Source organism: Nycticebus coucang, chromosome 2, assembly GCF_027406575.1.
Source record: "Nycticebus coucang isolate mNycCou1 chromosome 2, mNycCou1.pri, whole genome shotgun sequence".
Classification (NCBI taxonomy): Eukaryota; Metazoa; Chordata; class Mammalia; order Primates; family Lorisidae; genus Nycticebus; species Nycticebus coucang.
Genome location: NC_069781.1, coordinates 73,594,418 through 73,846,841, shown reverse-complemented (window position 1 = coordinate 73,846,841; position 252,424 = coordinate 73,594,418). Strand labels below are relative to the sequence as shown.

Sequence of the window (252,424 nt, the reverse complement as noted above, 5' to 3'; positions counted from 1 at the left end):
TTAATTTCATTTAGTTCTGCTCTGATTTTGGTTATTTCTTTTCTTCTGCTGGGTTTGGGGTTGGATTGTTCTTCCTTCTCCAGTTGCTTGAGATGTCCCATTAAGTTATTAACTTCCTCTCTTTCCATTTTCTTGAGGAAGGCTTGCAGTGCTATAAATTTCCCTCTTAGGACTGCCTTTGCAGTATCCCAGAGATTCTGGTAATTCATGTCTTGATTGTTTTTTTGTTCCAAAAATTTGGTGATTTCCTTTTTAATCTCATCTATAATCCGTCTATCCTTCAACATAAGGTTATTTAGCTTCCATGTTTTTGTATGGGTATGCAGGTTCCTGTTGTTAGTGAGTTCAACTTTTATTCCAGGATGGTCTGAGAGGATGCAAAAAATAATTTCTATTTTTTAAAATTTGCTGAGGTTAGATTTGTGGCCTAGGATGTGGTTGATTTTGGAGTATGTTCCGTGGGCTGATGAGAAGAATGTGTATTCAGTTTTGTTGGGATGAAATGTTCTGTAGATGTCTTTTAAGTCCAAATGTTGAATGGTTGAGTTTAAACCTCAAATTTCATTGCTTAGCTTCTTTTTGCAGGATCTATCCAGCACTGCTAAAGGGGTGTTAAAATCTCCAACTATTATGGAACTGGAGGAAATCAAGTTGTTCAGGTCTGTTGGAGTTTCTCTTATAAATTGAGGTGCATTCTGGTTGAGTGCATAAATATTAATAATTGAACTCTCATCATATTGATTATTACCTTGAACAAATATGAAGTGTCCATCCTTATCCTTTCTTATTTCGGTTGGTTTAAAGCCTATTGGATCTGTAAATAGGATTGCAATGCCTGCTTTTTTCTGCTTTCCATTTGCCTGGAGTATAGATGACCATCCCTTCACCTGGAGTCTATATTTGTCTTTTAATGTAAGATGCAATTTTTGTATGCAGCAGATATGTGGCTTGAGTTTTTGTATCCAGTCAGCCAACCTGTGCCCCTTTAGAGGAAAATTTAAATCATTCATAAGCCTTTCGAGAGTCCAGTGGACATTTTTAATCCTTTTGCGACTGTGGAAGTTGGAATTTGATCAAAATTTTCTGGGTGTATTTACTTTTGTGGTGGAGGATTATGCTGGTCTTTTGGAGGATAGGTCTGAGAATATCCTGGAGAGCTGGTTTAGTTATGGCAAATTTCTTCAACTTGTGAATATCATTGAAGTATTTAATTTCTCCGTCATAAATGGAACTCAATTTAGCTGGGTATAAGATCCTGGGTTGAAAATTATTTTGAGATTAAAAGTCGATGACTATCCTCTTTTAGCTTGAAAGGTTTCAGCAGAGAGATCTGCAGTTATTCTAATATTCTTGCCCTTGTAGGTGATGGTTTTCTTTTGTCTGGTGGTTTTCAGAATTTTCTCCTTCATATTAACTTTGATGAAATTGATTATGATGTGTCTGGGGGATGTCTTATTTGGGTTGAATCATGCTGGAGTTCTGAAACTGTCTGCTATCTGAATTTCAGAATCTCTTGGCATGTCTGGAAAGTTCTCCTTCATAATCTAATGAGGAAGAGACTCTGTGACTTGTGAAGCCACTCTGTAGCTTTCTGGGATCCCTATAAGACGTATATTGGTTTTCTTTGAATTATCCCAGTGTTCTCTTAGAGAGTGATCTGTTTTTGTCCTCCATTTCTCTTCCTCTTTGAGAGTTTGGGAGCATTAGAAATCTTTGTCTTCAATGTCAGAAATCCTTTCTTCTGCTTGTTCCATTCTGTTACTGAGGGATGGTTCTGTGTTTCTCAGATCTTTGAGGGCTGCGACTTCTTGTCTCAATGTGTGAAAAGGTTTGGTCATTTGGTGTTTGAATTCATTGAATTCTTGAGATATCTTGGGTTACTGCTTGAAATTCTAATTTGATCTTATTTGCTATCCAGATTCTGAATTCAATTTCTGACATCTCAGCTATTGTTTGAGCATGGGATCTTGTGCTGTGTCTGCCCCATTGATCCTTGGGGGAGTTGATCTACTCTGATTATTCATATGCCAGAGTTTTTCTGTTGATTTTGCCTCATGATTGTTTTTTCTGTTGCCTCTGGCTGTTCTCAGAGTTGGGGACGTTTCTCTCCAAGATTAGACCCCAGTGGGATCACTCTATTTTTGCTGGATCTTTGTAGGGAGTGACCCTGTGTAGTTCCTCTGGGGCTGCCCCAGATGAGGAGTTCAGGTTGTGGAAGCAGCTCTGGAGTGTCACGCACCTGGATCCCCAACAGGGTGGGAGGTGGTGCGCATGGTTCTGGGAGTGCCTGGCACCTAATGACTTTGGCACAGCGAGCCAGGAGAAGGGCTCTGCGCAGAGGCAGGGAGGGCTCTGGAGCGCACATGGCTCCCAGAGTGCCTGGCCAGATGAACGAGCTGATGTGGAGGTAGGGAGGGTACAGGAGGGAGGAGGCAGGGTTGCATGGCTCCTGCAGTTCCTGGTCAGGGCACGCAGAGGCCCAGTGGGCGTGGGTCACAGGTCAAGGATCACAGCACAGCTCTTATGGAGGTCTGGGTGGTGCCATGCCCAGGAGTTTGAGGTTGCTATGAGCTGTGACCCTACGGCACTCTACCCAGGGCAACAGCCCCAGGCTCCAGTGTGCCTCTGAGGGTTAAGGCTGTAAGGCAGCTCAGTCCCCGCCTTTAGGCTGCTCAGTCACTAGGTTACTAGCTCCCACCCTATCCTTGCTCTGCGACCCTGAAGGTGGAGCTTGCCGGGGAAGTTCTCTCACAGTGGCTCCCTGCAGGCCCACAGCCGTACACTATTAGCTCCATCTGGCTCAGCGTCTCAGTCTGGGCCCCTAGACAATGCCCAAAGTTCTCCGCACTCCTGCTCAAGCTCTCCCAAGGCAGTTCAACCGAGTGCCAAGTCCAAAAACACCAAAACAGTTCACAGGTAAGGCCTTTCCAGTTTGCAGTCTCAGTGCTGCTTGTACTTACAGCTGCCAGCGGGATTAGTTCGATCGAACACGTGCAACCACTTCCCAGTTTTCCACTGTTTTTGTCCTCCTCTTGGGGTACATAAGTCCCTTGCTGACTCCCTGTATCCTCAAAGGGATGATTATAGGGAGATCCCACCAGCCAGAGATTCCTGGAGTCTTATCTCCGCAGACTCACCGTGCCCAGTTGTAGGGAAGCTGTTACTTGGCCGCCATTTTGCTCCACCTTCTCAGTATTAAGTATTAATATTAAATATTTCAAACATGTGGAGACATCTATGTGGGTGTGGGCCTAATTTCAAGGGTCATGTCAATAGTAAGAGTCATACTCTGAAAGTTGTTTGAATGTACTACTTGTATTGATGCTTTAAAATTTCATTTAGTACAATTCATCCCTTGTACTTGGAAGATGAAATGAAAGCAAGAATGTTTTTGGTTAATTTTTAAATTGCCAACACTTCTACAGATGGTTTTGCTTTTTGCTTGCTGCTTTTACTTACTTTGTGGCTCCTCTTTCAAGAACTCCTAATTTTTGTCTTTTAGACCTGGACCTACATAGTCTGGGGTACTGGGCACTCTTGTGTTGAGGCAGGCAAGATGTTAAACATGAAAATTGTGAAGGAAGAGAGTGGAAGGCTTTGTAAGAGTAGATTCTAGGGAAGCATTTTCTGAGTTGTGCGGCCCTCTTGACACACTGGCCTTGGACCTCAAAGACTGCTAAATGAACAATGCTCCACACTAACTATATACCATAGCTATAGATCTCCATCACAACAGAAGTATTTAAGTTATTGATGTCTATGCAAAATACGAATGCTCATGAGTGTCTTTTTATGCCTGTTGGCATAAAAAGTACTGGCCAAAGTACTGGTATTTTTCAAAAGCTCCCCCAAGTGATTTTGATATACAACCACAGATTAGGAGCATTTAATGTATAATAATGGTTCTCAAACTCAGTTGCACATTGGAATCACTTAGGGAATTTAAAAATGTCCTGATTCCCAGATATCCTGACACCCAAACTGTACCCCAGACTAATTAAGAATGAGAATCTGCAGGGGTAAGGCACAGGCCTTAGTTTTTTTAACCCAATATACTAATTAGAACCATTGGTAATCGTATTTTATTTGAGTAATTAATAAAATAATTAGGGAAATTTCTGTAATCCCAGATAATACTGCAGTGTTTCAGATAGAACCATCTGTCAAGAAGATTTTAAAAATATTTGAGCTTTGGGTAGTTTGCTGTGTTAGAGAAGTATGTTTATATCTTTGGTGGTGACAGACCCCTTTTTTAAAAGAAATTTTAAATGAAGAATTCATTCAGTAATGCAGAGATAATAATTATACAAGTTTTATAATGGTGTTTAGAAGTTTCGTTTTATGGGAAGATATGTCCATTTCTGGAAATCCTGAACTGTTTCCATAATCTGCAGTTTCTCAGAACTTAGATTGAAACCCTGTGATTCAATGTACAGAGAATATAAGAACCTATTTTGAGGAATTCAATTAGACTTATGTTGAGTTTAAATTTGAAATCTTCATTTACATGATATGGCTGGTGGCCAAAATGTTAATTTAGTCTTTCATGATTCATTAAAAAAGCTTTCATTGTTGCCTTATTATGTGTTAGTCATAATTCTAGGAAACAAAAATAATAGTGTGAAGATCTACCCAAAACTAACCAAGTCAATACATTTTTTATCCCCAAGTTGAAATATATGCTAATTTTGCACATAGTCAGAAAATTACACTAAAGCAAAATGTAGAAACTAAGTTATCTGTAATTTCATCGCCTGGAAACAACCATTATTAACATCATAGGAATATACTTCTTCACTTTCTCCACACCCATGTACATGTTTTCTTTCCTTTGCTTTTTCTTACTTCTTTTTTTTTTTTTTAAGTGAGATTATATCAAGTATATTGCTCTGTAATCTGCTGCTTTTACTTAATCATATGTCATGGACTTCAAACTTCAGATTTGGCTGACCCCAGTGCATTTCCATATGGTAGTTTGCTGGGGGCGGTGGTGTCTTTAGCCTCCCTATGATCTCTATCAGGCCTTCCAAAGGCACTCAATAAACATTTAGTTCAAGTAAAAAGAGTTTGCTCTCTAGACATTGTTGTTTCAATATAAATTTCATGGTGGGACCTGGTACCACCCTTCTAACCAGATTGTTCCTTACAAACCGCCTCTACAGATCTGTCCTTGCCAGTTCCAAAAGATAAACCTGACTAAACTGTGTGGAATTGGGTGAACAACTAAATGTTTTAATATTTCTCACATCTTGGTTATCAAGTTTCTTTGTTGTCATTTTCCTACACATTTTAATAATCAAAAGTGATGTCTCCCCACCCAATTCACTTAAATGGACCAGCTCCACTGACCATTTGTTATCAAAGCTCACAAGAAAATTGTGGTAAATTATTTTTAAGCTTTATTAAGACATAATTTACATACAGTGTTCACACCTCCTTGTTCTTCCTTGGCCTCTTTGTCTCATCAACATCTTTCAGACAGGACTAATATTACAGATAATGATGTGAACACAAAAAGCTGCTTTTTAGGCTGGGTGAGGTGGCTCATGCCTATAATACTAGCACTCTGGCAGGCTGAGGTGCGTGGATCACCTGAGCTCATGAGTTGGAGACCAGCCTGACTCAGAGTGAGACCTCATCTCTAAAAATAGCCAGGCATTTTGGTGGGTGCCTGTAGCCCCAGCTACTTGGGAGGCTGAGGCAAGAGAATCGCTTAAGCTCAAGAGTTGGAGGTTGCTGTGAGCTGTGACACCACAGCATTCTACCAAGAGTGACATAGTGAGATTCTGTCTCAAAAAAAAAAAAATGTTGCTTTTTAAATGTTACAGTGTAAACGGAATACATCCTGAAAAAGATTGCGTGTATGTGTGTGCATATGTGTGTATGTGTGTGTGTGCAGGTGTATGTTTTAAATGATGGAAAACAGACAGCAGTTTACCCTTATCTTTAGTAATTACCCAAATGCAACAAGGAGAATGAGAAACAAAATGTAAATGCCATTTTTGATAAATCTAGGAGGTATCTATGGTTATGAACCACAAAATACAAGGAGGAACTAGCAAGAAAAGAATCCTCATGTCTGCAGAGCCCAGAGTAAGTCAGCAGAGGATAGTTCTCCAAAGTAGGAGGCACACTTTGATTTGAGAAACAAAACCCTGCTTGATAAAAATATGATGGGCAAGCTGGTGGGCAAACGTTCCTGAAATCTCACTGCTTTCTGTAGTTCCATCTCAATTATTTTTAAGTCACTCACTTTAATACCCTACCTCCAAGAAACCTTCAAACAACCACCTATTGAGACAAACCTTTAATTCTGTTCTGGTTGCCCTCACCCACTGCATATATTTCTTTTCTTGTTCACCTAGTTTACATTCCATGACTGATTATTGTATCAGTTATTTGCATGTATTCTTGACTTCCTTGCCCTTTTTTTACTTCCTCTTACTCACTTGGGAAAATTCCAACCCTGTTTTTACTTGAGCAGCTGAATGTGGGTGGAGAAAATCCCACAACCATGCTGCTGAGTCTCACTTCAAAATTTGACATCTTGTGGGTTCTTAATGCTGCCTGATAATCAAACCACACATCCTTGTTTCTTTTACCCTCCTCCTCCTCTAGATGACTTCTTTGTGTCTTTTCCTTTACCTTCATATCCTAGCATCACTACCGATAGTTACATCACCATACTCTGTTGGTTTTTTCCTATATTACTGGTCCCTCCTTATCAGTCTCATTTGCTGGTTCCCTTTAATGTCTTCAAACTGTGAACTTGGGAGTATGACAGGTTTCGATCCTTGAATCTCTTCATTTTTCTATCTATATTTACATTTGTTCTCTTGATGATTTCACCCAATACCATGTTTTTAAATATTATTCATATGCTGATGACTGCCAAATTTATATTTAGAGCTCAGAGACCTCTCCTGAATTTCAGTGTCATATATTTATTTGCTAATCTGATTTCTTTACTTGCATAACTATCAAGCTTTTCATAATTACTTTGTCCAAAACTTAACTTTTAAACTTGCTTCTTGACCAGTCTTCTTCATCTCAGTTATATACAACTCCATCTTTATAGTAGCTGGGGCCAAAATCTCAGGGTAATCTTTGACTATTTACTTTCACTCACATCCTAGATCCAGCTCATTAGTAGATGTTGTTGACTATCTTTTGAATGTATTCTGAATCCTATCACTTCTTGCAATTTCCGAGGCCTTCATCCAGGTCCAATCCAACCATTTCTGAACTCGCTATTGCAATAGGCTCCTTACTGGCCTTCCTGCTTCTGCTCTTGTTGCCTATAGTCTGTCGTCAACATGGAAAACAGAGTGATTTGATTAAAATGAAGGCAACATACCAACTATGAAAATACTTCTTTGAGACAACCAGGGATATTTCAATATAAAATAGATAATAAATAATACAAAGAATTATTGTTAATTGGGGAATGTGATAATGCATGGTAGTTATGTTTTCAAAAAGTACTTATTAGAAATTCATATAGGGGTACATATCAAATATTTATAGGAAAAAATTACATGCTATCTTCCAAAAATGTGGGGAGAAGAAGCAAGATTGGAAAATATTGATAGTCAGAAAGTGAGTGATGTGCTTAGGAGAGTTTAACACTTTTATCAATTCTAGAAGAGATTAGTAGTGTCCCCTTATCTGAGTTTTTGCTTTCTGCAGTTTCAGTTGCTTTGGTTCAAATATATTAAATGGAAAATTCTAGAAATAAACAATTTATAAGTTTTAAGTTGTGTACTGTTCTCCGTAGTGTGATGAAATATTGGGCCAATCTGCTGTGTACTGCCCAGGACATGAATTATCCCTTTGTCCAATATATCCACACTTTACATTTGTCCTTCCATTAGTTACTTAGTAACTGCTTCAGTTATCAGATGGACTGTTGTAGTATTTTAGTGTTTGTGTTCAAGTAACTCTTATTTTACTTACTAGCGGCCCCAAGCCTCAAGAGTAATGAGTCTATAAGAATTCTCCATACTTCTTTCCATAAAGGTTGTATTAGTGTGCAATCCCAGCACACCAGCAGTGTAGAAGTGTTCCCTTCTCTCCACATCCACACCAGGATCTGCAGATTTGGGACTTTGTGATGTGAGCTCATTTTGCTGGAGTTAGGTGATATCTCAGAGTGGTTTTGATTTGCATTTTTCTGATGATTAGAGATGATGGGCATTTTTTCATGTGTTTTTTGGCCCTTCATCTGTCATTTTCAAAGTTTCTGTTCATGTTTCTTTCCCACTTATAAATGAGGTTGTTTGCTCTTTTCTTGTTGATTAATTTGAGTTCTCTGTAGATTTTAGTTATCTTTGTGAGATTCATAAAATATTATTTTATGAGTATGCAAAATATTATGAATATGCAAATATTTTATCCCATTCCAAAGATTGTTGTTTGCTTTAGTTGTGGTACTCTTAGCTGTGCAGAAGCTTTTTAGCTTGATCACTTCCTATTTATTTATTTTTGGTGTTGTTGCAAATGCTAGGGAGGTTGTCTTTATAAAATCTTTTCTAGGCCAGTATTGTCAAGCATTTCCCTCTTATTCTCTTTTAGAATTTTTATTGTTTCATGTCTTAAATTTAAATCTTTTATCCAGTGAGTGGTATGGGTCCAGTTCTAGTCTTCTTTTTTTTTTTTTTTTTTATTGTTGGAGATTCATTGAGGGTACAATACAGTTCTAGTCTTCTACATCTGGCTAACAAGTTCTCCCAGCACCATTTATTAAATAGGGATTATTTTCCCCAGTGGATGCTTTTGTTTGATTTATCAAAGTTCAAATAGCAATATCTGGCTAGGTTCATCTCTAGATTCTCTATTCTATTCCATAGATCTATATCTCTATTTTTGTGCCAGTACCATGCTGTTTTGATCACTATAGACCTGTAGTATAGCCTGAAGTCTGGTAATATAATACCTCCAAATTTACTTTTATTTCTAAAAAAAAGGTTGACCTTCCATTTGATCCTGCAATTCTATTACTAGGTGTCTACCCAGAAGAACAAAAATAATTTTACCACAAAGACATTCGCATCAGAATGTTTATTGCAGCTCAGTTCACAATGGCCAAGTTGTGTAAAAAACCCAAGTGCCCATCAACCCATGAATGAATTAACAAACTGTGGCATATGTATACCATGGAGTACTATTCAGCCATAAGAAAAGATGGTGATTTTACATCTTTGATGTTTATCTGGATGGAGTTGAAACACATTCTTCTTAGTAAAGTATCTCAAGAATGGGAAAAAATCCAGTGTACTTAATATTAACATGAAACTAATGTATAGACAACTACATACCCACATGAATGATGAAATACAATTATAGTCTAGCTAGGGAGAGGGAAAAGGCCAGAGAGGGGAGGACAAAGGAGGGAGGGCATTGATGGGATCTCAACTAATGTGTACAATGTGAGGATTTTTAGCATGCCCCCTAGGTGAAGGGCTCAACTACAACTTGAACCTTATAATCGAAAATAATATAAGCTAAAAATTTTTACCCTCATATTAATTTTGAAATTTAACAAAAAGAGTAATGAGTCTATAATGTTATAATGGTTATGTTTTATTATTAGTGTTATTATTAGTTTTATTATGTTTTTTGTTTTATATTTTTAATTTCTTTTTTATTTTATTATGTTTATTATAATGTTTTATTATTAGTATAATTAGTCTGTTTTAATCTGTCTAACTTCAATTAAACTTTATCATGGGTATGTTTGTATAGGAGAAAACATAGTGTATTTAGAATTCAGTACTATCTGTAGTTCCAGGCATCCACTTGGGGTCTTGGAATATATCTCCTACAGATAAGGGGACTACAGTACTTTCAAAGTCCTCAAAGAGAAGAAAGTACAATCAAGGAATTTATGTGTAACCAAACTTAAGTTGAAAAGAAACAGAAAAAAAAATATATATATATATTTTTAATGTGAGGGTCTTGCTCTTGCTCAGGCTGATTTTCAACTCCTAATCTCAAACAATCCACCCACCTTGGCCTCCCAGAGTGCTAGGATTACAGGTGTGTGCCACCAAGTTCAGCCTCCTTACTAAGAGGAATGGGGAGAAAGGACTCTCTCTCTCTCTTTTTCTCTCTATAGAGAGAGCACCAGGTGTTGTGGTAGGTGCCTGTTGGCCCACATACTTGGGAGGCTGAGGTAAGAGGATCATTTGAGCCTAAGAGTTTGAGGTTGTTGTGAGCTGTGACTCCACAGCACTCTACTCAGGGTGACAGAGTAAGACTCTGCCAAAAAAAGAAAAAAGAAAAAGGTAAAGAAAAAAGAAACTACTAAAGGAAAAGTTGAGATGAACAGAGAAAATGTACCAAAATTATTAGTGAATGCTAAATGTCTTATTATAGGACTAGGAATAAATGTGGAGATTATAGCTACAGAATGGAATGCACATTTTTTAAAGAAATGATATAAGTTACAAAAACCAGTCCCAACACTTCCCATTTTTTAAGCTCAAATGACATCTGCTTTAAGAGAACATCCTTTGTGGAGAGGCAAATATAGCTTAAAATAACAACTTTAATACTTAGTGTTATGTCTGTTTGGGTTAGTTTCTTGATTTTTGTTTCTTTCTTGTAAAATAGATGATAATACCTAAAATCTTAGTCATTTCAAGAGATTATTTATTATACCAGGTTAATAGTGAATAAAACAGACATGGAGCCCCCTCCTTCTACTTGACGGAAACAAATAAGTGAAATATATTGTATGTGAAATGGTAATAAGTGCTATGAAGAAAACCAAACACCAAACCAAGTGATTGGTATATGGAGTGCTGGAGACAGAGGGCATTGAAATTTCAATTGCTTCACACCTGAAGGAGGTAGTGATGTGAGCCATGGAGATGTGGCAGAGGGGGTTGAGGTGGTCACTGCTCTGATTCCCGATTGCAGCTGTAATTACTGTTTCTCTGTAATTATCCACAGTAGCTTCCCTGAAGCAGCAATGTTGGACTTCTAGAACTTCAGACCAAGGTCTTCTAGTGGAATACCTCCCTGTTTGCATTCTGTAACTTGGACCTAAACAGCCCTGACTTGAGCTCTCAGTTTCTTACAAAGGTCCTGGGTATATCAGTATTTTATTTGTCATGGTCTTAATTACCATCCTTTCTCCCCATTCCTCTCCTGACTGATGTAAGGTGGTGGATGGCTAGGCTGGAGGGCAATCTTAAGTAACACTATCCTGTGCTGCACTCAATTATCACTTGTCACATCTCCTGAGGCACAGTCGTTTTCTCCAGGCTAAACTTCCGCAACTCATATTCTTTCCTTAAGGTGAATTCCTTACATATCCAGACTTATGTCCAGGGAGTTAAGTGGTAACTTGCTTCCTGATAGCTTAGGGTTATATTAGTACAAAGGATTTCACACATTATGCTCTTTTCCTATCTTTGTTCTTATTCATTAATTCATTTATACAATAACTTTTTTTAGCACCTGCTATGTGTCAAACTTTGGTAGATACTGGATCTATAATAAGGAACAAAACAGATATGGTTTTCGCCCTCATACTTTACAAAGGTCTGTTCATGTTCTTTTACAACAGACCTTTCCTATACTTACCCTATGAGACAAGAAATAAGTATGTTGTTTAGGCTGCCTCATATTTGCAAACTCTATAACTTGTAGAACATGTATTTAGACTTTCAACATTTGTGCTTTTAGAATTTGTTTTATTTATGTTAAGTGAACTTAATTTGACTTAAATTTTTTGCATTATTACTTAATGTAACATTAATAAAACTAGGGCTTCCCATATAGTTTAGGCATTATACAGTAACTGTATTCAAACAAGCACAAGCTTAATAGTCAAGAATTATTTTTTATTTATTTATTTATTTATTTTTATTGTTAAATCATAGCTGTGTACATTAGTGCAATCAAGGGGTACGATGTGCGGGTTTCATATACAATCTGAAATATTCTCATCAAACTGTTCAACATAGCCTTCATGGCATTTTCTTAGTTACTGTATGTAGACATTTGTATTCTGCATTTAGTAAGTTTTGCCTGTACCTATTCTAAGATGCACTGTAGATGTGGCCCCACCCATTACCCTCCCTCCACCCTAACCTCCCCCCTCCCTTCCCCTTCCTTGGCCCTTTCCCCATAATCTCATGCTATAGTTGGGTTATAGTCTTCATGTGAAAGCTATAATTTAGCTTCATAGTAGAGCTGAGTACATTGGATACTTTTTCTTCCATTCCTGAGATACTTTGCTAAGAAGAATATGTTGCAGCTCCATCCATGTAAACATGAAAGAGGTAAAGTCTCCATCTTTCTTTAAGGCTGCATAATATTCCATGGTATACATGTACCACAATTTGCTAGTCCATTTGTGGGTCGATGGGCACTTGGGCTTCTTCTATGACTTAGCAATTATGAATAGTCAAGAATTCTTGAGGAGAAAATTAAAGTTTCCTTTAAAGAGCATAAAAATAATTTAAAGTTATCTGTTGCCATCCATTTCTTATTCCCTTCCACACACTATAGTGGCTTCAGATAAAGATTTCTTCTTTTTATTCATCCACCAACTCAGGTACTAATACATCTGTGCCTCACTGAAATTTCATTGCTCATCTCCCACTCCCTCTACCCCTGCCGTATTACCTGTTTATTATGAAAGTTACCTTAAGATCTTTGGCTTATTTATTTTCTTTTACTTCATTTATTACACAGATTTTCTACAACAGTGGTTTTTAAATATTAGCAAGCATCAGAATCATTAGGAAGGCTTTGTAAAATATAAGTAGTTAACCCTTACCTCCAGAGTTTTCTGACACAGAAGATCTGGATTGGGGCTCAAGAATTTACCTTTCTAGTATGTTCACAGGTAATACTGATGATGCTGGTTCATGGAGCACATTTTGAGAGCCACTTCTCTACAGTATAACATCTGGGAGCTATTCCAGCAAACAATTAATCTATCTATGGGTAGATGCCATTGTTATACATTATGCACATAATGTTGTCTGATTCGTAATATAAAGATTATGAATTTAATGAATCATCTTCCGTCACTACATTTAAAATTCTGAATGTAGGGATACATATTTGGATAGACTCTGATGCAAGCAAGAAGAGTAAAGGAAATAATAATATCTGTTTATCTCTTCAGGAAACAGTAGAATATGGTTGTTAGCAAAATTAGTTGTACAGCCAGTCCTCTGGGGTTTGGTCTTGGCCCTGGGAAAGTTATTCTTTTGTGCCTCAGTTTGTTACTTTTAAAATGAAGATAATGCAAGCAACCACCTCATAGTGTTGGAGGGAGACTTAAATGATTTCATACATATAAAGTCCTTGAATAATGCCTGGATGTGTGTGCACTCTGACATTACCTAATGTCGTTATCAGGAACTTGTTGAGTGTTTTATCCCATCATAACCTCAGATCAATCATAAAAGGTAAATACCCATATTATTTTCATTGTGAGGACTAGGAAATAGAAGTTTAGAAAGGTTAAATAATTGATCAAAGTTTCCCAGCTAGTAACAATCTCGGGTCTTTGTATTTCACCAGTATTTGCTCAAAGGAATCATTTTGTTTCTGCAATAAAGATGGTACAGGGAAGCTGTACCATTCAAAAGTATATTGAAATGGAATTAAATAATTACTTATTGACTATTACGATTGGCAAATATTATAATCTAATGCTATTATGTGTACTTTAAATTGTATGAAAGATAAATAATAGAGGCAAGTATAGGTAGAATAGTAGCTGTATAACATACTAATAAGTATCTAAAAATTGCAGAGTATACAGAACATAATAGATGTTTAATAAATATTGCACTATGGGAATGAGTGTGATTTCAAATTGAAACTACCTAAAATTAAAGATCATAATATCCAGAGTTAGGGAGATTATAGAGAAATACTCAACAAATTTTAAATTTATATTTCTTTTGGTCCTGAGAATCTGTGTGTCTATCCTGGGAAATACTTTTGTGCCCATGAACTGTATGTACAATGATGTTCAAATTCAGCACTTTGTAATTGTGAATAGTTAGAACCTAAATGTTCATAAATGGAATTATTTAATAGTTAGTCACCTGTTTTATTGACAATGCATGAGTTAAAAAGAATGAGGGAAAGCGGGCGGCGCCTGTGGCTCAGTCGGTAAGGCGCTGGCCCCATATACCGAGGCTGAACTGCAATCAAAAAAATAGCTGGGCGTTGTGGCGGGCGCCTGTAGTCCCAGCTACTCTGGAGACTGAGGCAAGAGAATCGCTTAAGCCCAGGAGTTGGAGGTTGCTGTGAGCTGTGTGATGCCACAGCACTCTACCGAGGGCCATAAAGTGAGACTCTGGTCTCTACAAAAAAAAATAAATAAATAACAGAATGAGGGAAAGCAATACATATTGAAATGAAAGATCTCCAAGATGCGTTAAGTGAAAAGAATGGTGACAGAAAAATATGTGTAGAATTATCTGTTTTGTTTTCAGAGCTCAAAATTCTAAAAGAAATATGTGATGCATGGGAAAAAGTCAAGTTTGAAAGGTTACACCTTAGACAGTTATCAGTTGTTGCCCCTAGAAAGTGAAAAGGTCTAGGAAAAGGAGGTTAAGAAGAATTTTTGTTTTGCATACTTTATAGTCTATATTGTTTGTATTTTCCACAATTTGTCTGTGTTCCTCATGTTTACTTATGAAACTAAAAAAGGAAAAAGGCAATTTGCTCAATAGATTCGCTTAAAAGCCTCTTACGAATGATAATAGATGCCAAATTTTACGGAAGTAAGTTTTTATTGAATCTTAAAGGATGTCTATTTGAGCAATTATCAATTGTTTTAAAAAAATTTCCAAAGTCATCCTTCTTCCCCCAAATTTATTACTTGTAATGCTGTTGATTCCTAGAATATTTCCTGTGAGTAATAAAAGAGCTGAATTGGCATCTGAGCGGAAAGCACATTATATTAAAATTCTTGTAGCAGTAAAGAACACAGCCAAAGGAGCTTGCTTTAAGACTATTATATCATTTTATGCTTGATGTTGCATAGAGTTGACAATACAAAACCAAACAAACAGAAGCACCATTGCACAAAAGGAGATAGCAGAGAAACAGTGGTTTTCTGTTTTCTCCTCCCAGTGGATGGTTCTATCAGTATTCAGTGGGAGGCAGTATTAGATGTGGATGGGAGAAGAGAAACTTATTCTCAAGGCTTTTGTTTCTTTTTGAGGATTGTAGGGTGACATACTAGTTTCCTAGACTGCAGTAGCAAAGTACCACAAACGGGGTGGCTTAAATCAACAGAAATTTATTCTTTCACAGTGTGGAGGTTAACCTTCCCAAAACAAGATGTAGGCAGCTTGAAGCCTCCATGGGAGATTTCCTCATTGTCTCTCCCAGCTTCTAACAACTCCAGGTATTCCATAGCTGTAGACGCATCACTATAATTTCTACCTCCGTTTCACAGGATCGTTTTCTCCCTGTGTATCTCTGTCTTCTCTTTTCATAAGGACACCAGTCATACTGGATTAGGGACCACCTTAATTGTAATTGGCCTTGCAAAATGACCACTTCCCTAGGTTGTTTTTTGTTCCCTCAGACTTTACTAGTCAAGCCTAAATGACCAGACTTAACTAGCCTCTCCATAGGACTCCCCATCTATCCCTAAGAGCTGATTCTTGAACCAGCCCACCTGAGGAGCCTATGACTTCAAACCCCAAGCAACCTGACTTGTATTCTACAACTGTGACCTTAGTCAATCAGGGAAATGGTTTTTAAATTATTTCTTTGACACATTCAAGAATGCATGCCTCTATAAACTAATACAACCTTTTTGGAAGGAAGTATGGTGAAACCTCAAAGAACTCAAGCTATACCTCCTGTATGATCCTGCGATCCCATTATTGGGCATTTATCCAGAAGGAAAACAAACCTTTTATCATAAGGACACTTGTACTAGACTGTTTATCGCAGCTCAATTTACAATCGACAAAATGTGGAAACAGCCTAAATGCCCCCCAACCCAGGAATGGATTAACAAGCTGTGGTACATTCTATACTATTCAGCCATTAAAAAATTGGAGACTTTACAGCACTTGTATTAACCTGGATGGAAGTGGAACATATTATTCTTAGTAAAGCATCATAAGAATGGAGAAGCATGGATCCTATGTATTCAGTCTTGATTTGACAACAATTAATGACAATTATTGACAATTAATGACATGTCAATTGTTGATTTGACAACAATTAATGACAAAGGGGAGAGCAGAGAGAGAGAGACAAGGAGGGAAAGGGGTGGGGTCTCAGTGTGTGACACATTTGTACCCTCAATGAATCCCCAATAATAAAGTTTTCAGAAAAAACGAAAAACAAAACAAAAAAGAAAAAAAGAAAGAAAGAAAAGAAAAGAATCCATGCCCCAGTGAGAATGCCTTGACATTTTTTGCATTAAATTTTCTTTGTTCCTTGGCAATCTTTGTTGTCTTAATAATTGGCCTTTATGCTGTGACAGGACATAGGCTGAACCCTTTTGCTGATTTGGTCACATAATGACTCATTTTATTAATAATTTGATTACATTTGCGAAGACCCTATTTCCAAATAAGGTCACATTCTCATAGGAAGGACACAATTCATACGTAAGAGGTTGTAATCTGATCAGTTTTAATAATAGTTATTTAACATGTATGACTTTAATGCAGTGGGCTTTGAAGAGGTTGCTGTGAGCTGTGATGCCATGACATTTTACCAAGGGCAACAAAGTGAGCCTCTGTCTCAAAAAAAAAAAAAGGCACTTTATAGTCATTCAATTACAATAATATCAATAATGGTACAGAATTGTAACAGAAAGGATAGCCTGAAAAAAGGGGGGAAAATTTTTCTGTTTCTTTAAAACTTCCCCCATTCCTTTTGAAGAAGTACTAAAACCCACATTCCTGCCTCAGGCCAGTGGTAGGGAGGGGCAGAGGAGTGTCCTTTGTGTCACAGGTGATATCTCAGCAGGACTGTCCAGGCAGCTGAGGTCTCAGAGGTCCTAGGTGGTCCTGGTGGGTAGAGGTCCAGCTGAAGTTTGCAGGATTGTCTTCACCAGAGATAGAAATATCAGATCAGAATCATCAACTATAGTTGATGAACAATAGCCCTGAGACTGAAAATCCTCCCTTTAAAAGTGCTTTATTTCTGGGTGCCTGTGGCTCAAAGGAATAGGGTGCTGGCCCCATATGCCAGAGGTAGCAGGTTCAAACCCAGCCCCAGCGAAAAAGTGAAAAATAAATAAATAAATAAAAGTGCTTTATTTCTGTTTATTATTGGGAAAGTGGTACTTTGACATAGGAGTCTGAAATTTTTGCCATTTTTGCTGGCAAATTACCAAACCTCTCTTTCCTTTCTCCCAACCACTTGTCTTCGTTCTTCTGATGTTGCCTTGGAGAAAAGTGTTGAGAGCCTTCAATAACAGAATGACATAGGTGTCTTTTTTAAGCAAGCAAATTTCAGGTAAACAAATTCAAGTCTAGGCTATTGTGATAGATCTTACTAGTTCCGAAAGACAACTGAGAGGGAAGAAGTGTGGATAAAGTAAGACTACCCTTAGCACCAGCTGCCTCTTCTGGGAGGAACACCTGCTCTCCCTTTGACCACTTTCATGTTATAGTGATAAAGAGGTACAGCCTCAAATCTGAGAAAGAGATGGCTTAGACTAGAGGAAGGAGAAAAAGGGTCTAGTTAAGGACAAATCATGGACATTTGGTTGTAAGTAGCCAGGTAGAAGTAGAAGTTAAAATTGAGAACTGTTGCAGGTAGCATTTTCTGGTCCAGCTATGTATGTCGTAGGTGAAACAAATACACAGTATCTTACACATCAGCATGATACTTTAATATCAAACCAAATTTTTTTTTAGTCAGTAGTATAGTTAAGAGGGAGTTACCACAACAATTAATACACCCACAACTCTGAAAAATTCACAGAAGTATTATGTTACAGAGAAAATAGAGTGAAGCAAGTGAGCAAAGAGAACAGTGGTGAGGGGTGTAATGGTTGTGGGGAAGAGGTGTGAGTGAGGAAAATTTCCCTGTAGGAAATATCCATCATACTCATCTTCTGCTAACCTATGGTTTGCATGTAGTATCTTAGATTATGACTAATGCTTATGTAGTTCTGCTTGGCTTTATGGTTAAAGATAACTTCCAAAATTTGTGGTTAAATTGCATTTTTAGAAAACATACATTTTCCCTGTTGTAATTGGAAGATTTTTTAATCATTTCATCTGATTTCTGTCTTATTCCAGGTTATTTCAATTGTAAGTACTTTGACAGTACTAGGATCTAGCTTAAGTAAAAAAGATAAATTTTTCATAAGGAAGTATTTTCAAGATACCAACTACAGGAAGTTTTGCTGGGTCTCATAAGGAAGAGCTGATAAACTGAAAAGCTATGGAGACCCGTGGCACACTCTTGCTTTTTCTTTCTTCTCTGTTATTCTTTCCTCCTCTTTCTGAGGAAGAATAAAAATGGCAACCTCACAAGGGCAGCCTTAACTTTAGATAACTTAAGAGTAACTTCATTTCAAGTAAACATAAAAGTCTGATCTGCTGTGTTGGAATCTCAATTCCAAATTCCCCAGGATGGAGACAGACTAGTTCAGCTTGGTCTGATCAAGGGGTTGGGGAGCACATAGGTGCTAGAGGCTGGCTGGGTGAAGGGGACAGTTCTCAGAGAAAGAGGGCAGAATCTTTAATATAAATTAGGAATCAGGAATTAATACTCTGTAAACTAACAGTTATGTTGGAGGAATTTCTCTTCCCAAGAGTGAATATTGGTAGGAATCTTTTTACAGAGAAAAATGTTTTTAGTGAATAGGCAACTATATGTCTAATGGTTATAAGTTAAGAATTTTTTTAAGTAGAGCGTAGTTATAATTGACATTTTGCCAGATAACTACAGGCAGTCTTCGAGTTATAAACATCCAACTGACATATGACTCACATTTACAAACAGAGGCTATTATGGGTAATAGGTAAATGTACCTGTTCCAATTTACATACAAATTCAATTTAAGAACAAACCTACAGAACCTATCTCATTTGTAATTCAGGGACTGCCTGTACCTTTACTAAACCTAAAAGAGGTTATTAATTTCTGATTTACAGAGGGGAAACTGTTTTTGTTTAACTTATCTGGTTATCTTGAGGGAATAAGAGACCAGTTCTCTAGGAACTTTTTGTATGTGTGTGTGACTGTAAGGAAGGATGAGAGGATTTGTGTAGAGACAAGAATATGGTGAAGTGCAGAGGAGGTTTTGGAACTATTTCTTTGCTATAGCCAACCAAATTTCGAAAGAAATGGTCCTAAAATATCTGGATGATTTAAAGTAAAAAATATTGTTTGCTTGCCTATTTGGTTAACATCCACCTGCCACTGTCTTGGTTTGCAATCCTAGACCTAGAATAAATAGACTTCTCTCCATAACTATTTGCTTTCTTTCTGCCTTCAGAAAAGTATATCTTCCCTATTTTGGAAGGAAACTAACTCCTAAATCTATCCCCAATCCTTTACTTGGAAAGTCCCTTCCAAGGACTTTCCTGTGTCTTTGCTCTCACATTTATGTTCCCCATTATCTCATTGTTTAATGACACAGTTTTATTTTATTTATTTATATTTTTGTAGAGACAGAGTCTCACTTTACCACCTTCAGTAGAATGCCATGATGTCACAGGACTCACAGCAACCTCTAGCTCTTGGGCTTCCGTGATTCTCCTGCCTCAGCCTCCCGAGCAGCTGGGACTATAGGCGCCTGCCACAACGCCCAGCTATTTTTTGGTTGCAGTTCAGCCGGGGCTGGGTTTGAACCTGCCACCCTCGGTATATGGGGCCGGCGCTCTACTCACTGAGCAACAGGACACAGTTTTATTTTTAAAATCCAAATACAGATCTTTGCATTTATCTCTAGTATAACTTAGCCCTTACTATTCTAGCCCATGCAGTTCTGTGTAATGGAATCAATCGTGACAAATGCTTCAGGATTACTGTATTTCCCAGCTTGGTGGTATTTGGACTTTGGCACTGCCATATCCAAAATGTCATTTAATAACTGTTCTAAGGGTTTAAAACTACTTTTTCTTTAATCTCCAAAATTTTTCTTCAGGGGAGATATTACTATCCTCATTACACTGATGAGGACATGAAGTCTTCAAAAATCTAAATAAACTTCCTTGGTGAAAGCTGTGATTGAAACCTGGATTGGCTGGACTCTCAAGCTTAAGTTCTTAAACCCTTAGCCAGGGATTTTCAACCTTGGATTCATGTCAAAACTATCTAAAAATGTTAGAAAACAAAAAACCCTATCTCACACTTATTGAGTCAGTCTTGTGGTCATGGGTTTGGGGCATGATAATCAAGAACCACTGCTGTTGTGTTGTACTACAGGAGGGACAGAAGCTTGGGACACCCCACACATAGCTCCACAGTTGACCACTAGCTGTTAATTTTTACCTTTGGATCTTGCCATACACTCAGTTTTGAATCTAAACATGTTGCTATCCAGCTTATGTTTCTTATTTCTTCACAGTTCCTGAAAGAATATCATGAAAGACTTTGTCAAGTTCCTTAAAATTCTCTTTTATCATTATTAAATAATAGGAGAAGCTTTCTGAAATGTTTGTCTTGGGGAGCAAATTTCCAGCTATGCTACTACCAGAAACACATAGAGAGTTCAGAAGTGTGAAAGAAGTTCAACATTTCTGGGTGGCATTGGCCTAAAATCATATGTCAGCCAGGAGAGAGGCTGTCACTCTGTGAATGACATTAAGCAAGTTTCTTCATCTTTCCATGTGTGTAGAGAGAGGACTGATAAAGCATATGAATAATATATTTCCATTATCCACCTTGTTTTCCCAACCCAAATCTCTAATATTACCCCCCCCAAATCAATCCTTGCTATTCACTAGTTCCAAATTACTTCTCCCTGCAAACAGGCAGTGGACATGTAACAGATACTAAACTTAGCTAAATAAACACATCATTGCATAAAGCAGAAACATCACTTATAATGAATTGTAACTGCACTGTTTCAGAATTCTAAAACAAGTATTCTCCTCTCTCAAAAGATAATGTTTCCATTTCCACAGTTCTGTTGCTTTTCATTAAACCACAACACTTCTTTAGCACTTTTTTGTGTGGGTTTGGGTTCTAGCTTTTACACTTCTAACAGCTTTTGTTGGCAGGAAAAGAGAACTCTTAAGATGGTTGCTGTTTGTAATTGTAGGTGGATGTTTGTAATGGCAGATTTTACATTTGCCATTGAGTCACAACTCCTATTTCTAGAGTTAAAAAATAAAAAAAAACTCACCAGCATATTTTGTCTATAAGCCATAGGAATTCAATTTCCCTGTAAATCTCTCCCTTTTATAAGAAAACCAAGGCTCTAGTTTATTATTTATTTTAAAGGAGTCAGTGAATTCAAGTTAATTCCCATCCTGCTATATTTGCTCAGAGACTTTTTGCAATGGGTCTTATGTAAGAAGAACTTCAGGAGTTACTTGTTTGGTGAGGTTTATTTGAAGAAACCAGTAAGTACAAGACACACCTGAATATCAACATCAACTGTGTATGAGGAAAGAGGTGCTATGAAAGCATCATTTCATTTAGGTCGACAGAAAGAGGGCCAATAAGTGAAATGGGTCTTACTCCAGGCTACTTCTTTAGCCTAACTTCTCTCGCTCGCTCGCTCACTCTTTTTTTTTTGAGACAGAGTCTCACTGTGTCACTGCCGAGTAGAGTGCTGTAGCGTCACAGCTCACAGCAACCTCCAACTCTTGGGCTCAAGTGATTTTCTTGCCTCAGCCTTCAGAGTAGCTGGGACTACAGGTGCCCGCCACAACACCCAGCTATTTTTAGAGACAAGGTCTCGCTCTGGGTCAAGCTGGTCTCCAACCTGTGAGCTCAGGCCACCCACCTACCTCAGCCTCCCAGAGTGCTGGGATTACAGGTGTGAGCCACCTGTAGCCTAACTTCTTACTACTTGCTCCTCCTTCAAGGTCCTCCAGCCATAGAAACCTCTTTCCTGTTCCTTGTACTTGCTAAACACAACCCCTTTTAGGGTTGTGGATTTTGGAGTCCCTCATCCTGAAACTGTTTTCCCAGTCACAGGGCTGATTCACTGTCATCCTTCAGATCTCTGCTCAAATGTCACTTACTTGAGGTAGTCTTTCCTGGGTACCCTAAAATAGCACACCTCCTCCTCATTCCCTACTCCCTTTCTTTGTACAGTTATCTACATGGCAGCAGAAAATGATGCATTTGCTTAGTGTCAATTACACACCAGCACATTATATATTTAAAACATTTTTTTGTTGCGTCTAGGGCAAGGACTATGTGCATTGTGTTCATCTAGAATCCTTGGGGGACCTGCAGCCTGGCACCTAGTAGGCGCTCAATAAATATCTGAATGAATAATTGAGGCTTTGGGGGATAGTAGATGTTTCTCCTCATTCTCTAGGCCCTGTTGCTCACCCGTAGGCAGCTGGGCGCTTCATCTCACTCTCACCCCTTTTCAGCTGAGGCGCTTGATTGGACTTAGACGCTGGGGCTAGATTTACCACCAAACAGGGAGTGACAGCGTGATGCCTCGGCCTCTGGCGCCACTTCCCCTCGGCCTAACAGCCGGGATTGGGGAAGGATACGCCTGAAGCACCCGGAATGTGGAAGCGAAAGCAGAAAGGAGGCGACAGTGTGCGGAAGGGGAGACTCCGTGCGGAGGCAGCCCGGCCTCCTTCTGTGCCAGGCTGTGCGCAAAGGGCGCGGGCCAGGCTGACTCATTCCCAGCCGCTTCCTCAGCAGGCAGTGGCCACGCAAACGCCCATCTGGGGAGGTCCCCGCCCAGGGTCCAAGCTCAGCCCTTGCGGGGTCCCAGTGCTCAGCTAGTCGCGGCCACCTTAGCTTCCTCGGGCGCTCACGCCCTGGGGCGGCCCAGGGAATCTCCACGCGAGCGACAGACAGACGGCTTCCAGAGAGGCCGCAGCCCTGCGTGGCCCGCTCCTGCCAGCTCCGCGACGAGCGCCGAGCTGCGCACGCGCAGTACGGGGACGCGCGTCCGGCTCTCGCCCCGGCCCCTGCCCGGCTCTGTCCTCTGTCTACAGGCCGCCCGACCGCGGGCCGCCGGGGAGGCTGAGTCGTACACCAACCCAGCGCCCGACCAGCGCTGCCTGCGGCGCTGAGGAGACGGTGTAGCCCGGGAGAGGGTGGAGACTACGGCTGTGACAGGCTTCCCGGCTGCCCGAAGTGGGAGTGGTGTGGGCTGCGGGAAGGAGAGAGGAAGAGGAGCAGAAGGGGGCAGCAGCGGCCGCCGCTAACGGCCTCCCTCGGCGCTGACAGGCTGGGCAGGCACCCGGCTCGCTGGGGAGTTGGAGCCGCCGCCTGGGCCCTTGACCCCGGGCTTGCGGCGCGCGTCGGGTCGGAGGGCTGCCGCTGCCTCGACAGAGGCCTGGTGCCCGCCGCTGAGGGATGTGAGTGGGAGCCCAGCCCGCACGGGAGGGCCCCGGAGGGCCCAGCCTGGCGGACGCTCAGACCCGTGCCAGCTCCGCGGCTTCGCAGACCTCGGCTCGCCGGAGGCTTCTGGTAGGAGCAGTCCCCGCGGGCTTGAGGGCGCGCCGTCGCCGCCGGAGCGGCGCAGCAGGTGGGTTTTGTCGCTGCCGGCCCTTTGGGTGGGGGATAGAAGTTGTCTCTCCACCTTTTCCACCTTCTGATCCCGCCTTTGCTCTGCCAGTGGCAGTAAACTTTTCAGCTAGAAAATTGCCCTTGTTAAGACTATATAACTAGAGCGAGTGTCCTGCTGTTGATATTTGCATCTGTGTGTGCCTTATAATTTCCTCGCCCCCTTATCCCTGTTTAACGTTTTCTAGACTTGTAGACAGCCTAGAAAGGAGCATCTATTTCCCTTGGATTTTTGCGGTAGTAACTGCTGCTGCTTTTTTTAGGTTTCGGAAGCAGGCAAGGGGAACAAGATGTGAATTGTTTGTCTTCTGCGGAGAAAGAGGCCCTTCCTCCTCCTCCTGCGACGGTGGGTATGCGATCCGGCTGCTGCTGTCTTTTATCGCAGCGGTGAAGGCAAGGGTGTCGCGAGCTGAGAGCGTGGGCAGGAAACGTGTGGAGACAGGGGTTCATTGTTGCTTACTCCTCTGAAAATGGCAGTGCTGAACTTTTAATGTTGATCTGAGAGAGTAATTTAGGGGTGTTTATTGTTGCTCTTGGACCTGTTAAGAAAGATTTCTCATAGATTTTACAAATAAAGTGGCTTTGCAGACGAAAGTAAAACGTCCATTACTTTCTCCTCAAGCAACCAAAAATTCTTAATCATTCAAGGAGAAATATTTTCAAGTAATAAGATACCTTTTGAGAGAACATGTTCGCTGTTCTTCCTGGGGTTTCTGCTACCCCATTGGATGCTTCCTGGATGGTATTATCTGCCTAAGCTTGCTGTGTCAGTTGAATTTACGCAGTTTGCTTTCCAGTATTTATTAATGTCATCAGAAATTCCTTTTCTCTGAATGAAAGGGTAGGAGTGACGGAGTATGTCATGGAGGGCGAAAGTAAAGAAGGAAACTAGAAGTGGGAATAAGAAAGATGATGATTGCTTTTGGTTTCATAATAGGTTTGTACAAGCGAGTTGTTGGGTACTGCAAATATGGGATAAATATCCCTTATCCAAAATGGTTGGGACCAGAAGTACTTTGAATTTTGGAATATTTGCATATATGTTGTAAGATGTCTTGGGGATGGGACCCAAGTCTAAACAGGAAATCCATTTATTTATTTCATATACATCTTACACATATAGCCCGAACATAATTTTATACAATATTTTTAATAACCTTGTGGAGGAAACAAAGTTTGTGTAAGTACTTACATATGGAATTTTCCACTTGTGATGTCATGTTGATGCTCAAAAGTTTCAGATTTTGGAGTATTTTGGATTTTAGACTTTCGGATTAAGGATACTCAATCTGTGTTCTGACATAACACTCAACCATTTGGAGATGAATGATCAGCTTTTGGCTCCCCTCCCCCATCCACCTGGCTTTTCCTCACCTCTTTAAGTATGAGAATCACTTGCTTTATGTGCATTTTGTTGGTGTGTAACATATCTACAAACTAGAGATGTCTAGCACTTGCCTTATGGTTCATGTATTTACCTGTACAGGAAAGCAGCAGTACTGGCTGGCTGGTTGAGCACATCATGCTTGTTTTTGCTCTAACTGAACGTGCTATATTTGGAGTTTATTCTCTGTTTGCTCTAACTGAATGTGCTGTATTTAGAGTTTATTCATATGAACAAACTATGTTCAATAGTTTGTTTCTTTGGTGCGTTTAGTGATTTGAGTGTCTCAGGTCTGGGAAGGGAACATGGCATCTTTTCTCTACATCTGGCAATTGCTCAAAAGCAGGATGCTTTGGAGACAGAATCAGAAAGAATGTTGGCTTTGGAATGAGATCTAGGTTTGAACCCTGGCGTTCTTGGCAATTAATAGTTGTGTTATTTAAAATCTCTTTGAGCCTCGCTTTGCTTAAAAGATTGTTGTAAGGATTGAATAAGAGCTCATGCAAAGTAGTAAATTGCTTGGCTCTTATAAAAATGTCTTGGCTACTATTATGAGTGAGCAGGCAAAGGAGACTCATAGAAGGGCAGAATGACTCCACATAAGATGATCTGCCAGTTACCCGTGTTTCTTCCTGTTAAGCATAAGGAGAAAAAGGACTTTTAGGTCTTGAACTGGCTGAAGGGGTCTTAATAGCCTTTCTGTCTCCTTGAACCCCATTGTACTGCTGCTCCCAACTATTGTGTGCTGCCCTCTTGCGGTTAATTGTGCTAAGAACTTTCTTTCGCTCCTCCCCCATTACTTTTTTCATACCTTTTTAAGGTCTCTTCTCATAGTTTCCAGTTTCCTAAACTGTGCACTGAGGTGCCCAAAGCACCTTGGGCTTTAACTATTAGTTTGGGTAGTTACGATTTCAACATTAGATACCTACATCCTTTTCCACAATATTATGTCTTTGTAAAGCTGCACTTTCAGCGGTTGCCCTGCTAAAAAGCAACTACTATGTGAAAATCTATGTGGAACAGGAAATGAGGGTGTGGTAGTGTCCAGTTTGATTCCAAGATTTGATAAGTTGTACAGTGCCCAATGGAAACTATAAATTGTTAAGGACATTGGTACTTACTAAGTTATTTGAATCTGCTTAAGTATTTGTTTTGCTGTGGAGGTGTCATGAAAAAATTACTGAGACTCTAAGGGCTTTTTGTATGGAGACAGTTTGGGAACTTCTGCCTTAGTTTTTGGTTGACTTTTCTGGTAAAATTATTGCTACGAAACTGGTACAACTGATCATGGCTTAGTATGTTCATATATAATAGTATTTCATCTCCTGTTTAGTATCTATATAATTCCTGTCTAGTTCTTTCATTTTAAAATGAATCTTAACCATTCTACTCAGTCCTTGGTTTTTTCAGGGCTGGTCTTCTGCTACTCTCCTTAAACTCAGATTGTTCCAAAGGAAAATCATTCTTTTATACTCTTTAATTTTCTTCTCTCCTGATCATGTAGCCTTTAAATAGGCATCAACTTTAAACTTATTCTTTAATTTACTTCTTATTAACCCATACAACATGTACATATTTCTTTTGTGTCTTCATACCTCTATTTTCCTTCCTTTATCACCTCTCAGAACTCATTTCCTGAGCCTGAATAGTGAAAATCTTATCAACCTCTCAGAATCCAGTGTTTCTTCCTTCTGTTTATCCTCAATAGAAATGTGACGCTTACACTCCTCATTGTAATATTACCTTGACCCCAAATTTTCAGTGGATTATTATTTTCCATCATTAACTTTTCCTAGCTTTCAAGATACTCTTATTATCAATCCATGCCCTATTTATTCAGTCTTTTGTATCAGGCTCCTGAACAAGTATTCTTTGCTATAGTCTTATAAGCTGATCTCTCCACTTTCTAATAACAGGCTATGCTTATTCCATCCTTTAACCAATCCAATTTTCCTGCCATCTGCATATTCCCCAGCTCTTGTTTATTTTGGGCAGGAAAGAGGTTGGTAGATTACTTGTAATTATCCTACAGTTTTAAAAGAGAAAAACATAAATATGAACTCACCTGATGATTTTATTATCTCTTTTAGGTTACATAAAATAAAGTGTTTTTATTTATTTTTGTTTATATTTTTTTGAGTGCGATACTTCTTGAAGCAATCTCCAGGATGAAGTCCAGGCTTCCTCTTGCAGGTGTCTCAGTAGAAGATGGTTTCTCTCCTTTCACTTTTCTCATTTCTTCTGCTGCAAACCATGCAATCCTTTGTTGATTTTTTTTTTCATTTTGCCTTATAAAATGCATCTTCCCATTTAGCCTTTCCTCAGAGTCAGAAGATGAGGGTCTTTCATTCCTTCTTGAATTTGTGTTCTGTGCATTGCTCACAAGCTGAGTGATAAGATTTCTCCTGTAAGAACAGTGTGTATGAACTTTTTCTCTACTGTCCTTCTTATCTAATAAGTAAAGGATGTAGCTATTCACAATTTCAATTCCATCAGCCATGGCAGAAGAGATAATTTTTTCTGCCATTTATAGGACCTCTTTATAAATCTGCCACATCCACATTACTGATTAGCTCTGTTCACTCTTCCTGTAAACATTGTGTATTCTAAAATAATTGTTGATTTTTCAAATTGAACAGACTGTCTCTTCCTATAACCAGTGAACAACTGTGTTTGAGGGCCAAGGAATGTACTTGGCATTGTCACTAACCTCTTGTGGAATGAGAGGCCCATCATTTTTATATAACATTGATAGGCACATAATTCACATTCCTGAAGTTTCTTCTTTTTCAGATCACTTGGAAAATCCTTTTTAGATGCCATAACTGTTCCTGTGTATGTGTTTTCATTTTATGCAATTCCCAAGCAAGTTGAGGGCTTGTGTGGAAACTGTCACTATAGATGTGATAGCTGAACCACTTGTATGTGCTTCTAAAACTTGTGCCAAATGAATCAGTAATTGAGATAAATGGCACATCAGGACAAACAAGAATTTCTTTTGTTGTCTTGGCATTATAGGCAATGTGAGAAAATATATAACCATTTTCTGAATCACATAGGCAAAAACGCAACTAAAAAAAATGTGTTCGCCATCTTCTGACGTTGGAGTGGAACAGGAAAATCATTACATTATGTCAGATGAGACCAGACCCAGGATTGGAAAGGTTTTAACTTTTGCTCATGATTACCATCCCTCTTTTTTACTCTTTGTATTTTTGTAGCTCTTTTGTCTTAGAACATTTTCCCATAGTTTAATTACATGCCTAAGATTAAAAAAAATTTGTACACATTGTAGACCACACGGGTAACATTCAATAAATATACATTGTCTGTGTATTAAAAAGGAATTTTAGTCATGAACAAATATTTATTAATGCCTACATTGTAAAAGTTACTTTGCTGTTTCCAAAACAGATAAAAAATATTTAAAATAGGTGCCTTTCCTTGAGAACTTCTGGTACAATTGGGCAGATTAGATTAATAATGGAAGTTATAGACCACTTAGAATTGAGAAGTGCAGAAGAAGCTCCAGAGAGAAGGTAGACTCAAAATTGGATGGTATTTGATTTTGTAGAGGAGGAACTTGAATAGGAGGTAAACAAAGGCAAAATATGCACGACATGATCAGAGAACAATTTGTAAGACAACTGACTGGAAAAAGGTTTGTGTGACAGAAAAGTAAGAAATCAGGTTAAAAATGTAGATCGGAATTAGATTATGAATGGCTTTAAGTGTTAGGATGAGAAGAATGTACTTTCAAAAAATTATAAATTTTTTTACATTCCTTTTGGAAAGATATATGGAGAACACTTACAGATCTAAAAATAGATCTGCCATTCAATCCTGTAATTCCTCTGCTGGGCATATACCCAGAAGACCAAAAATCACATCATAACAAAGATATTTGTACCAGAATGTTTATTGCAGCCCTATTCATAATTGCTAAGTCATGGAAAAAACATGCCCATCGATCCACGAATGGATTAATAAATTGTGGTATATGTAACCATGGAATACTATGCAGCCTTGAAGAAAGATGGAGACTTTACCTTTTTCATGTTTACATAGATGGAGCTGGAACATATTCTTCTCAGTAAAATATCTTGAGAATGGAAGAAAAAGTATCCAATGTACTCACCCCTACTATGAAACTAATTTAGGACCTTCACATGAAAGCTATAACCCAGTTACAACCTAAGAATACGGGGAAGGGGGAATTGGTGGGTAGAAGGAGGGGCATTGAAAGGATCACACCTGTGGTGCATCTTACAAGGGTATCTGTGAGGCTTGGTAAATGTGGAATGTAAATGTCTTAGCAAAGTAACTAAGAAAATGCCAGGAGGGCTATGTCAACTAATGTGATGAAAATGTGTCAAATGGTCTATGAACCAAGTGTATGGTGCCCCATGATTGTATTGATGTACACAGCTATGATTTAATTAAAAAAAAAAAAAGAAAGTAACCATTAGCAAGATGTAAATGAGAAAACATGTCCAAATGCTACAGCACAAAAGAGATGGATAACAGATTCTTGCTTGTAAATATGCATTCACATAAGTAATATTAATTTCATAAAATTTGTATCCTTGTTTTTCAAAAAGGATAAGTGCATAGTGATTTTCATCTTCATGTTTTGAACATAATATTATTTTCTAAAGGATAATTAATTTTTTACATTTTCAGATTATTAAATACTATTTCAGTTTTTAAAAACCATTAAATCATGGCATTGATTCTAAAAAAAAATTATAAATTTTTAATTATAAGTACATAATAGTCGTATATCTTTATAGGGTACATGTGACATTTTGATAACAGGCATACAGTGTGAATTAATCAAATCAGGGTACATAGGGTATCCATTACTTCAGGCATTTATTATTTCTTTGTGTTAGAACATCCCAATTCCACTTTTCTGGTTATTTTAAAGTATACCCTAACTTACAGTTGATTATAGTCACTTTGTTGTGCTACCAAATATTGTTCCTTCTATATAAATTTATATTTACATAGATTAATCATCCCTGCTCTACCTCCCATCACTGCTACCCTTCCCAGCTTCTGGTAACCATCATTCAACTCCCTGTCTCCACGACAACAATTGTTTAAATATTTAGCTTCCACATATGAGTGAGGACATGTGAGGTTTGTCTTTTTGTGCTTGGCTTATTTAACTTAACATAATGTTCTACAGATCCATCTACGTAGTAGTTACAAATGGCAGGATTTCATTTTTTGGTGGTTATTTAATATTCCATTGTGTATATATACCACAATTTCCTTATTCATTCATTTGTGGATGGATACTTAGGTTGATTCTATATCTTGGCTATTGTGAATAGTGCTGCAGTAAACATGGTAGTGAAGATATCTTTTTGATAATATTTAATTTCCATCCTTTGGATATATATCCAGCAGTGGGATTGCTGAGTCATATGGTAGTTCTATTTTCAGTTTGTTGAGAAACCTCCATACTATTTTCCATAGTGGTTGCACTGATCTATATTCCCATCAACAGTATACAGTGTTTCCCCTTTTCAACATCCTTCCCAGTATTCATTATTGCCTTTTTGATAAAAGCCATTTTAACTGGGGTGAGATGATACCTCATTGTAGTCTTGATCTGCATTTTTTTGATGACTAATGATGTTGAGCATTTTTCATATATCTGTTGGCCATTTATAGTCTTCTTTGGAGAAATGTTCAGATCCTTCATCCATTTTTTAATTGGATTATTTTATTTTTTTCCTATTTAGTTGTTGGAGCTCTTATAACCACTTGATTTGATTTTTGTGTATGACAAGAGATAAGGGTCTAGTTTCATTGTTCTGCATATGGATAGCCAGTTTTCCCAGCACCATTTATTGAAGACACTGTCCTTTCTCCACAGTATGTTCTTGGTGCCTTTGTCGAAGATAAATTCACTTTAGATATGTGGATTTATTTCTGGGTTCTCTACTCTGTTCAGTTGGTCTCTGTGTCTATTTTTATGCCATTACTATGCTCTTTGTCTACTACAACTCTGTCATTTAATTTGAAGTCAGGCGATGTGATTCCTCCAGTTTTATTCTTTTTGCTTAAAATAGCTTTGTCTATTCTGGGTCTTTTATGGTTCCATATAGATTTTAGGATTATTTTTCCTATATCTGGGAAGAATGTCATTGGTATTTTGATGGAGATTGCATTGAATCTGTAGCTTGCTTTGGGTAGTACAGACATTTTAACAATACTGATTCTTTCAGTCTATGATAATGGAATAGCTTTCCTTTTTTGTGTGTCTTCAACGTATTTCGTCAAGTTTTGTAGTTTTCATTTTAGAGATCTTTCAGTTGGTTAAGTTTATTCCTAGGTATTTTATTTATTTGTAGCTATTATAAATGGGATTACTTTCTTGGTTTCTTTTTCAGATTATTTTTTCTTGATCTATAGAAATGCTATTGATTTTAAAGTTGTATACTGCAACTATACTGAATTTATCAGTTCTGATAGTTTAGAATAGAGTCTTTACGTTTCTCTAGATCAGTGGTTCTCAACCTGTGGGTTGCAACCCCTTTGGACCATCGGAAAACACATCCTGCATATCAGATATTTACATTATGATTCATTATAGTAGCAAAATTACAGTTATGAAGTAGCAACGACAATAATTTTATGGGTGGGGGGGTCACCACAACATGGGGAACTGTATTAAAGGGTTGTGGCATTAGGAAGGTTGAGAACCACTGCTTTAGATATAAGATCATTTTGTCTGCAAACAAGGATGATTTGACTTCTTTCTTTCCAATTTGGATGCCTGTGATTTCTGTCTCTTGTCTGATTACTCCAGAACTTCTAGTACAATGTTGAATAACAGGGTGAAAGTGGGCATCCTTGTCTTGTTCCAGATCTCAGTGGAAAGGCTTTCAGCTTTTCCCCATTCTACATGATACTAGCTGCATGTCTGTCATATATGGCTTTTATCATGTGAGGTAAGTTCTTTCTATACCCAGTTTTTTGAGAGTTTTTATCGTGAAGGGATGTTGATTTTATTGAGTGCTTTTTCCAGCATCAATTGAAATGATTATATGCTTTTTGTTCTCCATTCTGTTGATATGATGTATCATATTGATTTATGTATGTTGACTCATCCTTGCATCTCTGGGATTAATCCCATTTGATCATAATGAATATATTTTTTAATGTATTGTTGAATTTGGTTTGCTAGTGTTCTTTTGAGGATTTTTGCCTTTATGTTCATCAGCAATATTGGCCTATGGTTTTCCTTTTTTCTTATGTGTTTGTCTGATTTTGGTATAAGGGTGATATAGGACTCATAGAATGTTTGGGGGAGTATTCCTTCCTCTTTGATTTTTGAAATTGTTTAAATAGGATTGGTGTTAATTTAGAAGAATGTATTTTTGTCCATAGGTAATAGAGAAGCCTTAAACTTCTTGAAATAGAAAAGAGCTAGCTAAAATAATTATTTTAGGAAAATTAAGGTTGCAGCAGTGCTAAGTATAGTACGAATTGGAAAGAGAAGTGATAGAGGTAATAAAATAATGAGGATTTAGACTTAGTGGAAATAAATCATATTGGGGAGATGTCAGAAGACTTTATTTTGAATTGAACAAGAAGGGAGAATGGGAGGAGAAGAATAATTAAAAGTGACTTTGAAGTTTTGATCCTCAGTGATGGAGGAAATCAAAGGTGTTGAGACTCCAAGACATCTCAGAACATCTGGGCCAGTCTATATATTTTGCGTATTAAGAATCTGAGACCCAGAGAAATTTTAAAAAATGGGTTTAAAGTCACTTAGCTAGTTAGTGACAGAGAAAGAATTAGAATTTAATTAATAGTAGTTACTGACAAAAATAGGTATGGTAGTTGTAGGTGTTTGAGGGATATAAATAGTTAAGCCTAAAGTTTGGATATTTTGAGTTTAACGTGACAGTGGGATAGCCAGGTGAAGAAGAAAGCCTACAGTGGGACATCTGACTGGACCTACAATGGGACAAATATAAATTAAGACTGGCACCGTGGTGCTCAGGGAAAAGAGTAGTGGATTTGAGATTGAGCTTTGGTCATTGCCCATAATTAACGGAAGGGTGAAAGAAGAGGAATGAGTGAAGGAGACAATGAAGGAGCAGTTAGCATGAGAGAGGCAAGCGGGTGGATAAGCTAATAGGGTGGTAGTGATCAACATGTTGATCATTGTTATTACTGCCAAGAATTTGGAAGAAGGTCTTAAAAAAAGGTTTTAAAAATGTGTACTAGTATTTTATCTAACATGAAATCTAGAAATGCAGAAGAAAATTGCTTATAGTTCCCCCCCACAGAGGTAACAGCTGTTAATATTTGTTCTCTGTGACTTAAAAGACCTTTAGATTTGACAGTTGGGTGATCAGCAGAGGCTTCTATCCAAAGCTTTCTGTCACTGGGTTTAATGATGAGCATTTTAGGCATAATAATGGCTGGTATTTTTCTACAGTGTACTTGCCTTTATCTGTGTCCTCTCATATCACACTCGATGGATACTATTATTCCTTATGGACATTAGCCTTGTGTTTGTTTTATCTCAATGATAGTAGGTTAGACAAGTAATCTCTGGGGACTGTTGTGCTGGTAAATCTGAATAAAATAGTAAAGTATTTGTTTCTAAAAGATAAATTATTTAGATAACTTATAAAACTCAGAGTAGAATGATTAAGAGTACTCAGGTTAGGATCAGAAAGAATAAACAGATGCATTTGAAGCCTGTTTTGAAGGCTTTACAACATAGCTTTAAGGGGTGAATTTGATTGGAATGATCTATAAGTGGCTATTTGTTTTGCTTGTATGCTTATTTTGATCTTCTCAAGGATATTCTTCTGTTTGCCTTTTTTTGGTATCAGTCCTTGGGAACAGGGTAATCATTTTTGATTACTAAATGATGTTAGTTTAATTCTGATTGTGAAATATACTATTATGTAATAGTTTTATAATATAAAAGGCAATGTGATGTGAGAAAGCACTTTAGTTTGGAAATTGAGATCAGGGATTGACCCTATTGTCAACATGGTGTGTGATTTTGAACAAGCACATAATATTGAGTCTTAATTTTTCCTCATTTGAAAAATGAGGGAATGGATTAAATCTTCAAAAGATTGTTTACTTTGAAAAGTTGAGATGACATGGTAAAATATGTATAAAGTTTAAAAAGGAAAAGGCTTACCAGTGCTTATAACAAAAACCATTGACATTGGAAAGTGAACACCAAAACTGGCATTTGGCCTGAAGGCTAAAGAGGGTTCTTGGCTTCATGCAGGAAAAAATTCAAGTGCAATCCTTAACTTGGAAACAAAAGCAAAATGTGTTAGACAGCAAAGCAGGCTACTCCATAGGCAGAGGAGCACCTGTACATTGCTGGCAAAAAAATATTTATGGCTTTCTTTTGATTATATGCTAAATAAGGAATGGATTTTTTTTTTTTTTGTTTTTTTAGGTTAAGGAATGGATTCTTAATAGGTTTTCTGGGAAAGGGGCAGAAATTTCTAGGAACCTGGGGTTCCTCCTCTTTCCAGACCAAGGTATCCTCTTGGGGTTGTTTTGGGGATTATAAACCCTCATGGTGCTGTGGGAGTTTCTTTTTGCATGCTAATACATTATAAGCAGGGTATAATGAGGAAAAAGGTGAGCAAGGGCCATTTTTTGTCACCGTCTTGGTTCTAACTGGTCTTGACCAGTTTCTTCATTCTGTTTTCTTGTTAGAGACCTTTGTTTGGGTCTAACAACTCTATATTTAATGAGTTGGGCCTATCTCACTAACATACCTCTACACTCTTTCTCCCACTCTGTGTTTCCTGTTCTTCAGGCAACCACTTATTCCCTGTACTGTGCTCTTTTCCCCTTTACAATGAACTGAATTACAATTCCCCTTTACTTAATGAATTCTTCAGTGTCTTAAGTCCTCTCCATCTACTTGTGTAGAGGAACTCATCCCCTTGTTTTTCAAGGACTTTACCAGTATATTTATCCCCTCTTGTTTTCTCTCTAATGCATAATTTCTGTGAGTATGTATTCTGGTTGCTATTGCTATGTTATTAAATCACTCCAAAACTTAGTGATTTAAAATAACTATTTTTACTAGGCTCACAGGTAATTTAGATAGGGTACACCAGGAATGACAGCTTCTGTTCCACAATGGCTCAGACCTCAATTGGGAAGACTGGCCAGCTAGAGGTGACTTGAAGTCAGGAGACTGAAAGCATCTGGAGGTGTCTTCACTCATATGACAGGTGGTTGGTTATGGATTTTGACAGATCTCATCTAGGCTGTTAATTAAGAGTATGAAACCCCCTCATAACATGGAGGTTTCGAGGTGAAACTTTCAACTTTCTTACGCAGTGTGTAAGCATTTAAAAGCCAATGTATCTAGAATAAATCTCTTCTGTGATATAGCCTTGGCAGTTGTACAGTGTAACTTATGCCATGTTCTACTGGTTAAAAAGTATATCAGAAGCCTGTCTAGGTTCAAGGAGGAGGGGAATTAGATTCCATTTATTGATTGGGGGGGGGCATATTGTAGAAGAAAACCAGATGAGATGGGATATGTTGTTATGGCTATCTCTGGACAATCAATTTTCTTATTGTTTGTTCTTTTGGTACATTTCACACCCCTTCCACATCCAGAATACTTGTAAAATGCATTAACTCCCTTCTCAAAGATTCCTAATTCATTTCTCCTCATAGCATTAGCTCAGACTCCAATATAAATCAGGTCTGGATACAGTTGAGTTTCTTTGGGTATGGCTCTTCTTCATTTGAAGGCCTGTAAAGAGACAATTTTTATGTCTCCATATACTTAACATAGAGAAATGAAAAGGCACAGATTAACTGACGTAGACATTTCTGCTCAAAAAGTGGGACAAAGGAGGCACACAACAGTCTGTAGCAGTTTTGACACATGGCTGGGTACATGTTGCTAGTTCTTTGATTAGGGCTTAGTTCTGCTTCCTGGAAGTTGTTTTTAGTGGGCCCTGGCTGCTGCTTTTGGTTTTTGGTTTCATCTTCTGAATCAATCTTTTTTTTTTCCATAAGAAGTGGTTTGTGTTTGTAACAGTAACCTTCTGAGATTCTTCTGCGTCTACTGCTTCAGAGTCCAAAGGCCTCATTTTATGTAGTAGCTAACCCTTTCCTTCCAGGCTAATACAACTTGTTTAAAAACTTTGTGGACTTCCAGTGTATCAGTTTATGATCTACTCTATTGACAAAGCAGTATCTATAAATCACTTTTGAAAGGATCTCTTTCCTACCTTAGGTACCCTATATGACTGCTATGGATCCTTAGATAATCTTTTGTCTGAAAAGATCTGTGAGGTACAGATTTGCATCTTAATAAAGGATTCAGTCTCCCCCTCCCTCCCCAGGTCCTTATTTTAAGAACACTCTGCTGACTGAAAAGACTATTTCTCTTCACATTTCCTTAAAATTCCACCCAAAAAGTAAATAGCTCATTCTTTTGTTTATCTCTCAGAGGCTCTCCTAATTATAAAGGCAGCTAAAAGAAGCCAAATTGCTTTAACATTCTCCTTAGGTAATCCTTTATTTTATTTTCCATGTTACTGTACAGATGATAGTTTGCCAAACTTTTCATTACTATATAATAAGGATCTGTTTATTCAGCTTCCAGTAGCATTTCCTTCACTTTAAGTCCTCTCGAACAACTTCTTTGAGGCCTGTTAGGCTTCTATTAAGTTTCAAGACCATTTAAATTTGTTTATGAAAACCCCAGGTGAGTCCTTATCTATTCCTGGCTATATAGGAAGTCCTTGAATAATGTCATTTGGTAATAATGTTGGTCAGAAAAAACATTGATTTCTTGGCTAGATCCACTGCCTGTGTGGCCTTTGTATATTTTCCACATATCTGCATAATTTTGCTCTGGGTGTTCTAGTTTCTTCTTACATCTCAAAGATAGACACATCGGTATATCTAAGTGGTCCTTGCATGGGGAGTGTGTGAATGAGTGTGCCTTATGATGGGACCATGTCTTGTCAGGGTTGGTGCCCATCTGGTGTCCTGAGCTGCTGGGATTGACTCTGGCCGCTTATAATCTGAACTGGAATCAGGGAAGTCTAACCTGTGGAATACAGGCTGATTTTGTGAGGACTTTTTTGCTTATCTGTAGCATTGGATATCATGAAAAGTGGAAAGTATGCACAGACCTTTTTTTTTGCTAATCAGCTTTTGTTAATGTTTGCCTATTTAATGTGTGATCTAAGACAACTCTACTTCCAATGTGCAGCAGAGAAGAAAAAAGGTTGGACAGTCCCAAATCTTGTTTCTGTTAATTTTTGTTAAACCTATTTATAGCTCACAATTATTGAAGTGTTTAATATTAGAAACATTTGGGATCTGAGGTGGAGGAAAATGGCGGACAAGAAACAATTTTTTGAAACTGGGCACCGTGAGATAGGGGAGAGAAGACTCCAGGCACCTCAGGATTGTGGGTTTTGCCCAGAGACATCCCTTCAGGGGTACAAGGAGGCAGCAGGAGACTTGGGGACCCCAGGAGAAGGACAAAAACAGCAGAGAAGGGGCAAGTGTTTGCATTTGGTCTGAGACCACCTGCTGTGGGCAGCAGCAGCTATAGCAGTGGTGAGAGTGTGCAGACAAGGAAGGCCTTCTCTGTAGGGGGTTTTGGACTTGGTCACTCAGTTAAGTTACCTTGGGATACTGTGGGCAAGTGACCAAGTTATTTTGAACAGTGCCCAGAGGCCAGGACTGAGCCATAGGGGCAGAATGGCGCTTTCATTGTTTGGCTGCGGGCCATGCAGAGTCATTGTGGGAAAGTTGCCTTGCAGGCTTGGCCCTCAGGGTCCTAGAGCAAGGCCGTTCTGGCAGGCTTGACAAGCAGACACTTCCAAAGAGATCCGGCCAGCACACACTTTCCTGGGATAGTCACTGCTTAGCGAAGGGACACAGTTTGGAAAGGTATTATATTAAGCCGGCTGAGGAGAGATCCAGGCTCCCAACCCTGGGGGGTTTGAGGGCAAAGAAGTGAGCAGAAGCTTCCAGTCTCCATCTTATACAGCTGTATTGTGATTAGCATCCCATATCCCAGAGGATCACCTGTTGCCCAAGCAATATTCAGCAAAATATATACACGTAGTTTGTTGTTGTTGTTATTATTAGTTTGTTTGATTTTTGTTTCAAAATATTTTTTCTTTTTCAAAAATTTTCCCCTCAGATTTTCTTCTTTTTTCTTCATATTTTTCATGTAAACATATTTTTTATTATTGCTTTTTTTAATAATAAGGACTTCATTTTTGCTAGTTTTTTCTGCCGCTGGTGTTTGTTTTTTTCTCTCAATTATATCTCTTAAGATTTTTGGTTTGTTTTGGTTTGATTTATAGGATTTTTGTTTTTCTTCTCTATTTGGTAGAGGTAGGGTCCTGTGTCTGCTCAGGCTGGCAAAGAGCTGCAGATGTCAAGGGACCCACACAACCCAGCCTCTCCAGATGTTATGATTTGTGAGTGTGGGTCAAAGTACCCTACTGTACACAACTATTACTCCTGTCTCTCTCTTTTTGTTCCTCTCTTCATTTTGGTAATCTTCCCTTTTACTTATCCCCCTTTCTTTCTTTCTTTCTTTCTCTCTCTCTTTTTTATCTTTTATCCCTTCTTGCTCTTCACTTTTCTCATCCTTTTGACCTTTACCAAAAGGACAATTCAACATCTTAGGTCAGAGGCACAGTAACTTACTGAGCAAGAAGCAGTGAAAGGAAAAAGCAGGACAAAGAAACAGAGAGAAAGAAAATACTCATGAGGAAGAAATGTCAGAAAAATCCTGGCAACATGAAAATCCAGTCCACAGCAACCCCTCCAAAGGATATGAGGTAGCTACTGCAGAAGATTCCACCTATAAAGAAATGTTAAAAATGAAAGAAGGGGTATTTAAAATATGGATGGCAAAAATAATGAAGGAATTGTTGAGAAAATGGAAAATAACCAAAAGGAAATCCAAAAACAGAATAAATTAGAGATGAATGATATGAAGAATATAGAAAGTATATAGTGGAGCTGAAAGAATTGAAGCAATCAGAGAACTTAAAGATGCAGTAGAACATATCAGTAACAGACCAGACCATGCAGAAGAAAGAATCTCAGAGGTAGAGGATAAAGCTCTTGAGCTAACTCAGGCCGTTAAAGAGACAGAAAAAAAGAGAGAGAAAGCAGAATGTTCACTGACAGAATTATGGGACTTCATGAAGCATTCAAACGTACAAGATATAGGTATCCCAGAAGGAGAAGAAGAATGCCCTGGAGGCGTGGAAGCCCTACTAGAGGATATCATAAATGAAAATTTCCCAAATATCACCAAAGATTCTGACACACTCCTTTCAGAGGGATATCAGACCCCAGGTCATCTGAACTCAAATTGAGCTTCTCCAAGACACATTATGATGAACCTGTCCAAAGTCAAGACAAAAGGGAAGATTCTGCAAAGTGCCAGCAGTTAATAGTCAATTGACCTACAGGGGCAAATCCATCAGGGTGACTGTGGACTTCTCAAATGAAACTTTTCAAGCCAGAAGACAATGGTAATCTATCTTTAATCTACTTAAACAAAACAATTTTCTGCCCAGAATTCTATATCCTGCTAAGCTAAGCTTTAAAATTGATGCAGAAATCAAATCTTTTACTGATATGCAAACATTAATGAAGTTTGCCACAACAAGACCAGCTCTACAGGAAATGCTTAGACCTATTCTACACACTGACCATTGTAATGGATCACCAGTAAACTAAACACCTAGAAATTAAAGGACAAAACCTAGCTTCCACAATGATGCAAAAGATAAAACTAAGCAATGGACTTTCACAAAATAAAATGAATAGAACTCCACCACACTTATCAATTCTCTCAATAAATGTTAAAGCCTTGAATTCCTAACTGAAGATACATAGGTTGGATAAAAAAACACAAGCCATCTGTTTGCTTTCGGCAAGAGACACACCTAGCCTTGAAGGACAAATTAAAACTCAGGGTTAAGGAATGGAAGACACTTTTTCAAGCAAATAGAATTCAGAAGAAAAACGGGGTTGCAATCTTACTCTCAGATACAAGTTAATTTAAAGCAACTAAAGTCAAAAAAGACAAACATGGACACTTCATATTGGTAAGGGAATGATACAATACAAAGACATTTCAATTCTAAATATTTATGCACCCAACTTAAATGCTTCCAGATTCTTGAAATAGACCTTAATTAGTCTGAGCAATATGATATCACACAACACCAAAATAACAGGGGACTTTAACACTGCTTTTACAGAGCTGGACAGATCCTCTAAACAGAAGCTAAACAAAGATAGAAGGGACTTAAATGTGACCCTAGAGCAACTCTGCTTGATAGACATGTATAGAGCAGTCCATCCCAAAGCTAAAGATTATACATTCTTCTCATTGGCCCGTGGAACTTTCTTCAAAATATATCATATCCTAGGACATAAGTAAAACCTCAACAAAATCAAAAGAATTGAAATTTTACTTTGTATCTTCTTATACCACAAGGCATTAAAAGGTGGAACTCAACTCCAACAAAAACATTCAACTCCACAGAAAGGCATGGAAATTAAACACCTTATGCTGAATGATAGTTGGGTTTAGGAAGAGATAAAAGAGGAAATCATTAACTTCCTTGAGCAAAACAACAATGAAAACACAAGCTAACAAAGCCTGTGCCATACAGCAAAAGCAGTCCTGAAAGGAAAATTTATGGCTTTAGGTGCCTCCATCTGAGAAACAGAAAGGGTACATCAACAAACTCACAAACCATCTTATGGAATTGGAAAAAGAAGAACACTCTAAGCCTAAAACCATCAGAGGAAAAGAAATATCCAAAGTTAAATCAGAGATTAATGAAATTGAAAACAAAAGAATGATTCAGAAAACTAACAAAACAAGGAATTGGGTTATTGAAAAAATGAAATAGGTAAACCTTTGGTCAGACTAACTACAAATAGAAAAGTAAAATCTCTAGTAACTTCAATCAGAAATGATAAAGGGGAATTAACAGATGCCACAGAGATACAAGAGACTATTTCTGAATATTACAAGAAACTGTATGCCCAGAAATTTGACAATGTGAAGGAATTTCCCTACACTTAGCCAGGAAGAAATAGATCTCCTGAATAGACTAATTTCAAGCACTATAATCAAAGAAACAACAAAAAGTCTCCCAGTAAAAAAATGCCCTGGTCCTTGATGGCTTCACACCAGAATTCTATCAAACCTTCAAAGAAGAACTTATTCCCATACAACAGAAATTATTCTAAAAAATTGAGGGGGAAGGAATCTTCCCCAACATGTTCTACAAAGCAAACATAACCCTGATACCAAAACCAGGAAAAGACCCAACTGAAAAGGAGAACTTTAGACCAATTTCACTAATGAATATAGATGCAAAAATTCTCAAAAAAATCCTAGCCAGTAGATTATAGCTTCTCATCAAAAAAGTCATACATCGTGATCAAGTAGGGTTCATCCCAGGGATGCAAGGCTGGTTTAACATATGTAAGTCCATAAATGTAATTCACCATATCAGTAGAAGCAAAAACAAAGACCGTATGATTCTCTCAATAGATGCAGAAAGAGCATTCAATAAAATCCAGTATCCTTTTCTAATTAGAACACTGAAGAGTATAGGCATAAGTGGCACATTTCTTAAACTGATAGAAGCCAAGTATGACAAACCCACACCTAGTTTTTTACTGAATGGAGTAAAACTGAAAGCTTTTCCACTTAGAACTGGAACCAGACAAGGTTGTCCTCTATTGCCTAGTACATGGTGGGGGGTGGGGGAAGCGGTGAGTGGAGAGAGGAAAGGAGGGAGGGGGGTGGTGGGTCATGGTGTGTGTCACACCTTTTGGGGGCAGGACACAATTATAAGAGGGACTTTAACAAATGCAATCAGTGTAACCTGGTTCTTTGTACCCTCAATGAATCCCCAAAAACTAAAAGAAAAAAACATTTAGGGTTTTTATTTAGAAATTTGGTGACATATGTCTGACCAGAAATATGTCATAGGAACTTAATACCTACTGTATCAATTAGCTTATAGAAAAATTATTTTTGTTTTATATTGTTTCCAATAATCTATTGACAACTTAAGTGAGGATTTATCTGCACTAGAACTGTTCCCTAAGATGTGTTTCTTAATTAGAGTTACCTGTCCTTAAGGGCTTATTGGAACACAAATTTCTAGGCCCCACCCCTTGATTTTTTGTTTCACTAGGTCTTGAGTGGGACCTGAGAATTTGCATCTTTGACAAATTCCCAGGTGATGCTGATCTGGGGTCCACAATGTGGGAATTACTGATTTAAATCAGGGATTGACAAAGCTTTTCTGTTAAAGACCAGATATTTTCAACTTTGGGCAAGATGATCCCTATTGTACCTACTCACCTCTGCTTTTGTAGTACAAAAGCAAATATAGCATATAAGTGAGGACATAACAGTGTCCCAATAAAGTTTTATTTACAAAAAAAAATAACTGGCTGACTTTGACCTATTGACTTATACTCTACTGATTCCCAATTTAAATCATTACTTGACTCCACATTCTCTTCAAGCTACTGCCAGATTTTCACTCCCCGTTAGAGCAAAACTTGTTATAAAGAGTTGTCTGTATTTATTTGAGAGTGTTAAAACTTTAATCTTTTTTTTTTAGCACATAACACATATAAATGTTTTAGAATTCAGAAAGTATGAAATGTTTGCATATATGTCAGTTTGTGCATGTTTCCATAACTAAAATAGAAAAGGAATCATTGATTCAAAAGTAGTATGTGTTACTAATTTCAACAAATATTGCTTTCTACACCTTTATTCTTAGGTTATTGAGCATGAAATGTCCTCTATTTCCTTAAGTATTAAGTTTGACCGTTGCTGTCTTGGAAACACTTATTGTTTTTTTTCTTTTTTTTTGTGAAAGTAGAAAGTCATTCTTTTGAATGTACATTTTGGCTTGTGATTACATTTCAAATTTTTCTTGTTAGGGCAGTTTTTTTTTAAACTATGGTTAAGTAACAAATTCATTTTTTATTTCAGATAAATATGAGTGTACAAACAATTAGATTACATTGTTTTCATTTTTAGGTCAAGTGTAAGTTATTGTTGAGCCCTTCTCCCAGGGCGTATTCTGTATGCCCTTATATTGTTTCCATTACATGAGAGTTTACCAACCTCTTTTCCTCTTCCCCTTTCTTTTTTCTTACCTACCTACCCCCCACTTTAATTTAATTGTGATTTTCTCTCATGTAGGCATGTAATCTATTAGTTTCATATTGGTATTGAGTACTTTGGATACTTTCTTTTCCATTCCTGTGAAACTTTATAAAGGAGAATGTTTTTCAACTCCATCCAGGTTAATACAAAAGATATAAAATCTCCATCTTTTTATGGCTGAATAGTATTCCATTGTATACATAATAGTTTATTAATCCATTCGTGGGTTGTTGAGCATTTGCGTTGATTCCAAATCTTAGCAATTGGGAATTGAGCTGCGATAAACATTGTAATGCAAATGTCCTTAATGGTGGAATGATTTTTTTATTTTTTCTTCTGGGTAGATACCTAGTAATGGGATTGTGGAATCAAATGGAAGGTCTACTTTTAGCTCTTTAAGGATTTTCTATACTTCCTTACAAAAAGGCTGCATTAGTTTGCTATCCCACCAGTAGTGTAGGAGTGTTCCCTTCTCTCCACATCCATAGCTTTCAGACTTTGTGATATGGGCTATTCTCAATGGGGTTAGGTGATATCAGGGTGCATTTGGTTTGTATTTCTCTCATGATAAAGGATGATAAGCATTTTTTCATATGTTTATTTGGCATTCTCTAAATTTATCTTTAAAGAAGATTCTGTTCATGTCTGGTGTCTGCTTGTATAAAGAGCTTTTGCTCTTTTCTTGTTGATTAGTTTGAGTTCTCTGTAGATTTTTTGTGTGTGCAGTTTTTGGCCAGGGCTGGGTTTGAACCTGCTGCGTCTGGCGTATGGGGCCAGTGCCCCACTCCTTTGAGCTATAGGCGCCACCCTGAGTTCTCTGTAGATTTTAGTTACCAGACCTTTGTCAGATTTCGTACCATGAAAATATCTTCTCCCATTCTGAAGGTTATCTGTTTGGTAAACTATTGTGCCTTTAGCTGTGCTCAAGCTTTTTAATTTCATCATGTCCCACTTATTTTTGATGTTGCTGCAGTTGCCAAAGGGATCTTTCTTCTTCATAAAATCTTTTCCCAGACTGATACTGTCAAGAGTTTTCCCTCACACTTTCTTATAGAATTTTTATCATTTTATGTCTTAAATTTAAATCTCTTATTCAGTAAGAGTCAATTTTTGTAAGTGGTGAGAAGTGCAGGTCTAATCTTGGTTTTCTACAATCTTGGTTTTCTACATGTGGCTAATCAGTTCTCACAGCACCATTTATTAAATAGGGATTTTTTCCCCAAAGTATGCTTTTGTTTGGTTTATCAAAGATACAATGGAGATATGAAGCTGATTTCATCTCTTGGTTCTCTATTCTGTTCCATAGATCTATGTCTCCATTTTTATGCCAGTACCATGCTGTTTTGATCACTGTAGACTAGACTTGTAGTATAACCTGAAGTCTGGTAACGTGATGCCTCAAGATTTGATTTTATTTCTTAGGGTGTTTCTGGTTACATATCAAATGAAGAATATTTTTTTCAAATTCTTCAAAGTGTGACGTTGGTGCTTTAATGAGTACTACATTAAATTTGTAGGTTGCTTTGGGTAGCAGGGACATTTTAACAATGCTTCCCAGCCATGAGCATGGCATGTTCTTCCATTTGTTACCATCTTCTGCTATTTCCTTTCTCAGGGTTTCATAAATCTCTTTGTAGAGATCCTTCACCTCCTTTGTTAGGTATATCCCAAAGTATTTCATTTTCTTTGAAGCTACTATGAAGGGTATTGTGTCTTTGATTTGATTCTCAGCTTGACTGTCATTGGCTCATATGAAGGTTACTGATTTGTGGACATTGATTTAATATTCCAGTATGTTACTTGATCATTTCCAGGAGTCTCATGGTTAAGTCTCTGGGGTTTTCTAGGTATAAGATTGTATCAGGAGTAAAGAGCAAGAGTTTGACCTCTAGTGTCCCCATTTGGATACTCTTAATATCCTCTTGCCTGATAGCATTGACTTCCAGTACTATGTTGAATAGCAGTGGTGATGATGGACATGCTTGTCTGATTCCGATTCTAAGTGGAAATGCTTTCAGTTTTACTTCATTCAGTATGATATTGGCTGTGGGTTTGTTATAGATAGCTTCAGTCAGTTCAAGAAATGTCCCATCTATGCTTGTTTTTTAAAGTGTTCTTGTTAGAAAAGGGTGCTGAATTTTGTCAAGTGCTTTTTCTGTATCTATTGGTAGGATCACATGGTCCTCATTTTTGCTTTTACTTATGTGAAAATATGGAAAAAACTCAGCCTGTGGAAGGATTTTATGAAGACCCCATTGGCAATTGCAGCAACACCAAAAATAAATAAATGAGACATGATCAAACTAAAAAGCTTCTGCATAGCTAAAGGTACAACACCTAAAGCAGACAACTTTTAGAATGGAAGAAGATATTTATGTGTTACAAATCTGACAAAGGAATAATAACCAGAATCTATAGAGAACTCAAACTGATCAATAAGAAAAGAGCAAATAACCCCATTAATCAGTGGGCAAGAGGCAAGAACAGAACCCTTTCTGAAGAAGGACAAATGGCCAACAAAAACATGAATAAATCCTCATTGTCCCAAATCATTAGAGAAATGCTAATCAAAATCACCTTGAGATATCACCTAACTTCACTGAGAATAGCCCACATCACAAAGCTCACAAGTTGCAGATGCTGATGTAGGTGCAGATATAAAAAAACACTTATATACTGTTGGTGGGACTGAAATCTAATACAGCCCTTCTTCTGGAAAGGAGTTTGGAGAATCCTCAAAGAGCTAAAAATAGAACTTGCATTTGTTCTTCCAGCTCCATTACTAGGTATCCACCTGGAAGGAAAAACATTGTACCATAAGGACATTTGCATTCAAATGGTTGGTTATAGCAGTTCAATTCACAATCATCAAGATGTGGGAGCAACCTAAGTGCTCATTAACTCATGGCTGGATTAATAAACTGTGGTATATGTCCATTATGGAATACTATTTAACCATAAAGAAATGAAGCATTTATATCTTTTACATTTACCTGTGGAAGGATTTGAAGAACATCCTCCTAAGTAAATTATCAGAAGAATGGGAAACCAAGCATCCAGTCTATCCAATATTAATATGAAACTAGTAGATGCACAACTGCATGCCGAAGTAAGAGGAAAGCACGTTTAAATTCAAGAAGGGGGAAGGGTGGAGGGTGGTGTGGGTGTGGTAACCTCTTACCTAACAGGTACAAGGTAGGGGTATATGGCACACTCCTTGGTGAAGAGCTTAACTGCAACTTGGACTTTATCTAACTAATGAAAACAGTGCAACCTAATTGTATGTACCCTTGTATTAATCTGAAATAAAAAATAAATAAATAAAATAGAAAAAAATCCCAAAGTAACAGATGTTAGCATGAATGCAGAGAGAAAGGTGGGACTGTGAACTAGTACAACCTTTATGGAAAGTTACATGGAGATACCTCAAAGAACTAAAAGTAGACCTACCATTTGTGCCAGCAATCCCACTATAGGGTATTTACCCAAAGGAAAAAAAAGTTATTTTATCAAAAATACATGTGCACTTGAATGTTTATTATAGCACAATTCACAATCACAAACATATGGAATCAACCCACTGGCTGAATAAAATGTGGTATATGTATACCATGGGGTACTACTCAACCATTAAAAAAATAGCGAACTAATACTTTTTTTTTTTTAAAGGAAACACATTTTATTTTATTTTTATTTTTATTTGCAGTTTTTGGCTGGGGCCGAGTTTGAACCCCCAAGCGCTCTACTCCTTGAGCCACAGGCGCTGCCCTGTACTAATACTTTTTGTAACAACCAGGATGACACAGGAGACCCTTCTTCTATGTGAAATATTGCAAGAATGGAAAAACAAACACCACATGTATTCACTATTAAATGGAACTAGTCAGCCAACTTCAATGTGCTCATTTGTTAGTAAAACTCAATAAAAAGCAAACAGGTGGGAGGGGTCAAAAGAGGAGGAGTTAATTTATACCTAATGGGTATGATGTACACTACTTGGGTAATGGGCAAACTTACACCTTTAACTCAAACTATAAAAAATCATATGTACCCCCATGATATTTTGAAATAACAAAAGAGAATAGAAAAGAAAGAAAAGGCCTCCAGTGGAAGTTGATGCCATCTGGGCAAGAAAATGTAAATTTAGTAAATTTGATAAATGTAAATTATCCTGCAAATGTATCCCCTTTCCATTCTTTTAGTCCTAGAAGCAGATTTTGAGCTACTCTTTAGAATCATGTTTAATGATGACTGCATAGGAAAAGCTGGATTTATCATTTGTAACACACAGTGTGAAGAATGATGGGAGAAAGTGCTCTAAATAGATCTGTGAAAGTTGACTTTTTCCCTTAAGATCTCACTTCAGAACCATCATATTCCAAGCTTATGTTACCAAAAAAATTTTGTTAAAGATTTTAAGAAGTGATAGGTTTGCCTATACAAAATAAAACTGCACAGAAAATTTAATTAATTTTTATTGTTGAAGTACTTAATACTCTCTTCTGATGTTGACATTCAAAAAAATCTAAAAATTGTTAAAGTCAGTATGAATTTAAATTCACACTGATTTTAAAAACACTTTTGTGCTAGCAAAACAGCATTTCAGACATCTGTCAGAAATACTTCCTTATATATTACCATAATGAAGTCAGATAAAAAATAAAATTTGGCACCAATGGATACATAAGCAAAAAATGAGGAATATGTAGATGTGAGAATAAACACTTGACTAGACACTAATGCATTCTCTGTTTTGAATAGATTTCTACTTCCTTATTAACCAATCATTAATCAAATTTACAATATAACTCATTATTCTCTGAGTCATTCTCCAAGCCCTGAAATCTTTTCCTGAGTCTTTCCACATCAAACCTTTGTAACACCAACGTATCTAATGGTGCCAAGATATAGATCAGAGGTAGAGCAGGGTAAAAGAAGAACAATAACTCCTACCATGAAGATAGTTCGGAATATGTTGCTTTTACTAACACCATAATCAGATGTGCTGTAAATCAAATTTAGTATATTTAAGGCATATTTCATCTCTAATAATTTCAGATGTTCATAACAGTATCATAGAATGTTTACCTTTAAATATCTGTGGTAGAAATGAGTAGGAGTGAAGGCTGGGATCCTCTTTTTCCAAAAGAGCAGGTTCCCTATGTCAAATACTGAATGTGAGATTCCAGTAATATTATAATCGAAGATCTAATATAATAAAAACTGTTTCACATCACCCCTACTCCTTCTCAAAACAGAAATCTAGGATATCACATGTATTAAAAACATATATAGATACAAACAAATGTAAATATAAGACAGCTAGAATAGTATACTTCCATTTAAAAACCTTAGAAAATATTATTCTAGCTTCAGTCATTCAAAACAACGAATTATAAAGAGCCTTCTACCATGATTATGGTGTCAGTAAAAGCAACATTGTATTCAGAACTATCTTCAGAACTATCTTCATGGTAGGAGTTATTAAAGATGAGATTGAGACTCATCTTTAATTCTGCCTTCTCTAACTTGGGAAGTTATCCGCAGATCTAATAATTTATCATTAAGTTAATTTCTCCTTAGTGGTTCTGATCTCAATTGACTCACCCTAATCTATGGATTGCCATTATGAAGTGACAAGCTTCCCTCAGGGTATGAATTTGATACTGATAAAACCATATTGTGAATTTTTAACAATTTTAGGCCAAAAATCAATTAAAAGCACATTCTTAAGTTAGTAAGTGCCCATTCATTAAATAAAAACAAACAAAAAAACTATGCTTCACGATAAAGCCAAAAAAACAAACAAAAAAGATAAAATAATAATGGAAAACTAAGGTTAAATCCAAATTCAAAGAAGAATAAACAGGAAATTGAACAGAAGTAATAACTAAGTGGCAAAAAGAAAAAAACCCAAACAAAACAAAACACTGCTTCTCCTCATAAATGGTTGACTAATTCATTTTATTTTCAAACATTTGAATACCTCTGATATACTAATTAACATTAAAACAATATGCGGAACCTGAAAAATAAATCAATAGAGCTTTTCCCTGACCAAGAACTCATAGTGTAGTTTTACAGAAGCCATTGATAAAATTTAACAGAGCTCAGAAACAGATCCAATGATACAATTTAAAACACTAAGATTTCACAACAGTAGAGAAAAGATGGATTATTTAACAGTGTTAAAACAACCAGAAAACCTTCTTAGGGAAAAATTTTGGATCTCATACCTTGCACCAATATAAATTCCAGATTAAGAAAACAGAAGAATTTAAAAATATAATTTCGAAGTTGAGAAGGGACCTATATAAACATGCCTCCCCCCCACCCCCTCCAAAAAAACCAAAAAAAACATAAGCCCAGAAGTAATAAAAGGGATGACTGACAAGAACAGAAGAAAAATCATATTATGAACAGAATCAAAAATATTTACAATTCATCTCACAAACTCAGAGCTATTTTCCTTAGCATAGAAAAAGCTCTTGCAAGTCAAAGTAAAAGGGCAACCATCTAATGGAAAATGGGCCAGGATATAAGTGAACAGTTCCCCAAAAAGGAGAATTAAAGCAAATTAAAACTATAGTGAGATTCTATTTTTCATGTTTTAGATTGGCAAAAATCAAGCCATCTGAAAGCACACTATACTTGTAAGTCAGTAAATTGGAAATATCCAATTTTTGACTCAAAAGTTTATTATATTACAAACAAAAGACAGTGTTGTACCCAATGTGAGTGGAATTATAGAGAAAATGCCAGCACACTATTTGAATTTAGTGTTGGGTCCTTTATTGGCTGGCCAACCAAGAAAGGTTCACACCTGAAAATTGTTGGTGCCCTATAACGAAGGAAGGGAGTTTTTATACCTTTTCTCAGTTGGGGATGGGGGTGGGAGGGGAAAGTAGGTAGAATCTCTAAAGTTTACAGAAGCCATACTGTGCAAGGTTAGAACTACAGGTTTTGGGATTGGTTAGTTACCAGGGGAACCAAGGATGGGAATGTGGTTTTACAAGGGTCTGCTATAACTCTGGGCTAATTCCCTGTCTCTCCAGGATATGTTTCAGCCCTTCTGCAAGACCTATGTGCTGAAGGAGATGCTGAAGGGAAGGGGGAAAGAGTGAAAAATGGTTCATTTGGCCTTTCAGCAGTGCAATTAATCAAAGTTATGTGCCTAAGTCATTAATAGTTTTGCTATCTTAATAATAGCTTTGGTAGTTTATGTATGCCAGCAGCAAAGAACCCTGAAGATTAAGTGGCAATGAAATTGCAGAAGGTGTTTTCCACAGTTGGCTAAAAATTGAATATTTTTCCTTGCAAGAAATGCTCCAAAGCCTGTCACTTGGTGCAAGGTGTGGTGAATACAGTGAATAATAGTTTCCAAGTCCAGCTTCTGTAGTTTGAGCAGCATTGTTTGTCAAACAGCATTGTCTTGCAAGGGGATTGCCCAGTTTCTATCAACCAATCTCAGCTGCTAATGGCAAGTATCCTCACCATATTGTCCAGTTGGATTCAGTAAACATCCATTGTAATTGACCAGTCCAAAAATTAAACAGTCATCAGAAAAAGCTGGTGGTCTGGCCCTGTTATTATCACTTGAATACAGCTTCATGAAACCTGGTCCCCTTGTGTCCCCAAAATAGTGAACAATTTTGGCCCTGGCTACTTTGTGGCCTTACCTATCCTCCTCACTTTTTTGGTTGCTCAACAGATCACTCCCTACAGAGGCCTGCTTCACTATAGGCAGGCTCCTCAGAGGCTAGCACAGCTTAGACAGCCTGGAGGGGCTTCTCCACCCCCATACACCAGAAAAGCAACGGACCTTTGGACCCTACCCAGCCCCTATAGTGACTATGGAAGCAAGGGTTACAGAGGCCACATTCTCTGTCACCGACACCTGGTGGGATCCAGAGCTAGTCAGGGGAAGAAAGAAAGACAGGCACTACTCCCCATGTCTAGTGGGAACTCTGAGGGAACTCAGCATTGTGTGGCCCAGTGAACTGGGAGAACCCTGCATTCCACTGTGGGAAGAAACTATGGCCCGACTACACTAACAAGGCAGGTCTGGCCTCCTGCTAGAGGGGAACCTTCTCCACCTATTGAGAGGCCTGGTTTAGCATCTGTGCCTAGAGGGGCTCCTCCCAGATGTTCAACTCCCAGCTCAGATCCTGCTGGCTTGAAGAGGGGTAGGCCTGGCCTCAGGCAATCCTGTCTACTCTGGGAAATCCTGGGAAGCACACAGCAAGCTGCAGATTCCTCTCCCCCTAGGCCAGACAAAAGCCATGGCATTTTGAAATCTGTTGTGGGGTAGGGCTTTGGTGAATACAGCAGCTTTTTGAATTTATTTGCAGATCAGGCTCTTACTTTGGCTAAACCAATTGGCTTGCTATGGAACCATCCTCAGCCTACGAGCATCACCTGGAGGCTTTCTGCCATCCCCATCCCACCCAGCTTCGATAAAGCAAGTCTGCAGCCCTGAAAGGGAGCTTTGGGAGGCAGCATGTGCTTGAATGGCCAGAGGTATAAGCAGAAGCTCATTTGAACAGGCAGTGGGGCCTCTGAATCTTATTTAGGCCAGTGAATTTAATTTCCAAACAGCCTTAAAATCCTGCTCATTTGATTAGCATAACAATAAGAGGCCAATGCTTTGATAGGCTCTGGAGGGGGTACAGTGTACTCCAGTGTACCCCAGGACCCTTGAAACTGATACTAGGCGGCTTGTTTTAGTATCCAAACAGCCCCAGATGCTTACCGAGCAGGCTAACTGTGTAACAAATAGCTGCTTTGTTCTAGTAGGTCCTGGAAGGGTTGGGGTGAGCTCCACATCCCAAGCCCTCAGCCCCTCAAATAAAAGATCCAAGGAATCATAAATAGTCAACAGCCCTAATACTCACTGAAAAGCTGGAGGAACAAAGAATTGCCAGTACCAACTGGCAATTCCAAAAACAAATGTGGAAAGCTCTGTTCTCTGAGGCAGCTGGTGTCGTCTAGGCAGCTGACTAGACATCCAAAATTCCCCAGAGCCAGTTGAAAGGCACTACTGTTGTCAAATAGGTGCTGCACTCCATTAGTACACACAGGCTCCACTTTTCAGGTCCCCCTGGCCTCCTGGGTGCTGCCTGAGGGACCCCAACTAGAATATCTCTCCATAACAATTTTGGGACAACCTAACAGTCCATCTTAAAAGTATAATAAATACAGGGTGTCCATAAAGTTGCCAATTAAAAGCTGGTTATTTTAAATAGCACACAAACTTTATGGACACCCTGTATATAAATAATTTGAAAACACACATAGGAAGGGATCAGCAGAATGCTGGCAATGTGAAAAATCAGAGCAGATTAACTCCCCCAAGAGATTACAAGGGAGATGCTGCTACAATTTATAGAGAAATTTTTGAAATGACAGAAATAGAATTCAGAATAGGGATGGCAGATAACATGAATGGAATTAAAGAGCTGGGAAAGGAAATTCAAAACGAAGTCCAAAAACTTTCTAAGGAATCAATGAAATTGAAGACAAAGTCATGAATGATCTGGACATAATTAGGAAGGGTATAGCAGAGATTAAAGAGTTAAAAGAGGCATTCAAGGAATTTCAAAACAGTAGAGGGTCTCAGCAATAGAGAACAGCATGGAGAAGAAAGACTCTCAGAAATGAAAGATAAGACCTTTGAACTAACCTAGTCATTCAAAGAAGCAGAAAATAAAAGAGCAAAAGCAGAACAATCACCTAAGAGAAAGATGGGACTACATGAAATGAACATACAAATCAGAGGGATCCCTGAAAGACAAGAGGAGAGTCCTAAATGTGTGGGAGCTCTACTTTAAGACACCATGGTGGAGAACTTCCCAAAAAGAGACCCAGAAATCATATACTAGGTAGTTTCAGAACTCCAGGATAACTCAATTCAAAAAAGACAAATCCTAGACACATGATAATTAACCAGGCCAAAGTCAAAATGAAAGAGATAATTCTGCAGTCAGCCAGGTGTAAACAGATTCTTTACCTACAAGGGGAAAAACATCAAGGTAACAGTGGACTTTTCAGCAGAAACTTTTTTTTTTTTTTGCAGTTTTTGGCCAGGGCTGGGTTTGAAACTGCTACCTCCAGTATATGGGGCTGATGCCCTACTCCTTTGAGCCACAGGCGCTGCCCCAGAAACTTTTTGAGCTAGAAAAGAGTAGTCATTTGTCTTTAACCTTCTGAAACAAAATAATTTTCAGCCCATGATACTGAATCCTGCTAAACTAAATTTTATATTTGATGGAGAAATCAAATCTTTTACTAACAAGAAAACATTGAGGAATTTTGCCACAATAAGACCAGCTTGGCAGAAAGTACTCAGATCTGTTTTTTACACTGATCATTAAGATGGACCACTAAGGTATATTTACACCATGGAATATTATGCAGCCTTAAAGAAGGATGGAGACTTTACCTCTTACGTGTTTACATGGATGGAGTTGGAACATATTCTTAGCATGGTATCTCAAGAATAGGAGAAAAAGTATCCAATGTACTCAGTCTTACTATGAAACCAATTTATAGCTTTCCTATGAAAGCTATAACCCAATTATAGCCCAAGAAGAAGGGGAAAGGGGAGGGGGGGAAGGGAGGAGGGAGGATGGGTGGAAGAAGAGTAATTGGTGGGACCACACCTACAGTGCATCTTACAAGGGTACATATGAAATTTACTAGTGTAAAATATAAATGTCTTAACACAATAAGAAAATGCTGTGAAGGCTATGTTAACCAGTTTGATGAAAACATTTCCACACAGTGTACCCCATGATTGCATTAATGTACATAGCTATGATTTAATTTAAAAAAAAAAAGATGGACCACCAAAATAAAGTCATCCAGAAACTGAAGTATAAAGCCTATCTTCCACAATGCTGCAAGTGCTAACACTAAGCATTTAGCACTTAGTGCTAGAAGAGGGTGGTCATTGACTTAATCTCTTAAAACAAAAATCAACCCAGGATCCTGTATCCAGCTAAACTGAGTTTCATTTATGATGGAGAAATGAAATACTTTAATGACATTCACATGTCGAAGAAATTTGTCATAACTAAACCAACTCTCTAGGATATTCTGAGACCTATCCTCCATAATGACCAGCTCAATCCTCTACCACCAAAGTAAACTCACTCAGAAACTTTTGATGAAATTCCAACTTCCACAGTGGCGAAAGGATTAAAAATGTCTACTAGACTTTTGAAAAACTCAATACCCCAAATCCTACCAGGCTTATCAGTATTCTCAATTAATGTGAATGGCTTAAATTATCCTTTAAAGAGGTACAGGCTGGCTGACTAGATACAAAAACTCAGGCCGGATATCTGCTGCATATAAGAATCTCATCTTACCTTAAAAGATAAATATAGACTCAGGGTGAAGGGATGGTCATCTATATTTCAGGCAAATGGAAATCAGAAAAAAGCAGATGTTGCAATTTTATTCCCAGATACACTAGGCTTTAACCAACAAAAGTAAGGAAAGATAAGGATGGTCACTTCATATTTGTTAAGGGTAACACTCAATATGGTGGGATTTCAATTATTACATTTATGTACCCAAGCAGAATGGGCCTCAATTTATAAGAAAAACTCTAACAGATATGAGCAATTTGATTTCCTCCCACACCATAATAATTGGGAGATTTTAACACTCCTTTGGCAGTGTTGCATAGATCCTTCAATAAGAAGCTAAGTGTTGTCTCAGAACTAGATGCTCAGAGACTCAGAGATAAGCACTGCACACAGAATGATTATTATGAGAGGGAGACCAAGGCTCACTCAGGCCACTGGTAACTTCCCACATTTATTGGGTGTTTTTATACACAGCATTAGTCAAAAGAAAAAAATGGTATAGAAATAGAAAAAGGAACATATAATGGTGAAATCATAAAGACTGCTAAGACATTCTTTGTTCAGCACATATGCTGCTAGACACATACATAGTTAGTTCTAAATCAAGAACCCTTTGCTTAACACTTTGCTGAAGGCTTAACCACAATGGCTTCTAGCTGTCTTGTTCTTGATTTATTAGTTCCCTAAAACTTAAGAAAGAATAGTTTGCTAAAAGGAGAATAGAGCAGAGCACTCTTCCCGTAACCTCCACAGGTGTCCAGCCCCCAGCTGCAACCGTGTGAAGCCCTCCGGTAACTTTCCTTTCTGTGAACATTTAACTAATTGTTCTTACTAGCCCGGGCATGTCCACAAAGTTTTTCCATCTTAGGGCAACGTTCCTCGGGGACCACATTAGGCCATGACACTTGCGTTGGTTGGGGGGCCAGTACCTCTCCACTAAGCAAAGAAATTTTAGACTTTAACCATTCAACAATTAGATTTAACAGACATCTATAGAACATTTATTTCATTCCAACAAAACTGAATACACATTCTTCTCATCAGCCCATGGAATAAAATCCAAATTGATCACATCTTAGGTCATAAGTCTAACCTCAGCAAATTTAAAAGAATGGAAATTATTCCTTGCATCTTCTCAGACCATAATGGAACAAAAATTGAATTCAATGACAACAGGCATCTGCATACTCATACAAAAACATGGCAATTAAATAACCTTGTGCTGAATGATAGCTGGGTCATAGACCAGATTAAGAAGGAAATTACCAAAGTTTTGGAACAAAATTATAATGAAGACACGAAATACCAGAACCTCTGGGACGCCACAAAGGCAGTCCTAAGAGGGAAATTTATAGCACTGCAAGCCTTCCTCAAGAGAATAGAAAGAGAGGAAGTTAAAAACATAATGGGACATCTCAACCAACTGGAAAAGGAAGAAAATTCCAATCTCAAACCCAGCAGAAGAAAAGAAATAACCAAAATTAGAGCAGAATTAAATGAAATTGAAAACAAAAGGATTATACAACAGATCAATAAATCAAAAAGTTGATTTTTTGAAAAGGTCAATAAAATAGATAAACCTTTGACTAACCTAACCACGAAAAAAAAAGAGTAAAATCTCTAATTTCCTCAATCAGAAATGACAAAGATGAAATAACAACAGACTCTTCAGATATTCAAAAAATTCTTAATGAATATCACAAGAAACTATTCTCAGAAATACGAAAATTTGAAGGAATTAGACCAATACTTAGAAGCATGCCACCTTCCTAGACATAGCTAGAATGAAGTGGAAATGCTGAACAGGCCTAAATCAAGTTCTGAAATAGCATCAACTATACAAAATCTCCCTAAAAAGAAAAGCCCGGGACCAGATGGCTTCACATCAGAATTCTACCAAACCTTTAAAGAGGAACTAGTACCTATATTATTTAACCTTTTCCAAAATATAGAAAAAGGAGGAATACTACCCAACACATTCTATGAAGCAAACATCACCTTGATCCCCAAACCAGGAAAAGACCCAATAAGAAAAGAAAATTATAGACCAATATCACTAATGAATATTGATGCAAAAATATTCAACAAGATCCTAGCAAACAGAATTCAGCAACACATCAAACAAGTTATACACCATGACCAAGTCAAGCTGAAGAAACAGTCAAGGATTCTATTCCTTTCACAGTAGTGCCGAAGAAGATGAAATATTTGGGAGTTTACCTAACAAAGGACATGAAAGATCTCTATAAAGAGAACTATGAAACTCTAAGAAAAGAAATAGCCGAAGATGTTAACAAATGGAAAAACATACCATATTCATGGCTAGGAAGAATCAACATTGTTAAAATGCCCATATTACCCAAAGCAAGATACAATTTTAATGCAATCCCTATTAGCGCTCCACTGTCATACTTCAAAGATCTCGAAAAAATAATAATATAATGTTTTATATAGAACCAGAAAAAACCTCGAATAGCCAAGATATTATTCCAAAATAAAAACAAAGCAGGAGGAATCATGCTACCAGACCTCAGTTTATACTATAAATCGATAGTGATCAAAACTGTATGGTACTGGTACAAAACAGAGGTAGATGTATCGAACAGAATAGAGAACCAAGAGATGAGCCCAGCTACTTACCATTATTTGATCTTTGTAAGCCAATTAAAAACATTCAGTGGGGAAAAGATTCCCTTTTTAACAAATGGTGCTGGGTGAACTGGCTGGCAACCTGTAGAAGACTGAAACTGGACCCATACCTTTCACCATTAACTAAGATAGACTCGCACTGGATTAAAGTTTTAAACTTAAGACATGAAACTATAAAAGTACTAGAAAAAAGTGCTGGGAAAACATTTGAAGAAATTGGCCTGGGTGAATATTTTATGAGGAGGACACCCCAGGCAATTGAAGCAACACCAAATATATATTACTGGGATCTCATCAAACTAAAAAGCTTCTGCACAGCTGAAAACACTGTAAGTAAAGCAAGCAGACAGCCCCCAAAATGGGAGAAGATATTTGCAGGTTATGTCTCTGACAAAGGTTTAGTAACCACAATCCACAGAGAAGTCAAATGTATCAGGAAGAAAAGAACAAGTGATGTCATTTCAGTGTAGGCAAGGCCCTTTCCTACACACTTGAAGAGAAACTTCTCTAAAGTAAACAGTTGCACAGCCTGCAGACACATGAAAAAATTCTCATCATCCTTAATCTTCAGAGAAATGTAAATCAAAACCACTTTGAGATATCATCTAACCCCAGTAAGATTAGTCCACATCACAAAATCCCCAAACCACAGATGTTGGTGTGGACGTGGAGAAAAGGGAACACTCTGCACTGCTAGTGGGAATGCAAACAAATACGTTCCTTTTATAAAGATGTTTGGAGATCACTAAGGGATCTAAAAATAGACCTGCCATTTGATCCTTCAATTCCTCTACTAGGTATATATCCAGAAAACCAAAAATCACTTTATAACAAAGATATATGTACCAGAATGTTTATTGTAGCCCAATTCATAATTGCTAAGTCATGGAAGAAGCCCATGTGCCCATCAACCTGTGAATGGATTAATAAATTGTGGTATATGTACACCATGGAATATTATGCAGCCTTAAAAATGGAGACTTTACCTCTTTCATGTTTATATGGATGGAGCTGGAACATATTCTTCCTAGCAAGGTATCTCAAGAATGGAAGAAAAAGTATCCAGTGTACTCAGCCCTACTATGAAACCCATTTATAGCTTTCGTATGAAAGGAATAACCAAACTATAGCCTAAGAAGAAGGGGGAAGAGAAGAGGGAGGGGAGGGGAGAGGGGACGATGTGTGGTGGGAGGGTAATTGGTGGGACCACATCTACGGTGAATTTTACTAGGGTACATGTTAAATTTACTAAGTGTAGACTATAAATGTCTTAACACAATAAGAAAATGAGGTGAAGGCTCTGTGTTAACCAGTTTGATGAAAATATTTCAGATGGTATATAAAACCAGCAAATTGTAGCCCATGATTGCATTAATATACACAGCTGTGGTTTAATAAAAAAAAAAAAAATCTTTCAAGAAAGAAAAGTCCTGAACCAGACAGTTTTGTACTAGAATTCTACCACACCTTCAAAGAGGATTTGGTTCCTATTTGCAAAATCTATTCCAAAACATTGAGAAGGAAGGTACCCACCCCAATTCCTTCTATGAAGCAAATATCACCCTGATACCAAAACCAAGAAAGGATGCAACAAATAAAACTATAGACCACTATGATTAATGAATATTGATGCAAAAATAATTAAATAAGACCCTAGCAAACAGAATACACCTATACATTAAAAAAATATTATACATCATGATCAGGTGGGCTTTATCCCAGGGATGCAAGGTTGGTTCAACATACATCAATCCACAAATGTAATTCAGCACATAAATAGAAGCAAAAACAAGATCATGTAAGCCTCTCAATAGACAATGAAAAAGCATTTGACAAAATTGAGCATTTTTTTTTGATAAGAGTACTTAAGAAAACAGGCATAGATGGGCCATTTCTTGAACTGATAGACCCATTTACAACAAACCCACAGCCTATATTGTACTGAATGAAGTAAAACCGAAAGCATTTCCACTTCAAACTCTTTTCTTTGCTGATGTGATGATCTTATGCTTAGAAAACCTCAGTGAGTGACTTAACCATGAGACTCCTAGAAGTGATCAGGTAACATTCTGGGATATAAAATCAATGTCCACAAATCAATAGCCTTCATACAAGCCAATGACAGTCAAGCTGAGAATCAAATCAAAGACACAATACCCTTCATAGTAGCTTCAAAGAAAATGAAATACCTTGGGATATACCTAACAAAGGAGGTGAAGGATCTCTACAGAGAGATTTATGAAACCCTGAGAAAGGAAATAGCAGAAGATGGTAACAAATGGAAGAACATACCATGCTCATAAGAATCAACATTGTTAAATGTCCATGCTACCCAAAGCAATCTACAAATTTCGTGCAGTACTCATTAAAGTACCAACGAGTACTTTAAAACATCATACTTTGAAGAACTTGAAAAAAATAGTTCTTCATTTCATATGGAACCAGAAAAAAAAAATCCCTGAATAGCCAATGCAGTTCTAAGAAACAATCAAATCTTGAGGCATCATGTTACCAAATTTCAGGTTATGCTACAAATCTAGTCTACAGTGATCAAAACAGTATGGTCCTGGCACAAAAATAGAGACATAGATCTAAGGAACAGAATAGAGAACTGAGAAATGAAATCAGCTTTGTATCTCCATTGGATCTTTAATAAACCAAACAAAAGCATACATTGGGGAAAAGAATCCCTATTTAATAAATGGTGCTGTGAGAACTGATTAGCCACATGTAGAAAACTGAGATTGGACCTGTACTTCTCACAACTTAGAAAAATTGACCCTCAGTATTTAAAAGATTTAAATCAAAGACCCCAAATGACAAAAACTCTTAAAGAGTGTTTTGGTGTAGTAATTTATATATTCTGGTTATCAGTGCTTTGTTGGATGCAAATATTTTGTCATTCTGTAGGTTGTTTATTGCTCTATTGCTTCTTTCTTTGGCTCTGGAGAAGCTTTTTAGTTTAATCAGGTCCCATTTTGTAAATTTTTGTTGTAAAATTTCCTTTGGGTTCTTCTTCATAAAATCTTTGTCTGGATTTGTCCTTTTTGCTTAAGGTTGCTTTGACCATTCGTGCTCTTTTCTGCTTCCATATGAAGTATAGAATTATTTTTTTCTAGATCTTTAAAAAATGGCATTGTTATTTTAATGAGGATTCCTTTGAATCTGTAGATTCCTTTGGGTAGTATAGTCATTTTAACAATATTGATTCTGATGATACATGAGCCTGATATATTTTTCCATTTCTTTACATCCTCTGCCATTCCTCTACAGGTCTTGTAAACTATTGTCTTTGATGCATATACTTTTGCAAATGGCCTGAAATAAAATGATGAAGTTTGTCTTCAGTAGTCCTTCAATGTGAGGTATTCTCATTCTCTTCTTTTCTAAAGCCTAAAAATTGAGTGTCTTAGAGTTCCTGTTTCTTAATTGAAAAAAGGAAATCATGACACAACATTGTTTTAAAATATATTTATTTGCATATATTTTATACATCGGTTTTCGTTTACTTTTCTTTTTCCTTATCTCTTCTTTGTTTTCCTTCTTTTTGTTTTGATACAGGGTCTTGCTCTGTTGCTCAGTCTAGAGTGTAGTGGCATCATCATAGCTCACTGCAACCTCGAAATTTTGGGCTCAAGTAACTGTCTTGCTTCAGCCTCCCCAGAGCTGAGACTATAGGCATGTATCACCATCTTGGCTAATTACTTTTTTTTTGTAGAGACAGTCTTGCTATCTGTTCAGCCTATTCTTGAACTCTGGACCTCAAATGATCTGCTTGTCTCTTCCTCCCAAAGTGGTAGGATTATAGGTGTGAGGCACCATGCCCAGTGATTTTTATGCACTGTTTTAAGAAGCAATAATAATATACAAGCTGTGAACAATATTCTTCAAATAAAAAAATTCAAGTGAATAGAAGTGGTCATTTAAAAGTTACATTAATCAATCCAGGGAACAGAAAGGATTGGAAATCCTTCTTGTGATTGACTGAACTTGCTTAGCACATTTTAATATCTTTCTGGATGACTGCATAGTGACAAATTCAAATACAATTTTATTTCATTTTTCTTTTTGTCAACTCTTTATTAAATTTCAGATTGATATGAGGGTACAAAAGTTTAGGTAACATTGTTTTCATTTCGAAGGTAAAGGTGAAGTTGTAGTTGAGCCCTTCACCCAGTGTGCTTGCTGAAAACCCTCACGTTGTACACAGTAGATGAGAACTTGCCAATCACCCTGCCTCCACCCCCTCCTGTCCCCTCTTCCTGGCTAGACTGTACTTGTTTTTCTTTCATATGGGCATGTGGTTGTTTATATATTGGTTTCATATTAGTATTGAGCACATTGGATACTTTTCTTTCCATTCTTATGATTTAGATACAATTTTAAATGAATAGGGTCACCCTGTTCATTCTAAACTGAGCCATTTTAACTCAATGTTGTATTATGAGATTTTTCCATTTCCATTCAGTGATTATAGATTCAGTTATTCAATCATTCATTTATTCTATCCTTTTTCATTTATCAAGCACTTATTCGTTGGTCACACACTCATAGCTTAATCACTTAATTTTATTTACCTTTTTTTAATTTTAAATTTAAAGAGAGAGATTTTTAGTTTTTTGAGACAGAGTCTATGTTGAGGGCTATGGCATCACAGCTCACAGCAACCTTAAACTCTTGGGTTTAAGTGATTCTCTTGCCTCAGCCTCCCAAGTAGCTGGGACTACAGGCACTCACCACAACATCTGGCTATTTTTTTGTTGTTGTTGTAGTTGTCATTGTTGTTTGGCAGGCCTGGGGCAGTTTGAACCTGCCAGCCCTGGTGTATGTGACTGGTGTCCTAATTGCTGAGCTACAGGTGCCTGGCTGAGATAGAGGTTTATTCTCAGCCCAGTTATATGTGGTTAGTCTGGAGCACATGGCCTCAAGAGGTCTAAAGCTGGGTTACACTTTGTTTTTATACTTCCATGGAGACAAGAATTACACATAAGACCGTAGCATTACGAAGGGTATACATTAGCTTGGAGGGAGGGAGGAGAAGGACCATCCTTGTGGATGGGGTTGGGTAGGAGTGATGTTACAGGTTATAGGTGAGTTTAAAGATTATTTAATTGTAATTTGTTAAAGAAAGGAAACTTCGTTTAAAGGGATGGAAGGGTTTGACAGTGGAGTGCTAAGAAACAAAAGGTAGGTCCCTACAGGTGTCCTTCCTCACACCAGAGGAACTCTGGTTTGAATGCCTAGCCTATAGGCATTGTTCATAGGCATTATTCACAGCCTAAAGATTAAGATAAAAATGTCTGCTAGAAACTTGCCACTAGCAATTTCCTGAAGCTCAAATGAACTATTAAGTAAATTAAAGGTCTGCAGGTGTGGTTTAAACTTTGTCTTACATCTCCTTAGGCTTGTTAATGATTTAGCTTATTATTACAAAGAATATCTCCCAAAGTGGAGGATATGCCAGAGGCATATCTGACCTTCCTGCACAAGGCCAGCAACTCAGCTTTAGGGTTTTTCTGGCCCAGGGCTGTTCTCAATTTACCTTACATGGACATGGCAGAAACTTCTCATGTGTTCTGTTCTGCTGTGACAGGTCAGCACTGAGTCCCATTTTAAAGTCCCCACATTCACTTTGCTTTCCCTTCCCAAGCACACAGATTCAGTCTCTGTTACATTGCCTGGGGTTGGGGAGGGTTAGTATAGGCAAAGGATAGTGTAAGACTATCTTTTCTACCCTATTTAATGCCTCTTTCCTTGATATTATATTTAAACCAGATAGATACTCTTGCTGCAGCCTCCAGAGTGTGAGCCACTGCTCCCAGCCTCTTAATAGAATTCTTAATTAGCAGAATTCTCATAAAAATGTTGACTCAGAATAGAAAAAGATAACTTCAGATTTTTATGTAATATTTTTCAGTATTCTTTTTTTTTAAAAAAAAGAAGACAAATTTATTTTTAAGTTGGTTTTAAAACTAGAAAAACATTTCAATGTGGTCATCAAATTGAATAATTGAATGGGTTAAGGGAGTGTGATTATCAGTGGCTGAGCATATGCTTCTTGTTGAAAGTTTAGCAGGAAATAGCTTCTTCTTTCTTTTTCTTTTCCTGATTTGTTTAACAGAACATTTCCCATAGCTCTGTTTTAATGGACTGCTAGTGATATTCCAAGTATTCACTTGCACATTACCTTAGAGCAATGGGTTTGTAAGCCTAGTCAGGTTGATGATTACACAGACTCAAACCAACATCACATCTGTAAGATATGCAATTCATTTTTAGCCTTAATTTACTTGTTGGTAACTAATTCATCAATAGTGTTTTGCTTTTAGCTTTTTGCTTACACACATGGGCAAACAAAATACTATAATTGGCATTCCTAGGTTTCCAATGCTTAAGTTTCTTTTTTTTTTTTATTGTTAAATCATAGCTGTGTACATTAGTGCAGTCGCCTGTACCCATTCTAAGATGCACCAAAGATGTGGCCCCACCCATTACCCTCCCTCCACTAAAACCTCCCCCCTCCCTTCCCCTTCCTTGGCCCTTTCCCCATAGTCTTGTGCTATAGTTGGGTTATAGTCTTCATGTGAAAGCTAAAATTTAGCTTCATAGTAGGGCTGAGTACATTGGATACTTTTTCTTCCATTCCTGAGATACTTTGCTAAGAAGAATATGTTGCAGCTCCATCCACGTAAACATGAAAGAGGTAAAGTCTCCATCTTTCTTTAAGGCTGCATAATATTCCATGGTATACATGTACCACAATTTGCTAGTCCATTTGTGGGTCGATGGGCACTTGGGCTTCTTCCATGACTTAGCAATTATGAATTGGGCTGCAATAAACATTCTGGTACAGATGTCTTTGTTATATTGTGACTTTTGGTCTTCTGGGTATAAACCTAGTAAGGGAATTATAGGATCGAATGGCAGGTCTATTTTTAGGCCTCTTAGTATTCTCCAAACATCCTTCCAGAAGGAACGTATTAGTGGGCATTCCCACCAGCAGTGTAGAAGTGTGCCCTTTCCTCCACATCCACGCCAACATTTCTGGTTTTGGGATTTTGTTATGTGGGCTACTCTTACTGGGGTTAGGTGATATCTCAAAGTAGTTTTGATTTGCATTTCTCTGATGATTAAGGATGATGAGCTTTTTTTCATGTGTTTGTACATCTTGCGTTGGTCTTCTTTAGAGAAGTTTCTCTTCAAGTCCCTTGCCCACCCTGAGGTGGGGTCATGTGTCCTTTTCTTGTTAATGCGTTTGAGTTCTCTGTGGATTCTGGTTATTAGACCTTTATCGGAGGTATAACCTGCAAATATTTTCTCCCATTCTGAGGGCTGTCTGCTTGCTTTACTTACTATGTTCTTGGCTGTGCAGAAGCTTTTTAGTTTGATCAGGTCCCAGTAGTGTATTTTTGATACTGCTTCAATTGCCTGGGGAGTACTCCTCATAAAATATTCACTCAGGCCAATTCCTTCAAGAGTTTTCCCTGCACTTTCTTCAAGTATTTTTATAGTTCCATGTCTTAAGTTTAAATCTTTTATCCAGTGAGAGTCTGTCTTAGTTAATGGTGAAAGGTGTGGGTCCAGTTTCAATCTTCTACAGGTTGCCAGCCAGTTCATCCAGCACCATTTGTTAAATAGGGTATCTTTTCCCCACTGACTGTTTTTAATTGGCTTGTCAAAGATCAAATAACGGTAAGTAGCTGGATTCATCTCTTGGTTCTCTATTCTGTTCCAGACATCTACTTCTCTGCTTTTGTGCCAGTACTATGCTGTTTTGATCACTGTGGATTTATAGTACAGTCTCAGGTCTGGTAGCGTGATTCCTCCTGCTTTGTTTTTATTGCTCAGTAATGTTTTGGCTATTCGAGGTTTTTTCTGATTCCATATAAAACGAAGTATTATTTTTTCAAGATCTTTAAAGTATGACAATGGAGCTTTAATAGGAATTGCATTGAAATTATATATTGCTTTGGGCAGTATGGACATTTTAACAATGTTGATTCTTCCCAGCCATGAGCATGGTATGTTTTTCCATCTGTTAACATCTTCGGCTATTTCTTTTCTTAGAGTTTCATAGTTCTCTTTGTAGAGATCTTTCATGTCCTTTGTTAGGTATACTCCCAAATATTTCATCTTCTTTGGCTCTACTGTGAAAGGAATAGAGTCCTTGACTGTTTTTTTGGCTTGGTTATTGTTGGTATATATAAAGGCTACAGATTTATGGGTGTTGATTTTGTAGCCTGAGACATTGCTGTATTCCTTGATCACTTCTAAAAGTTTTGTAGTAAGAGTCCCTAGTGTTTTCCAGATATATGATCATATCATCTGCGAAGAGTGAAAGTTTGATCTCTTCTGACCCTATGTGGATACCCTTGATTGCCTTTTCTTCCTTAATTGCAATGGCTAAAACTTCCATTACAATGTTAAAGAGCAATGGAGACGATGGGCAACCTTGCCTCGTTTCTGATCTAAGTGGAAATGATTTCAATTTAACTCCATTCGATACGATATTGGCTGTGGGTTTGCTGTAGATGGCCTCTATTAGTTTAAGAAATGTTCCTTCTATACCAATTTTCCTAAGTGCTCTGATCATGAAGGGATGCTGGATATTATCAAAAGCTTTTTCTGCATCAATTGAAGGAATCATATGGTCTTTATTTTTAAGTTTGTTTATGTGTTGAATTACATTTATAGATTTACATTTATTGAACCAGCCTTGAGACCCTGGGATAAATCCCACTTGGTCATGGTGTATAATTTTTTTGATGTGTTGTTGGATTCTGTTTGTTAGGCTCTTATTGAGTATTTAGCATTTATATTCATTAGTGATATTGGTCTATAATTTTCTTTTCTTGTTGGGTCTTTCCCTGGTTTGGGGATCAAGGTGATGTTTGCTTCGTAGAATGTGCTGGGTAATATTCCTTCTTCTTCTATATTTTGGAAGAGGTTTAGTAGTGTAGGTACTAGTTCTTCTTTAAATGTTTGGTAGAATTCTGACGTAAAGCCATCTGGTCCTGGGCTTTTCTTTTTAGGGAGATTTTGTATAGTTGATGCTATTTCAGAACTTGATATAGGCCTGTTCAACATTTCCACTTCATTCTGGCTAAGTCTTGGTAGGTGGCGTGCTTCCAGGTATTGGTCGATTTCTTTCAGATTTTCATAGTTCTGAGAGTAGGATTTCTTGTAGTATTCGTTAAGGATTTTTTGAATTTCTGAGGGGTCTGTTGTTATTTCATCATTACCATTTCTGATTGATGAAATTATAGATTTTACTCTTTTTTTCCTGGTTAGGTTGGCCAAAGGTTTATCTATTTTATTGATCTTTTAAAAAAACCAGCTTTTGGATTTATTGATCTGTTGTATAATTCTTTTGTTTTCAATTTCATTTAATTCTGCTCTGATTTTGGTTATTTCTTTTATTCTGCTGCGTTTGGGGTTGAAGTGTTCTTTCTTCAGTTGCTTGAGATGTTCCATTAAGTTATTAAATTTCTCTCTTTCCATTTTCTTGAGGAAGGCTTGCAGTGCTATAAATTTCCCTCTTAGGACTGCCTTTGTAGTATCCCAAAGGTTCTGGTAATTCGTGTCTTGATTGTTGTTTTGTTCCAAAAATATGGTAATTTCCTTCTTAATCTCATCTATAACCCATGTATCCTTCAGCATCAGGTTGTTTAGCTTCCATGTTTTTGTATGGGTGTGCAAGTTCCTGTTGTTATTGAGTTCAACTTTTATTGCATGATGGTCTGAGAAGATGCAAGGAATAATTTCTATTTTTTTAAATTTGCTGAGGTTAGATTTGTGGCCTAGGATGTGGTCGATTTTGGAGTATGTTCCGTGGGCTGATGAGAAGAATGTGTATTCAGTTTTTGGGGGATGAAATGTTCTGTAGATGTCTGTTAAGTCCAGATGTTGAATGGTTGAGTTTAAATCTAAAATTTCTTTGCTTAGCTTCTTTTTGGAGGATCTATCCAGCACTGCTAAAGGGGTGTTAAAATTTCCAACTACTATGGAAGTGGAGGAAATCGAATTGCTCATGTCTGTTGGAGTTTCTCTTATAAATTGAGGTGCATTGTGGTTGGGTGCATAAATATTGATAATTGAGATCTCATCATATTGAGTATTACCTTTAACAAATATGAAGTGTCCATCCTTATCCTTAATTATTTTGGTTGGTTTAAAGCCTATTGCGTCTGCGAACAGGATTGCAACACCTGCTTTTTTCTGCTTTCCATTTGCCTGGACTATAGATGACCATCCCTTTACCTTGCGTCTATATCTGTCTTTTAATGTAAGATGCGATTCTTGGATGCAGCAGATATCTGGCTTGAGTTTTTGTATCCAGTCCGCCAACCTATGCCTCTTTAGAGAACAATTTAAACCATTCACATTAATTGAGAGTTTTGATAAGCCTTTCGAGAGTCCCGTGGACATTTTTAATCCTTTTGCGACTGTGGAAGTTGGAATTTGATCAAAATTTTCTGGGTGGGTTTTCTTTTGTGGCGGAGGATTACGCTGGTTTTTATGGAGGATAAGTCTGAGAATGTCCTGGAGAGCTGGTTTAGTTCTGGCAAGTTTCTTCAACATGTGAATGTCGTTGAATTATTTAATTATTCCATCATAAATGAAGCTCAGTTTAGCTGGGTACAGGATCCTGGGTTGAAAGTTATTTTGTTTTAGGAGATTAAAAGTCGATGACCATCCTCTTCTAGGTTGAAAGGTTTCAGGAGAGAGATCTGCATTTATTCTGATATTCTTCCCCTTGTAGGTAATGGTTTTCTTTCGTCTGGCAGCTTTCAGAATTTTCTCCTTCATATTAACTTTAGTGAAATTGATTATGATGTTTCTGGGGGATGTCTTATTTGGGTTGAGTCATGCTGGAGTTCTGAAACTGTCTGCTATCTGAATTTTGGAATCTCTTGGCATGTCTGGAAAGTTCTCCTTCATAATCTCATGGAGAAGAGACTCTGTTCCTTGTGAAGCCACTTGGTCACTTTCGGGGATCCCTATAAGACGAATATTGGTTTTCTTCAAATTATCCGAGAGCTCTCTGAGAGAGTGGTCTGTTTTTGCTCTCCATTTCTCTTCTTTTTTGAGGGTTTGGGAGCGTTCGAAAGCTTTGTCTTCAATGTCAGACATCCTTTCTTCTGCTTGCTCCATTCTGTTACTGAGGGATTCTACTGTGTTTCTCAGATCTTTGAGGGATGCAACTTCTTGTCTCAATGTGTCGAAATCTTTGGTCATTTGGTCTTTGAATCCATTGAATTCTTGAGATAACTTTTGGAATTCTAATTCGATCTTATTTGCTATCCAGATCCTGAATTCAATTTCTGACATCTCAGCTATTTGTTTGTGCATGGGGTCTTGTGCTGCTTCTGCCTCATTGATCCTTGGGGTAGTTGATCTACTCTGATTATTCATATTGCCAGAGTTTTTCTGTTGATTTCACCTTATGATTGTTTTTCACCGTTGCCTCTGGCTGTGCTCAGAGTTGGGGTGGTGTCTCTCCAAGATTAGACCCCAGTGGGATCACTCTATTGTTGCTGGATCTTTGTAGGGATTGACTCTGTGTAGTTCCTCTGGGGCTGCTCTAGCTAGGGAGTTCTGGTTGTGGAAGCAGCTCCGGTTTGTGACACACCCGGATCCAACAACAGGGCTGGGGGTGGTGCGCATGGTTCTGGGAGTGCCAGGCACCCAGTGACTTTGGCACAGAGAGCCCAAGGCTCCACCAGTCTCTGGCCAGGAGAAGAGCTCTGCGCAGAGGCAGGGAGGGCTCCAAAGGACCCGCAGCTACCAGAGTCCCTGTCCAGATGAATGGGCTAGTGTGGGAAGCTGGGAGGACACAGGAGGGAGGATGTAGGGTTGCGTGGCTCCGCAGTTCCTGGTCAGGGAATGTGGAGGCCTGGTGGGTGAGGGTCACGGGTCGGGGGTCGCTGCACAGCTTTTATGGAGGTCTGGGCTGTGCCAAGCCCAGGAGTTTGAGGTTGCTATGAGCCGTGATGTCACGGCACTCTACCCAGGGCAACAGCCCAAGGCTCCAGTGTGCCAAAACCGTCTCACTGTGCCCCTAAGGATTAAGGCTGTAAGGCAGCTCAGTCCCCGCCTTTAGGCTGCTCAGTCAGTAGGTTATTTGGACCTGCCCAGTCCTTTCTCTGAGACCCTGAGGGCGGAGCTTGCCGGGGCAGTTCTTTCACAGTGGCTTCCTGCGCCCAGCTCAGTGGCTCAGTCTGGGGCCCCAGACAATGCCCAAAGTTCTCCACACTACTGCTCGAGCTCTCCCCAAGGCAGTTCAACTGAGTGCCAAGTCCAAGAACACCGAAACAGTTCACAGGTAAGGCCTTTCCAGTTTGCAGTCTCACTGCTGCTTGTACTTACAGTTGCCAGCGTGATTAGGTCGATCGAACACACGCAACCACTTGCCAGTTTTCCACTGTTTTTATCCTCTTCTTAGGGTCCAGAAGTCCCTTGCTGGCTCCCTGTATCTTCAAAGGGATGATTATAGGCAGATCCCACCAGCCAGAGATGCCTGGAGTCTTGTCTCCCCAGACTCGCTGTTCCCAGTTGCAGGGAAGCAATATTTTTGGTCTTAAATGTATAAAAGGACTGCTTGTGCCATTGTTCATATTTTAAATACAAATCATACTCCATGTAGTTGTTGAGAAGTGCTTTATGGGTTAACATTTAGTTTACTTTCTGAAATATTCCAGCTTCATTTGAAAAGGGTATATGTTCTTCAGTTTTTGGGTATTCTCTTTTCAGATATAGAAAGTGGAGATTAAGGATATGGTGGCAGTTTTGGTGACTGAAGAGAAAGGAAGAAGGCATGAAATAGTTGTCTAAGATAATGGGGGAGTAAATTGTCTAAAGTGGTATTAAGTGATAGGTGGGTAGCACTAAGAGCCCATTTGAGGTTAGAGTTTATGAATCTAAGGAGGGACCAATCTGAATGCATGTATGTTTTCCTCAAACCTGTTTATATGTGTGGGTACAACCTCTGAGTAGACAAGAGTTAAAGAGAGCTCTTAGTTTCGTTATGTTTGGTATTCTGACCCTTTACTTTGACCTGTGTCAGTAGAAGTTGTTTTTTTCTTTTTTTAATTAAACTTTATCTTCTCTCAGAAGAACCTTTTAATATGAACCCAGATGACTTTAACACCAGTAAAATTTCTTCTATATGCTTCTTCTCTGTGTTCTTTGTTGTCCATCTATAACTTCTCTTGGAATTAATTGTACTCCCTGGATTGATCCTCCATACTCCTTACTTTTTTGCTAATTTTTCCCCCTCTCAGTCTCTCTCTTGATCTGTGAAATTGGAAGTTTGCCTTGACTTTGTCATCTAAATTACTAATTTTGTCTCTTCATTTGTATTATTCAACTCTTTCATTGTTGTCATTTAAAATTTTAATTCTTTTCATCTTTTCTCCTTTTTTTATTCTTTTACGATCATCTAGTAATACTTTATGCTTCCAAATATTCTTAAATTTTTATGAGGATACCAAGTAGGATTTTCATAAAATTTCTCTTTCCTGCATTATTTCTGTTTCTTTTGGTATCAGTTGTTTTGTTGACCATTTTGTCCTACTCTTTTTCTTTTATGCTTTTTTTCTCTTCTCCCCATCAGCACTATATAATAATCCTTGATTATCTTTGCATGTTTGTGATTTTTTTTTTATGTGTGTGCAGATAAGTCCTTTTATGCTCATAGGTGGCTTCTTCTGTGCATGTTTCAAATAGAATCTATTTTTTTTCTGCTTTCATTTATCTTAACTACTGTTAATCTTACAAGAATTCTTTTAAATTTTTGATTTGCTGGTAGCACTTTAAGCACTTTATTTTTCAGAGCTGTCATGAATTTATTCATATATACTTTTTGTTTTACTCCATTTGGCTATTGTTTTAATCTGTTTTACTTTTGTATCTATTATAAACTCTACCATGTACTATTATTATTTATGTTTTAAACAATGGTCAATTAACCTTTATGAATTTTAAAAAAAGAAAAATGTTATAATTGCCTTCTTTCTGCATACTTGAATTTACATTCATTTTTTAATCCAAAGAGTTTTCTTTAGCAGTTCTTGTAACATGGGTTTATTGGTCATATGTTCTATCTGTGTCCATTTACCTGAAAATATATTTATTTTTCCTATTTATTTATTTTGGTGAAGACAGTTTCTCTCTGTCTCCCTAGCTTGAACTCAGTGGTGTCATCATAACTCAACACTACAACCTCAAACTTCTAGCCTCCTGGGATCCTCCTGCTTCAGTCTCCTGAGTGGCTGGGACTCAGGCAAGTACTGCCATACCTGGCCTTTTTAATTTTATTTTTTTTCTATTTTTAGTATACATGGGGGTCTTACTCTTGCTCAGGCTGGTCTTGAACTCCTGACCTCAAGCAATCCTCCTCAGCCTCCCAAACAGCTAGGATTACAGGTGTGAGCCACCACTCTTAGCCTTTCCTTGAATTTTGAAACTTATTATCTGAGCTTATGTCTAAGTTGACAGGCTGTTTTCTCCTCCTTACCAGTACTTTGTCTTCTGGCCTTCATTGTTTTGGAAGAAATATGAGGTCTGTTTTTTATCTTGACTCTCCTCTATGTATGTGGAGTCTTTCTGTACCTTTTCTGCTGCTTTTAAGAATTTTAGTAGTTGACTATGTGACTAGGTATGGATTTATATTGATTGAAGTTAAATGAACTTTTTGGATTGGTAGTTGGGTTTTTATTAAACAAACTTGGGGAAAATGTGGCCAATATTTTTAAAAAATTTCTTCTGTTCCACGCACATGTGTTAAACTTCTTGATACTGTAGAGTTTACACATGACTTCTGTTGGGGGCCCTAATGCAGCCACACATAAATCCTTCACCCTCCTCTTCCCTTTCTCCCTTCTCTTTCTCCTCCTCCTACTAAAACAAAAGACCTAGTTAGCCCCACCTCCAGAAGTCTGCACCAAAGGACCCTAACCTTCTTCCCAGCAAGCTGTGAAATTTGCCCACCTCCTACGGCCCCATGTAAAAGGCGTCTGTAGGCACTGTGCCTGTAGCTCAGTGGTTAGGGTGCTGGCCACATACACCAGGGCTGGCAGGTTTGAACCCAGCCTGGGCTTGCTAAATAACAGTGACAACTGCAACAAAAAAATAGCCAGGCATTATGGCGGGCACCTGTAGTCCCAGGTACTTGGGAGGCTGAGGCAAGAAAATCGCTTAAGCCCAAGAGTTTGAAGTTGCTGTAAGCTGTGATGCCATTGTACTCTACTTCAACAATTTTTGATTATAAAGTGTTGAAGTGTTGAAGTGGCGACAAGGTGAGACTTTGTCTTAAAAAAAAAAAAGGAGTCTGTAACTGCCACCTGGTGCAGAGGCCACCTTTGCACTGCTGGGGTGGGTCACTCTCCCCTCCCCCCCTTTTTTAGAGACAGAGTTGTTGCCCTCAGTACTGAGTGCTGTGGCATCATAGCTCACAGCAACCTCAAACTCTTAGGCTTAAGCAATTTTCTTGCCTCAGCCTCCCGAGTAGTTGGGACTATTGATGTTCACAGCTGTTGGTCTTAGGCGATTCTCTTGCCTTAGCCTCCCGAGTAGTTGGGACTAGAGGTGCTCACCACAACACCTGGCTATTTTTTGTTGCAGTTTGGCTGAGGCTGGGTTCGAACCCACCACTCTTGGTATATGGGGCTGGCACACTACTCACTGAGCCGCTGGCACTGCCCCACCCTCCCCTTGAAATAAACCTGGCCTGAACATCTTGGCTCCAGCCTCATCTCTGTGCATCACCACCTTTCAACTTCTATATCTTCATGCATTACACTAATCTTTTACTGTTAATCATAGTAAATGAAGTCCTTAAAATAAATTTGAGTTTGCTCTGAGTCCATTTCTATTATATACTGTTTTTTTTCTTTTAACAGTACAGTCTATTTTATTTTCATGTTGAATAAGTTTCAGTTGACAATATTACATTAAGGGTGGTACATTGTAGAAATTCTGGATGGTGTGGGTTTTAATATTTCCCCAAAGTATTCTGCTTTGTTCTAACAGGCATTTAAATTACTGGCAGATCATCTTGATCCTGTGAAGGCTCAGATTTATGCTTTGTTAGGACAGGTTTATCCTTAAGTTTTTGTTCCTAGTTCTTGTACGTGGTTCTTGTTCTTTAAGTGTGGCTTTTCTGGAGTTTCAGTAGAATGCCTGAGGTATTTACCGATCTCCTCTAACTTAAACCAGAAGTCCTCAAACTTTTTAAACAGGGGGCCAATTCACTGTCCCTCAGACCGTTGGAGGGCCGGACTATAGTTTAAAAAAAAAAACAAAACAAACTATGAACAAATTCCTACGCACACTGCACATATCTTATTTTGAAGTAAAAAACAAAATGGGAACAAATACAATTCATACCGCTTCATGTGACCCTTGGGCCGCAGTTTGAGGATGCCTGCTCTAAACTCTGCCTCGTTACGACCCAGCATTTGTTTAAATGTCTTTCCAGTTCTTTTAGGTTTTCAGCTGTTGCCTTTTACTGGGCTTCCTGGATTTTCATTTCATGGAAGTCAGCCCTCACAACTCCTACTTCTCTGGAATTTCTGCATTCAAGTTTTAGCTCTTGTAGTAGCTCTAAATTTCATGCTCTGATTCTTCTACCCAGTAAGACTGAAATTTTTTACATGACCTCTGTCTTCTCTTCCAGCCCCTGCCTGTACATGGAATAAAGATGGGTAAATGTGGGCCTCATTCATGTTTCCCTGCTTTTATTTCCTTGACTAATTGCCTTCAAACAGTGTTTTTCAAAATACTTTTTTCAGAGTTTATAATTGTTGGCTACAGAAGTATTAGTTCAGTATAAGCTAATCTCTCATTATAGGAAGTCTATATATTTTTTCTTTTTTTTTTTTTATGAGACAGAGTCTCATTCTGGCACTCAGGTTAGAGTGCCATTGCGTCAGCCTAACTCACAGCAACCTCAGACTCCTGGTTGAAGCGATCCTTCTGCCTCAGCCTCCCAAGTAGCTGAGACTACAGGCGCCTGCCACAACCCCTGGTTATTTTTTCTGTTTTTAGTAGAAATGGGATCTTGCTTTTGCTCAGGCTGGTCTTGGACTCCTGACCTCAAAGCATCCTTCCCCCTCAGCCTCCCAGAAGGCTAGGATTACAGGTGTGAGCCACCATGACAAGTGAGGAAGTTCATATGTTAAAAATTATTTAAATTGTTATTACTTATTATTTCATTGATGTTTCAGGGAAAAGAGACATGCTAATGATTGTTTCAACCGTCTCATTGCAGGAGTCAACCCAGTCTTGGTCTTGAGACCCCATCCTTGAGTTGTCAATGATCAAGCTCCTTAAATTATAATGTTTTAAATTATTTTATTTTCATTCATCCATTAAATATTTAGTAAGATCTGTGTGTCAAGAGTTTTCTAGCTGCTGATAATAGATGTTGGTCAAGATACGTGTAAGGTTCCTTTTTGATTATAAAGTGTTGAAGCCTGTAATTTGTAGTGGGAGGAACACATAGAGATGTGTGATGAGGTTGGGGAGGCAGGCAGCAGGCAGATACAAAAGGACTCATAGAATTTTAAGTGTAATGGGGAAGCCATTAGAAAGTTTTCAGATTTTTAGAATAGGAGTTGAGTTACATTTTAAAAACATGACTGTGGTTCCTTTGTGGAGATTAGGTTGTTGAGAGGCATAGCAGACTTAGGGAAAATAGGAGGACATTGCAGTGATTCAGGTGAGAAATGATAGCTGCTTAGTCTATGGTAGTAGTTGTCTAAGATAAAAACAGTGAACAAATTTGAAATATAGTTTGGAAAAAAAACTATGAGTATATACTAATGGATTGGATGTAGAGGTGAAATAAATGGAAGTATGAAGTTTGAACTAATCCTTTATTATTTTGACATATAAATGCTTAAGACTTCTTTTCTATTTATATTTTCTTTTCTTTTTTTTTGCTTAATAAGAATATAACCAAAGCACTTTTCCCCCCTAAAACTTTATTTTCTTCTTTTGTGATAAAAGTACATTTTAAAAGTGAGTAGTCTTTAGAGCAGAGTGTAATACAAAATCTTTTTACCTATGACTTCACTTGTATTTAGGTTTACTAAAGTAGGATGTTAGTAAATGTTAGAAAAACATTGGAATGTCAATATTCGGTTTATTTAAAAAAGTAAATAAAAACAGCTATATCATGTAATAGAATGTAGAATTTCATGGATATTAAAGGTAAACATGTTCCAAATGTGTTTTATACTTTTGCCTGCTGCTTTAGACCACTCCACTGTCATCTGGGGGCATTTCTGTGGGAAAGTTGAGAAGCACTGACCTATTTGAACCTGCCAGTCCAGCCAAACTTGTCTCTATTTTGTTCCAGGAACACTCTGTGTGTGTTCTTTTTTCCATGTTTTTCCCTTTGCCAATAATGCCCTGGGTTTTTTGCTGCTTGTCTAAATTCTGTTTTTCTTTTAAGGTCTAGCCTGTGTTTTAATTGTTATATGAAACTCATAAAACCTGTCTTTGGTTTTAGTAATATTAGATAATCATTTTTTCTCTGTCACTTTCATAGTACTTAAATTTTTTGTTTATTTTTGTATTTATATTATGCATTAAATTTACTGAGAAATCAGAGTTTTTTATGAGTTGAGAGGAACATTTGAGATTTAATTTGTTAATTTCAGTACAGAGGTGAGAGAAAAGTGAGATTCATTTGTTGTGTAACTCATTTGCCATAAGATTAAAAGTTATTTTTAGGTCTCTTGGCCCCAGTTTAGTAATTTTTCTAATCTGTGTAACTTCCTCAGGCATATTTATCGGTCTGACCTCATGTGTATTTATTAATCTGAAAAGCTGTCTTTTAGAATTTTATAGTGTATGAGTAAATTTTGAAAGTATTATCTTAAAATTTCATATTTGAGGTACTGGTTTTCTGATGTGTGGGCATGGATTGATTAAAAATTTTAACTCTTATTTACTCTTTATTCATCAAGTTTATTAATCAACATGTTGATTAACTTCATTATAGCCTTTATTTACTCTTTATTTAGTCAGCAGCTTTCATGTTTTAAGAACTATTCTAGTAGGTAAAGGTACATTAGTAAATAAGGGATCCAGGTTCCCACCTTCAAGGAACTTTCACTGTAGTAGTGGAAGACAGTCAACAAGCAAAAGAAAATCTAACCTGTTGTGGGAGAAAATCAGAATAGCTGTGGCCATTCCAGTGGGAGGAGCAGGGATTAGGGATTGATGGAGAAGGAGCTTGAAATAACTTTGGGATTACGATAATTTCTACATGGCTTTGAGCTATACAGGTATATCCATTGTCCAGATTCTTTACATGGTATGCCTAAGATTTGTGCATATCATTATATGTAGTAAGGGAAAATGCTGTAAAATAGGTGTAACTTATATGTGAGTTATAGAGAACAGTATATTTTTAAGTATTTTATTTACTTTGATTAATTTTATTTTATTAATATTTATTTTATTTCATCACCCCAAACAAGAATAATATATTAAGCACCCATGATAATGCCACCCATCCCAAGAACTAGAACATTACCAGTAATTTGCACCTCCATATGTATTTCTCCCTAACTATTGCCTGCCTATCTTGTAGAGGTAACCATTGCATTTTGGGTTTAACATTTACTTGATTTTGATTTTTTTGTTTTGCTTTTTTATAAATACATGTGTATGCCCAAACAATGTACTATTCAGTTTTGCTTATTTTTTGAGATTTATCAAAATGGTATTTGGCTGGGCATAGTGATTCACACCTATAATCCCAGCCTTTGGGACCGCAAGGTGGGGGGAATGTTTGTGTACAGGAGTTGGGGACCAGGCTGGCAACATAGCAAGACCCTACTTCTGAAAAAGAAAAATTAGCCAGGTGTGGTAGTATACACCTGTGGGTCTTAGGTGAAGGGGGAAAATTGCTTGAGTCCAGGAGTTTGAATATGCAGGGAGCTATTATCATCCCATTGCACTCCAGTCTGGGAGACAAAGACCCTATCTCTTAAAAAAAAGATATTTCACAACTTGTGATGTTCTACAACTTATTTTCACAGCACTTTGTTTTTAAAATTTGTCCATGTTGCATACAGCTATAGTTCATTTATTTTAACAACTTAGGAGTATATGAGGTCAGACAATTAAGTCTGCGAACTCGTCCTAGAAAAAGTGCTGCACACCTCATTGCTGAATATCACTATGATCACCTTTGAGATACTCCCCTTGGGAAGCTATGTACTAGTGCCAGTGCCTAGTCCACCAATCAAAGAAATTTTGGAACTCTTTTTCTGGAATAGCCATCAGAGCTATCATACAAAGTCTGACAGTTAAGTTTGTGAACTCATCCTAGAAAAAGGGCTACATGTTTCACTGCTGAATGTTACTACAGTCACCTTCAAAGTACTCCCCTTGTCCATGTGGTGACTATAGTGGTGTTTAGCAGTGAGATATGTAGCACCTTTTCTAGGACAAGTTTTCGTGCTTCCTTGTCCAACCTCATTTTCTCTGGAGTGAATGTACCAAAGTATTTGCCCATTTTCGTGATATTTGACTTGTATTCAGTTTTTGCCATTGAAAGCTGAGGTGGACTGAATATTCTTTTAATGTGTCTCTTGGTATACATAGGCATAAGTTTCTATAGGGTTTGTAACCAGGAGTAGAATTGCAGAAGTTCTCAAAATGTGGTCTTTGGCAGATGCCTGGGTATTCTTGAAACTTATTCAAGGAGTTAACAGAGTCAAAATGATTTTCATAATAACATTAAGATGTGAAATTTGCTTTTCACTGTGTTGATATATGAGTATACACAGATAATGCAAAAGTAATGGAGAGTAAAACTTCTGGCACACTAGCACAATTCAAAACAGTGACACCAACTGTAATAGTAATCGGTGTATTGTTTCTGGCTATGCGCTTGCAGGAAAATACCCAATTTAAATTAGTTATGCTTTCAATTCTTTTTTGAAGAAAAGCATCAGTGCAATTTCTAAGGGATTTAATTTATTTTAATTTAGAAAATAATTATTGAATGTCTATGAAGTTCTGGGGTGTCGATGTATGTGTAAGGCAGTATGATCTCCAGTTAACATTCTTTCTGTTCTAAACACATAATTGTGTTATATTAAAATATAAAAAGAAAACAAAAAAATCTTGAATAAAAATAGATCAAGCCAAACATATCTATAGATTATAAATCCAAAATAGCAAGTGGGGTTAAAGTCTCTGGCTTGCTTGGTTCTCTGTTTAGAAGCAGTCTTTAGAGACTACGACTTTTACACTTGAGCTATGACATGGACTAGAGGCAGATCCAGGGTCTTGTTACTTATACTGCCAGCCATTGCTTTCCTCTAAATAGGCTATTGGAAATGAAACCTCCTGCCAAATGCTGCCTGTTGATTTACCTTTGGATACGTTGCCAGTTGGAAAGGCAAGATCATGCAGATGCTGGAACACCAAGATAGAGCTAAGTATCTCCTGCTTTGTGACTGGATCTGCACCATATGCAATTACCTCTTCAGGGCAGGAATAAAACCTGTTTCTATGTATGGATAGTTGGGTAGGCTAGGTAGAGGCAAACCACAAATTGTTAGACAAGGAGGGTGACCACAGAGTGTTTATGTGTTTTTGTTGGCATGATGTGAGGTAAGGAATGTTCATGAAGAGGACACACTTGTGTTAACCATGACTTGGATCAAGAAATTGAATGTTGCAAGCCAGCCATGGTGGCTCGTGCCTGTAATCCCAGCACTTTGGGAAGCTGAAGTGGAAGGGAAGGATTGTCTGGCAACATAGTGGGACCTCCATCTTTATAAAAAATAAAGTCAGCTGGGTGTGGTGGCATATACCTGTCAGTCCTAGTTACTCAGGAGGCTAAGCCAAGAGGTTTTCTTGGAGTGAGCTATTATGATGCCATTGCACTCTAGCCTGGAGGATAGAACAAGACTCTGTCTCAAAGGAGGAAAAAAAGTAAGAATATTACCAATACCCTAGAGGTCCCCCTATGCCTCCTAAGAGTTATTCTTCATGTCCAACCCCTCTATTCTCCCATCCTTGCCAAGCTAATCATTGTTCTAACTTCTCACCACAAGAAAGAGCTGTTAAGGGTTATGAAAGTGAGTTTGAGAGGCTTCCATGGTCAACAAATAGTTCTATTAAAAGAATTTAGAGGGAATAACAAAGAAGTAACATTTGAACATACAGTAGCTGAGTATTTCCTGGAATAGAAAAAAAAGACATGAATCTTCAGATTAAAAGTATATAGTTCAGCACAATCCCATCAAAATACCAATGTCATATTTCACATATCCAGAAAAAATAATTTACTGATAAAAAGCCTGATTAGCCAAAGCAATCTTGAACAAAAAGAATAAATCTGGAGGCATCACATTGCCACACTTCGAACTATACTGCAAGATTATAGTAACCCAAGCAGCATAATAGTGATACAAAAATAGAGATGTAGACCAATAGAATAGAACAAAAACTCATATAAAATCATTTACCTAAAAATAACTGTTTTTCGACAAAGCAAACAGTAACATACACTGGGGAAAGGAAGTCCTATTCACTAAATGGTACTGGGGAAACTGGATAGCCACATGTGGAAGAGTGAAACATGATCACTATCTCTTGCCATTTATAAAAATTAATTCAAGATAAAGAGAAGACTTAAACGTAAGGCTGAAACCATAAAATTCTAGAAGAAAATATAAGGAAAAACTCTTCTATACATCGGTCTAGGCAAAGAATTTATGACTAAGACCCTAAAGGGAATTATAGCAACAACAAAAATAAATAAATGGGACTTAATTAAATTAAATAGCATATACACAGCAAAGGAAATAGTCAATAGAGTAAATAGAAAACTTACAGAATGAGGAAAATATTTGTAAAAAAGGGATAATATGCAAAATCTACAAAAATCTGAAAGAAATAAGCAGGAAAAGAACAAACAACTCTATTAAAAAGTAGACAAAAGACTGAACTGATGTTTTTTAAAAGAAGTTGGATAAATGGCCAGCAAATGTATAAAAAAATGCTCAACATCACTAAGCATCAGGAAAATGCAAATTAAAACCACAAGGAGATACTGTCTTACCCTTGTCTGAATGGCTGTTATTAAATTGTCAAAAAGCAGTAGGTGCTAGTGTGGCTGCAGAGAGAAAAGAATACTTATGCACTATGTATATCCTATGTTGGTAGGATTACAAACTGGTACAACCTCTGTGGAAAACAGTATGGAGATTCCTCGAAGAAATAAATAGACACTTACCATTTGATGCAGCAGTCCCACTGCTGGATATCTACCCAAAGGAAAAGAAGTCATCTTATCAAAAAGACCTCTACCCTTGAATGTTTATTGTAGCACAATTCACAATTCCACTTAGGATGTGGAATCAAGCTAAGTGCCCATGTGGTAAAGAAATTCTCATGGCCCTGACAAGAGTACAGCCATTTTGGGAAATAACTGGTAGGAAAAAGCAGGCCAGAAACCAAACTGCTTGATCACAGCAAACCCCCTCCCCAGCCCCTGAAAAACTTCAAAACCAGTGTTCCTGGGGAACAACAGAATACTAACTTTTACTCTAGCCCCAGCTGGTGGCCAGTCGAGGGAATAACTCTTTGCCCTGAGTACAAAAATTAGTGCCCCTGCAGAAGGAATGACTCCCTCTGGGAACCCCCCTCCCACATTCAACCCTATTGATAAGGGATAATAAAAGCTTTCTGAAACTGTGTGAAAGCTGATCTGACTCCTGGTTAGATTCCACTCTGCCTTTTCTCTTCTCTGCAAAATAAAGCCTTTCTAATTCCTAGACTGGGCTTCTCTCTTCTTCTGGACCCTTCTCTGCTGCCCCGGACCCTACCCCTGAACCTACCCCTCACCCATCAGTTTATGAGTGGATTAACTAAATGTGATACACACACACACACACACACACACACACACATATACCATGGAATACTACTCAGCCATAAAAAGGATGAATTGATGTTTTTTGCAGCAATTTGTAGAGAACTCTAGAGACCATTATCCTAAGGGAAATATCCCAGAAATGGACAAACACCATATGTACTTTCTAATGATTTGGAACTAATTAATGGGCCCACATGGGCACAGAGAAAAGAAAAAGTAACTGGAAATCAAGAAAGGGGGAGAAGGGGGAGAAAAGGGATTAAAAAAATAAAAAACCTACCTAACAAGTAGAATGAACACTGTTTGGCTGACAGGCACATCAGTAGTCCTGACTTAAGCATTATAAAAGCTATCCAGGTAACAAAAACAATTTTTACCCTTTTAATATTTTGAAATAAAAAAATGTAAAACATATATGGTTTTTGATCAAGATAAATAAAAATAAATCTACACCAAGACCACTGCAAATAAATTTGTAGAACATTGCTGGTAAAGGAAACACATCTTAAACTCGAAGAGGGGAAAATGTGACAGTACTGATAGCAGAATAAATTGTATAAATTGATGGCTGAAAACTGTAATATCTTTAAAGTGGTCTTTCAGTGGTCTTTTCCAGCATTTTTCTCATTTCTATTTCATATATTTTTGCTCTGATCTTTATTATTTTCTTACTTCTGCTAACTTTGGGCTTAATCTGTTCTTTTTCTAGTTCCTTGAGGTGTAATTTTGGATTGTTTGAGATCTTTCTTCATTTTAATGTAGGCATTCACTCTATACACTTCCCTCTTAGGTCTGCTTTTGCTGCATGTAATTGACTTTCTAGTGTGAATGAAGAGTATAACTAATTATAAGAAGTATTTTAAACTTTATGTATTTCTGAATAAATCAAAAAATTTTAAAGTTGTTTATCTTGTTGCAGATAAACTTAAAAAATCTTGCAGTTTTTTATTTGTTACAAACAATTGCCACTTCTTTTTTTGTACAACTGATATTCCATATGTTATTGAATAACTAAGGTTAATCCTACTATTTTCTGTAGTAGAATAAGGTTTGTAAAGTTGAATATAAAACTAAGGTTCAAGTTGTAATTCTTTTACTCAACAGTTATTTTTTCTTTCTTTATGTTTGTATATGTAATAGTGTTTCAATATAGTAAATGCTTTTTATGTCTGTTTAAGAACATTTCCATCCCTCCCTTCACAGTAAATTCTGTATGAGTATTAGTATGTAGAGTTCTCTACAAATTGCTATCCCCTCCTAAAGGCTATCCCCTCCTTTCTGCTCATGATTACATGAATGGGGAGAGTTGACCAATTTTCATCTCTTGTCATGAACTCTTGCAAACACCAGTCATGTGTTTTGTCAGATAGATTCTGGTATAATTTTCCAGCTACCATTTCTAAATGAAGATGTGTAAAACAGTAGTCCTATTTTATTCACCTTCCAATGTCAAGGGGCAATTTTCTTTTCACTTCCTTATTTTTCTTAATGGTATCACAGATCTCCCAAGTTTGAAATCTACACAGTTTTTTAATTCCTCTAGTTTCCTTCATCTTCTCTTAGTTACCAGGTAGTACCAAGTCTTGCTCTTATATTTCATCCACTGTTTCTTTTTCACTTTAGGATCTTACTACTGTTAGACTGCAGTAATCTGTCTTTATGGTTCTGGTTTCAGAAACAAACTATTTATGAGTTTTAAATTGTGTGCCATTCAGAGTAGCATGATGAAATGTCTCTTGTCCCACTCCATCTTGCCCAGGACATGAATAAACCTTTTGTCTAATGCATCCAAGCAGTGTTTATGCTGTCTCCCTGTTAGTCACTTAGTTGCCGTCTAGGTTATCACATTGACTGTTATGGTATCACAATCAATAACACTTATTTTACTTAATAATGGCAACAGATAATGATGCTAGCAATTTGGATATACCAAAAGAGGAGCCATAAGATGTTTTCTTTAAGTGAAAAGATAGAAGTTCTTAATAAGGAAAGAAAAAAATGATGTGCCAAGGTTACTAAATGTTATAGTAAGAACAAATCTTTTTCATGGAATTGTGAAAAAGGAAAAAATGTGTGTTTTGCTGCTGCAGTTCAGACTGTAAAAGTTATGGCCATAGAACATGATAAGTGCTTAATTAAAATTGTGGGTGGTAGATATGAACAGAAACATGTTTCAGTTGACAGCAGTCAGATATTATCTATGGTTTTAGGCATCCACTGTGTGGTGTTGGAATGTATCCAACTTTAAAGCTTAAAAGCTTTGGTATGATGGTTCAAACCTTTCTTTCCTTTATTTTGTGTTACTGATGTAGAGCTCCATCTCCCCCCACCCCTTACCCATCCCCCACTCCCTATCCATGGAAAAATTGTGTTCCATGAAATTTAGGAACCACACGACACAGCAGGAGGTGAGCAGTGGGAAAGAAGTGGCTTCATCTGTATTTACACTGCTCCCCATGGCTGACATCATTGCCTAAGCTTTGTTACCCACCCCCATCACCCTGGAGGTCCCTGTCTGCGGAAAAATTGTTTTCCATGGAATTGGTCCCTCCTGCCAAAAAGGTGGGGGACTGCTGTTGTACTGTATCAGGGTAACAAGGTGTTGGTTGTAGACAGGTGGTTTTGCGACACGGATTTCTGAAGTTGATTCAGTGGCTTAAACATGCTGGGTCTGTTATTTTCTTGGCCTTTTCCTTCCTAGTTGCCTTATGGTATGAAATTCAAACCATAACCATAGAGGTGACTGCTCTAACCTAAATTCATGCTGAGATAACAGGGAGGAAGAAGGTGAAGATGAAAGGATCATGCCAGCTAATTTAGTCTCTTTTTAAAGATGATTCTCAAAGATTCAACCAACAACTTCCACTTAAATCTTCCTTCGTGAAACTGGTTCATACAGCAACTATCTGTGGGGAGGTATGTTTTTTTGTTGGGAATACAACTGTTCCCAACAAAATTAGACTTATCTCCTTCTTCCTTATGTATCAAGGAAGAAGGAGAAAATGCATATTGGGTAAGTAGCTAGTAATCGTACCATGAGTATCTATATTTTTTATCCTTTCCTCAGTGGTATACTTCTCATATACTTAATATTAGCCCAAGAAATTACTAAATATATCTTTCTACCTTTCTTCACAGTTCCACCCTTATAGAATGTCTTTCTTCCCCCATCTAATCCATTTTCAAGGTCACTTTTAAATTTGATCTTCACTAATAAAAAGTCATCAAATTATTATAGGTTGAAATGCTATTTTCCCTTCCATACACCAACATGTAATTATCAGAGTAATAGATTTGTTGAGTAATCAGGGTGCCTTATGAGATCACTTTTTTAAAATGTTTAAATTTACTGCTACATAATACATATTTCATACATATATAATATATGTTTATGGGGGTACATGTGATATTTTGTTGCATATGTAGAATATGTAATGATCAAGTACAACCTGTAAAGATCAGGATATTTAGGATATCTACCACTTGAAGTATTTATTTCTGTGTATGTTGGGAAGATTTTCAGTTCTCTCTTCTAGCTATTTTGAAATTTATTATACAATACATTGTTGTTACCTGTATATAGTCACCCCCTCTGCTGTTGAACAATACAATTTACTCTTTATATCTAATTGTACGTTTGTACCCTGGTCTCAGCTAGCTATCTTTCTATTCTCTACCTCTATGAGATCAATGTTTTTAGGTGCCACATATGAGTGAGAACATGTGTTATTTGTCTTTCTGTGCCTGGTTTATTTCACATAACGTAATTACTTCTAGTCCATTCACGTTGCTGCAAAACAGAACTTCATTCCTTTTATGGCTGAATAGTATTCCATTATTAAAAACACACCATATTTTCTTTACATATTTATTCATTAATGGACACTTGGGTTTATTCCCTATCTTTGCTATTATGAATAGTACTGCAATAAATATGGGATTGCAGATCCCTTCAATATGTTGATTTCTTCTCCTATGGATAAATACCCAGTAATGAGATTGCTAGATTGTATGGTAGTTTTATTTTAGTTTCTGGAGAAATCTCTGTATTGTTTTCCATAGTGGCTGTACTAATTTACATTCCCACTAACAGTGTGTTCCTCTTTCTTCACATCCTCACCAGCAGCTGTTATTTTTTATCTTTTTCATAGTAGCCATTCTAAATGTGATAAGATGATATCTTATTGTGGTTTTGATTTGTACTTCTTTCATAATTAGTGATATTGAACTTCCTTTTTTATTATTATTTCTTTTTACAAGTGTGCAAAAGGGCAATGTTTATAAAGGACTGTACATTCCAGAGAAGGAGCACATCTACATTTTCAAGTGGAGAAGTGGATGTTTCCCCTTACACAGATTTTCCAATTCTAGGTTAACTGCTGTGGGGGTAAAATATTCGTGATAAAATTATATTTGTTGGTCATATGTATGTCTTCTTTTGAGAAATGTCTGTTCGTGTCCTTCATACACTTTTAAATGTTTTTTGTTTTGTTTTTACTGTTGAGTTGTTTGAGTTTCTTGTATATTCTGGATATTAGTCTCTTGTTGGATGAATAATTTGCAAATATTTTCTGCCATCCAACAGGTTGTCTTTTTACTCTACTGGTTTTCTTGGCTGTGTAGAAACTTTTTAGTTTAATGTAGTCCAATTTTCTAATTTTTTTGTTGTTGCTTGTGCTTTTGAGGTCTTAGCCATGTAATATTTGTCTACACCCATGTCCTAAAGTGTTTTTCCTATGTTTTCTTCTAGTAGTTTTATATTGTAGCTTTGGGTCTTAGTCTTTACTCCATCTTGAGTTGATTTTTTTTTTTTTTAATTTAGTAAGCGAGGTCTACTTTCATTTTTCTGCATATGAATATCCAATTTTCCCAGCACCATTTATTGAAATGGTATTTTTTCCCCAAAGTGTATTCTTGGTGCTTATGTAGGAAGTTAGTTGGCTATAAATATGTTGGTGTATTTCTGGGTTCTCTATTACGTTCTATTGGCCTACGTATGAGTCTGTTATTTATACCAACACTTTACTGTTTTGGTTACCATAGCTTTGTAATGCATTTTCAAGTCAGGTAATGTTATGCCTCCAGCTTTGTTCTTTTTGGTCAGAATTGCTTTGGCTATTTGGCCTTTTTTTTGTTTTTATATGAATTTTAACATTGTTTTTTCTATTTCTGTGAAAATGACATTGGTATTTTGGTAGGAATTGCATTTTATCTGTAGATTTCTTAGGGTAGTATATTCATTTAACTGTCTTTTTTTTTGTAGAGACAGAGTCTCACTTTATGGCCCTCGGTAGAGTGCTGTGGCGTCACACAGCTCACAGCAACCTCCAAATCCCTGGGCTTCGGCGATTCTCTTGCCTCAGCCTCCCAAGTAGCTGGGACTACAGGCGCCTGCCACAACGCCCAGCTATTTTTTTGTTGCAGTTTGGCCGGGGCTGGGTTTGAACCCGCCACCCTTGGCATATGGGGCCGGCGCCCTACCCGCTGAGCCACAGGCACCGCCCATCATTTAACTGTCTTAATTCTTCCAGTATGACCATGAGATGTCTTTCCATTTTATTGTGTCTTCTTTCATCAGTGTTTTGTAGTTTTCCTTATAGTGTTTTTTCACCTCGGTTAAATTTATTCCTAGGTATTTTATTTTTTCTGTGCCTATTGTAAATTGGCTTGCCTTCTTGATTTCTTTCTCAGCTATTTCATTATTGCTGTACAAAATCACTGATTTTATATGTTGATTTTGTATCCTAATTTTATTTCTGTGTTTTTCTTTTGTTTTGTTTTGTTTTTTCCTTTGAGATTAAGTCTCTGTTGCCAGGCTAGTGTGCTATGGCATCAGCCTAGCTCATAGCAACTTCAAACTCCTGGATTCAAGTGATCCTCCTACCTCAGCTTCCCAAGTAGCTGGAACTAGAGTTGTCTGCCACAATGTTCAGCTATTTTTTTTTTTTTTTTCTGTTTTTAGTAGAGACGAGGTCTCACTCATGCTTAGGCTGGTCTTGAATTCCTGAGTTCAAAGGATCCTCCCTCCTTGGCCTCCCAGACTGCTAGGATTACAGATAAGAGCTACCATGCATGGCCTGTTTTTATTTTTCTAAGTTTAAATTTTCTTTAAGTGTAACTCATGTCATCAGCAAAGAGAGACAATTTAAATGCCTTTTTTCAATTTACATGTCTTTTCTTTCTTTCTCTTGGCTTGATCACTTTGGTTAGGACTTCCAGTAAAGTGGGTATCCTTGTCTTGTTCTGCTTGTTAGAGGAAAAGTTTTCAGATTTTCCCATTCTCTAGGATGTTAGCTGTGGGTTTGTCATGTATGGTTTTTATTATGTTGAAGTATACCTAGCTTTTTGAGAATTTTTTTTTTATCATGAATGGCTATTAAATTTTATCAGTTGCCTTTTTGTATCTGTTGAGATGATCATGTGGTTTAGTTTTCTCATTTGTTGTATCCTTGGCCTGTAGTTTTCTCATTTGTTGTATCCTTTAGTACCAGGATAATGCCTTGTAGAATGAATTATGGAGGAGAATTCTTTCCTCTTTGATTATTTAGAATAATTTCGGGGTGATTAGTATTAGATCTTTTTTTTTTTTTTTTTTAGAGACAGAGTCTTATTTTGTCACCCTTCATATTGTGCTGTGGCATCACAGCTCACAGCTACCTCCAACTCTTGGGCTTAGGCAATTCTCTTGCCTCAGCCTCCTGAGAGGCTGGGAGATATTAGATCTTTTTTGTGTGTTTGGTAGAATTTGGCTGTGAATACTGTTCTGGCTTGTTCTTTGCCAGGAGGCCTTTTATTATTTGACTGATTCAATTTCAGTACTCATTATTAGTCTGTTTAGATTTTCTGTTTCTTTCTCATTCAATCTTGGTAGGTTGTATGTGGCCAGGAATTTATCTATTTTCTCTAGGTTTTTTATTTGTTAGTGTATAGTTTGCATATTAGTCTCTGGTGATCTTTTATATTTCTGTGGTATTAGCATTAGGGCTCCTTTTTCCTTTCTGATTTTGTTTATTTGGGTTTCTCTTTCTTGGATGAGCTGGCCAGCTGTTTGTTAATTTAATCTTTTCAAAAACCCAACTTTTCATTTCCTAGATCCATTGTATTTTTTTTTTTTTTTTTTTTTAGGTCTCTGTTTTGTTTACTCATACTCTGATCTTTATTATTTATTTCCTTCTACTAATTTTAGGTTTGGTTTGTTCTTGCATTTTTAGTTCCTTGAGCTGTATCATTAAATTATTTATTGAAATCTTTCTTCTATTTTGATGTGAGCATTTATTTGCATAAAGTTACCTCAACTTTTTATTGCTGTGTCACAAAGGTTTTGGTACGTTGTTTCTATTTTTATTTGTGTCAAGAAATTTTTTGATTTGTTCCTTAATTTCTTCATTAACCCAATGGTCATTCGGGAACATCTTGTCTAATTTCCAAGTTTTTGTTATTGATTTCTAATTTTCTTCCATTGTTGTCTGAGAAAATACTTGATGTGATTTCAGTTTTTAAATATTTATTGAGGCTGGTTTTGTGTGCTAACATATAATCTATCCTAGAAAATGTTCTATGCATTGATGAGAAGAATATATATTCTGTAGCTGTTTGATGAACTGTTCTTAAAGGGCTATTAGGTTTATTTGGTTGAAAGTACAGTTAAAAATCCAATGTTTCTTTGTTAATTTTCTATCTAGATCATCTGTCTAATTCTGATAGTGGAGTGTTGAAGTTCCTAAGTATTATTGTATTGGAGTTGGTTTCTTCCTTTAGCTCTAATATTTGCTTTATATATCTGGGTGCTTTGGTATTGAGGGCATAAATGTTTAGAATTATTATATCTTCTTGCTGAATTGATCCTTTTTTTATTATATAATAATCTTCTTTGTCTCTTTTTAATGTTTCTAACTTAAAGTCTGTTTTATCTGATATAAGTATAGCTATTCTTGCTTACATTTGGTTTTCATCTGCATGGAATATCTTTTTCCATCTCTTTACTTTCAGTCTATAAGTTAGTCACTGTTAGTCTGGTAGGGATTCTCTTCTAAGTGACTAGATACTTTTATAGGTAAGGTGAGTTTCTTATAGGTAGCATATGTATGGGTTATTTTTTAAAAAATCCATTCAGACAGCAACTGGAAAGAATCCATTTAAATTCACAGGCTACCTTGCTTCCCTCTCCTATCTTGCTTTAGGTGTTTCTTGTCACTTCTCTGTTGAAGCCAGTGTTCTCTTGTGGCTATCTAATTGAAGTGTGATTATCTACTTGCTGTTTTGGTGGTTCTTTGTGGAGGAAGTGAGTTCTAGATGGCTCTAGTTAGCTGTCTTGAAGCTCACTACTTAAGATCTCTTCTGCAGTCTGTAACTGAGTTTAGTGTTTGTTTGCTTTGTTAGTGGTACATATTTATATTATGGAACCTAAGTTTGTTAATTAGAATTTCATGATCTTTGTCTGTGGGAACTTTGTAATTGTAAATTCATGCACTGTGCTTTTTATGTAATAGTACACAATATTTATTCATTTAATGGATTTGATGGAGTCATTTCTATCAAGAAGAATTTTTTTGTGTGTATGAAGGATACCTTATCAATATCACTTTCATTTGTAACTTTATTGTTTTCTCTTACAGGCAAATGTTCTGAAAAAGACTCTGCAGGGGAATGGCTTGCCTTACAATGACAGAAATGGAAAGAGCATCCACATCTTCTGTACATCAAAATGGTGATATTTCTGGAAATGTCAATTCTATGAAGCAAATAGATCCAGTCCTTCAGGTGTATCTTTACCATTCCCTTGGGAAAGCTGAGGGAGATTACCTGAAGTTTCCAACTGGGGAGTATGTTGCAGAAGAAATTTGTATTGCTGCTTCCAAGGCTTGTGGTAAATATTAAAAAACAGCAGTTTTCTTCTTATTTATGGATTATTGCATTAATTGTACTACTCTAGTACAATATAAATGTATAATTATTATTGTTGGATTTTTATTGTTTTATGGCTGGCAAATATGGTTTTACATGCATTAAAAATGAAAGCATTGGCTGAGTATGGTGGTTCATGCCTGTAATCCCAGCACTTTGGAAGGCCGAGGAGTGAGGATCACTTGAAGCCATGAGTTTGAGACCAGACTGAGCAAGAGTGAGAACAGATCTCTATAAAACACCGAAAAATTAATTTGCTTCAGTGGTACATTATTGTAGTTCCAGCTACTCAGGAGGCTGAAGCAGGAGGATCATTTGAGCCCAGGAATTTGACGTTGCAGTGAGCTATGATGATGCCACCGCAGTCTGCCTGAGTCACAGAGCAAGACGCTATGTCAGCACACAAAAGAAAAAAAAATGAAGCTATCACTAGAGTAGAATTTAAGGCAGGTCTGCCTTGGGTGAGGTGTCAAGACAAATTAAAACTTCTAAATGTTTGCTGAGCACTCTTTACAAGACCATATATTATGGCAAAAGAATGCTATCATGGGATATCTCATGATATAAGGTAATCTTAAAGCAGCATAAAAGCAAAATATCAGCGTGTTGAAATATGTATTTGATTTAAATTCTTACTTAAAATTTTGTAGCCACGGTTGACAAATCATTTTCTTCTAGTTAGCTTCTGATAATCTCTCCTCACATTGTTCTTAGTTCTTTGGTATATCTTGAAATCATTTTTTATTCTTGAGACATGATTATGTTATCTCTCTGTAGTCTATCCTAACCTTTGGTTGAGAGACTTCTTTTTGTACAGCTGACATATTTTACTGGAACCACAATTTTACTATAGGACCTATTATCATACCTGATTTTAAATATTCTTTTACTTGAACAAAACCAAATTTCCACAGTGGTGAAAAGATTCAAAATGTCCACTGGACTTTCAAAAATCTTGACACCCAAAATATTACCAGGCTTATCATTACGCTCAATTAATGTGAATGGCGTAAACTGTCCTCTTAAGAGGCGCAGGTTGGCTGACTGGATATAAAAACTCAGACCAGATATCTGCTGCATACAAGATTCTCATCTTATTTTAAAGGATAAATATGGACTCAGGGTGAAGAGATGGGCATAAGTAATCCACGCAAACAGAAATCAGAAAAAAGCAGGAGTGGCAATTTCATTTGCAGATACACTAGGCTTTAAACTAACAAAAGTAAAGAAAGACAAGGATGGTCACTTCATATTTGTTAAGGGAAACACTCAACATGATGAGATTTCAATTTTCAACATTTATCTGCTCAACCAGAATGCTCCTCAGTTTATAAGGGAGACCCTAATAGACAAGAGCAATTTAATATCTTCCAACACCATAATAGTTGGAGATTTTAATACCCTTTTGGCAGTGTTAGATAGATCCTCCAATAAGAAACTAAGCAAAGAAATTTTAGACTTAAACTTCACTATACAACAATTGAATTTAACAGACAATTACAGAATATTTCATCCTACAAAAACTGAATGCACATTCTTCTCATCAGCCCATGGAACAGCCTCCAAAATGGATCACATCTTAGGTCATAAGGCTAACCTCAGAAAATTTAAAAGTATAGAAATTATTCCTTGTATTTTCTCAGATCATCACACAATAAAAGTTGAACTCACCAATAACAGGTATATGCATACTCATATAAAGACATGGAAACTAAATAACCTCATGCTGAATGACAGCTGGGTCACAGATGAGATTAAGAAGGAAATGCCAAATTTTGGGAACAAAACAATAATGAATACATGAATTGCCAGAATCTCTGGGATACTGCAAAGGCAGTTGTAAGAGGAAATCTATAGCATTGCAAGCCTTCCTCAAGAGAACAGAAAGAGAGGAAGTCAGTAACTTAATGGGACATCTTAAGCAACTGGAAAAGGAAGAACATTCCAATCCCAAATTCAGCAGAAGAAAATAAATAAGTAAAATTAGAACAGAATTAAATGAAATTGAAAACAAAAGAATTATTCAAAAGATCAATGAATCGAAAGTTGTTTTTTAAAAAATTCAACAAAATTGATAAATCTTTGGCCAACCTAACCTAAAAATAGAAATTTAAAGTCTCTAATATCATCAATCAGAAATGTCAAAGGTGAAGTAACAGACACCTCAGAAATTAAAAAATCTTTAATGAATACTACAAAAACTTTATTCTCAGAAATATGAAAATCTGACAGAAATTGACCACTACTGGAAGCACGGCAACTTCCTAGACTTTATCAGAAAGAATTGGAAATGCTGATCAGACCTATATCAAGTACTGAAATAGAATCAACAATATGAAATCTCCCAAAAAAGAAGAGTCTGGGATCAGATGGCTTCACTTCAGAATTCTACCAAACCTTTAAAGAGGAACTAGTACCTATATTACTTAACTTTTTTCAGAACATAGAAAAAGAAGGAATACTTCCCAACACGTTCTATTAAGCAAATATCACCCTGATCCCCAAACAAGGAAAAGACCCAACAAGAAAAGAAAACTATAGACCAATATCACTAAGGAATATTGATGCAAAAATATTCAATAAGATCTTAGCAAACAGAATCCAGCAACACATCAAACAAATTATACACCATGACCAAGTGGGTTTTATCCCAGGGTCTCAAGGTTGGTTCAATTTATGTAAATCTATAAATATAACACATCACATAAACAAACTAAAAAAGAAAGACCATACAGTTCTTTCAATAGATGCAGAAAAAGCTTTTGACAATATCCAGCATCCTTTCATGACCAGAGCACTTAAGAAAATAGGTATAGAAGGGACTTTTCTTAAAATGATAGAGACCATCTACAGCAAAACCACAGCCAATAGTATACTGAGTGTAGTAAAATTGAAATCATTTCCACTCAGATCGGGAACCAGGCAAGGTTGCCCATTATCTCCACTGCTTTTTAACATTGTAATGGAAGTCTTAACAATCGCAATTAGGCAGGAGAAGACAACAAGGGTATACAAATAGGGTCAGAAGAGATCAAACTTTCACTCTTCGTAGATGATATGATTTTATACCTGGAAAACCCCAGGAACTCAACCACAAAACTCTTAGAAGTGATCAAGGAATATAGTAGCATCTCGGGATACAAAATCAATACTCACAAATCAGTAGTGATTTTATATATACCAATAATAATCAAGCTGAAAAAACAGTCAAGGACTCTATTCCCTTTACGTTGTGCCAAAGAAGATGAAATATTTGGGAATTTACCTAACAAAGGACGTTGAAGATCTCTATAAAGAGATCGAGAGATCTAGATCTATAAAGAGGGATAAATTATGAAACTCTGAGAAAAGAAATAGCTGAAGATGTTAACAAATGAAAAAACATACCATGCTCATGGCTAGGAAGAATCAACATTGTTAAAATGTCCATATTAGCCAAAGCAATTTACAAATTTACTGCAATCCCTATCAAAGCACCACCATCATACTTTAAAGATCTGAAAAAAAATAGTACTTCATTTTATATGGAACCAGAACAAACCTTAAATAGCGAAGACATTACTCAGAAACAAAAACAAATCAGGACGAATCATGCTGCCAGACTATAAATCTATAGGGATCAAAACAGCATGGTACTGGTACAAAAATAGAGAGGTAGGTGTATGGAACAGAATTGAGAACCAAGAGATGAACCCAGACCCTTATTGTCATTTGATTGTTGATAAGTCCATCAAAAATATAAGTTGGGGGAAAGATTCCCTATTTAACAAATGGTGCTGGGACAATTGGCTGGCGACTTGTAGAAGACTGAAACTGGACCCACACTTTTCACCATTAACAAAAATTGACTCTGGATTAGAGATTTAAACTTAAGACATGAAACTATAAAGATTCTTGGAGAGAGTGCAGGAGAAGCACTTGAAGAGATTGGCCAGGGAGAATACTTTATGAGGAAGACCCCCCCACCCCGGGCAATTGAAACAACACCAAAAATACATTACTGGGATCTGATCAAACTAAAAATTTTCTGCACAACCAAGAACACAGTAAGTAAAGCAAACAGATAGCTCTTAGAATGGGGGAAGATATTTTCAGGTTATGCTTTTGACAAAGGGTTGATAACCAGAATCCACAGAATACTCAAGCTTATTAATAAGAAAAGAACAAGTAATCCCATTACATTGTGGGCAAGGGACTTGAACAGAAGCTTCTCTGAAGAAGATAGGTGCATGGCCTAGACACGTGAAAAAATGCTCATCATCTTTAATCATCAGAGAAATGCAAATCAAAACTACTTTGAAATATCATCTAACTCCCAGAGGAGTGGCTCACATAACAAAATCCCAAAACTACAGATGTTGGCATGGTTGTGGAGAAAAGGGAACACTTCTGCACTGCTGGTGGGAGTGCAAGCTAATATGTCCCCTTTGGAAAGAAGTATGGAGAATATTCAGGGATCTAAAAGTAGACCTGCCATTTGATCCTGCAGTTCCTCTACTAGGTGTATATCCAAAAGACCAAAATCACTTTATAACAAAGATATTTGCATCAGATTGTTCGTTTCAGCTCAATTCATAATAGCCAAGTCATGGAAGAAGCCCCAGTAATCCATCGACCCATGAATGGATTAATAAATTGTGGTGTGTGTATACCATGGAATATTATGCAGCCTTGGAAAAGATGGAGACTTTACCTCTTTTACATTTACATGGTTGGAGCTGTAACATATCCTACTTAGTAAAGTATCTCAAGAATGGAAGAAAAAATATCCAATGTACTCAGTACTATTATGAAACCAATTTATAATTACTCTCACTTTCATATGAAGAATAGATCACAACTATGGCCCAAGATGAAGGAAGGAGGAGAGAGGGATGGGAGGAGAGAGGGAAGGTCAGATTGAGTGAATGGTGGGATCACACCTATGGTGCATTATGCAAGGGTACATGTCAAATCTATTAGTATAGAGTATAACTGTCTTAACGAAATAATTAAGTAAACAAAATGAGGTATATATTAACCAGTGTGATTTAAGCGTTCCTAATTCTGTATGAAATCAGCTCAATATGCCCCATAAATGCATTAATGTGTACATGATCTATGTGTTTATGATTTAATAAAAAATTTTGTATTAATAGATGTTTGCTTTTGTTTTGAAGCAGAATAGTATGATTGCTAATTCAAGTGTTTACCATAGTATTGATAAAAATATGTTATCAATTTATTTTGTCTTATTGAACAATGTAGATGAGGGTCAGAATAGGCCAGTATACTTCAGAATAGCCATTAAATGTAAATTGGAGATGATTTTCATTTGTCCACTTTTGAAATAGGTTATGAAATATCATGAAGTGCACTAATAATTGGAAAATGATCAGTTTAAATTAGTAAACAGTATGCATTCATTTAAATAAATATGCCTTTATTATTTTAAGAATAATTCTTAAATTAATAGCAAGTGGTTCCCATGAATAAGTTTATATTAAATTGAAATGACTAATTTGTAAGTAGCAAGCCTATAGTAGCAGTTTTCTTAAGATTAGTTGATAAATAATTTAGCTTAAATTCTTTTATAAGTTTTATTATACTATTAGTTTGTCTCTTATTAAATTTATGTCACTAAATCATTTTATATTTTTTATAAGTATCTCTTTTAGATACTTTTGAAATGTATGCTTTGTTATTTTAGAGTAATGTTTAAGTCCACTGAACCCAGGCACATACAGGTTTCTTTGAATATCTGTAATACTGTTGACTATCTTAGATTTGTTTCTTTCAAAGTCCCTGTAGAAATTCTGCCTACATAAAAGTATTGTACACATCGGGTGGCACCTGTGGCTCAAAGGAGTAGGGTGCTGGCCCCATATGCCAGAGGTGGCAGGTTCAAACTCAGGCCCGGCCAAAAACTGCAAAAAAAAAGAAAGTATTATACACATCCATACTTTTTTCCTAGTGCAAATAAAGTTAAATTGCATTTGAAAATGCCCTAATGTAGTTTTGAAGCATCTACAAATTCTAAAAGACATTTCTAAAATTATTATTATTTGGATTTCAAAGTGACTATATTCTTGATTCAAATTACAGTTATACTTCAATATCCATGGAGGATTGGTTCTAGGACCTACAGTGCAAACCAAAATCCCATGATGTGCGAATTTTTTATATAAAATGGTATAGTAACAGTTAGCTTTCTGTATCTATGGTTTCTACATCCATTAATAAAGAGAACCAACTGTAGTTCAAAAATTTTTTAAATCTTCAAATTTCACATTTCATTTTCCTATGTAATGACAATTTTTAACTCAGTCCTTATTAAGACTTGATTAAATGGTCCACTAGCCTGCTTAGTAACTTTATAATTTGTTACATAACAAATGATGGAAGTGAGTGGCAAGGCATTGAACACATGAAATTTAGCCATTGTCCTTTCATGTCTTATATATAGCATTTTTAATTTGAACAGGCAAGTAAAAGGGATAAGCTATGGAGCAAAATTTGCCATTCTAGTTCTTTCTTTTCAATAATATTAGAGTTATAGTTCTGTTAAATAATGAATGGGAGGCTGGAAAAGTTGAAACAGTGTGAAAAGAGAAAGAAACAACAAATAACTGGAGATGTAAAACCAGTTTACATAGATTGCTTCAGGCATAAAGCCTCTTTTTGTCTTTGGTAAAACTTTTTTATTTTTATTTTTCTCACCTGTCACCAAGTTAAGGATAAGTAAGCCCAGTACACTGCTCTGTACTTTTCTTCTAGTTTGTTTTAGAAAGAAGAAGTTGTTTCCCTTTTTCATGTTTGATACCCTTCCAATTCCCAAGAGCCACTGAACAGAGAACTATTTAAAAAACATGGCTATGAAGTCTACATAGTAACAGAAAAATGCTTTCAATGTTATATTTTTAAAAATTTAAAAATTACAAGTACTTAATGGAAAAAATGCTTTAAACCAAATAAATTCCTATTTTGCTTTGTTTTGTTTTAAAAACCGGAAGGAAATGTAGTATACCTAAATAGTGTTAGTCAATGCCATTGCCACACTATTTGTATCATTGTAGCCTGGTAGCAAGTTTTGAAATCAGGAAGTATGAGATGCAAGTCTTACAAATTTCTTCTTTTCAAGATTGTTTTGGCTATTCTAGGCCCTTTAATTTTTTGTGAGTTTTGTGATTAATTTGTCAATTTCTGTAAAAATGGCAGCTGAGATTTTAGTAATGATTGCATTCCGTATATATTATAGGTCAGTTCAGGGAATATTGCCACCTTAATTCTTGCAGTCCATGAATATGTAATGTCTTTTTATTTAGGTCATCTTTAACTTTTTTTCTAGCAGTGTTTTTAATTTTCAGTCTTTTACCACTTAAATTTACTCATAAGTATTTTATTATTTCAATGTTATTATAAGGAGAATTGTTTCTTTAGTAATACTTTTGGATTGTTCATGGCTATTGTACAGAAATATAACTGATTCATGTTTGTTACTCTTGTATGCTACAACTTTGCTGAATTCATTTCTAAAGTTTAATTTTGGGGGGTATTATTTACTCGATTCTATACATAAAATCATGCCATATGGAAATAGGGACAGTTTTAATATTTCCTTCCCAATTTAGATGACTTTATTTCTTATTCCTGACTAATTGCTTTGGCTAGGACTTCTATTACAATTTTGAATAGAAGTGGTAAATGTGGACATTCTTATTTTTGTTCCTGATTTTAGGGGGTAGGATTTCAGTCCTTTTCTTTTTCTAATAGTGGTGGGTACATTTTAAGGCTTTTGGTCCTTCACCAGTGATTAGAATGTTACCTGTGGGCTTTTCACAAATACGCTTTATCAGCTTCAGAAAAGTTCCCTTCTATTCCTAGGTGAAGTGTTGTTTTAATCATAAAATGGTAGTGGATTTTTTCAGATAACTTTTAATATATAAATTGAAATGATATGTTTTTTTTTCCCTTCATTACATGATTTTCATATGTTGTACTATCATGGTATTCCTGGGATAACCCAGAAGAAGGGTGTTATAACCCTTTATTGCTGGATACAGTTTACTACTGTTTTGTTGAAGAAATGCATGTATATTCATTAAAGGTATTAGTCTGTAGTTTTCTTGTGGTATCTTTGTCTGGCTTTGGTATCAGGGTAATACTGGTCTCATTGAATGAATTAGAAAGTGTTATTCCTTCTCCTGTTTTTTGGATGATTTTGAAAGGGATTTTTGTTATTATATCATTAAATAAGTGATAGAAATTGCCAGTTAATCCAGCTTGTCTTGGGTTTTTGTTTTTGTGTTTTTGGAGGGTAGATGTTGATTGTCCATTTGATCTCTTTATTTTTTGTAGGTCTGTTTAGATTTTCTATTTCTTTTTCAGTCAGCTTTGATAGTTTGTAGCTTCCTGGGAATTGTTCTGTTTCATTTAGGTTGTCAAATTGTTGGAGAATTATTTTTCATTGTGTTTTCTTGTAATCTTTTTACTTCTGTAATGTCAGTAGTATCTCCACTTTGATTTCAGATTTTCATAATTTAAATCATTTCTCTTTTTTCTTTTTCAGTCTAGCTAAAGTTTTATCAGTTTTCTTGACCTTTTTGCAGAATCAACTTGATTTCACTAGATTTTTTTCTATTTTCTATGCTCTTTCCCTTTATCTCTGCTTTAGTCTTTATTATTTTCTTCTTTTTCTTGGTTGAAACTTAATTCACTCTTCTTTTCTAGGTCCTTAAGGTGTAAGGTGTATAGTTAGGTTATTTATTTAAGATTTTTATTCTTTTTTAATATAGTTGAATATTTACAGCTATAAATTTCTCTTTATTTACTGGTTTCACTGCATGACAAAAGTTTTGATATGCTGTGCTTTTATTTTCATTTATCTTAGTGTATTTTTTAATTTCCCTTGTGATTTTTTTTTTTGGATTCAACGATTTTTCATAGTGTGTTGTTTAAGTTCCAAGTTTGTGAATTTTCTAGTTTTCTTCTATTACTAATTTCTAGTTTTATTCCATTATGCTCAGATAAGGTACTTCGAGGGATTTTAAACTTTATAAATTTACTGAGATTTATGTTGTGACATAACATATGGTCAGTCCTGGAGCATTCCATGTGCACTTGAGAAAAATGTGTTTCAAGAGGGTGTTGTTTATGTATCTGTAAGAACAAGTTGATGTATAGTGTTGTTCAAGTGCTTTATCTGCTTATTGTTGGACATGTATTTTTACCTATTCTACCAATCTCTGCTTTTAACCGGACAGTTTTGTTCATTTACATTTAAAGTACAAGGACTTCCTGCAGATACATCTGCAGGTGCCCAAGTTTCACATATAAAATGGTACAGTATTTGCACATAACCTATGCATATCCTCCCATGTACTTTATCTAGATTATTTATACCTAATATAATGTAAATGCTATATAAATAGTTGTTATACTGTATTTATTTATTTATTTTTATTGTTAAGTCATAGCTGTGTACATTAGTGCAATCAAGGGGTACAATGTGCTGGTTTCATATACAATCTGAAATATTCATTCATATATAATCTGAAATATTCTCATCAAACTGTTCATCATAGCCTTCATGGCATTTTCTTAGTTATTGTATGTAGACGTTTGTATTCTGCATTTAGTAGGTTTCACCTGTACCCATTCTAAGATGAACCATAGGTGTAGCCCCACTCATAACCCTCCCTCCACCCTAACCTCCCACTTCCCTTCCCCTTCCTTGGCCCTTTCCTTATAGTCTTGTGCTATAGTTGGGTTATAGCCTTCATGTGAAAGCTATAATTTAGCTTCATAGTAGGGCTGAGTATATTGGATACTTTTTCTTCCATTCCTGAGATACTTTGCTAAGAAGAATATGTTCCGGCTCCATCCATGTAAACATGAAAGAGGTAAAGTCTCCATCTTTCTTTAAGGCTGCATAATATTCCATGGTATACATGTACCACAATTTGCTACTCCATTCGTGGGTCAGTGGGCACTTGGGCTTCTTCCATGACTTAGCAATTCTGAATTGGGCTGCAATAAACATTCTGGTACAGATGTCTTTGTTATATTGTGATTTTTGGTCTTCTGGGTATATACCTAGTAGAGGAATTATAGGATCGAATGGCAGGTCTATTTTTAGATCTCTAAGTATTCTCCAAACATCCTTCCAAAAGGAATGTATTAGTGTGCATTCCCACCAGCAGTGTAGAAGTGTGCCCTTTCCTCCACATCCACGCCAACCTCTCCGGTTTTGGGATTTTGTTATGTGGGCTACTCTTACTGGGGTTAGGTGATATCTCAAAGTAGTTTTGATTTGCATTTCTCTGATGATTAAGGATGACGAGCTTTTTTTCATGTGTTTGTAGATCGTGCGTCTGTCTTCTTTAGAGAAGTTTCTCTTCAAGTCCTTTGCCCACCCTGAGATGGGATCACGTGTTCTTTTCTTACTAATACATTTGAGTTCTCTGTGGATTCTGGTTATTAAACCTTTATCGGAGGTATAACCTGTAAATATTTTCTCCCATTCTGAGGGCTGTCTGCTTGCTTTACTTACTATGTTCTTGGCTGTGCAGAAGCTTTTTAGTTTGATCAGGTCCCAGTAATGTATTTTTGATACTGCTTCAGTTGCTGTGGAGTCCTCCTCATAAAGCATTAACCCAGGCTGATTCCTTCAAGAGTTTTCCCTGCACTTTCTTCAAGTATTTTTATAGTTTCATGTCTCAAGTTTAAATGTTTTATCAAGTGAGAGTCTATCTTAGTTAATGGTGAAAGGTGTGGGTCCAGTTTCAGTCTTTTACAGATCGCCAGCCAATTCACCCAGCACCATTCGTTAAATAGGGAATCTTTTCCCTACTGAATGTTTTTAATTGGCTTGTCAAAGATCAAATAACGGTAAGTAGCTGGATTCATGTCTTGGTTCTCTATTCTGTTCCAGACGTCTACTTCTCTGTTTTTGTGCCAGTGCCATGCTGTTTTGATCACTATGGATTTATGGTACAGTCTCATGTCTGGTAGCATGATTCCTCCTGCTTTGTTTTTATTGCTGAGTAATGTTTTGGCTATTTGAGGTTTTTTCTGATTCTTTAAAATATGACAATGGAGCTTTAATAGGAATTGCATTAAAATTATGTATTGCTTTGGGTAGTATAGACATTTTAACAATGTTGATTCTTCCCAGCCATGAGCATGGTATGTTTTTCCATCTGTTAACATCTTCAGCTATTTCTTTTCTTAAAGTTTCATAGTTCTCTTTATAGAGATCTTTCATGTCCTTTGTTAGATAAACTCCCAGATATTTCATCTTCCTGGGTACTACTGTGAAAGGAACAGAGTCCTTGACTATTTTTTTGGCTTGGCTGTTGTTGGTATATATAAAGGCTACAGATTTATGGGTGTTGATTTTGTAGCCTGAGACATTGCCATATGCCTTGATCACTTCTAAAAGTTTTATAGTAGAATCCCTTGTGTTTTCCAGATATACCATCATGTCATCTGCGAAGAGTGAAAGTTTGATCTCTTCTGACCCTGTGTGGTTACCCTTGATCGCCTTTTATTCCCTAATTGCAATGGCTAAAACTTCCATTACAAAGTTAAAGAGCAATGGAGACAATGGGCAACCTTGCCTGGTTCCTGATCTAAGTGGAAATGATTTTAATTTAACTCCATTCAGTATGATATTGTCTGTGTGTTTGCTGTAGATAGCCTCTATTAGTTTAAGAAATGTCCCTTCTATACCAATTTTCTTAAGTGTTCTGATCATGAAGGGATGCTGGATGTAATCAAAAGCTTTTTCTACATTAATTGAGAGAATCATATGGTCTTTATTTTTTAGTTCATTTATGTGCTGAATTATATTTATAGATTTACTTCTGTATATTTTTTAGTTATTTTCTCAGGGATTACTATTAATCTTTTAAATTCATAGCAACTTATTTTGAATACCACCTTAGCTTCAATAGTATATAAAAACTCTGCTTGTATACAGTTCTCTCTCTCTAGCTTTATGTTGTTTTTTTTGTAATTACATCTTTATACATTATGTGCCCATTAAGATAAATTTATAATTATGGGTTTATGCATTTATCATTTAAGATATAGGGAAAAAAAGAATTACAATAAAAAATACTGACTTTTGTGTTTATCTATGTAGTTACCTCTGTAAGAGTTCTTTATTTCTTTACATAGTTCTGAGTTACTGTCTTGTGTCCTGTCATTTCTACCTGAAGGACATCCTTTATCTTTTCTTGGGGTAACAAACTTCTTCAGCTTTTCTTTATTCAGGAATGTCTTGATTTCTTCTTCATTTTGAAGGATAATTTTGTCAGATATAAAATTTTTGTTTGACAGCTTTTTCTTTCATCAGTTTAAATATGTCATTCCATCTTATGACCACCCACGGTTTTTAGTGAGAAATTGGCTGTTAGTCTATTGAGGATTCCTTGTAGGTAAGGAGTCACTTCTCTCCTACTGTTTTCAAAGTTCCTTCCTTATCTCTAGCTTTTGACAGTTTGATTTTAGTGTCTGTCTGTGTGCATCACTCTATATTAATCCATTTTCTTGGAGTTTGTCTTCTTGGATTTATAGATTCATGCTTCATCAAAGTTGGGGAAATTTTGGCCATTATTTTTCAAATATTCATTCTTTTCCTCTGCCTTCTTTCCCTTGGGATTCTTCTATTATATTGATGTTGGGACACTTAATGGTCAGGTCTGTTAGAGTTTACCTGTTTTGTTTTCTTTCCTCCCCACATCCCACCTCTCAGACTGAATAATTTTAATTGACCTATCTTCAAGTTAGTGGATTCTGTGTGTAAGTCCGCTTTTGAAACCTTCTAATAAACTTTTAGTTTCAGTGATCATGCTTCTTGGCTGTAGAATTCTCTTTATAAGATCTCTATCTTTATTGACATGTTCTATTTGTTGACACAGTCTTCTCTTAGTTGCCTTTATATCTTTTCCACAGCTTTCTTTAGCTTTTGAATATATTTAAGGAGGCTGATTTAAAGTTTTTCTAGTAAATCTAATGTCTTTGCTCCTCAGGAACAGTTTATTTTCATTTCTTCTTGTTTCTTTGCTTGTTTTATAATTTTTGTTGGATGTTGAAATGTTGGCTATTTCAAATATGTTGTGGTAACTCTGGAAATCTTATTCTTCTCTTGTCTCAGTGTTTGTTTTTGTTACTTGCTTTGTGTGGTAATTATTTGTTTAGTGACTTTTCTGAACTATATTTATGAACAGCTGGATTTAGTTTGCTAGCGTTTAGTTCATTATTTTTGTATTTACATTGATGAGCAAGATTACCCTTTGTGATGTCTTTGGTTTTAGTAACATGGCCATACTAAACTCACAGAGTATGTCAATTTCTCTTTCCCCTCTTTTTCTGTACTTTGTAATAGTATCCTTAAGATTAAACTGTCTTTCATGTTTGGTTGAACTCACATAAAATCTCATCTGGGCCTAATGATCATTTTTCTTTTCTTCTTTCTTCCTTTTTTCACCTTCATTTTTTATTTTTTTTTAAGTGGATAAACCCTGTTTCTTTCATGGTTATAGTTCCACTGAAGTTTCTTGTTCTTTAATGTTTTTTAACATTGTGTTTTCCTAAAAAATTGTCCATCTAGCTACATTTTCAAATTTATTGTTCTAGCACTTCTTTTTGTCTTCATAACCTATGATTATGTTTTCTTTTAAGTTCTTAGTATTTATTTGTGCCCTTTTTTTCTATCAGACTTGTCAAAGGCTTGTTTATTTTGTTAGTCATTGCAATGAAACATCTGTTATTTTGTCAGTTCTCTTTATTGAATCTTTATCATGTCCTTCAACTTTCTTTGGAATTACTCTATTGTTTTCTAGTGTATTACATTAGATACTTAAGTCATTCTTAGGTTGTTTTCTAATATAAGCAGATAAAGCTAAATTTCCCCTCTAGAGTCTGATTTTAGTTATATTTAATTTCTGTTATAATTTTTTGTTTGACCTCTAAGATATTTGAGAGTATTTGTAAATGAAAGACTAAATGCATGAATACAGTTTAAAAGTTGCTACTGAATAATGTTTTTATATACAATTTGCTGAAATTATTATCCATAAGTAGATATTCATGTTAATAATTTAAATGCAGCATTTAAGTCTTATTGTGAGTGTACTATTTGTGTCATTTCTACCTATAGTGGAAAATAATGAAAACATCACTAGAATGAAAATACTTTTGTTTTCTGTGAGACTTATGTTTTCAAATATATAGGGTATTAAACATTTTTTTACATGTTCATTTTTTATTTAATTGAAGCATGGCTAGAGAACATGGTATATATGATTATTTTCTGGCTTTTCTGGAGACTTGTTTTGAGTTCACATGATTATTGTGTATATTTGTGTGTATGTGAATGTACATGTGAATGTTCTATATGTGGTTGAAAATATTATGTATTATTTAGTTGTGTGGCTTAGGTGTTCTACAGGCTTTTTGATTCAGTGGACTTCAAAATTTCTTAATATACACCTAAAATATCATTTAAGAAACCATATACCTTGAACATTTGTAGCTGACAATAAAATTATTTTTTGTACATTTAAATTGTGTAAAGGATGTAATTTTAGCATACTGTGTAAAATCTGACATTTTAAAATAAACTGTTCCATTGTTCTTTTAAAGTTATCTGATGACTTGTAAATATTTCAGTGATTTGACACCTCTAACATTAGTTAAAATACACACCCACACACAAACAATTGTAATAATACCATCAAATATCACTGATTGCAGATAAAATGATAATGAAAAAATTTTAAATATTCTGAGAATTACCCAAATGTGACACAGAGACATTAAGTAAGGACATGGTATTGGAAAAATGGTGCCAATAGATTTGCTCAATATAGGGTTGCTGCAGACTCTCAAATTTGGAAAAAGTAAAATATCTCTGAGTGCAGTAAGGTACAGTGCAATAAAATGAGGTATGCCTATATAAAAATATTTGATTAAGAATTCAGTGTATTGCATCAAAACATTTCAAATGCTACTGCATTTATGCTAACTTGTTTCTCCAGCCCATTGTATATGAATGTTTTTTATCTATCTGTAATCATTTTTTCCTGCTTTTTTTCTAGGTATTACACCTGTGTATCATAATATGTTTGCTTTAATGTGTGAAACAGAAAGGATCTGGTACCCACCCAACCATGTCTTCCATATAGATGAGTCAACCAGGCATAATGTGCTCTACAGAATAAGGTGCTTTCTCCAATAAAATAACTTCTTTGATGGCAAGGGGCAAAGTGGGAGAAATTTATCAAACATTTTAAAATTGCCAAGTATTTACTATCAAAGACCCAAACCAATTATTTAGCAATTAGTCATCTTTGATACTGTGTGACTCCAGTAGAGAAATTGTTCATATATGTTATCTAATTGAAATTCTCTGAGAATAAAGATATTGAATAAAGCTATACTTTACCACTTAAGATTATAAGTTTAAAAATTTAGAGAAGGGGGCGGCGCCTGTGGCTCAGTCGGTAAGGCGCCGGGCCCATATACCTAGGATGGCGGGTTCAAACCCGGCCCCGGCTGAACTGCAACCAAAAAAAAAAAAAAATAGCCGGGCGTTGTGGCGGGCGCCTGTAGTCCCAGCTACTCGGGAGGCTGAGGCAAGAGAATCGCTTAAGCTCAGGAGTTGGAGGTTGCTGTGAGCCGTGAGATGCCATGGCACTCTACCGAGGGCCATAAAGTGAGACTCTGTCTCTACAAAAAAAAAAAATTTAGAGAAGGATAAGAATGGCCTTTACTAACAAAATCCTAAATATTTAGAATATTGCTTATTTCCCAGGAGATTTGAATTTTGTGCGATAAAGTGCAATCTCATATTTCTTCCTTATAAATACAAATTTTTTAAGCTAAAGTGACAGAAATACAAGATTTTTGCCAGAGTTTATTTATAGCCCAAAAACTGTAAGTTAATTTGTTTAATAATTTATGACAATGTAAATATTAATACTTATTTAGAGAAATCCAGAAGTATCTTTCTGGTCAAAAGGATGCAAGAAAGAAATGTTTGATCTGTGTCTCATCCATATCTATCACTTTCTGAGCATTTATATGTATTATTTAATTTTCATCACAGCATTGTGTTGTAATAGTTCCACATTAAAAATAAAGAACATAGTGCTCTGAGATATTATTTATATTCATTTATGGTCTCACAGTTGGGAAATGGCAGTCAATATTCACATCTGGACCTAGTTTGCCTCATAAGCTTGCCGCTCAGCCAGGTCATGTGTACCTCATTAAAGAGAGAATGTATATATAGTATTTCATATTGTGTCTATCACTTGGTGGGCTGTCAGTACTTTTTACTATTGCTTTACTTTTTTCCTTTCCTCTATTTTGTACAAACATATGCAGTTAAATGCGTTTGAGTTTTCTGATTTTAAGATGTAATTTGCACTGAGTTCAAAAAACCATTTTTGATGTAATATTTAAAAGACAGGATCAGTAAGAGTTTGTATAAAATACAGAAATTCATAGTGTTCTTATATAAATAGTCATATGATAGATAAAGAAGATCTTATTCAAATAGCTACAGTACCCAGGTGGGGTGGCTTATACCCATAATTCTAGCACTTTGGGAGGCCGAAGTGGGAGGGTCATTTGAGGCCAGGAATTCTAGATCAAAAAAGCTACAAAACCGCTAACTATCCAGGAATAATCTTAATAAGAAAGAACAGGAGACAACATAGGAAAATTAGAAACTTATTTGAAAGATAAGTATGAAGAATGAGCTGTTAGGAAAAATCAATTCAAATTGTGTTTTTTCTCTGCTTTCACACCACCACCACTAATAATTAATACAGAAGACTTCTATGGCCATGTGTGGGGAGGAGGAATCTTTCTACTACCTCACAAGCAAACTGTTCTGCAGCAGACACCAACCAGGTGTCCTCCAATTCAATTCTAACACCATCTACCTGGAGATAGCATCAGATCCTATAGGTCGAGGACTCAGACCCCAAGACTATCCTCCACACTGTCCCACTCCAGACAACAATCTCAAGCCTGAGTTTCCAGGAACTTCTGACTGACTAGCGTTGAGTTGGGGTTCCCATGATCTCTCTTTGGGTTCAATTAATGTGCTAGAGCAACTCATGGAACTTAGGGAAACACATTTACTGGTTTGTTATAAAGGATATGTAGTATTACAAAAAAAACAGATGAAAAGATACATAGAGATAGGTAGGGTGAGGAATATAGGAAGGGGTGTAGAGGTTTCATGCCTTTCCTGGGAGTGCTGCCCTCCATGTAGAAGAGCCTTGAACCCTGTCTTCTTGGGTCTTTTATGGGGACCCCATGGGACAGGCATGATTGCAGCATGGACAACTATATAAAAATGTGATTGCACAAAAAGGCAGATTGAATGGGGAAACCAGCAAGGCCTGTCTGTTCAGAGTCTTCTTGGCCTCTCTGTTCAGCATTCCTTGCTCCAAATATGGGACAGGACTCCTCCTTCTGAAATGACCTATAACAAAATTAGAGTCCTGCCCTTGGGTAGGTGAAGGAAGGCCAGAAGAAGGTCAGAGATAGAGATTCTGTTTCCTCAGGCCTATATCTAGAGTTTAAAGGGCCCTAACATTATAACAAGTGCTGTGATAGTTATGAGCCAGGAACCATGGAGAGAATGTGTCTATTTCTGCCTTCTCTATCTACCTACCTATCATAAGCACATAATAATGCATTGGGAAGATGGAATATTATAATTATCAATTTCTTTTACAATGTAGAATTAACTCTAGTTTATTCAAAATCCCAATGAAGGCATTTTAGGGAATTTGACACAGTATAATGTTAATTTAGAATTATTAAATAATTCAAATGAAAAGATACATAAATGAAAAAGAAGAGTTATTTGTCAATTCTAAAATACTTTGTCCTGGGAGATATTGTCACATTATATGAAACTACAAAATGGTTCTATTATTAAAGATAATAGATTACACTGACATTGACAATTAAAAAAGAGAATGGTGGGGATACTATAGCTTGAAAATTATCCTTCACATATATAGAGACATATGATGAAAAATTTTCATTTTAATTGAGAAGGTAAAGATTGCTCAATAAATGGTGATGGGCCAGCTGGTTAGCTATTGGAGTAAAATTTTAGCTACATACTGTATATCAGAATAAATTTTGATTGATTAAAGATTAGATTGATTTATAAATAGAAGTGTAAAAAATCACACTATAAAAATATGACTTGAAATTGAACAGCTATCAGTTCCATGGGAAAATGCTATCAAGCTGGAAAACAATAGAAGAAATGATGTGGGAATGACTGCTATTGTTGAATTATAACAGTTTTTAAACTTTTGAAGGTTAAAATAATTCTTAAAAAGATAAACTTGAAAGGTAGTTTCAACAAATCAAATAAATAAGAGGCTAGTATTCTTACAAATCTAAAATTAAGAACACTGTATTGCTTAAATAATTACTTCATATACATAAAGAATTATTTTATAAAAGAAGAACAAATATAATAATGTCCTATAATAATGTCCTGAGCATTTCTGAGAAAATGCTCAGCATCACTAATCATGAGAACAGTAAATACTTGTAACTCTGTGCTGAAGGCAGCAATCTCTCATAATTAATTAGTGAATGCCAGCAAATTAGATAACCAGGATGAAGTGGACAAAGGCCTAGTAAGACACAAACTATAGGAATTGCCAAAATAAAGAATAGAAAGTTTGAATAAATCTATAACAAGTAAAGAAATTGAATTAATAACTTAAAAAAATTTCCATAAAGTCCAGGCCCAAGGGACCAGAAGTGTTTTAGATTTCATTTTTTAAAAAATTTTGGAATATTTATAAAATACATGCCATTAGAGCATCTCTAATTCAAGAATCTGAAATCTGAAATGTTCCAGTAAACATTTCCTTTGAGCATCATGTCAAAGACTTTAGATTTTGGAACATTTGGATTTCAGATTTTGGAATTAGGCGTGCTCAGTCAACATATAAAAAGGATTAAATACGTGACTGGGTGAGATTAGTCCCAGAAAATACAAGCTTGGTGTAACTTCCAAAAGTCATCAAATGTAATAAAGGACCCAAACCACCATCACTTCAATAGGCACAGCAAAAAGTATTTGACAAAATCCAACATCTTATCATGATAAAAATACTTAGTACAATAGGAATGGCAAGAAGGTTCCATCAATCTGATAAAGGGCATCTATAAAAAATCCAAAACTAAGGGCAGCACCTGTGGCTCAAAGGGGAAGGGCGCCAGCCCCAAATGCCACAGGTGGCGTGTTCAAACCTGGCCCCAGCCAAAAATTGCAAAAAAAAAAAAAAAAAATCCAAAAGTAACATCAAACTTAATGGTGAAAGCTGAGTACTTTCTCTCTGTGATTAGGAACAAGATGAAAATACAGTGCAAGAGCTGTGTACATAGCATTTACATTGTATTAGGTATAGTAAGTAATCTGGAGACTGAGATACACTTATCTTATTCCTGATCACAGGGAGAAAGCACTCAGCTTTCATCTTTGATGTAGATTCTAACCAGGGAAATTAGCAAGAAAAACAAAAGGCATTCAGATTGTAAAATAAGTAGGGAAATTACTGTTGGTTTGTTGTATATTTGGTTCTGCATCTGTGGATGCAACCAAATAACAGACGGAAAATATTCAGAAAAACATTGCATTTGTACTGAATTCATATGCATAGGTTATATGCAGATACTGCACCCTTGTATATCAGGAACTTGAATATTTGTAGATTTTGGTATCTGTGAGAGGTCCTAGAACCAGTCCTCCATGGATACCAAGGGATGACAGTATCTCTATTTGCAGATTACATGATCTCGTATATAAAAAAAATAAGGAATTAATAAACTATTAGAAATAATAAATAAGCTCAGGACAGTTGCATAACAGAAGATCAATATACAAAAGTCAATTGTATTTCTATACACCAGAAATGAACAATTCGAAAATGAAATTAGAAAACAATCTGATTTACAGTAGTATCAAAAATACTTAAGAATAAACTTAACAAAAGAAGTGTAAAATTTGTACACTGAGAAATATAAAATACCATTGAAAGTAATTAAAGAAACATCTAAATAAATGGGAAAAAATGTCATGTTTAGAAGACTTATTAAGATGACAGTATTCCCCCAAACATATGTATGTTCATTGTAATCCCTACTAACATCTAGCTATTTTTATTGTAGAAATTGATTAATTATAACATTTATGTAAAGAGATTTAGCATAGCTTAAACAATCTTTTAAAAATAACAGAATAGGAAGAATTATACTTTCTAATTTTAACACTTTTTGCTGACCAGTCACTAGTTACCTGATAACGTGGATAATTTCTGTATAAAGTTGCTAGTTAGCAATGTGTTAAGATATTAGAGATGCTAAATGATTCTATATTATAAGCAGTTGAGAGATGAGGCTGGGAGAAAGAATAAAATAGGCTAAATTTGGGACAGCTGGGAATTGAGACTGGGCGAAATAAATCAGGGAACAGCTGCCTTATTAACACGTTGTTGACCAGCAATTCTACACAGAAACTATTCATGTTACCAGGTAACTTCTGAGCAGTCAGCAATGTGTTAAAAATTAACTACAAAATGACTATAATTAAGACAATGAATTTACTACAAAATGACTGTAAAACAATCTGATACTGTGTAAGAATTGATATATAGATCAATGGACTAGATACAATTCTTCACATTGATGGTAATTGATTTTTTTACAAAGGTGCCAAGACAATTCATGGAGAAAGATTAGTCTTTTAAAAAGTAGGGCTAGGGTGGCGCCTGTGGCTCAGTGGGTAGGACGCCGGCCCCATATACCTAGGGTGGCGGGTTCGAACCCAGCCCTGGCCAAACTGCAACAACAACAAAAAAATAGCTAGGTGTTGTGTGGGCACCTGTAGTTTCAGCTACTCAGAAGGCTGAGGCAAGAGAATCTCCTAAAGCCCAGGAGTTGGAGGTTGCTGTGAGCTGTGATACCATGACATTCTACCCAGGGCGATAAAGTGAGACTCTGTCTCAAAAAATAAATAAATAAACAGGGTGGCACCTGTGGCTCAAAGGAGTGGGACAGCCCCATATACTGGAGGTGGTGGGTTTAAACCCAGCCCTGGTCAAAAACTGCAAAAATAAAATAAAATAAATAAATAAAATAAAAATAGGGCTAATACAACTATATGTAAATTAATGAAGTTAGAACACTACCTTGTACTATATATAAGAAAGAAATTTAAAATGGATTCAAATACTTAAATATAACAGCTAAACCTATAAAACTCTTAAAAGAAAAATACAAGTCAATTTTTACATACTTAGACTAGGCAATGGGTTCTTAGATATGACATCAAAAGTTCAAGTTAATAAAAGAAAAATAGATAAATTGGGCTTTCTCAAAATTAAAAATATTTGTGTATTAGAGAACACTGTCAAAAATGTGAAAAAACAACCCACAAAATGAAAGGCAATGTTTGCAAATCATATATCTGATAAATTTCTTATTTCCAGAACATGTCAATAACTCTTACAGCTCAAGAAAATGATAACTCAATGAAAAATGGGTGAAGGACTTTAGTAGACACTTTTCCAAAGAAGACATACAAATAATAAGCAGGTACAAAGATGCTCAACATCATTAGTCATTAAAGAAATGCAAACGAGAACTACAATGCAATGACCCTTGATCTACTGGGATGGCAAAAATCAAGAAGACAAAGAAAAACAAATGTTAAAGAGGATTTGGACTAGTTGAAATGCTCATGCATTGTTTTTGGGAACGTAAAATTGTGCAGCCATTTTGGAAAATAGTTTGTCCATTTTCAAAAAGTTAAATGTAGGGTCACTACATGACCCAGCAATTCTACTTCTAGGTGTATATGCAGAGAATTGAAAACATACATCTGCAAAAACTTGTACATGGCTCTTCCTATGAAATGATGACTGGATAGGGAAAATGTGATAAATCTGTACAGTGAGATGTTAATTTGTCAATAAAAAGGAAAGAAGTAATAATATGTACTATAATATGGATGAACCTTGAAAACATTATGCTTAGTGAAAGAAAGTAGACAGAAAGGCCACATACTCTATGACTCTGTTTATAACAATGTCCAGAATAGGGTGGCGCCTGTGGCTCAAGGAGTAGGGCGCAGGTCCCATATGCCAGAGGTGGTGGGTTCAAACCCAGCCCTGGCCAAAAAAAAAAAAAAAAAAAATGTCCAGAATAGGCAAATATATGAAGGTAGAAAGATTAATGGTAGCTTATATCTGGGGAATACATAGGAGTGATTTAGGTATGGAGTTTCTTTTAGGGGTAATGAAATTTTTCTAAAATAGAATTGTGATATTTGTACAACACTAAATAAAAAAAGATCGAATTGTATACTTTAAGCAAGTGGACTGTATGGTATAAATTAAATATCAATGAAGCTGTTACAAAAAATATGGAATTAATTTTGTTTCTTTGAAGGACAAGTTTTTAACTTCAGTTTCTCTAAAAGAAGAAGCAATTATTTGTTTTCACACCAAATTAGTGTTTTTAAATTCTCCACTGATGTCACTGGATTAAATTGTTTTAAATTTTTATTAGTATTTCTACATTTCCTTGTTTTCTGTTACTGCTTCTACATTCTGTACAGTAAAGGAGGCAATATATTGATTTTATGCCTATTTGTTTCTTATACTTTCTGCCTGTATTATTATCTCAGTCTTACTCAGACATACTTTTGTCTCCAACTTGTATCAAATACTGTTAGCTGTATTTTCTGATTATGGAATAATACTTTTCAGTATTGGAAGTAGTTACATACACATAGTATGTTTATATTTGAACTATTTGAAGGCTAACCAAATGTAATTGTCTTGTAGATTTTATTTTCCTCACTGGTATTGCAGCGGCACCAACAGAACCTATCGGCATGGGATATCTCGAGGTGCTGAAGCCCCTCTTCTTGATGACTTTGTCATGTCTTACCTTTTTGCTCAGGTATGATTATATTATTATTATTATTTTTATTGTTGAGGATTCAGTGAGGGTACAGAGAACCAGGTTATACTGATTGCATAAGTTAGATAAAGTCCCTCTTATAATTGTGTCCCACCTCCAAGAGATGTGTCACACACCATGACCCCGCACCCTCCTCTTTCCTTTCCTCTCTCCCCTATTCCCTTCCCCCACCCCCACCATGTACTAGGTCATCAATTGTCCTCATATCGGAATTGAGTACATTGGTTTCTTGCTTCTCCATTCTTGTGATGCTTTACCAAGAAGAATGTGCTTCAACTCCATCTAGGTTAATATAAGAGATGTAAAGTCTCCATCTTTAGTGGCTAAATAGTATTCCATGGTATACATATACCACAGCTTGTTAATCCATTCCTGGGTTGGTGGGCGTTTAGGTTGTTTCCATGGCAATTGTAAACCAAGTTGCAATAAACAGTCTAGTGCAAATGTCCTTACGATAAAAGGATTTTTTTTTTTCTTCTGAGTAAATGCCCAGTAATGGGATTGCAGGATCAAACGGGAGGTCTAGAGTTCTTTGAGGATTCTCCATACTTCCTTCCAAAAATATAGTATTAGTTTGTAGTCACCAGCAGTGTAAAAGTGTTCCTTTCTCTCCACATCCACGCCAGCGTCTGCAGTTTTGAGATTTTGTGATCTGTGTCATTCTCACTGGGGTTAGGTGGTATCTTAGAGTGGTTTTGATTTGCATTTCTCTGATAATAATTTCTCATGAACATTTTTTCATATGTTTGTTAGCCATTCATCTGTCTTCCTTAGAGAAGGTTCTATTCATCTCCTTTGCTCATTGATAGAAGGGATTGTTGACTTTTTTTACATTGATTAATTTAAGTCCTCTATAGATCCTAGTTATCAAGCTTTTGTCTGATTCATAATATGCAAATATCTTTTCCTATTAAGTAAGTCTCATTTATCTATTGTTGTTGCAATTGCCTCTGAAGTCTTTTTTTTTTTTTCATCAGTATGCTGTGCCTCTGAAGTCTTCATAAAGTCTTTCCCCATTCCAATAACTTCAGCTGTTTTCCCCATAGTTTCTTCAAGGATTTTTATTGTTTCATGCCTTGGATTTAGATCTTTTATCCATCTGGAATCGATTTTAGTGAATGGTGAAAGGTGTGGGTCCAGCTTCAGTCTTTTATGTGTGGTTATCCAGTTCCCCAGCACCATTTTTTCAAAAGAGATTCTTTCCTCCAGTGTATTTTCTTATTTGGTTTACCAAAGATTAGGTGGCTGTAAGATATTAGTTTCATTCATGCTTTTCTATTCAGTTCCAGATGTTTATATCTCTATTTTTGTGCCAATACCATGCTGTTTTTACCACCATGGCCTTGTAGTACAGCCTAAAGTCTGGTAGGCTGATGCCCCTTGCTTTGTTTTTATCACTAAAAATTGCCTTGGCTATACGAGTTTTTTTCTGGTTCCATACAAAATGAAGAATTATTTTTTCCAAATCTTAAAAGTATGATGTTGGTATTTTAATGGGGATTGCATTGAATCTGTAGATTGTTTTGGGAAGTATGGACATTTTAACAATGTTGATTCTTCCCAGTCATGAGTATGGTATGTTTTTCCATTTGTTAATATCTTCTCCTATTTATTCTCTTAGGGTTTCATAATTTTCTTTATAGAAGTCCTTCACCGCTTTTATTAGGTATCTCATTGTCTTTGAAGCTATTGTGAAGGGAATAGTGTCCTTGACTAGCATCTCACATTGGTGGTTATTGGCATGCACAAAGGTTTTTTATTTGTGGACATTGATTTTATACCCTGAAACATTGGTGTATTTTTTTTTTTTTTATTGTTGGGGATTCATTGAGGGTACAATAAGCCAGGTTACACTGATTGCAATTGTTAGGTAAAGTCCCTCTTGCAATCATGTCTTGCCCCCATAAAGTGTGACACACACCAAGGCCCCACCCACCTCCCTCCTTCGCTCCTTCTGTTTCCCCCCTCATAACCATAATGGTCATTAATTGTCCTCATATCAAAATTGAGTACATAGGATTCATGCTTCTCCATTCTTGTGATGCTTTACTAAGAATAATGTCTTCCACGTCCATCCAGGTTAATACGAAGGATGTAAAGTCTCCATTTTTTTAAATGGCTGAATAGTATTCCATGGTATACATATACCACAGCTTGTTAATCCATTCCTGGGTTGGTGGGCATTTAGGCTGTTTCCACATTTTGGCGATTGTAAATTGAGCTATAATAAACAGTCTAGTACAAGTGTCCTTATGATAAAAGGATTTTTTTCCTTCTGGGTAGATGCCCAGTAATGGGATTGCAGGATCAAATGGGAGGTCTAGCTTGAGTGCTTTGAGGTTTCTCCATACTTCCTTCCAGAAAGGTTGTACTAGTTTGCAGTCCCACCAGCAGTGTAAAAGTGTTCCCTTCTCTCCACATCCACGCCAGCATCTGCAGTTTTGAGATTTTGTGATGTGGGCCATTCTCACTGGGGTTAGATGATATCTCAGGGTTGTTTTGATTTGCATTTCTCTAATATATAGAGATGATGAACATTTTTTCATGTGTTTGTTAGCCATTCGTCTGTCATCTTTAGAGAAAGTTCTATTCATGTCTCTTGCCCATTGATATATGGGATTGTTGGCTTTTTTCATGTGGATTAATTTGAGTTCTCTATAGATCCTAGTTATCGAGCTTTTGTCTGATTGAAAATATGCAAATATCCTTTCCCATTGTGTAGGTTGTCTCTTTGCTTTGGTTATTGTCTCCTTAGCTGTACAGAAGCTTTTCAGTTTAATGAAGTCCCATTTGTTTATTTTTGTTGTTGTTGCAATTGCCATGGCAGTCTTCTTCATGAAGTCTTTCCCCAGGCCAATGTCTTCCAGTGTTTTGCCTATACTTTCTTTGAGGATTTTTATTGTTTCATGCCTTAAGTTTAAGCCCTTTATCCATCTTGAATCAATTTTTGTGAGTGGGGAAAGGTGTGGGTCCAGTTTCAGTCTTTTACATGTAGACATCCAGTTCTCCCAACACCATTTATTGAATAGGGAGTCTTTCCCCCAAGGTATGTTCTTGTTTGGTTTATCAAAGATTAGGTGGTTGTAAAATGTTAGTTTCATTTCTTGGTTTTCAATTCAATTCCAAGTGTCTATGTCTCTGTTTTTGTGCCAGTACCATGCTGTCTTGAGCACTATGGCTTTGTAGTACAGACTAAAATCTGGTATGCTGATGCCCCCAGCTTTATTTTTGTTACAGAGAACTGCCTTAGCTATACGGGGTTTTTTTCCGGTTCCATAAAAAACGCAGAATCATTTTTTCCAAATCTTGAAAGTACGATGTTGGTATTTTGATAGGAATGGCATTGAATAGGTAGATTGCTTTGGGAAGTATAGACATTTTAACAATGTTGATTCTTCCCATCCATGAGCATGGTATGTTCTTCCATTTGTTAATATCCTCTGCTATTTCCTTTCTGAGGATTTCATAGTTTTCTTTATAGAGGTCCTTCACCTCCTTCGTTAGGTATATTCCTAGGTATTTCATTTTCTTTGAGACTATGGTGAAGGGAGTTGTGTCCTTCATTAGCTTCTCATCTTGACTGTTATTAGTGTACACAAAGGCTACTAACTTGTGGACATTGATTTTATATCCTGAAACATTACTGTATTTTTTGATGACTTCTAGGAGTCTTGTGGTTGAGTCTTTGGGGTTCTCTAAGTATAAGATCATGTCGTCAGCAAAGAGGGAGAGTTTGACCTCCTCTGCTCCCATTTGGATTCCCTTTATTTCCTTGTCTTGCCTAATTGTATTGGCTAGAACTCCAGCACTACGTTGAATAGTAAAGGTGACAGAGGACAACCTTGTCTGGTTCCAGTTCTAAGAGGAAAAGCTTTCAGTTTTACTCCATTCAGTAAAATATTGGCTGTGGGTTTGTCATAGATAGCTTCAATCAGTTTTAGAAATGTGCCACCTATGCCTATACTCTTCAGTGTTCTAATTAGAAAAGGATGCTGGATTTCATCAAATGCTTTTTGTGCATCTATTGAGAGGATCATGTGATCTTTATTTTTGCCTCTGTTAATATGGTGGATAACGTTTATAGACTTGCGTATGTTAAACCAGCCTTGCATCCCTGGGATGAAGCCTACTTGATCATGAGGAATGACTTTTTTGATGATAAACTGTAATCTATTGGCTAGGATTTTGTTGAGAATTTTTGCGTCTATGTTCATGAGTGAGACTGGTCTGAAATTCTCCTTTTTGTTTGGGTCTTTTCCTGGTTTTGGTATCAGGGTGATGTTTGCTTCATAGAATGTGTTGGGGAAGATTCCTTCTTCCTCAATTTTTTGGAATAATTTCTGCAGTACAGGAATAAGCTCTTCCTTGAAGGTTTGATAGAATTCTGGAGTGAAGCCATCTGGACCAGGGCATTTTTTGGCTGGAAGATTTTTTATTGTTTGTTTGATCTCAGTTCTTGATATTGGTCTGTTCAGGAGCTCTATTTCTTCCTGGCTGAGTCTAGGGAGAGGGTGTGATTCCAAATATTGATCCATTTCTTTCACATTGTCAAATTTCTGGGCATAGAGTTTCTGGTAGTATTCAGAGATGATCTCTTGTATCTCTGTGGGATCAGTTGTTATTTCCCCTTTATCATTTCTGATTGAGGTTACTAGAGATTTTACTTTTCTATTCCTCGTTAGTCTGGCCAATGGTTTATCTATTTTATTTATTTTTTGAAAAAACCAACTCCTTGTTTCATTAATTTTCTGAATGATTCTTTTGTTTTCAATTTCATTGATCTCTGATTTGATTTTGGATATTTCTTTTCTTCTACTGAGTTTAGGCTTAGATTGTTCTTCTTTCTCCAATTCCATAAGATCTCTTATGAGATTGTTGATGTGCTCTCTTTCTGTTTTTCGAATGTAGGCATCTAAAGCGATGAATTTTCCTCTCAAAACTGCTTTTGCAGTATCACATAGGTTTTGGTAGCTTGTGTCTTCATTGTTGTTATGCTCAAGGAAGTTAATGATTTCCAGTTTTATTTCTTCCTTCACCCATCTGTTATTCAACAGAAGATTGTTTAGTTTCCATGCCTTTGGGTGGGGTCGAGCATTTTTGTTAGAGTTGAGTTCCACCTTTAGTGCCTTATGGTCTGAGAAGATACAAGGTAAAATTTCAATTCTTTTGATTCTGTTGATATTTGTTTTGTGTCCCAGGATATGATCAATTTTGGAGAATGTTCCATGGGGTGATGAGAAGAATGTATATTCTTTATCTTTGGGATGGAGTGTTCTGTATGCGTCTATCAAGCACAGTTGTTCTAGGGTCTCATTTAAGTCTCTTATATCCTTGTTTAATTTCTGTTTAGAGGATCTGTCCAGCTCTGTAAGAGGAGTGTTAAGGTCCCCTGTTATTATGGTATTATCAGATATCATATTGCTCAGACTGAGTAAGGTCTGTTTCAAGAATCTGGGAGCATTTAAATTGGGTGCATAAATATTTAGAATTGAAATGTCTTCTTGTTGTATTTTTCCCTTGACCAATATAAAGTGACCATCTTTGTCTTTTTTGACTTTAGTTGCTTTAAAACCACATGTATCTGAAAATAAGATTGCAACTCCTCTTTTCTTCTGAATTCCATTTGCCTGAAAAATTGTCTTCCAACCCTTGACTCGGAGCTTTAATTTGTCTTTTGAAGCCAGGTGTGTTTCTTGCAGACAGCAAATGGATGGCTTGTGTTTTTTAATCCAGTCAACCAATCTATGTCTCTTCAGTGGGGAATTCAAGCCATTAACATTTATGGAGATAATTGATAAGTGTGCTAGTATTCTATTCGTCTTATTTTGTGAGAGTCCATTGCTTAGTTTTATCTTTTGCATCAGTGTGGAGGTTTGGTTCTGTCCTTTAATTTCTGAGTTCTTACTTTGCTGCTGATCCATTGTGGTGGTCAGTGTGCAGAACAGGTTGAAGTATTTCCTGTAGAGCTGGTCTTGTTGTGGCGAATTTCCTCAATGTTTGTATATCCGTAAATGATTTGATTTCTCCGTCAATTTTGAAGCTTAGCTTAGCAGGGTACAGAATTCTGGGCTGGAAATTGTTCTGTTTAAGTAGATTAAAGGTAGATGACCATTGTCTTCTTGCTTGAAAAGTTTCATTAGCGAAGTCTGCGGTCACTCTGATGGATTTGCCCCTGTAGGTCAACTGGCGCTTACTCCTGGCAGCTTGCAGAATCTTTTCTTTTGTCTTGACTTTGGACAGGTTCATCACAATGTGTCTTGGAGAAGCTCGGTTAGAGTTGAGGCGACCTGGGGTCCGATAGCCCTCTGAAAGCAGTGTGTCAGAATCTTTGGTGATATTTGGGAAATTTTCTTTTATAATATTCTCCAGTATGGCTTCCATTCCTCTGGGGCATTCTTCTTCCCCTTCTGGAATTCCTATAACTCGTATGTTGGAACGCTTCATAAAGTCCCATAATTCTGACAGTGAACGTTCTGCTTTCTCTCTCTTCTTTTCTGCCTCTTTTACTATCTGAGTTATCTCAAAAACTTTGTCTTCTACCTCTGAAAGTCTTTCTTCTGCATGGTCTAACCTGTTGCTGATACTTTGCATTGCATCTTTAAGTTCCCTGATTGACTGTTTCATTTCCTGCAGCTCTGCTATATCCTTTTTATATTCTTCATGTCGTTCATCTCTGATTTGATTCTGTTTTTGGATTTCCTTTCGGTTATTTTCCACTTTATTAGCAGTTTCCTTCATCGTTTCCATCATTTCTTTCATTGTTTTCAACATGTGTATTCTAAATTCCCTTTCTATCATTCCTAACTTTTCTGTATAGGTGGAATCTTCTGCAGTAGCTACCTCATGGTCCCTTGGTGGGGTTGTTCTGGACTGGTTCTTCATGTTGCCTGGAGTTCTGCTGATTCTTCCTCATGGGTGATTTCTTTTATCTGTTTCCTTGCCCTCATTTTCCTTTCACTTCCTCTTGCTCTTTAAGTTCTCGTGCCTGTGGACTAAGGGTTACAGGACCAGAAGCGTGAGAAGGTTTTAGAGCAAAAAAGGAATGAAAGAAACGAGGACCGAGTGATAAGGAAAAAAAAACGAAAAATAGAGAAAGGAGAGGGCGTGGGTAAAAGGAATATTGACAAAAGGAAGAGAGGCACAGAAAGAGGGAGACAGAGCAATATAGGTGTACAGTAGGGTATTTTGATACAACCTTAAAAAAAACCGACCTTCTGGGGGTGCCCAGTTGGGTGGTTCCCTTGAGGTCAGCAGCTCTTTGCTAACCTGATCAGACACAGTACCCCACCTCCACCAAGTAGAGAGTAAAGACAAAAATGCTATAAATCAAACCAGAATAGCAAACAGAAAACTTTATGGGATAAAATTGGCTGGAAAAACCAAATAATAGTGGTAGAAACACTAATAAAAATGAAGTTCTAATTATTGAAATAGGCAGCAATGGGAAATTATAATTAAACTAGAAAAATTGAGAAAGAAAAAGGATCTGTATGGAAAAGGTTGAACTTAAAAAACAAAACAACAATCCACAATATCAAAATAAACAAAAAAAAAACAAAAAAAACAACCAAACCCCAAAAAAAAAAAAACAAACACAACCAAAAACAAAGCAGTATGTATATGTTATTGAATATTGTCTGGGCAACACGTGGTCTTCTGGTGTATGAGATGTTAATCACAGTTCTGATACGACTGGAGGCTGCTAGTTTCTCAAACCCCAGCAGGTAGACACCCTAAATCTCTCTTCAGCCCACTTAAAAGGCACTTTGAACTTGTTCACTTACTGAGCAGAGAAGCTTTCTCAGGGAAGTGCTTGTCGCTGGAATCACTGCTGAAGTGGCTATCCACTTACCCTGTGTGTCAAAACTGGTCTCCCTCTGCCTCCGAAGGTTAGGGCTGCAAGGCGGCTCAGACCCCGCCCTTAGGCTACTTGGTCGCTGGGTTACCAGCTCCCACCCAATTCCAGCTCTGCAACCCTGAGGGCGGAGCTTGCCGGGGCAGATCGTTCACAATGTCTGCCTGTGACCCAGAGCCAAACACTATTAGCTCCGTCTGGCTCAGCGGCTCAGACTGGGGCCCTAGACAAAGGCCAAAGTTCTCCGCACTCCCACTCAGGCTCTCCTCACGGCAGTTCAGCTGAGTGCCAAGTCCAAGGACACCAAAACAGTTCACAGGTAAGGCCTTTCTGGTTTGCAGTCTCGCTGCTCCTGAACTTACAGTTGCGGGTGGGTTAAGACGGATTGAACACACGGGACCACTTGCCGGTTTTCCACTGTTTTAGTCCTCCTCTTGGGGTCCAGAAGTCTCTCGCTGACTCCCTGTATCCTCTCAGGGGTGATGATAGGCAGATCCCACCAGCCAGAGATGCCTGGAGTCCTATATCCGCAGACTCAGGGTGCCCAGATGCAAGGAAGCTGTTACTCGGCTGCCATCTTGCTCCGCCTCCACATTGGTGTATTTTTTTGATGACTTCCAGGAGTCTTGTAGATGAGTCTTTTGGGTTCTCTAATTATAAGATCATATGATTAAGTCTAGAGAGAGGGTGTGATTCCAAGTATTGATTCATTTCCTCCACATTGTCAAATTTCTTAGAATAGAGTTTTTTGTAGTGCTCAGATATGATCTCTTATATCTCTGTGACATCTGGTGTTATTTCCCCTTTATTGTTTGTGTTGAGGTTATTAGAGATTTTACTTTTCTGTTTATGGTTAATCTGGCCAAGGGTTTATTGATTTTATTTAGTTTTTGAAAAAACAGCTATTTTTTGTTGCATTAATTTTCTGAATGATTCTTCTGTTTTCATTTTCATTCATCTCTGATTTAATTTTGGTTATTTATTTTCTTCTTCTGGGTTTGGATTTAGGTTATTGTTCTTTTTCCAGTTCCATAAGATGGTTTATGAGTTTGTTAATGCGTTCTCTTTCTGTTTTTTGAATGTAGGCATCTAATGCAATAAATTTCCCTCTTAAGACTGCTTTTGCTATATCCCACAGGTATTGGTAACTTGTGTCTTCATTATTCTTATGTTTGAGGAATTTAAAAATTTCCTCTTTTATTTCTTCCTGAACCCAACTATCATTCAGCATAAGGTGGTTTAATTTCCAAGTCTTTTTGTGGGGCTCAACATTTTTGTTTGAGTTGAGTTCCACCTTTATGTCTTGTGGTCTGAGAAGATACACAATTCTTTTAATTTTGTTGAGGTTTTATTTGTATCCTAGGATGTGGTCAATTTTGGAGTATGTACCATGGGCTGACAAGAAAAATGTATATTCCTTAGCTTTTGGGATGGTGTGTTCTGTATATGTCTATTAATCACATTTGTTCTAGGGTCACATTTAAGTCCTTTGCATCTTTGTTTAGTTTCTGTTTAGAGAATTTGTCCAGTTCTGTCAGAGCACTGTTAAAACCCTGACCATTATCGTGTTATGGGATATCATAGTGTTCAGACTCATCAAGGTCTGTTTCATAAATCTGGGAGCATTTAACTTGGGTGCATAAATATTTGAAATTGAAATCTTGTTGAATTGTTCCTTTGACTAGCATAAAGTGTCTATTTTGTGTTTCTTAACCTTAGGTGCATTAAATCCACTTGCATATGAAAGTATTGCAACTCCTCCTTTCTTCTGATTTTCATTTGCTTGATATACTGTTTTCCATCCCTTAACCCTGAGTCTTGATTTGTCCTTCAAGGCTAAGTGTATTTTCTGAGGATAGCATATGGATGGCTTGTGCATTTTTATCCAATCAGCCTCTTCAGTGGTGAGTTCAGTCCATTGACATTTATTGAGAGAATTAATAAGTGTGGTGGAGTTCTAGTCATCTTATTTTGTGTAGTCGTTGTGTAGTTTTATGTTTTGTACTACTGTGGAAGCTAAGTTTTGACCTTTAGCTTCTGGGTGTTTACTTTGCTAGTAGTCCATTGTGGTGGTCAGCATTGAGAATAGGTCTAATTATTTCCTTTCAAGCTGGTCTTGTGGTGAATTTCCTCAGTGTTTGTACATTCACAAAAGATTTGATTTCTTTATCAATTTTGAAGCTTAGTTTATCAGGATACAGAATTCTGGGCTGAAAATTGTTTTGTTTAAGAATGTTAAAGGTGGATGACCATGTTCTTCTGGCTTGGAACGTTTCAGTAGAAAATCTTCTCTCATCCTAATGGCTCTGCCTCTATAGGTCAATTGGCACTTACTCCTTGCTGCTTGCAGAATTTTTTCTTTCTTCTTGACTTTGTACAGGTTAATTACAATGTGTCTTGGAGAGGCTCTGTGTGAGTTGAGAGGACCCAGGGTTTGATATCCATCTGAAAGGAGTGTGTTGTAGTCTTAAGTAAAACTTGGGAAGTTTTCATTTATGATGGTCTCCAGTAGGGCTTTCATTTCTTTGGGTCAATCTTCTTCCCCTTCAGGAATTCCTATTATTCATATGTTTGAGCACTTCATGGAGTTTTATAGTTCTCTAAGTGCCTGTTCTACTTTTTCTCTCTTATTTTCTGCCTCTTTGATTACCTGGGTTAACTTGAAAACTTTATCCTTTAGCTCTGAGGTTGTTTCTTCTCCATGGTCTGACCTATTTTTTATACTTTCTGCTGCCTCTTTACATTCCCTGACTGTCTCCTTCATTTACTTAAGCTCTGCCATAGCCTTTTTATATTCTCCATATCTCTCATTCAACTTTTGGTTCTGTTTTTCCATTTTCTCATCCATTCCTTTGTCTTTATCATCCATATTTTAAATTCCCTTTCTGTCAAGTCTATTGATGTTTATAGGTGGAGTCTTCTTCAGTAGCTGCCTCATGGTCCCTAGGGAAATTCCTCTGGTTTCTCATGTTGCCTGAATTTTTCTGTTGGTTCTTCCTCATGTGTTCTTTCTTCTTGTTCACCTCCTTGTTCTCCTTTTTACTTGCCACTGCCTCCTTTGTTTTAAACAGAAGTCCTTGCTCTTGATGACAGTATGATTCAATGTGTCATTGGGACAGTAGGTGGTGCTGTGGTTCATTTAGGAGACAGAGAGCACAGCCAGCAACCTGTATGGTCTGTATTCCAAACTCAGTTGCCTTCAGTGATTGCGTGATTGTTTCCTCAGCATTCAGACCCTGTGGAGTTGTGATTTGAAAGCTCACAAGAATCCTTCAGGGGTAGGTCTCACAGTGCCCCCAAATTCCAGTTCTCATGGGGTATAGGAGTCCCTCAGCCTATCCCAAGAGTGGAATTCTTATCCTGGCAGGAGAATCAAGACAATCGTGCTTTAGGCCCCTACTAAGACCTTCTCATGACCTTCCCACAATGGCAACTCCCTGGCCACTGAGACCTTCTCAGTATGGCTGCCTCACCAGCCACAAAAGCTATGGCAAGTCCACTCCAACTGCCATTCAAATCTGGTTGCTGTATAGGTTCCAGTTCACCCACTCTTCTAAGCTTTCCACTCAGTGTGCAACTTCTTCCAACAACTGAAATCTTCAGAAAGGCTTCCTCCTGTCTGAGACTTTTGTGGGGACCAGCCAGTCCAAGGTGGTACCAATCACTTGCCTAATTCATCAGATTTCCACCTCTACAGATCATATGCTGTATCCAGCTCACTACTTCCTTGTTGTGCTTCCTGAGCTATGACTCTGGATAAGTCCCCACACCAGGTATAGCTGGGTTCTTTCTATTTTCCCAGTCATTCTAGGAGAGCTCAGCTGAATGATCCTTCTGGGCCATCTCATCTTGCTCTGCTCCCTTTCCTCTTTATATTATATACTGATTACATTATTTGTAAATGATTAAATATAAATATCTTACTGTGTAATATATCTTTCAATCCAAAAAACTTCATATGTAGGAAAATTGCAGTTCTGTCTTGCATAACAGGTGCAGAGAAGTAACAAAATTGAGTCTTTATCACTAATTTTTAATCCTATGGTTTATAGATAGTAGAATCTATTTTAAAAAGATTCCTTGAGTTGACCCTTTTGAATTTTCTTTCTTTTTATTTGGTGGTTTTACTTATATTTTTAAATTTCAAATTAATATGAGGTCACATTGTGCATTGTTCATTGATGAGGTAAAGCCTAAATTGTAGTTGTGACCTTTATCCTGGATGTGTGCCATTTACCTGTACATTTTACCTGTTAGGTGGAACTTACCAAGCCCCTTCCCTTCCCCCTTCATGAATTTAACTGAGTTTTTCTCTTACGTGTCAAGTTTCAATTTAGTATTGAGTACAATATGATGCTTGACATTCCATTCTTATGGTACTTAGGAGAGTGTTCTCCAAATCTATTTGAGTTGTAATAAAAGACACAAAATCTCCGTAATTTTTTATGGCTAAATAGCATTTCATGGTGTACCACAGTTTATTAATCCATTCCATTCCAAATGGAATTATTTTGTCCATTCATGTATTGAAGGACACCCAGGTTGTCTTCACATCTTTGTGATTATAAATTGGGCTGCTATAAACATTCAAGTGCAAATGTCCTTTTGATAAACTGACTTTTTTTTCTTTTGGATAGATACCTAGTAATGGCAATTGCAGGACCAAATGGAAGATCTACTTTTAATTCTTTGAGATATCTCCATATGTCTTACCTTAAGCAGTGGTTCTTAACCTTCCTGATTGCCACATTGTTACAAATGGAACAAAGGAGTTGCGACTCACAAGTTGAGAACTGCTGCCTTAAAGGCTCTATTAGTTTGTAGTACCACCAACAGTGTATGTGTGTTCTTTTCTCTATGCACCCACACCAGCATCTGTTGCTTTGCAACCTCATCATGTGGGCCATTCTCCCTGGGGTTAGGTGATAGTGATAGATCTCAAAGTGGTTTTGATTTGCATTTCTCTGATGATTAGGGATGATGAACAATTTCTGATATGTTTCGGCCATTCATCTGTCCTCATGGGAAAAGATTCTATTCATGTCTCTTGCCAAATCTTTTTAATGTGGTTATTTGCTCTTTTTTTGTTGATTTGCTTAAGTTCTTTATAGATTCTGGTTATCAGCCCTTTGTAAGATTTACAGTCTGCAAATATCTTCTCCCATCCTTAAAGTTGTCTTATTACTTTGTTGATTATATCATTAGCTGTGGAGAAACTTTTTAACTTGATCATATCCTATTTATTTATTTTTTGTTATTGTTGCTGTTGTCTTTGGGGTCTTAATCATAGATTCTTTCCCAAAATTGATGTCCTTAATAGTTTTTCCCACACCTTTTCCTAGAGTTGTTGTTTTTGTTTTTAAATTTGAGATTAAGGTGAGGGTACAAACAATTAGGTTACAATGTTTGCATTTGTTAGGTAGAGTTCCCTGTTGTAGTTGTGTCTCGCACCCAGGAGGTGTGCCATATGCCCTTACATTTTGTCCATTAAGTGAAAGCATACCAATTCCTTCCCTCCTCCCCTATCCCTTTGCATTCTTCCCCTTATTTTGAATTGAACTGAGTTTTTCTCTTGTGTGGGTATGTACCAGATCACCCACTGGCTTCATATTGAGTACATTGGATATTTGCTTTTCCATTCTTGTGATTCTTTACTAAGAAGAATACTTGAACTCTATCCAGGTTAATACAAAATATGTAAAGTCTCCATCTTTTTATGGCTGAGTAGTATTCAATGCTATACACATATCATAGTTTGTTAATCTATTCCTGGGTTGGTGGGCATTTAGGTTGTTTCCACTTCTTGGTGTTTGTAAATTGAACTGTGATAAACAATCTAGTGCAAATGTCCTTATGTTAACATGATTTTTTTTTTCTTTTCTTCTGGGTAAATAACTAATACTGGGATTGTGGTATCAAATGGAAGGTCTAATTTGAGTTCTTTGAGGATTCTCCATATTTCTTTCCAAAGAGGCTATATTAGTTTGCAGTCCCACCAATAATGTAAAAGTGTTCCCATCTCTCCACATCTGCACCAGCATTTGCAACATTGGGACTTTGTAAAGTGGGCTGTTCTCCCTGGAGTTAGGTGATAACTCAGGGTGGTTTTGATTTGCATTTCTCTGATGATTAGAAATCATGAGCATTTTTTCACCTGTTTGTTAGCCATTCATCTGTCTTCCTCTGAGAAGGTTTTGTATGTGTCTCTTGTTCAGTGGCAGATGAGATTTTTTTTTTTTTTTTTTTTTGCAGTTTTTGGCCAGGGCTGGGTTTGAACCCACCACCTCTGTCATTTGGGGCCGGTGCCCTACCCCTTGAGCCACAGGCACCACCCCAGATGAGATTTTTTTATTCTTTTTTGTTGTTGTTGTTGAATTATTTGAATTCTCTGTAGATTCTAGTTATCAACCCTTTGTCAGATTCATAACATGAAAATATCTTTTCCTGTGCTAAAGGTTTTCTATTTGCTTTAATTGTTGTGTCCTTAGTTGTGCAGAAGCTTTTCAGTTTAATTAAATCCCATTTGTTTATTTTTCTTGGTTTGATTGCCACTGAAGTCTGTTATTAAATCTTTCCCCAGTCTAATATCATCAAGAGTTTTTCCCATACTTTTTTTCTAGGATTTTTATTGTTTCATGTCTTAGATTTAAATCTTTTATCCACTTGAGTGAGTGGCAAAAGTGTGGGTCTAATCTCAGTCTTTTAAGTGTAGTTATCCAATTCTCCCAGCACCATTTGTTGAATAGGGTTTCTTTTCCCCAGAATATGCTTTTGTTTGGTTTATCAAAGATCAGATGGCAATAAGAGGTTGGTTTCATCTCTTGGTTTTTTGTTCTTTTCCATATGTCTATGCCTCTATTATAACCTAAACTCTAGTAGAGTGATGCCTCCAGCTTTGATTTTATTACTAAGAATTGCTTTGGTTATGTAGGTTATTTTCTGGTTCCATATGAAATGAAGAATTATTTTTTCCAGTTCTTTCAAGTATGATGTTGGTATTTTAATGGGGATTGCATTGAATCTGTGATTGCTTTTGGATTGCTTTTTTTGTTAGGTATATTCCAAGGTATTTCTTTTGCTTTGATGCTGCTGTGAAGGGTATTATATCTTTGATTTTATTGTCAGCTTGACTGTTATTTGTATATATGAAGGTTACTGACTAGTGAATGTTGATTTTATATCCTGACATAAACACTTTATGTACAGACATTTATTTTTTTATGTAAAATTTCCAATAATATATTTCTAATTATCACACCATATTATTTGTGTTATATTTGTCATGTGTAATTACATATATGTAATTTGCGTATACATAAACATTATAAACCCAACAATAAATTGAAAAGTTTTTGCTTGAAATGGTCATATATTTTTGCAATACGAAGAAAAGAAAAATTAAGTACATAGCTTTGGGTTTCTTTTTAATTCTATAGATTGAAACTACCCTCTTGTGTAATTGCCTTTTAAAGAACTTCCTTTAGGATTTTTTAAAAAAATTATTTATTATTAAATCATAGCTGTGTACATTAATGCAATCATGGGGCCACCATACACTGGTTTTATATACCATTTGACATATTTTCATCACACTGGTTAACATAGCCTTCACAGAATTTTCTTAGTTATTGTGTTAAGACATTTATATTCTACATTTAGTAAGTTTCACATGTACCCTTGTAAGATGCACCATAGGTGTAGTCCCACCAATTACCCTCCCTCTGCCCATCCTCCCACCTCCCCTCCCCTCCCTTTCCCCATCCTCCCTCCTCCCCTCCCCTCCCTTTCCCCATATTCTTAGGTTATAATTGGGTGATAGCTTTAAGAATGTAAGAAAAAGTATCCAATGTACTTAACCCTGTATAGACATTTTAACAACCAAGAGCCTGGTATGTTCTTCCATTTGTTAATGTCTTCTGCTATGTCTTTTCTTAGGGTTCTGTAATTCTCTTTGTAGAGATCCTTCACCTCTTTTGTTAGGTATATTCCTAGGTATTTCATTTTCTTTGAAGCTACTGTGGAAAGAATTGTGTCCCTGATTTGCTTCTCTACTTGGGTGTTATTGATGTATATAAAAGCTACTGATTTCTGGACGTTGATTTGTATACCTTGAGATGTTACTGTATTTCTTGATCCCTTCCAGGAGATTTGTAGTTGAGTCTCTGGGGTTTTCTTAAGTATTAGACCATATCATCAGCAAAGAGCAAGAGTTTGACCTTCTTGGCCCCATTTAGATGCCCTTTACTTCCTTCTCTTGCCTAATATCATTGGCTGGAACCTCCAGAACTATGTTGAATAGTAATGGCCATAGTGGACATCCTTTTCTGGTTGAGTTTTACTCCATTCAATATGGTATTAGCTGTCGGCTTGTCATAGATGGCTTCAATCGGTTTAAGAAATGTGCTCCCTATGCCTGTATTCTTTAAGTGTTCTTGTTAGAAAAGGATGCTGAATTTTATTAAGTGCTTTTTCTGCATCTGTTGAAAGAATCATGTGGTCTGTGTTTTTGTCTCTATTGATACAGTAAAGTACATTTATGGATTTATGTATGTTAAACCAGTCTTGGATCCCTAGGATGAAGCCTACTTGATCATGATTTATATTTTTTTTAATGCGTAACTCTAATCTATTAGCTAAGATTTTATTGAGTATTTTTGCATCAATATTCATTAGTGAAATTGACCTATAGTTCTCCTTTTTATATTGGTCCTTACCTGTTTTTGAAATCAATGTGATATTTGCTTCATAGAACATGTTGGGGAAGGTTCCTTTTTTCTCAATGTTTTAGAATAGGTTCTAAAACATTTACAATAGGTTCTAAAACATTGAGAAGGAGGGAGCCTTCCCAACATGTTCTATGAAGCCATTATAGATACAAGCTCTTCTTTGAAGGTTTGATAGAATTTTGGTGTGAAGCCGTCTAGTTGAGGGCTTTCTTTTTGTTGGAAGCTTTTTTATTGTTTCTTCAGTCAATCAAAGTGTTTCATATTGGTCTGTTTCAGAGATCTATTTCTTCCTGGTTAAGTACAGGGAGATGGTGTGATTCCAGGTCTTGGTCTAGTTCCTCCGTGTTGTGAAATTTCTGGGCACAGTTTCTTATAATAGTCAGAGATATTAAAGATTTTACTTTTCTGTTTCTAGTTAATTTGGCCAAAGGTTTATTGATTTTTTTCATCATTTTAAAGAACCAACTTTTTGTTCCATTAATTTTCTGTGTGATTCCTTTGTTTTTGATTTAATTTATTTCTGGCTTAATTTTGGTTATTTTTCTTCTGCTTGATTTGTGATTGGATTGCTCTTTCTTTTCCATTTCCTTGAGATGATTCATTAGGTTGTTGATGTGTTCTCTTTCTGTTTTTTGGATATTCTATTTATTTATTTTTGTTGTTGCTGCTATTGCCTGTGGGGTCTTACTCATGAATTCTTTCTCCAAACTGATGTCACTAATAGTTTTCCCCATACTTTAGAGTTTTAATAGTGTCATGTCTTAGAATTAAATGTTTTATCCATTGTGAGTCATTTTTTGTATGTAGTGAGATGTTTAGGTCCAGTTTCAGTCTTTTACATATGGGCAACTAGTTCCCTCAGCACCATTTATTAAAGAGAAATTCTTTTCCTCATTGCCTGCTTCTGTTTGCTTTATCAAAGATCAAATGGTAGTATGTGATATTTCTGTTTTCCATTCTATTCCAGAGATCTATGTCTCTGTTTTTTTGCCAATACCATTCTGTTTTGATCACTGTAGACTTTTGTTATAACCCAGAGTCTGGTAATGTGATTTCTCCAGATTTTTTATTATTTCACAGAACTGCATCGGCTATTTAAGGTTTTTTAAAATACGAAATGTAGAACTATTTTCTCAAGATCTTTATAGTATAACCTTGGCATTTTAATGGGTATTGCATTACATCTGTAGATTGCTTTGAATAGTATAGACATTTGAAAAAAGTTGATTTTTCCTAGCCAGGAGCATAGTATGTTCTGTTTTTACCATTTTCTGCTGTTTCCTTTGGTTTCCTATTTCTTTAGGGATTCCAAGTTCTCTCTGTAGAGATCCTTTCCCTCCTTTGTTAGGTATATTCCAAGGTATTTCTTTTTCTGTGATGCTGCTTTGAAGGGTATTATATCTTTGATTTTATTCTCATCTTGACTGTTGTTTGCATATGTGAAGGCTACTGACTGATGAGTGTTGATTTTATATCCTATGACCTTGCTGCATTTTAAATGTTAACATCATCATATTGTCCACAAAGAGCAATAATTTGACTTTCTCTGTCCCCATTTGGATACCCTTGATATTCTTTTCTTCCTTTTTTTTATTGTTTTATTTTTTATTTTTATTTTTATTTTTTTTTATTGTTAAATCATAGCTATGTACATTAGTGCAATCAAGGGGTACAATGTGCTGGTTTCATATACAATCTGAAATAATCTCACCAAACTGTTCAATGTAGCCTTCATGGCATTTTCCTAGTTATCGTATGTAGACATTTATATTCTGCATTTAGTAAGTTTCGCCTGTACCCATTCTAAGATGCACCATAGGTGTGGCTCCACCTATTACTTTCCCTCACCCTAACCTCCCCCGTTCCTTCCCCTCCCTTGGCCCTTTCCCCATATTCTTGTGCTATAGTTGGGTTATAGCCTTCATGTGAAAGCTATAAATTAGCTTCATAGTAGGGCTGAGTACATTGGATACTTTTTCTTCCATTCCTGAGATATGTTGCTAAGAAGAATATGTTCCAGCTCCATCCATGTAAACATGAAAGAGGTAAAGTCTCCATCTTTCTTTAAGGCTGCATAATATTCCATGGTATACATGTACCACAATTTGCTAGTCCATTCATGGGTTGATGGCACTTGGGCTTCTTCCATGACTTAGCAATTCTGAATTGGGCTGCAATAAACATTCTGGTACAGATGTCTTTGTTATATTGTGATTTTTGGTCATCTGGATATAGACTAGTAGAGGAATTATAGGATCAAATGGCAGGTCTATTTTTAGATCTCTAAGTATTCTCCAAACATCCTTCCAAAAGGAATGTATTAGTGTGCGTTCCCACCAGCAGTGTAGAAGTGTGCCCTTTTCTCCACATCCACACCAACATCTCTGGTTTTGGGATTTTGTTATGTGGGCTGCTTTTACTGGGGTTAGGTGATATCTCAAAGTAGTTTTGATTTGCATTTCTCTGATGATTAAGGATGATGAGCTTTTTTCATGTGTTTGTAGATCGTGCGTCTGTCTTCTTTAGAGAAGTTTCTCTTCAAGTCCTTTGCCCACCCTGAGATGGGATCACGTATTCTTTTCTTGCTAATACGTTTGAGTTCTCTGTGGATTCTGGTTATTAAACCTTTATCGGAGGTATAACCTGCAAATATTTTCTCTCATTCTGAGGGCTGTCTGCTTGCTTTACTTACTATGTTCTTGGCTGTGCAGAGGTTTTTAGTTTGATCAGGTCCCATCTACTTCTCTGTTTTTGTGCCAGTGCCATGCTGTTTTGATCACTATCGATTTATAGTACAGTCTCAGGTCTGGTAGCATGATTCCTTCTGCTGTGTTTTTATTGCTGAGTAATGTTTTGGCTATTCGAGGTTTTTTCTGATTGCATATAAAACAAAGTATTATTATTTCAAGATCTTTAAAATATGACAATGGAGTTTTAATAGGAATTGCATTAAAATTATATATTGCTTTGGGTAGTATAGACATTTTAACAATGTTGATTCTTCCCAGCCGTGAGCATGGTATGTTTTTCCATTTGTTAACATCTTCAGCTATTTCTTTTCTTAAAGTTTCATAGTTCTCTTTATAGAGATCTTTCACGTCCTTTGTTAGGTGTACTCCCAAATATTTCATCTTCTTTCGCACTACTGCGAAAGGATAGAGTCCTTGACTGTTTTTTCGGCTTAGTTATTGTTGGTATATATAAAGGTTACAGATTTATGGGTGTTTATTTTGTAGCCTGAGACATTGTTGTATTCCTTGATCACTTCTAAAAGTTTTGTAGTAGAATCCCTAGTGTTTTCCAGATATACGATCATATCTGTGAAGAGTGAAAATTTGATTTCTCTTCTGACCCTACATGGATACCCTTGATCGTCTTTTCTTCCTTAATTGCAATGGCTAAAACTTCCATTACAATGTTAAAGAGCAGTGGAGACAATGGGCAACCTTGCCTGGTTCCTGATCTAAGTGGAAATGATTTCAATTTAACTCCATTCAATATGATATTGGCTGTGGGTTTGCTGTAGATAGCCTCTATTAGTTTAAGAAATGTCCTTTCTATACCAATTTTTTTAAGTGTTCTGATCATGAAGGGATGCTGGATATTATCAAAAGCTTTTTCTGCATCAATTGAGAGAATCATATATATGGTCTTTATTTTTTAGTTTGTTTATGTGCTGAATTACATTTATAGATTTACATATGTTCAACCAGCCTTGAGACCCTGGGATAACTCCCACTTGGTCATGGTGTATAGTTTTTTTGATGTGTTGTTGGATTCTGTTTGTTAGGATCTTATTGAATATTTTTGCATCAATATTCATTAGTGATATTGGTCTATAATTTTCTTTTCTTGTTGGGTCGTTCCCTGGTTTAGGGATCAAGATGATGTTAGCTTCATAGAATGTGTTGGGTAGTATTCCTTCTTTTTCTATATTTTGGAAGAGGTTTAGTAACATAGGTACTAGTTCTTCTTTAAAGGTTTGGTAGAATTCTGACGTAAAGCCATCTGGTCCTGGGCTTTTCTTTTTAGGGAGATGTTGTATAGTTGATGCTATTTCAGAACTTGATATTATAGGCCTGTTCAACATTTCCACTTGGTTCTGGCTAAGTCTCGGTAGGTGGCGAGTCTCAGTATTTCCAAGTATTTGTTGATTTCTTTCAGATTTTCATATTTCTGAGAGTAGAGTTTCTTGTAATATCATTAAGGATTTTTTGAATTTCTGAGTGGTCTGTTGTTATTTCGTATTTGTCATTTCTGATTGATGAAATTAGAGATTTTACTCTTTTTTTTTCCTGGTTAGGTTGGCCAAAGGTTTATCTATGTTATTGACCTTTTCAAAAAACCAACTTTTGGATTTATTGATCTGTTGTATAATTCTTTTGTTTTCAATTTCACTTAATTCTGCTCTGATTTTGGTTATTTCTTTTCTTCTGCTGGGTTTGGTGTTGGAGTGTTCTTCCTTTTCCAATTGCTTGAGATGTCCCATTAAGTTATTAACTTCTTCTCTTTCCATTTTCTTGAGGAAGGCTTGCAGTGCTATAAATTTCCCTCTTAGGACTGCCTTTGCAGTGTCCCAGAGGTTCTGGTAATTTGTATCTTGATTGTTGTTTTGTTCCAAAAATTTGGTGATTGTCTTCTTAATCTCGTCTATAACCCATCTATCCTTCAGCATAAGGTTGTTTAGCTTCCATGTTTTTGTCTGGGTATGCAGGTTCCTGTTGTTATTGAGTTCAACTTCTATTCCATGATGGTCTGAGAAGATGCAAGGAATAATTTCTATTTTTTTAAATTTGCTGAGGTTAGATTTGTGGCCTAGGATGTGGTCGATTTTGGAGTATGTTCCGTAGGCTGATGAGAAGAATGTGTGTTCAGTTTTTGGGGGATGAAATGTTCTGTAGATGTCTGTTAAGTCCAGATGTTGAATGGTTGAGTTTAAATCTAAAATTTCTTTGCTTAGCTTCCTTTTGGAGGATCTATCCAGCACTGCTAAAGGGGTGTTAAAATCTCCAACTACTATGGAACTGGAAGAAATCAAGTTGCTCATGTGTGTTAGATTTTCTCTTATAAATTGAGATTTTCTCTTATAAATGTCTTCTGGTTGGGTGCATAAATATTAATAATTGAAATCTCATCATATTGAGTATTGCCTTTAACAAATATGAAGTGTCCATCCTTATCCTTCCTTATTTCGATTGGTTTAAAGCCTATTGCATCTGTGAATAGGATTGCAACGCCTGCTTTTTTCTGCTTTCCATTTGCCTGGAGTATAGATGACCATCCCTTCACTTTGAGTCTATATTTGTCTTTTAATGTAAGATGAGATTCTTGTATGTATCAGATACTGGGCTTGAGTTTTTGTATCCAGTCAGCCAACCTGTGCCTTTTTAGAGGACAATTTAAACCATTCACATTAATTGAGAATATTGTAAGCCTTTCAAGGGTCTGGTGAACATTTTTAATCCTTTTGCGACTGTGGAAGTTGGAATTTGATCAAAATTTTCTTGGTGGGTTTACTTTTGTGGTGGAGGATTACGCTGGTCTTTATGGAGGATAGGTCTGAGAATATCCTGGAGAGCTGGTTTAGTTATGGCAAATTTCTTCAACATGTGAATGTCGTTAAAGTATTTAATTTCACCATCCTAAATGAAACTCAGTTTAGCTGAATACAAGATCCTGGGTTGAAAGTTATTTTGTTCTTGGAGAGTAAAAATCGATGACCATCCTCCTCTAGCTTGAAATGTTTCAGCAGAGAGATCTGCAGTTATTCTAATATTCTTGCCTTTGTAGGTGATGGTATTCTTTCATCTGGCTGCTTTCAGAATTTTCTCCTTCATATTAACTTTAGTGAAATTTATTATGATGTGTCTGGGGGATGTCTTATTTGGGTTGAGTCGTGCTGGAGTTCTGAAACTGTCTGCTATCTGAATTTCAGAATCTCTTGGCATTTCTTTCATAATCTCATGGAGAGGAGACTCTGTTCCTTGTGAAGCCACTGGGTTGATTTCGGGGATCCCTGTAAGATGAATATTGGTTTTCTTCGAATTATCCCAGAGCTCTCTGAGAGAGTGATCTGTTTTTGCTCTGCATTTCTCTTCCTCTTTTAGAGTTTGGGAGCATTTGAAAGCTTTGTGTTCAATGTCAGAAATCCTTTCTTGTGCTTATTCCATTCTGTTATTGAGGGATTTTGCTGTGTTTCTCAGATGTTTGAGGGCTGCAACTTCTTGTCTCAATGTGTCAAAATCTTTGGTCTTTTGGTCTTTGAATTCGTTGAATTCTTGAGATATCTTTTGGGTTACTGCTTGGAATTCTAGTTAGATCTTATTTGCTATCCAGATTCTGAATTCGATTTCTGACATCTCAGCTATTTGTGCATGGGATCTTGTGCTGTGTCTGCCCCATTGATCCTTGGGGGAGTTGATCTACTCTGATTATTCATATTGCCAGAGTTTATCCATTGATTTTGCCTCATGATTGTTTTTTCACTGTTGCCTCTAACTGTCCTCAGTGTTGGGGAGGTGCCTCTCCAAGATTAGACCCCAGCGGGATCACTCTATTGTTGCTGGATCTTTGTAGGGAGTGACCCTGTGTAGCTCCTCTGGGGCTGCCCCAGCCAGGGAGTTATGGTTGTGGGAGCAGCTCCTGAGTGTGACACACCCGGATCCAGCATCTGGGCATGGGGGGGTTGGTGGGTGCATACAGTTCTGGGAGTGCCTGGCGCCCAGTGACTTTGGCTCAAATAGCCCAAGGCTCCATCAGTCTCTGGCTAGGAGAAGGGCTCTGCACAGAGGCAGGAGGGCACTGGAGGGCATGTGGCTACCAGGGTCCCTGGCCAGATGAGCAGGCCGGTGTGGAGGCAGGGAAGGTACAGGAGGGAGGACGCGGGGTTGTGTGGCTCCCGGAGTTCCTGGTCAGGGCGTGCGGAGGCCCAGCAGGCATAGCTCTTACCAGGGTATGGGCAGGGGCAGATCGCTGATTGCTACGCAGCTCTTACAGAGGTCCGGGCGCTGATCGCTGATTGTGCTCAGCTCTTACAGAGGTCCAGGTGCCGATAGCTGATCATGCGCAGCTCTTATGGAGGTCCGGGACTGCTACTTGTGATGTTTTTGCATTCTTGAGATACTTCATATAGGATACTGGTCTTCAGTTCCGACCATGTTGCTACTACACAACCCAGCAATTCCGCTCTTAGATGTTTACCCTGGCTTGCCCAATGTTCCCGATTTCCTCAAATTCATCAGATAGACCCTCTGCTTTTTGACATTTGGAATCCAGTTGAGGCAGTGGAGGTTCAAACTGGCGGAGCGCGGGCAGCGGACTGAAGCAAGAGACCCACAGCTGTGCGGCGCCCAAGCCTTCTCTTGATATTCTTTTCTTACCTTATTTCATTGATAAGTACTTACGCACTATGCGCCATGTTGAATAATAGTGGTGATATTGGATGTCCTTATCTGGTTTGATTTCTAAGTGGAAATGTTTTCAGTTTTTCTCTGTTCACTATGATGTTGGCTGAGTTTGGTATTAATAGCTTAGGAAATGTTATATTTGTGACTGTTTTCTTAAATGTTCTCATAAAAAAAGAGTGCTGAATTTTGTATAATGCTTTTTCTTTTTTTGTTGAGAGGATCATATATAGTCCTTGTTTTTACTTCAGTTTATGTGGTAAGTTACATTTATAAATTTGTTTACAGTGAACCAGCCTTGCATCCCTGGGATGAAACCCCCCTGGGTCGTGCTATATTATTTTTTTGATGTATAGCTAAATTCTGTTTGCCATGATTTTAGTGAGTATTTTTTGTGTCAATATTCATTAATGATATTGGTCTGAAGTTTTCTTTTTTTGTTGTATCCTTTCTTGGTTTTGGTATCAGGATGATATTTGCTTCATAAAAGGACCTGGGGAAGATTTCTTTATTCTAAATGTTTTGGAATATATTCTGCACTATTGAGAGAAAGTTCTTCCTTGAAGGTTTGGTAGAATTCTTGTGTGAAACTGTCTGGTCTGGTACTTTTTTTTTGAGGGAAGATTTTTATTGTTGTTTAGATTTTGGTGCTTGATATCTGTTTGAGAGTTCTGTCTCTTCCTAGTTGAGCGTAGGTAAGTAGTGTGATTCCAGAAATTGGTCCATTTCCTCCACATTTTCAAGTTTTTTGGCATAAGAATTTTTGTAATATTCAGTGATGATATTTTGTATCTCTGTGGTATGTGTTGTTATTTCCTCTTTGTTTCTGATTGAAATTATTAGAGATCTTAGTTTTCTATTTCTGGTTTACTCACTATGGGTTTATCATTTTTATTTAACTTTTCTTCCTCTTCTTCTGTTTTCTTTTTTCTTTCTTTCTTTCTTTTCTTTTCTTTCCTGCTTTCTTTCTTTCTTTCTTTTTTTTTTTTTTTTTTGAGACACAGTTTTACTTTTCTGCCCTTTGTAGAATGCCATGACATCATAGCTCACAGCAACCTCCAACTCTTGGGCTCAAGTGATTCTCTTGCCTCAGCCTCCCAAGTAGCTGTGATTGCAGGCATTCACCACAATGCCAGGCTATTTTTAGAAATGAGGTCTTGCTCTGGCTCAGGCTGATCTGGAACCTGTGAGCTCTGGCAATCCACCCACGTTGGCCTCCCAGAGTGCTAAGATTATAGGCATGAGCCACTGTGCCCAGCACCTTATTTAACTTTTCAAAGAATAAACTTTTTGTTTTGGTTATCATCTGAATGGTTCTTTTGTTCTTGATTTAATTTAGTTATGCTCTGTTTTGTGTTATTTCTTTTCTTCTGCTGGGTTTGGGATTGGATTACTTTTCCTTTCCAGTTTCTTGAAATGAATCATTAGATTGTTGACGTGTGCTCTTTCTAATATCTGCATGTGCTCATTTATGTGATCAATTTTCTTCGCAGGATTGCTTTTTCTGTATCTCACAAGTTTTTATAACGTGTGGCTTCCTTGTCATTTTGTTCAAGGAATCTAATAATTTCTTTCATCTCTTTCTTGACCCAGTTACCCTTCAGCAATAAGTTGTAGTTTAGTTTCTATGACTTTGTGAGGGAATGCATATTTCTGTTTGTGTCAAGTTCTATTTTTACTCTGTTGTGGTCTGTGAAGATACAGGGTGCAATTTCTATTTTTTAAATTTTGCTGAGACTTGACTTTGTCCTAGATATGGTCCATCTTGGAGTATGAGCCATGGGCTGACAAGAAGAATGTATATTCACTAGTATTGGGATGAAATTTTCTGTGTCTGTCTGTTAAACCCATTTGTTCTAAAGCTGTATCTTAGTTCATTGTTTCTTGGTTAAGTTTTTGCTTGGAAGATCTATCCAGTTCTTTCAGTGGGGTGTTGAAATCCTCAGCTATTCTGGTGTTGTTAGTCATAGTATTGTTTAGACTAAGTAGGGTTCACTTTATAAATCTGGAAGCACTTATGTTGGAAGCAGAAATATTTAGAATTGAAATGTGTCCTTGTTGTTCCCTTGACCAGTGTATAGCGTCCTTCTTTGTCTCTTTATCTTGTTTATTTAAAGTCAATTATATCCATGAAAAGGATTGACTCCCACTTTCTTTTTGTTTCCATTTGTCTGAAATACTATTTTCCCTCCCTGAGTCTTGATTTGTCCTTGGGGGTTAGATGTGTTTCCTGAAAACTTCATATACTAGGATTGTACTTTTTCAGCCTGTGCCTCTTCAGTGGGGAATTCAAGCTGTTCACATTTATTGAGATAATTTATAGGTAAGGTGGAGTTCGGTTGATCTTGTGGTGTGAAGGTCTGTTGCCTTGTTTTATCATGGCTTTCAGCTTCAGTTTCCAGATGTCTTTACTTGTTGGTGGTCCATTTATGTTCATCATTGTATGGTACAGGTCTGAGTACTTTATACACAGCTGGACTTACAATAGCAGATTTCCTCAATTAATGCTTGTTGGTAAAGGATTTGATTTCTCCTTTGAATATGAAACTTAGTTTTGGGGGATACAGAATCCTAGGTTGGTAGTTGTTTTGTTTAAGAAGATTGAATGCGAGAGCCCATTCTCTTGTGGTTGATAAAGTTTCAGCTGAATAGTCAGCTGTCACCCTAATGGGTTTACCCTGGTAGGTCAGCTGCTGCTTGCTTCTGACTGCTTGAAATATTTTCTTTCATTTCGACTTTGCCCAGGGCAATTACAATATGCCTAGGAGATGTTCTGTTTTCTGTTTGAATTGAGTCAAACCTAGATTTCAGTATTTATGTAGAAGGTATATGTGAGTCTTTAGTGATGTTTGAAAAATTTTTAGCTATAATATCCTCAATTAGGATTTCTATTCTTTTGGGACTCTCTTCTCCTTCAGAGATACTCATAATTCATGCCTATAATTGTATGCTTCACATAGCCTCATAGCTTGCTAAGAAATTGCTCTGTTTTTACTCTCTTCTTTTCTGCCCCTTTGAATGAGTGGATAAGCTCCAAGGCCTTGTCTTCGAGCTTTGAGATTCTTTTTCTCTGTGGTATAATCTGTTGTTAAAGTTTTTGTTTTGAAACTCTGTGAATGACTCCTTCAATTCTTTGAGCTCCATTATATCTTAAATTTTATCTAGATTTTGGAGACTTTATCCTATCTTTTGTTAAATTTTGGGGTCAATTATTGGTTTTCCTTTTGCTGGTTTTCTACTTTCTCTTTTATTCCCTTCATTGTTTATGCCATCCATAATCTAAAGTCCATTTCTGTCATCTCCATGATATCTTTATAGTGGAGACCTATGGTAGCTAAATTGTGATCCTTTGGGAGAAATGATCTGTTCTGATTATTCATGTTGCTGGTGTTTCTTTGTTCATTCCTTCTCAGGTGTGGATTCTTCTTTGACTCAAGACTTTGAGAGTAAAACAGTCCTTTGGTATTAGGAAAAAAGAGAGAAAAGAAAAAAAAAGAAGGGAAATAGTAATAATAATGAGAAATATAAAAATGAAAAGGAAGTGTTAATGAACCCACAAGGAGAGTTCACTGTTGCTCACTGCACAGGAAGTAAATTCTGAGACAATAAGGACTGTCAAGGAAGAAAGGATTTATTTCAGGGGATGCATGTCAACGGGGATGGGGAGACACAGGCTACCTCAAATCTATCTCCCAGATTAGCAGGTTAAGGGGTTTTTATGGAGGTAAAAATGAATAATGCACAGAGGGAATGATGTACTCCTTCTATGTTTGGGGTAGAGTGCAGGGCATGCAAGCACAGTGAGGAATCTTGCTAGTTCATACATCCCATGAACAGAAAATTGTGGGCAAATCCCTCCCCAGGGTGGGAATTTTAGTAGTATAATGAGCTGGGGTTAATATTGTTCATCCTTTAAGCCTTGTATGCAGGCTCAGTGGGTCTTGGTCATAATCTGTGGTGGGGTATTTTTTTAAGGACACCAGGTGGCGCTCCAGTATCAAGAAAAAAAATCCAGCCCCTTTTAGTTGTGAATTTTTGCAAGGACACTAAGTGACGCTCCAGTATTAGGCACAAAAACACAGATGCTTTTGGTTGTGGAGATGTGGTTTGCCAAGGAGATAGAACTGGTTATTGTTCTGGAGGAGAAAGCTGTATGGGCGGTGAAGTTCCAGGGGATAGCTCCATAGGCCTGAAGAGTGGGCTGGATGCTTCAGGGCATTGCAGCCTAGTTCTGGGATATTGTGATTTTTTTTTTTTTTTTTTCTGTAAGGTAGGGGATGGACCTCAATGGTCCAAATGATGCTTGGAAATTGAAAGGAGGTGTGTGTGTTAGCGGGGGTGCAGGCCCTCCCCCATCTAGTTGGACTGAGCTCAAAGATGGCTCCCCATGCTTGGAAGGCCATGCCAAGTTGGACCTATGCTGGTGTTTGTTGACTCAGGGTATTAGTGATCTTATTTTGCCTGTGTCCAACAGGCCCCATTTCCCCAACGCTTGCTAGGCAGCTGGGTCACCTGCTCTTCAGATTCCATGAGACTCTTTAAGGGAAGCACTTGGTCACCAGTTGCCTGCTCCATCCCAAAACATGCACTCTGTGAGGGAAGTGCCTAGCCACTAGTTGCTGGGCTGTATCCCCAAAGAAGCCACAGGCAGTCTGTATTCTTACCCTCCCTCCTTACAATTTTACAAAGAGTTGGCCAACATGTAGAGAATATCTTATAAATATTTTGTAAAATTTTGTAATGAATATTTTGTAAATAAGGATATAACATTTAGCTATAATTTCTCATTTTCCCTATGTATGGAGACTTTATGGATGACCTTTGCAATGCCCTATATTCATTTAGCTACCTTTGCCTAGTGCTAATACATCAGTGTCTCATACTTTTGATCTAGAAAATTGTGGATAATTTCAGAATATTCAGTTTAGTTCCTCTAGAAGGGATTGTCTTGTCTAGCATGCCAAAGTAATTTCACAGTAGAATCCTAAATTGTGTTTAGATAGTACCACATGCAATTTTCTGTTTCTTAATGTTTTTACTTCTCTAAATCTGTGCCCAGAAAATAAAGTATTTAACTTACTCTAAGATTGTCTCTTATCCATTTATATCATATACATGTCATAGGCTACATAGCAAATTTGACTAGTGGAATTACCAAAGTGTAAGAATATTTTTTATATCTTTAAATAACTAAAAAGTGGGCAGGAGACTAAATTGTTTTTAAATTATGTAAGATAGTGCTTGTCCCCTTTTAAATTCAGTTTCCTCTGGAAATTATCTTTATATTATTATATATAACTACTCAGCAAATAAAATGACATGTGAACAACTTTTAATTAACTCATATCTGTTCAACAAAAAAATGGGTACTTCATGTTCTTCCATTCTTAGGTGATTTTGTGACTATAATTTTTTTTTCTGGCTAACGCAGATGTAAATGTCTTATTTCAAAGAAAGTTTTCTCAGCTACTCAGAAGAAAAAAAACCTTTTTAAAAATAATCGAGGGTGGCGGGTTCAAACCCAGCCCCGGCCAAACTGCAACAAAAAAATAGCCGGGCATTGTGGCGGGTGCCTGTAGTCCCAGCTGCTTGGGAGGCTGAGGCAAGAGAATTGTGTAAGCGCAAGAGTTAGAGGTTGCTGTGAGCTGTGACACCATAGCACTCTACCCGAGGGCGGTACAGTGAGACTCTGTCTCTACAAAAAATAAAAATAAAAATAATAATTTTAATTAAATGAAATTTTGGAAGGCAAGTACTATGATGTTTAAGAAATGTTACTCTAGTATATCTTGGCATTTGGGAGCTTTTCATTTTATAATTTAATAAATATTTAGTTGATTATATTTTCAGTATTGCTATCACTGATTTTCACATATTTATTGTTTTTGGTCAGGAGTTCCATAAAATTTCCTCATGAGCAGAATTTTTTACTTACTGGTTCTATATAGTACATGGATCAAAAACAAGCTATGGAAAAGAATCTATTATTCATCAGTTATCTGTATTTCTTATTTAAACAGCATAACTAACTTGCTTATTTTTAAAAGTATGGTGAAATAAATATTTAAAATTGAACAAAAATCTATCTTCTTCCTTGAATTGATTTTGTGTTAGCAACATCTGGGCCTTTGTTTTGGTTAATACTGATTATTTCATGGTTTGTGCTTTTTTAAGTAATACCATTCATTTTCTTATACAAAAATATTTCTATGTTTTATTAATATAAACTTAAAGAAATATACTTTTAAAACTTGTTTCTTTTAATGAAATTATGTTTTGAAAGTGCCATTAAAACTTTAATTTCATATACATATATAATTATTTTTTTTCCTAAGGTAGGGGATGGGCCTCAATGGTCCAAATAATTATTAATTATCATATATGTATTATACATATATAGAAAGGCCCTATATTTCTCTTAGTTTAAATGTGATAATGTGATAACTTGTCTTATGAAATTAAAGTTTTAATTGAACTTTTAAAACATAATTTTATTAAAAGAAACAAAAGTTTTAAAAGTATATTTCTATAAGTTTATATTAATAAAACACAGAAATATTTTTGTGTAAGAAAATGAACGGTATTACTTAAAAAGCACAAACCATGAAATAATAAGTATTTTCCTTTCTTTTGAAATACATACATAAAATAGGCCCTACATTTCTCTTACCCAGTTTAAAACCTTGATTGAATATTGGTTTTTAGGTAGTATAGTTCTTACTTCTTGACTTACAAAAAAAATTGGCATTATGTTTAGAATATTTATACCTTTGCTTTCTGTTCTTTCTCCTGTTACATGTTGTCTGATTTTAGCCATATCCTAAATCTCCTGCTCAAAATCTTAGAAACTCTCTTTTTCTCTTATTTCTTATACCATATATAGTTAATAAAGTTCTTAAATTTTTAAAGACTCCTTTGGTATCTTCTTTTTCCTAAATCAAGTCTTTATTGTTTCATATCTGAACCATATAACAGCCTCCTAAAGAGTCTCATTGAATATACTTTATTTTTTCAAGCACCTCTATTATTGCTTTTACTCTGCCTATAGAAGATGTATGACAAAACTGATATTTTAATAAAAGAGATCTGTTATTTCTAAGATCAAGTCATTCAAGGGTCTTTGCAATCTGTCTTCAACTTACTTTTCCAAATTTTAATCTGTACTATTACCTTATATAAACTGTTGGCCCAAACAAATTAGTTTACAGATCTGAACATGGCTTGTGTTTTGTTTTCATGCCATTCTTTCTATTTCCTTACTTTGTTTTTTGTCCATCAAAAATGTCTTCATCTTTGAAGTTTACATGAAGTTTTAGATCATCTATGAAAACTTGCCTGATTAATCCCACTGTATACAATCTCAGCTTTCTCTGAGTTTCCAAAGTAGCTGTTGTGTGGCACTTCTATACAGTATCTGATAGTATACTTATTTGTTTACATGTTTAGCTTCTAAGCTAGATTTTAGTATCCTTGATGGGCTGAGAGCACATAAAATACGGTCATGCATCTTTTAGTGGTGAGGGTATGTTCTCAGAAATGTGTTGCTAGGCAGTTTTGTCATTGTGTGAACATCACAGAGTATACTGACACATATGTAGTAGGCTATATGGGATAACCTATTGTTCCTAGGCTATCAATCTCATAGCATGTTGTGGAACTGAATACCATAGGAAACTGTAACACAGTTATAAGTATTTGTGTGTTTAAACGTAGAAAAAAAATATAGTATTACAATCTTATAGGGCCAACATGGTCTGTCATTAAACGAAGCTTCCTTGTGTGGTACATGACTATTTCTTTGTGTCCAACACAATTCATAATGTGATGCTTCCAACTCCCTACATCTCTAATTAGCTAGAAGCTAGTTTAATTTAGATAATTTTTATGTAGAAGATATGATTTGAAGATATATGTGGTGAAATAGGTTGATGTATGTACTTTATTTAATTGTGAACCCAATTTAAATCAGTTTGCATTTTCAAATAAAATTTTATGGAAAAATGATAGAAAATCAAGAAAGGAGCTTATTTATGCCTTTAACATAAAATTACATTATAGTATATTAAAAGTGAAAATTAAATAGTGAAATTTGTGATGAAATTATTTTCTTCTAAATTTTTGTTTCCTTTAGTGGCGCCATGATTTTGTCTATGGTTGGATAAAAGTACCTGTGACTCATGAAACACAGGAAGAATGTCTTGGGATGGCTGTGTTAGATATGATGAGAATAGCCAAAGAAAAGGATCAAACTCCGCTTGCCATTTATAACTCTATCAGGTAATTTCCTTCTGTAGATCCCTACACATAAGTGTGAGTAGTTAAATATTTTATATAATTTATATATATTTTCCGTGCTTGTCCATACTTTGTGATTTTGTAAACTGGTTGGTTACTTCTTATATGGAAATGCTTGGGATCAGAAGTGTTTTGAGTTTTGAATTTTTTCAGATTTTGGATATTTGCTTTGTATTCCCCAGTTAAGCATCCCATATTGAATTTCCTTTGCGTATCATGTTGGTACTCAAGAAGTTTCTCATTTTGGAGCATTTTGGATTTCAGATTTTTAGATTAGGGATGCTCAACCTATAACAAAAAATCATTTGGGTAACTTTTCTAAGATATATCACATACTTTGTAATATGAAATTATTGAAAGAGTTGCAGTAGCATAGAAAATATTATAGGTATTCAGTATCTATTTAGTATTTGATTTATTTTGAAAAAGCTAGGTAAGTTTAGAGGAATGAAAAAAACACCTGGAGAGATAACTTTTGATAGTAGATCTTCAAATTGTCTGTATAGATGAACTGCATCAGTATTTCTCAAATAGTGGTCCAATTTTACTCACATTAGAATCATCTGGGGGTACCTGTTAAACTCAAAGATTACTGGGTCCTAATGTATGAGATTTGGATTCAGTAAATTTGAGGTGAAGCTCACAAATTCGAATTTTTGCAGGTTCTCCAGGGGCGTTATCCAAACTCTGCATTCTTCACATTGAATTCTGACAGTCATGACTAATAGTTTTTAAACACTACTCCTACTTTACAGCTTTAATGGCTGCGAAATGTCTATTTTAAAAGAGTATATACATAACTGTAAGAATACTTTAATTTTTTTTAAGTTTGGAGGTTAAATATATGTTTTATGTATTCTATACTTACCAAAATAAAAGTGCCAGAATGTCATGAATATAATAAAGCTCCCTTTCTCTTTTTAAATTGTTTTCCAACCACTGACTTTTGTCACTCCTTTCCTGAGTGCTCTCTAAACAGTTCCATACCCAGTTTGCAGAGTATCGATTTCTATATTTTTCTTTTTGATTTTAACTATTCTTGTTTTGTTTCTGGATGTCTGTTAGGCCTTAACCCAAGGATATAGGCCATAGGGTATGATACATTCAGGAATCTAAAAAATTCTAAAGTCCAAAGGAAAAACAAAAACCTTTTCGAATAAGGCCTTGATTTTTATTAAAATGTAGACATATACTTCTTAGATATTAGCTCATGCACTTACTCAATAGCAATTTATTGAATGCTTGCTGAATGCCAAGCCATACTAGTACAGAATTAGAGGCATAGTATCTTAGATGTCATTAATAGATACTGAAGGAATCAAAGGAAACACAGTTGAAGAATAGAAGCTTTGAGCCACTGAAGGCGAATGTTATGTTATGAACCTGTTTCTAGACATGTGCTTTTGCTTTGGAGATTATGATGTTGTCCAAACTCTTGGCACAACCTTTTTATGTAGATTGTGGTTTGTTTGAGGTCAAGGAATCATGTCATCTATTATTCTTCTCCCTACATTACTTAGTCTAATCTCCTAAACCTAATGAATGTTTAGTGATTGTATTTCTCTGGTTCTCTTAACCCATGCTCTTAACCAGGATACGAACACATCTGCAAAATTCTGCATCGTTCTTTCTCTTTGCTTTACTTTTGAAATTGTGTAAGTATTAAATATTCACTAAGATGCCATGATATTTTAAAACAGCTTATTGAGTTATAATTCACATACCATAAAGTATACAATATGGTATGTTTTAATGTATTTACAATGTTATATAAAGATACCCACAATCTAATTTTACAACATTTTTACGGTTCTGGGAAAAAAAAAAAAATCCCATAGCAGCCCTTAACATTCAGTCCTCATTCCCTCTTTCCCCAGCCTCTGGAAACACTTATCTTTCTGTTTCTGTGGATTTGCCTGTCCTGGAAATTTCATGTAAATGGAATCATACATTATGTTGTGGCATTTTCTATCTAGCTTTTTTGACTTAGCGTGGTGTTTTCAAGGTTCATACATTTTGTAGCATGTATTAGTGTTTCACTTCTTTTTATTGCTGAATCACATTCTATTTCATGGATATACCGTATTTTGCTTATCTGTTTACCACTTGGAAGAAATTTGGGTTGTTTCCACTTTTTGGTAACTGTGAATACTGTTGTGAAGAGTTGTGTATGAGTTATTTTGTAGAGGTATTTTTTCATTTCTCTTGCATACGTATTTATATATGGAGTGGAATTCCTAGGTCCTGGGGTAACTCCATGCTTGACTTTATGAGGAGTTGCCAAAGCAGCTGTGCCATTTTGCATTCCCACTAGGGGTACATGAAGAATTCCAACATTTTCAGCACTTTTTATTGTGTCCGTATTTTACCCATCCTAGTGGATAGAAGTGGTATCTCATTCTAGTTATGTTTTTCATTTCAATAATGACACTGATGTTTAGCATCTTTTTATGTGCTTATTGGTCATTTCTATGTCTTCGGTGGAGAAATGTTCACTCAAATTCATTGCCCATTCTTAATTGTTTTTTTCTTATTGTTGTGTTGTAATACTTCTTTTTATATTCTGAATACAAGTCTCAAGATGCAATTCATCATATATATGATTTTCCCATCTGGTGGATTGTATTTTTACTTCTTGAAGGTATCTTTCTGCAGCATAGAAGTTTTACCTTTTTTTTTTTCAAGGTAATAAGCAATTTTTAATTGTTTCAGATGACCTCCCATTCGTTAAGAAAATAACAGGATAGCATAATGGTTAAATACTGGGATTTCTGGTCAGACTCATTTGATTTCAAGTCCTGAGTTTATTTGTTGTGTGACCTCTGGGAAATTACATGTCTTTTTTATTTTATTTTTTTCACCATACACTGGTTTTATATACCATTTGACAAATTTTCATCACACTGGTTAACATAGCCTTCCTGGCTTTTTCTTAGTTATTGCGTTAAGACATTTATATTCTACGTTTAGTAAGTTTCACATGTATCCTTGTAAGATGCACTGTAGATATGGTCCCACCAATTACCCTCTCTCCCCACATTCTCCCCACTCCCCTCCCCTCCTTTTCCCCTTTCCCCATATTCTTAGGTTATAGTTGGGTTATAACTTTCATATGAAAGCTATAAATTAGTTTCATATTAGGGCTCAGTACATAGATACTTTTTCTTCCATTCTTGAGATACTTTACTAAAAAGAATATGTTCCAGCTCCATCCATGTAAACATGAAAGAGGTAAAGTCTCCATCTTTCTTTAAGGCTGCATTATATTCCATGGTGTATATATACCACTATTTATTAATCCATTCATGGATTGATGGGCACTTGGGCTTTTTCCATGACTTAGCGATTATGAATTGGGCTTCAATAAACATTCTGGTGTAAATATCTTTGTTATGATGTGATTTTTGGTCTTCTGGGTATATACCTAGTAGAGGAATTACAGGATCGAATGGCAGATCTATTTTTAGATCTCTGAGTGTTCTCTACACATCTTTCCAAAAGGAACGTATTAGTTTGCATTCCCACCAGCAATGTAGAAGTGTTCCCTTTTCTCCACATCCACACCAACATCTCTGGTCTGTAGATTTTGTGACATGGGCTAATCTTACTGGAGTTAGATGATATCTCCAAGTAGTTTTGATTTGCATTTCTCTGATGATTAAGGATGATGAGCATTTTTTCATATGTCTGGAGGCCATGCGCCTATCTTCTTCAGAGAAGTTTCTCTTCAAGTCCCTTGTACAGCCTGAGATGGGATCACTTGTTCCTTTCTTGCTAACATGTCTGAGTTCTCTGTGGATTCTGGTTATTAAACCTTTGTCGGAGACATAACCTGCAAATATCTTCTCCCATTCTGAGGGCTGTCTGCTTGCTTTACTTACTATGTTCTTGGCTGTGCAGAAGCTTTTTAGTTTGATCAGGTTCCAGTAGTGTACTTTTGATGCTGTTTCAATTGCACAGGGGGGTCCTCCTCATAAAATATTTGCCCAGGCCAATTTCTTCAAGAGTTTTCCCTGCATGTTCTTCTAGTATTTTTATAGTTTAATGTCTTAAGTTTAAATCTTTATTCCAGTGGGAGTCTAGCTTAGTTAATGGTGAAAGGTGTGGGTCCAGTTTCAGCCTTCTACAGGTTGCCAGCCAGTTCACCCAGCACTATTTGTTAAATAGGGAATCTTTTCCCCACTGAATGTTTTTAATTGGCTTGTCAAAGATCAAAAAATGGTAAGTAGCTGGGTTTATCTCTTGGTTCTCTATTCTGTTCCATAAATCCACCTCTCTGTCTTTGTGCCAGTACCATGCTGTTTTGATCACTATTGACTTATAGTATAGTCTGAGGTCTGGTAGTGTGATTCCTCCTGCTTTGTTTTTATTTCTGAGTAATGTCTTGGCTATTCAAGGTTTTTTCTGATTCCATATAAAACGAAGTATTGTTTTTTCAAGATCTTTAAAGTATGACAGTGGAGCTTTAATAGGGATTGCATTAAAATTGTATATTGCTTTGGGTAGTATGGTCATTTTAACAATGTTGATTCTTCCCAGCCATGAGCATGGTATGTATTTCCACTTGTTAACATTTTTAGCTATTTCTTTTCTTAGAGTTTCATAGTTCTCTTTATAGAGATCTTTCACGTCCTTTGTTAGATAAACTCCCAAATATTTCATCTTCTTTGGCACTACTGTGAATGGAATTGAGTCCTTGACTGTTTTTTCAACTTGCCTATAGTTGGTATATATAAAGGCTACCGATTTATGAATGTTGATTTTGTAACCTGAGACACTGCTATAGTCTTTGGTGACTTCTAAGAGTTTTGTAGTAGAATCCCTGGTGTTTTCCAGATATACAATCATATCATCTGCGAAGAGTGAATGTTTGATCTCTTCTGACCCTATATGGATACCCTTGATTGGCTTTTCTTCCCTAATTGCGATGGCTAAACCTTCCATTACGATGTTGAAGAGCAGTGGAGGCAATGGGCAACCTTATCTGGTTCCTGATCTGAGTGGAAGTGATTTCAGTTTAACTCCATTCAATACAATATTGGCTGTGGGTTTGCTATAGATGGCCTCTAACAGTTTAAGAAATATCCCTTCTATACCAATTTTCTCAAGTGTTCTGATCATGAAGGGATGTTGGATATTATCAAAAGCTTTTTCTGTATCAATTGAGAGAATCATATGGTCTTTGTTTCTTAATTTGTTTATGTGCTGAATTATATTTATAGATTTATGTATATTGAACCAGCCTTGAGACCGTGGGATAAAACTGACTTGGTCATGATATAATTTGTTTGATGTGTTGCTGGATTCTGTTTGTAAGGATCTTGTTGAATATTTTTGCATCAATATTCATTAGTGATACTGGTCTATAATTTTCTTTTCTTGTTGGGTCTTTTCCTGGTTTGGGATCAGGGTGATATTTGCTTCATAGAACGTGTTGGTAGTATTCCTTCTTTTTCTATATTTTGGAAAAGGTTGAGTAATATAGGTACTAGTTCCTCTTTAAAGGTTTGATAGAATTCTGACATGAAGCCATCTGGTCCCTGGCTTTTCTTTTTAGGGAGATTTTGTATGGTTGATGCTATTTCCGAACTTGATATGGGCCTGTTGAACATTTCCACTTGATTCTGGCTAAGTCTTAGAAGGTGACGTGCTTCCAAGAATTGGTCAGTTTCCTTTAGATTTTCATATTTCTGAGAATAAAGTTTCTTCTATTCATTAAAGATTTTTTTAATTTCTGAGGAGTCTGTTATTATTTCGTCTTTGTCATTTCTGATTGATGAAATTAGAGATTTTACTCTTTTTTTCCTGGTTAGGTTAGCCAAAGGTTTATCTGTTTTATTGACCTTTGCAAAAAACCAACTTTTTGATTTATTGATCTGTTGTATAATCCTTTTGTTTTCACTTTCATTTAATTCTGCTCTAATTTTGGTCATTTCTTTTCTTTTACTGGGTTTGGGTTTGGAATGTTCTTCCTTTTCCAGTTGCTTGAGATGTCCCATTGAGTTGTTAAATTCCTCTCTTTTCGTTCTCTTGAGGAATGCTTGTAGTGCTATAAATTTCCCTCTTAGGACGGCCTTTGCAGTATCCCAGAGGTTCTGATATTGTGTCTTCATTATCGTTTTGTTCCAAAAATTTGGTGATTTCCTTCTTAATCTCGTCTATGACCCAGCTGTCACTCAGCATAAGGTTATTTAACTTCCATGTTTTTGTATAAGTATGCAGATTCCTGTTGTTACTGAATTCAACTTTTACTCCATGGTGGTCTGAGAAGATGCAAGGAATAATTTCTATTCCTTTAAATTTACTGAGGTTAGACTTGTGACCTAAGATGTGATCGATTTTGGAGTATGTTCCGTGGGCTGATGAGAAGAATGTGTATTAAGTTTTGTTGGGATGAAATGTTCTGTAGATGTCTGTTAAATGCAAATGTTGGATGGTTAGTTTTAAATCTAAAATTCTTTGCTCAGCTTCTTCTTGGAGGATCTATCCAACATTGCCAAAGGAGTGTTAAAATCTCCAACTATTATGGAGCTGGAGGAAATCAAGTTGCTCATGTCTGGTAGAGTTTCTCTTATAAATTGAGATGCATTCTGATTGGGTGCATAAATATTAATAATTGAAATCTCATCATATTGAGTTTTACCCTTAACAAATGTGAAGTGACCATTCTTATCCTTCCTTACTTTTGTTTAAAGCCTATTGTATCTGCAAATACAATTGCAACACCTGCTTTTTTCTGATTACCATTTGTCTGAAATATGGATAACCATCCCTTCACCCTGAGTCTATATGTATCTTTTAAGGTAAGATGAGATTCTTGTATACAGAAGATATCCGGCATGAGTTTTTGTATCCAGTCAGCCAGCCTGTGCTGCTTTAGAGGACAGTTTAAGCCATTCACATTAATTGAGAATATTGATAAGTGGTAAAATTTTGGGTATTGAGTTTTTTGAAAATCCAGTGGACATTTTTTAATTCTTTCGCCACTGTGGAAATTGGGATTTGATCAAAAGTTTCTGAGTGAGTTTACTTTTGTAGTATAGGATTGTGCTCATCACTATGGAGGATAGGTCTGAGAATATCCTGAAGAGCTGGTTTAGTTATGGCAAATTTCTTCAACATGTGAATGTCATTAAAGTATTTAATTTCTCCATCATAAATGAAACTCAGACCAAGAGAGAAGGCTGAAGAACGCACATCAACACCGCTGAGGCAAGTTGTGATCACAAGGACGCAAACAAAAGGTACAAAATCCACCACCAAGCGGACGGGAGTCCCCCTCCCCCATGAGACCGGCTCTAGAGCCCCAAAATTGAACAAGCGGGCAGAAATTAAAGGCCCTCCCACTACACTCCACGGGAGAGACCTTCTAAAAACTGGACCTACCTCCCCTACTGGGGTGCCGTGGCGTTCTCCTGCCGGACATAGGGCTGAATAAAACTTTGGGAATCCTTTGCCGGCAACCCTGAATCCCCGGCGCTCCCCTCCCGCCCACTGAGGTCTGGAGGCCTGTCCCCCAGGACTTCGGATCCTTGGGTGATTTCTCAAGGGGAGTGGACAGTCCCCGAGTTGCGACTGGTCAGCATTGACTCTGAGGCGCGCCGAGTGAGGAGAGGGCACCGGGCTGAGGGGGAGTCACGCCTCGCGGCACTTCCCTGCGGTGCAGTGCAGCAACCCTCCCCGGGCATACGGGGCCCAAGACTGAATCAGACTCTGGCCTCCCCGCTGAGAGCTGAGAACCCCTACTCTCACTCGGGATCTGAGGGCCTATCCCCCAGGAGTTCGGCTCCCTGGGTGATTTCTCGAGGGGAGTGCACAGTGCCTGAGCTGCGTCAGGTCAGCGCTGACTCTGGGACACGTGAGCGAGGAGAGGGCAATCTGCTGAGGGGAAATCAAGCCTTGGCGGCACTTCCCTGCGGTGCAGTGCAGGAGCCCTCCCCAGACCGTAGTATTGCGTGAAACTGAATGAAACTCTAGCTTCCCCCCGCCCCACTCCCAATCGGGGTCTGGGGGCCCATCCCCCAAGAGTTCTGATTCTTGGGGGATCTCTTAAGGGGTGTGGACCCAGCACAAACTGCGGCCGCTCAGTGCTGACTCTGGGGCGCGGGACAGAGGAGAAAAGGGTCGCCTGAGTGCCCACACCAGAGCAGCAGTTCCCTGGAGGTAGATCAACAGCCGTTTTTTCTTTAACGGCAGAACCTTCACTTCTGGATATTTTGAGGCCACACCCCCGTCTCCCTGGGCAACCAGAGGAGGCCACCGGTGACACGGCTCACAAACCCGGAAGCCTCCAGGGCGGGGCCGACCCAGAGAGGTGTTCAGACGCAATTCTCCAGCAGCAAAGACGTTTGAACTCAAAACAGCCCGTCTCCTGTAGGCGACGACAGGAACAGAGACAGAACCTCACAAAGTTGTCTGTTCTGTTCTGTTCTGTTAGCAGCATGCATCAGGGACGGGGCTAATCCTGAGTGAACACCTCCTTCCCATCACCTGCATCAAACACTCAAAGATGTCAGGCCCCATCTCCTCCTGCTAGATAGCGGCAGTCTGCGGGTGCCTGGCAGACTTCCTTGCGATTCAGGCAGGTGCAAACCCCTGGAGTGTCTGTTCACTGCAGGCAACTGGGTTAGCCATCTGCAGAGATACCAGTGACTGGGTCCGACGGAGGGGCAAAGTGGGGAAGGAGACGTCAACCTTCCCAGACTGCTCTGTTTGCTGGGTGGCTCCTCCTGACTCCACGCTGCACTGGGGTGAGCTGTGTCAGAGGAGTCACCAGGCCCCTGTGATCCAGTTCCCAGAGACCTCTTGAACCCTTCCACCCGAGACAAGTGCCGATCGAGACAGTTGATTCAGACCTTTTGAACTGGGCTAATAGACTGAGGACTCTTCAGGCGGTGCCCTGGGTGTGCGATTGTAGGAAGGTTTGATTCTCCTTTTCCAACTGGGGCCAGAGGTGGGCAGGCGGGGTGACTTAATTGCTGATTTTTCCACACAGCTGAGACTTCAAGCCAGAGTAGAAGTTGCAATAGGATCGAACAGAAACCAGCTGAAAACAAGACAGAACCACTTTGCTCCACCACACCAGACAGGGCCCCAGTTTCTCAGGCCTCAACACTGTACGGGCCCTCGATAAAACCCCAGGGGAAAAACCAAAGGGAGTAAACCATGGGGCGGAATCAGCGGAAAAACTCTGGTAACATGAATAACCAGAATAGATCAACCCCCCCAAGAAAAGATACGGCAGATGTGATTGAAGATCCCATTCATAAACAACTGGCTGAGATGTCAGAAGTCGAATTCAGAATTTGGTTTGCAGACAAGATTAATAAAATGGAATTAGGAATTCGAGGAGAAATTCAAAAATTGTCTCAAGAATTTAACGAATTTAAAGACAAAACCACCAAAGACTTAGACACACTGAAACAAGAACTTACAGCCCTCAAAGATATGAAAAATACAGTAGAATCCCTCAGTAACAGAATGGAGCAAGCAGAAGAAAGGATTTCTGACATTGAAGATAAAGTCTTCGAACGCTCCCAATCTCTCAAAGAGGAAGAGAAATGGAGAACAAAAACGGATCACTCACTCAGAGAGCTCTCAGATAATTCGAAAAAAAACAACATAAGGGTTATAGGAATTTTGGAGAATGATGAAGTGGCTGCCAAGGACACAGAGGCCCTTCTACATGAAATTATGAAAGAAAATTTTCCAGACATGCCTAGAGAATCTGAAATTCAGATAGCAGACAGCTTCAGAACCCCAGCACGATTCAACCCCAATAAGCCATCTCCCAGACATATCATAATTAGCTTCACTAAAGTTAACATGAAAGAGAAGATTCTCAAAGCAGCCCGGCGAAAGAAAACTATAACGTACAAAGGTAAGAATATTAGAATAACTGCAGATCTCTCTGCTGAAACTTTTCAAGCCAGAAGAGGCTGGTCATCAACTTTTAATCTCCTAAAGCAAAAAAACTTTCAACCCAGGATCTTGTATCCAACTAAACTGAGTTTCATCTATGATGGAGAAATTGAATACTTCAATGACATTCATATGTTGAAAAAATTTGCCATAACTAAACCAGCTCTTCAGGATGTTCTCAGACCTATCCTCCACAATGACCAACCCAATCCTATACCACAAAAGTAAACTCACTCAGAAACTTCGGATCAAACTCCAACTTCCACACTGGCGAAAGGATTAAAAATGTCCACTGGACCTTTGAAAAACTCGATACCCAAAATTCCACCAGACTTATCAATACTCTCCATCAATGTGAATGGCTTAAACTGTCCTCTAAAGAGGCATAGGTTAGCTGACTGGATACAAAAACTCAAGCCAGATATTTGTTGCATACAAGAGTCACATCTCAACTTAAAAGACAAATACAGACTCAGGGTGAAAGGATGGTCATCCATATTTCAGGCAAATGGTAATCAGAAAAAAGCAGGTGTTGCAATTTTATTTGCAGATACAGTAGGCTTTAAACCATCAAAAGTAAGGAAGGACAAGAATGGTCACTTCATATTTGTTAAGGGTAATACTCAATATGACAAGATCTCAATTATTAATATCTATGCACCCAACCAGAATGCACCTCAATTTATAAGAGAAACTCTAACAGACATGAGTAACTTGATTTCCTCCAGCTCCATAATTGTTGGAGATTTCAACACTCCCTTGGCAGTGTTGGATCGATCCTCCAGAAAGAAGCTGAGCAAAGAAATCTTAGATTTAAACCTAACCATCCAATATTTAGATTTAGCAGACATCTACAGAACATTTCATCCCAACAAAACTGAATACACATACTTCTCATCAGCCCACGGAACTTACTCCAAAATTGATCACATTTTAGGTCACAAGTCTAACCTCAGTAAATTTAAAGGAATAGAAATTATTCCATGCATCTTCTCGGACCATCATGGAATAAAACTTGAATTGAGTAACAACAGGAATCTGCATACCCATACAAAAACATGGAAGTTAAATAACCTTATGCTGAATGATAGCTGGGTCAGACATGAGATTAAGAAAGAAATCACCAATTTTTTGGAACAAAATGACAATGAAGACACAAACTATCAGAACCTCTGGGACACTGCAAAGGCAGTTCTAAGAGGGAAATTTATAGCACTGCAAGCCTTCCTCAAGAGAACGGAAAGAGAGGAAGTTAACAACTTAATGGGACATCTCACGCAACTGGAAAAGGAAGAACATTCCAACCCCAAACCCAGTAGAAGAAAAGAAATAACCAAAATTAGAGCAGAATTAAATGAAATTGACAACAAAAGAATAATACAACAGATCAATAAATCAAAAAGCTGGTTTTTTGAAAAGGTCAATAAAATAGATAAACCTCTGGCCAACCTAATCAGGAAAAAAAGAGTAAAATCTCTAATATCATCAATCAGAAACAACAAAGACGAAATAACCACAGACTCATCAGAAATCCAAAAAATCCTTAATGAATATTACAAGAAACTTTATTCTCAGAAATATGAAAATCTGAAGGTAATAGACCGATACTTGGAAGCACGCCACCTTCCAAGACTTAACCAGAATCAAGTGGAAATGTTGAACAGACCCATATCAAGTTCAGAAATAGCATCAACTATACAAAACCTCCCTAAAAATAAAAGCCTGGGACCAGATGGTTCCACGTCAGAATTCTACCAAACCTTTAAAGAGGAATTAGTACCTATATTACTCAACCTGTTCCAAAATGTAGAAAAAGAAGGAAGACTACCCAACACGTTCTATGAAGCAAATATCACCCTGATCCCCAAACCAGGAAAAGACCCAACAAGAAAAGAAAATTATAGACCAATATCACTAATGAATATAGATGCAAAAATATTCAACAAGATCCTAACAAACAGAATCCAACAACACATCAAACAAATTATACATCATGACCAAGTTGGTTTTATCCCAGGGTCTCAAGGCTGGTTCAATATACGTAAATCTATAAATGTAATTCAGCACATAAACAAATTAAAAAACAAAGACCATATGATTCTCTCAATTGATGCAGAAAAAGCTTTTGATAATATCCAGCATCCCTTCATGATCAGAACACTCAAGAAAATTGGTCTAGAAGGGACTTTTCTTAAACTGATAGAGGCTATCTACAGCAAACCCACAGCCAATATCATATTGAATGGAGTTAAATTGGAATCATTTCCACTCAGATCAGGAACCAGACAAGGCTGACCATTGTCTCCATTGCTTTTCAACATTGTAATGGAAGTTTTAGCCACCGCAATTGGGGAAGAAAAGGCGATCAAGGGTATCCATATAGGGTCAGAAGAGATCAAACTCTCGCTCTTCGCAGATGATATGATTGTGTATCTGGAAAACACTAGGGACTCTACTACAAAACTCCTAGAAGTGATCAAGGAATACAGCAACGTCTCAGGTTACAAAATCAACATTCATAAATCGGTAGCCTTTATATACACCAACAACAGTCAAATTGAAAAAGCAGTTAAGGACTCTATCCCATTCACAGTAGTGCCAAAGAAGATGAAATATTTGGGAATTTACCTAACAAAAGACGTAAAGATCTCTATAAAGAGAACTATGAAACCCTAAGAAAAGAAATAGCTGAAAATGTTAACAAATGGAAAAACATACCATGCTCATGGCTAGGAAGAATCAACATTATCAAAATGTCCATACTACCCAAAGCAATATATAATTTCAACGCACTCCCTATTAAAGCTCCACTGTCATATTTTAAAGATCTTGAAAAAACATTACTTCGTTTTGTATGGAATCAGAAAAAACCTCGAATAGCCAAGACATTACTCAGAAATAAAAACAAAACAGGAGGAATCACACTACCAGACCTCAGACTTTACTACAAATCGATAGTGATCAAAACAGCATGGTATTGGCACAAAAACAGAGAAGTAGATATCTGGAACAGAATAGAGAACCAAGAGATGAATCCAGCTACTTACCGCTATTTGATTTTTGACAAGCCAATTAAAAACATTCAGTGGGGAAAAGATTCCCTATTTAACAAATGGTGCTGGGCGAACTGGCTGGCAACCTGCAGAAGACTGAAATTGGACCCACACCTTTCACCATTAACTAAGATAGACTCTCATTGGATTAAAGATTTAAACTTAAGACATGAAACTATAAAAATACGAGAGGAGAATGCAGGGAAAACCCTTGAAGAAATTGGTCTGGGTGAGTATTTCATGAGGAGAACCCCCCGGGCAATTGAAGCAGCTTCAAAAATACACTACTGGGACTTGATCAAACTAAAAAGCTTCTGCACAGCTAAGAACACAGTAAGCAGAGCAAGCAGACAGCCCTCAGAATGGGAGAAGATATTTGCAGGGTATAACTCTGACAAAGGTTTAATAACCAGAATCCACAGAGAACTCAAACGCATCAGCAAGAAAAAAACAAGGGATCCCATCGCAGGCTGGGCAAGGGATTTGAAGAGAAACTTCTCTGAAGAAGACAGGCGCACGGCCTTCAGACATATGAAAAAATGCTCATCATCTTTAATCATCAGAGAAATGCAAATCAAAACTACTTTGAGATATCATCTAACTCCAATGAGACTAGCCTATATCACAAAATCTCAAGACCAGAGATGTTGGCGTGGATGCGGAGAAAAGGGAACACTTCTGCACTGCTGGTGGGAATGCAAATTAATACATTCCTTTTGGAAAGATATATGGAGAACACTCAGAGATCTAAAAATAGATCTGCCATTCAATCCTGTAATTCCTCTGCTGGGCATATACCCAGAAGACCAAAAATCACAACATAACAAAGATATTTGTATGATGTTTATTGCAGCCCAATTCATAATAGCTAAGTCATGGAAAAAGCCCAAGTGCCCATCGATCCACGAATGGATTAATAAATTGTGGTATATGTATACCATGGAATAGTATGCAGCCTTAAAGAAAGATGGAGACTTTACCTCTTTCATGTTTACATGGATGGAGCTGGAACATATTCTTCTTAGTAAAGTATCCCAAGAATGGAAGAAAAAATACTGAATGTACACAGCCCTACTATGAAACTAATTTGGGACTCTCACATGAAAGCTATAACCCAGCTACAACTTAACAACAGGGGGAAGTGGGAAAGGGGGTGAGGTGGGTAGAGGGAGGGGAATCGGTGGGATCACACCTGTGGTGCATATTACAGGGGTATTTGCGAAACTTGGTAAATGTAGAATGTAAATGTTTTGTCACAGTAACTGAGATAACGCCGGAAAGGCTATGTTAACCACTGTGATAAAAATGTGTCAAATGGTTTATGAAGTGAGTGTATGATGCCCCATAATCATATCATTGTATACAGTTATGATTTAATAAAAAAATAAATAAAATAAAATAAAACACCATCAAAAAAAAATAAAAAAATAAATGAAACTCAGTTTAGCTGGATACAGGATCCTGGGTTGAAAGTTACTTTGTTTTAGGAGATTAAAAGTCGATGACCACCCTCTTCTGGCTTGAAAGGTTTCAGCAGAGAGATTTTCAGTCATTCTAATATTCTTCCCTTTGTAGGTTATTGTTTTCTTACATCTGTCTGCTTTCAGGATTTTCTCCTTCATATGAACTTTAGTGAAGTTAATTATGATGTGTCTGAGGGATGTCTTATTCGGGTTGAGTCGTGCTGGGATTCTGATACTGTCTGCTATCTGAATTTCAGAATCTCTTGGCATGTCTGGAAAATTCTCTTTCATAATTTCGTGGAGAAGAGCCTCTGTGCCTTGCGAAGCCACTTCATCACTTTCAGGGATTCCAATGAGATGGATATTAGCCCTCTTTGAATTATCCCAGAGCTCTCTGAGAGACTGATTTGTTTTTGCTCTCCATTTCTCTTCCTCTTTGACAGTTTGGGAGTGTTCAAAAGCTTTGTCTTTAACGTCAGAAATCCTTTCTTCTGCTTGCTCCACTCTGTTACTGAGGGATTCTACTATATTTTTCAGATATTTGAGGGCTGCAAATTCTTGCTTCAATGTGTCAAAATCTTTGGTGATCTTGTCTTTAAATTTGTTGAATTCTTGAGACAAGTTTTGAATTTCTCCTCGAATTTCCAATTCCCACTTTTCCTCCATTCTATTAATCTTGTTTGCAATCCAAACTCTGAACTCAATTTCTGACATCTCAGCCATCTGTTTATGAATGGGATCTTCAGTTATGTCTGCCATATCTTTTTTTTTTGGGGGGGGGTGATCTACTCTCTTTATTCATGTTACCAGAGTTTTTCTGCTGATTTTGCCCCATGATTATTTTACACCATTTGACTAGGTGAGTGGATAAAGAAAAGTTGGGTTTGGGTCTCCAGGAGTAGTGATTAACCAGCCCTTTGCTCAAAAGTTGGGATTGGTGTCTGCGCCTTTTCCCCTGGAGCTTTACCAAGGACCCATACAGTGCAATGGTCTGAAAAACTGGAGATGTGCTTGGTGTGGTGGGGCTAAGTTGCTCTGTCTTGTTTTCAGCTGGTCTCTGTCTGACCCTAGCAAATCAGTTACTCTGGGTTGAAGTCTCAGCTGTGGATAATACCAGTAATTATGTCACCCTGCCCCCCACAGGCAACAATTGGAAAAGGAGAATCAAACCTTCCTACAACCACACACCCAGGGTACCACTTGGATAGTCCTTGGGCGATTGGCCTAGTTCAAGAGATCCAAATCAATTGTCTCAGTCAGCACCTGTCTCAGGTGGGAGAGTTTAAAAGGTCTCTAGCAACTAGATCGCAGGGGTCTGCTGACAACTCAAATATCACTTGCTCTGGTGCTCCGTGAAGTCAGGAGGACCCCCGCAGCAAATAGATTAGTTTGGGAAGGTTGATGCCTCCTTCCCGACCTTGCACCTCTGTCACACCCAGTCACTGATAACCCCACAGGGCTGTGACCCAGTTGCCTCCAATAAGCAGATACTCCAGGGATTTGCCCCTGCCTGAGTCACAGGGAGATCTATGTCTCCTCAGCCAGGCTGCTGCTCTCTGCCACTATCCAGCAGGGGGCGGGTGAGGCCTGACAACCTCGGGTGCTTAATGGAGGCTGGGGTTGTTCACTCAGTTCCAGCCCCGCCCCTTATTGATGTTACTGACAGAACAGAACAACTTTGCAGAATTTGTTTCTGTGCTGGCTAAATTCCCCTGCAGAAGAGAAGCTATTTTGAGTTCACAGAACCTGCACCTCAGGCCCTGTCTGTGCTGCTGCCAGGTATTGGCTGTAGTTTGTATTCGCAGCATAGTAGCTGTCAGTTCCAGCCTCTGCCTGCCCTCCTTTGTCTCGGCTAATGATCCTCTGAGGGCCAGTACATCCCAGGCTCAGTAAAACGGTCCTCTGGTTTAGCCACACCCTGGGAATCTGCCGGCTCTGTGCATGTGTATTCTAGTCCCCAAGCTCTGCCCAGGCTGGTACCGCCTTAGGCAAACCCTTTACTCACAGGGCCTGCGTTTCTGTCTTCAGATCTCTTCCACCAGTGGCTACCACCGGACAAGATGCCTGGCCTCCTCTGGTTGCCCAGAGAGACAGGGGGTGTGACTCCGGGATATCCAGGGGTGAGCCCTGTTATTGCTGAAGGCGCTGCTGCTCTGAGTCTCGGGGCACTGCTGCTCCTGTATGGTTCCCTCTCAGCTGACCATCCTCTCCTCACTCTCGTGCTGCAGAATCAGCACTGACCAGCAGCAGTCCATGCCCTTTCCACACCTCTCATAAAAATACCCAAGAATCTGGACTCCTGGGGGACAGGCTTCCAGACCTCAGAGTGAGAGTGGAGGGGAATGCTAGGAGTTCAGAATTGCAGTTAGAGAATATGTGCAGTTTTATACAGTTTTATACCTGGCAGGAGAGTGCCATGGCACTCTAGTAGGGGAAGTAGGTCCAGTTTTTAGAGGGTCTCTTCTGTGGGACATAATGAGAGAACTTTTGGACGCTGCTCGCTTGTTTGTATGGAGTACTTCGAGCCATTCTCATGGGAGAGGGGACTCCCATCCTCTTGGCAGTGTATTTTGTACCTTTTGTTTGTATCCTTGGGGTCACAGCTCGCCTCAGCAGGGTTGATGTGCGTTCTTCAACCTTCTCTCTTGGCGCAGCTCTAATCCACCAGGTCACTTGCTAAATTTCTATCCTTTACTCTCCTTCTGGACAGGAGCCTCTGTGGATAGCTGGCTTCAGTCAGCCATCTTGATTCCACCAGAAGGTTTACTTTTGAGGTAGTCTGGCTTGCCTGTTTTTTCTTTTGTCTTTTAGATCATGTGAAAATTTGGTTTTAGCAAGATGGAAGTCTTCTGTGTTTTTGGCAAGAGCAGTTTCTCTTCTAATGATGGAATAGAAGCTACACTGGATTGAGTTAAGGGATAAATGGAAGGGAAGAAGATAGAGATGGCTGTATAAACTCTTTAATAAAGAGGCCAAATACGCTATATTATGAAAAAAATATGGAATGGAAAGATTTTATATTTCATATTGGAAGGAGATTAATACAGTCATCCCATGGGTTCCACATCTGTGGATTCAACCAACTGTAGAGGAAATATATTTGGAAAAAAAATTTCACAAAGTTCCAAATATCAAAACTTGAATTTGTTGTATGCTGAATACAACAGCATACAACATTTGAGTCCACACAAATGAAGTGATGTGTAGGCATTATATTAGGTATTATATATAATCTAGAGATGACTTAAAGTGTATAGAAAGTTGTGTGTAGGTTATATGTAAATATTATGCATTTTATTTAAGGGACTTGAGCCATGGATTTTGGTATCCACTGGGGGACTTAGAACCAGTTCCCTATGGGTACTGAAAAATGACTATATTTTTAAAATATGTGGATACAAGAGAAATATATAAGATAAAAAGTCCTGAGAGGGTGTATGTGTATTAAGGGAAGGAAAAGAGAGTAAAGGTAAAATATGTTAAATAAATGGCTTTAGCTAGGAGGTTTATACCTCATTTATTGTACACATAATAGGTGGGAAAGTGGAAAGACTGAGTAAAGGTGTATATAGGTTTGCTACCAGGATATTGAGGGAATTCTGCTTAGAGAAGTTTTTAATTTTTTTCCCAAAGGAGGAGATGACATTGTTTAAGTGAAGGAAATTAGTTGGGGCTTGAGTCAGAAGAAGGATAGGAAGTTGGAGGAAAATGAAGTTTTGAAGTAGTTGTGGAACCCAGGAAAATTAGTTGAACAGAGAAATGTTGTAAAAGTGATGTTTGCTGCTATGTATAGTGTTAATACTCACTATGTGGCCAATTTCAGGGTATCAGCCTGATGTCACTAAATGTAGAGATGTGAGGAGCTATGCAGCAGCAAACCCTTTTTACCATTCACATATGGTAGATATAAATAATCTCAAAGGTACAGGCAGTAGTGTGTAAAACAAAATTTAAAATGTAAAATAATTAGGAAGTGCCGGGTGTGGCGGCTCACCCCTGTAATCCCAGCACTTGGGAGGCAGAGACAGGTGTACTGCCTGAGCTCACAGGTTCAAGGCCAGCCTAAGCCAGAGTAAGACCCCCATCTCTAAAAATAGCCGGGTGTTCTGGCAGTTGCCTGTAGTCCCACCTACTCGGGAGGCTGAGACAAGAGAATCGCTTGAGCCCAAGAGTTTGAGGTTGCTGTGAGCTGTGACGCCACGGCATTCTACCAAGGGTGAGAAAGTGAGACTCCATCTCAAAAAAAATTAGGAAATAAGTTTGAGTATTTATTGCCTATATTTTAATATCATTTATTTAATTATAAGTTTCTATAACTTAAATTTTAATGCTGGCTGTTTAGCAAGTAGCTAAAAAAATTCCTGTTAAAATATAGTAGACTTAACCTGAGCCAGCTCCAGAATACTATGGGTGGTAACTGAGCAAGTACAAGATGGTGTAGTAAGTGATAATGTGTATTATGGAGTGATGAACATCTAACATGTCATAGGTTGGAGTCCAGAAATGTTTTGTTGATTTGATAATGTTTAAGTGGAGCCTTATAAGAATGTGTGAGAGCTAACTGTGTAAGAATGAATAATAGGAAGAAAGATTATCATATGTTAAGGCATGGAAAAATTTGTTAAGTTATGCTTCAGAAATAAAACGTTCTTTAGAAGTAGAGAAATTATCCACCTTCTTTAGGATATTGTACATAGAGCATGTGGCCTCTGCTGCTAAAGGAGAGGCCACATAGGTTGTACATAAGAATAAGAGCATTTATAAATGGAATTGTTTTGATCACAAAGGAATTATTAAGAGTCGTTGAAGCTGGCCTAACAAAATACAAAAGAAGTGTGTCTGCATGAATAATACCATCTAACAAAATGTATGAATTTTATAGAATTCAGATAAATTTTGGCATATAGCATCATAGGAAATATTTGTAGCTCAGGGCAATAGTGCCAAAAACATTATTTTATAAACCATTATCTCTGGTATGTAAAATAACCAAAGAAAATGAATTTGTAGAGACTTCATTATTAACTAGACTGACAGTTCATTTCATTAGGGGAAAAATTAACATAATCTATTCTAAACATTTATTACTGAAGAGTGTATGTGGATGTGTTCACATCATCAAATGGAACCTTAGAAGTTAATGCTGTGTGGATGGTAGTTATGTCAGCTTACTCCCTTTGAGTGCTGTGTTGTAGCATCTACTTATCATGGGAAAAAGGTGGTAACTTTGAGATTTTGTTTTAGATTTATCTTCCAATTTTTGTTTTATTTTGTTTTTCTGCATGTTTTTTATCCCTAGCTACAAGACATTCTTACCAAAATGTATACGAGCAAAGATCCAAGACTATCATATTTTGACAAGGAAACGAATAAGGTACAGATTTCGCAGATTTATTCAGCAATTCAGCCAATGCAAAGCCACCGCCAGGAACTTGAAACTTAAGTATCTTATAAATCTGGAAACTCTTCAGTCTGCCTTCTACACAGAGCAGTTTGAAGTAAAAGAACATGGAAGAGGTCCTTCAGGTGAGGAGATTTTTGCAACCATTATAATAACTGGAAACGGTGGAATTCAGTGGTCCAGAGGGAAACATAAAGAAAGTGAGACACTGACAGAACAGGTAATCTTTAATGATATGTTCTCATTCTTTGTTATTTTAAGTAGAATGACTATAGAAACAAAGTAATCTTAGTCATTTGAAACATGATTTTGTATTTCTTTTGTCTTTATTAGAAGTGGAAATTTGTAATAATGTGAAGCCATCAATGTCTTATAGTTCTTTTCTCATTGTTCTTAAATGGTTTAATTTTTATGAAAAAATGATTAGTAATGATCTTATAGTTTCAGAAAGGGGTTGAATTCTAAAAGTGATTTTTAATGTAATTTTGCCTCCTTTGTTCTTTCACTATTGTTAATAGGCACAATCATAAAACTAATTAAATGGAGAAGATCCATTTTATTGATTTTATGTAATGTATACCTATTATTAAATAACTTAGTTTTTTTAATGTTCACACTACAAAATTTAAATTTGTTCACATCTGTGTTCTTAGATTGTTATTAGAGATTTAGAAGGACAATTTTATTTTTGTTATCTTTGGTAGTTAAACTTTCAGTTTTCTGGCTCTGATTCCTACTAATAATAATTGGACTGAAGAGTTCAAGAGCACACTTTATGTTCCTTGTAAAGACTTCAAGGAAGTGTTATTTAATGCTCTCATTTTTATATTAAAGCAAGATACAATATGGTCTTGGGGTTAGATTTTTGGGGAGGAAATTATATTTAATGCTTATCTATCATTATCAATATATTTTTTTACTTTAAAGCATTTAGAGTGAATGTTGTCTCCTTTAGTCTTGCTTTAACATGGCTCTATAAATTCTACCTTTTAATTTCAAATGCTTTTATTTACAGGATTTACAGTTATATTGTGATTTTCCTAATATTATTGACGTCAGTATTAAGCAAGCAAACCAAGAAGGCTCAAATGAAAGCAGAGTTGTAACTATCCATAAGCAAGATGGTAAAAATTTGGTAAGTTTGCTTTATCATTAAATAACGATTACATTTTATAGTTGTTAGAAACAAGTATTTCAGAGTATTAATAGCAAAGTTATTTTCTTATAGGAATTTTGATTATGGTTTTAAGTAGAGCTCTGAACATAAACATCTGTCTGATTGCATCCAGCTTTTTGTATTACTGTCAAGAACATCTTCCCACAGTTTTTTGTACATTACTATAGTTTTCATTCATTTTTGTAATTAGAAAAACACTAATTACTTTCTTCTCCCCACTCTAGGTTGTGCTAGTTTCCTATTGTAATGCTCACTCTTGACTAAAAGATATTCTCACTAGGGAAGTGCATATGCCGATCATAATTGCCTAATGAGAGGAGACAAATAAAACAATGCTACCTGGAATTTACATAACAAAATATAAGCTAGTCCAGGTCAGCTTCACCCATGGTGTAAGACCTGGTTAATTCTAAAAGATAAACCCTTTCTCTTGCTATCAGTAGTTTGGGAAATCCCATTTTTCCTAAATGAAGGGGAAAAAAATTCTTCTATACCCTGCTTTTAAATTTCTTATTTATGTGGCTCAATATTCTTTTTAACTCACATGCTTCTTGATCCAGTCAGACTCAAACCTATGTTATTTGTTCACTTATCTTTAAGTATCTGTGCGGCTTACCTATCTAGCCATTTCAGGGTTATTTTACCCAAACTAAAACTGACTTGCAACTCACTTTATTCAGCACACATTTTCTGTTCTTAGATAAAAATATGATAGTGTACACCTACTGCCTAGTAGACTATGGGCTTCTTGAAGGTAAGATTCATATTAACATGTATATTTGTATCCCCTACACTTTGCACAGTCCTCCAGGGTCTGACTTAGAAATAGCTAGATAAATATTTCATGGGTAGAGAAACAATGAGTAACAATGTAACAAGGATGTACAGTAAATGTTTTCAGAAGAGTCTTTCTTTTTTTGAAGAGTACAAAAGTATTTCAGACTACTTGATATATGTTTTCATGTTTTTTCTTTGATGTGAAAAACAGTCATGGAAGGAATGTCATTTTTATTTATTTTTTATTTTATTTTATTTATTGATTTTTTTTGTTTACCCCAAAGTTAGAAAATTTAGTTATTTATTTTTTAATTGTTAAATCATAGCTGTGTACATTTGTGCAATCAAGGGGTACAATGTGCTAGTTTCAGAAGAGTCTTTATTGATACTGTGTGAACATCCTGTAGTAATCTAAAGAGCTTCCTTATGGGAAGATGTTTGGACCTGGTGGCTTAATTTTAAGTCGGTAATGCAGAGAGGTTAAGTAACTTTCCAAGGTCACAGTGTTGGTTAAGTGGTAGTGCTTTTTACCTTTTTTTTGTTTTTTTGTAGAGACAGAGTCTCACTGTACTGCCCTCGGGTAGAGTGCCGTGGCGTCACACGGCTCACAGCAACCTCTAACTCTTGGGCTTACGCGATTCTCTTGCCTCAGCCTCCAGAGCAGCTGGGACCACAGGCGCCCGCCACAGCGCCCGGCTACTTTTTTGTTGCAGTTTGGCCGGGGCTGGGTTTGAACCCGCCACCCTGGGTATATGGGGCCGGCGCCCTACTCACTGAGCCACAGGCGCCGCCCAAGTGGTAGTGCTTTTTAAACCCAAATATGATAATGCATTCTTTGTGAAGTATTCTTAAAGCTCCTTAGAAATACTATATCAACAGTTTGTTGGAACTGTTGTAAAGATTAATTGACAAGAGTTGACATTTCTTGGCCATATTAAACTTTATATTTTAGTAATACAATATATTTCTCCTTGCACCCAGGTGTTATTTTATGTTTTCTAGTAATTTTTGGTAGTTTTATTCATATTTATACATGGTGTTTCTTACTGAATTTTATTCATGATATATTATGCTTTTTCTGTTATTTATTAGGATCAAGAACTTTTCATGTTTTTTTCTACTGAATTATTGATGGATATAAAAAAAGAAATTCTTTTTTCTTTTTTCTTTTTCTTTGCTTGTTGCATTTTTCTCAGTCCATTGTGTGTTAGTCAATTTTTTTTAAACCATCATTTTATTCTTTATTCTGGCATTTTTTTCAATCTCTGTATCATTCTTCTTTTTAAAATTTTGGTCAAATGTATATAATAGAAAATTTAACATCATAACTAGTTTTAAGTGTAGTATTCAGTAGTGCTAAATATATTTACATTATTGTGCATCCAAGTTCTAGAACTATCTTAATATTGCAAAACTGAGACTCTATATGCATTAAAAACTCCCCATTTCCCCCTTCCTTTAGCCACTGCAACCACCATTCTACTTACTGACTCTATGGATTTTATGAGTCTAGTTGTCTCATATAAATGAAATTATACAATACTATCTTTTTGAGACTGGCTTATTTTATTTAGCCGAATGTACTCAAGGTTCCTCAATGTTATAGCATGTATCAGAATTTCCTTCATTTTAAATATATACGTATAATCCATTGTATGTATACACCATATTTGTTCATTCATCAGTGAACATTTAGGTTGCTTAAACCTTTTGGCTATTGTGAATAATGGTGTGTACAAATAAATGCCTCTTCAATTCCCTGCTTTCAGTTGCATTGGATATATAACTACAAGAGGAGTTGCTGGATTGTATGGTAGCTGTATTTGTAATTTTTTGAGGAATCACCATGCTATTTTCCATAGTGGCTGCATTATTTTTCATTTATCATAACAATTATCAGCTCTAATGTGGATGTACAGTAAATGTTTTCAGAAGAGTTTACTGATATTATGTGAACATCCTGTAGTAATCTAAAGAACTTCCTTATGGGAAGGAAGTGCACAAGTGTTGCAGTTTGTTCACATCCTTGAGAACACTTTGATTTTTTTGATTATAGCCATCTTGGTGGGTATGAAGTGGCATATCACTGTAGTTATAACTTGCATTTCCTGAATGATTGGTGTTTGAGCATTTTTTCATTTGTGTATTGCCATTTGTGTATCTTCTTTGGTGAAATGTCTATGCAAGTCTTTTGCCCATTTTTTAATTAGGTTATTTACTTTTTTTGTTGTTGAGTTATAGAAGTTCCTTAAGTATTCTAGATATCAATCCATTATCAAACATATGATGTGTAAAGATTTCCTCTCATTCCATAGGTTGCCTTTTTAGTCTTTTTGATGCACAGAAGTTTTAAAATTTGAGGTAGTTCACCTTAGCTGTTTTTACTTTTTTTGCCTATCATTTTTCCTTTCTGTGTACTTTTTAGTTGAGATATAACATGAATACAGTAAAGCATACTAATCTTAAGCTAGTAGTAGCTCAGTGAATTTTTACATATGTGTATTTCTGTGTATCCATACCCATCTCAAGGTAGAGACTGTTCTTGTTTTTGTTTTTTTTCTCTTAAAGACTGGTTTTGGTATTTCCAGGTTCTCACATGCTTCTTCCTACTTGTTTCCACCCCACCCCCAACTTAGGTAGCCATTATTCTGACATCTACTATCAATTAATTTTGTCTGTTTGTTATATACGTGGAATGATACTGTATGTATTCTTTTAAAAATCGAGATTCTTTTATTTGGTATCATGTCTAAAGATGTTCTTTATATGTATTAGTTCATTCCTTTTTATTGCTAAGTAGTATTGAAATTTTGATTACCTGTCAATTTTTTAATTCTTGGTTGGAGGATATTAGGAAGAAAATTATTAGAAACATTTTAATATATATTTTGGGGGAGACTCATGCACTCATTTTTTTGAAATGTAGATAGATAGGTAAGTAGGTAGATAGATAGATTGATCTAGGAGTAGGATTGTAGCTATAGTATACTGCCAGATCACTTGCCATAGTTGTTATAGCAACTCACTCTTCCTTCAGTAACATAGAAAATTACAATTTTTCCATATCTTTACCAACTCTTAATCTTGTCAGAATAAAAGCACTTAGCAAATCTGGTGGATATGTCTGGCAGCTGTCTGTGAGTTTTATTGCTCTGATGAGTAATGATGTCGAATACATTGTCATTTACTGATTGTTCATTTGGATATCCTCCTTATGAAGTGCCTGTGAAAGTCTTTTGCAAGTTTTTTTATTGACATGCTTGGTCTCTCTCTCTCTCTTTTTTTTTTTTTTTTTGCTGTTTTTGGCTGGGGCTGAGTTTGAACCCATCACCTCTGGCATATGGGGCTGGTGTCCTACTCATTTGAGCCACAGGTGCCACCCCATGCTTGGTCTCTCTCTGTTTTTTTTTGTTTGTTTGTTCTTTTTTTACAGTTTATAGAGTCTTTATACTTCTATCTAGATCCAAGTCTGTCGTAGGATATTTGTAAAATGTATACAGGCATACCTCAGAGATACTATGTGTTTGGTTCTAGACCACCAAAACAAAGCAAGTATCACAATAAAGCAAGTCATGAATTTTTTGGTTTCCCACTACATATAAAAGTTACATTTACACTCTACTATGATCTATTAAGTGTGTAGCAGCATTATATCTAAAAAGCAAAGAGCATACCTTAATTTGAAATACTTTATCACTTCAATATACTAATGAAATGTATTTCTTAAATAATAAGACACGAAAGTCAAAATTACTCCTTGATTCATGGGCTGCAGGATGGATGCTGTGTTAGCAGGCATGTAAACAACACTGATCTCTTTGTGTTTCTCCATCACAGCTCTTGGGTGATCAGGTGCATCGTCAAAGAGCAGTAATGTTTTGAAAGGAATCTTTGCTTCTGACCAGTAGCTCTCAACAGTGGGCTTAAAATATTCAGTAAATGATGCTCTAAACAGATATTCTTTTATCCAGGCTTTGTTGTTCCATTTATAGAATGCTGGCAGAATAGATTTAGCATAATTCTTAGGGCCCTTGTATTTTCAGAATGGTGAGTAAGCTTTGGCTTAAACTCAAAGTCACCAGCTGCATTAGCCCCTAACAAGAGAGCAGGCCTGTCCCTTAAAGCTTTAAAGCCAGGCACTGACTCTTTCCCCCTCTAGAAAGGCCTGGATGGCATCTTCTTCCAACAGAGGAGCTGTTTGAAGGCTACATTGAAAATCTATTGTTTAGTGCAGCCACCTTCACCAATGATTGTAGTTACATCTTCTGGATAACTTGCTGCGGCTTCTGCATTAGCACTTGCTGCTTCACTGTGTACTTAGATGTTCATGCACTGACCTCTGCTGGCTTCAGACTTTTCTTCTGCACCTTCCTCACCTCTGCCTTTATAGGGTTGAAGAGAGTTACGGCTTTGCTTTTGGTTAGGCTTTGGCTTAAGGGAATGTTGTGTCTGGTTTGATCTCTCTAGCCACTAAAACTTCACCCTTATCACCAGTAAGCTTGTTTTCCTTTCTTACCCTTCGTGTGCTCACTGGAGTAGACTTTTCATTTCCTTGACGGACTTTTCCTTTCCATTTACAACATGGCTAACTGTTTGGCCAAGGGGCCTACCTTTCAGCCTGTCTCAGCTTTCAACATGCCCTCTTCACTAAGCTTAATAATTTCTAGCTTTTGATTTAAAATGAGATGTGTGCAACTCTTCCTTTCACTTGAACATGTACAGGCCATTGTGGGGTTATTAACTATCCTAATTAATTATTTCTCAAGTAATAAGGAGGCCTGAGAGGAGGGAGAGAAGAGAGGGAAAGCAGGTTTATGGAGGAGTCAGAACACAAACATTTGTCACTTAAATTTGCCATTGTATAGGCACACAGAATGTGGCACCCCAAAACAGTTACAGTTGAGCCTCAAACAACGCACATTTGCACTGCAGAGATATACTTACATATGAAGGTTTCCAACCAAATACAGTTTTTATGGAATGTTGAACACATTTATAAGGAGGGCCGGCTTTTTATTTTTATTTATTTAGGTTTTTTTTAGAGACAGAATCTCACTTTATTGCCCTCGGTAGATGCTGTGGCATCACAGCTCATAGCAACCTCCAACCCCTGGGCTTAGGCGATTCTCTTGCCTCAATCTCCTGAGTAGCTGGGACCACAGGTGACCACCACAACCCCCAGCTACTTTTTGTTGCAGTTAGGGCAGGGCTGGGTTTGAACCTGCCACCCTCAGTATATGGGACCAGCGCCCTACTCACTGAGCCACAGGTGCCACCAAGGAGGGCCGGCTTTTTGTATGTGTGGAGTCTGTATGTACAATGCTTGATTATGAGCAGTTTTTTATATATATATGATGGATCCTGGAACCAAACCCTCTTGTATACTGAGAGATGACTGTACAGTAGTAATATCAAAGATTGCTGGTCACAAATCATTGTAACAGATACAATGATAATGGAAAAGTTTGAAACGTTTAAGAATTACCAAAATGTGACACAGATGCGAAGTGGGCACATGCTGTTAGAAAAATGACACCAATGAACTTGGTCAATGTAAATTGCCATAAACCACTAGTTTGTAGAAAATGGAGTACATAGAAAGGGAAGTGCAGTAAAATGGGGTATGCCTATAGATCCGTGGGAGAGATACCAATGGGTGAAATTGCTAGGTCAATGGGTGTGAAAATTTAGTACTTTGAGAGGGACTGTTAAATTGCCTCCCAAAAGGTATTTCCAGTGTATGTGTATACCATTTTCCTGTATTCTCTGCCAGCACTGGATGTTACCAATCTTTTAATTTATCTGTCAAATTGATGGGCAAAAGAATGCTGTCCTTTGTTACATTGCATTTCCTTAATTAGAACCTGAGACTGAGAAATTTCTCATATTTTTATAGGCCAATTTTTATACTTCTTCTGTGGATTGCCTTTTCTTATCCTTTGACTAGTTTTCCTTATTATTTCCAATGGATTTATGGGTATCTTCTCCCACTATATGTTGGGTATTAATCCTTTTATTATACAGATTTGTGATTCTCCAAGTTTTTAATATCTGTTTAATATTTGTACATGATACTTTTTTTCTTATACATTTTTTTTTTTGTGTGTTAGGTAATTTGTAATTCATAAGGTGCCATAAAGGACTTTTGAGCAATTTAGGAAAAAAATTGATTTAGGATAATTAATCTATTAATATGGAAGAAGAACATTTTCAATATTTAACATGCAGTTGACTTTTTAAAAAAATACTGTTTATTTTTCTTTTCTCTGTGTAGGAAATTGAAATTGGTTCATTAAGAGAAGCTTTGTCTTTTGTGTCATTAATTGATGGATATTATAGATTAACTGTAGATGCACATCATTACCTCTGTAAAGAAGTAGCACCTCCAGCAGTGCTTGAAAATATACAAAGCAACTGTCATGGCCCAATTTCGTGAGTAATACCAACTTTAAAAGTAAAATTTTTAAAAAGTGATATATTTACAAAGAAGATTTTATATACCTTAGTGATATATATATACACATATATATATTTATATGTTTATATGCACACCATAGTTGACCAACTTCTACATTGATCACATCCTTAAGGCGACCTAATTTTCATAGACTGGATATACACCACATGTATGTATCATAAGGCTTAGTTCCTCATGATGACTGCCTCCGTATGTTGACTAGTTTGTTACAGTCCTTTGGGTAGTGAACTTTCAGAGGTTCTACTATGTGTGTGTGTGGGTGTGTGTATGTATATATATGAAGAATATAAGTTGAATAGAGGATTTTTTAAAAATAAAAGTCTATTTGCAATTAGATTATATAATAATTAGAATTATTTGATTTATAATTTATCTGTGCCCCAATCTGTAATACTTATAACTTGTATAAGTTTAACATTTGTTAATGATACCTATGTATGGTTAATTAATTGGTGTTACTTTTGGGTGTTACTCAAAAAAGGACCTGCAGGCTTGGCACCTGTAGCACAGTGGTTATGGCACCAGCCACTTTCACTGAGGCTGGTGAGTTTGAACCCACCCTAGGCCTGCTAAACAACAATGACAACTGCAACAACAAAATGGCAGGGCGTTGTGGCGGGCGCCTATAGTCCCAGCTACTTGGGAGGCTGAGGCAAGAGAATCTCTTAAGTCCAAGAGTTGGAGTTTGCTGTGAGCCATGACACCACAGCACTCTACTGAGGGCAACATACTAAGACCCTTGTCTCAAAGAAAAAAAAAAAAAAGACCTACAATTTCTGTTTTGTTAACTTTTGAAAAACTACATAGGAGCCACAGTGCAAAATTTGAAAGTGTCAGTATTTTTGCATAATCCAACTTCTACTGAAAGCTTTGAACACAAGATATGTATGATGTCTTTATGTCTAAATTAGTGCTGTGTAGAACTTTATGCAATGATGAAAATGTTCTGTGTTTGTGCAGTTTGATACAGTAGCCGTGTGACTATATAGCATTTGAAATGTGGCTAGTATAATGGAGAAACTGAATTTTTAATTTAATTTAATTTTAATTTTGTATCTAGTAACTATCATATGGATTCATACTGTTGTATACTCTTACTTTAATGCTAAGTGAAGCCAGCTGTTATGAATAACACTAATTTAGTGCAAGTCCTGATTATCTCTTAGTGAAGATGTTCTTTATGATTGACTACATATTTTAAGAATCTGAGCAGAAGAAAAATCTGAGATTGTGTGCATATTCTGTTCTTTGACTTTAACCTACCCTTAAATTGAGGAAATTTATCTTTGGTAATACTTAACACTTGATTCACTTTATATTTCTACTTTGTAATAAATATTGTTACAAAAAAGTTAACTACTTTTTTTTCTTAGGGGACGTATAAATGAATTCTGTATTTTCGTTTTTTAATTATATTTTTTAAATTTCAGAACATTATGGCAGTACAAATATTTTGGTTACACATTGTACTTTTGGGGGCAAGGCTATAAGTGTGTCTATTCCCCAGATAGTGTGCATTGTGCCCTTTAGGTATGAATTTACCCATCCCCGCCTAACCCCTTCCACATACTTGATTTCCATTGAATTTTACTACCATATGTACACATGTGTGTTGATCATTTAGTTCTAATTTAAAAGCAAGGACATGTAGTATTTGTTTTTCCATTCTTCTGGAACTCTACTTAGGAGGATGGTCTCCAGTTCTGTCCGGATTGTTAGAAAAGGTATTAGTTTACCATTTTTTTTTTAATGGCTGAGTAATACTTCCTGGTATACATACCACATTTTATTAATTATTCATGCGTTGATGGGCCCTTGGGTTGATTCCACATCTTTGTGATTGTAAATTGTGCTGCTATAAACATTCGAATGCTTATGTCTTTTGTTTAGAATGACTTTTTCCCTTTTCAGTGGTTCTCAACCTGTGGGTCGCAACCTCGGAAAACACATTCTGCATACATATCAGATATTTACATTATGATTCATAACAGTAGTAAAATTACAGTTATGAAGTAGCAACGAAAATAATCTTATGGTTGGGGGTCACCACAGCATGAGGAACTGTATTAAAAGGTCACGGCATCAGGAAGGTTGAGACCCAGTTGGGGGACTGTTTGATTAAATGGTTGATCTACTACTTTTTGTTCTTTGAAATATCTCCATACTACTTTCCAAAGACTGTACTAGTTTGCAGTCCCATCAACAGTGTCCAGCTTGCAGCCCACAGGCCACATGCTAATGATTTGAGGACTGTTTTGCTTATCTGTGGTGGTGCATCTCAGGAAAAGTACTGGACAGACCTTATTTTTTGCTCATCAGGTTTCATTAATGTTTGTATATTTAATGTGTAGACTAAGGCAACTCTTTTTTTCCAATTTGTGGAAGAGAAAAGGATGGACATCCCAACGTTCCTTTCTCTCTACATCCATGCCAACATCTGTTGTTTTGGTCCTTTTGGATAAAAGTCATTCTTACTGGAGTTAGGTGATAACTCATTGTTGTTTTGATTTGGTTTTCCCTGATAATTAGAGACACTATTTTTTCACATGTTTATTGGCTATTAAAAGTATGGAAAAGTTTCTGTTCATCTCCTTCTCTCACTTTTTAATGGGTTTGTTTTATGTCATCTTGCTTATTTGCATGAGTTCTTTGTAGATTCTGGTTATTAGAACTTTATCAGATGTATAACATGCAGATATTTCCTTCTATTTGGTAGGTTGTCTATTCACTCTATTGATTATTTCCTTGGCTGTGCAGGAGCTTTTTAATTTAATCTGGACCCATTTATTTTTGTTGTTGTCATGGCTGTCTTTGGAGTCTTCTTCATAAATTCTTTGCCTAGGCCGTTGTCTATAAGAATTTTTCCAACTTTTCTTCTAGACCTCGTATAGTTTCATGCCTTAAGTCTGTTATATCCATTGTGAACTAGTTTTTGTGGGTGGTGAGAGACACCCATCCTATTTTAGTCTTGTACATGTAGTTATCCAATTTCCCCAGCACCATTTATTGAATAGGAATTCTTTTCCCCATTACTTAATAATTATCTGTAATTTAGATGTTTATTATTTTAAAAAGTCCTAGCATCCATTCATTCATTTAGAAATCTATCCTTCAAGCATTTGAATACCTACAATGTGAGGGCATTGATTGATATATGACAAATATAGTAATAAGTGGAACAAATGGTTCTTACCTTCACATAGATTACATTTTCTTTTTTTCCAAGATGTGAAGCTTCATTAAACATGGAGCAAATTTTATAAATGAATAGTCTTTCTCAGTTGCCATATTTCTTGTATTAGACTTTGTTTTATACTAAATAGTAAAATGCACACAAATTTTTATGTATTGTCTCTTCTATGGTAGAAGAAGACAATAGACACATTTATGCTATATTATCTGCATAGTTAAATGAAGTTTTATGAGAGTAAGTATGGTTTTTAAAAAAGTAAATTTGTAATCAGAAGGCAGAAATTTCAAGTGAATGAATTATTCTTGATGATTTTGTTTGTCTTATAATACCTTTTATTTGTTTTTAAAGCAATATAATTGTCCCTTGAATTGTTTTTAACTTATTGCAAAATAGCTTGGTACTTAACATTTTTTTCCTTGAGAGATTATTGATAAACTTATATAGTAGAGGAGATTTCCAAAAATTTTGAGTGTTTTACATTTGAGTTTTGACCTTTTAGATTACATTTTCTCATAATGTCATAGTGCTTGCTATGTTATAATTTAAATTACTTCTTCTTTACTTTTAGAATGGATTTTGCCATAAGTAAACTGAAGAAAGCAGGTAATCAGACTGGACTATATGTACTTCGATGCAGTCCTAAGGACTTTAATAAGTATTTTCTGACTTTTGCTGTTGAGGTTAGTATGTCATATTTATTAGTGGTAATACTTATTTAGCCCACATACTTTCTTATTCATATTTATCTATCACCTTTCATTTTTAATGCTCAGAATTATAGCTCTAGATATTAAAACTGTCATAATAATGCTTAATTTACCTCAGAGATTCTGTATCATATATAAGGTATATCCCCTAGAGTTTACATAAAACTATAAAATAATTTATAATATACTTTTTATCTGGCATTTATTTTATTTTCTGATGTTTGAGTGTTACTGGTGTGTCAAATGGTATTTTATTAAGTATCTTGAAGTCTCTATTTTTACAGGGCTTTTTTTTTTCTTTTTCTTTCTTTTTTTTAGTTTTTGGCTGGGGCTGGGTTTGAACCCACCATGGGGCTGGTGCCCTACTCCTTGAGCCACAGGCACCACCTTCTATTTTTACAAAAATGGAAGTCTGTGTCACATCATGTAGAACAAAATAAGTCAGAAGCAAACTTTTTGTTAACTAGAAATGGTTACAGGATTAGAGTGAAATGGGGCAATAACAAAGAAATAGAAACATGTAACTTTAAACTGGTGGTTTTCTGTCTCCTTTTTTTTTTTTTTTTGAGACAGAGTCTCATTATGTCACCCTGGGTAGAGTGATGTGGCATCACAGCTCACAGCAACCTCAAACTCTTGGGCTCAAGTGATTCTCTTGCTTCATCCTCCCAAGTAGCTGGGACCACAGGCACCTGCCATAACGCCAGGCATTTTTTTTTTTTTTTTGGTTGTAGTCGTCATTGTTGTTCAGCAGAACTTGGCTGTGCTTGAAACCACTACCTTCTGTGTATTTGGCGGGTGCCCTACTCACTGAGCTATGGGTGCCAAGCCAAAAACTGGTGGTTTTCTAATATTAAGAGTAATGGTGTACACAGAATGTATGTTTAAGGGTAAAACTACAATGAAACTTAACTGTTGGGCAGCACTTGTGGCTCACTGGGTAGGGTGCTGGCCCCATATACCAGGGGTGGTGGGTTTGAACCCGGCCCTGGCAAAACTGCCACAAAAAAATAGCCCAGCGTTGTGGTGGGTGCCTCTGGTCCCAGCTACTGGGGAGGCTAAGACAGGAGAATCGCCCAAGCCCAAGAGTTGGAGGTTGCTGTGAACTGTGATGCCACGGCACTCTAATGAAGGCAATAAAGTAAGACTCTGTCTCTGAAAAAAAAGAAAGAAAGAAAGAAACTTCACTATTAATGTAGATCATTTTGAATCTCATCTATGATTGTTTACTATCAAGAATTACCTAAAAAAATACTAATATTTTAAGGGCATTTTATGGTATAAATTTTGAGAAATGTTATAGAGCTTCCAAATTATCTCACTTTTTTAAAACAGAGAAAGTAAGGATTTTATTATTCAACTGTTTTAAGTTTTCTGCACCCATGTCATATTTAGCATACAGAGTGTATTAACTATCTATAAATACAGAAGGTTACTCTTTCACTTCACCATTGTATAAAACTAATAATCTTTTTTGTTTGGTTTTGCTTTGAGACAGAGAGTCTCACTATGTTGCCCTCGGTGGAGTGCTATGGCATCACAGCTCACAGCAACCTCAAACTCTTGGGCTTAAGCAATTCTTTTGCTTTAGCCTCCCTCGTAGCTGGGACTACAGTTGCCTGCCACAACACTGGCTATTTTTTTGTTGCAGTTTCGTTGTTTAGCAGGCCCAGGCTGGGTTCAAACCTGCCAGCCCCCGTGTATGTGGCTGGCGCCCTAAATGCTGAGCTACGAGCACCAAGCCTAAAACTGATAATCTATCCTAATTTCACAGAAGCTCAGTTTTGTAACATGTAGTGATCCATTATATTCAATTATCAATTAAGAAATTAATAATTTTTATGTTTATTGTATGATCCAATCCTAATATGAGGGCTTTTTTTGCTAGGCAGAATATGATACAGCCCTACCTTCAAGAAATTTACCTTTAGAACATCAAAAATTAAAAAAAAAAAACTAAAGGTAAATTACTAAATTATAATTATCTAATATTGGCAAACATAGACAGTAATAAGCAGGGTTACAAATATTAAGAAAGATATTTTGGTATAGGAAGGAGTCAAGATATTGATAGATTTTATATAAATGGTTCTAAGTAGGATGAATATACTTTTGAAAAAGCAACTCAAAAAACAGATGAATGAACAAGTTCATGTACAGTACATAAAACAAATATTAAACAGCAAAATTTGTAAATATTGTATTAAAGATAATTATACATATAGTGCTGCTATGGAATGGGTGCTTGGCTTGTGTAATGGGGTATTAGAACCTCAGATAAAAAGTGGTACTTAAACTGAATTTTAAGAATGAATACAGGTTTATTGCTTAGAAGGAGTAGGTATACATTCACAGGTAAAGACATAGTATGTGCAGTTATGTAGGCATAAAATAGCATGGCATTCGCTTCAAATTATTAAAGTCATTTAGTATGACTGGAACATAGGTTTTATGTTGGGAATGACAAGAACCGAGGTGGAGATGAAGGCAGAATGAAACCAGCTCATGGACGGTCCTAAATGCTACACTAGTTTTAGTCTTTATATTATAAATGATAGAAAGCTATAAAGGATGGTGTTATTATTATTGATTATCATTTCTTTCTTACTTGCTTTTTATGAAATCAACTCTTAAGCTACTTCTGTAGGCTAAGAAATTATAATTAAATGTCTTTTTGAGGAACTAAGAACTTGTGCTATAGCACTACATCAAGATTCAGTGTTCAAATGTCTAAGTACTCTGTTGCTTATTTTTGTGGTGTGTGTATCCTTTTGTCTGAATATTCTGTTGCTTGTTTTTGTGGTATGTGTATATTTTTGTCAGAATAATCACAATGATGCCCATTATGATTATCCCTCCCTCTCTTTACCATTAAACTTACATAGCGAGAAAATGTCATTGAATATAAACACTGTTTGATTACAAAAAATGAGAATGGAGAATACAACCTCAGTGGGACTAAGAAGAACTTTAATAATCTTAAAGATCTTTTGAATTGCTACCAGTTGGAAACTGTTCGCTCTGATAATATAATTTTCCAGTTTACTAAATGCTGTCCTCCAAAGCCGAAAGGTAAAATAATTTTCTAGTTATTTTTAAAATAATGGTCATGGATCATCTATTTAGTAGGAGATAATCTTCAGCACGTTTATTTTAAAAAAATATGAAAGTGGCAGCTCCAGAAACAAATTAACTTTATCTCATTCAGTTGTACAAGCATCATCACATAGAATTATTCGCTTTGTTTTAGTCTACTAGAAAGAAGTGACTTGAAATTCTATTATTCTAAAATGGCATTTTAAAGATAGTAATTATTTGGTATAATTAATCACTTATTTATTGAACTGGAAGACCTCATTACCAAATTCTCATATGTTATTTTCAGAAAAAAAATTTTTACTGTTTTAGATTTTAAATTTTTACATTTTAAAAATAAAGATAGGTTGGAAATCCTTTGAAATAACAAGTTTTATTATTAAAAATATTTGAAATTCTTGAAAAAATTATATTAGTTAAGGAAGTGATTATAATTTTGAATGTATGAAATAACTGGTTAAGAATATATCAAGGTTGGGCAGCATCTGTGGCTCAGTTGGTAGGGCGCCGGCCCCATATACTGAGGGTGGAGGGTTCAAGCCTGGCCCCAGCCAACTAAAACAGCAGTGACAACTACAACCAAAAAAAAAAAAAATCAAAGTTTAGTGAATAACTCCCTAAAAGAATTTTCTAATAAAAATGCATGATAAGCAGTTTTAATAATTTCTTAAATTATTATATAGAACATATTTCATTTTATTATTCTTTGGATCAGTTCATATCTTCAGTGTGCTTTGAATATATATATATGTATCTTTCTTTTTTTTTTTTTAGATAAATCAAACCTTCTAGTCTTTAGAACCAATGGTGTTTCTGACGTACCAAACTCACCAGCACTACAGAGGCATAATAATGTGAACCAAATGGTGTTTCACAAAATCAGAAATGAAGATTTGATATTTGTAAGTCATTAAATACTGATTATTGTCTTTTCTGTCCTTTTAAGACATGTTCTCTTGATTTCCTATCTCACATTACATTCATGTGATATTCAACAATATTTTGTTATAAACTATATTATAACAACCTAAGAATGGGGGAAAGGGAGAGGAGGGAGGGGGCAGGTGGGTAGAGGGACGGGGATTCGTGGGATTACACCAGCAGTGCATCTTACAAGGGTATATGTGAAACTTGGTAAACGGTCTGTGAAGCTAGTGAATGATGCCCCATGATCATATCAATGTACACAGCTATGATTTAATAAAAAAAAAAGAAAAGAAAACTTAATTGTGATTTAAATATGTTTACTTCTTATAAAAATATGATACCAATCCGGTTAGAAATTAGGAAAATTATTTTAAGAATGGAATTATAGCTCATGTCTGTAATCCTAGCACTTTGGGAGGCTGAGGCAGATGGATTGCTTGAGCTCAGGAGTTCAAGACTAGCCTTAGCAAGAGCAAGACCCTATCACTACTAAAAAAATGTAACATAACTAGCCAGGCATCATGATGGGCACCTGTAGTCCCAGCTACTTGGGAGGCTAAGGCAAGAGGATCTCTTGAGCCCAAGAGCGTAAGGCTGCTGTAAGCTGTGATGCCATAGCACTGTACCCAGGGGCAACAGAGCAAGGATCTGTCTCAAAAAATAATAATAATAAATGAGATAAAATAAATAAAAGAACAAATTATATTTTCTTTTCAGGAATTTAAAAATGATCCTTTATAAATCTTGAATTAAAAGTTAAAAATCTACAAAAGACTTATATGTTAACTTTCATTTTCTTAAGAAAATAAGGGAAATGCAACAGGTTAAAAGTAAAGAAGGAATTGAAAACAAATTAATAGTCATATCTCATGATTCATGGAAATTGGGTCCAGGGTCACCCATGTATACCAAAATCCATGCATCCTCAAGTCCCATAGTCGGCCATTGGAACCTGACCCTTTGGAACCTATGGATATGAAAAGTTGTATGTTTTGCATCCCATAAATACTGTATTTTGGATTCTGGTTTGTTGGGGATACAGAGCTCATTGATATGTAGGGCCAACTATATTTATTGAAAAAATCCGAGCATAAGTAGACCTGTGCAGTTCAAACCCATATTGCTCAAGAATCATCTGTAGTACATTAAAGCTGATTATTTGGCTGAGAGGTGGTATTAGAGCTGGGGATTAGCCACAAAAAGAGGGCCAGGTCTCAGGCCTGTACAAGGCCAGGAAGTAAGTAACCAGGACCATTAGTAAAATAGTATATGGAATGTGAAAAATTATCTCACTACAAAAGGAGAAGAAAAAGAAGGTTGTTGGGTTTTGGGGGGCCCTTAGTGAGAAAAAAGAATTTCGCCTAAGAATTTTCTATCATAATAAGCTTTTAGTTTGGGTTTCTTTATATTATGTGCGTGATCTGAGAAATCCTAAATGGTATTTCCTTAATATACTATGATTCGTGGGAGAAGCAGATAAAAATCTTTTTGAAAGAATATACTCTTAATCTGGACAACCCAGGGTTACCACAGATAAAACAACTGCAGATGTCAGCTTTTAATCAAGAATTCAGAAATATACAAAGAAATAATGCAGGATTAAGCAAGAGTCAGTGGACCAACAACCATCAAAATTAGATCTCTACAAACCTCAAATGACAGAATTTTCAGATAGAGACTATAAAACACACACACAGACACATATATTTATTTAAAGATATAAAAGAAGTTGGAAACATAGGAAAATAACAAGACATTTTAAAAGATGAAAAATATTTGGGAGAAAAAGCATTGTAATGTTATGATACATATATGCATGTGTATGTTATGATATATATACACACAAATACATATGTGCACGCACACACACACACACACACACATATGCTTTTGTCCATGATTCCTGGTTCATCATTCCTATAGCCCTTGTTATAGTCTTTTGTTACAATGTTGGGTGCTTTAGGCCTGAGGAACAAGCCTAAGGAAACAATCTTTCTGACCTTCGCCTGCCATCTTTTCACCTTCCTGAAGGAAAGACTAATTTTGAGACTCTCAAACAAAGAAATGATAAATATGCTTATTGACAAAATGGACAGGTTAGAAAGCAAATTACTTATAGCTGAAGAGAAGTGAATTATAGGATAAATCTGAAGAAATTTTCAAAATGCAGCAGTTAAGGAGAAAGGAGTGGAAATTATGAAAGAAAGATTAATGGATATGGAAGATAAAATATGTCTGAGTTCCATAACGAGACAATAGGTAAAACTGTCCAGAATTATAAAGACACGAACCCTCATGGGAGAAACTGGAAGCACAGAACATCTGGTTAACGTGACTAACATACAACTAACCTAATAGTAGAGCTTGGATTTGAACAGAGGCAGCCATACTTCAGAGTGCAGGCTTTCAACAATTATTCTACAAGGATGTTCAAGAACTACTAGTACTAGTAGTAATAGCTAACACTTAATGTGCATTTTCTATATGTCTTAAACTGTGTTGAATGCTTTTATGCATTTATTCACTTACTATTTGTAACAATTGTATGGGGAAAATAGTTGCTATTCTTATTCCTTAGATGAAGAAACCAAGGTAGTTACAGCACAGAGAGATTAACTAGTCTATACAAGGTCACACAACTAGTAAGTGGTAATAGGAAACTAGTCAGACATTCTGCCTCCATAGACCACACTGTCCATTACACTAGTAGGAAAGTCAAACAAAGAAACAATTCACATGTAATTAACGTAGTTACAATTGACAAAAGTGACAATTATAGCCAGCTCAGGAGGTTTAAAAACACAGTAGAGCTAAAATACACTTTTTTCATTAATCTTTGTTTTCTGTCTACTATTTAAGGAAGTACAATAGATGAATTAATTTGGAATCTGAAATCTGGGTTTAGTTTGTAAAAGAACTATTTCCTCATGGATTTTTAAAAATCTCTTTGTTATTAAGCATTATTTCCTAATTCTCACATCTTTATCTTTATTCATTCTTTCATTATCTTTTTTCTTTCAAAGAATGAAAGCCTCGGCCAAGGTACTTTTACAAAAATTTTTAAAGGTGTAAGAAGAGAAGTAGGAGACTATGGTCAACTGCATGAGACAGAAGTTCTTTTAAAAGTTCTGGATAAAGCACATAGAAACTATTCTGAGGTGTGTATGTTATTTGTGTAGTTCATGTAGTATATTTTATATAAAGATGTGTTCTCATATGCATACAACATATTCGTGCATACAGATTTTCAAAATTATGATTTTTAAAAGCATATATGTATATATCATGGACCTTTCGGTGGGGCTATAGAAAATTGTAGCATTTTTAAAGTAATGATTTTTCTAAACTACATACTTTCATCATTCTGTTATAGCTATTATTACATCTGTGCATGTACTGTGGCAGTGGTTTTCCAACTTGGTTCCCTTTAACCTTGTGGGTTCTACAGAGGTTCTGCTACAATTTCATCTAGTTAAAAAATAAACAGTACAACCCAGCAGCCAGTTGCTAGAGACCTGAACATAGCAAGACATATTTAGAATATCTTAAAGGGTGTTAGTGGAAGATGATGTGAAAAATAACAAGCCAAAGACTTTTTCTAATCCACAGTACAATAGTGTCAGTGACCGTGATCCACTGAACAATCACACACAGAAGTTCTAGTCAAAATTTAGTTGAATTAGAGTGATACCAGATTATTTTCCTGATCTAAGTGTTGTGATATTTAATCTATATGGAAACCATTCTTAATTCTTTAGGAAGTGTCACATAAAGCTTACATCCATCTACTGCAGTCCCATATCACTGTCTCTGATGTCTACCTCTAGTTGAATCTCTGCTTTCTATTCTAGGTGTCTCAGTCCGTTCGTGTCATTCATGGTGCCTGTACCACTGTTGCTCTCCCTACTATCTCCATATTTCAGGCTTACTCAAGGGTTTTCTCAGAATGAAGGACTGAAGCTTGATGGCACGTGCAAGTCCATATAAGGGGACCAAACACATTGTAACCTTACCTAAAGTCCTGCTGAGAGTAGGAGAAAATGCATTTCTGTTGTGGCAGAGAGTATTTTCTAAACTGTAAATACTTTTTATTTGTGGAGTAAATCAAACAATAATTCTTTTGCACTTTTTGTTTTTCTTTCCCATAGTCTTTCTTTGAAGCAGCAAGCATGATGAGCCAGCTTTCTCACAAGCATTTGGTTTTAAATTATGGAGTATGTGTCTGTGGAGAGGAGAGTAAGTAAAACCACTGGCTTTCTTATGTTACTGCCATATCTTTCTTAGAGCATCATTTTTGTTTATATGGAAAATTCAGCTTCTGGATCACAGGTATCAGCATAAACTGTAACTTAACAGGAGTTAAATATATTTGAATTTGAAGATACTGTAGGCCTGCTTAGTTACATCTTGTGAAAAAGGAAGCCAATGAATGAAGTTAAAATATAGAAGGTTACAATGTCCCCCAAATAGAATATTGTGGTAAATCAATGTATTATAACCCTTTGTGTTCACGGTAGCCATAGAAAGAATGGCAGGTTCCGTGTAACATTGGAACAACTGGCCCTTTCAATAAAAACTTATTTGGAATTGTGAAAATAAAGCATATAAATGGTACACTTAATTTCTAATGGAACTGGCTAAAATGCATGTTGATACAACATACTTTCTTTGACTTAATTTAGATTGTTCATAAACTATCAAAGGTAAAGATATTACCCCAGGCTTTAATAGTATACAGATACACCTCAGTATTTTGTACTTTCCTTTATTGTGCTTCCAAGATACTGCACTTTTTGCATATTGAAGGTTGTGGCAATCCTTTGAACTCTGCCAGTACCATTTTTTTTCCGATAGCATGTGCTCACTTTGTGTCTTGGTGTCACATTTTGATAATTCTTGTACATTTCAGCCATTTTCATTATTGCCATATCCATTATGGTGATCTGTGATCAGCGATCTCTGATGTCACTATTTTAATTGTTTTCGGGTCCCACAATCTAAGCCCATTTTAGAAGGCAAACTTACATGATAAATGTTGCATGTATTCTGACTGTTCCGTAGACCTGCCATTCCCCCACTTCTCTCCCTCTTCTCAGGCCTGTGAAGGCCTTAAGTAACAACAAGATTGAAAGTAGGTCAATTAATAACCTCACAATGGCCTCTAAGTGTTCAAGTGAAAGCAAGAGTTGCACACATCTCATTTTAAATCAAAAGATGCTATGAACCTTGTTGAAATGATAGCAAAAGAGTTGAATATTACATAGATTTAATGGATAAAAAAAATCAAGGTTTGAGAGGATCGACACTCATTTTAAAAGAAGTTCTACCGGGGGTAAAATACTGTCAAAGAACATTGCATGCTACAGAGACGTCTTTCATGAAAGGAAGAGTCCATTGATGCAGCAAACTTCACTGTACTCCTATTTAAAGAAATTGCCACCACCAACCCAGCCTTCAGTAACCACCACCCTGATCAGTCAGCAGCCATCAGCATTGAAGCAAGACACTCCACCAGCAAAAATGTTATGACTTGCTGAAGGCTCAGATGATTGTTAGTATTTTTTAGTGATACAGTATTTTAAATTAAGGTATGTTTTAAACACAATACTTAATAGATCCCAATATAGTGTAACCAAAACTTTCATATGTACTGAGAAACTCAAAAATCCACATGACTCACTTTTTTGTGACACTTGCTGTATTTTGGTATCTCTGTGGTACATTTTTATTTTAGTGCCTCACAAAGATTATATTCAGACTTCATAAAGAAAATTACTATGTTATTTCACATTTGCCACTAGTAATGTGGATTAAAAACACATTTGTATGTGCATAACATTTCTTCATATGTTTGAAAATAGTAGTTTTTAAACCTGTTACAGGGCAATATCTCAGAAGCCTCTGTACATACTAAACAGTGAGAGTACATCAATGGGCAGGAGTGGAAGGGTTCTGCCCACTCCCCCAAGCTAAGACATTCTGTTTTTCTCTTTTGTTGATTTATATTTCTCATAATCTAACCTAACAACACTGGGAAATTTTATTTATGTTATTAAGGATGTCAGAACTATTTAGAAAGCAGATGTGGAATTTTTTATTTTTTAGCAAGGTATGTCTTAATGGTATTTAAAAATAGTTTTAAAGATAAAGCAATATAAAACACTCAGTTTGGGGGTTTTTTTGCAGCATAAATTAAGAGGACACAAGAGTTAGAACTAAAATCATCCTTTTGGCCTATAGTAGACACGGGTATTGTTGTGTGTAGAACTACTTCAGGAAGGTTTGAATGTCTAAATAGATTTATGGAAAAGAAATTAACTATGCAGTCATAATTCAGTACCAATACATAGAAGTGTGCTAGAATAATATAACATATAATATTGTATTATATATTATGTATTATACATTTTATGTTATATAATATATATATAGCATATGATAGTGCATAATGTTTACATTCATACCTCTTGCTTTTATTAATAAACTAAAAACCAAAAACACATGGATGTATATTTAAAGTTTTCTTTAAAGTAGTATGTTTTGCTTAATTTAATTTATTTACCTATAATATCCAAATATAACAATAAAATCAATATATTCATAAAACTTTATATTTTAATTATATCTGTACTTGAAACTTTATTACTTATATTTTAATGCAGATATTCTGGTTCAGGAGTTTGTAAAATTTGGATCATTAGACACATATCTGAAAAAGAACAAAAATTGTATAAATATATTATGGAAACTTGAAGTGGCTAAGCAGTTGGCATGGGCCATGCTTTTTCTGGTAAGTAATTAGTATATTGTTTTCATCAAAAGTTATTGTTTTATGTTACAAAGCAATATAGAAATTATCTTGACCTGGAAACAAGAAACAAATCTGTAACTGAATGCTGAGTCATTTAAATTAGTCTAGTTATGTGACTATTGTAAGCATATGTTTACTTATGTACAATGACTTTGGAAAGAAACGGTTTTCTTATCCCACCGATCTCTTAACTACTGATAGTGTGTAGTTTGTGTCACGTGGGTTTAGAAAATTTAACCAAAAATTATGCAGAAACATATGCTGCTATATTTGTGGGCAGTTGGACATTATGGTCCGTCAGAATACCAGAGGGTCAGCCAGTGATTGGACCCCTGCACTTACATCCTGCTGTGGTACTGAAGCAATACTTCTTAATGTCAGCTACCATACAGAAATACATGCCATTTAGCGTCTCAACCTTAGCACATGGTGTAGCATTGGGTAGTTTTAATGTGTTCATTTTATTATGGGTATAGGTTATTGTGTCATTTAAAATATAAAATAGGAAACACCATCAGAAGTCATAAATTTCCTTTTATTATCTCAAAGCATTTCTCCAAATAAATATTTATTATATAGTCTTACTATTTTTCTTTTTAAAATCTATTTTGGGGCCTTAAACATACTAAATGCTCAAATATTTGTGGGTTATTTGAATATATGTGCATTTAACTTTAATAGGAAGAAAAAACCCTTATTCATGGAAATGTCTGTGCCAAAAATATTCTGCTTATCAGAGAAGAAGACAGGAAAACAGGAAATCCTCCTTTCGTCAAACTTAGTGACCCTGGCATTAGTATTACAGTTTTGCCAAAGGACAGTAAGTTCCATAGGGATTGCATTTAACTTTATTAAGCTTTACTTGGGTAATAGCATGAAAAGCATGTTGTTAATTTTGTTGAACTCTATTTTATTGATATGTTTAATTATAAATGAAGTTGAGCTATCACTTTTGGCAATTTAAGTTAAGTTACAATTACATCCTAGTCTCTGTCCATTCTTTTTCGTAAGCATATCACTGTGGACTATGAGAAGATTCTTAATTGTGTGTGGAAGATAACATTTTATCATTTTAATGTGAAATTTTCCAATACTATTTAGCTACGGTAAATATCCTAAATTTTCCTTTCCTTTCATTACTAAATACAAATTTGAGATCTAGCTCAAGATCTTATTCAGTTTAATTACCCAGCTAATTTTAAAAACTTTATAAAACTTTCTTTTGTATCTGTTAATCTATTTAGCACAATTACTTAAAATTTCAATCATTTAGTTGAAGGGTTTTGTTTTTTATTTTGGTCCAGATAATGTTTATTTCAGCTAATTTCTCTAATTGAATGTTTTAAATTTAGAATCTTAAATCGATCAATACTACTTAAACTTGATGGTTTATCTAACAGTGAAAATATTGATAATAGGTAGTATGGAGCAGAAAATCTTAAAAGTGTCTTAGAACTGTTACTCAGGGAAATTTTACCCTATGGAATGGGAGATGAAAATAGAGAAAATGTTTCTGTATAGTGAAGGTATCTGTCTATCTGTACATATATGTCAGAATACCAGAAGGTAGAGTTACATTTCTTCCTTTCTTGGTAGGGTCAAAGACCATAGTACCTTGACTTGGGAAATTCCATGATCTAGGCAGAATCCATCTACATCAATTCTATACCTAGAATATTTTTGTGTAATTTAGTAATCCATTTGCATATAATAAATGCCCATTGATCCATGTTTTTTAATCTGTAAGTGAGAATTACTATTCCCACTACTATTTAATCATTAGGACTTCTGTGAATAATGCAAAAAAGTTTCAAGGGACAGTTTTAGGATAAATTTTATAGAAAATAATGTTTTTTGGAAGGTAGAATTTCCAAAATGGGAAGAGATGGAGAAAGTGGTATGCCAGTTCAGAAACTGATTTAATGAATTCCAGAACTGATCCAGGATACATTGTGCAGGATTCTAATTCTGTTTGTGCTGGTAATAGATTGTATGACATTGGGCAAATTACTCACTCTTTGTGGGTCCCAGAATTGTCATTTTTAAAGCTGAGACATTGAATTAGACGATCTTAAAGGTCTCTTCTAGCTCTTAAGCTTATATAAGAATGCACAAATGTGTACACACACTCCTTCCAAAGCAAAAAAGAACTGATTGTTCAAATGAGTTTTAAAACTATTTGCATATAAAAGAATGATTTACTTGTGGGGTTATTTAACTATACATTGTTCTTGTTATTTGAAAGTTCTTCAGGAGAGAATACCATGGGTACCACCTGAATGCATCGAAAATCCTAAAAATCTACACTTGGCAACAGACAAATGGAGTTTTGGTACCACTTTGTGGGAAATATGCAGTGGAGGAGATAAGCCTCTGAGTGCTCTGGACTCTCAAAGAGTAAGTTTGTATAGACTATAAATTAGAATTACTCAATCTGTGATCCTTTATGTTTCTTTCACACGATTTGATACTTTTTAGGCCATCTGATTTTAAAAAGAAAGTTGGTATGGCATTATAAAATTTATTCTCAGAATGTGGTTCTTTAATTATAGAAGCTGCAGTTTTATGAAGATAGGCACCAGCTTCCTGCACCAAAGTGGACAGAATTAGCAAACCTTATAAATAATTGTATGGATTATGAACCAGATTTTAGGCCTTCTTTCAGAGCCATCATACGAGATCTTAACAGTTTGTTTACTCCAGGTATGTACTGAGGGAATGACATTATTGATTTTCCAGCTATCTTTCTATCTTTGTTGTATCTAATGAATTTTTATTAATTTTATAATTCCCTTTAAGAAGTTTCATGATATCTTTTAGGCCTTATTAATTTCTTATGTTCATATGGCTTTTCATGCTTTAATACTTACCTAATCTTCTTGGTTGAGAACTCTTTCATTTTAAAAAAAGGCCATCCCCCCAGCCCCCACCAGTAATCTAATTTTAGTTGGCTAGTTAATGAGCAATATACCACAGATGTTTATTTGGCTAAATTGGCTTTTTACAAATAATTCTTTTTGTTTTTAACTATTTCTGATACAGTTTATAATTGATAGATTTTCTAAACATGCGGTAGATTGGTTTAGCTTTGTTCTACCTTTGACATACTGAGCTAATGATACTGTGTTTTTGACCATAGATGCTTCTTGTTCCAGTACTACTCACCATTCTCACCACAAAAACCAACATATAAACTGACTTATGAATGTTAAAACAACTTATTTTGTAAAGTAATTACTTATCTTTGCAAACTATTTCTTGAGATCTTGCCAGATTCTGGGTAATGATTAAAAGCTCCCATTAATATAAGCTAAACTACTTGAGTTTCCCCAAGAAATAGAAATACTATTATTTAGTATTTCTAACTTGTTCTGATTATTTTGGTCAGCTCGAATGTGTATCATTTGAACACAAATAATGAATTTTCCAACTTAAGGTAGTAATATTCTTTATTTCTCCAGATTATGAACTATTAACAGAAAATGACATGTTACCAAACATGAGGATAGGTGCCCTAGGCTTTTCTGGTGCTTTTGAAGACAGAGACCCTACACAGTTTGAAGAGAGACATTTGAAATTTCTACAGCAACTTGGCAAGGTAAATTGTCAGAAGTATTTCAAATGGGGTACAGTAATATAACATTTTATGTAGGAAAAAAAAAAGGCTTAGAGAATCTCTAAAGTCCGCTTTCCACAAAATGTAAGCAATGTTTGTAGAAAAAACAGTTGTCAGATGTTGCAGAAATGTTGTATTAAATAGTTATCTTTACTGAAGAACTTTTCAGAGCCTTTAACCTGCAATGTACATTGAACATATTCAAAAGAACGAAAAATCAGGAAGGATTTCTATTTTTTTTTTCCTTTGAGACAGTTTCACTCTGTTGCTTTGGGTAGAGTGCTATGGTGTCATAGCTCACAATAACCTCAAGCTCTTGGGCACAAGAGATCTTTTTTTGCCTTAGCCTCCCAAGTAGCTAGGACTGTAGGTGCCCACTACAGCACCCAGCAATTTTTAGAGACAGTGTCTCATTCTTGCTCAGGCTGGTCTTAAACTCCTGAGCTTGGCCTGGAGCTTGGAGTCCACCTGCCTTGGCCTCCCAGAGTGCTAGGTTACAGGCGCAAGCCACTGTGCCTGGCCTAGGCAGTATTTCTCAAACTGACTTGACCATGGCACTCTTTCTTGGTAAGTGGAATTTGTAGTTCATCATAAGTGAGTCAATGAAATAGAGAAAGGAACACTTAAGCCTTTTTTATACTTCCTGTTTTCTGGCTTTCAGTCATCTCAGGGAGAAAAATCAGTCTGATTGTTTAGAGCTTACAGCATCAGACCATGTTCACTAGCAGAGTATGTATTTAAAGGTCACATGGTAATATATAATCTACATATTATAAGTAAGACCAGGAAAGGCTGAGTTCTTAGCAGGCCCAACTAACAGTGGTGAGTTCTCTCTCTTTCTTCCTCTAAGTTGGCTGTATAGGGTTCTATACTATGTGGCCTTATAAGTTGGATTTTGGCATGAAAACCTCACTTAAAACTAGGCCTTGAAACTAAGCTAAATATTCCAATCTAGTTTTACCATAGCTAAATATTCAGGGTTATAGTAAGTATTGGCTTAGTTATATTAATTCTTTGCTGTTGCTACTTGTTTGGAATATATTCCTGGGGATGTTTGAAGATATATAGCAACAGCAAAAAAGTAAAACAAAACAAACAGGTCTGGTTTTCGAGTGGATTACTTATCTACTCCTTATCCAACTTATAAGTCCACATAGTGTAACCCTATACTAGCCAACTTAGAGGAAGAAAGAGAACTCACCACTATAGTTGGGTCTGCTAAGAACTCAGCCTTTCCGGGTAACAAATCATCCTAAAACTTAACAGCTGAAAGCAAACATTTATTACTTCCAGTTTCTGTGAGTCAGGAATCTGGGAGCAACTTAATGAGGTAAAGTTTCTCACAAAACTGTAATCAAGGTATTTGCCAGACCTTGTGTCTCATCTAAAGGCCTAAGGGAAGATCTGTGTCCAAGCTCTCTCACATGGCTATTGACAGGCCTCAGAAAATCTACTTCCAAGATTACTTACATAGGCCTCTCCACGGGGCTGCCTCACAACATAGCAGCTGAGGACAAACATCCAAAGTGGAATCTTACAACCCAATCACGCATAACCTAATCATAGGGGTAGCATCTTATCATTCTTGCCATATTCTCCTCATTACAAATGCAACAAAAAATAAGGCCCAAGAGTGGGCTGGGAGATGGATTATAAAAGAGCATGAATGCTAGAAGGTAGGGAACATTGGGAAATATTATAGAGACCACCAACTAAACTGGCTGACTTTGACAATAATTATCTGTTGAGAGAATCAATTTCCTGGTAGTATACAGTGTATCCAGAATTTATTAGACCATAGAAGGCTTCCTTCATAACCTCCCCTCCCCCAATTATCTTTTGACATCTCATAGAAAATGTTTTCTACAACAGTTTAGGAAATAATACTTTAGACTTAAGAGCAATCTCTTCATTTTACAGTGAGAAAAATTGAGGTTCCAAGAAGCTAAGTAACATGCCTACAGCCACACAGCTAGATATTAGCAGATAGGAGAGGAGAACCTTTGTTTCTCCCACTTCCATGCTATTTCTACTGTCTCACACATGAACTTGTTGTATTTGTGAGTGTGCTTCAGTTGCATTATCATATTTTAATATTATCCTTATGGACCAAATTATATATTGTTCCATTAAGACGTAAAGAGAATTTTTTTTTTATTTCCACTCAGGAGTTTTATTTTGATCACAAAACAATCAAGAAATGTCAGGACCAAAAAGCACTAATAATTGGATTAGTAATCATAATCACTGGTCCCTAAATCATGAAAACCTTAAAAAGTATTTTCTGATTCTGAATGAACCATTTATTTCTCTAGTCCTTAGATCTAGCCTTTATTTGTACTTGTTTGTTTCTTTGTTTATAAGGGAGAGGGTCTCACTGTGTTGTCTAGGCTGGTCTTAATCTCCTACCCTCTAGCAATCCTCCTGCCTCAGTCTCCAAAAGTGCTGGGATTCCTGGTATGAGCTACCACACTTAGCCTGATCCAGCCTTTAATGGGTATTATATTTCTCAATATTTTTTTAGATTATAGAGAAAGTTTCAGAGAAGTCCAACTTATTTGATGTAAAAGGAAGCAATCTAATGAAATTTCGTTATCTTTAGTTGATATGGACATACCAGTTTTTTCATTTTCTTCTTGTACTTTTTCTTAATTTTTAATGTAAACATGAATATATCAACATTTATATGATTAAGATCTTTTTCTGTGTTAATTAGCTTGTTTGTGGTAATTATTTCATAATGTATACCTATATCCATTCATCACATTGTACATCTTAATTTATATAACTTTTAAATTTTTTTTGGCTCAAGTGATTCTCTTGCCTCAGCCTCCCAAGTAGCTGGTACTGTGGGCACTAGCCAAAATGCCTAGGTATTTTTTTTTTTTTTTTTTAGAGACAGGGTCTCACTGTTGTCTCAGGTTGGTCTCGAACTCGTGAGCTCTAACAATCCACCTGCCTCAGCCTCACAGAGTGCTAGGATTACGAGCATGAGCCACCTTGCTCAGACTAATTTATATAACTTTTATTTGCCAGTTGTACTTCAATGAAGCTAAAAAGAAAAAAATAGGTATTTCTATTTCTAGGAAGAAAGTCAGTGTTTCAAATTTCAAAATCCAAAGTGAAAAACCATCTTTAGCTATTAGAGAACTTGTTAAACCAGTAGATGAACATCTAAAGAGCATTCTAGGAACTAGATATCCTGGAAGGTTCTTAATTAGTTTCAAATTTTTAGTTTATTTTTCTGAAAGGATGTGGTTTTAATATCATACAAAGATTTGAGACCTTACTAAGTGCCATCTACTCCTTTGGTCACTGTGGATATGGGATATAGTCCCTGGCTCTGAAGAGCTTAGACATAGTTGAAGAGGATTGCTAGAAGCCAGCCTAGACAACGTAACAATTACAGACCTGTGCGATAAATATATACACTAAGGAAATATCACACTCAGAACAGTTCTAAGATTTTCATAAGCTGTGAATTGGAACAAATGTCAGCATTGTAATTATTTTTATGTATATTTTTGAGCTGTTTAAATATTTGATTTTAAGATAAAAAGCACTTGTAATTAAACTGTGTGTTATCTTAAAATCAAATACATCAATATGACTCTTAAAAATAGGATGCTACAGGATGCAACACTGTTGTTTTTGATGCCTAATGGGAATTTGTTTAGAATTACCTAGGAAGTATTTCAAAGTTAAACAATTTTGCAATAAATTGTAGTATACCTATCTATATCAAAATATAGTCATGTATTGCTTAACAACTGGAAGTTCCTCTGAGTGAGTCAGTGAGTGATAAATGAATATGAAGTCCTAGGACATTATGGCACACTGATGTAGACTTTATAAATACACTAAATTTACTTTTAAAAATTTCCTTCTGGGGCAGCACCTGTGGCTCAAGGAGTAGGGCGCCGGTCCCATATGCCAGAGGTGGCGGGTTCAAACCCAGCCCCAGCCAAAAAAAAAAACCACAAAAAAAAAAAAAAAAATTCCTTCTGCTCTTTCTTCCACCTTCCTCCCTTCTTCTTTCTTGTACCCTCAATGAACCCCAAATATAAAAAAAATAAAAAATTCCTTCTGTAAGAAATTAACCATAGCTTATTTTAATTCTTTTACTTTACAAACTTTTGCTTTTTTTTTTTTTTAACTTTTTGACTCTTATAATAGCACCAGTTAAAACACAAACATATTATACAATGGAATAAAAATATTTTCTTTCTTTATATCCTTATTTTATAAGCTTTTTTCTATTTAAAAAAATTTTTAACTTTTTAAATTTTTTTAAAATAAGACACAACATACCCATTATCCTAGGCCTACTCAAGGGCAATATTATCAATATCTCTTTCTTCTGTCTTCACATCTTGTTCCTCTGAAAGGCCTTTAGGGGTAATAATACACACGGAGCTGTCATCTGTGATAACAATGCCTTCTTCTGGAATACCTCCTTAAAGGAACTGCCTGAGGCTATATTACAGTTAACTTTTTTTTTAATAAGTAGGAGTATATGTATACTCTAAAATAATAATAGTATAGTAAATACACCAGTAACATAGTCATTTATTATCATTATCATACATAATTGTATGTTCTATACTTTTATACAATTGGTAAGGCAGTATGTTTGTTTACACCAACATCACCAAAAACATGTGAGTAATATGTTGTGCTATAGCCTTATGATGGCTATGATATCATTAGGTGAAAGGAATTTTTAGTTTCATTAAAATCATATGGGATCATTATCATGTATGTGGTGTCTTTCACCAAAAAAACCATTGTTATGCAGTGCATGACTTATAAAATTATTTTCAGGAATATCCATTTTTATTAGGATGATGTTTCTATTTTTAGAAAATTTTTTATTCTGTATATTTACCCTAAAATTTTATTATTTGGGTTTAACTAATTTAATTCTTAAAATATGTTTTTATAAGAGAAATAATACTTAGGTATATAAGCAATATAAGGAAATGTGGCACATATCTCTATATTGATAGATAGTAGTTGCTTAGGAAAAGTAACTTTATGTTAATAAAACTACCCTTTAGTAGTTCAGTAACTGCCCTTTGATTTCATTTTGGAAGGTTGCTATGTTCACTACTATACCAGGAACACCCTATGATTTACTTTTCATTTATTCAGGCTACTCATTTAGTTAGTTTAAAACATGATATTCTGGTTATTTTCTAGAAAGAAGAGATATTTGAATTTTCTTACAGTGTAATTACAATATTTACCTTCTTATTAGCCTTACTAGACAAGTAATCAAAATTGTGTATTTCTCTGTGATTCAGGTATTTTTTTATTAAATATTGATTTTTTTTTATAGCTGGTGATTAAGACGGCCTTGGGGCAGAAATGAATTAGAAAATGTAAATTAGGAGATAGTAAAGTAGTTTTCATGGTTGTAACTCAACCACTCTCTGAAAACAAATGCAAGAAAGTGTGCATCTTATAGCATCTATACGCTACTTTAAAAACAGAGAGATTTTAATCTCAAATTAGTATAGAACTTTTAGTGATGTAATTTTTCAATGACAAAGTAATAATATTAAGGAACAAATTAAAGCTTTCTAAAACTATTGGAAACAAAAAATCTCTTTTTTTTAGAGTGCTATAATAATCTTTAAGCTTGCTTTTCAAAGTCAAAATTTCCCTTACCCTAGATTCTATCTGTAAAATTGGTAGTATTTTTTCCACATTGACAGTTTTATTTTCTTAAAATAACTAAAACTTCAGACTGTTTTCTCTTTAAACTGTCCAAATATCTTATCCTAAGCATATTCCTAAATAAAAGAGGAATGGAAATACTATTTATGTTCTATTCTTATTCTATTTCTGTTTTCCTAAATAGAAATAGAAATATTCCTTTGTACTATTTTCATAGTACAAAGTGCTAGATTAGTGTTGTCTGTTATGAATAGCTATGCCATAAATATTTTCCTAACGGATCTTCAGCTTTCATTGATTTTCCTCTTTTCTGGTAGCCTATTACACATACTGTCACATCCGCACGATTTTGTCTTTTTTTTTTTATTGTTAAATCATAGCTGTGTACATTAGTGAAATCGCCTGTACCCATTCTAAGATGCACCATAGATGTGGCCCCACCCGTTACCTTCCCTCCACCAAAACCTCCCCCCTCCCTTCCCCTTCCTTGGCCCTTTCCCCATAGTCTTGTGCTATAGTTGGGTTATAGTCTTCATGTGAAAGCTATAATTTAGCTTCATAGTAGGGCTGAGTACATTGGATTCTTTTTCTTCCATTCCTGAGATACTTTGCTAAAAAGAATATGTTCCAGCTCCATCCATGTAAACATGAAAGAGGTAAAGTCTCCATCTTTCTTTAAGGCTGCATAGTATTCCATGGTATACATGTACCACAGTTTGCTAATCCATTCGTGGGTCCATGGGCACTGGGCTTCTTCCATGACTTAGCAATTATGAATTGGGCTGCAATAAACATTCTGGTACAGAAGTATTTGTTATATTGTGGATTTTGGTCTTCTGGGTATAAACCTAGTAAAGGAATTATAGGATCGAATGGCAGGTCTATTTTTAGGTCTCTAAGTGTTCTCCAGACATCCTTCCAGAAGGAACGTATTAGTGTGCATTCCCACCAGCAGTGTAGAACTGTGCCCTTTCCTCCACATCCATGCCAACATTTCTGGCTTTGGGATTTTGTTATGTGGGCTGCTCTTACTGGGGTTAGGTGATATCTCAGAGTAGTTTTGATTTCCATTTCTCTGATGATTAAGGATGATGAGCTTTTTTTCATGTGTTTGTAGATTTTGCATGGGTCTTCTTTAGAGAAGTTTCTCTTCAAGTCCCTTTCCCACCCTGAAATGGGGTCACGTGTTCTTCTCTTGCTAATAAATTTGAGTTCTCTGTGGATTCTGGTTATTAGACCTTTATTGGAGGTATAACCTGCAAATATTTTCACCCATTCTGAGGGCCGTCTGCTTGCTTTACTCACTATGTTCTTGGCTGTGCAGAAGCTTTTTAGTTTGATCAGGTCCCAGTAGTGTATTTTTGATACTGTTTCAATTGCCTGGGGAGTCCTCCTCATAAAATATTCACCAAGGCCGATTCCTTCAAGATTTTTCCCTGCACTTTCTTCAAGTATTTTTATAGCTTCATGTCTTAAGTTTAAATCTTCTATACAGTGAGAGTCTATCTTAGTTAATGGTGAAAGGTGTGGGTCCAGTTTCAGTCTTCTACAGGTTGCCAGCCAGTTTACCCAGCACCATTTGTTAAATAGGGAATCTTTTCCCCACTGAATGTTTTTTTTTTGTTGTTGTTGTTTTTTTTTTTTTGTGGAGACAGAGTCTCACTTTATGGCCCTTGGTAGAGTGCCGTGGCCTCACACACTCACAGCAACCTCCAACTCCTGGGCTTAAGTGATTCTCTTGCCTCAGCCTCCCGAGTAGCTGGGACTACAGGCGCCCACCACAAGGCCCAGCTACTTTTTGGTTGCAGTTTGGCCGGGGCTGGGTTTGAACCCGCCACCCTCGGCATATGGGGCTGGCGCCCTGCTCACTGAGCCAATTTAATTGGCTTGTCAAATATCAAATAACGGTAAGTAGCTGGATTCATCTCTTGGTTCTCTATTCTGTTCCAGACATCTACTTCTCTGTTTTTGTGCCAGTACCATGCTGTTTTGATCACTATGGATTTATAGTACAGTCTCAGGTCTGGTAGCATGATTCCTCCTGCTTTGTTTTTATTTCTCAGTAATGTTGGCTATTCGAGGTTATTTCTGATTCCTTATGAAATGAAGTATTATTTTTTCAAGATCTTTAAAGTATGACAATGGAGCTTTAATATGAATTGCATTAAAATTATATATTGCTTTGGGTAGTATAGACATTTTAACAATGTTGATTCTTCCCAGCCATGAGCATGGTATGTTTTTCCATCTGTTAACATCTTCGGCTATTTCTTTTCTTAGAGTTTCATAGTTCTCTTTGTAGAGATCTTTCACGTCCTTTGTTAGGTATACTCCCAAATATTTCATCTTCTTTGGCACTACTGTGAAAGGAATAGAATCCTTGACTGTTTGTTCGGCTTGGTTATTGTTGGTATATATAAAGGCTACAGATCTATGGGTGTTGATTTTGTACCCTGAGACATTGCTATATTTCTTGATCACTTCTAAAAGTTTTGTAGTAGAATCCCTAGTGTTTTCCAGATACACGATCATATCATCTGCGAAGAGTGAAAGTTTGATCTCTTCTGACCCTATGTGGATACCCTTGATCGCCTTTTCTTCCTTAATTGCAATGGCTAAAACTTCCATCACAATGTTAAAGAGCAAGGAAGACAATGGGCAACCTTGCCTGGTTCCTGATCTAAGTGGAAATGATTTCAATTTAACTCCATTCAATACGATATTGGCTGTGGGTTTGCTGTAGATGGCCTCTATTAGTTTAAGAAATGTCCCTTCTATACCAATTTTCTTAACTGCTCTGATCATGAAGGGATGCTGGATATTATCAAAAGCTTTTTCTGCATCAATTGAAATAATCATATTTCTTTATTTTTAAGTTTGTTTATGTGTTGAATTACATTTATAGATTTACGCGTATTGAACCAGCCTTGAGACCCTGGGATAAATCCCACTTGGTCATGGTGTATAATTTTTTTGATGTGTTGTTGGATTCTATTTGTTAGGATCTTATTGAGTATTTTAGCATCAATATTCATTAGTGATATTGGTCTATAATTTTCTTTTCTTGTTGGGTCTTTCCCTGGTTTGGGGATCAAGGTGATGTTTGCTTCGTAGAATGTGCTGGGTAATATTCCTTCTTCTTCTATATTTTGGAAGAGGTTTAGTAGTGTAGGTACTAGTTCTTCTTTAAATGTTTGGTAGAATTCTGATGTAAAGCCATCTGGTCCTGGGCTTTTCTTTTTAGGGAGATTTTGTATAGTTGATGCTATTTCAGAACTTGATATAGGCCTGTTCAACATTTCCACTTCGTTCTGGCTAAGTCTTGGTAGATGGCGTGCTTCCAGGTATTGGTCGATTTCTTTCAGATTTTCATATTTCTGAGAGTAGAGTTTCTTGTAGTATTCATTAAGGATTTTTTGAATTTCTGAGGGGTCTGTTGTTATTTCATCATTACTATTTCTAATTGATGAAATTAGAGATTTTACTCTTTTTTTCCTGGTTAGGTTGGCCAAAGGTTTATCTATTTTATTGATCTTTTCAAAAAACCAGCTTTTGGATTTATTGATCTGTTGTATAATTCTTTTTTTTCAATTTCATTTAATTCTGCTCTGATTTTGGTTATTTCTTTTCTTCTGCTGCGTTTGGGGTTGAAGTGTTCTTCTTTCTCCAGTTGCTTGAGATGTTCCATTAAGTTATTGACTTCATCTCTTTCCATTTTCTTGAGGAAGGCTTGCAGTGCTATAAATTTCCCTCTTAGGACTGCCTTTGCAGTATCCCAGAGGTTCTGGTAATTTGTGTCTTGATTGTTGTTTTGTTCCAAAAATATGGTGATTTCCTTCTTAATCTCATCTATAACCCATGTATCCTTCAGCATAAAGTTGTTTAGCTTCCATGTTTTTGTATGGGTATGCAGGTTCCTGTTGTTATTGAGTTCAACTTTTATTCCATGATGGTCTGAGAAGATGCAAGGAATAATTTCTATTTTTTTAAATTTGCTGAGGTTAGATTTGTGGCCTAGGATGTGGTCGATTTTGGAGTATGTTCCGTGGGTTGATGAGAAGAATGTGTATTCAGTTTTGTTGGGATGGAATGTTCTATAGATGTCTGTTAAGTCCAGATGTTGAATGGTTGAGTTTAAATCTAAAATTTCTTTGCTTAGCTTCTTTTTGGAGGATCTATCCAACACTGCTAAAGGGATGTTAAAATCTCTAACTACTATGGAAGTGGAGGAAATCAAGTTGTCATGTCTGTTAGAGTTTCTCTCATAAATTGAGGTGTGTTGTGGTTGGGTGCGTAAATATTAATGATTGAGATCTCATCATATTGAGTATTACCTTTAACAAATATGAAGTGTCCATCCTTATCCTTAATTATTTTGGTTGGTTTAAAGCCTATTGCATCTGCGAACAGGATTGGAATACCTGCTTTTTTCTGCTTTCCATTTGCCTGGAATATAGATGACCATCCCTTCACCTTGAGTCTATATCTGTCTTTTAATGTAAGATGCGATTCTTGGATGCAGGAGATATCTGGCTTGAGTTTTTGTATCCAGTCCGCCAACCTATGCCTCTTTAGAGGACAATTTAAACCATTCACATTAATTGAGAGTATTGATAAGCCTTTCGAGAGACCGGTGGACATTTTTAATCCTTTTGCGACTGGAAGTTGGAATTTGATCAAAAATTTTTTGGGTGGGTTTACTTTTGTGGTGGAGAATTATGCTGGTCTTTATGGAAGATAGGTCTAAGAATGTCCTGGAGAGCTGGTTTAGTTCTGGCAAATTTCTTCAACATGTGAATATCATTGAAGTATTTAATTTCTCCATCATAAATGAAGCTCAGTTTAGCTGGGTACAGGATCCTGGGTTGAAAGTTATTTTGTTTTAGGAGATTAAAAGTCGATGACCATCCTCTTCTAGCTTGTAAGGTTTCAGCAGAGAGATCTGCAGTTATTCTGATATTCTTACCCTTGTAGGTAATGGTTTTCTTTCGTCTGGCAGCTTTCAGAATTTTCTCCTTCATATTAACTTTAGTGAAATTAATTATGATATGTCTGGGGGATGTCTTATTTGGGTTGGGTTGTGCTGGAGTTCTGAAACTGCTATCTGAATTTCAGAATCTCTTGGCATGTCTAGAAAGTTCTCCTTCATAATCTTATGGAGAAGAGACTCTGTGCCTTGTGAAGCCACTTCGTCACTTTCGGGGATCCCTATAAGATGGATATTGGTTTTCTTCAAATTATCTGAGAGCTCTCTGAGAGAGTAGTCTGTTTTTGCTCTCCATTTCTCTTCTTCTTTGAGGGTTTGGGAGCATTCGAAAGCTTTGTCTTAAATGTCAGACATCCTTTCTTCTGCTTGCTCCATTCTGTTACCGAGGGATTCTACTGTGTTTCTCAGATCTTTGAGGGATGCAACTTCTTGTCTCAATGTGTTGAAATCTTTGGTCATTTGGTCTTTGAATCCGTTGAATTCTTGAGATAACTTTTGGAATTCTAATTCGATCTTATTTGCTATCCAGATCCTGAATTCAATTTCTGACATCTCAGCTATTTGTTTGTGCATGGGGTCTTGTGCTGTTTCTGCCGCTTTGATCCTTGGGGGAGTTGATCTACTCTGATTATTCATATTGCCAGAGTTTTTCTGTTGATTTTGCCTCATGATTGTTTTTCACCGTTGCCTCTGGCTGTCCTCCGAGTTGGGGAGGTGTCTCTCCAAGATTAGACCCGAGCGGGATCACTCTATTGTTGCTGGATCTTTGTAGGGAGTGACCCTGTGTAGTTCCTCTGGGGCTGCTCTAGCTAGGGAGTTCTGGTTGTGGAAGCAGCTCCAGTTTGTGACACACCTGGATCCAGCAACAGGGCTGGGGGTGGTGCGCATGGTTCTGGGAGTGCCAGGCGCCCAGTGACTTTGGCACAGAGAGCCCAAGGCTCCAGCAGTCTCTGGCCAGGAGAGGAGCTCTGCGCAGAAGCAGGGAGGGCTCCATAGGGCACGCAGCTACCAGAGTCCCTGTCCAGATGAACAGGCTAGTGTGGAAGCTGGGAGGACACAGGAGGCAGGACGCAGGGTTGCGTGGCTCCCGCAGTTCCTGGTCAGGGAATGTGGAGGCCTGCTGGGTGCGGGTCACTGGTCGGGGGTCTCTGCACAGCTCTTATGGAGGTCTGGGCGGCGCCAAGCCCAGGAGTTTGAGGTTGCTATGAGCTGTGGCGTCACGGCACTCTACCCAGGGCAACAGCCCAAGGCTCCAGTGTGCCAAAACCGTCTCACTGTGCCCCTAAGGATTAAGGCTGTAAAGCAGCTCAGTCCCCGCCTTTAGGCTGCTCAGTCAGTAGGTTACTTTGGCCCTTCCAATCCTTGCTCGGAGACCCTGAGGGCGGAGCTTGCCAGGGCAGTTCTTTCACAATGGCTTCCTGCGCCCAGCTCAGTGGCTCAATCTGGGGCCCCAGACAATGCCCAGAGTTCTCCACACTCCTGCTCGAGCTCTCCCCAAGGCAGTTCAACTGAGTGCCAAGTCCAAAAAACACCGAAACAGTTCACAGGTAAGGCCTTTCCAGTTTGCAGTCTCCCTGCTGCTTGTACTTACGGTTGCCAGCGTGATTTGGTCGATCAAATACACGCAACCACTTGCCAGTTTTCCACTGTTTTTGTCCTCCTCTTGGGGTCCAGAAGTCACTTGCTGGCTCCCTGTATCCTCAAAGGGATGATTATAGTCAGATCCCTCCGGCCAGAGATGCCTGGAGTCTTGTCTCCCCAGACTCGCTGTTCCCAGTTGCAGGGAAGCTGTTACTTGGCCGCCATCTTTAATCTCCTCTAATTTTGTCTTTTTTTTAATTTCAAAATATTTATAGGGTAATATTTAACTTCAAAATATTTATAAGGTATAATATTTATACCCTTTATACCCTATAAATACTTACAGGGTATATGTATTTTCGGTTATATGGATCACTTTTGTACTGCTTGAGTCATGCCTGTAAGTGTGCCCGTCCCCCATAAATTGTTCACTATACTTGTTATGTAGGTTTTTGCCCTTCTGTCCTGTCCCTCTCCCCTGCTTGATTTCCTTTGAGTTTCCTTCCCACTGTGGACATGTGCTCATCAATTACTTCCAATTTAATATCAAGTATGTGTGGTATTTGTTTTTCTGTTCTTGAGTAGCTTCACCTATGATAATGGTCTGCTGTGTCATCCAAAGTGTTGCAAAAGGCATTAATTCATTCTTTTTTATGGCTTAGTAGTACTCTGTGGCATACATACACTACATTGTGTTAATCCACTCATGAATTGGTGGGCACTTGGGTTGATTCCCCATCGAGATAGTGAATTGTGCTACAGTGAACATTCAAGTGCAGGTATCTTTTTGATAAAATGATTTCTTTTCCTTTGAGCCAATACCCAGTAGATTGTATGATAGTTCTACTTTTCATTCTTTGAGAAATCTCCATACTATTTTTAATAGAAGTTGTACTAATTTGTGGTCTCACCAACAGTGTATAAGCATTCCCTTCTGCATCCACACCAGTATCTATTGTTTTTGGACTTTTTAATAAAAGCCATTCTAACTGGGGTAAGGTGATATCTCATTGCAGTTTTAATTTGCATTTCCCCGATGATTAGTAACGTTGAATATTTTTCATATGTTTATTGTCAATTTCTCTATCTTCTTTTGAAAAGTGTTCATGCATGTATTTTGCCCACTTTTTAATGTGGCTGTTTATTTTTTTTTTCTTGCTGATTTACTTGAGTTCTTTGTAGGTGCTAGATATTAGCCCTTTATCAGATGTATAACCTCTTCTAGAGAACTTCTGATGCAGAATTAAAGGGTCTGAAATATTTGTATCTTTTCAACAGTTAATTCTTAAGTGTCCTTAATAGAGATGTACACAGATATTTATGAATATCATTCACTGGCATGAATGTATTAACTTTCAAAACTTTTCTTAGTGTATGTTTGTTTCCAATTTTGAAAATTAGTACATTTGTATGATAATATACAACAACTAATAGTGACGTTTTTCAAAGAATGTAAGGCACTGGAAAATACATTTTATTGGACACTTTGTTAAGTTAGGAGAGAAATATGAAACTCTTATTTCCTACTTTTGTTTTTTAAAATATATTTTGGAGTCATTTCACACAACAGCAATGTGAGATAGACACTTTATTATCTTCCACTTTAAGGAGTGAAAACTGCTGTTCAAGGAGAAAAGTGAATTACTCAAGGTCACAAAGAGAGTAAGTAGTGAATCAAGATTCTAGCTCCAAGCTGTCTGACTCAAGAGTCTCAGTCCTATCTACCTTCCTCTGTGTCCTTCTAAACCATATAATTAGAGATTTGACATTGAGCCTATATTTGGTGAAGGTTTTTTTAAAAATTGACTTCAAATATATTACTGAAAATATACTCACTTAGAATCTTGTAGTTCAAGAAGGTTTTCTTCTTAGAGAATGCAATAAAATCCAAATACACTAATTAGATTAATACCCAGAGAGTGTGTGTGTGTGTGTGTGTGTGTGTGTGTATACGCACACTTCATTTTAAATGTTGTCTAATAACTTACCCATTCTATGTAGATAATAAATCTTAGGTAAAAAGAGAGTGGACTTCTTTAAATACTGATCTTTAAAAAGAGATGTAGGGATAACCTGATAGGCTAAAAATTTCTTACTTTCTTTAACAAATAAATCAGACCCTGTATTTGTCTCCTTGGGCTATCACAACAACATACCATACATTGGGTGGCTTAGACAACAGATATTTATTTCTCACAGTTCTAGAGGCTGAAAAGTCCCAGATTAAGGTTTGGTTTCTATGACTTCCTGTAACCTTTATCACCTCTTCACATGGCCTAACCTCCAGGTGTAGTCATATTGGGTATTAGGACTTTATCATATAAATTTTGGTGATGGAGGTCATAGGTATTCAGTTCATATAGACATTTATTCCATCCAGATCACTAACAGTGATATCAAATAATATCTTGTGAAGAAGGAAAATTTTTCCTGCAAGTTAATATGTGGCTCAGTGAGTAGGGCGCTGGCCCCATATACTGAGGGTGGCGGGTTCAAACCCTATCCCCGGCTGAACTGCAACCAAAAAATAGCCGGGTGTTGTGGCGGGCGCCTGTAGTCCCAGCTGCTCGGGAGGCTGAGGCAGGAGAATCGCTGAAGCCCAAGAGCTAGAGGTTGCTGTGAGTCCTGTGACATCATGGCACTCTACTGAAGGCAGTAAAGTGAGACTCTGTCTCTACAAAAAAAAAAAAAAAAAAAAAAAGTTGTAGGAATTCCCCAGCATGTCTTAATAATTAATGATCATCATTTGTTTAATACTTTTTAAATGAGTTTAAATCTCACCCTGTAATTTCTTTTGAAGAAATTAATTGTATAGGTTTACTACCTACTTTTTTGAGATAATTTCCTTTTCTTATTCTAAAAGCCGCCTAATGTGAGCATAGAGGTATGATTGCTAATTCCAGCCACTAGAATTTTCTCCATAATCAGAATTTGTTAGTAATTTGTTTTGAAAACTTGATATTTCCATCCTAATTCAACATGTCATTTAGGGTAATTTTGGAAGTGTGGAGATGTGCCGGTATGACCCTCTACAGGACAACACTGGGGAAGTGGTGGCTGTAAAAAAGCTTCAGCACAGTACTGAAGAGCACCTCAGAGATTTTGAAAGGGAAATTGAAATTCTGAAATCCCTGCAGCATGACAACATTGTAAAGTACAAGGGAGTGTGCTACAGTGCTGGTATGTTAGCCTTTAAAACCTATTTTAAATTCAAGGCACATCTTTGGCATCCTAGTTAATAGAAACATATAGTGTCCTAAAATCTGGCTTTATAATATGTTTGTGCCTATAGAGAGAAGCATTCTCTAATGACTGGAGATTGTGCTTGGTGATCATGGACTATAACTGTAAGAAGTCTCTGGCTACTTGGTTAATCTTTTCACCACTGGCTTAAAACTTACAAAGAAAGTATCATTTTTAGGCTGGGCATGGTGGTTCATGACCACATTCCTAGCCCTCTGGGAGACTGAGAAGGGGTGCTGCCTTGAGCTCAGAAGTTTGAGATCAGCCTGAGCAAAAGCAAGACCCCTTTTTAACTAAATTAAAACAAAAATTAGCCAGGTGTTGTGGCAGTCACCTAGTCCCAGCTACTGGGAGGCTGAAGCAGGAGGATTTCTTGAACCCAGGAATTTGAAGTTGCAATGAGCTAGGCTGATGCCATGGGATTCTGGCCTGTGGCAACAGAGAGACTCCGTCTCAAAAAAAAAAGGATCTTTTTTTTTTAGACAGAGTCTCACTATGTCACTCTCAGTAAAGTGTCATGGCATCACAGCTCACAGCAACCTCAAACTAGGGCTTAAGTGTTTCTTTTGTCTCAGCCTCCCAAGTAGCAGGGACTACAGGCACCTACCAATGCCTAGCTAATTTTGTTGTTGTTGTTGTTGTTGTTGTTGTCATTGTTGTTTGGCAGGCCCAGGCCTGGTGCGAACCCACCAGCTCTGGTGTATGAGGCTGGAGCCCTAGCTGCTGAGCTACAGGCGCCAAGCCAAAAATGGATCATTTTTAAAGAAAGAAATCATCTTTGCTTATATTTCTGTAAAAATATCATTTTTACATTAGATGCTTTTTATTTATTATAAATTAGGAGAAAATAAGTTTTCTCATCAATTTTTTTTTTGCTTTACCTAAAGTATTAGAGAAAACTAAAATACAAATATTTGTAAAGCTTCTGTTTAAAACTTTCTGATACAAAAAGCCTGTTCTTAACTACTACATCACCTTAATTTATAATAAAGTTTTATGATCTTAGACTCAGATTTTATATATGTTTAAGTTATATTTATGTATGGTTGCTTTCTAATATTTCATAAGTAAAATATGGCAAAGTAAAACATTATGTTTTTATTTATATGTTAAAAGGCCGGCGTAATTTAAGACTAATTATGGAATATTTACCATATGGAAGTTTACGAGACTATCTCCAAAAACATAAAGAACGAATAGATCACAAAAAACTTCTACAGTACACATCTCAGATATGCAAGGTACCTAACATCCTGGTTACTTGTTAAAGATGAAATGAATATGTTGACGTAATTGTTAGGAAATCCTCTAGACTTTTTCTTAGATAATAAAGGAAGTATATGCGGGTCAGATCATTTAAATTATTTATGTTGATAAAACTAGCTGAAAGAAAAATTTATTTCATCCATAGGGTATGGAGTATCTTGGTACAAAAAGGTATATCCATAGGGACCTGGCAACAAGAAATATATTGGTGGAGAATGAGAACAGAGTTAAAATTGGAGATTTTGGCTTAACCAAGGTCTTGCCACAAGACAAAGAATACTACAAAGTGAAAGAACCTGGTGAAAGTCCCATATTTTGGTGAGTATATTTCAGAATAATAAAGTGAAATTTTAGAGCACTACTTCAAAATTATTATTATTGTTTAATAGTTTGTGATTTATATATTTATAATAAGTTAACATTTATCATAAGCTTACATTGGGCTAAATACATTTCATAGATTATCTCATTTAATCCTTATAATAACCCTTTAAGCCTGAGGAAACAAAAGTACAGACAGGTTAAATAGCTTGCTCACAATCACATGGCTACTAAACAGTAGAACTGGGATTCCCACCTAGATAGTCTGATCTCAGAGTTTATGCTTTTAAGCTTTCTTAACTATGATAATGCTGAAGCTGAAGGTAATTTTTGATACTCAATTAAAATTGCATTAATTGTGAGAAGCATTCATATCTAGTTTTTTGTGTTATATGTATACATTGCCATTTCTATTGAACTGTGCTTTGATGCAGAGTTTTCTTTTTTTATGCCTTCATTTGTTTATGCCACATTTGTTTTCTAGGGATGACTTGGTATAATTATATTCAATGTTTTGGTTTTGTAAATGTTCCACATAGATTTTAATTCTGGTTTCTTCATATATTAAAATTACACTGTTAAGATATTTGAGTCAGATGTTGGTTTTAAAAGAGGGATTTGGGGTCTTCTTTATTTCAGTTGAGTGTGTTTTATTTATATTCTGGATATATGATGAGAAGGTTAGAATTACTAATATAAACAATATAACACACTTATAATTTATAACTTAATTTATAAATATTTTATAAAATTTTTCAGAATTATTAGAAATACAGAGACTATTCAGTTTTTACTGCTAAGTTCATGGATCATCTGTATGTGCTAATTATCTTCTTTTAATTGGTATCTGTAAATTTTACAATTAACCCTCACTATTGCAAATTGTTAGTCCAGAAAGAAATAGGTAAGAAAGCACTAGTGATTTAGAACAAATTGATTATTTCCACAGAAAAGTAACTTACAAGGCTGTTATGAATGTGTTTAAGGAACCCTTATCCTATAGAGATGCATCCTGAATAATTATGGTTGAAATACTACTATGTCTGGGATTCACTTTACATAATTCCATTGGGGCAGACGTGTGAAGTAATATATGAAACAAAAGGGGCAATGAGTTGAGTTTAGTGATAGGTACATGGTTATTCATTTTTCTCTAATTAATGTAGGTTTGCAATTTCTTTTAACATTAAAAAGAATTTAAGGAATGTCTTCATAATCATCATTAGCATTACCATCTTCTAATTATTTTTAGGGTGTGAGTGAAACTAAAAAAATAAGAGTTATCAAAATATGATCATATGCATTGGTCTTATCTAAGTGAAACATGAATTTTATTTTTTTCTAGCTAGAATGAGAAATTTAAAAAATTAAGTGGAATTAGCTGGCAATCAATAAATGTTCCTTATACATGGGCCATTATGAAAGTTTTGAGATACACAAAAATCAAGGAAGGTAAAATCTGCATGGATGGAAACAAATGAAGCTGATAAGCCAAGCAAATTGAAACTGTCGACTGTGTTTCTTCAAAGTGAAATAATGGACTATAACACAGTCTGTCTCAAAACTTTGTAGTGACCTATGTATGAAGATAGAGTGATTTGGGCATACTTAATGATTACAATTTAATAAATATTTATTAAGTACCTACTGTGCTCCAAATACCACACAAAGTGCTTGGGATAAGAAGGTAAGATTAGCATCAGAAAAAAAGGACTATCCTGTCGTAGGAAGGCTGAACCAAAAGGAAAAATCTGATATGGCAAACAAATTCACCTGACAGGTCCACTAACCCTAATTCCTTCCCTTTAAGAGCTCATAATTTAGGAAAAGTCAAATGTATAACCAAATCATTGCAAATCAGTGTATAAGTACAACAATTAAGATAATGGAAAAACATAGGAGTACAGGTAATTCTAGTTTGGGCTTAAGTCAACCATAGAGAACAACTAAGAGATGACATTTCAACTATTGATTAGTAGGAGTTTGCCAGACAAGACAAGAGGAAGGGCTTTCCATGAAGTGGTAGAGAAGAGCAAAGAGGATCAGAGGCTTGAAAGTGAATGGCATAATCACAAGACAAACACAGAATAAGAATAATTAGGACTGGGAAAGGAATGAGCAGTGCGATGGTTTGATTGTGTGCCCTCCAAAATTCAGGTGTTGCCAGTCTGATAGTATAATTAATAACAGGTGAGACCTTTAGAAGATTAAAATAGGTGATCAAAAGATTTTCCTTTTTATGTGGCCAAGCACTTATAACCCATTACATACAAGTTCTCAGGACAAACATTAACTGCTACTCAAGTAGGAGAAGTTGACAATACTTTTTGTTACACACAGTTCATCCTGTGGCCATCTAAATTAGCTAATTGGCTTCATACACAGGAAAAATGCACTTTTCATATCTTCATGACAGGAGATGGTTTTGCAGCTTGGAAAGAGACTTTTGCAGAAGTTAGGCTTCCACTCTCCCACAGCAACTGGGAGGTAGGGTGCTCTCCTCCTTGATTATATTCCAGATAGATAGTTACAGGTTCTTGAGAAAGATATTTCTGGGGTATAAGGCTGGGCAAGAGGCTTTTAAACAAGAGCTCTTAAAAATACTTACACATAGTTTAAATTGACAGAGAATTTATAATTATAAGCTTTTCAAATGCTCTAAGAAAAAAAGAATCATTCTTCTTATTTTTTAACAGAGAGAATTAAGTTTTTTTTTTCCTTTTTATTCGTACTTACCATTACATAAATGATGGAACAGATAGAAAAAAGCTGTGGAGATGAGGGGGAAACTACAAAGAATTCTACCATGAAAACAAGAGGAAGAAAAATATTTTGTAAGGGGAGAGGGAATAGTGCTGTCTTCAAGGAAATTACCTTCCCCTTCTGGTATAAAACTAATATACTTTTTAAAATAACATAAGTATTTACCTAAAGTTTGTTTGATCACTTCTTGGTTAAGTGTATTTTCTCACTTTCTATATTCTTTAGACATATAAAGTTTTTTAAAAGCAAAATATGGAAGGAATATAACATTAGATACTTGTTTAATTGTTTAGTACAGACTATTAGTACCACAGAAATTCAGTAGCATGAGGTCATTAAGACCTTGATTTGTGGAAAAAAGGAAGCTTACATTAGATTTTGAGGAGAGATTAAATTTATATAATTCATATTTTTAAACTCAAAGATCTAAAACAGATATCTCTGTAGCCATCTCTATAATAAAGATAAATTTAGCAGTGGAACAATGATATTCACAACCCATTAACCAAAACTCTTCCTTGGATAGTGTTAATGCTTTGAGTGAGCAATGACATCATTTCTCTCTGTGCTTCCTCTCATTATCACCCCCCTTCTAATTAACAAGTCTTGCTCCAGCCCAGAAGCCATTTTTTTTCCTCCATGATACTTACCTGGATTCATAAAAATTAACTTGCAAAGAGCACCTTACTTTTCAGTTCTTAGAAGGTACTTTGCAGTTAACTCTAGTGCTGCTTATGAATATTATAATAAATTTCTTTGGATTTTAGTTATCTTTCTTTCAGAAGTTCCCAAATCCATCCCCAGGTTTAAGGATTTGTGGGATGATTCCCCAGGACACAGCATATAGCCATAATGATGGCAATGATTCATTCCAGGGAAAGAATACAAAACAATATCAGCAAAGGGAGAAAGTATACAGGATAATCCTGGAGGAAACCAAGCACAAAATTCTAAGAGCCTATCTCAGTGAAGTGTGTGTGGGACAAGCTTAATTCTCCAACAAATGAATTGCAGCAACATGTGTGAAATGTTACCAGGGAAGCTTATTAGAGGCTTCCTTCCCAAGATTTTTATTGGGACTGTTTGCATAGGCACATTCTGCCTGGCATATACCAAAATCCCAGACTCCCAGAAGGAAAGCAGATGTTAGCATAAACCTTATTGTTTGTGCAAACAATCTAATAAGCATAGTGAGTCACTTATATCATTTATGGAATTGTGGACCCCTCCTAGGTTCCCATGTGCCAGCAAAGTGTCAGCATTGCAAGGAGGCCCTTCTGAGCATAACAGCCTCAGGCCTGCTCTGTTAATTCTTTTCTCTATACCTTGTTTTTTAAATACAGTGATTTGCAGGTAAAACCAAGTTGGTACATCAAGTAACTGTCTCGTAAATACTTTGCATATATTACAGGTATGCTCCAGAATCACTGACAGAGAGCAAATTTTCTGTGGCCTCAGATGTTTGGAGCTTTGGAGTGGTTCTGTATGAACTTTTCACATATATTGAGAAAAGTAAAAGTCCACCAGCGGTCAGTGTGCTTTTTACTCACTTTTTGTTTTTGTTTTTTTTTTTTTTTTAACATGAGAAAGGCTTTATTCAAAGAATAATAAACGTAGAGTTCATTTTAGAGCCTCTTATTGCTTACTTATAAGGCAAAAGCCAACAAAATAACCCCAAACTTACTCTGAATTTTTAAAAAGGAGGTATTAGACCACTATTTAATATATTCTCTTAATATTCTTTTTAATAAATCCATAAGCTCATTCATTCTAGGAATTATCAGCTAAGTTAAAATAAGCCTTTTACCTGTTTCCTGTTCATTGTAGGTTTTTAATATGGAAAATATTAAAAATGAAACTTAACTTCTAATGCTTACTTCTAATGCAATTACTCAGAGATAACTATCATTTTAATATTATAGTATGCTTTCTTCCCGGAGTCTTTTTATTATATATATATAAAAGTTCCCAAAAAATGTATACAAATTTTAAGAATGAGAAAAACTGTATGAACATCATCATACTTAAATAACATTGACTTCTGCAATTACAAGAGATACAAGATACAATATGCTAGGTAACAAATGCTGTTGGTAAACACTGAGTACAACAATGTTCATACAGGTTTTTTCATTCTTATATATACGTTTTTTTGGCACCATCTGTGTATTTTATAAAATTAAGGTCATACTGTGCAGTTTGCTTTCCTGGTATTTCATTAAATATTATAGTGTGGTATTTACTGTATTAGAAATTTTTATAGCAAGTATCATTTCTAAGTGCTGAATAGCATTCTATCGTAAGGATATATATATCTGGACAATCATTTTTAGTTTTTCAGTATTTTAAGTAACACTTCAATGGACATAGTGAACATCATTATACATAAATATGTTTATTTCTGGTTATTTTAAAATAGAGGAATTAGTAAAAGGTTATAAACTATTTTGAAGATTTTTGATTATTTCAAAATGCTTTCCAGAAAAGCTGGAGTAGATTACATCTCAATAGCAGTGCATGGGGTGTACATTTCACCATTCACTACTTGCTATTCGTCATTATATTTTTATGCAGTTTTGCTAAATTGATAGGCAAGTTGAATATATTTTAATTTGCATTTCTCTCATTAGTATGATGGGGTGTATGTTTGTTGGGTGTGTGGAGTAAATATATGTGTGTGTAAATTGTTTCCTCTGGGTTTTACCTATATGTATACTGGAAATTTTTCTTACCAATTTATAAGAGCTTTATGTATTGCAAATGAATGATGTGTGTTATAAATATAGCCCTAGATTATAAGTCAGACTTTGTGAACTTCTGACATTAGAAAGTTTTCTCTCCATTGCATTTAGGTCTACATATTCATTCTTCACTTTCTTAGGTCCTCTTTTATGTTCAAAATTTTATTTCAGCTGAAATGTATTATAATGTAAAACTCAAAGTAAGTATGTGTTTACTTCGTGTGTTTTGAGCCCTACTCAGAGAATTCTTGTTCAGTTTCTTAAAGTTATGGAAATGACATTTAAGAAGTTTCTCATTTATCAGTCAATAAGTTTGAAAAACCAGCTTTTTCCCTAAAATGTACAAAAATATTTTATATATAAATGCTTATATGTAAAAATATATATACTGAAATTTTCACATTTACTGGAAGAAATTGAGGAAGAAATCCACTTCAAATTAAGTATACAAAAAAACTAACTGAGGGCAGCGCCTATAGCTCAAAGGAGTAGGGCACCGGCCCCATATGCCAGAGGTGGCAGGTTCAAACCCAGCCCTGGCCAAAAACTGCAAAAAAAAAACAAAAAACAAAAACCCTAATTGAAAGTGGATTTGTGTTTCAGGAATTTATGCGTATGATTGGCAATGACAAACAAGGACAGATGATTGTGTTCCATTTGATAGAGCTTCTAAAGAATAATGGACGATTACCAAGACCAGATGGATGCCCAGACGAGGTAACAAAAAACGTTTTCATTCATAGTAACTATGCATTTTCTTTTCCTTTTTACTCAGAATTTCAGATCACTTTCTGAAATTTAATTTGCTGAGCTTTTAGGTAAATAGTATAAACCGATGATTATGGATCAGACATAGGCTATGACATATACTTTGTGTAGTAAAATTAAGTGGGAATTTCAGATACACAATTCCACCAATTAAAAGATGGCATTTAGTGCTCACTATAATTTTGATATTTTCTACTTTACAGATTTATATGATCATGACAGAATGCTGGAACAATAATGTAAATCAACGTCCCTCCTTCAGGGACCTAGCCCTTCGAGTGGATCAAATAAGGGACAGCATGGCTGGATGAAAGAAATGAGCTTCATTCTGAGACCAAACCAAAGTAGACTTACAGGAAAAATTTTGTACTTCATATTGTTGTGGACAGTTATTACATATATCATTATTACCTAAGTCATGATGGTAGCCAGCAAAGATGTGAACTATCTACTCAAAACTTTCAAACTTGAGTGACTTTTATTCACCAAGCCACTGGTAAAGGAAAGTAAAGTTCTTAGCAAGGAATTTTGCTCAAAGTTTCTTGAACATTAATTATCAGCTACTTCACCCTTCTCTAGCAAAAGAAGAAAACAGACTTTTTTTCAACTCAGCTTTTTGAGAAGTGAAAAAATAATAATGTAAATTTTATAATGTTAAAGATGCACAGAAAATATATATATACAGTTTTTACTGTAATGGATAGATAATACCTTGGAACCTTGTGTGATGTTTTACACAAGGACTAGTGTTAATTAATAATTTTTTCTAATTTTTTCATAGCTGATATATAATTTCACTATACAAACTAAGATGCTCAGATAATTGAATAAGCACCTTTGTGTCCTTGTTCATCTTTATCACTGGCCAGCAATATAAGCAGGTGTATACTTTTAGCTCTTAGTTTTATGTACTGTAAATATTTTTAAAGAAAAGGGAACAAATGTCTAGTTTTATTTGTAGAGGAAATTTCCCTAACCCTAATTAAGATTACATTCTGAAATGGAACGAGCTTACAAAGATATAATAATCTATTTTCTTATTTGTTTCCCATGTATCTATTTGTGGTGAATGTGTTTTTTAAATAGAACTATCTCAAAATTTTTCTAAGACTAAATGAATGGTTTTCTTTTAAAATTTCATGATTAAGAATGCAGGAGTATTATCATCCCTTGAGCTATTGACTGCCAGTAATATTCTTCAGTCCTGGACCTATGAATTAAATTGAAGCATAAGCCATAAAAATAGATTGTTTTTAAAATGTGTAAGCTCATTAAGATGCATAGTGGGTTAGGAATTATTTTTTCTAAAAACTGTATTTGAGAGATTTCAGAACTCTGTACTGTAGTCATAGAAGAGATTTATTTTCTTTTGTGAGAAAGACACATACAAGGGGGAAATAGGTAAATTGGTGAAGAAAAGTATGCTTGTTAATTTTATTCAAGAATACCATTAGAAAATTCATAATGTATATCTTTAAGAAAAATGAGAGCGCACACATTTTTCAATTAAGTAAAAAGGGTTGTTTATTGTTGTCATTTGTTTTAGTACTACTCCCTAAATGGTTTTAGATACCATCCCTAAAATAAAATATGGTGGGGTTTTCATGTGTGTTATTCATACAAAGTTTAAAATACTTGGTATTTTGGTTAAAAAGAAAATGGTTTCTTTATTTTTGGTGGTATATGCTATTTTTTTAAACGTGTCCTTAGACTTCTGATTTGGGGTTGAAGGGAAGGAAGGGCAGAAAGCTTTTTTACATTTCCTTGTATTTAAGGAATTTTAGTAGTTAACCCAATGCAGAAATCATCTGAAACGACACTATATTAAATTTTAAATAAGATTTCTAGTAGACATTTTGGTGAGATATTTTTATTTAATTTCTAAAGACTCCAAGTATCTGTACTTAAGAGATCTTCAACATTGTACTACTTTTCAATGGAAATAGTAGCATGCCATATAACATGCTTGATTTCAGGTTTTCATATTAAAACTTAAGTGTGTACTTAAATTTTAAATTTTAAAGGTCTTTAAAATTTTCTTTTCAAAAACAAGCTATGATATTTTAGTGTTTTCATCTTTTCATTTTAGGTAAAGAATCCTACATACACATTCCTAAAGTTTTTAGAGTGGGATGACTATTGTATTATAAAAATTCTAAGTTTTCAAGAGACTTCTTTTTCATTAAGGGGTTGAGTTGTTGTCAATTTTGATTCTGACTGCACACAATAGGAAACTAACCTTGCAGCTGTTCAGCTGGTTCTGTACAAGAAATAGGTAAGTAATTGTTGCTCCAGTTAATGCCAAAATGTTCCTTCAATTAATATATTTCGGAAATGAAGGTAAAGGTTTTTTTTAGAATTCTGTAAATATTCCAGTATATTAAGTTATGTCGTCTTTATATAAAAATTCCCTACTTCTGTGGGTATTTGCTTGAGAAATGAAACACTTTTTCATGCTACTTACATATGCTGCCAATAACACTATAATTTGTTCTGGAAGAATGTTCTTGTAACCCAACATTCCTGCTTTAAAGTCAAGTGGAATTTTTATCACAACTATAACTTCTGATACTTGAATTTTATTTAAATAGTTTTATTATGCAGTAGACATTAGAAAATACCTACAGTTCTATATCTGGGGAGCTATTTTTCATGGGGTGGCATTATTTGCTTAACTTATTGAGATGATGTTAATTTCTTCCCTGTGCTTTTAGCATGTTTCTATGAAATTGAATTATTGAATGTAATAAATATTCTGAAGCTATTTTCTTTGTATTGTCACCTAACCGAAGAAATGGGAGCACTTTTATAATAGTAAACTTGCCTTCCAGTTTTTAAGAAAGGCTTCCCAAGACTGCTGTCAACTACTGTGCTACCTATGAACATGACTGTATCCATTCTAACTTGTATTCAAATTGCTTCCAATGAAACTTCCTCTAATTTTTCAGCATAATTTACTAAGGATCTTTGAATTTGCTATACCAGAATAAATAATAACAGTAAGTGTAAGTCAGCAGGATTATCCACATGAAAGACTATATAGGATTACATAGGCTATATGAGATAATCTTTATTTTATTTAAGAAAAAAATTAAAGCAGATTATCAGAAAATACTTCATGTTCCCTCCTCAGATTTTAGTTGGTTGGGCTTAATTTCAAGATAACTAGATGCTGAGTGTTTCATGATTCTGACAGGGACATTAAATTTCAAAATGACAGAAAGAACTGAAAAACTTTCACATTAATCAAATTCATATAATATACATATCATATAGCTTTAACTTTTCACATTAATCAGCTTGTGAGTAAAATGCATATATACAACTAAATATTAAAACATTTCTATAATCTTACCAATTTTATTTTGCTTTATTATACATGTAGTATGTTCTTAGGTGAAAAATTAATTTCAGTTTTGCTTATGCAAGATGACATTGCTTTGTTGGTCTAACTATGGTTCATTCTTTTCTTTCAAATTTATAAGGAAAAGCTTATCTCTAATTAAAGCACCCATCTTTACTAATGCAGCTTTAAAAGCCATTAATGATCATCTTTCCATTATAAGGCTCTTACTTACATAACAAACTACTTAACATTTTACTTTGAATTAAACTGTAATAGATTTTTACCATAAGAGCTCTAAAAGTCCCTGCTTTGGTTATCCTTGTTTTTAGATTCTGTGAATAGATTTGATTTTAATGCCTGGAGTAGGAAGATAAATGGTAGAAAAAGCACTCCTATAGCTGTTTATAGAGGCCAAATCAGTTATCTTTGATTAGTGTGAACAGATAGAAGCATAGCTTTTAGATCCAAACTATTGGTAAATAGCATTAATAATTAGATTGAGGCAGTATGTAAAAATGGTATAGCAGGCAGATTGTAAGATAGGCAGCTGAGAAGGCAAGTTATCAGTTACAGATATTAAAACCTTATCAAATCAAGTGCTAAAAACAAAGTAAACAATGGAAATATTTGTTAATCAATTACCTTTTTTTTTTTTTTTTTTTTTTTACCAAGACAGAGTTGCACTTTGTCGCCCTCAGTAGAATGCTGTGGCCTCATAGCTCACAGCAACCTCAAACTCTTAGGCTCCCATCACAATGCCTAGCTATTTTCAGAGATGGGGTCTCACTCTAGCTCAGGCTGGTTTCAAACTCCTGAACTCGGGGAATCCATCTGCCTTTGCCTCCTAGAGTGCTAGGATTACAGGCATGTGCCACTGTGCCTGGCCTTTAATCTGTTATCTTTTTCAAATACAGGTGTATGCATACATGAAATACTTAAGTGCTTTTCATACACATAAAAAGATAATTAAGTGGATGGCATTGTTTTTCTTTTTTTTTAAATTTCAGGCTAATGCGAGGGTACAAAGAACCAGTTCACAATATTTGAGTTTGTTAGATAGAGTCTGTCTTATAGTTGTATCCCACATTCAAAAGATGTGCTATACATCCCTACATTGTGCCCATTAAGGGGAGCTCACCAATTCCCCCTTCTTCCCCTCTCCTTTTTCCTTTGTTGTCCCTTCACCCAACAGGAAATGAGTTTTTCTTCTCTGTAGGCATAAATTAGATCATCTACTGGCTTCATATTAATATTAAGTACATTGAATATTTGCTTTTCCATTCTTGTGAACTTTACAAAGAACAAAGTGTTTTAGCTCCATTCAAGTCAATCCAAAAGATGTAAAGTCACCGTCTTTTTTACGGCTGAATATACATACATATACCAGTTTGTTAATATACATACACATACCACTTTGTTAATCCATTTAGTTGTTTCCACATCTTGGCGATTATAATTGAGCTGGGCTAAATAGATAGTATTTTTAATGAAAAAGTTGAAAGTCCTCTAAATACTTAGGCTGGGCACAGTAGCTCACACCTGTAATCCTAGCACTCTGGGGGGCCAAGACAGGTGGATTGCTAGAGCTCACGAGTTCAAGACTAGCCTGAGCAAAAAGTGAGACCCTGTCTCTACTAAAAATAGAAAAACTGAAGCAAGAGGATTGCTTGAGCCTGAGTTGGAGGTTGCTGTGGGCTATGACACCACAGTACTCTATCCAGGGTGACAGCTCGAGTCTCTGTCTCAAAAAAATAAATAAAAATACTTGGAGTATATTTTATAGAATCTCAGAGTATAAATTTCCTAGTAGCATATAGCTTTAAGTTTATGAGTTGGAGATTATTTACTGAAATTAAAAACAGTAGAAATTAAATCAAAGATACTAAAGTAAATAAAAACAAAACAAGAAAGGTAAATCTAACATTAAGGCACTCAATTATGAAAATACCTAGTAGAACACTTAACTTGAAAAGACAAATACTTTTTTCTCTGCTTAAAGGTTTTGTTGATGGAACAATTAATTTTTATGGCTATTAATTTTAAGTATGTTAGCACAAAATTTATTATTTTTATGTACTTAATAATGTTTGAGACACCAAAATTTTTTTGCGGGGGAGGTGTCAAATGTTCCTTTATTGAAACATTTTCCCTTGTACTTTTTAAGTAGCTGGGTATTCCACAGCACAACTGTTGATGTCATCTATGATGTCATGAGGGTGGCAGCCATCAACAATGCAGCCCATGGACTGGGCTTTCTCCAGGATCTCTTTAATGGTTCCAGAGAGTTCTCTAGCTAAAGATTGGTACTGTATCTGTCTAGCAATGTTGACCAGCTCATCAAAAGTGATATTTCCGTTGTTTAATGTTTTTCTGCTTTCTGTCTCTTGGTGGTTTTTTGAGGGCTTTGATGATTAGAGTAGAGGCAGAAGATACCATTTCAATTTGGGCCTATCTGTTCTGAATAGTCAGTTTCACTGTAATCCTCAGACCCTTTTAGTCACTGGTTATCTTGGCAATGTCATCACCAACCGTTTTTAGAGACAAACACAGGGGGCTGATCTTGGGGGCCAAGGTAGATATGGCACCAACTTCACTATGGCTCACCTCAGGTACACAATTTTGATCCCATTGGGGTTGAACTTAGGTGGCATGGTGGAGGCAGCTCCTATGGGATGAAAGTTGCACTGTGGCCTCCTCCATGCTAAAAAAGCAAGACACCTAAATTTTTGATTGGAAAGTAGTTTGCAGAATCGAAGACTTTTTTTTTCCCTTGGTGAAACAAAGTCAATAGTCTTGCCCTGTGCCCTACTAGTGTGCAGTGGTGTCATCATAGCTCACTGCAACCTCACTCTAGGCTCAACTAAACCTCCTGCCTCAGCCTTTGTAGTCGTTAGGACTAATTTTTCTATTTTTTTAATAGAGATGAGGGTCTCACTCTTGCTCCGGGTAGTCTTAAACTCTTGGCTTCAAGCAGTCCTCTTGCCTCCAAGAATGCTAGGATTACAGGCATGAGCCACCATGACTGGCCAAAGATTTCATCTTTATTATTAGAACAAGTAACTTAATTCTTTAATAACTGTAAGGAAAACTATTCTGAGGGGAGACAAGATGGTGGACTGAAGCCAGCTTTCAACAGAGGCTCCCGTCCAGAAGGAGACTTAAGGGACAGGAATTTAGTAAGTATCCTGGTGGACTTAGGCCTCACCAAGAGAGAAAGTTGAAGAACGCACATCAACACCGCTGAGGCAAGCTGTGATCACAAGGACGCAAACAAAAGGTACAAAATCCACCACCAAGCGGACGGGAGTCCCCCTCCCCCATGAGACCGGCTCAAGAGCCCCACAATTGAACAAGCGGGCAGAAATTAAAGGCCCTCCCACTACACTCCAGGGAGAGACCTTCTAAAAACTGGACCTACCTCCCCTACTGGGGTGCTGTGGCGTTCTCCTGCCGGGCATAAAACTGAATAAAACTTTGGGAATCCTTTGCCGGCAACCCTGAATCCCCGGCGCTCCCCTCCTGCCCACTGAGGTCTGGAGGCCTGTCCCCCAGGAGTTCAGATCCTTGGGTGATTTCTCAAGGGGAGTGGACAGTCCCCGAGTTGCGACTGGTCAGCATTGACTGGTCAGCATTGACCAGTCTGAGGCGCGCGAGTGAGGAGAGGGCACCGGGCTGAGGGGAAGTCACGCCTCGCGGCACTTCCCTGCAGTGCAGTCAGCAACCCTCCCCGGGCAACATTACGGGGCACAAGACTGAATAAGACTCTAGCTTCCCCGCTGAGAGCTGAGAGCCCCTACTCTCACTCGGGGTCTGAGGGCCTATCCCCCAGGAGTTCGGATCCTTGGGTGATTTCTCGAGGGGAGTGCACAGTGCCTGAGCTGCGTCAGGTCAGCGCTGACTCTGGGACACGTGAGCGAGGAGAGGGCACTCTGCTGAGGGGAAATCAAGCCTTGGCGGCACTTCCCTGCGGTGCAGTGCAGGAGCCCTCCCGGGCCGTAGTGTTGCGTAAAACTGAATGAAACTCTAGCTTCCCCCCCCCCACTCCCAATCGGGGACTGGGGGCCCCTCCCCCAAGAGTTCTGATTCTTGGGGGATCTCTTGAGGGGTGTGGACCCAGCACAAACTGCGGCCGCTCAGTGCTGACTCTGGGGTGCCAGACAGAGGAGAAAAGGGTCGCCTGAGTGCCCACACCAGAGCAGCAGTTCCCTGGAGGTAGATCAACAGCCGTTTTTTTTTAACGGCAGAATGCTCACTTCTGGATATTCTGAGGCCACACCCCCTGTCTCCCTGGGCAACCAGAGGAGGCCACCGGTGAGCGGGGGATTTCCTGACACGGCTCACAAACCCGGGAAGCTTCCAAGGAGGAGCCGACCCAGAGAGGTGTTCGGACGCAAATCTCCAGCAGCAAAGACGTTTGAACTCAAAACAGCCCATCTTCTGTAGGCGATTTCGACAGGAACAGAGAAAGAACCCTGCAAAGTTGTCTGTTCTGTTCTGTTCTGTTCTGTTAGCAGCATCCATCAGGGACAGGGCTAAGCCTGAGTGAACACCTCCTTCCCATCACCTGCATCAAACACTCAAAGATGTCAGGCCCCATCTCCTCCTGCTAGATAGCGGCAGTCTGCGGGGGGCCTGGCAGACTTCCTTGAGATTCAGGCAGGTGCAAACCCCTGGAGTGTCTGTTCACTGCAGGCAACTGGGTTAGCCATCTGCAGAGATACCAGTGACTGGGTCCGACGGAGGGGCAAAGTGGGGAAGGAGACGTCAACCATCCTAGACTGCTCTGTTTGCTGGGTGGCTCCTCCTGACTCCACGCTGCACTGGGGTGAGCCGTGTCAGAGGAGTCACCAGGCACCTGTGATACAGTTCCCAGAGACCTCTTGAACTCTCCCACCCGAGACAAGTGCCGATTGAGACAGTTGATTTGGACCTTTTGAACTGGGCTAATAGACTGAGGACTTTTCAGGCGGTGCCCTGGGTGTGCAATTGTAGGAAGGTTTGATTCTCCTTTTCCAACTGGGGCCAGAGGTGGGCAGGCGGGGTGACTTAATTGCTGATTTTTCCACACAGCTGAGACTTCAAGCCAGAGTAGAAGTTGCAATAGGATTGAACAGAAACCAGCTGAAAGCAAGACAGAACCACTTTGCTCCACCACACCAGACAGGGCCTCAGTTTCTCAGGCCACAACACTGTACAGTCCCTCGATAAAACCCCAGGGGAAAAACCAAAGGGAGTAAAATAACCATGGGGCAGAATCAGTGGAAAAACTCTGGTAACAAGAATAACCAGAATAGATCAACCCCCCCAAGAAAAGATACGGCAGATGTGATTGAAGATCCCATTCATAAACAACTGGCTGAGATGTCAGAAATAGAATTCAGAATTTGGATTGCAGACAAGATTAATAAAATGGAATTAGGAATTCGGGAGAAATTAAAAAATTGTCTCAAGAATTTAACGAATTTAAAGACAAAACCACCAAATACTTAGACACACTGAAGCAAGAACTTACAGCCCTCAAAGATATGAAAAATACAGTAGAATCCCTCAGTAACAGAATGGAGCAAGCAGAAGAAAGGATTTCTGACATTGAAGATAAAGTCTTCGAACGCTCCCAATCTCTCAAAGAGGAAGAGAAATGGAGAGCAAAAATGGATCACTCACTCAGAGAACTCTCAGATAATTCGGAAAAAAGCAACATAAGGATTATAGGAATTTCTGAGAACGATGAAGTGGCCTCCGAGGGCACAGAGGCCCTTCTGCATGAAATTATGAAAGAAAATTTTCCAGACATGCCTAGAGAATCTGAAATTCAGATAGCAGACAGCTTCAGAACCCCAGCACGATTCAACCCCAATAAGTCATCCTCCAGACATATCATAATTAGCTTCACTAAAGTTAACATGAAAGAGAAGATTCTCAAAGCAGCCCGGCGAAAGAAAACTATAACGTACAAAGGTAAGAATATTAGAATAACTGCAGATCTCTCTGCTGAAACTTTTCAAGCAAGAAGAGGCTGGTCATCAACTTTTAATCTCCTAAAGCAAAAAAACTTTCAACCCAGGATCTTGTATCCAGCTAAACTGAGTTTCATCTATGATGGAGAAATTAAATACTTCAATGACATTCATATGTTGAAAAAATTTGCCATAAGTAAACCAGCTCTTCGGATGTTCTCAGACCTATCCTCCACAATGACCAACCCAATCCTATACCACAAAAGTAAACTCACTCAGAAACTTCGGATCAAACTCCAACTTCCACACTGGCGAAAGGATTAAAAATGTCCACTGGACTTTTGAAAAACTCGATACCCAAAATTCCACCAGACTTATCAATACTCTCCATCAATGTGAATGGCTTAAACTGTCCTCTAAAGAGGCATAGGTTAGCTGACTGGATACAAAAACTCAAGCCAGATATTTGTTGCATACAAGAGTCACATCTCAACTTAAAAGACAAATACAGACTCAGGGTGAAAGGATGGTCATCCATATTTCAGGCAAATGGTAACCAGAAAAAAGCAGGTGTTGCAATTTTATTTGCAGATACAGTAGGCTTTAAACCATCAAAAGTAAGGAAGGACAAGAATGGTCACTTCATATTTGTTAAGGGTAATACTCAATATGATGAGATCTCAATTATTAATATCTATGCACCCAACCAGAATGCACTTCAGTTTATAAGAGAAACTCTAACAGACATGAGTAACTTGATTTCCTCCAGCTCCAGAATCGTCGGAGATTTCAACACTCCCTTGGCAGTGTTGGATCGATCCTCCAGAAAGAAGCTGAGCAAAGAAATCTTAGATTTAAACCTAACCATCCAATATTTAGATTTAGCAGACATCTACAGAACATTTCATCCCAACAAAACTGAATACACATACTTCTCATCAGCCCACGGAACTTACTCCAAAATTGACCACATTTTAGGTCACAAGTCTAACCTCAGTAAATTTAAAGGAATAGAAATTATTCCATGCATCTTCTCGGACCATCATGGAATAAAACTTGAATTGAGTAACAACAGGAATCTGCATACCCATACAAAAACATGGAAGTTAAATAACCTTATGCTGAATGATAGCTGGGTCAGAGATGAGATTAAGAAAGAAATCGCCAATTTTTTGGAACAAAACGACAATGAAGGTACAAACTATCAGAACCTCTGGGACACCACAAAGGCAGTTCTAAGAGAGAAATTTATAGCACTGCAAGCCTTCCTCAAGAGAATGGAAAGAGAGGAAGTTAACAACTTAACGGGACATCTCACGCAACTGGAAAAGGAAGAACATTCCAACCCCAAACCCAGTAGAAGAAAAGAAATAACAAAAATTAGACCAGAATTAAATGAAATTGAAAACAAAAGAATAATGCAACAGATCAATAAATCAAAAAGCTGGTTTTTTGAAAAGGTCAATAAAATTGATAAACCTCTGGCCAACCTAATCAGGAAAAAAAGAGTGAAATCTCTAATATCATCAATCAGAAACAACAAAGACGAAATAACCACAGACTCATCAGAAATCCAAAAAATCCTTAATGAATATTACAAGAAACTTTATTCTCAGAAATATGAAAATCTGAAGGAAATAGACCAATACTTGGAAGCACGCCACCTTCCAAGACTTAACCAGAATCAAGTGGAAATGTTGAACAGACCCATATCAAGTTCAGAAATAGCATCAACTATACAAAACCTCCCTAAAAAGAAAAGCCCGGGACCAGATGGTTTCATGTCAGAATTCTACCAAACCTTTAAAGAGGAATTAGTACCTATATTACTCAACCTGTTCCAAAAGGTAGAAAAAGAAGGAAGACTACCCAACACGTTCTATGAAGCAAACGTCACCCTGATCCCCAAACCAGGAAAAGACCCAACAAGAAAAGAAAATTATAGAACAATATCACTAATGAATATAGATGCAAAAATATTCAACAAGATCCTAACAAACAGAATCCAGCAACACATCAAACAAATTATACATCATGACCAAGTCGGTTTTATCCCAGGGTCTCAAGGCTGGTTCAATATACGTAAATCTATAAATGTAATTCAGCACATAAACAAATTAAAAAACAAAGACCATATGATTCTCTCGATTGATGCAGAAAAAGCTTTTGATAATATTCAGCATCCCTTCATGATCAGAACACTCAAGAAAATTGGTCTAGAAGGGACTTTTCTTAAACTGATAGAGGCTATCTACAGCAACCCACAGCCAATATCATATTGAATGGAGTTAAATTGGAATCATTTCCACTGAGATCAGGAACCAGACAAGGCTGCCCATTGTCTCCATTGCTTTTCAACATTGTAATGGAAGTTTTAGCCACCACAATTAGGGAAGAAAAGGCGATCAAGGGTATCCATATAGGGTCAGAAGAGATCAAACTCTCGCTCTTCGCAGACGATATGATTGTGTATCTGGAAAACACTAGGGACTCTACTACAAAACTCCTAGAAGTGATCAAGGAATACAGCAGCGTCTCAGGTTACAAAATCAACATTCATAAATCGGTAGCCTTTATATACACCAACAACAGTCAAATTGAAAAAGCAGTTAAGGACTCTATCCCATTCACAGTAGTGCCAAAGAAGATGAAATATTTGGGAATTTACCTAACAAAAGACCTGAAAGATCTCTATAAGGAGAACTATGAAACTCTAAGAAAAGAAATAGCTGAAAATGTTAACAAATGGAAAAACATTCCATGCTCATGACTGGGAAGAATCAACATTATCAAAATGTCCATACTACCCAAAGCAATATATAATTTCAATGCACTCCCTATTAAAGCTCCACTGTCATATTTTAAAGATCTTGAAAAAATATTACTTCATTTTATATGGAATCAGAAAAAACCTCGAATAGCCAAGACATTACTCAGAAATAAAAACAAAACAGGAGGAATCACACTACCAGACCTCAGACTTTACTACAAATTGATAGTGATCAAAACAGCATGGTATTGGCACAAAAACAGAGAAGTAGATATCTCGAACAGAATAGAGAACCAAGAGATGAATCCAGCTACTTACCGCTATTTGATTTTTGACAAGCCAATTAAAAACATTCAGTGGGGAAAAGATTCCCTATTTAACAAATGGTGCTGGGTGAACTGGCTGGCAACCTGCAGAAGACTGAAGTTGGACCCACACCTTTCACCATTAACTAAGATAGACTCTCATTGAATTAAAGATTTAAACTTAAAACATGAAACTATAAAAATACTAGAGGAGAATGCAGGGAAAACCGTTGAAGAAATTGGTCTGGGTGAGTATTTCATGAGGAGAACCCCCCGGGCAATTGAAGCAGCTTCAAAAATACACTACTGGGACTTGATCAAACTAAAAAGCTTCTGCACAGCTAAGAACACAGTAAGCAGAGCAAGCAGACAGCCCTCAGAATGGGAGAAGATATTTGCAGGGTATAACTCTGACAAAGGTTTAATAACCAGAATCCACAGAGAACTCAAACGCATCAGCAAGAAAAAAACAAGGGATCCCATCGCAGGCTGGGCAAGGGATTTGAAGAGAAACTTCTCTGAAGAAGACAGGCGCACGGCCTTCAGACATATGAAAAAATGCTCATCATCTTTAATCATCAGAGAAATGCAAATCAAAACTACTTTGAGATATCATCTAACTCCAATGAGACTAGCCTATATCACAAAATCTCAAGACCAGAGATGTTGGCGTGGATGCGGAGAAAAGGGGACACTTCTGCACTGCTGGTGGGAATGCAAATTAATACATTCCTTTTGGAAAGATATATGGAGAACACTCAGAGATCTAAAAATAGATCTGCCATTCAATCCTGTAATTCCTCTGCTGGGCATATACCCAGAAGACCAAAAATCACAACATAACAAAGATATTTGTACCAGAATGTTTATTGCAGCCCAATTCATAATAGCTAAGTCATGGAAAAAGCCCAAGTGCCCATCGATCCACGAATGGATTAATAAATTGTGGTATATGTATACCATGGAATAGTATGCAGCCTTAAAGAAAGATGGAGACTTTACCTCTTTCATGTTTACATGGATGGAGCTGGAACATATTCTTCTTAGTAAAGTATCCCAAGAATGGAAGAAAAAGTACCCAATGTGCACAGCCCTACTATGAAACTAATTTGGGACTCTCACATGAAAGCTATAACCCAGCTACAACTTAACAATAGGGGGAAGTGGGAAAGGGGGAGGGGGTGGGTAGAGGGAGGGGGATCGGTGGGATCACACCTGTAGTGCATCTTACAGGGGTATTTGCGAAACTTGGTAAATGTAGAATGTAAATGTTTTGGCACAGTAACTGAGATAACGCCGGAAAGGCTATGTTAACCACTGTGATAAAAATGTGTCAAATGGTTTATGAAGCGAGTGTATGATGCCCCATGATCATATCAATGTATACAGTTATGATTTAATAAAAAAAAAAAAAGAAAACTATTCTAAGATTCATAAACAAGGTGCTTAAGCCCTAGGTCTGCAAGCAGCATGTGGCCCACAGATAAATAGCAGATAAGAATTGGATTGTGTTGACTGATAGCACTTACCAACAGTATACCATCCAGAAGTCCATTAATTTTTTTTTTTCAGTTTTTTTTTTTTTGGCTGGGGCTGGGGCTGGGTTTGAACCCACCACCTCCAGCATATGGGGCCGGTGCCCTACTCTTTTGAGCTACAGGTGCTGCCCTCTATTATTTTTTTTTATTTTAATAGATTTGAGGGGTACATGTACAGTGTGGTTTTTTTGTTGTTACATGGATGAATCTTACAATGCTAAAGTCAGGGTTTTCAGTGTACCCATCACCAGAATAGTATATATTGTATCTGATAGGCAATTTTTTATCCCTCCCACCATCCCTCTGTCTTAGTTTCCAATGTCCATTACACCATTTTATATACACCTATCATTTAGCTCCCAATTATAAGTGAAAACATGTGGTATTTCTTTTTCCATTCCTGAGATACTTCATTGACCATAATGGTCTCCAGTTCCATCCAAGTTGTTGCAAAAGACATTATTTCATGCCTTTTTATGGCTGAGTACTCATGGTGAATTCCCTAACTTTGGAACTGTGAGTTGTGCTGTAATAAACATTTGAATACACATATCTTTTCCATCTATGACTTCTTTTCCTTTGGATAGATGCCCAGTATTGGGATTGCTGAATTGAATGGTAGATCTACTTTTAGTTCTCTAAGGACACTCCATACTGTTTTCCAAGAAGGCTATATTAATTTGCAGTCCTACCAACAGTGTATATGTGTTCCCTTTTCATGCCACTCATCTCAGTGTCTATTATTTTTTGACTTTTTAACAATGATTATTCTGACAGAGATAAAGTGATATCTCATTGTGGTTTAATTTGCATTTCCCTGGTGATCAGTGATGTTGAACATTTTTCGTATGTTTATTGGCCATTTGTATATCTTTAGAAAAAAAACCTATTCGTGTTTTTTGCCCACCATTTTTTTATTACAAATTAATATGAAGGTACAGATGTTTAAAGTAGCTCCAAAGAAGATGAAATACCTGGGAATATATCTAACAAAGGATGTGAAGGATCTATATGAAGAGAACTATGAAATCCTGAGAAGAGAAATAGCAGAAGATGTTAACAAATTTGCCCGCTTTTTGATGGGGTTATTTGTTTTGTTCTTGCTGATTTGCTTGAGTTCTTTGTAGATTCTGGATATTAGTCCTTGGTCAATGGATAGTTTGCACATATTTTCTCCCATTCTGTAGGTTGTTTACTCTGTTGATTATTTCCCTTGCTGTACAGAAATTTTTTTATACTAATTAATTACCATTTATTTAGGTTTGTTGCTATTGTACTTGCTTTTGGGGTCTTAGTCATAAATTCTTTGCCTAGGCCAATATCCAGAAGCATTTCTCCTACATTTTCTTCTAGAATTTTTATGGTTTCACTTGTTATGTTTAAATCTTTTATCCATCTTGAATTAATTTTAGTATATTGTAAGAGATCAGGGACCTCTTTAATTCTTCTGCATGTGGTTTTCCAGTTTTCCTGACACTATTTATTGAATAGGGCATCCTTTCCCCAGTGTATGTTTTTGTCTACTTTGTAAAAAATCGGTTGTAGCTATATGGCTTTATTTCTGCACTCTCTATTCTGTTCCATCAATTTGTGTGTCTACCTTTAAACCAGTACCATGCTGCTTTGATTACTGTAGCCTTGTGGTATAATTTGAATTCAGATAATGAGATGCTTCCAGATTTGTTTTTGCTTAGGATTGCCTTCATTATTCAGGCTCTTTTTGAAATTTAGAATTGCTCTTTCCAGTTCTGTTGACATTTTGATGGGAATTGCAGTGAGTCTGTAAATCACTTTGGGCAGTATGGACATTAACAACATTGATTCTTCCCATCTACAAGCATAGAATGTTTTTCCATTTGTTTGTATCATCTACTATTTCTTTCCTCAATGTTTTTATAGTTTTCCTTGTAGAAATCTTTTCCTTGGTTAAATATATTCCCAGGTACTCTATTGACTACTGTTCAGAAAGCATTTTTAAAACAAAATAATTGTCGCTGTTTCCCACAGACTCTGTAAGAACTTTCTTATTTCTTTTTAAAAAATGTTTTAAATCCTCATTTCTATCTATATTTTTGAGGACAAGGTGAATCTCACCATACAACTTCTTATTCATTACTACTTTTGTAACAGTGCTTTACAGTTTGTTAATAGAAATTCCTGATAGTAAGAATAAAGGTTATTGTTTACAAGGGAAATTGGAATTGAATTTTGCTTTTTTATTAAAGGACTTTGAAAAATATTGAAGTTGAATCTTACAACATTGAGTATACTGTTACAATTCATTAAAAGGCATCGTTTATTTAAAAACTACTTCAGAGGAAGAAAATTTTAAAATTAAGACTTTACTGTAGAGTACAATCCTTTTCCTAAAAATGGTTTGGAAATCTGAGAAATAAGGAACAATGAATATTGTACTGGGAAAAAGGAATTTCTAATTTCTGTCAGATCTGAGATTATTCACAGTTAATGGGAATTTTTTCCAACATTTTGAATTTCTTATTTTAGGACTACTGTGGAAAGTTAAAGTACAGATAACACATTCAAATGCCAAAAATGCCCTGGCTGTAGTAACTAGCTAGGTCATTCTCTCATAGTTACGGTAACTACTTAGCTATTTAACAGTGAAATTCTTAGAGCCTTTGTCCCTTTAAGCTATATAAAAAAAAAAAACCTATATCCACATTATATACCATATCAGACCTTTCTGCCTTTCTACGTGTGCACTCACTCAGCAACTCCTGTTAATGGGTGTAGTAGTGAAACTATCGCCTCCTAAATATCTCTTGACAAAGTCCTAAATCTCACATATTGAGAATGAAGAAGAGTATATAAGCCAATTATGGATACAGCAAAGGAATCTTGGATAATCTTATTTGAGAGGGAGTACTAGTGGTGTATCAATTTAAAATTGTCAAACATTCAGACACAACCAAGTAATCTCATATCTAAAAGATCCCACAGGAAAGGTATATTGCATCTGGGCATAGAAAGAATTTAAATTTTAAATATTCTCTCTAGAGCATGATTTTTCAACAGAAGTGATATTGCATTTAAAGGGGTAAAACTTGATGTTGGGGGCTAAAATACGATATATAAACAAATAATGGAATTAAAGTTTCATGGTGGATATTAGGGGAAAATAAGTTCTTGGGGGCTAGGGGGTATAGTGGCTCACACCTGTAAATCCAGCACTTTGAAGAGACTGAGGCAGGAGAATTGCTCGAGGCCAGGAGTTTGACTCCAGCCTGGGCAACGTAGCAGGATGAAAAATATTTAAAAAAATTTTTTCTACAAAATATTTTTTAAAAATTAGCCAAGTGTGATGGCATATGTTTGTAGTTCTAGCTACTTGTAAGGCTGAGGCAGGAGTTCAAGGCTGCAGTGAGCTACAATAATGCTACTGTACTCCATCCAACTGGGACATCACAGTGAGACCCTGTCTCTTAAGAAAAAAAAAATTAAAAATGTTCTTGTAGGAAAGCTGGGGGTAGAGTTGAACACTGCTTTGTTTACTCACATAGACATGGGCCAAAGCACCACCACCTCAGAAATTACCGCCATAAGATAAAGTGGATATGTCAGTGAATATTAGATCTTTAAGCAAATATTTTTAAATAGTACATTTTAACTAAGAAAAATTAATTGACATATAATCTTTTTAAAAAGTCATCTTATTGGCTCAGCACCCATAGCTCAGTGGTTAGGGCACCGGCCACATGCACCGAGATTGGTGGGTTAGAACCTGGCCCAGGCCTGGTAAACAACAATGACAACTGCAACAACAGCAACAAAAATAGCCGAGTGGTGAGGTGGGCGCCTATAGTCCCAGGTACTTGAGAGACTGAGGCATGAGAATTACTTAATCCCAAGAGTTTGAGGTTGCTGCTGTGAGCTATGACATCACAGCACTCTACGGAGGGCAACATAGTGAAACTCTGTCTTAAAAAAAAAAAAAGGAAGTCATATTTATCCCTCTAGAATATAAAGGGTTTCCTTACTAAATGCAAAAGTTGGGTCTTTTTCAGCTGACAAGGTGACAAGGAAGTGGAGACAGTGAATATAGAGAAGAAGAATATACTGTTTTGAGAAGTTTTGCCATGTAGGGGGAGCAGGAAACATAATAGCATAATGTGGGTACAAAGAGAGGATTCTTGTGGATAATACACAAGTTTATATACTGATGGGGGTGAGAAGGAGGGAGGGAGGAAGGAAAGAGAGAAACTGATAATATAAGGGTAGAGAATTATAAAAGGAATGAAATTCTAAATGGGATCCAAAGCACAAGAAAAGAAATGAGTCTTCACTAGATTGGAAATATTTCCACAATTTTAAATGGAGGGAAGGTGGTAAAATTGGACTAAATATGAGTTGCGTTTTAAATTTGGTAGTGGAAATATGGGGCATTGTCATGTGATAAACTTTCTTCACTTGAGTTTGAAGTGAAATACTGGCTGAGAGTGATAATTTGAAGGTATATCCATGTCTAGTTTGGTAACTATTTCCTCTAAAATGAAGCTGAGACTTCTGTTTTTTGTCAAGATGAAGTAACCTGCACCAGATTTGTCCTTATCTGTGCACAACTAGAGAACTAGATAAAACATATGAAACACTTAAATTCAGACATTTGATAATAATCAAGATTCTGATGTCTAAGAGAAGGAAAACAAATGAAGTGGGTCATATTAAAGTTCCAACAATAGGCACTATCTAAACTGAAGCACAAAGAGAAAAAGATGTACAAGGAAAAAAAAAAACCCAAACAGAACTTCACTGACCTTTTTTTTTTTCTTGTACATTAAGCAGTAAGCATACACATTGGAGTCACAGAAAAAAAAAGGAAAGAAGAATTAAAAAATTATTTGAAGAATTAATTACTGAAATTCTTCTAAATTCCATGTAAACCCAAAGATTAAAGAAGATTATAAACCCTAAACAGTTCTGAAAATATAGCCTCATGAGGGACATCATAAACTGTTAACTTAGAATTATATAAAGTATCTTTAAAAATAAAAATGTCCACCAAAGTTTATTTATTTATTTTGCAATTTTTGGCCACAGCTGGGTTTGAACCTGCACCTCTGGTATATGGAGCCAGCACCCTACTCCTTTGAGCCACAGGTGCCACCCAAAGTAAAGTATTTTTTATCTTAATTATCCTCTAAAATAAACACTTTTCAGAAAATCAAAAGCTGATAGAATTTATCATCTCCTTTTAATACAGTAATTTACTACAGTAACTGTCTATTATTCAGATAAAAAGTTGTACTATGGCAGCACCTGTGGCTCAAAGGAGTAGGGCGCTGGCCCCATGTGCCAGAGGTAGTGGGTTCAAACCCAGCCCTGGCCAAAAAACTGCAAAAGAAAAAAAAAGTTATACTACATGGAAGCGTGATTCTACAATACAGGAATGAAATGAAGAGATCCAGCAATAGTGACTATGAGGGAAAATACTGTATAAATTATATTCTTTCCTCTTTTTGACTGCCTTAAAAGGTAATTGGAACGAGTAGAGCCATCCACCCTTCTCTCCAGTGCTGCTCTCCTTCCATTTCTGTCTCCTCCTCCATCCCAATAACCATAACCATTCTCTATATGAGCAGCCCCTTATATTGCATTCTCCATGAATGATGGCATCTCATTGAGGCAAACCAGAGATTATCATAAAGCTGCTGGAGCACAAGGCAATCAGATGTTTTAAATAGCTAATGGAGCTAAAACAATGTACAAAATAATATGAAACTTTTGAAAATAATGTGAGTGCTCCATAAAGTTTTGGGCAGATTGGGAGTGAAGTACTTAAGAAATTAACTGGAATGCTGGCACAGTGGCTCATGCTTGTAATCCTAGCACTGTGGGAGGATGAGGCAGGTGGATCACTCCTGGATCAGCACAGGAGTTCAAGACCAGCCTCAGCAAAAGTGAGACCTTTTCAATACTAAAAATAGAAAAACTGAGGCAAGAAGCTTGCTCGAGCCCAGGAGTTTGAAGTTTCTGTGAGCTATGATGCCATAGCATTCTACCCAGGACACAGAGTGAGACTGTCTCAAAAAAAAAAGGAAAACAGAAATAAACTGAAGAAAAGCCCATTTTTAAAGCTGTAAGTTTTCTTTGTTTGTTTGTTTTGTTTTGTTTGTTTTGTAGAGACAGAGTCTCACTGTACCGCCCTTGGTAGAGTGCCATGGCATCACACGTCTCACAGCAACCTCTAAGTCTTGGGCTTACAAGATTCTCTTGCCTCAGCCTCCCAAGCAGCTGGGACTACAGGCGCCCGCCACAACGCCCGGCTATTTTGTTGTTGTTGTTGTTGTCATTGTTGCAGTTTGGCCGGGGCTGGGTTTGAACCTGCCACCCTCAGCATATGGGGCTGGCGCCCTACTCACTGAGCCACAGGCGCCGCCCTAAAGCTTTAAGTTTTATAGCTATAAGCTACAAGATACATTGTAGATAGTCATCGATAGTTCAAAAAACTAAGCTTAAACCAGTTACGAGAGTTGCTTCGGATATGACTACATTGAAATTTGCCCAAATCCACCAGTTTACAGCTTGTCTATCATAAAGGCACTGGAAATACTTCTTATTCTAAGATTGAAGTGGTTATCATAACAGATCAGGGAATTAAGAGAGGTAATAGAACTACCTCTTACAAAACTAGAATTATTCTGGCATGTAGGGATAATACCACTAAAAGGCTGTTTGTTATGTGGACAGTCAGGTACAGGAAAAATAATGGCAAAAGCTCTTATTAGCCAGCTGGACTGCTTCCTTAAATGTTGTGACTAGTTCTATTGTGGACACATACATTGGTAAGAATACAGTGCTCATTTTCTCAGAGAAATGTTCATGTCAGAAATCATAGCTATGTATGTGCATTGTTCTTACAGATAAAATAGATGCTGTTAGTGGACACTGGGTTTCTGAAAGTATTTCAGCTCATGTAAAATTAAGAGAATTTTAATAGAGTTAATCAAATGGAAGGATATGATACTCTGTGTAAATCTAAAATGATCAGGGCTACAAACAGTTAAGTACAGTAGATCCTGTTTTGCTGTTTTCAGATAAATAAAAAAATATATGTTGATTGAACAAATGAACAAAATTAGATAATACTGAAAATCCATGGAGATCGCATTACAAAGCACAATGAAATAGATTACTGGAAGCAAGTATAAAGCTGTCAGATAACTTTAATGGAATAGACCTGGAAAATGTTTGCACTGATATTTACAGTTCATGCTGATCATGAGTTTATGGTAAAGAAAGACTTAGGTCTAAAACTGTATGTGAAGTGATATATTATTGTGTGAAGGTATACAGCTAAATAACCACAAGAAGACTGAAATAGAGGACTATTTTACTGAGCCTAATACACACCCAGCCCTCAGGGGATCATCAGGCTATAGACAAAGGAAAGCACGAGGCTAGAACTGACAGCTAACCAAATACAAACCTCCAGGAGCAAAGATAAGGCCTGAGGCACAGGCTCTGTGAACTCAAAACAGCTTCTCTTCTGCAGGGGAATTTAGCAGGGACAGAAACAAATTCCCGCAAAGTTGTTCTGTTCTGTTTTGTCACTAACATCAATCAGGGGCAGGGCTGGAACTGAGTGAACATCCCCCAGCCTCAATCAAGTGCCCGAGGTTGTCAGGCCTCACCTCCCCCTGCTAGATAGAGACAGAGCGCAGTGGCCTGGCTGAGCAGATATATATTTCCTTGTGATTCAGGCAGGTGCAAACCCTTGGAGTATCTGTTCACTACAAGGAAATTAGTCACAGCCCTGCGGGGCTATCAGAGACTGGGTGTGACAGAGCTGCATGGTGGGGAAGAAGACATCAACCTTACCGGACTGATCTATTTGCTGTGAGGATCCTCCTAACTCCACGGAGCATCGGAACAAGCCATATCTTAGTCAACAGACCCTTGTGATCCAGTGCCAGAGACCTTTTAAGCTCTCCCACCTGAGACAGGTGCTGACTGAGACAATTGATTTGGACTTTTTGAACTGAGCCAATCGCCCGAGGACTATTCAGGTGGTGCCCTGGGTGTGTGGTTGTAGGAAGGTTTGATTTTCCTTTTCCAATTGTTGCCTATGGGGGAGCGGGGTGACTTAATTGCATGTATTTCTCCACAGCTGAGACTTCAACCCAGAGTAACTGTTTCACTAGGGTCGAAAAGAGACCACCTGAAAACAAGACAGAACCATTTAGTCCCACCACACCAAACAGGTCTCCAATTTTTCAGGCCATAGCACTATATGGGTCCTCAACAAAGCTCCAGGGGAAAAATCAAATGGTGTAAAACAATCATGGGGTGGAATCAGCGGAAAAACTCTGGTAACATGAATAACCAGAATAGATCAACACACTCAAGGAAAGATATGGCAGATGTAACTGAAGATCCCATTCATAAACAGCTGGCCGATGAGATGTCAGAAATCAAATTCAGAATTTGTATTGCAAACAAGATTAATAGAATGGAGGAAAATATGGAAATAGAAATTGGAGGAACAATTCAAAAGTTGTAATTAGAAATTTGAGGAGAAATTCAAAAGTTTTCTCAAGAATTTAACAAATTTAAAGACAAAACCACCAAAGATTTTGATGCACTGAAGCAAGAATTTGCAGCCCTCAAAGTTCTGAAAAATAAAGTAGAAGCTCTCAGTAACAGAGTGGAGCAAGCAGAAGGAAGGATTTCTGACATTGAAGACAAAGCCTTTGAACACTCCCAAACTCTCAAAGAGGAAGAGAAATGGAGAGCAAAAACAGATCAGTATCTCAGAGAGCTCTGGGATAATTCGAGGAAGGCTAATATCCACCTCACTGGAATCCCTGAAAGTGATGAAATGGCCTCACAAGGCACACAGGCCCTTCTCCATGAAATTATGAAAGAGAATTTTCCAGACATGCCAAGAAAGTTCTGAAAGTTCTGTCTCCCAGACAGACCTCAAACTTCTACTATCTGAAATTCAGATAGCAGACAGTTTCAGAACCCCAGCATGAATCAATCCCAATAAGACATCCCTCAGGCATATCATAATTAACTTCACTAAAGTTAATATGAAGGAGAAAATTCTGAAAGCAGCCAGACTTTAGAAATCCATTACCTACAAAGGGAAGAATATTAGAATGACTGCAGATCTCTCTGCTGAAACTTTTCAAGCCAGAAGAGGGTGGTCATCAACTTTTAATCTTCTAAAGCAAAATAACTTTCAACACAGGATCCTGTATTCAGCTAAATTGAGTTTCATTTAGGATGGAGAAATTAAATATTTTAATGACATTCATATGTTAAAGAAATTTGCCATAACCAAACCAGCTCTTCAGGATATTCTCAGACCTATCCTCCATAATGACCAGCCCAATCAACTACCACAAAAGTAAACTCACTCAGAAACTTTTGATCAAACTCGAACTTCCACAGTGGTGAAAGGATTAAAAAAAGTCCACTGGACTTTTGAAAAACTCGATACCCAAAATTTTACCAGACTTATCAATATTCTCCATAAATGTGAACAGCTTAAACTGTCCTCTAAAGAGGCACAGGTTAGCTGACTGGATACAAAAACTCAGGCCAGATATTTGCTGCATACAAAAGTCACATCTTACCTTAAAAGATAAATATAAACTCAGGGTGAAAGGATGGTCGTCCATATCAGGCAAATGGTAATCAGAAAAACGCAGGTGTTGCAAATCTATTTACAGATACAATAGGCTTTAAACCAACAAAAGTGAGGAAGGATAAGAATGGTCACTTCATATTGGTTAAGGGTTATACTCAATATGATGAGATCTCAATTATTAATATCTATGCACCCAACCAGAATGCACCTCAATTTATAAGAGAAACTCTAACAGACATGAGCAACTTGATTTCCTCCAGCTCCATAATAGTCAGAGATTTCAACACTCCTTTGGCAGTGTTGGATCGATCCTCCAACAAGAAGCTGAGCAAAGAAATTTTAGATTTAAACCTAACCATCCAATATTTGGATTTAGCAGACATCTACAGAACATTTCATTCCAACAAAACTGAATACACATACTTCTCATCAGCCCACGGAACTTACTCCAAAATCAATCACATCTTAGGTCACAAGTCTAACCTCAGTAAATTTAAAGGAATAGAAATTATTTCATGCATCTTCTCGGACCACCATGGAATAAACCTTGAGCTGAGTAACAACAGGAATCTGCATACTCATACAAAAACATGGAAGTTAAATAACCTTATGCTGAATGATACCTGGGTCAGAGATGAGATTAAGAAAGAAATAGCCAATTTTGGGGAACAAAACAACGATGAAGACATGAACTATCAGAACCTCTGGGACACCACAAAGGGAGTCCTAAGAGGGAAATTTATAGCATTGCAAGCCTTCCTCAAGAGAATGGAAAGAGAGGAAGTTAAGAACTTAATGGGACATCTCCAGCAACTGGAAAAGGAAGAACATTCCAACCCCAAATCCAGTAGAAGAAAAGAGATAACCAAAATTAGAGCAGAATTAAATGAAATTGAAAACAAAAGAATAATACAACAGATTAATAAATCAAAAAGCTGGTTTCTTGAAAAGGTCAATAAAATAGAGAAATCTTTGGCCAACCTAATCAGGAAAAAAAGAGTAAAATCTCTAATCTCATCAATCAGAAACAACAAGGATGAAATAACAACAGACTCCTCAGAAATTAAAAAAATCCTTAATGAATATTATAAGAAACTTTATTCTCAGAAATATGAAAATCTAACAGAAATTGACCAATACTTGGAAGCACGTCACCTACCAAGACTTAGCCAGAATCAAGTCGAAATGTTGAACAGGCCCATATCAAGTTCGGAAATAGCACAACCATACAAAACCTCCCTAAAGAGAAAAGCCCAGGACCAGATGGTTTCACGTCAGAATTCTAACAAACCTTTAAAGAGGAATTAGTACCTATATTACTCAACCTGTTCCAAAAGGTAGAAAAAGAAGGAAGACAACCCAACACATTCTATGAAGCAAACATCACCCTGATCCCCAAACCAGGAAAAGACCCAACAAGAAAAGAAAATTATAGACCGGTATCACTAATGAATATTGTTGCAAAAATATTCAACAAGATCCTAACAAACAGAATTCAGCAACACATCAAATAAATTATACATCATGACCAAGTTGGTTTTATCCCAGGGTCTCAAGGCTGGTTCAATATACGTAAATCTATAAATGTAATTCAGCACATAAACAAATTAAAAAACAAAGACCATATGATTCTCTCAATCGATGCAGAAAAAGCTTTTGATAATATCCAGCATCCCTTCATTATCAGGACACTTAAGAAAATCGGTATAGAAGGGACATTTCTTAAACTGATAGAGGCATCTACAGCAAACCCACAGCCAATATCATATTGAATGGAGTTAAATTGGAATCATTTCCACTCAGATCAGGAACCAGACAAGGCTGCCCATTGTCTCCATTGCTTTTTAACATTGTAATAGAAGTTTTAGCCACCACAATTATGGAAGAAAAGGCGATCAAGGGTATCCATATAGGGTCAGAAGAGATCAAACTTTCGCTCTTCGCAGATGATATGATTGTATATCTGGAAAACACTAGGGACTCTACTACAAAACTCTTAGAAGTGATCAAGGAATACAGCAGCGTCTCAGGTTACAAAATCAACATTCATAAATCGGTAGCCTTTATATATACCAACAATAGTCAAGCTAAAAAAACAATTAAGGACTCTATTCCATTCACAGTGGTGCCAAAGAAGATGAAATATTTGGGAGAAATCTTTATCTAACAAAGGACATGAAAGATCTCTATAAAAAGAACTATGAAACTCTAAGAAAAGTAATAGCTGAAAATGTTAATAAATGGACAAACACACCATGCTCAAGGCTGGGAAGAATCAACATTGTTAAATGTCCATACTACCCAAAGCAATATACAATTTTAATGCAATCCCTATTAAAGATCCCTACTTTAAAGATCTTGAAAAAATAATACTTCATTTTATATGAAATCAGAAAAAACCTTGAATAGCAAAGACATTACTCAGAAATAAAAACAAAGCAGGAGGAATCACGCTACCAGATAAATAATAGTGATCAAAATAGCATGTTACTGTCAAAAAAAAAAACAAAAACAAAAACAAAAAAAAAACAGAGAAGTAGATGTCTGGAACACAATAGAGAACCAGGAGATGAATCCAGCTACTTACCATTATTTGATCTTTGACAAGCCAATTAAAAACGTTCTGTGGAGAAAAGATTCCCTATTTAACAAATTGTGCTGGTGAACTGGCTGACAACCTGTAGAAGACTGAAACTGGACCCACACCTTTCACCATTAACTAAGATAGACTCTCACTGGATTAAAAATTTAAACTTAAGACACGAAACTATAAAAATACTAGAAGAGAGTGCAGGGAAAGCCCTTGAAGAAATCGGTCTGGGTGAGTATTTTATGAGGAGGACTCTCCAGGCAATTGAAGCAGCTTCAAAAATACACTACTGGGACCTGATCAAACTAAAAACCTTCTGCACAGCCAAGAGCACAGTAAGTAAAGCAAGCAAACAGCCCTCAGAATGGGAGAAGGTATTTGCAGGTTATGTCTCCGAGAAAGGTTTAATAACCAGAATCCACAGAGAACTCAAATGTATAAGCAAGAAAAGAACAAGTGATCCCATTGCAGGCTGGGCAAGGGAAACTTCTCTGAAGAAGACAGGTGCACGACCTACAGACATATGAAAAAATGCTCATCATTGTTAATCATCAGAGAAATGCAAATCAAAACTACTTTGAGATATCATCTAACTCCAGTAAGATTAGCCCATATCACAAAATCCAAGACCAGAGATGTTGGCCTGGATGTGGAGAAAAGCAAACACTTCTACACTGCTGGTGGGAATGCAAATTAATACATTCCTTTTCGAAAGCTGTTTGGAGAATACTTAGAGATCTAAAAATAGATCTGGCATTCAATCCTATAATTCCTCTATTCCTCTTCCCCAGAAGACCAAAAATCACATTATAACAAAGATATTTGTACCAGAATTTTTATTGCAGCCCAATTCATAATTGCTAATTCATGGAAAAAGCCCAAGTGTCCATCAATCCAGAATGAATTAATAAATTGTGGTATATGTACACCATGGAATATTATGCAGCCTTAAAGAAAGATGGAGACTTTACCTCTTTCATGTTTACATGGATGGAGCTGAAACATATTCTTCTTAGTAAAGTATCTCAAGAATGGAAGAAAAAGTATTCAATGTACTCAGCCCTACTATGAAACTAATTTATGGCTTTCACATGAAAGCTATAACCCAGTTATAACCTAAGAATAGTGGGAAGGGGGAAAGGAAGGGGAGGGGGGGAAGGTGGGCAGAGAGAGGGTGATTGTTGGCATTACACCTGCGGTGCATCTTACACCGGTATATGTGAAACTTAGTAAATGTAAGTAAATGTAAATGTGAATGTAAATGTAAATGTAAATGTAAAAGTCTTAACACAATAACTAAGAAAATGCCAGGAAGGCTATGTTAACCATTGTGATGAAAATGTGTCAAATGTTCTATAATACCAGTGTATGGTGCCCCATGATTGCATTAATGTACACAGCTATTATTATTTAATAATAATAAAAAAAAGAAAACTGAGAGGAAAATCTTAAAATTGGAAAAAATAAAAATTTATTAGACATAAAACACAATGAATTACAAATAGGAAAATATTGACAAATTTAAAATTAAAAACATTTGCTCTTCTAAAGACTATACAAAAGGTAAAAATAAGTCATGGAGTGGGAGAAAATATTTGCTATGCATAGTATATCAAACAAAAGATTTGTACCAGAATCTAAAAGCCACTTGTAATTTATTAATATAAAGTAACCAATTAAAGGGCAATAAAACTAAGTATTTGTACAGACATTTTATAAAAGTATACAAATTGTCAGTAAGCATGTGAAAAGATCAACATTATTAGTCATCAGAGAAATACACATGATAACCATGGGGAGACAGCGCAACATTCACTAGAATGACTGTAATTTATAAGGCAAACACTACCTAATGTGGGTGAGGATACAAAGAAACTGGAGCTCATTTTGGGAAATGATTTGATGATTTCTTACAAGTTAAATTTATACTTCACCATATGCCAAAGCATTGTTATCCATATATATTAAAGAGAAATAAAAACATTTGTCCACACTAAAACTTCTCCATGAATGTTCATAGTAGCTTTATTCCTAAAATGACTGAACCCTATTCAGAATTAAAAGGAACAAATTAATGATTCATGCAACAATATAGATGTATGTAGAAACCTTATGTTAGAGGGCGGCAAGATGGCTGACTGAAGCCTGCTTTTGGCAGAGGCTCCTGTCCAGAGGGAGAAATAATGGCCAGAAATAACCCAATATATCAGAAGAGTGGGAGCTGAGTTGATAGAGAGCATCAAGAGGTTCACATCACCCCTGCTGCAAAAAGCTGGGACTCCAAGGAAACAAATTTCAGGTACAAAACCCATCCCAAAGAGGATGAAAATCCCTCCCCTCCCACCCAGGAGAGCAGCTTGAGGTGGGTAGAGAAAAGAGGTTCTTTACCCAAGGCGAGAGAATGACTGAGGGCCAAGACTCCTTCCACAGAGATGTACCTCTGCAAACCCAGGCAGTGTCTTGCCTGGGCCAAAAGTTGATCTAATATTCTCCCTACCTTCCTGAACTCCCAATCCACCCCTTCCCCCTCTCCTGGCAGTCTGGAAAACTACCCCCCTGCAAAGTCCGGAGTATTTGGTGGATTTTTGCTAGGGTGGGGCACCTCATGAGCTGTGGGACAGTTGTGCTGAAACTATGACTTTAATAGAGGTGGGGAGTCACAAGGGGAGAGGGACTTGCCTCATGTTGGAAAGAGCATACCTCATCCTGCGCTACTGACCACTGGGGACTGTGGCCTGTGGTGGGCCTCTTGGCTCCCTGCCAGGCTCCTGCAAATGGTGGCTGCAGCAGCTATTCCCACCTGGCTACTGCGACCTGCAGCATGTGGCTGGTGACCTCCGCCTGGCTCCTGTGACCCATGAGGCCCACAGCCAGCAATTGCCACCCAGCTCCTGAGACCTGAGGCCTGTAGCTGGCAACTCCACCCTTTGGCTCCCCATCTGGCTCCTGCGGACCGAGGTTGGGGCAGCAGCTCCACCCTTTGGTTCCCTGCATGGCTCCTACAGCATAAGAATGAGGGTCAGCAGCTCTGCCCTCTGGTTCCCCACCTGGCTCCTGTGACCCTTGTGGCCAGTGGCAATGGTCTCTAGCTACCTGCACACAGCAGTACCCTAGATTAGTGGCATCACCCCCACACACACACAGTGGCAGTGCAGCCCCTGACAGTGGTGGCAGCTACACGGTCTCTCCCACTGGGGTCAAATTGAGCTGCCAGTAGACCCCCTCTGCCTAGATACTGAAGACCTTTTGAACTTTCCCACCTGATCGGTATTTGTGTCAACTGGGACTGTTGGTTTGGAACTCTTGACCTGACCTGATCACCCAGTAACTCACCAAAGTTGTACCCTGGTTGTGTTGTTGTGGGAGTGTGGGATTCTCCCATTCCAGTTGTAGCCTGTGGAGAGGGACTGGGTGTCCCTCTTAATTGCTTATATATCTCCACAGCTGATATTTCAGCCCAAAGCCACTGATTCACTAGGATTGGACAGAGAATAACAGAATACTGGTCAGTGCCATCTAGCCTCACCACACCAAGCAAGTCCCCAGAATTTACGGCTGTAGTTCTGAATGGGACCTTTGTAAAGCTCTACGGGAAAAGCTGCAATCACCAGTCTCAGTTCTTTGGTAAAGGACTGGTTAATTACAACTCCAGGAGCCCTCGTCAATTTCACCTTGCCAGCTTCTCTAGCCAAACGGTGAAAAATAAACATGAGGCAGAATCAGCAGAAAAACTTTGGGAACATGAATAATCAGAGTAGATCAACTCCCCCCATGGAATGACAAAGAAGACACAACAGAAGATCCCATTCATAAACAAATGGCCAAGATGACAGAAATCAAATTCAGAATTTTAATTGCAAATAAGATTAACAGAATGGAGGTAAAGATGGAATTAGAAGTTCAAGGAGCAATTCAAAAGTTGTTTCAAGAATTCAATAAATTAAAAGAAAAAATCACCAAAGATTTCAACACATTGAGGCAAGAACTTGCAGCCCTCAAAAATCTGAGACATACAGTAGAATCCCTCAGTAACAGAATGGACCAGGCCGAAGAAAAGATCTCTGACATTGAAGACAAAGCTTTTGAATGCTCCCAAATGCTCAAAGAGGAAGAGAAGTGGAGAGCAAAAACAGATTATTCCCTGAGCGAATTGTGGGATCACTCCAAAAGAGCAAATATTCCCCTCATAGGAATCCCTGAGAGAGAGAAGAGGATGGTACGAAAGGCACAGATACTCTACTCTAAGAGATAATTGAGGAGAACTTCCCAAGGATGGCAAGAGATACTGAAATTCAGATAGCACACAGTTTCAGAACCCCAGCACGACTCAACCCAAAATAAAGAAGCTTCTAGACACATAGTAATTAACTTCACCAAAGTTAACATGAAAGAAAAAATCCTGCAAGCAGCCAGATGGAAGAAAATCATAACTTACAAGGGGAAGAACATTAGAATGACTGCTTATCTTTCTGCTGAAATTTTTCAAGCCAGAAGAGGATGGTCATTGACCTTCAATCTCCTAAAACAAAACAACTTTCAGCCCAGGATCCTATATCCAGCTAAACTGAGTTTTGAGATTTTGTTATGTGAGCCACTCTTCCGGGAGTTAGATGATATCTCAAAGTGGTTTTGATTTACATTTCTCTGATGATTAAAGATGTTGAGCATTTTTTCATGTGTCTGTAGGCCATGCACCTATCTTCTTCAGAGAAGCTTCTGTTCAAGTCCCTTGCCCACAATGAAGTGGGATTACTTGTTCTTTTCTTATTAATAAGTTTGAGTTTTCTGTGGATTCTGGTTATCAAACATTTGTCAGAGGCATACCCTGAAAATATCCTCTCCCTTTCTAAGAGCTGTCTGCTTGCTTTACTTACTGTGATCTTGACTGTGCAGTACTGTGCAGTACTAGGGGTATGGGCATAGTGTGGACCACCAACCATCAGGATGGAATCTGTGACTAATGGGGAAGAAAGAGGGTGCGGGAAGAAAGGAACACTCGGCGGGAGGAGGAGCAGTCCCCTGGTTATGACTATGCCCAGCTAGTGGTGGTGTTGACCCTCAGTTCAGGCTGTATCTGGCAGGATGGGGTGCTGAACCCCTGGCTCTGATGACACCCATAGCAGGAAAATGCTTGCCCCATGTGGACTGAGTTCAGAAGACAAAGCTGGTCCCTAGCCCCTGCTGGGCCAATGAGCAAAAGCTTGCTAGGTGTGGCCTGAGACCTGAGAGCAAGGGTGTGGTCCCCCAATTCCAAGAGAACCCTATAGCAGTGGCTTACTGGGTATGAACCAAGACCTGAGGGCTAGAGTGTGGTCCCTTGTCTCCAGTGGAGCTGGTGAGCACAAGCTTACCTGGTGTGGACTGAGACCTGTGGGCGGAGTGTGGCACCCTGACTCTAACAAAGCCTGTGAACAGAGGCTTGCCAGGCAGTAGACTAAGACTGGCAGGTGGGGGCGTAGTCCCCTGACTCCAACTGGTCTGGCAAGCAGAGGCTCCCTGGGTGTGGACTGAGAACAGTGGGTGGGGGGTTGGCCCCTGGTTCCAACTTGACCTGTGAGCAGAGAAGTGGACAACAGTGTGAACTGAGTCTGGCAAGCGAGAATGTGGATCTCTGGCTCCAGTTGTGCTGTTGGAGACCCTTTAATCCCTCTCTGTTGAGCAGGGTTTGCACAGCCTAACACAATTTCATTGGAACATGTGTCTGGGGCTGTCCACTTGGGGGAGATTCTGAGGTTGACTTCCAAAGTTCTGTAGCAGAAAAGAATGGAAGGTTGGGGGCTGAGTGCCACAGCTGTTTGTATCTCTTCAAAGTCGAGATTTAAACCTAATACTGTGGTTTCTTAGAATAGGGTAGAGGTTGGCTAATATCAAAACAGAGCTAACTTGTGCTATCTCACCAAGTAGGTCCTCAGAGTCTCCGGACAAAACTCTGAAAGGGCCCTTTGTAGGAGATAAGCCACAATTATAAAGCCTAATGCTGTGGTAAGGGGCTATCTCTTCTACCTGGGAACCCCAATTCAATCTCATACTACCAGTTCTAATAACCAAATGATGGAAAATAAACATGGTGCAGACACAACAGAACTCTGGCAACATGAATAACCAGAGAAGATCAACCCCTCCAAGAAATGACAAAGGAGATAGAACTGAAGATGCTATGCATAGACAAATGGCAGCAATGTCAGGAATCAAATTCAGAATATGGACTGCAAATAAGATAAATAGCATGGAAGAAAAGATAGAAATTATATTCCAATGAATATTTCTAAAGTTGTCTCATGAAATTAATGAATTCAAAGCCCAAGTCACCAAAGACATGGACATAATAAGAAAAGAGATACCAGAACTCAAGGAAATGAAAAAGATAGTTGAGGAACTCCAAAATACAGTAGAATCCCTCATTAATAGAGTTGACCAGGCAGAAGAAAGGATCTCTGAAACTGAAGACAAAGCTTTTGAACGTTCCCAAACATTCAAAGAGGCAGACAAATCGAGAGCAAAAACTAATCATTCTCCGAGAGAGTTGTCGGATCACTCCAAAAGATCAAACATTCATCTTCTAGAAATTCCCAAAGGAGAAGAGGATGGTCCTAAAGGTACAAATGCTTTACTCCAAGAGATTTTGGAGGAGAATTTCCAAATCATTCCAAGAGATACAGAACTTCAGATAGCAGACAGTTTCAGAACCCCAGCAAGACTCAATGCAAGTAAAGCATCTCCTAGACACATTGTGATTAACTTTGCCAAAGTTAAGACAAAGGAGAAAATTCTGCAAGCAGCCAGACGTAAGAAAAGCATCACTTACAGAGGGAGAAGTATCAGAATGACTGCAGATCTCTCAGTCAAAACGTTTCAAGCCAAAGAGGATGGTCATCAACCTTCAATCTCCTAAAACAAAACAATTTCTAGCCCAGGATCCTGTATCCAGCTAAACTGAGTTCCATCTGTGATGGAGAAATCAAATACTTTAATGACATAGACATGTTCAAGAAATTTGTCATAACTAAACCACCTCTCCAGGATATTTTCAGACCCATCCTTCACAATGACCAGTGCAATGCTCTACCACCAAATTAAACTCACCCAGAAATTTTTTAACAAAACCCAACTTCCACAGTGGTGAAAGAATTAAAAATGTCCACTGGACATCTGAAAATCATGACACCCCAAACACAACCAGCCTTATCAATTCTCTCAATTAATGTGAATGGTTTAAATTGTCCTCTAAAGAGGCACAGGCTGGCTGGATGGATAAATAAATTCAGACCGGAGGGCGGAGCAAGATGGCAGCCGAGTAACAGCTTCCTTGCATCTGGGCACCGTGAGTCTGGGGAGATAGGACTCCAGGCATCTCTGGCTGCTGGGAACTGCCTATCATCACTCCTATGAGGATACAGGGAGTCAGCGAGAGACTTCTGGACCCCAAGAGGAGGACTAAAACAGTGGAAAACCAGCAAGTGGTCGCGTGTGTTCAATCCGTCTAAACCCGCCCACAACTGTTAAGTTCAGTAGCAGCGAGACTGCAAACCAGAAAGGCCTTACCTGTGAACTGTTTCGATGTCCTTGGACTTGGCACTGAGTTGAACTGCCTTGGGGAAGGCCTGAGCGGGAGTGCGGAGAACTTTGGCCGTTGTCTAGGGCCCCAGTCTGAGCCGCTGAGCCAGACGGAGCTACTAGTGTTTGGCGGTGGGTCACACGGAACCATTGTCAGTGATCTGCCCCAGCAAGCTCCGCCCTCAGGGTCGCAGACCTAGAAACGGGTGGGAGCTGGTAACCCAGCAACCAAGTAGCCTAAGGGTGGGGTCTGAGCCGCCTTGCAGCCCTAACCCTCAGGGGCAGAGTGAGACTGGTTTTGGCACACTGGGTAAGTCGATAGCCACTTCAGCAGTGATTCCAGCGAGAAAGCTGGGAAAGCTTCTGCTCAGCAAGTTTACAAGTTCAAAGTGCCTTTTAAGTGGGCTGAAGAGAGATTTAGGGTGTCTACCTGCTGGGGTTTGAGAAATCAGCAGACTCCAGTTGTATCAGAACTGTGACTAACATCTCATACCCCAAAAGACCACGTGTTGCCCAGACAATATTCAATAACATATACAAACTGCTTTGTTTTTGGTTGTGTATTTTTTTTTTCTTTTTTTTTGTTTGGTTGGTTTTTTTTGTTTGTCTATTTTGACGTTGTTGATGTTCTTTTGTTTCTTAATTTCAATCTTTTCCATACAGATCCCTTTTTCTTTCTCAATTTTTCTAGTTTAATTATAATTTCCCATTGCTGCTTTTTTTAATAACTACAACTTCATTTTTGCTAGTGTTTCTACCGCTATCACTTGGTTTTTCACCCAATTTTATCTTCATAAAGTTTTCTGTTTGCTTGTTTTGGTTTGATTTATAGCATTTTTGTCTTTCCTCTCTACTTGGTAGAGGTGGGGTACTGTGTCTGACAGGTTAGCAAAGAGCTGCTGACCTCAAGGGAACCACCCAACTGGGCACCCAACCCCCAGAAGGTGGGGTTTTTTAAGGTTGTGTCAAAGTACCCTACTGTACACCTATATTGCCCTGTCTCCCTCTTTCTGTGCCTCTCCTCTTTTTATCAATATTCCTTATCCCCACCCCCTCTCCTTTCTCTATCTTTCTTTTTTTTCTTATCACTCCGTCCTCCTTTCTTTCATCCCTTTTTTGCTCTTCAACCTTCTCACCTTTCTGGTCCTGTAACCCTTAGTCCACAGGCACAAGAACTTAAAGAGCAAGAAGAAGTGAAAGGAAAATTAGGGCAAGGAAACAGATAAAAGAAATCACTCATGAGGAAGAATCAGCAGAAAACTCCAGGCAACATGAAGAATCAGTCCAGAACAACCCCGCCAAGGGACCATGAGGTAGCTACTGCAGAGGATTCCACCTATACAGAAATGTTAGGAATGACAGAAAGGGAATTTAGAATACACATGTTCAAAACAATGAAAGAAATGATGGAAACAATGAAGGAAACTGCTAATAAACTGGAAAATAACCAAAAGGAAATCAAAAAACAGAATCAAATCAGAGATGAACGATATGAAGAATATAAAAAGGATATAGCAGAGCTGAAGGAAATGAAACAGTCAATCAGGGAACTTAAAGATGCAAAGGAAAGTATCAGTAACAGGTTAGACCATGCAGAAGAAAGAATTTCAGAGGTAGAAGACGAAGTTTTTGAGATAACTCAGATAGTAAAAGAGGCAGAAAAGAAGAGAGAGAAAGCAGAACGTTCACTGTCAGAATTATGGGACTTTATGAAGCGTTCCAACATACGAGTTATAGGAATTCCAGAAGGGGAAAGAAGAAGGCCCCAGAGGAATGGAAGCCATACTAGAGAATATTATAAAAGAAAATTTCCCAAACATCACCAAAGATTCTGACACACTGCTTTCAGAGGGATATCGGACCCCAGGACGCCTCAACTCTAACCGAGCTTCTCCAAGACACATTGTGATGAACCTGTCCAAAGTCAAGACAAAAGAAAAGATTCTACAAGCTGCCAGGAGTAAGCGCCAGTTGACCTACAGGGGCAAATCCATCATAGTGACCTCAGACTTCTCTAACGAAACTTTCCAAGCAAGAAGACAATGGTCATCTACCTTTAATCTACTTAATCAGAACAATTTTCAGCCCAGAATTCTGTACCCTGCTAAGCTAAGCTTCAAAATTGACGGAGAAATCAAATCATTTACAGATATACAAACATTGACAAAATTCGCCCCAACAAGACCAGCTCTACAGGAAATACTTCAACCTGTTCTGCACACTGACCACCACAATGGATCAGCAGCAAAGTAAGAACTCAGAAATCAAAGGACAGAACCTAACCTCCACACTGATGCAAAAGATAAAACTAAGCAATGTACTCTCACAAAATAAGACGAATAGAATACTACCACACTTATCAATTATCTCCATAAATGTTAATGGCTTGAATTCCCCACTGAAGAGACATAGATTGGCTGACTGGATTAAAAAACACAAGCCATCCATTTGCTGTCTGCAAGAAACACACCTGGCTTCAAAAGACAAATTAAAGCTCCGAGTCAAGGGTTGGAAGACAATTTATCAGGCAAATGGCATTCAGAAGAAAAGAGGAGTTGCAATCTTATTTTCAGATACATGTGGATTTAAAGCAACTAAAGTCAAAAAAGACAAAGATGGTCACTTTATATTGGTCAAGGGAAAACTACAACAAGAAGACATTTCAATTCTAAATATCTATGCACCCAATTTAAATGCTCCCAGATTCTTGAAACAGACCTTACTCAGTCTGGGCAATATGATATCTGATAATACCATCATAACAGGGGACTTTAACACACCTCTTACAGAGCTGGACAGATCCTCTAAACAGAAATTAAACAAAGATACAAGAGATTTAAATGAGACCCTAGAACAACTATGCTTGATAGACGTATATAGAACACTCCACCCCAAAGATAAAGAATATACATTCTTCTCATCACCCCATGGAACATTCTCCAAAATTGATCATATCCTGGGACACAAAACAAATATCAACAGAATCAAAAGAATTGAAATTTTACCTTGTATCTTTTCAGACCATAAGGCACTAAAGGTGGAACTCAACTCTAACAAAAATGCTCGACCCCACCCAAAGGCATGGAAATTAAACAATCTTCTGTTGAATAACAGATGGGTGCAGGAAGAAATCAAACAGGAAATCATTAACTTCCTTGAGCATAACAACAATGAAGACACAAGCTACCAAAACCTGTGGGATACTGCAAAAGCAGTTTTGAGAGGAAAATTCATCGCTTTAGATGCCTACATTCGAAAAACAGACAGAGAGCACATCAACAATCTCACAAGAGACCTTATGGAAT

General features: G+C 36.8%; 1 protein-coding gene and 1 pseudogene across 9 annotated transcripts; one reads left to right on the top strand and one right to left on the bottom strand.

Moving 5' to 3' along the window:
* Positions 1–22,896: 22,896 nt before the first annotated feature.
* Positions 22,897–216,475, top strand: JAK2 (Janus kinase 2). Of its 9 annotated transcripts, XM_053573510.1 has the most exons (26): positions 22,898–23,650; positions 23,952–24,034; positions 71,532–71,630; positions 89,876–90,126; positions 105,251–105,374; positions 113,054–113,171; positions 145,308–145,453; positions 165,208–165,529; positions 166,325–166,444; positions 173,538–173,695; positions 177,503–177,614; positions 180,527–180,713; positions 181,512–181,639; positions 184,688–184,822; positions 185,813–185,900; positions 188,327–188,454; positions 189,157–189,295; positions 190,721–190,872; positions 191,028–191,178; positions 191,937–192,073; positions 207,332–207,521; positions 208,701–208,825; positions 208,996–209,168; positions 213,346–213,463; positions 215,279–215,392; positions 215,647–216,475. In XM_053573510.1, the coding sequence occupies exons 4-26, from the start codon at positions 89,907–89,909 to the stop codon at positions 215,752–215,754; spliced, it is 3,393 nt and encodes a 1,130-aa protein (XP_053429485.1). In that variant the 5' UTR covers positions 22,898–23,650; positions 23,952–24,034; positions 71,532–71,630; positions 89,876–89,906; the 3' UTR covers positions 215,755–216,475. The 9 variants fall into 9 exon arrangements, 8 of the variants coding, with proteins under 8 accessions (XP_053429519.1, XP_053429485.1, XP_053429493.1 ...); XR_008376443.1 differs by lacking the exon at positions 213,346–213,463 and having other exon boundaries at positions 22,897–23,650; XM_053573518.1 differs by lacking the exon at positions 23,952–24,034.
* Positions 216,476–219,092: 2,617 nt separating this feature from the next.
* LOC128567231 (60S ribosomal protein L12-like) lies at positions 219,093–221,973 on the bottom strand (annotated as a pseudogene).
* Positions 221,974–252,424: the final 30,451 nt, after the last annotated feature.

Coding starts and splice junctions, on each gene's coding strand:
- JAK2 (XM_053573500.1), top strand. CDS start 89,907: ATGGCTTGCCTTACAATGACAGAAATGGAAAGAGCATCCACATCTTCT. Junction 188,455..189,156: donor CATGGGCCATGCTTTTTCTG/GTAAGTAATTAG, acceptor TAACTTTAATAG/GAAGAAAAAACCCTTATTCA. Junction 191,179..191,936: donor TAACAGTTTGTTTACTCCAG/GTATGTACTGAG, acceptor TTATTTCTCCAG/ATTATGAACTATTAACAGAA.